Genomic DNA, 288,358 nt, shown 5'->3' with positions numbered 1-288,358 from the left:
TCGATGAGAGTCGGACTGCAACTCCCAGAATACAATGCACACCTTTTCTTAGGGCAATCTCTCAGCGAACTGGGTGGCCAGCACTTCTTTGGGGTCAGCACGTCATTTTACCTGCAGCTTACAGGGGACTGGTCCCACCAGTCCAATGGAGTCTGAGACTGCTTCTTGCTCTCACAGGGGCCCCTCTGCCAGGAAGTGCTGAGTTTTGATAATGGACATCAGTCACTCTTGCAGTTCGAAGCAATGTTGTCATAGGGATCCAGTATCCCTCTTTTGTTTTGTGGCAGGGCAAAGTCTTGTTGTCGGTGAAAACGGTCTTCTTGCTGTCCTTCCTTGAAGTATGTTGATCTGATCAAAGGTTCTGGTGTCAGGGGTGTCCCTTAAATCCTGGATTAAGGGGAGTTATGAATATGGGACTAGTAACCAATAGGCAGCTACTCTCTACAGCTAATCTGCCAACATCCGGCGGTGGAACATTTTTTGCTCTAACAAGAGCAGTGTCCAACGCTGGGTGTGGATGCAGTGGTAATTCCCGTAATTCGGGTACACCTTAAGTGTGGGTTCTGGTGTGTTGCCCTGGAGAACAGGTTTTTATACGTTGGCGGAGAACAGTGCATAGTGTCTCTTACAATATTGGTAAGAGAGTGGTAGGGAGTAGGACGTTTGGAACACCCCTCTTTAGTCACTGATTTGGTCGTACGCCGAGGGAGTGGGTCTTTATTGTTTTGTTGATTTTGAGTGGAGGGCGACCCGCTCCAGTATCCCTCTGTACTCCTATAATTGTTTAAATGATAAATTAATGCCCTTCATGTGTGGATAACCAAATCAAACACATATCCACCCTACATCATATGGAGAAGTGCAACCTAAACGATGTTGACATTGGCCAGACCAAGCTGAAATACTTACCATATAATATAAAGCCCAATGTAGTATCAGCCGCAATTGGATTTCATCCCACATGGACATCCATTCAACATTTCCCCTTGTCCTGTTTAACTCCAGCATGGGTCCAAGGTCAGATCATAATAACCACTTCAAATGAATCAGCAATCAGGGATGAAACAAACACAACTGTACACACTCATCACTAACTATACAGTAACATAAAATAAATAGAAAAGTAATGGCAGTACTAATGACTTCCAAACTATGAAACAGTTTAATCAATGGATAACAGATATAATGCATACATAGGCAAATAGCCAGTCAATTAGTAAACTCTGTGCCATAGCACAATGAGTGTACCATCAAACCTGCCTTTACTGACACTGCCAGGGAACCTCCTCACAAAGGGGCATCCATTGGGCATAGCAAGCAGCTATTGGATGGAACTTGGGAGTGGGGCGGTTTAAGGAGAGGTGGGTTTTGTTTTGGGAGGGGGTCTCTTCGACTTCTCTGGGTTATGGATGGGTTTGGGGGATGGCGATGAGGTTTTCCAGGGGTGGTATTGCGATGTGGAAGGGATGAGATTTGTTTTGGGAGGGGTTTTCTTTGACTTCTCAGGGGTATGGCTGGGTTTAGAAGGATGGAGATGAGGTTTCTCAGAGGTGGACTGGCATGTGGAAGGGATTGGGTGGAATATTTTTGTTTACTTTGGGGAGTGGTTGGCACAGGGAAAAGCACAAGGACAATCAAAACATCCTCACTGGGAAAATGGGTGAGATATTTGGGGGGAGTTGGAGTTGGGAGGTAGAGGGAGTTACAGTGAGAGGTGTTTGTACTGTATGTCCTGTGTGTTCTGTAGGTGTGTGTTGTGTGGGTGACTGTGAGCGTTTGCATTTTTTTGTTTCTGTGATGTGGATGTGCTGGTTGTTGTGGAGGGGTTTGTGGATGTTGCTGTGGTGTCTGTCTGAAAATGGGTGTTGTGGAGGGGATTGTGGCTGTTGGTTTAGTGTCCGCATGAATAATGAATGTTGTGGAGGGGTCTGTGGCTGTTGCTGTGGAGTCTGCATGAATGCTGGGTGTTCTGGAGGGGTGTGCGGCTGTTACTGTGATGTCTGCATGAATGATGGGTGTTGTGGAGGGGGCTGTATCTGTTGGTTTGTGTCTGGGGTATGCTGGTGTGTGTCTGGTGAGCAGGTGCATGCACATGTTTTTATGAAGTTTTTATGTGTGTGATGCTTGCGTCTGATGAGGTGTGTGTGTGGATGTTTACGTGTGCTTGGGACAGGTATGGTAATGGGGAATTCAGATGGGTAAGGGGAAGGGGGTGGCATGATGGGATGGGTGGAAGGCTGCCATGAATGAGGAAGGCAGAGCCTTCAAAGACCTCTGTAGGGCAGACATAGCACAGTGGATGCCTTCTAGTTAGGCCACAATCTGTGTCAGCTGGCTGCCTTGCACCTGGATGGCATTCAGCACGTCTACATCTTCCGGATATAGTTTTCACTTGAGTCGTGGTTCGCATATCACTATTTTAGTATATGATTTGGTCCCCCCCAGGTGACCACTGCGTATATCGTGATACCTGTTTTCTTTGCAAAGTAGTGTGTGCATTGTTTTTATCTCTGGGTAGGAGCTATCTGTATGTGTTAGTGAGTGTCTTATAATAAATACATATTTTTATAAATAAAGTGTGTGGTTCTTTTTCACTTAATCTATACCTATAGGATTACATTCTGGTAAAACAAGCTGCTTTACACTCCTTCTGGACTAAGCCTGAAGGCTGCTTCCACAGCTACCACTTAGAGAGCTTTCTAAGTTTTTCTAAGACCACTAAAATCACCAGGGTTGTCTACATTAGTGCAGGGTGGCCACTTACATAAGTGTGCACCATATACTAAGCCAGCTTCTCACATTGGTGTGCAGTGGTTGGGATTCAAGCCTGCATTATTTTACCAGCTAATCTTAGTGTGGATTAATTGAAAAAACCATCACAAATATTAGGCACATACAATACAACTTAGAATAAGTAAGTTCTACTGAACTCAGGGTTGAGTAGTTAAGGGTCTAGTGCAACCCTTTCTCCAACCTCAGAGAGTTTAGTTTCCACTAGGGTAGGTAGGTGCAACACCTCACTACACCTAGAACCATGTCTTTAGTTGGGGATACCAGTGTACCCCAGTCTGTTAAGTACAGTGGTCTAAAGTTCCATGAATCTAGGACCCTGTGTAGTCCTAGAAAGATAAAGACAGGTGACAGTCCCACCATTAAGCTGCTCTTAGAGCTGCTACATCAGGATGATGGCCATCCAGTAGGGGCAGACGAACAGGATAATGTTAGTGGGGATACTCATGGAGTATGAGCACCAGGGGTTCCCACTAATGATCTCAATTCAGAGTAAAGGAAAGGCAGGAGGACTTGATTGATTCCAACCTCTGACCCCTCAGGGAATAGTGCAGATGGCACAGAGGCCATCCCCTTTGTTCTTCCGGAGAGAGTCCAGAGTAGACCAAGGAGGTCTTGATTTTCCTCTAGAGAATCCAGTGCTTCAGGCGCTTCTATAGGGACCTCCATATGTAATGAGAGGGGCATCTATTTTGAATGGGAATACCAAATGCTCAAACTTGAGAAAGTCAGACTTAAGCTTAGGAGAGATCAGTTGGCCCTAGACAACGAGTCCCTGGAAGTACAAAAGACAAGTATGAGATTGGGACTAGAGTCCCATGGTGGCAGCAACAGTGTCCCTAGAATCAAAGAAACTTCTTTTGACAATAGGAACCTGAGCAGGATAGTCCCTCCTTACCAGGAGGGGGGTTATATCCATAAATGGATCACTGCTTTGGAGAGGGCCTGCAAAGTTCAGAAGGTCCCTCAAGAACAGTGAGCAGCTTTCCTGTGGCTCTCCTTTGCTAACAAAGGCAGAGATAAGCTCCTCGCTGTTAGAGAAGAGGATGCTGACAATTAGATGGGTTTGGATTAACCACTGAACAGTATAATATTAAGTTCAGAGACACCCAGAAGGCACACACCCAGGATCGGGTAGACTTTGTAGACAGTTCTATTAAGGCTCTGGCAGGTTGGCTTTATGAATGCAAGGTACAGAACTATGAAAGATTGTACAATTGATCATGAGGGAGCACATCCTTAATAACTGTCAGAACAAACTTTTGCACCAGTACCTGGTGGACTCTGATCTGACCTCTCCCCAAGAATTGGGAAAAAAGGCAGACAACTAGGTCCGCATCAGGGTTAAGCAGAAAAACCATGGTAATGGAGGTGACCAGAAGAAGCAAGATGCATTCTAAATCCCAGGATAAGGGTGGGGACAAGGGTAAAGATGAAAAAGTGTCTTCACAAGGGCTCCAAAAATGGTATCTGGGGGTGAGTCCCAAAATTCCAAGAAAGGCAAAAAAATTCTTTGATGGAGCAAGGTTTCATATGTACAGAAACTTGCTTGGGCTCAACCCTCTCGAAATAACATATAATAAATTAATCAACATGTTTTGTCTATTAATATTTGCATTACACAATATTTTTAGTATCTAGGGGAAGCTTACCTATGTACTTTTTCTAACAATAACCTGAGTGTCCTAAAATGGCCGCCGAAAATGCAGGAACTCTTCTGCGCATGCGTCTGCCACATCTACGTGGTGTGACGTCTTTCGCTTTTGGTGGGAATTTCTTGCTTCTGCGCACTAATACCAAGATGGCCGCTTCATGCTTACTCGTACTAACGCATATGCTGCTGCTTGTACTAAACTTTCTTTGTTCTGCTTAACTATTAATGCTATAGTATAAATAAAGTAATGGGGTTAGAGTAGAGATAAGTGGTATACATTGCATTCATTTATTGTTGTATTCTAAGGTGTTTCTCTTTGACTTTATTATCAGCTCGTGTTTGGGCCTGAAGTGACAAAAAACTCTATATTGAAAAAGCTGCGCCTGCGCAGAGAATCCCTGAAAATCATGAAGCTACTGTCATTGAACAGCTGCCAACACTCTTCTTACCGACGATGTTCCTGGTAACCTGCACATTTGACCTCACGAGAGGAAGCAACTAAACTGTATCAAATACAATGTATTCAAATTGTATACCAATATTGCTGGGTGGAATAAAATCGTGAGAAAATAAATTATGGGCGGGAATTTGATCAAAAGAAGTAAATGAAGAATGATCTCATCTTAGTATGGTGTGATGACTTCTCCACGACTTTTGACCAATCACTGAAGGGGAACACATAGATTTGCAAGATTTAGGGGTGGTACATTGCCCTGGAAATGGTATAATTAAGGTAGGTTTAGTTAGAGAATTTGTACGACTTGTCCGTGTAGCTGACCTGTCACTGACCCAACGCATGCTATAGGAGATCGAGAGCAGAAGTGCTGGCGGAGCACTCTGTCGGAAAATTCGAAGTGTTTGGTGGGGAGATTATCAATTACCCAGTCGGGGTACCCAAATGTGCTAGGGAGGGGTGTGACGCTGGCGTTACACTTAGCGGGGGTCACCTGTCCTGAACCGCACCTGTCTGTGTCCCGTGGGCACCTGATTAGTCGGGAGCCTGGTCTTTTGCCCCAGCCCGTGGCCAGGATTGGTCCTTGCACCATTCTAGGTAAATATAATCCATGTGATATGTCCTTGTGCTATTTCCTTTTCTCACCCTTCCCAGGTACCAATGTCTAAAGGTGTTACTGTGATTTCTTGCAAATTTAATATCTTATTCGTCATATTTTTACTTAGGAAATTTATGGTCTCAGTAATTTGGATGAAGACTCATCTAAACTTGCATAGATGAAGCATTTAAAACTTTTCCCGAGTCTGTGGTTAATACAGGAAAGGTAAAATTGCTTAAATACTGCTTATTTTATTTCTTACACTCTTTCGATCCCTAGGACTTATAGCAAAGGTGACAAGGATTGGTAAGTCATGGTTTAAAAATATAAGTCCTAAAAGGACTCAAAGTACTGATAGGCTGTTAGTAGTAAAAAGCAGGACTACTAGTTCAAAGTGTGAATGTTTATGGGCCCAGGTGAGTATGGTAAATTGAGCTAGTGGTCCCGCCGCTATCACCTTGATGCTACATGTATAAGCTAAAGACCCGTTGGACAAGGGATGTTGATTGTCCAAAGGCCAAGGAAACTCCTACTACGACTGCCCCTAAGGCACCTTCTCCCCTTAGCACAAGTACAAGTGGTGGTAATGTTAAAGATTGCAGGGCTCGCTGTTAGCATGCCATTTTGTACTTGGCAGCCATCTTAGTTAGCCATGTGCTTGCCATCTGCTTTTTCACTCTTCCAGAGCCTTGCACATGCTCAGGAAGGCTTAGCTGATAGAATGCACCTGCTCCTAGTATAGAACTGTCAGGCTATTCTTGCTGATGTAAGGAGAAATGTCTCTCCTCCCACTTTGTTGAGCAAGCAAATTTTGTATACCCTTATTGGTCATTTTGCATGCTGGTATGTGCCAGGACCTCCCTTGGTTTTATGCTGACTATGTAAACCTATGAATATATAAGGCCCCTGTTCTCTGTACTCCTTAGAATGCCTACTACAGTGACCTGAGGGTACTGTGTGACGTAGTCTCCATCATCTGAGGTTAACAAATATGTTTTCTTGATAGGTTTTCTTGATATTACAGCTTCTGTGCCAATCTCTTCTTTGTTGGTTTAAAAGGACCAAGTGTATCTGTGAACCCCTTAGGAGGTTCATATTTCTTCATAAAGTAACCAAGGCATTAGTGGGGTTAACACTGGATTCTGATAGGGGTTATGAATTAGTCAGAACTCCAGCTCAGTCTGTTCTAGTGTGTGATGGTGGCATAGACCTGGCCACCTTACTGGTAAGTCCCACTAACTTGGGCAGGTACAGACAACCGCCTTTGATCAATGGAAAATAAGCAATGGCTTACATGGACACAGGGGCAGTGTCACTTTGGTGACAGAGAAACTTGCGTTCCCTGACAATATCTCTGCCAGTGTCTTTGCTGTCATCAGGACTCAGGCCAAACAGCTCAGCACTGAAAAGGCCCTGGATCAGGGAAAAATGTACCAGGTGCCCCCCAAGAGAAGGAGCAGGAAGGGTAAGGCGTTATCCTCCTCTCAGACTCCCAGTGAAGATCAGCCTCCTGAGGGAGATGATCCAGCCCCTGTGAAGGCACTATCCCAGAGGAACCTGGGCCTGAGCAGGCAGAGTTCTTGGGAGCAGGGGGCCCTTCCAGGGAAGACTTAAGTTTAGAGCAGCAGACCTGCCCTTCTCTTGAACCCCTCAAACAGCAAGCTGTTGCAGAGGAAGCAGGGAAAATCAGGGGGTCCAAAAGGGTCTATTGGGAAGATGGACTTCTGTACTCTGAAGGTAGAGACCCCAAGCTGGTGCCACCAGGAGGTTGGTAATACCCCAGATGTTCAGAGGTTTCCTCCTCTCCCTAGCACATGATATTCCTCTAGCAGAACACTTAGGGCAAAGCAAGCCTTGGGACAGGCTTGTCCCTCGTTTTCACTGGCCCCATATGTCTGAAGACACCAAGGAGTGTGCCAAGCCAGTGGTTAGTCAGTTGGCAGCACAAAGCCCCCCTTAATTCCACTTCCAGTGGTTGGGCTACCCTTTGAAAGGGTAGGGATTGACATTGTTGGTCCCTTGCACCCCTCAACAGCATCTGGGCACAGTTACATCCTAGTGGTGGTGGACCATGCCACTACTTACCCAGAAGCTCTTTCCCTTAGAACCACTACAGCCCCTCTAGTGGCCAGGGCACTTCTGGGAATCTTTTCCAGGGTGGGCTTCCCTAAGGAGGTCTTAACAGACAGAGGTAAAAACTTCATGTCTAGTCATACCAATGCCATGTGGAAAGAATGTGGGGTGAACTACAAGTTTACCGCACCCTACCATCCACAGTGCAATGGGCTTGTTGAAAGGTTCAGCAAGACCCTAAAGTGTATGATTATGAGACTCCCAGAAAAGCTCAGGTGAAAATGGGATGTCTTACCACTCTGCCTTCTCTTTGCCTACAGAGAGGTTCCTCAGAAGAGGGTTGGCTACAGCCCATTTCAGCTTCTGTTTGAACATCCAGTTAGGGGTCGATTATGTCTAGTGAAGGAAGGCTGGAACCAACCTCTCAAATCCCCTAAACAGAACATTGTGGACTATATCCTTGGCCTGCGTTCATGCACGGCTGAGTACACGAAGAAGGCCAGCAAAAACCTGGAGGCCAGCCAAGAACCTCAAAAAGCTTGGCATGACCAAAAGGCTGTCTTGACTGTTTACCAGCCAGGCCAGAAAGTGTGGGTGTTGGATCTTGTGGCCTCAGCAGATCTCCAAGACAAGTGGAGTGGCCCCCACACTATCCTCGAACAAAAAGGTGAGGTCATCAACCTAGTGGACCTAGGTACTCCAAGAAGTCCCCATAGGGCACTTCATGTGAACCACCTGAAACCTTTTGTAGACAGGGTTGACACGGCCTTTCTCATGCCAACTGATAAGGGACAGGAAGAAGAGAGTGGCCCTCTCCCTGATCTCCTTTCTCAGAACCCTGCTGATGGGTCAGTGAATGGAGTAGTCTTGCCAAGCAACCTCACTGACCAGCAGCAAGCTGTTTACAGGCAAGTCCTCAATCAGTACAAACACATGTTCTCCCTGACACCCAGTCAGACTACCTGGTGTACTCATGAAGTGGACACAGATGACAGCCTGCCTGTCAAGAGTAGAATCTACAGACAACCTGACCAAGTCAGGGATTGCATCAGGACAGAGGTCCAAACGGTGCTGGAATTGGGGGTCATTGAGCTTTCAGATAGCACCAAGGCTAGTCCAGTAGTACTAGTACCAAAACCTCACACCAAGGGTGGAAAATAGAGATTAGGGTTTGTGTGGACAACAGAGACTTCAATGCAGTCACTAGGACTAATGCCCATCCTATTCCAAGTGCAGATGAACTTATAGATACTTTGGCCTCAGCCAAGTTTCTGAGTACATTTGACCTGACTGCTGGCTACTGGCAAATCAGATTATCTGAGGATGCCAAGCCAAAAACAGCATTTTCAATCCTTAGTGGGCATTATCAATTTATTGTGATGCCATTTATTCTGAAGAATGCACCTGTCACATTTCTGAGGTTGGTGAGCAAAGTCCTAACAGGTCTGGAAGCCTATATTTCAGCATATCTAGATGATACAGCTGCCTTTAGCTCCACCTGAGAGGATCACCTGGTCCACCTCAGAAATGTTCTGGAGGCCCTGCAAAAATCAGGTCTCACTATCAAAGCCACCAAGTGTCAGACAGGGCAGAGCAAGTCTGTGTACTTGGTCCACCCGGTAGGAGGAGGCCATGTTCAACCATTGGAGAGCAAAATCCAGACCATTGTGGACTGGATTGCTCCCACTACCCATACTCACGTCAGAGCTTTCTTGGGCCTGTCTGGGCACTACAGAATATTTTTTCAAAGAGATACAGGTGCATAGTGACTCCCCTGAATGATCTCTCATCCAAGAACATGCCCAAGAAAGTTCAGTGGACAGTAAGTGGTTGAAAAGCATTTGATTACCTAAAGCAGGCCATGTGCACTGCTCCCATGCTGCAAAGTCCTGACTACTCTACTACTTTCATTGTCCAGACAGATGCATCTGAGATGGGGTAGGGCCTGTGTTACCACAACTAAATGCAGAGGGCCAGGATCAACCAGTAGATTTTATCAGCAGAAAGTTGACCCCTAGGGAGAAACGTTGGTCAGCCATTGAGAGGGAAGCTTTTGCTGTGGTCTAGGCTTTGAAGAAGCTGAGGCCATACCTGTTTGGAACTCACTTTATTGTTCAGACCGCAAGCCCCTCTTATGGCTTGAACAGATGAAGGGGGAAATGCCCAAACTTTTGAGGTGGTCCATTTCCCTTCAGGGGATGGACTATGCAGTGGAACATAGACCTGGGAGTAACCATCCAATGCAGATGGACTCTCTAGATATTTCAACTTAAAAAATGAAGACTTAACTGGGAAAGGTTATTCTCATCTCCTTTCCTTTGGGGGGTTGTGTAGGAAAGTAGGATTTGCTTTTATGGTTCCCCCTCTTTTTGTCTAGTGCTATGCTGTTTCTGACTAGTCTGACTGGGATCCTGCTAATATAAACCCCAGTCTCCGTTACATTGACATGGTGAGTACATAGGTACGTCCCAGATTGGCTACTTGTGTACCATTAGGAGTAATCACAAGATTTCTCAGGCAGTGGCCTGAGGAGGGAACAAGAGGCCGTAGGGTACTGGAAGACGGTCAGCCTCCAATCCAATCTAGTAAACACAGTAGAGACCGTTCCCAGATTAAGACCAAATCATAAAAAGTGAGGTGCCCAAAGATGGTTGGGCATCTCACAAAAAGTGATAGACTGGCATCACACTCCACCCGGAGTCATGCTTCATCATCTGCCAGTCCTCGCCCTCCAAAAACCGCTTTGATGGAGGGCGGGCATGTACCTGGAGACAGGGATGCACTTCTAAGTGATTGGGGGCCCAGAAAAAGAAAGTGAATTAAAAAGCCATCACAGTGCACCCATAAATCCTTTATTCAGAAGGGAGACTGTGTGGGATTAAAATCAGGAATGCGGTGAATAAGGATACTATCTTCCCGTCACCGCTGTGAAGTTTTGACTTCACAGGACTGGCAGATGATGAAGCATGACTCCGGGTGGAGTGTGATGCCAGTCTATCACTTTTTGTGAGATGCCCAACCATCTTTGGTCTCTACTGTGTTTACTACACCGTACCATTATGAGTCCCTAGTATATGGTACTGAGGTACCAAGGCATAGGTATACCATGGCTGCAGCATGTATTATGCCACCCATGAGAAACAACTCAATTTGTGACAATGGGCCTGCCATTGCAGCCTGTGTAAGCTAGTGTAGGCACCACTTACAACAGATATATGTTTCCCTATATCTGAGGTCACTGCACTTAAAACCTATATGTCAAACCTAAGGTAAGCCTTTCAATCATGAAGGCAGGGTGCTTGGTTCTGAGTCTGAGGGTACCCCTGCATGAGCAGATAACCCCTACAAACTTCGGAGTCCATTCTCCTGGGTTGTAAGTGCATCAGCCATTACAATATATAGAGTGGCCATGCGTCATTACCCGATGGCTAACTCTAAACTGGCAGTAATGAACCCTGTTGTGATTGGTATCAAACATGTTGGAATCATACCTCTCACACCATAAACGGTATGAGAGGTATGATTCCATGCACTATAAAGCTCCTCTGGGAGGTCGTCAGTGCTCCGGGTACCAGTCTTCCAGATCCGGATAACACAACATGGATGCTGCCGAGACACGATTATGCCCTCCTGCTACTGAGCCAAGCTCAAGCAGGGAAAGGCAGGACAATAGGTATCCTGTCACAGGGAGATGTGATTGATCCAGCGGGCTTTTGGAAATATGTCATAAGCAACGCTACCCAACTCTACTATAAACACCATCAATCAATAAACTCTCATAAGGCCCATACATCTAACATGACATATTATAACCAACTGGATCATGTGACCTAATTAACCTGTTCACAAATTATATACATTTATATACAACCATGGTAAATGAATTCATCGTACTTCACAAACCTACAAGCTAATTAAGCCACTGTGGCGATAAGATCTAGCTATGAATAACCTATACATATGAAAATAACAAGACCAGCTTGATTTCCAAAGTAAGATTTTTATTAGCTACTCATTTGGAAAATGTATTAGAAATTTTATTAAAGCATTTTTATTTGAATAATTGCAAATAGTTATGACAATTTTATTATGAATCAAAATTATTATTGCAAAATGAGAATTATCAGTTTGGCATTTTTCCAAACCTAAGTCCCTAACTAATGCTAGCTATAAGGAAAATTAAAGAGTAAAGTCTTTGAGGGCTCTTACGTGTTCCAAGAGAAGTCCAACAGCATAACGCCCTCATCAAAAGGTCTGCAAGGAGAAGCATTACTCTTCCACGGGGTAAGAGTTTTTATACCTTTCTACGCTAAGCTAATCTAAAATTGTATACTTTTTTCTGCTGAATTGGAGTCCCATTGGCTCAAAAGTGACAGGCGACGTGTCACCACATTTCAAAATCAAAGTTCCGTCATCATTCTTAGAGAGCATTGTCTCCGGTTTTCGAAAAACGCAGTTTCCTCCAGTTCGCAACATTTGCAATAAAATGAAGTTTTTAGCTTCCTCGGATGCATGAATATCATAAGCCTTTCGCCGGTTCCTGGCCTTGGCCTTGTTCGGCTAAGAGAATGTCATCTCAGCATAACAAATTTTTCAGACGGAGAAAACTGTAGCCATCATGGACTCATTCTGGCTCCAAGCAGATTTTTGCAAGCACGGAAAGTTTTCACTAGGCCCAAAGCCTTTTTATTAACTAATGTATAAACAAACACAAGAAAATAATTAATGCGAGAAAAATAATTTGTTCTGTTGCCACCCTTTATTGCTAATAATTAACCCATTAGTCTAAGTTACCTAGCAGAAGCAAACAAATAAAGCAGCATTTTATATCGACCATTCTTCTTATTATCCAGCAAGGTTCTTTATGCACCTATAGAGAATAGAGTGACACCACATAGACAGGGAAGCAAAATAAGCACATGCCATTTATTCTAAACAGCTGCAGTTAATTTTTGACATGACAATAGACACGATTAATTTATTATTTTCTACAAACAAGGAAATGCAACATAATGCACGTTTATGAGCACAGATGTTAGTATCCCGCGTTTGTCAGGTGTAGATGCAACTTAAACTAGGTTGAATTAATACATACACAGCACAACTGTTAATTTTATTATTTTATTTATGGAAGTGTGACTTCACGAGTTGAAATGAAAAAACATTTCTGAATCTCGCTCCATCAACTCCCTCATCTGGTGATTAACCAATCACCACACCACACCCAAAAATGTTGATAACATTTTTATCTCAAAAGAAAATGGTTCGATTTCATTCTATTAGTATTTTCTAAAGACTAGTTTCAGCAAAATCTTTACAACTCTCATATTGAGCTCTGCGCAACTCCTCAAGCTCTATCTCTTTCTCTTGCTCTTTTTTGATTTTGTAAATTCTTCTCTTTTCCCTCATGTGCTTCTTTCTCTTGTGTAACATACAACTGTTCTTTGTCAAAACTATCACAAAAATTATCACAAACAAAGGTGTTAGAATCTTGCCAAGAACTGATCCACCAATCTCTTGAAACCAGGTTTTGATAGCTTGGAATCTTTTTGAAAGACGTTCTGAAAAATCATCCTCTTCTAAGGGGACTATTTCTGAGTGCATCTCTGTGATGTTTCTAATGTACATTTCAATATTCTTACTCTCATCTGGAATGTAAGTACAGCAATGCTGTACATGTAAAATGCCACAGACTCCTCCCTCCTTTGCCAGGAGTATGTCTAAAGCAAAGCGATTTTGCATCACCATTGATCTGACCGCAATGACCTCCACATCCACTAACTAAAAACCACCTGCTGTGTCAGTGGACAATCTGTCAACAATTGTGGACACTTTTCTGATTCTTCCTGCATTCAGGGTTATACCTACTAACGGTATCACTGCTTTAAAGATGTCTCCCAAAATTTCTGAGAAACTTTCTCTTCTATATCTGTTTACATGGCCACTGATTTCAAAAGATCCTTCTGCATTTCTGTCAACATGAAAAATCTTGGGGAACACAAGACCAACAAAACATGTCCTGTACCAATGGTCTGGGAGATTATAATAAGCCTTATCTCCACAAACAAAATAAATCCCAGGAAAAATTGGATCTCTACCACCTTTAAATCCCCAACCCCCCATGATTTGGTAAGTGTCCTCACAGTTACTAGCTCCTACAAAATAATTATCAAATAGTGTATTGTCTCTCCTAATGCAAAGCTTACCACTAATTGGTTTGTCTATGTGAATTGCAACATTATCAAAAGATTTGCCATTAAGCTTAGCATCCTCCTTCTGCCAAAACTTCGATTTGGTCTGTTTGACCATCTCATTTCTTTGATAAATCGCCCTTCTCTCCTCAACAAGGTTCAGGAAAGTCTTTTCCTCAGCTCTCAATTTGCAAGTTAAGTTATTTCTGTATGCGTACTCATAAGTGAGCTCATTAGTTACTAAGAAGAAATCCCTCATCTGTTTAGCTTGTTTATGTTTATTTAAAGCATTCTCTATTTTCAGGTTAGCAAAGATCTCATCATAGTTAGAATAATAATACTCCAACGACCAGTCTGGTAAAATAAGCTAGCTATCACACTGCATGTTATGCCATAGGTAAGAGGAAGCATATTGTATGTCACTCCCTCAGAAACAGAAGCGGGCAACTTCACACAGATATAACAATCTTTGACACCCATGACCTTAACGTACTCTCCCAAAAGCCTTGAAAATGTATTGCTAGAAAAATCACCAACAGACCTGTCCTGATGAACATCTGGTCTATGATCAATAACCTTGTTAGCTTTGTTGTGTTGCACTATATTTGTCTTGACTAACTGAAGCTTTGCTTGTCATATTGACCTTGTACCTCTCCTTATCGATCCCGAAAGGAAAGATGACAGCTAAAACTAACCAGAGCAGAATTAATATGAGCACACACACCAGAGTCATCTTACAGCATTTCTTGAAAATGGAACATTTTGAAGTACTACGCGCCATTACATAAGGCATCTTTTTTTTTTAAACTTATTTACAAAAAGAGAAAACAAAAATTTTCAAAATTTCAAAATTTTCTAAAACCTCACACCCCCCTTTTAAAATTTTATTTTTTTTTTTAAACCTCTAACAATTTTTCTTCGACCTTGCGTCACAAGTTATTCTCCAACTAAATACAATTTCTTCGACCTTGTGTCACCTAACACAATTTCTTCAGCCTTTCGCCAAAAACAGAAACCTAAATTTAATCCTAAATTCTAACAGGTTAGTACTTCAACCATTGTCACTAATTTCCTCCACTTCTTCTTCCTGACTACTGCTGTTTATTTCAATTACAGGTGGTATTATTATATAAGCCCATTCAGGAGACTTATATTTCTGATTTGGTCTCAAAACTCTCTTTGTCTTTCTAGAAATCACTTCTATGTTCTTTCCTTTTTCAGCTTTCTTTTCAGGATCCCCTTGACTAGTGATCTCATTCACCTGCTCCTTCGATCTTTTCACTAACCTGACTCTCAACCCTCCGTTTTCAGATGGCCAGGTCTCCCCTTGCCTCAGGATTTTTCTTTTTGGCTCAGACTCATTAGATTCTGTTTTCCATGATCTTTTCTTCACTCCTCCTTTCTGACATTCTTCATCACTTTCTCCAGAGTCACTGTCAGAAATTTCAATCGTTATCCCAGGATCTTTTCTAATCGGCAGCCTTACTCCGTTAGGAACAGCACTCCTTCTCCCATCACTGGTACTCGGTAATTCGTCTTCCTCCAATTCTTCAATCACCTTTAACTTCCCAGATCCGTAGTGTCATAGAGCAAAACTACAAGTGCCATAATGCAGTTTGCTCCTGACTTAAAAGCAGTAATGGTCAAAGGTTTTGAGGCGGCGTTGTTAGAAAAGGGAAGAAGCATGCATGCCTTTACTCTTAATTTAGACGGGAGTCTCACAAATGTTACAGCCACGCCATTGCTAATAGGGAAATTCATTTAACCCACAAATCTCGCATAGCTTTTTCTACATGACGGCATGTATGGATTAGTGACCTTACAGAGGCACTTCAGAAGTTCTGCAGGTTTGTTAAAATGTATGAAAAGGCTAATGCATGAAATTTACCTCACTACAGCATGATAATTTATTTATTTTTCTTGTGATGAAGTGTCACTCGAGGTGTCAACCAAAACACATTGAGACATCACACATAAGCAGATTGAAAACAATGGCATTCCACATAAAAGAAGTCTGAAAAATTGGCAGATTATACGTGTCATAAGAGGTAAAAGTGGAGAGAGTGAAGGTGTAAAAGCAAGTTCTTCCTCTGACAGGCCAGCAGTAACAAGAGTCAAAACAGGGCACTACACAGATCTTTTTCTGTTAATTTTTTACTTTGTAATTTTTGAGAAACATAAAAATTACTAAGCTAGCATTATAACATAAATATGTCATCATTCTCTGATCTGTGAAGAAACAGAATATACAATGTATGCTCATGTACCCAACAGCCTCTATGTGCATGTTTCTTTAAAAGTTATTATTTGGCATGTGCAACCTCTGTTTCTTCTTTCAGCTGCTCTGGCTGCATCATGTCCTGCTGGTGAAATCATTTTCATCATCTGAATTATCTTGTACTGGGTAAATTGGAAGAAAGACTTTTTCTGGTAGCCTTCCTATGTATCATTGCACACAATAAAATATTTTACATGTTTCACAGGAATATCACAAAGCACAACCATTCTTGTGTAGGCATCTAAATCTGTTTTTTAACAGGCCAAATGTTCACTGCCCTATCACGTCTATGTAATCTGTTATATCATCAGTCACAGGATGTAACAGCATTCAAAAAGTATCAGTAGCTGAGGGTGAATTGGAATGCAATGTTATCTACACAATGATATATTATTTTAGGAAAGTGGGGTATTATACTTACATGTCTACACTCTTAATATACTGCACCTTGCCTCCTGGGCATAAGAATCCTTCTCTAAGGGTGACTGACATATACAAACAGCAGTGTTGTGACTTTGTCATGCATGGTAGGAACAAAGTGGAAATGGAGCAGTGGACATAGTTCCTGCAGTCTGCAATGGCAGGCCTGCTGTCATTGGTTTACTTAGGTCACTCAGGGTCACACAACTAGTGCTGCAAGCCCAGAGTACCCCTTTACCAACCATGCCCTGGGTACCTCAGGTACCACGTACCAAGGATTAATAAGGGAGGTAAGCTTTAGTCAATTGAGATGCCAACTACACGTCACTCAAGGGGAATGAACACTGGCACTGGAGCCTGGTTAGCAGGCTTCAGTGCACTGTCATAGTCGAAGACAGCATCTAGATTTTCATCCATTTCTCTTTGCTGTCATTGAGAATTGGGTCAGGTGGGTTTTCCTTTTCTGTTGGTGAGAAAATGTTTGCTGTAGTTACATGATAAAAATACAGGTTTAATTTACTTTGGGAGTGGTGGGGTTTTAGTTTTAAGTTTAACATATAGGCATTGTTTTTATAACAGTTTACTTACACAACCCCCTCCCAGCCAACAGCCCAGGGGACTCAGCACAACCGTGGGAGAGTTTCCATGGTCTGTCAGGCGAGGAAGAAGTAAGGAAGATTGGTTGTTCTATGGAGGACCTACAATGCCTCATATCCTCCTGTTGAGGTCACTTCCTCTGGGAAGTTGAGTCATCTCAACAGTAATGGGACACATTTTAGATTTGAACTTCAATACAGCTGTGGCGTTTTCTTCGTCCACTTTTACCTTGGGTAGTGAGGTGACCACCTCTTCTAGCCCTAACTATGCTAGGGCTAAACCTAGCTTACCCAATGCTTGAGCAACTCAACCATGACCAGCACTAGCAGGGTCATGGTGTCTGACGTGCTTTTGGCTGTGGGGTCTGCCTTCCATGCCAAGTACTGTGCTGCCATGAAGGCCAGCACCCAGCAGAGGCTGCTGACAGCTGTTAGTACCCAAAACTACACTCTGGCACATGTCTCGCAGGCCAGTGGTAGGGATCTTATTTACCTGCAGCATCTACTACCACCCTCAGGGATCACCAGCTTACCAACTGGACCCCTCTCCCAGTTAAATACTGAGGACTTCCTCATCTTAGGTGTTGTCCCCTATAGCTACACTGGACAGTCATGTGCTAGCCACCCTCTTGGAACAGGTTGTGTTACCTCTGTGGTGACCTGACTGCTGACAGTCAAAACACAACCTATTATCCAGCAACTTTTTAAGCCCTGCCCCCCGCCTCGGCTTGTCAGAGTAGAGGTGGGATTTGTTTTCCTCCCTTTTAAGGTTCTGGGGTACTGAGAGAGTTTTGCTGGTGGACCTTTGTGGGCCTAATTCCCCTTTTTGGGGTTACCCCCCGGGACTTCTTGGATACTCTTGTCCTTACCCACGTATCCACTTTCATAGCCAGCTCTCTGGGACTAGAAAGAGATGAATCTGCCAGATGCTGGTGTAACTTGTCTGAGGTACAATTTGTCAAAATGTGTTCTTTCATAACCAAATTATAAAACCCATAATAAGTATCCACCGCATTACCTTTTTTCCAGCCTTCTACTGCCTTGACTGAACAGTCCACAAAGTTCATCCAGGTCTGGCCTTTATGGGTGTCCCTGAATTCAGCCTATACTACTCTGTGATGAGTTAAACCCCTTCTATGAGTGCCTGCTTCATATGCAAATAGGACTCAGCCATATCCTCATTAAGGATCAATTTTACTAATGGAATAGTGATCTACAAAGGGCCCTATAAAGCCAATTTCCAAAAATCTCAACAATTCAGAAAAAATACTTTGATGCTAAAGTCAATTTTGTAGATTTCACATACACAATTGACCTCTGACCAGTGGTACTACAAAACAAGGGTTCAGGATTAGGCCTGGGCATAAAATTCCACTCTGCCCCTGGAGTTTGCGTAATTCAGCAACTCTGCATTCTGTGGAGAACGCGGAGGTACAAATAAACTTCACACTCCACAACGGAGCGAAATATTTTCCATTGTTGCGCTCATCACGTCATTTCGCAAACCTGGGAGCATGACGAGACTTGATGGGTGGTCACAAGCACCCACGAGATTTGCTAGCCACTTGTGAGCTAACGCGTCTTTAGGCTGCATCAGCAACTTTCAACACTTCTATGGTATAATTAGGCGAGCACAAGCAACATCGGGTGCAGTCTGTGGTGTGCCAGGAGGCCCTTTGCAGAGTGATTGAGAAAAGGGGAGGGTCCTTTTACGATGTCTCAGCAATCCGTCTGTGGGGTACTTACTTGTGGCAACAAAAGGGGTTCTTGGCCCCCAACGATGCTCAGAAGCCAGGGAGACTTTATCCTCCAACCAGTTGGGCGCCAGGAAGCCCATTTGCCGAGTGGTTGAGAAAGGGGTGATGGCCTCCAACGATGTCTCAGCAATCCCACTGTAGGGAACTTACTTGTCGCAACAGGCCTATTCAGGATCCACACTGCTGGGCATCAATGTAGCAAAGTTGAATATTATGTGATATGGTTGTGAGACCTTAAGACACACAAATGATGGAAGGAATGCAGAACAAATCAAAACATTCACCCCGTCAAGAGATCTGGGTTAAATCTATTGTGCTTTTGCTAACCATGCCACACCAGTTTAGAACCAGCCATATGGAAATCAGTCTTGACCCGGTTCCTCCTGGGAAACATCCAGCCCGAACTACCAAACCTGGTCCTCCCTGGACTGGAAGCAAGCATCCTAGGACCAGTTATGTGGTTTCACCCCTCATCAGCCAGGCTAGCTTGAATCCAGTGGCACAGTGAGCCTGGGACCCACGTCTGGGCATACCCGGGACACTTAGGGCGAGAAAGCAAAAAACACACAAATGATAGATGGAATGCAGAACAAATCAAAACATTCACCCCTGGTCAAGAGATCTGGGTTAAATCCATCTTTCTTTTGCTCACCATCCCACCCAAGTTTAGACCGAGCCAAATGCAAATCAGTCTTGACCAATTTCCTCATGGGAATAGTACAGCCCGAACTGCAAAGCCAGGTCCTCCTTGAACCCGAAATAAACATCCTAGGACAGGTACCATACAATATTATCACAATACCCACAGATGATCCTTGGATTCAACAACAATAATCCTTAGCTCAGTCCTGGTAGTGTGGCAAAGAGCTGTCAGACGTTACTAGAGGAACAAGTGTTAAGCGCTTTACAGTACCATTATGGTGCATAAATAATTGAGATGACTCTGAAGAAATCCAACACCAATTTATATAAATAGAGCTTATTTTTATATAAATTTAGATATCGAAATGGGCTTCTCATCATACATATACCCAGAGTTGTGACTTTTCAAAGCATGAGAAAATAAATGAATAAATATTGAAAACATTTAACATTAGGGTCAATGGGAAATTCTGCTAGTGATGAACAGTCACTTAGGGGTTGAGTTACTTTTCATCTTCTCAGGGTAGAGGTCTTTGACGGTCCAGGACCAAGTTTCAACAATCAGAGCACTTTTAAATTGCTCTGGGAATCGGGTTGTAGAAATGACTTCTGAGCTGTCAGTGGGCTTTAAACTGGGCTTTTAACATTGTGAACAACGGGAAAAGCTGTTTAGTGAGAAACTGTCACTTTGGGCTTTAAATACTGTCTACCCTCGCAATGTAGGAGTCTTTGGGGTCCAACAAGCATTAGTTGCGGCAAATGTAATCCAATGGAACATCGGCAGCTGGAGGTAGCGGCTTGAAACTTCGATGAGAGTCGGACTGCAACTCCCAGAATACAATGCACACCTTTTCTTTGGGCAATCTCTCAGCGAACTGGGTGGCCAGCACTTCTTTGGGGCCAGCACGTCATTTTACCTGCAGCTTGCATGGGACTGGTCCCACCAGTCCAATGGAGTCTGAGACTGCTTCTTGCTCTCACAGGGGCCCCTCTGCCAGGAAGTGCTGAGTTTTGATAATGGACATCAGTCACTCTTGCAGTTCGAAGCAATGTTGTCATAGGGATCCAGTATCCCTCTTTTGTTTTGTGGCAGGGCAAAGTCTTGTTGTCGGTGAAAACGGTCTTCTTGCTGTCCTTCCTTGAAGTATGTTGATCTTATCAAAGGTTCTGGTGTCAGGGGTGTCCCCTAAATCCTGGATTAAGGGGAGTTATGAATATGGGACTAGTAACCAATAGGCAGCTACTCTCTACAGCTAATCTGCCAACATCCGGTGGTGGAGGTCACTTTTCTCACCCAGAACCCACTATTTCTGTCCTCCTAAAGATTATAGAAGTGTACTTTAGGTGTGCAGAACAGGTTTGTCCACCCTTGGGGTAAATCCTGCCTTCCTGGAAGTGCACACCTCCTGCATACCACATTTCCTGACTTACCTGGGTTCAGAATGCCTGGGGCAAGGCAGGTGCTTTGTCATCTACAGAAAGACAGCCCCCTTGTATTTCAGAGGTGGGGAAACCTTTGAGGCTCACCGCTCTGGTGTCTCACTTCACTGCCCACACAGGGGGAAGGAGGTGTGACCTCCTTCTTGCCTAAGCCTTTGTCCTGACTCCTGGGAGCATGCACACTGCCTGACAGGAGGTCAGAAACCTGTCTTTGTGGCAGCTGCGGTGGGAAACCCGGGCCCGCCAAAGTACATGTAAGCTGGGGTAATCAGGTGGGCATCCTCTAAGGTAATGTAAAGCTGATGACCAATTGTGGCGCAACAGTCCTAAGGTGCATAGCCCATGAGTAGGCCCGTAGGCCAATGTGAATACCACAATGCTTACAGTAAACATTTTTGTCCTTTTTTGTCCACTTAACAACATTTTTATCCATTTTAATCCACGTTTCATCCTGTTCAAGCACAAGAAACATGATATTCAGATCTTCCATGTTTATTGGTGATGTAAAAAATCCATGATGTTAATTTCTTTACATCTGATGATCCAGAATTTCATGCAAAACATAATACGCTCAATGCATTTCGAGAAAATGATCTCTTCATCAGGGGTAACTAAAACAAGAAAATTATTAACATTATCTTTGGCCAGGTCACTGACACTGCATAGGCACACTCTACACAAATAGACTTGTGTTTACCTCTCATAATCAGTGATAGTGAAGTGTGTTAAATTGTGTGACACAATAGCATCTCCTCATCAATATCAGACCTATGAATCTCTGTGACACCCTCACATTGCACACATCCTAGGTCCTGTTGCAAGATAAAAGATACGTCTGTATGGATGTGACATGAAACTCAAACAAACATTCCCTGCAACAACTCTGTATCAGTAAATGGGATTACAAATAATCAGTGTGAAAAGCATTGAAAGGGCACAATGTAAATACTCTCTGTATAACGGGTATGCCTCTACCAGTGGGAAGCCGTAAAGCTGGAGCCCTGGTCCACAGTCCATTTTGCAGAAGGCTTATAACCTCTCTGTGCACATGATCTGTGGATTGAAGTCTATCAGGGACAACCTATAGCATAAGCAAGTGCCATGCATGTGTAGGAAATGTTTAAGTGCAAGTCATGAAAGCAAACACAGCCCAAACAGCATTTGTCACGCATCTAGGTAAATTAGGTTTAAGGTACACATAGGAAAGTGGACACAAAGGTATGATAAATTAACGCCATTCATGTGTGGATAACCAAATCAAACACATATCCACCCTACATCATATGGAGAAGTGCAACCTAAACGATGTTGACATTGGCCAGACCAAGCTGAAATACTTACCATATAATATAAAGCCCAATGTAGTATCAGCCGCAATTGGATTTCATCCCACATGGACATCCATTCAACATTTCCCCTTGCCCTGTTTAACTCCAGCATGGGTCCAAGGTCAGATCATAATAACCACTTCAAATGAATCAGCAATCAGGGATGAAACAAAAACAACTGTACACACTCATCACTAACTATACAGTAACATAAAATAAATAGAAAAGTAATGGCAGTACTAATGACTTCCAAACTATGAAACAGTTTAATCAATGGATAACAGATATAATGCATACATAGGCCAATAGCCAGTCAATTAGTGAACTCTGTGCCTTTACTGACACTGCCCGGGAACCTCCTCACAAAGGGGCATCCATTGGGCATGGCAAGCACCTATTGGATGGAACTTGGGAGTGGGGCGGTTTAAGGAGAGGTGGGTTTTGTTTTGGGAGGGGGTCTCTTCGACTTCTTTGGGTTATGAATGGGTTTGGGGGATGGCGATGAGGTTTTCCAGGGGTGGTATTGCGATGTGGAAGGGATGAGATTTGTTTTGGGAGGGGTTTTCTTTGACTTCTCAGGGGTATGGCTGGGTTTAGAAGGATGGAGATGAGGTTTCTCAGAGGTGGACTGGCATGTGGAAGGGATTGGGTGGAATATTTTTGTTTACTTTGGGGAGTGGTTGGCACAGGGAAAAGCACAAGGACAATCAAAACATCCTCACTGGGAAAATGGGTGAGATATTTGGGGGGAGTTGGAGTTGGGAGGTAGAGGGAGTTGCAGTGAGAGGTGTTTGTACTGTATGTCCTGTGTGTTCTGTAGGTGTGTGTTGTGTGGGTGACTGTGAGCGTTTGTATTTTTTTGTTTCTGTGATGTGGATGTGCTGGTTGTTGTGGAGGGGTTTGTGGATGTTGCTGTGGTGTCTGTCTGAAAATGGGTGTTGTGGAGGGGATTGTGGCTGTTGGTTTAGTGTCCGCATGAATGATGAATGTTGTGGAGGGGTCTGTGGCTGTTGCTGTGGAGTCTGCATGAATGCTGGGTGTTCTGGAGGGGTGTGCGGCTGTTACTGTGATGTCTGCCTGAATGATGGGTGTTGTGGAGGGGGCTGTATCTGTTGGTTTGTGTCTGGGGTATGCTGGTGTGTGTCTGGTGAGCAGGTGCATGCACATGTTTTTATGAAGTTTTTATGTGTGTGATGCTTGCGTCTGATGAGGTGTGTGTGCGGATGTGTACGTGTGCTTGGGACAGGTATGGTAATGGGGAATTCAGATGGGTAAGGGGAAGGGGGTGGCAGGATGGGATGGGTGGAAGGCTGCCATGAATGAGGAAGGCAGAGCCTTCAAAGACCTCTGTAGGGCAGACATAGCACAGTGGATGCCTTCTAGTTAGGCCACAATCTGTGTCAGCTGGCTGCCTTGCACCTGGATGGCATTCAGCACGTCTACATCTTCCGGATATAGTTTTCACTTGAGTCGTGGTTCGCATATCACTATTTTAGTATATGATTTGGTCCCCCCCAGGTGACCACTGCGTATGTCGTGATACCTGTTTTCTTTGCAAAGTAGTGTTGCATTGTTTTTATCTCTGGGTAGGAGCTATCTGTATGTGTTAGTGAGTGTCTTATAATAAATACATATTTTTATAAATAAAGTGTGTGGTTCTTTTTCACTTAATCTATACCTATACGATTACATTCTGGTAAAACAAGCTGCTTTACACTCCTTCTGGACTAAGCCTGAAGGCTGCTTCCACAGCTACCACTTAGAGAGCTTTCTAAGTTTTTCTAAGACCACTAAAATCACCAGGGTTGTCTACATTAGTGCAGGGTGCCCACTTACATAAGTGTGCACCATATACTAAGCCAGCTTCTCACATTGGTGTGCAGTGGTTGGGATTCAAGCCTGCATTATTTTACCAGCTAATCTTAGTGTGGATTAATTGAAAAAACCATCACAAATATTAGGCACATACAATACAAATTAGAATAAGTAAGTTCTACTGAACTCAGGGTTGAGTAGTTAAGGGTCTAGTGCAACCCTTTCTCCAACCTCAGAGAGTTTAGTTTCCACTAGGGTAGGTAGGTGCAACACCTCACTACACCTAGAACCATGTCTTTAGTTGGGGATACCAGTGTACCCCAGTCTGTTAAGTACAGTGGTCTAAAGTTCCATGAATCTAGGACCCTGTGTAGTCCTAGAAAGATAAAGACAGGTGACAGTCCCACCATTAAGCTGCTCTTAGAGCTGCTACATCAGGATGATGGCCATCCAGTAGGGGCAGACGAACAGGATAATGTTGGTGGGGATACTCATGGAGTATGAGCACCAGGGGTTCCCACTAATGATCTCAATTCAGAGTAAAGGAAAGGCAGGAGGACTTGATTGATTCCAACCTCTGACCCCTCAGGGAATAGTGCAGATGGCACAGAGGCCATCCCCTTCGTTCTTCCGGAGAGAGTCCAGAGTAGACCAAGGAGGTCTTGATTTTCCTCTAGAGAATCCAGTGCTTCAGGCGCTTCTATAGGGACCTCCATATCTAATGAGAGGGGCATCAATTTTGAATGGGAATACCAAATGCTCAAACTTGAGAAAGTCAGACTTAAGCTTAGGAGAGATCTTTTGGCCCTAGACAACGAGTCCCTGGAAGTACAAAAGACAAGTATGAGATTGGGACTAGAGTCCCATGGTGGCAGCAACAGTGTCCCTAGAATCAAAGAAACTTCTTTTGACAATAGGAACCTGAGCAGGATAGTCCCTCCTTACCAGGAGGGGGGTTATATCCATAAATGGATCACTGCTTTGGAGAGGGCCTGCAAAGTTCAGAAGGTCCCTCAAGAACAGTGAGCAGCTTTCCTGTGGCTCTCCTTTGCTAACAAAGGCAGAGATAAGCTCCTCGCTGTTAGAGAAGAGGATGCTGACAATTAGATGGGTTTGGATTAACCACTGAACAGTATAATATTAAGTTCAGAGACACCCAGAAGGCACACACCCAGGATCGGGTAGACTTTGTAGACAGTTCTATTAAGGCTCTGGCAGGTTGGCTTTATGAATGCAAGGTACAGAACTATGAAAGATTGTACAATTGATCATGAGGGAGCACATCCTTAATAACTGTCAGAACAAACTTTTGCACCAGTACCTGGTGGACTCTGATCTGACCTCTCCCCAAGAATTGGGAAAAAAGGCAGACAACTAACTCCGCATCAGGGTTAAGCAGAAAAACCATGGTAATGGAGGTGACCAGAAGAAGCAAGATGCATTCTAAATCCCAGGATAAGGGTGGGGACAAGGGTAAAGATGAAAAAGTGTCTTCACAAGGCCTCCAAAAATGGTATCTGGGGGTGAGTCCCAAAATTCCAAGAAAGGCAAAAAAAATTCTTTGATGGAGCAAGGTTTCATATGGACAGAAACTTGCTTGGGCTCAACCCTCTCGAAATAACATATAATAAATTAATCAACATGTTTTGTCTATTAATATTTGCATTACACAATATTTTTAGTATCTAGGGGAAGCTTACCTATGTGCTTTTACTAACAATAACCTGAGTGTCCTAAAATGGCCGCCGAAAATGCAGGAACTCTTCTGCGCATGCGTCTGCCACATCTACGTGGTGTGACGTCTTTCGCTTTTGGTGGGAATTTCTTGCTTCTGCGCACTAGTACCAAGATGGCCGCTTCATGCTTACTCGTACTAACGCATATGCTGCTGCTTGTACTAAACTTTCTTTGTTCTGCTTAACTATTAATGCTATAGTATAAATAAAGTAATGGGGTTAGAGTAGAGATAAGTGGTATACATTGCATTCATTTATTGTTGTATTCTAATGTGTTTCTTTTTTACTTTATTATCAGCTCGTGTTTGGGCCTGAAGTGACACAAAACTCTATATTGAAAAAGCTGCGCCTGCGCAGAGAATCCCTGCAAATCATGAAGCTACTGTCATTGAACAGCTGCCAACACTCTTCTTACCGACGATGTTCCTGGTAACCTGCACATTTGACCTCAAGAGAGGAAGCAACTAAACTGTATCAAATACAATGTATTCAAATTGTATACCAATATTGCTGGGTGGAATAAAATCGTGAGAAAATAAATTATGGGCGGGAATTTGATCAAAAGAAGTAAATGAAGAATGATCTCATCTTAGTATGGTGTGATGACTTCTCCACGACTTTTTGACCAATCACTGAAGGGGAACACATAGATTTGCAAGATTTAGGGGTGGTACATTGCCCTGGAAATGGTATAACTAAGGTAGGTTTAGTTAGAGAATTTGTACGACTTGTCCGTGTAGCTGACCTGTCACTGACCCAACGCATGCTATAGGAGATCGAGAGCAGAAGTGCTGGCGGAGCACTCTGTCGGAAAATTCGAAGTGTTTGGTGGGGAGATTATCAATTACCCAGTCGGGGTACCCAAATGTGCTAGGGAGGGGTGTGACGCTGGCGTTACACTTAGCGGGGGTCACCTGTCCTGAACCGCACCTGTCTGTGTCCCGTGGGCACCTGATTAGTCGGGAGCCTGGTCTTTTGCCCCAGCCCGTGGCCAGGATTGGTCCTTGCACCATTCTAGGTAAATATAATCCATGTGATATGTCCTTGTGCTATTTCCTTTTCTCACCCTTCCCAGGTACCAATGTCTAAAGGTGTTACTGTGATTTCTTTCAAATTTAATATCTTATTCGTCATATTTTTACTTAGGAAATTTATGGTCTCAGTAATTTGGATGAAGACTCATCTAAACTTGCATAGATAAAGCATTTAAAACTTTTCCCGAGTCTGTGGTTAATACAGGAAAGGTAAAATTGCTTAAATACTGCTTATTTTATTTCTTACACTCTTTCGATCCCTAGGACTTATAGCAAAGGTGACAAGGATTGGTAAGTCATGGTTTAAAAATATAAGTCCTAAAAGGACTCAAAGTACTGATAGGCTGTTAGTAGTAAAAAGCAGGACTACTAGTTCAAAGTGTGAATGTTTATGGGCCCAGGTGAGTATGGTAAATTGAGCTAGTGGTCCCGCCGCTATCACCTTGATGCTACATTTATAAGCTAAAGACCCGTTGGACAAGGGATGTTGATTGTCCAAAGGCCAAGGAAACTCCTACTACCACTGCCCCTAAGGCACCTTCTCCCCTTAGCACAAGTACAAGTGGTGGTAATGTTAAAGATTGCAGGGCTCGCTGTTAGCATGAGCTGGAAGCCATTTTGTACTTGGCAGCCATCTTAGTTAGCCATGTGCTTGCCATCTGCTTTTTCACTCTTCCAGAGCCTTGCACATGCTCAGGAAGGCTTAGCTGATAGAATGCACCTGCTCCTAGTACAGAACTGTCAGGCTATTCTTGCTGATGTAAGGAGAAATGTCTCTCCTCCCACTTTGTTGAGCAAGCACATTTTGTATACCCTTATTAGTCATTTTGCATGCTGGTATGTGCCAGGACCTCCCTTGGTTTTATGCTGACTATGTAAACCTATGAATATATAAGGCCCCTGTTCTCTGTACTCCTTAGAATGCCTACTACAGTGACCTGAGGGTACTGTGTGACGTTGTCTCCATCATCTGAGGTTAATAAATATGTTTTCTTGATAGGTTTTCTTGATATTACAGCTTCTGTGCCAATCTCTTCTTTGTTGGTTTAAAAGGACCAGGTGTATCTGTGAACCCCTTAGGAGGTTCATATTTCTTCATAAAGTAACCAAGGCATTAGTGGGGTTAACACTGGATTCTGATAGGGGTTCTGAATTAGTCAGAACTCCAGCTCAGACTGTTCTAGTGTGTGATGGTGGCATAGACCTGGCCACCTTACTGGTAAGTCCCACTAACTTGGGCAGGTACAGACAACCGCCTTTGATCAATGGAAAATAAGCAATGGCTTACATGGACACAGGGGCAGTGTCACTTTGGTGACAGAGAAACTTGCGTTCCCTGACAATATCTCTGTCAGTGTCTTTGCTGTCATCAGGACTCAGGCCAAACAGCTCAGCACTGAAAAGGCCCTGGATCAGGGAAAAATATACCAGGTGCCCCCCAAGAGAAGGAGCAGGAAGGGTAAGGCGTTATCCTCCTCTCAGACTCCCAGTGAAGATCAGCCTCCTGAGGGAGATGATCCAGCCCCTGTGAAGGCACTATCCCAGAGGAACTTGGGCCTGATCAGGCAGAGTTCCTGGGAGCAGGGGGCCCTTCCAGGGAAGACTTAAGTTTAGAGCAGCAGACCTGCCCTTCTCTTGAACCCCTCAAACAGCAAGCTGCTGCAGAGGAAGCAGGAAAAATCAGGGGGTCCAAAAGGATCTATTGGGAAGATGGGCTTCTGTACTCTGAAGGTAGAGACCCCAAGCTGGTGCCACCAGGAGGTTGGTAATACCCCAGATGTTCAGAGGTTTCCTCCTCTCCCTAGCACATGATATTCCTCTAGCAGAACACTTAGGGCAAAGCAAGCCTTGGGACAGGCTTGTCCCTCGTTTTCACTGGCCCCATATGTCTGAAGACACCAAGGAGTGTGCCAAGCCAGTGGTTAGTCAGTTGGCAGCACAAAGCCCCCCTTAATTCCACTTCCAGTGGTTGGGCTCCCCTTTGAAAGGGTAGGGAATGACATTGTTGGTCCCTTGCACCCCCCAACAGCATCTGGGCACAGTTACATCCTAGTGGTGGTGGACCATGCCACTACTTACCCAGAAGCTCTTTCCCTTAGAACCACTACAGCCCTTCTAGTGGCCAGGGCACTTCTGGGAATCTTTTCCAGGGTGGGCTTCCCTAAGGAGGTCTTAACAGACAGAGGTAAAAACTTCATGTCTAGTCATACCAATGCCATGTGGAAAGAGTGTGGGGTGAACTACAAGTTTACCGCACCCTACCATCCACAGTGCAATGGGCTTGTTGAAAGGTTCAGCAAGACCCTAAAGTGTATGATTATGAGACTCACAGAAAAGCTCAGGTGAAAATGGAATGTCTTACCACCCTGCCTTCTCTTTGCCTACAGAGAGGTTCCTCAGAAGAGGGTTGGCTACAGCCCATTTCAGCTCTGTTTGAACATCCAGTTATGGGTCGATTATGTCTAGTGAAGAAAGGCTGGAACCAACCTCTCAAATCCCCTAAACAGAACATTGTGGACTATATCCTTGGCCTGCGTTCATGCACGGCTGAGTACACGAAGAAGGCCAGCAAAAACCTGGAGGCCAGCCAAGAACCTCAAAAAGCTTGGCATGACCAAAAGGCTGTCTTGACTGTTTACCAGCCAGGCCAGAAAGTGTGGGTGTTGGATCTTGTGGCCTCAGCAGATCTCCAAGACAAGTGGAGTAGCCCCGACACTATCCTTGAACAAAAAGGTGAGGTCATCAACCTAGTGGACCTAGGTACTCCAAGAAGTCCCCATAGGGCACTTCATGTGAACCACCTGAAACCTTTTGTAGACAGGGTTGACATGGGCTTTCTCATGCCAACTGATAAGGGACAGGAAGAAGAGAGTGGCCCTCTCCCTGATCTCCTTTCTCAGAACCCTGCTGATGGGTCAGTGAATGGAGTAGTCTTGCCAAGCAACCTCACTGACCAGCAGCAAGCTGATTACAGGCAAGTCCTCAATCAGTACAAACACATGTTCTCCCTGACACCCAGTCAGACTACCTGGTGTACTCATGAAGTGGACACAGATGACAGCCTGCCTGTCAAGAGTAGAATCTACAGACAACCTGACCAAGTCAGGGATTGCATCAGGACAGAGGTCCAAACGGTGCTGGAATTGGGGGTCATTGAGCCTTCAGATAGCACCAAGGCTAGTCCAGTAGTACTAGTACCAAAACCTCACACCAAGGGTGGAAAATAGAGATTAGGGTTTGTGTGGACAACAGAGACTTCAATGCAGTCACTAGGACTAATGCCCATCCTATTCCAAGTGCAGATGAACTTATAGATACTTTGGCCTCAGCCAAGTTTCTGAGTACATTTGACCTGACTGCTGGCTACTGGCAAATCAGATTAGCTGAGGATGCCAAGCCAAAAACAGCATTTTCAATCCTTAGTGGGCATTATCAATTTATTGTGATGCCATTTATTCTGAAGAATGCACCTGTCACATTTCTGAGGTTGGTGAGCAAAGTCCTAACAGGTCTGGAAGCCTATATTGCAGCATATCTAGATGATACAGCTGCCTTTAGCTCCACCTGAGAGGATCACCTGGTCCACCTCAGAAATGTTCTGGAGGCCCTGCAAAAATCAGGTCTCACTATCAAAGCCACCAAGTGGCAGATAGGGCAGAGCAAAGTCTGTGTACTTGGTCCACCCGGTAGGAGGAGGCCATGTTCAACCATTGGAGAGCAAAATCCAGACCATTGTGGACTGGATTGCTCCCACTACCCATACTCAGGTTAGAGCTTTCTTGGGCCTGTCTGGGTACTACAGAACATTTTTCAAAGGGATACAGGTGCATAGTGACTCCCCTGAATGATCTCTCATCCAAGAACATGCCCAAGAAAGTTCAGTGGACAGTAAGCGGTTGAAAAGCATTTGATTACCTAAAGCAGACCATGTGCACTGCTCCCATGCAGCAAAGTCCTGACTACTCTACTACTTTCATTGTCCAGACAGATGCATCGGAGATGGGGTAGGGCCTGTGTTACCACAACTAAATGCAGAGGGCCAGGATCAACCAGTAGATTTTAGGGCAGAAAGTTGACCCCTAGGGAGAAACGTTGGTCAGCCATTGAGAGGGAAGCTTTTGCTGTGGTCTAGGCTTTGAAGAAGCTGAGGCCATACCTGTTTGGAACTCACTTTATTGTTCAGACAGACCACAAGCCCCTCTTATGGCTTGAACAGATGAAGGGGGAAATGCCCAAACTTTTGAGGTGGTCCATTTCCCTTCAGGGGATGGACTATGCAGTGGAACATAGACCTGGGAGTAACCATCCAATGCAGATGGACTCTCTAGATATTTCAACTTAAAAAATGAAGACTTAACTGGGAAAGGTTATTCTCATCTCCTTTCCTTTGGGGGGTTGTGTAGGAAAGTAGGATTTGCTTTTATGGTTCCCCCTCTTTTTGTCTAGTGCTATGCTGTTTCTGACTAGTCTGACTGGGATCCTGCTAATATAAACCCCAGTCTCCGTTACAGTGACATGGTGAGTACATAGGTACATCCCAGATTGGCTACTTGTGTACCATTAGGAGTAATCACAAAATTTCCCAGGCAGTGGCCTGAGGAGGGAACAAGAGGCCGTAGGGTACTGGAAGACGGTCAGCCTCCAATCCAATCTAGTAAACACAGTAGAGACCGTTCCCAGATTAAGACCAAATCATAAAAAGTGAGGTGCCCAAAGATGGTTGGGCATCTCACAAAAAGTGATAGACTGGCATCACACTCCACCCGGAGTCATGCTTCATCATCTGCCAGTCCTCGCCCTCCAAAAACCGCTTTGATGGAGGGCGGGCATGTACCTGGAGACAGGGATGCACTTCTAAGTGATTGGGGGCCCAGAAAAAGAAAGTGAATTAAAAAGCCATCACAGTGCACCCATAAATCCTTTATTCAGAAGGGAGACTGTGTGGGATTAAAATCAGGAATGCGGTGAATAGGATACTATCTTCCCGTCACCGCTGTGAAGTTTTGACTTCACAGGACTGGCAGATGATGAAGCATGACTCCGGGTGGAGTGTGATGCCAGTCTATCACTTTTTGTGAGATGCCCAACCATCTTTGGGCACCTCACTTTTTATGATTTGGTCTTAATCTGGGAACGGTCTCTACTGTGTTTACTACACCGTACCATTATGAGTCCCTAGTATATGGTACTGAGGTACCAAGGCATAGGTATACCATGGCTGCAGCATGTATTATGCCACCCATGAGAAACAACTCAATTTGTGACTATGGGCCTGCCATTGCAGCCTGTGTAAGCTAGTGCAGGCACCACTTACAACAGATATATGTTTCCCTATATCTGAGGTCACTGCACTTAAAACCTATATGTCAACCCTAAGGTAAGCCTTTCAATCATGAAAGCAGGGTGCTTGGTTCTGAGTCTGAGGGTACCCCTGCATGAGCAGATAACCCCTACAAACTTCGGAGTCCATTCTCCTGGGTTGTAAGTGCATCAGCCATTACAATATATAGAGTGGCCATGCGTCATTACCCGATGGCTAACTCTAAACTGGCAGTAATGAACCCTGTTGTGATTGGTATCAAACATGTTGGAATCATACCTCTCACACCATAAACGGTATGAGAGGTATGATTCCATGCACTATAAAGCTCCTCTGGGAGGTCGTCAGTGCTCCCGGTACCAGTCTTCCAGATCCGGATAACACAACATGGATGCTGCCGAGACACGATTATGCCCTCCTGCTACTGAGCCAAGCTCAAGCAGGGAAAGGCAGGACAATAGGTATCCTGTCACAGGGAGGTGTGATTGATCCAGCTGGCTTTTGGAAATATGTCATAAGCAACGCTACCCAACTCTACTATATACACCATCAATCAATAAACTCTCATAAGGCCCATAAATCTAACATGACATATTATAACCAACTGGATCATGTGACCTAATTAACCTATTCACAAATTATATACATTTATATACAACCATGGTAAATGAATTCATCGTACTTCACAAACCTACAAGCTAATTAAGCCACTGTGGCGATAAGATCTAGCTATGAATAACCTATACATATGAAAATAACAAGACCAGCTTGATTTCCAAAGTAAGATTTTTATTAGCTACTCATTTGGAAAATGTATTAGAAATTTTATTAAAGCATTTTTATTTGAATCATTGCAAATAGTTATGACAATTTTATTATGAATCAAAATTATTATTGCAAAATGAGAATTATCAATTTGGCATTTTTCCAAACCTAAGTCCCTAACTAATGCTAGCTATAAGGAAAATTAAAGAGTAAAGTCTTTGAGTGCTCTTACGTGTTCCAAGAGAAGTCCAACAGCTTAACGCCCTCATCAAAAGGTCTGCAAGGAGAAGCATTACTCCTCCACGGGGTAAGAGTTTTTATACCTTTCTACGCTAAGCTAATCTAAAATTGTATACTTTTTTCTGCTGAATTGGAGTCCCATTGGCTCAAAAGTGACAGGCGATGTGTCACCACATTTCAAAATCAAAGTTCCGTCATCATTCTTAGAGAGCATTGTCTCCGGTTTTCGAAAAACGCAGTTTCCTCCAGTTCGCAACATTTGCAACAAAATGAAGTTTTTAGCTTCCACGGATGCATGAATGTCATAAGCCTTTCGCCGGTTCCTGGCCTTGGCCTTGTTCGGCTAAGAGAATGTCATCTCAGCATAACAAACTTTTCAGACGGAGAAAACTGTAGCCATCATGGACTCATTCTGGCTCCAAGCAGATTTTTGCAAGCACGGAAAGTTTTCACTAGGCCCAAAGCCTTTTTATTAACTAATGTATAAACAAACACAAGAAAATAATTAATGCGAGAAAAATAATTTGTTCTGTTGCCACCCTTTATTGCTAATAATTAACCCATTAGTCTAAGTTACCTAGCAGAAGCAAACAAATAAAACAGCATTTTATATCGACCATTCTTCTTATTATCCAGCAAGGTTCTTTATGCACCTATAGAGAATAGAGTGACACCACATAGACAGGGAAGCAAAATAAGCACATGCCATTTATTCTAAACAGCTGCAGTTAATTTTTGACATGACAATAGACACGATTAATTTATTATTTTCTACAAACAAGGAAATGCAACATAATGCACGTTTATGAGCACAGATGTTAGTATCCCGCGTTTGTCAGGTGTAGATGCAACTTAAACTAGGTTGAATTAATACATACACAGCACAACTGTTAATTTTATTATTTTATTTATGGAAGTGTGACTTCACGAGTTTATTTATTTATTTATTTCCGGTATTTGTAAAGCGCAACACTCATCCCATGGGATATCACGGCGCTATGAAAACGAGGAAGACTGCTGATGGCTATGCTGGGGGATTACTTTTTTGGGAAGAGGTGAGTTTTTAATTTTTGGCGGAACTGAAGGTAGTTTATGGTGTGTCTGAGATCTACAGGTAGCTCATTCCACCTTTTAGCTGCCAGATATGAAAAGGCGTGTCCGCCCGTTCTTGTTTTATAAATGCGTTTGGATTTGGCCAGAGCTGAGTGATTCGATCTTAGGTTCCTGTTGGGGACATAGAAGTCAATTTTCCCTTGAAGGATTGTGGGGCCAGTCTTATGAAGAGCTCTGTGCGCATGACAGAGTATTTTAAAAGTGGCCCTCTGACGCATCGGTAGCCAGTGAAGTTTCCTAAGGCAGGCGGATGCTGAGTCTCGCTTGCCTTTATTACAGACCAGTTTGGCCGCCTGATTTTGTAGGACCTGTAGGCGGGAGAAGAGTTGTTCATTCATCCCTTCGAAAAGTGCATTGCCATAATCAAGGCGGCTGACCAAAAGGGCTTGAGTGACTGTGCGTCGGCAGTCCAATGGTATCCAGGGAAAGATTTTTGCCAGAAGTTTAAGTATTGCAAAGCCCTTGCCCCAAAGTGATCGTATGTGGCCCTTCATGGACAGTACGTCGTCCATGATGATACCCAGATTTCTGGTATGCTGTTTTGGGGTAGGGGCTGATCCCAATGAGGGTGGCCACCATGTGGCGTTCCATGTAAGTTTAGCTCCTCCAAACAGTAGTATTTCCGATTTGCCAGCATTAAGTTTTAAGCAGTGATTATGCATCCATAAGGCCATTTCGGTGAGACAACTATGTAGCTTTTTCTTCGTTATGTCCGACCCTTCCTCCATTGTCACCATCAGCTGCGTGTCGTCGGCATAGGAACATATGCCGATGCCCCACTTTCTTCCAATGTTAGCCAGTGATGAAACATAGACATTGAAGAGAGTGGGGCTCAGCGAGGCCCCTTGTGGGACCCCACAGCCAATGGGACAGGGTTTAGAGTAAAATGGACCCATATGCACTGCCTGGGTACGATTGCTAAGAAAAGATCTGATCCAGTTTAATGCTGTGGATTGCACTCCTTTACTCAGTAGAGTGTTTAGTAGGTAATCGTGTGAAACGGTGTCAAACGCCGCTGACAGGTCAATCAGTATCAGAGCCACTGATCCACCTTGGTCTGTGGTACATCTGATACTGTCCGACACTGCCAGCAACGTTGCTTCAGTGCTATTATTGGCTCTGAAGCCGGTCTGGGAGGGGTCCAGAAGTGAGTTGCTCTCCAGATATCGGGATAGTTGTGTGTTGACCAATTTTTCCAAGGCTTTGGAGAGGTACGGGAGCTGGGAAATTGGCCTATAGTTTTCCGGATTGGAGATGTCAGATCCGGCCTTCTTCAGGAGGGGGGTAATGGATGCGTGTTTCCAGGATTCCGGAAAAGACGCGGTGGTGAGTGATTTATTGAAAAGTTTAGTGATAAGAGGACAGAGTGTTGATGAAATTTTGGAGAACACGAAGTGAGGGCAGGGGTCCGCGGGAGAGCCAGATTTAACTGTTTTTAGTACCGCTGATACCTCGTCTTCCGAAAATGGTTGGAAGCTAGTTAGGAGCGGTGTGTTGCCTGAGTCTGATTGGTCGTTGCATTTGTCTGTTGTGGGAGTATGCTTGTCAGTATTCTCAGGCAAGATAGGAGTGTTTTGAGGGGTAAAAGTAGAATAAATTGTATTGATTTTATCAACAAAAAAGGTTCTGATACGTTCACAAGCCTCAGTTGAGGGGGTGAGGGATTGTGAGGTGCTGGATGGGTCGCTGAACTCTTTCACTATTTTAAACAATTCTTTAACGGAATTGTGGTTCTCGTGAATTCGTTGAGTGAAGTACGCTTTTTTTGCGTCTCTAATGGCTAGGATATATTGTTTTCGTTTGGTGACATAGATTGCTCTGGTTTCCGAGTTTTTTGTTTGTCTCCACCGATGTTCGTCTTTTTGACATTCCTTTTTAAGACTCTTAAGGAGAGGGGTATACCATTTCTCCGTAGTGGTAGTTTTTTTCCTTAATTCCCGCATAGGGGCTATTTTGTCTAATGCTTGGCGAATTCCGGTTTCTAGAAGAGTGACATTGTTACAAATAGATAGGTCTTCCAATAGTGTGACCTCTGTCTCAAGAAAGTGATTTTGAAAATTAGAGTCGTTGATTAGCCTCCAAGCTCTATTAGTGGTAAGAGGGGTAGATCTAGACTTTAGGGGTTTACCAGGAAGTTTAAATAAAAAGGATAACAAAGAATGGTCGGACCAAGACAAGGGAAGGATTTCTTTTATGGTTGTTGATTCTATATTGGTGAAGAGAAGATCCAGGGTGTGCCCAGCTAAGTGCGTGGGGCCCTCGATCCACTGTTTGAATTGTAGGATTTCCATGTCATATTTCAACTGGGAGGATCCGGGGGCGTCTGTTTTTTCGTAATGGACATTGAAGTCTCCGACGACCATGTAGTTTTTATGTTTTAGGCAAAATGGTAGCAGTTGATTCAGTAGTTTAGCGCCTACATTGGCTTGTTGCCCTGGAGGGTTGTAGACAACTGCACCGGCTAAAATGGTGAAGCCCTCGAGGAGAATTTTAAATGGTAGTATCTCATGTTCGGGGTACATAGTTGTGGTTTCCACGAGACATGTCAGATGAATCCTGAAGATCACGGCGACTCCGCCTCCTTTTTTCTTACCTTGTCTGTTTTGAGTAATTATTTTGTATTCTGGGGGAAGGGCATTAGCGAGATCTGGAGTGCTAGTGTCCGATAGCCATGTTTCAGTGATAAAAACCAGGTCCGGGGTCCGGGAAGTCAGCATGTCCCATACATCCAGGGCATGTTTAGGTAGGGATCTGGCATTCAGGTATAGGCATTTCAGTGCCAGCTGATTTTTGATAGAGTTTGTATGGTGGTCGGTTGGGGATTGGGCCATACTCGACCAGCGGCAGGCGAGACAGGAGATAGGTCCATGAGATAGGCCGGGGCTGGTTTGAAAACATAGGTGAGATCTAACATCCGTGGTAGCTTTGTTAAGGGCTAGTAGTTCGCTACGTGCATAACAGATAGGTATAGGCATGGATGGTTTGGAGCTTGTAGGGGAGTTGAAATGAAAAAACATTTCTGAATCTCACTCCATCATGATCACCTCACAGGCAGGGTTGAGGGTATTGGGGCAGGGTGGGAGCACTTGCCAGCACCACTCAGTATGCTTGAGGGGCACATTTGGTGCCCTCCTAGCATACTCCAGTTCAAACCAGCTCAGGGAGACGTTGGCTCTTGTTCTGCTGCAAAACTGAACAAAGGACATGGGAGTATCCTCCCCACTGTCTGACCCCTCCCCTGGGGGGGCCTTGAATCTGCCCAACCCTTTCCTTAGGGTACTTATCGGCTTACCTGTGGGTGGGTCCCTAGATTCATCGTGGGACAAGATTCATGTCAAGACACCACTTCATCTTCAACCGTCTGGGCACCCAGACTTTGCTGGACTTGCTCTGGACTCCGAGAATGCAACTGAGAAGATCCTGCTGCTCTTGGTCTTGTTGTCCTTCAAGTATGCTGCAACGTCTGTGCCCATACTCCATACAGGAACCTTTCTAGGTCTGTGGACATCCAAGACAGCTGAAGGAACATCCCTTGAAGTGAAAGAGTAATTTCCCTGCATCTGCAGGCACCGCAAAGAAGCTAACCGGTCTGCTGATTCTGGGCTCCCACGGACTCCAAAAAGCTCAGCAACCCAGGTGGTGGTTCTTCACATCCCTTGAGGCCTGCCTTGTCTTCTCACCAAGTATGAGGCCAGTATCCTTTGTCGGAGCCACAGGAACAGAACCTCTGTGAACCCTGTCGACTTGCCATTGCAAAGGCTTGTTGGCTTCCTTCCTCCAAGATCTTTGGGCTTCAAGTAGCCCTACCTCAAGTATCTCCTGTGACCAAGATCTTCATCCTGACTGCATCGCTTGCAACGTGGGCCTGCGTCTTTGGTGAGCTGCTCTAGGTCCTCTTGCAACACCAGTGCCTCTGGCCTGTGGGTTCTCGTGAGGGTCTTCTTTTGATTTCAGTGGGCTCCCCCTATTGCTCGGGTCTGCTCTGACTCCCCTGCTTGTGGTGAGTCACCTGGATCTTGTGGGTCCCCACACTGCACATTGTTCACTTTCCATGTTGTTTGCAATTGCCAAGGCTTGTTGGTGCTCCCGACGGAGACCAACCCCATAACTCTCGACATCCCACTCGGGACAGCTTGGGAAGGGCTCCTGGTCTTCCACAGCACTGCCTGGTCTGCACAGCTGCAGCTCCAAGGTCACCATCAGCTCTCCTGCAACACCCGACATCAGTGGGCATTCATCTTACTTGCCTCCTAGTCAAATTCAAATTCAAAATATACTTTATTCGACATAAAACAATACCATAAAAGTACAATGTTAAATATCTAGAACATTTTAAAAGCCATACTAAAAAGTCTATTTACCATCAGTGCATAAAATGTAGTTAATTCAACGCGAGGATCAGCCCACAGTGCTGACACATAATATCATAAATAAGAAATAATTCATCCGAAATATAATATAATGAACAATTACAGAATCACAGCACAAACAACTAATTCATAAATACTTGAGGGATACCCTTCCTTTCTCAAAATGACACATATTAAACGCACCAGCTTTTATTCCTCCCCTCTGCTGGTCTCAGTTTCGTCGCCAGTCTTAAAAAATGTACTGTACAAAATAGCGTAAGAGGCTCTACAGACAATTTCAGAAACAATAGTGCCACCTTAGCTTGTTTAAAGTTTGAATTTCTTAAAATACCTTTTAAAAATAATCGCCTAGGGTAAGCATAAAAAGGGCATAATAAAACGAAATGGAGTGTGTCCTGAGGAGACCGTTGGTCGCAACCGCAAGGACCCTTCATCTCCAAATGCATTGTGTACCCTGCTGGGACTTCCAGTATGTGGTGTAACAGGTTTAGCCTGAAACGGGTCATAAGATATCTGTCCTGAGGGTTATGAATGAGGTACAGATAAGGTTCTAGGCCCAAACATGACTTTGTTAACTGGTGAGTTCTCACAGATGACTTGGTCAGCTCCCTGTCTTCCCTAATCGATGTTCTTCTATTTAAAAATTCTGACTTTATGTGGCCCTTGTTCCTAGCTAACAGTTTTGTTGGATGTGTAAAGTAATCAGCAAGGCCCATGGCCGCCAGGTTATCCTTGACATATTTAAGCCAGGGGATATTGTGGCCTTGGGCCCGCGCCTTACAATCCTAAATTATCTGCAGGGTTAACACAGCCTCTGGATTTGTCCATATTTTTATCCAGCATGCGAGGGGTTTCCATTGCAGCCTATCACAGAGGTGGGCTATTCCAAATTCCTTGTGAACAACATAAGAAGATGCACTCTGTGGGACTTTCAGTACCCGCCTCAGATATTTGTTTTCTGCTATTTGTAACTTATGTGGGTCTATAAAGCCCCAAACCTCACTATCATATATGTAAATGTAAATGTAGTTGAGCTTATATAGCGCACAGCTACCCGCAGTGGGTGTCCCGGCGCTTGCTTAGGGAACCCTTCCTGGTATTCCCCTGTGAGATAGCAGGGTATCCACAAGGTGAAAGTCAGGCATCCCGCCGCGAGGGGCCGTGTGGAGATTAAGCAAGCTATTGCCCAGAGTCGCAGAGTGTGAACCCGTGAGTCGAGGAGGCACCGGGGCGAGAATTATCGAGTCCGTGGAATTTTTAGCCCAAGACCCGCCGAGGCGGGGAATTGAACCCTGGTCCAGGACCGATCTCAGCTTCCGGGTCTGCTGCCTCTAACCCCTGAGCCACACTTCTCCATATAGGACTTTAGCACAACTTATAGAACTGTAAAGGTTCAGAATTTGCTCCGGGGACCATCGACCTAATCTCTTTGCAAAATTCATAGTTGCCCCAGTGGAGTTAATTAATGTATGACATTTCTCCTCTACAAGGGTTTTAAAGCTAAGGTGACTGTCAAATAGGATCCCCAGCTATGAAAATGACTTAACCTTTTCCAGTCCATGTGTGTCTATTGTGTACTTAGTTTTCCTAGTTGGTCCTTTCCCTATCTGCCAAAAGCACTGCGTCATCCGCATACAATAACACGGGAATCCCTCTCCTTCCTATCTGTGGGCAGTCCACCTCTAAGGCTACCAGCGCCTGAGCTAGACCATTTATGTATAAAGTAAAAAGGAAGGGGGCCAGGATGCACCCCTGCCTCACTCCCCTTTGAGCATGGGAAGCGGTCAGTGAAATTTCCCCCCTCATCATATCTGACCTGGGCGGAGGTATTCTGGTGCAATGTTCTTAATATATTCACCAATTCTGGATCGATTCCCAAGGTCCCCATTAATTCCCACAATTTCTTCTGATTTACCTGATCTAATGCCACTGTAAGGTCCATGAAAGCCAAGTACACCGTCCCCTCGCTGGCTACAGTGTACTTCGCTGCCAGGAGATACAGGTTAAGGCATTGATCTGTAGTGGAGCGGGTGTGCCTAAACCCATACTGGGTATCCGTAATGATCTTGTGTTCACCTGCCCAATCAATCAATTGGTTAAGAATGGCCCAGCCTAAGACTTTCATAGTGACATCAATAAGTGAGATGGGCCGGTAACATTGTGGGCTATTTCTGTTCCCTTTTTTAAATATGGGGACTATTGTGGCCGTACACCAGGATGATGGCATTGTTGTCTCCACTGCAGTGTTTATTACCCTGGTGAGTATGGGCGCCCAAAGATCTTTCTGGCTCAAGAGGAGGTCTGGGGGGATCCCATCAGGGCCCGGCGCCTTATTACGGGTTGACCCCTCAATCCCTGCCTTTATCTCTCCTAAGGAAAAAATAATCTGTGATGGACTCACACTTTCTGTTTCAGCTATGATCAGATCAGCAGTGCTACCATAGTTGTAGAGGACCTGATAGTGCTCCAGCCAGGTTTCTGTGAGAATATGACAGGCCAACTTGGGTTTATTCGAATCCTGGAAACATGGTTCATTAATAACTTTCCAGAAGGCATTTGAGTCCTTTGTCTCGGCTGCTTCTCTTAAATTTTCCCATGCCTGGTTCTGCAGTGCAAACTTCCGGCATTTCAGTGTCGTGTTGTACCTTGCTCTGCACTTTGACACATACGTCCTATCCTTGGGTGCACATTTCAGAGCTGACTTCAATTCCCTTAGGGCAATGGTGCAGTCATGATCAAACCACCCCGGGTTATTGTGATCCTTATTGGTCTTTTTGTTCCTAAGTAAGCCATCGATTTGTTGGGCAACACCCGCAAATGCCTTGATCAGGTCTGCCCCCCTCGACTTCTAGGTCCAAACACTTCCAGACATTGGATTCATTCTGTGTCAGTAAGATTCTATAAAATGCTTCACTGTTAATATTAACCCACCTTAATCTCCTGCCCTGGTCGGTGGCTTTAATTAGCCCTCCGACCTCCCTTCGGTGAGATTGGTTTACCGGATTTGGATCTCTAATACTCAGGAGCAGCGGGTTATGGTCACTAAAAATACTGACCTCAATCTCGAACCTTATAACCTGGCATTTTAACATAATTGTAACAAAGATGAAATCAATTATAGTACCTTTTCCCCCTGCCTTTAAAAGTTGGGATAGCCATACTGTTTCCCTCCCCACCAATCAAGTCCATGGTATGTGTAAGTGCATGGCTGCCTAAGACCTTATTCAGCGCTCCTCCCTCCCTTGTGTGATTCAGGTGCCACCCATCTGCCATCGGGCAGGCCGACCAGTTCCCCCCATTCATTCTTAAAAAAGGGCACTGGTGACAGTTAAAGTCCCGAGCTAATATTAGCTGGGAACTTAACGCCCCTTGCACCTCCGATCCTGCTAGCCGGGCCCCCATTTCAGTTAGGCTTAAAAGCGGTTGCCCTGAAGTAATGGCATTATAGAAGTTAACAAGGGTTAGATTAAACCCCTTATAGCGGTACGTAATTCCCAGTATGCAATCCGAAGCCCATCTTAGTTCGTACCATCTTCCTGGTAATCTAAGGTCGATATAAATGGACAAACCACCCTTTGCCCTCCCTGAAGCTGACTTACGAGCTGGGACAAAAAATAGTTTGTATCCTTCTATTGCCTGGTTATTGCTATATACCTCCCAAGTTTCTTGTAGGAGGATTATCTGATGTTTCTTTATATAATTTAACCAATTATGATTTTACATTTTTGATAATAGACCCGCAATGTTTCCAAGACATTATCTTAATCTCTCCCACTGTTTGGCTATCTACAATACCAATTGTGGGGCTAGTATGCGTTACAGGAGATTCTCCAAAATTGCCTACTTTCCCCTTAACCCCTCCCACCGGGCTTATTATCTCTTACTTTGGCGTTTGGAGTGTCTAACTGTCTGCTGCCTCACCTGTAATGATCACCTAATTGGGAGCGCCCTTCCCGCATGACCTCCTTCTCAAGTGACAGCCTCTCTGTCAGTCAATCTATTTCATTTAGGGCTGAGACACAGTGGAGGGGTGCATATAGATTGGTTAGTGGGGCTATCCAGCCCTCCCCTTGTGGTATACTCCAATTCCATCTATAGTCACAGTGCACATTCCTGTGCACCATGTCCCTATAAAAAAAGCCCAAGGGAAGTAGTCTAATGCTAGACCCTCCCTCCCCTTGGTGCTGCCCCCTTGATTGATTGTAAAGAAGGTCTTTAACTAACTCTGGGGCATGTGTGTGCATAATATTTGGTACTCGCAAATTGAACATGCAATTCCCGTTCATTTGTATGGGCCTCTGGGGCTATAGGAATGAATGGAAAGTTCTTACTTAATTGCAAATCGCAATTTGCAATTCACAATTAAGGAATATGTAGGAATCGCTAATATTTTTGCAAAACCTACATTCATAGGCAATTGTGATTCCATAACTGCGATTCCTTAATAATCGCAATAATGGAATCGCAATTGCCTAAAATGATGCATGTGCTCCTTATTTCTTACATGTAAAATCACACTCTTTTATAGGATTTTAAGCAACAGGTTCCTACATTGACTGCATTAGTACATGTTTCTCAGGCTCATGACCAATAGAAATCAAGCAAAGAGAAACATTAGTAACAGAATACACTCAATAATTTCCTCACTGTTGGACCACATGGGATTCTGTGCTCACAGTATTGGGCGCATGGAGACACAACTGCTACAGGTATGTTTGGGACCGCTAAACTCAACGCTGAGAAAATCACAATTTGATCAGACCATTCAGCAACGTCTATAAATTGCTCCTAACAGCCTAGGGATTATTTATACTACCAGAGATTGAAACAGCCAGATTAACCATGTCATGTAGTGTGACATTGTGTTAAAGATGGATGAGAATGGCCAAATTAGCCTAGTTCACTTAAAGCATAGTATTGGAGAATACCAACATTTAATTTCTCCAGATTAGCTTTCTCACTCTCTTGTGCATGAGAAATGGGCAGGAAATCAACAATAATAACTACCAACCCTTAGGCGAGTTTCAAAGCACTAGATCTGATTCTAGTTCATAGCTGATGAGGGAATAGGACCTTCTCACAGACTTTGTCCCAGAGCCATTCCACTTAGCCTTGCATTTTCCAGCCAGGAACATCAGACCTAACCTGACACTCAGGTAGACATAAGAGGGACAAATTTTGGACTGACATGAAATCTGCTCACACAATGTAGTAGACGTTCAGCCACTTGTAGAACTACACCCCAGAGTAAGGGTTGGACACTTCTGGATTTCAGTCTGTCGTGGACGGAGGTGCACATCCTTCTGATTCAAGGAATACAAAAGAATGGAAAAGGATTTGTAGAGTGCAGCAGTGATCCACAAATGTATCACAGGCAATGCAATCTACCGCCTCCATTAAACGTTTTTTTTAACAAATAACGAAAAAAAATGATGATTGTTCAGACTTCTGAGGAAGAGGAAGTTGGTTCTAAGCTATCGACGCCAGGAAAGAAGTAGAGCGACTCTGTGTACTTATACAAGCACATGGTGAAAGCAAAAGCTGACTGCCAGAGGTGGGTGGGAACATAGCTAGCAAATGTGAATGAATGAAAAGAGGTGCCTGTCCTGTGAAGGTCACAGCGTAATAGCAGAGCTACAGACATTTAAAAGCGATGCACTTGGAAATCAGAAGCCGTTAAAGGTGTTTTCGGATGTTGGGAAAACTAGTTTTATGCAAGAGGCCTAAGTTGAGCCAAAAAGCCACATTCGGATGCATTTGGAATTTGGCAGTAAGATATGTAGGAAGACCAATAAAAAAACAAGCTAATAGTCCAGATGTAATGCCACTGAGGTCTGAACAACAGCTTTCCACATTTCAGTGGTACTAAAGGAAGTATCTTTTTCACGAAAAGGAAACAGAAAGATGCCAGTTTAATAAAGTGTGGGTTAAAACAGCGATCATTATCATCAAAGATATCAAGATTGTGTACCATACTGAGCAGCTCAGAACACCACCTTGATGGGTTGCCAATGTAAGAATGAAGGCCGGCGAGGCACATCTGATCTCCATCTCCGCATTTGGTTTCCCTAACAAGTAACATAAAAAACAAACACTGGTAAATGCATTAGGTTTCCCCTATGGGATTTATAATAAGAGGTGTGGCAGCAATGTATGAGTGCAGGGAGAATGGTGTGAGTGCTCTCCATGCAGAGTCAATGGTGCATTAGTGAAAATTGATGTGTCTGAGTGCAGGGTGAAAGTGCCTGAATGCATGGGGATTGATGTGTGTTCAGTGCAGAATGAGAATTGTGTTGGTGTACAGGGTGAGAGATGTTACCCTGTACAAGGTAAGAGGTGTGTGGCTATAGGGTGAGCGATAGGTCAATAGTATAAGTGCAGGATGAGTAGTTTGAGTTGAAAGTGAGAGGTATTGGTGGAGGATGAGAGAAATGTGAGTGCTGGGTGTGAGGTATGTCAATGGTTCCTCTCCCCATACATCAAGCACATGATGGCAGCTTCCTATCAGCTCAGCGAGACAGCTGTCTGTAGGGGGCTCAAGGTGACTGAGCAGGTTAGCCTGCTCTGGGAGGGAGCTGCGGTAATCTACACCAGATGCAGAGAAAGAGAGAAGGAGACAGGAGCAAGGGCAAGGACAGCATTTACTAAATTATGCAAACCCAGGGCAGTTAGCATGTGTAATTTCATTATTACCGCAATATTACGTCAAAGACACACTGATTACACACCCTAAGGAAACATCACGAGAGACGTCCTTAAAAAATAATGAAATACGCCAATAAATGTATACATAGACGTGCAAATTACTACAGTTGCCAATACAAGACAAACACACGTTAAAACCTTCATTAATATGAATTGACTTAATTAAGCGCCAGAGAGCATCTAAGTGGTGGATTTTAGCAACAAAACTACCATTGCATGCTAATAATTATGTCTATTTTATTGCTTAGTAATGTTAGTTTTTAGCCCCCTTAGTAGTAGGTAGGGATGCCTCTCATCAAACTCTGGCCGCACATTTGACAGGTCTGGCCGCAAACTCTGGCCTTAAATTTGACAGGTCTAGTCTTAAATTTGACAGGTCTGGCAGCAAACTCTGCCCTTAAATTTGACAGGTCTAGTCTTAAATTTGACAGGTCTGGCCGCAAACTCTGGCCTTAAATTTGACAGGTCTAGTCTTAAATTTGACAGGTCTGGCAGCAAACTTTGGCCTTACATTTGACAGGTCTAGTCTTAAATTTGACAGGGCTGGCAGCAAACTCTGGACTTAACTTTGACAGGTCTGGCAGCAACTTGCTGGCCGCAAACACCCTGGTTTTAAAAGAACTCTGGCCTCAAAAGTGACACCTGTCAATGTGTGCTACCTCAGGATTCCCAAAGTGAAATGCGACACTTGTGTTGCCAAGGGTGTTTAAAAGCAGATGTCCCGGAAGGGGCCGATGAGTCACAGGGGGAGGGTTTTTTTAGATAGAGTCGTGGCGGTACCGCCCTGAGGCCATGTGTCCCTGTTGTGGTGTAGAGGTATACGCCTCTTTTAGGGGTTGTGGTTTCTTAGAATACATATAAGCCTTTGTCAGGAGCCTGGTACAGCAAGCAGCCGCTGGACTACGTGAAGGGTCGCCATGGCGGGGCGCTAGAGGGCACACGAGCTAATGGCCGCACTTTAGTGAGGCTCTGGCTGCCTGGTCAAAACTATCCTGCTGATATCCTTTCATCCTGCAGATGACTGCCTGAAAATCACAGCGAGTCCGAGTTATTACATCCTGCTGCTCCTGTCCAAGTTTGGAGGCAATCGGACGTTTGGTGCCGGACTTAGACGTGGGCGAAAGCTGACCGGGCCGCGCTACTGCTGAAGGGAGGCGCGCCAGCCTGACAACGCGTCTACGGGAGGCCGGGGCTCGCCACGAGGGAAACAGGCCTCGGTTGCGGAGCGGCCCGTCTGGAAGGCGCGGAATCTGCCGGGACTCGTCGGACCTGATGTGGCGGTGAGTCTTCCCCCCTGGCTGGCCGATGAGAAGTGCAGGGACGCTGTGCAGCGAAGCGGAGGCTTGCCGGTACCGCGAGTGGGAGCGGGACCTGCCGACTGAAACGGGAGGTGATTGAGCGGTGCGTCGGACGCGGCGTGCAGGTTGCCGACAGTGCCAGATCGCTCTCCGCGACATTGCCGCTGCTGGTGGCGGAGTGCTGGGGGCCTCGGGATCCTGCTGTGGTACGCTGCCCATGATCGGACCCTTCACTGTTCACTACCTCCCAGCAGCGCGGCAGATCCTCCCCCCCCCGAGCCACGACAGCATGAACTGAGAGCACCCATATCCTGCAGAGCAGACTACACGAGCACAGTTTGAGGATTTTGAGACCCATATCAGCTACTTACAGCAAGCAGCGCGCATAGGCATGTAGGCCTTCCCTATTCAGAGGTGGAGTGCTAACTGTGGCAAGACACCCGCAGGGAGGCGTTAGGGGGGTTGCCCTATCGCGGTGCGCACACGGACCTCACCGCCAACAGCCATATGGACAACGGAGCCGAGTAACGCCTCTGACCCCCCGCATGAGGGATTGAAGGTAACACACTATACTACTGTGTTCAATTGCACGCTGCCGGTCCGCTCCATACGCGGGCAGTGCCACCATTTGCGCGAACACTGCACAGGCAGTGCAGATGCGAAGGGGATTGTTGGCGAGCAGTGAGGACCGCTCCAATCGTATTTCGCCGAGCACTTCAAGCCCCTACAAGCGGCGCACAATGGGGAAGAATGACAGTAATCAACCTAAACTCTCTTTTGAGCCTGCGGCCACTAGGAAACAACTGCGAGACACGGCAGGCACTGGCGGTGCCCGTGGACTACCGGGTGCTGAGCCCCCCTCCACGTCCGTGTCCCCTGAGATCCAACTGATGATGGAGGAGATGAGACAGGGCTTCGCTACGATAGTGGACAAGGTGGATCGGTTGTCCTCGAGGATGGATGGGGTCGCGCAGAAACTGGAGGTCCATGAGGAACGCCTGACAGAAGCGGAGCGACGCATATCGGCTGCTGAGGACACATCAACATCCCAGGATACCCGCCTGACCAGAATGGATAACATACTGCGGGTGATAGCGGCGAAGAATGAGGAGTTGGAGGCGAGGAGTAGACGCAATAACATCCGCGTCATAGGTGTGCCGGAATCCACCAACACTGGACGTATGGAAGAATATGTTGAAAAAATCCTCATGTCTGCAGTGGGCTAGGACGTCTTTTCCAGCCAATTTATTGTCGAGAGGGCACACCGTTCCCTAGGACCGAGGCCTGAGCCGGGGAGACCGCCGCGGCCTATTATCGCCCGGCTGCTCAACTACCGCGACCGCGACGCGGCACTGAAAGCGGCACGGATGAATCGCAACCTGACATATGATGGCGTGACCTTCTCGGTATACCCGGACTTCACCCCTATGGTGCAGGAACAGCGCAAGAAGTTCTTAGACGTAAAGAAAAAGCTTAGAGACATGCAGGTGGATTACGCGCTCCTGTACCCTGCACGACTCAGGGTGACCCATCAGGCCAAACAATATTTTTTCACCAATCCGCAGCAGGTAGAGGACTATATCAAAAAACTCCGCGCTACTAGAGGGGGCAGGCGAAATGAGGAAGGTGATAGGGTAGACGAAGAACCTCTGGAGAATGCTGTGGATTGATAAAGACTTACTGATGCGGACTAAGTGCCCTCCAGTCGGTGACCTGCTGATCGTTTCGTCCTCCTGGCCCTGGCCATGCCTCAGAAAGACTACCTTGCTATGGAATTAAGTGGCGGATTCATTGCCACGTGAACATGATGTGGCTGGGATGATGGTTCACGAACTGGGGTCAGTTCACGGAATCACCGTTGATGCGACTGATCTACTGGCGAAATTGCTGGAGGTGTGAGCTGCGGCAGCTAATTGGACATACTCATTTGCCTTTGCTGGAGGGGTTTTGTCCACTTGGGGAGGCAGCCATGAGAGATGTCGGCGTGATGAACAGGTTCTAATCTGCAGGGGTTATATGTACCAGGCACCACCCCCGCATCTCCGACTGTTCCCACATGGCATGTGCGGGGCGGGAGGGGGTTATCGGGGTGGTTTGGTGCGATCCTCTGATGCCCCTGGAAGGGGATTCCCCATTCAGTTCTTCGATGGTTGTTGAGTATGGGGATCGGGGAGGGGGGAGGGACTGTGGTACTGGCAAGATTGGGTTGCTTCAGTGGGTGGGGGGAGGGGTGGGAGCAAAGGAGTTAAGTTGCTACATGCGAGGGGTGGGGGGTAGAATGACTGTTGGGGGTTGGGAAGTTGTTGCTATCGGCGGTGTTTCGGGAGATGTTAATGGCATGAATGTAGTCGTTGCAACTAGTACAACCGACAGCGATGCAGAATGGGAGATGCGAATGTTTCAGACAGTGAATAGATCTACACTTGGTACGAGGCAGATAAGGGCTGACAGCTTGGCAATGATCCTTTATAGGGAATACGGTTGTGGTCATGGGGGATAATGCAATGCATAACATCTCAATTATGTCCTGGAATGTACGAGGGCTTAATGATCCCAGGAAATGTAGGAATGTGCTCACGTATTTAGATAGGCATCATGTGAAGATAGCGTTGTTACAGGAAACTCACTTGGACCCGCGAAGGGAACCTAAATTTGCATGCAGATGGGCAATCGTGAGAGAGTTCTCTTCTTATTCCACTTATTCCAGGGGTACGGTCATCTTGATCAACAGGTCAATACCTTTCCAAAAGCTGGGAGCGAGGGTGGACACAGAGGGGAGATATGTGATCCTATGGGGTAGACTGGGCACAGACGTTGTCGTGATTGTGAATTGCTATGCGCCCAATATAGACACACCTGGTTTCTTCCTGACATTGTGGGGTCATGTATTGGAGGTCGAAGCCACACACGTTATCTGGGGGGGGACTTCAACCTGTCGCTGGAGCCGGTAGCGGATAGGTCGGATGGGAGTGGCCAATACAACACAAAAGCAAGAGATGCTCTGCAGGGTATACTGACTGAGGCAGGGCTCATAGATAGCTGGAGGTACACACACCCAGTGTCTAGAGAGGGCATGCACTTCACAACACATGCACGTACATGGGCAAGGCTTGATTACTGCTTTATATCATGGGCCTAGCTACTGGTGTCATTAGAGTGAAACATCTGCCTCGTACTTACTCTGACCACTGCCCGGTATTGGCTATGATTGAGGTGCCTGGACTGAACAAGATGCGACCGCCGTGGCGGCTGCTTCCCTCATCCCTGTTGGACCCTGTCTTTAAGCATGAACTAGGGGAGGAGATAGAGGCGTTCTTCCCTAGAAACAAGGGAACAGTAGACAGTGTGGAAACGATTTGGGAAGCCTTTAAGGTGACTGTCAGGGGTATCACGATTGCTAAGAACTGGGGGATACTTAGGGATATAGTGCGCACGCTGACTAGGCTTGAATCGGAACTTAAGGCCCTAGAGGCGGAGATGGTACATAATCCTAGCCCTGATCTCGCGCAGACATTCAGGTCTAAACTTTCGTCCTTTGAGGAGGAGGCTGCCAGGGAGGTGAAATTCCGGGGCAAATACTGGGCAGCTAGGAGGTTCTGTGAGGGGTACCGGCCGGGGAAGGTACTTGCAGCGCTCACGCGCCGCCAGCGCTATGCTACCCACATATTGGAAATCGCTGATGGCAAGGGAGGGACCTATCAGGACACAAAAAGGATACATGACACCTTCCTGCAGCACTACCGACAATTGTACTCCACTCAGCAGGTAGGCGAGGTGGATTTTGGGGACTTACTTGATGACATAGCGCTATGTTGGCTTGGCGACACTCACAGGGCCTTCCTTGGTAGTCCTTTTGTACTGGATGAGATTAGGGATGCTATCATGTCCCTTAGTAACGGCAAAGCTGCAGGGCTGGACGGCCTTCCAGCAGAATTTTACAAATGCTACATTGACGTCATGGCGCCGGTGCTGAGGGAAGTCTTTATGGAGGCACTGGAGGTGGGGATACTACCAGGTTCAATGAGGGAGATGGCGATCACCTCACTTCTGAAGACGGGGAAGAATCCATTGGATACCGACTCCTACAGACCCCTTTCACTTCTGAACTGTGACGCAAAGATTCTTGCCAAAGTGTTAGCGACTAGGCTGTCCCTACTCATGAATACCCTGGTGCTACCGGACCAGTCTGGCTTTGTGCCGGGTCGAGCAACATCACATAACCTTCGCACGCTGTTCTCACTTATCCCCACCATCGCGCCTGAGCTGCCCGTTGCCGCTGTGTTTCTGGACGCCACCAAAGCGTTTGACTCTGTGGAATGGGGCTACCTCATGGCTATCTTGACTAGAATGGGATTTCCTCGAATCTTCATCTCTTGGGTGCAGCTCCTTTACACTGCCCCAGTTGCCAGGGTCGTCATTAATGGTGTGCTCTCTACACAGATGCCGATTACAAGAGGGACCAGGCAGGGCTGCCCTCTGTCGCCCCTGCTGTTCGCCTTGGCAATTGAGCCGTTGGCGTGCAGGATCCGGCAGCTACATAAGGACAGCGCCTTTAACTGCTACCAGCGACAGATAGGGATTTCCTTATACGCGGACGACGTCACCCTGTACGTGCGGCACCCAGAGCAGAACCTTAACCCAATCCTTAGAGAATTTATTGTGTTTGGAGGTATGTCCGGAGTGCACATTAACTGGAAGAAATCACAATTCTTCCCCCTTATGGCTTCGGTTGACCATTTCCAATTGGATTACCCCCTGGAATGGTGCAATTCGGAACTCAGATACCTGGGCATTGAGATATCACTCAATAAAGAGGACACTATCCGGCTGAACTATGGCGTGGCTATTTCGCAACTGACAGATAATGTGACTCGTTGGATGGCCTCGCCGCTATCGATGGCGGGCAGAGCTTCACTGATCAAGATGATCATCCTCCCACATTTTCTATACCTGTTTCAGAATATACCCTACTACCCAGGCCCCTATTTCTTTAAGAGACTGCGAACTGAACTGCTCCGCCTATTTTGGGGAGGTAAACAACCGCGGCTTAGCTGGGCAGTCTTAACGCAACCCTACGACAAGGGTGGGTTCGATGTGCCGGATTTTGCAGTGTACTATCTTAGTGCACAGGCGCAATACGCCTACCACTGGGTTAGTCCCGCTCCCTTTCTGCCACAGATTGCGGCTGAAGAGTGGATAGCGCATCCGCTTCCGCTCAACGGTATGTTGATGGGAGGGATTGGTGATATTGAGACACCTGCCACTACAGTCACATGTACTGTCGACGCATGGAGAAGAGTAGCTACAATGCTTGACGCTCCCATGCTTTATTCACCTGCACTGCCCCTCACGTACCACCCGAGACTGTCATTGTTACTAGAAAATGGATTTCGATCCATGTGCAAACGCGTTCACATACGAATATGGGGTGACCTGTTCCAAGATAGGGTATTTCGCACCAAAGATCAGATATTTCAGGCGGGCCCCCCGACTCCAATGGAGGTGTTTTACTATATTAGGCTTCGTCAGGGTATGCGCGACATACTCCCCTCCTTCCCGGATGAACCAGAGGTGGTATTGCCTTTGCATGTGCTTTTGGTGTCAGATGGGAGGCATATGGTTTCCAAACTGTATAGTCATATACGAACGCAGCGCCCGCCTGTTAGGTCCAAAGCGCGAGAGGACTGGGGCTCTGACCTGGACACTGAACTTACTGATGAACAATGGCACTATTGCTGCTCGGTCACGGCCAACGTCTCGTCCAGCTGTCGACTGAAAATTATTCATTACAAGTTTATACAGAGATTTTATTATACGCCGGTCAGGAAGCTACGATTTCGACTCTCAGACGACGACAGATGCGCGAGGTGCCGCTCGGAAGGTGCGGGCTTCCTCCATCTGGCCTGGGAATGTGGCGCGATACAGGACTATTGGACGCAGGTGCATGCTGCGCTGCAGGTCATGATTGCAGGCCTACTACCACTTGACCCGGTGCTGATGCTGTTGGGGTATACCAAGAATATACCCAAAACGCACCGACGATTCGTGGATATTGCGCTGCTCCTCGCTAAAAGGAGAGTAGCCTGCAGATAGGGGAGAGGCAGGGCGCCGAAATTCAAAGACTGGCTGAACGATCTCACATACTGCCAAGACCAACATGGCATCTATGCAGAATTAATGCCCGTACGTTGTAGGCCCAAGGATATATGGTCCCCGCTACAACTCTACTGGTTGTCCCAGGTGTCTCACAGTGACACCTCTATGGATGAGAGTCAGATAGCTGAGCCCGGAGCAAACTAATGCCATCTGGCGCTCGGATACAAATGCAACAAACCTAGCGGGTGGGAACAGAATCTCTCTGCTCGCGAAGCAGCGGGCTACTTAGCGTCGAGGTGAGGTGGAAGGTGGTGAGACACCTGCAACTAGGCTACTACTGCTTACAGAACATGACACGCGGGGCTCTCCTGGTGCATTAATTATGTGATCAAGTGGGGATGTTCATACACATTAGGTCCAATGCCTGAGCACAAATTGGTATGGCTCCAAACAGGGGGGACACCATGCTGCACCTCACGACAAACATCAATCAGGATACCCACGTTGCATATGCACACTTGGAGGAGCCGAAGGGGCTCCCTCAATAGGGCACGCAGGATACACTAGTACTAACAGGGATACTTGGGACCGCCTGATAAGGAGTATGGCAGCCACATCATATAGGTACCTAGATGTCCGTTCTCTCTATTGCACATTGACTGTGACGGGCGCAATTATTGGTTGATCTGCCTACAAGAAGTAGTGGTCTCTTCCCAATGCTTGCATTCCTAAATGAGATGAGTACAATGCTCTGCTTATGTTGTCTTCGCCCTGCTGCCTGCTGTTAATTGTTTTACTGTTCAGATGGGATGGGCTGCTTCAGCCCGCAAGAATGCACGCTGTTCTGCTACTGTACCATAAATGTACCGCGTTGTATGGTTGATAATGTTGCGAATGTCATGTATCTCTATTAACTGCAAAACAAAAATAAAGGTTTAAAAAAAAAAGAAAAAAAAAAAAAAAAGGTCGCCATGGCAGAAAAGAAGAGCTACAACCCATTCGCTAGAAAATCTTGGTTTGGTGGTTCACAGCCCCCCATCAGTAGCTTTTACAGAACCGTAGGCCCCTTGGTAATGGACAAGAATGCTCAACCAGAGGAACCTAAGGATATGGGCTGTGACGTTACTGCTTTTGGCGGGGGCCTTTGTAAGCGCATGGATGCCCTCGGTCTCAAGGATGGGCCTCGCCGTGAATCCCCGATTAAGCATTACAGCAGCTCCAGCGAGGGTTCGAGTGATGGTGGGGCGTCTGTGCAAAGCATGCTCTTGGAGTTGGAAACTGATGAAGAAACCATAGTTCCACCTAATACCCCCGTCTATGAAGGCTTGGGTTTTCACGAGGGGGCTGTTCCTGAGAAGGCCCATGTGCAACAGTCTGATGGAACCATCAAATCTGAGGGGGCCTCGGCTGTTATTATCGACTCTCAAGATGTAAGAACCGTGGCTGATGGGGCAGCGCAGGATATTAACAACTCTCAAGATGGCAGAGCAGCCGCCGAGGGCTGTGAAAATGTGAAGGTTAGTCAAAATGTTATGAGCAGCCATTTACACAAGGATGTATTTTATTTCTACAACTAGCAAACGCTAATATTTCTTTTTTTTCGTTTTTGGCCTCTCTAGAGAGCAACCCCTGCTGGATGCACTTACTTCCTATCGCACAAAGAAAATCAAACTAGCCCCCCTCCTAATGCACACATCTATGAAACCATGGATGTTCAGATGGCTATGAGTCCTACGAAGGTAGTTGTGCAGCAGCCTGATACAAGCGTCGAAGATGATGGGGAAGCGATGGATATTACCGACTCACAAGATTTCAGAGCAGTCGCAGAGGGCGGTGAAAATGTCGGGGTTAGTAAAAAATTATTTTTAAAAAAATGTTAGGAGTAGGCTCTTTACATGAAAGTTTGTTTTGTTTTCTACCGCTAACGTGGTGTCAATATTTATCTTTCGAATTTAGGATGCAACACCAAAAAGAACCGATGCCCAGGGCCAGACTGCAAAAGGGCGCAGCTTGAATCTGTCTTGTATATGCTGTGCAAACCAGACGGGAAGTTCCACAAGTCCGAGTGCACCTGCTCCAATGGAATGTGAAGATGGTTCTAAGAACGACGACTTTGAAAAGGATGCACATTTGTTCACCAGAGACGTCATAATGTGTGTTAAAGGTTTCGCAGCGGTGGTTGTACGAACATGTGTCAAACTGGACTATTACAGCCTGTGTTTCGGCCATCGTATTAGGGACCCTCAACAGGGGGCGCACGAGTGCCTGAGCAACTCATACACAGAACGAGTAATCAGGTACATATGTAGTTTGCTTGATCCATACAAGATTTATAAGCTGCTAAGGGTGGTGCACGGCCTGAGCGCTGAAAATAATTTTGTCCACCCGAACATGCTGAAGATCTTGGTGGAAACACTCAAGGAGATACGCTATGCCAACGATCCCTACACAAAACTAAGAAGTATACCATGCTCCTGTGGGTGTTGTGACAGAAAGATGGCAGAAAGACTCATAGAAAGACGCATGTGTAATCTGTATCTAAAAAACAGAAAAGTAGTGGCCATGGCACCACAAAGGTTGTTTTATCATAGATAAGTCCTGATGTATTGTTACAGGATAGCGTGTATTTAAAGTAAAGTAGTAGAATGTTACAACCTAAAAGCCGTATATGTGTTAAACCGTACTTACTATGCATACTGTGAAAAGATAGGAAACCCCATTGTCTGTGATTTGGTAATATTCATTATTTTTTAATAAAATGTTCTTCCACAAAACAAGCGTCTTTCATTTCCTGTACTGTAACGACTGCTAACATGTCGGTGGGCCTGTTAAGAAAACTTTATTATGATACAAGAGGGGTTGGTAGCTTTGGAAGCGTCGCCTCTCTGTATAGAAGGGCTGTGGATGAAAAGGAGTCGGTAAGCAGAGAAGCTGTGAAGACGTGGTTATCAGGAGACGAGGCGTATTCACTACATAAACCTGCCAGAAGACGCTTTAAGAGGCGTCCTACAATCATTAATGCTTGTATAGATTATCAGTGGCAAGCGGACATCATCAGCCTTCAAGATATAGCAAAACATAACGATGGTGCCTGTAGAACATCGACGTATTTGTATGTGTTGTTGGCCGTAAAATACCGCCACATCTTAGACTTTAAAGTTCTGTTAAACCGTTCTACAACCGCTGCATTTACCTCCGTGTGTGTTACAAAATGTTGAACATTGTGCAGCTTTAATAATTTCTGAAATGACTTGTTTAAGAATTCTTTTCCGGCGTCTGTTTGTAGTTTTTGAGGAATACGCCCCTTAGCGAAGATGGCTTTAAAAGCGATCGTGACGCTAGCCTCACTTTTATTCCGTAGCGCCTCTGCGTAGGCCTACTTGGACAACACATCTATGACTGTTAATATATAACAGGCAGCGTTGTTATGTTTTGCTATATCTTGAAGGCTGATGATGTCCGCTTGCCACTGATAATCTATACAAGCATTAACGATTGTAGGACGCCTCTTAAAGCGTCTTCTGGCAGGTTTATGTAGTGAATACGCCTCCTCTCCTGATAACCACGTCTTCACAGCTTCTCTGCTTACCGACTCCTTTTCATCCACAGCCCTTCTAAACAGAGAGGCGACGCTTCCAAAGCTACCAACCCCTCTTGTATCATAATAAAGTTTTCTTAACAGGCCCACCGACATGTTAGCAGTCGTTACAGTACAGGAAATGAAAGACGCTTGTTTTGTGTAAGAACATTTTATTAAAAAATAATGAATATTACCAAATCACAGACAAAGGGGTTTTATATCTTTTCACAGTATGCATAGTAAGTACGGTTTAACACATATACGGCTTTTAGGTTGTAACATTCTACTACTTTACTTTAAATACACGCTATCCCGTAACAATACATCAGGAATTATCTATGATAAAACAACCTTTGTGGTGCCATGGCCACTACTTTTCTGTTTTTTTATACAGATTACACATGCGTCTTTCTATGAGTCTTTCTGCCATCTTTCTGTCACAACACCCACAGGAGCATGGTATACTTCTTAGTTTTGCGCAGGGATCGTCGGCATAGCGTATCTCCTTGAGTGTTGCAACCAAGATCTTCAGCATGTTCGGGTGGACAAAATTATTTTCAGCGCTCAGGCCGTGCACCACCCTTAGCAGCTTATACATCTTGTATGGATCAAGCAAACTACATATGTACCTGATTACTCGTTCTGTGTATGAGTTGCTCAGGCACTCGTGCGCCCCCTGTTGAGGGTCCCTAATACGATGGCCGAAACACAGGCTGTAATAGTCCCGTTTGACACATGTTCGTACAACCACCGCTGCGAAACCTTTAACACACATTATGACGTCTCTGGTGAACAAATGTGCATCCTTTTCAAAGTCGTCGTTCTTAGAACCATCTTCACATTCCATTGGAGCAGGTGCACTCGGACTTGTGGAACTTCCCGTCTGGTTTGCACAGCATATACAAGACAGATTCAAGCTGCGCCCTTTTGCAGTCTGGCCCTGGGCATCGGTTCTTTTTGGTGTTGCATCCTAAATTCGAAAGATAAATATTGACACCACGTTAGCGGTAGAAAACAAAACAAACTTTCATGTAAAGGGCCTACTTCTAACATTTTTTTTTTAAATAATTTTTTACTAACCCCGACATTTTCAGCACCCTCTGCGGCTGCTCTGAAATCTTGTGAGTCGGTAATATCCATCGCTTCCCCATCATCTTCGACGCTTGTATCAGGCTGCTGCACAACTACCTTCGTAGGACTCATAGCCATCTGAACATCCATGGTTTCATAGATGTGTGTATTAGGAGAGGGCCTAGTTTGATTTTCTTTGTGCATTATGAAGTAAGTGCATCCAGCAGGGGTTGCTCTCTAGAGGGGCCAAAATCAAAAAAAAGAAATATTAGCGTTTGCTAGTTGTAGAAATAAAATACATCCTTATGTAAATGGCTGCTCATAACATTTTGACTAACCTTCACATTTTCACAGCCCTCGGCGGCTGCTCTGCCATCTTGAGAGTTGTTAATATCCTGCGCTGCCCCATCAGCCACGGTTCTGACATCTTGAGAGTCGGTAATAACAGCCGAGGCCCCCTCAGCTTTGATGCTTCCATCAGACTGTTGCACATGGGCCTTCTCAGGAACAGCCCCCTTGTGAAAACCCAAGTCTTCATAGACGGGGGTATTAGGTGGAACTATGGTTTCTTCATCAGTCTCCAACTCCAAGAGCATGCTTTGCACAGACGCCCCACCATCACTCGAACCCTCACTAGAGCTGCGGTCACGCTTTATCGGGGATACACGGCGAGGCCAATCCTTGAGACCGAGGGCATCCATGCGCTTACAAAGGCCCCCGCCAAAAGTAGTAACGTCACAGCCCATATCCTTAGGTTCCTCTGGTTGAGCATTCTAGTCCATTACCAAGGGGCTTACGGTTCTGTAAAAGCTACTGATGGGGGGCTGTGAAGCACCAAACCAAGGTTTTCTAGCGAATGGGTTGTAGCTCTTCCTTTCTGCCATGGCGACCCTTCACGTAGTCCAGCGGCTGCTTGCTGCAACAGGCTCCTGACAAAGGCTTATATGTATTCTATGAAACCACAACCCCTAAAAGAGGCGTATACCTCTACACCACAACAGGGACACATGTTCTCAGGGCGGTTCCGCCACGCCTCTATCTCCCAAAAAAAAAAACCCTCCCCCTGTGACTCATCCGCCCCTTCCGGGACATCTGCTTTTAAACACCCTTGGCAGCACAAGTGTCGCATGTCACTTTGGTAACCCTGGGGCAGCACACATTGACAGGTGTCTTTTATGAGGCCAGAGTTCTTTTAAAACCAGTGTGTTTGCGGCCAGCAAGTTGCTGCCAGACCTGTCAAATTTAAGGCCAGAGTTTGCTGCCAGCCCTGTCAAATTTAAGACTAGACCTGTCAAATTTAAGGCCAGAGTTTGCTGCCAGACCTGTCAAATTTAAGACTAGACCTGTCAAATTTAAAGCCAGAGTTTGCAACCAGTCCTGTCAAATTTAAGACTAGAACTATCAAATGTAAGGCCAGAGTTTTCTGCCAGACCTGTCAAATTTAAGACTAGACCTGTCAAATTTAAGGCCAGAGTTTGCGGCCAGACCTGCCAAATTTGCAGCCAGAGTTTGATGAGAGGCATCCCTACCTACTACTCCCCTTCCCCTAATTTATTTTTTTATTATGTAGTCAAATTGAACATGTATATGAAGTCTTAGTGTTGTTTTTACTGTCCTTATATATTGTATATTAATTGTGCCCTGGGTTTCTCCTGCTTATGCTCCCGAATCTTGGGGGGTTCGGGTAGTTACTTATCATGTGTTATGGCTGCCACTGATGTAATCTATTCTCGTATATTATTGATTCAGGCTCTTGATGATATATTTTATCTTGCCCTTTTGCATTTCCCCTATTTTTTGTAACCCATCTGACTTATGTATGTTTTTATTGTGCTTTTATGGCTGTAAAGCCAAAATAAAGTATTTTGACTGACTGACTGATTAAAAGAATCAACACACACAAATAAACTTCTTCTTTGGCTCCAAATGTGGATGCTGCAAACCACATGCATTTTAAAATAAAATGTTTGTCAGCAATGTACAAAGATAATGCTACAGCCAGTCATTGTATACAAGAAAATGAACAAAGGTGAAACGAGCCACAAAATGACAGGCTGCAGGAGATCTTTAAACCTCAGTTAGTAATTTGCTAGCCACAAAGACAGCACGTGAGAAAAAAAACTTCAGCTGCAAAACCGTGCCATTTGTCTGGTGAACGGGACAGTTGGACTGTCCATTAATGGAAATAGGAGGTATGCATTTTTAACATAAAAGACAGCCACAAAGTAACCAGAGTCAACACAAATATACCTCATTATGAATGGAGCTGGAGCATTTGACAAAAACAGCAAGGTTTCAAGTAAATATGATAACAGGAAACAGGAAAAGGCATTTGGAAAATAAAACAAGTCAGTGCGCATGAAATTATACAGCTTTCAAAAAAGTTGTCAATGTGTGCTGAGAGGAAACGTTCAAGCAACAAAAGCTTTAAATGCATCTAATCGTCGTTAGTGTAATCATATGTTAAATGTGTACAATGGTTGTTGGATAAGCAACAAAATGCTGTGCTTAAACAACATGCAATGATGGCTGTGACACGGTTGCAATGCTTGCAGCCATGGAAAGTAAACCAAAAAAAGTTCCATTCAAAAGCGGATGAACACAGTACTTGGTTTTGGTTACTGATAAGATCCCCTTTTAAGATATACTAAATACAAGAGATTTCGGAAGTGAATACTAAACCTAAACAGCCCTTGCCCATTAAAATAGAATAAACAAACAATATCCCAACTGGTATTATTGAATGCCATGAGCACATTTGAAAAAACGTATTGAGTCTCCTTATTTCTGTTCTCATAATGCTTAATGCATATGTGATTATTTGCCTTTTCAATAATACCAGTTGGGATATTGTTTGTTTATTCTGATTACCTACCCCAATCCCAACGTGGTTGACGGGTCATACTCCTGTAGTACTTTACAAAACTTGCCCATTAAAGGCACAAGTGATGCGTTAAAAAAAAAGAAAAGAAAATCCCATATGAGAAGACATCAGGTTACTCCCTCAAAACACTGCCAATTCAATTTCGGAAGCCTCCATTTTATCATCCCATTATCACCCCAACTTGGGAGTAGGTAACCGATCATAGGCTTGCGACCGCAATTGCAGTCACAGACCATGGATACATCCCTTTTTGAATCTCAAATAGAAGGGTGTTGCCTCTTTTACATCCTTCCCACTTAGGTTTTGTGACGCATCCCGAAAGCCCTTTTACGAGCTGGATAGACTCTTACAAGGGCTTTTGTGTACTGTGAAAAAAAATAATCGATCATAAACCATGGGATTTTGCGAAATGCAGGGTTTAAAATCGTAAAACAACTTTGTAAATCATGTCCTAGATTATTTTAATAGGTCAAGTGCTTCAAGTTCATCGATTCAATATTTTAAACCTGGAACAGCATGTGTGCCCGCTCGTGTGCAGGTTACACCAACCAGACACACTGATCAATATGTGTCACCCAAAGTGAGAGTATGACCCCCTAGTGTGGAGCGGATGTTGTCCCAAGGCTAAAGATACCGACTTTGGTGCTGGGAAACCAAAGTTAGATCCTCGGGGGATGGATGGTCAACTCACTCCAGGTCCTGATTCTGGCCTAATCTCCCTGTGACTACCAAAACAAGCATTTACAATGCAATGGTCTCGGCTTTGTTAAAGTTAGAGCTATTGGCATTGCAAATGGCATATTTTTTTGTGTCCACATTTATTTAGCCAATAAATGTACCTTTATTTGTCAATGCCTAACAGTTTTTAGCACTATATGAAGTCGTATACAATACAACACGCTCATCAAAGAAACATGAGCATTATAGAACAGCTTAAGTAGAGTCACACCTGAACCTATTTAAACTTCATTAGGAAACTTTCTCCTTTAACTTTCCGATCTGTCAGCCTGTATAGTGAATCACCGGCTAGCCATGATTTACCACATTTAGAAGCATTCAAAAGAAGAACTATTTTCGGTATTTAAAAATAAATGCAGAGAGTGAAAGAGATGCTGTACTGTCTCTATCTGTACAACAAATAAGTAAAAATGATAGCGCTGAAAAGCTGGGGCTGTCTCTATGCATTGTTACATTGAATACAAAGCTGCAGTGCTGCCCCCGGTGCACTGCAGAGAAGCACACTAACTGGCACGCAGTCATCTAACCTGTGCTTAATTTCAGCCGGAGTGCTTATTTTCCCCATTTGATACGAACATACGCAGGGGCGGATCTGAAAGGCGGACAAACTGCCACAACGTGAGAATGCTGCAACCTGCAATAGTTAGATGAAGGGTACGCGAGTGGTAGGTAATGGATTCAAGACAGATTAAGTGGGCTAAAACAGAGGCATAACAAAGGCAGAATATCGGCGGGTAATGGTTCAGAGGTGTTGGCATTCGGCGCGCTGACGTTTAATTGAGTTGGCTACGAACAGCTGAGAAGAGCTTTGGGCACCTCACAAATTAAGCACAACTTCAAACCGCCTTGAGTCGGGTGTGAAGCACAGCTGGCGTGATCTTTCATAGGTGTCACGCCTTCAGTCAGTGCTGGCGTTTTACCCAACAGCAGCTTGCATTCTGGGACTTGGAGTTTCTATGTTATTGTTGCAAGTAGAGGCCCAGAAATATCAGCAGGCAAAGTGCTGTTGTGTTAAAGACCATGAGTGCCTGAAGTTAAAAGCTCGGGTCGAGGTAAAGAGAAGCTCTCCAAGGACGACGAGGGATCATGGGGGTCAAGTACACAAATGTTTTGGTGGACTCGAGGCAAGACGCAGACGAGGTGGACAGAGCCACCGGCTGCCGGGACAGTGCAGGTATTAAAGGGCTGATTCCAACATAAAAGGTCCACAGAGAGATGACGTGAAGCCGCACGCTGGAAGGGACAAGCAGGCGAGGCAGGAGATCCCGAACTCAGTGAGCGCAGGTAGGACGGGAAGTCAGGCAAAGTCGCCTGTGACGGGGGCGGGGCTGCGTACGTTGTCGGAAGAGAAGGCGGAGTGAAAGCGCCTCGCGACGCCAGAAGGAGAGCGGAGTCCCTCAGAATTGATCTGGTAAGTTACAAAGGGCTGGGGGGGGGTCGGTTCCCTCGTGTGTGTGCCTGTGTGTGTATGCATGTGTGCGACGGCGGGGGAGAGGGGGGCTGCACTCGTGTGTGTGCGCGCGCGTGTGTGTATGTCTGCGGAGGGGGGGTGGGTGTCTCTGTATGTATGTACGTGGGCGCTTGTGTGTGTGTATGCGCATGCGTGTGTGCTTCCCAGGAGACAGCGCCAGGCCGCAGCGCTCGTTCGCGTGCGCGTGACAGTTTGAAATCGCCTCCAAGGCGATGCGCGCGGCCAGGATTGTCTCCTGGGAAGCACACATGCCGACAAAAGAGCTTCGGCGGAGACGCGCTTCCGCGCGTTCCAGTCCTGCCAAGTGTCACGCATCAGGCGTGACGCTAACGCATTTCACTGTGGTGTTCCCGCAACACCGCAGTGAAATACATTGTCACGCATTTTTGTCACTGTCCACACTCTGCTGACAGCGCTGAAATTGGCTGCCCACGACTCTAAGTGCTAGCGCGCGCCGCCACCTGCGTGCCCCCCGGGCCGCAGCAGACTTCACTTGCCAGCAGCAGGAGCTCAATAGTTAAATATCTGCTCTCAGACAATGTTACCATTTCTGCCCGGGTGCCTGCGAGATTCCCGCCCGCGCTGCGCGCCTCGTTTCAGTCACTGTGAGCCACTGACTGCAGCCCAATTAATACCGAGACCCCAGGCGGTCGTTGCATTATATGCTGTGGCGTTGGGGGTTGCGACCTCAAGTCCTCCAGTAACAGGAAGTTAAGTGGTCGGTCAGAAGCGGTGGGCCGGGGCACTGGACTGACTGCTGTGCGCAGCGTCCCTCTCAGTCATCGCGTGTCTGAGACTGAATGCGCTGCTGCCTGCGCAGGAGGGGCAATAATTTATTATTATTATTATTATTATTATTAAAAAATTTTATAGAGCGCGTAGTCACCCTGGGGTATCCCAGCGCTGAAGAACCCTACACCTGAGGAGGCTTGGGGGAGGAAAGGGGCAAGAGTAATTTTAAACATAATCAGTATAAACAGAGACGATATTGAGCCGGGGTGGTTATGGTTTAAGGGAACAGGTGAGTTTTGAGTCGTTTCCTAAATCTCAGGTAGTTCGGTTCTTTCCGCAGGTCTCGAGGAAGGGCATTCCATAGACGCGCTGTGTGGATCGAGAAACGTCTACCACCCGTGCGGGCTTTCTTGAATCTAGGCACGGTGATAAAGGACTCCTCGTCTGATCGAAGAGATCTGGGGGCTTTGTAAGGTTGTATAAATTTCCTCAAAATGGGGGGGCCCTGATTCTGCAGTAGCCTATGGGCCAGGCTTAGGGCTTTGAATGTTACTCGTTCCCTCACTGGGAGCCAGTGAAGGAGTTTCAGGGCAGGTTTGGCCGAAGCTCTGACGGGAGTGTGCGTGAGAATCCGGGCGGCCGCGTTTTGAATTTTCTGCAATTTGTTTAGGGTTGCTTCGGGGGCGCCCAGGTATATAGCATTGCTATAGTCAAGCCTGGAGAGTATGAGGCCTTGGATGAGAAGTCTTTGCGAAGTGGATGGAAGGAGGGGCAGGATCTTTCTCATCGATTTGAGTAGGCCGAAGCATGTGCCTGCTACTTTTTTAGCCTGCGTGGTGAATGTAAGGTCCTTTTCGATCCATACTCCCAGGCTTTTTACTTCCTGTTTAGGGACAGGGGGGGGTCCTAGACAGGGTGGCCAGATGTTCACAGGGAAGGTGGGTCCTTTCTGGCCCAGAAGAAGAATGTCAGTTTTAGAACCATTCAGTTTTAAGGCTTGAAACTGAATGGTTATTAAACCGGCCGCGGTGTTAGACTAGCGGGACGGCACAACATCGACCTCACAGTGAAGTTCTACCGATTACTTACTATCCCTGCTTAGGTTGATTGTGACAATGTGGATAGTCACTCAGGTTTCTAGGGTTTTAGTTCCTGACTGAGGGTTCGAGCGAGTGTGACACCATGACGGAAGCGACGGGTCCAGGCCTCGAGTCAAGGTGCAGGGGGAAGGCATGACTCGTCGCGGCTGGCTGACTCGTACAGTGACAGCGCTGCAGTGTTCCCCACGCCACAACTACGTGTGTCATACTGGGTACCTTTTAAGTAGCAGTCGGATGTTTCAGACAATAGTTGCAGTATTATGGTCACACTCGCCGCTTGGCATTGAAAGATACCAGCTCCTCTTCATCGGCTGAGTGCAGCTGCTGCTCACAAGTAGCACTAGCTCACTGTTGTACTTAGCGATAGTTTCACTATAGTAAATTCCTACTGTATAACCTACTTTTGTTAATTTTTTAATTCTAGGATTGTAACTTTTTATAACCATCCATGTATTTACATAAATGTGCACGCTATATAAAAATTCACGTAAATAAATAAAACATGTTTCCCTCTTTCTTCCCCCACTCCTCGTACCTAAGCCTCCGTTTCTGTGAGGTCAGCCCATCTCCCGTATTAGAGGCATAGGCTATCTCTGCCGGCGGACGGCTAGAGTACCGCAGGGGGAGCCTGAAAACTTTCACCATGTCATGTTTACACCCGGGGCGCACAGGCAGCCAGGGCCTCTAGGAACTGCTGGAGCGAAGTAAGGGCACAGGCAGCGAGGGCTTCCAGGCATGCGCACTGTTAGAACCGAGTTCAGGTACCAGAATGATAGCAAATAAACAGAAAAGGTTATTTGTTTAAGCGTGCATTGACAATACAATACATTAGTATTTTAAAATAATGTCAACATTGTTGTCCAGATCTGTAGTGCTACTATGTGAATAAAAAGATTGTTTTATTTAATTATTGTATTTAACATCGCATCTCTGCTGATAACATTTTAGTTAGTACTCGCTATATATGACTAAGCAACACGTTTGCATTCTTGCACCTGTCCATGTAGTGTACTCTGAAGTTCTATGTTTGTGAAGGGAGATCATTCTAAGTATATTCTATTTTAATAGCACAAACCAAGGCAAGTGGAGAAAGGCACAAGTGCAGTCAGCAAGTGATGGGAGAGGTACCTAGGTTCTTTGAGGAGACATGCAATATTACTGCATTGTGCTGTCATTTTAAAAAGGTTCTTCTACAACTCTTTCCTCAGTTGCAGCAGTGGTGAGGCAGTCCTGATGGACACAGGGATATGTTTCCAGTCCCTTCATGCACAGATGGAGAAAGTCAATTGCCTGTTTTATCACTTTTTAGAGGTTTTGGCCACCAGTCTGGTCTACACCCTTTTATCTTAACTACATGTGTTTAAACATATGATCCTAACGCCCATCTCATTGCTCAAATAGGTGTAATCACTGACATTTATATTTTTCCCTCATCGCCATTGCTTGATTTTGCACGCGAGGAAGTGTCACTCATAGTTGTTGAAATGTCACTCATAATTACACTAAAATTATGACAATGTCACACATAGCAATCTGAAACCTTGGCAGCTATGCCGTTCAGCCGAGCCCTAAAAATGAATGTGTCCTTAGGTAACAGGCGCTTATGTAAAGCGCTCCAATACCTTCGGGTCGAGTTCGCGCTACATAAATCTGCACAAAAACAAAACAACAACAAAAAAAGGACCACATTGATTGAACAATGTTTCTGCGGCCTCTGAGCACTGCAGCAGAATCGTCATACCACGGGGTTGTTTTCGTTATTTTTAAACTTGAATGTTACAAGCATTCCTTAGAGGTCGGCACTAGGACCCGTTGGTGCCTACAAAGGCAAACCGCGTTTCCCAAAAGGCTGTTTTATTTTTTGTATTTAATTATGCTCTTCTGAGCAACGTGACCTGCTCATGTGACTTACAGCAGCTGTTGCTGATAATTTGAGCCGCGCATCAGGTCATCCTGGTGCGCGCGCTAGGAACACCGCGGCTGTAGCGGCAGCCGAGGGCTCTGTGGGCGACTGTCAAGAGAGCCATGGAGCCTGTCCCGGCCAGCTTCCTCCTGCAGCCGCCTGTCTTCCATCCGGTAGGGAGCGCGAGTTCTTGGGCACAGACACTGATAACCGCAGTGCATGCGGCGGGGCATATTTCAGCACCTTTCAGAATGTTGCGACGTCCTGGCAAGTCCAGTATTTTTTCGAGATTAATTTAACGATAGGGTTTAAGAGGATTTTGCAACGAAGATCCAAACATATTAAGTAATCTACTTTGCTTCCTACTGAAATTGAGTGCCAGGCGGGCTCTTTTGCTGTTGATATTAATTACGTCGTTGCCCGCCCATAACCTGCTCCACCCCCAAGAAACTGGTTTGGGAAGTCTCGCCTGTTACACACAGCGCTGGATTCGCCCCCTTATGTTTGTAAATGTTTGCATGTCCCCAAATTCTCTTTTTACTGTAACTGTTCCTACTAGCCATACAGTGTCGAGGTCAGTGGTCGAAGTGGGGAAAAAAAGTAGGGGAACTGTGGGTGGAGAATCAGGAGGTGGGAATAACCAAAGATTGAATCAGTGGGCGGAGTCAGGGGTGTGGCTGAAATAATAAAACATACACATTTGTAGTACGTTTAGCATTTCACTGACCAGTTACAGCTTATAACGTTTTTGAATTAAAACAATGGATGAACATGTTTATTTGAGGTTTAGTTCAGGAAAAAGCAAACACTCATAGGGAATACAGGTTTATGTAAAGTGTGTGAAATATAAGCAAGAACAACATGTTACCTTTAAGCTTTTACTCTCATTGTTCAGAAATCCATGATTATTTTTTGTCTCAAACATTGAGGTCATGAATACAGGGCTCCTCCTGTACACATGTGTTAAGCAGGGCTCAGAAGAGAAAGGGACTCTCAGGAGAATCTAGACTCACGGAACCCACAAAGGCTCCTTCATATATTCCTGTCAGCCAGCTAGCTGCTCAATCATAATATAGCAAAAAGAACAACTGGTGGACAGAATGCAGAACAATATCATACATTCACCCCAGTACAGAGATCTGGACCTAAATCCATTGTTTCTTTGCTCGCCATTCCAGTTTGGACCCAGCCATATGCAAATCAGTCTTGACCCTGCACCCACTGGGAACAGTCCAGCCCGAACTGCCAAGCCAGGTCCTCCCTGGACTGGAAACAAGCATCCTAGGACCGGTTTCGGGCTTTCAGCCCTCATCAGCCAGGATAGCTTGATTCCAGTGGCATGGATAGCACCGGACTCATGTCTGAGCATACCTGTCCCACTCGGGTGACAAATGCAAAAAGAACAATTGATTCGCAGAATGCAGAACAATGTCCTACATTCACCCCAGTTCAGAGATCTGGGCTTAAATCCATCGTTTTTTGCTCACCGTGCCATTCCAGTTTGGACCCAGCCATATGCAAATCAGTCTAGATTCTGCGCCCAATGGGAACAGTCCAGCCCATATGTATCAAGTGTCCTTTCATTCGGGAAGTGAACACAAAGCAGTACTCACTGAACTATGCACATAACATATTGCTCTTTGATATGCATGGTACATGTTCTTTGCAGCAGCCATATTACCCCTCTGCACTACCGTAGATGAGTAAAACAGCCTTTAGACAAAACATGCTCCCATCTCTCTCCAGCAGGTACATTGATCACCAAAGTTATCTTGGCACTTGTATTGTTGACCGAAACCTGCTGAATATACAAAGAACTTTGTAGTGTTTTTAAAACTCCTGCACTTGTACAAAACCGGTCCCCCCCAAACTAAACTGGCCCCCTACCCGTCAAGTCGCCCTGGGAAACGCCTGTTCCTGCCCTGTCACCTCTCCTGCCCCGTCACCTCTCCTGCCCCGTCCACCTCTCCTGCCCCCTCACTTCTCCTGCCCCCTCACTTCTCCTGCCCCCTCACTTCTCCTGCCCCGTCACTTCTCCTGCCCCGTCACTTCTCCTGCCCCGTCACTTCTCCTGCCCCGTCACTTCTCCTGCCCCGTCACTTCTCCTGCCCAGTCACTTCTCCTGCCCAGTCACTTCTCCTGCCCATCCACCTCTCCTGCCCAGTAACTTCTCCTGCCCATCCACCTCTCCTGCCCCGTCACCGCTCCTGCCCGTTCACTGCTCCTGTCCGGTCAGCACTCCTGCCCGATCACCGCTCCTGTCCCATCACTTCTCCTGCCCCGTTCACTGCTCTTATCTGTTCACTGCCTCTATCCGTTCACTGCTCTTATCTGTTCACTGCCTCTATCCGTTCACTGCTCCTGCCGGTTACCGCTCCTGCCCCGTCACCTCTCCTGCCCCGTCACCTCTCCTGCCCCGTCACCTCTCCTGCCCCGTCACCTCTCCTGCCCCGTCACTTCTCCTGCCCCGTCACTTCTCCTGCCCGTCCAGTTACCTCTCCTGTCCCGTCACTTCTCCTGCCCCGTCACTTCTCCTGCCCCGTCACTTCTCCTGCCCCGTCACTTCTCCTGCCCATCCACCTCTCCTGCCCCGTCACCGCTCCTGCCCGTTCACTGCTCCTGTCCGGTCAGCACTCCTGCCCGATCACCGCTCCTGTCCCATCACTTCTCCTGCCCCGTTCACTGCTCTTATCTGTTCACTGCCCCTATCCGTTCACTGCTCCTGCCGGTTACCACTCCTGCCTATGTCTAATCACCGCTCCTGTCCCGTCACTTCTCCTGTCCCGTCACTTCTCCTGTCCCGTCACTTCTCCTCTCCTGTCCCGTCACTTCTCCTGTCCCGTTATTTCTCCTGTCCCGTCACTTTTGCTGCACCGTCACTTCTGCCCGGTTACCACTCCTGCTCATGCCTAATCACTTCTACTGCTTCATCACTTCTACTGCTTCATCACTTCTTCTGCCCCATCACCTCCTCTCCTGCCCCATCACCTCCTCTCCTGCCCCGTCACCTCCTCTCCTGCCCCGTCACCTCCTCTCCTGCCCTGTCACCGCCTCTCCTGCGAGCTCCTCTCCTGCCCCATCACCTCCTCCCCTGCCCCATAACCTCTCCTGCCCGATCACCTCTCCTGCCCGATCACCTCTCCTGTCCGGTTACCTCTCCTGTCCGGTTACCTCTCCTTTCCTGTTGCCTCTCCTGCCTCGTCACTTTTCCTGCCTCGTCACATTTCCTACCCCGTCCCGTCACTTTTCCTGCCCCGTCACTTTTCCTGCCCCGCCACCGCTCATGCCCGTTCACTGCTCCTGCCCGTTCACTGCTCCTGTCCGATCAGCACTCCTGCCCGATCACCGCTCCTGTCCCATGCCTTCTCCTGCCCCGTTCACTGCTCTTATCTGTTCACTGCCCCTATCCTTTCACTGCTCCTGCTGGTTACCGCTCCTGCCTATGCCTAATCACTTCTCCTGCCCCCATCCCTTCTCCTGCCCCCATCCCTTCTCCTGCCCCCATCACTTCTCCTGCCCCCGTCACCTCTCCTTTCCTGTCACCTCTCCTGTCCCGTCACTGCTCCTAACACACAAACTCTCCTGCCCCGTCACTTCTCTCCCCCCCGTCACTTCTCTCCCCCCGTCACCTCTCCTGCCCTAGTACCTCTCCTTTCCTGTCGCTCCTGTTGCCTCTTCTGTCCGGTCACTACTGCTGCCCAATTCACTCTGTGTACAACATTAACAAATTACACAAAATGTCAAGTTCCCACGTACTCTGTCTGGGGAAAGCTCCTCTGTAATCACCAACTCCGATCTCACTGGCACATGATATGCTAAAGGCAGAGGGCGGGCACATTGTCATTCTAAAAGGGGTAATCAGCCTCAATCGGAATGACAATGGGCCTGCCCTCGGTCTGTGCGAGCTCAGAGAGGGGCTGCTGCAGCCTCTGGAGTTCTCAGAGAAGTACGAGCAGCCCCTGGAATTTAATGAAAAAAGTTATCGTTTTTAAGCCAGACTATTCTTGCCGTTCCGGGATGCTTTTTTGAAAGTAAGAAGTAGGGGAACGGACTGAAATAATTTTTAGAAGTAGGGGCACGCCGTGCCCTTCTACCACTGGTCGAGATAAGGACAAACTTTCTCCCCCAAATGCCAAAAGACACGATTCAGGCGTGAGACTCCCGATTTTACGAGCCAAATCGTCACCTCCCAACATATCCCTTTCTTAGTTTAATCTCTACTCGCGAACGACCGCATAGCTGCCAAGTTTATTTATTTATAATCACCGCATGTCTAAGTTAATTCTTGATTTTGAATGTTAACAGTAGTCACTTCAGTTTTCTATTTCGTATTTGTCTTTTAGGCTGTGTTTAGGTCTTGACCTAAAGCATTGCTTTAGCAATGCTTGTTTGTCGAGATTCTAGTAAGCGGTCCGAAAAGTCTACCAAAACGGCGGATTAGCCACAGTTCATGTGATCTCTGCGCGTGCACAAACGAGCCACGTCACACCACCATTTGTCTGTGCCTCGCATCAGACTTCAAAGGCTGCCGCTCCCTCGCCCGCCGCATCAGACTTCGAAGGAATGCGCTTCTCTCCCTATACTCTCTTCTCCAGCCCCCTCCTCCAACACCGTATCTAGGCTTCCCCAGCCGCCCCTGTGCAGCAGCCACATACCTGGCCCGCGGAGGTCAATCTGCCGCTCCCCTGCCCCCCGCGTGCACATCTCACTCCACCATTTGTGTGTGCCTCGGCATCAGACTTCAAAGGCTGCCGCTTCCCCGCCCCCCCCCCCGCCTCAGCAATGCCGATAGCTTGTTTTACTAAGGTTTGCTTTTCCAACTATTGCAGTTTTTCGTTCTGTCCATTTCTTTAAACTGACCATAATGAAGACTACCACTATGCAATTTTTACATGAATACTTTTATTAAATGTTTTTACTCGCGTGCGCGTGTTTTTTTTCTTTCATGGCGGTGAAATAAAGCTAAAGTGTCCTAAGCTTTTTCACTTCTTTGCGCGCGTGTTTGTTTTATTTGTACCAGTGGCACACGTTGAAAAATGAAACAACGTTAACATAATTTTAACATGAATACCTTCAATAAATGTATTTGCCCGTGCGCGTGTTTGTTTATTTTCTTTCTTTCATGGCGGTGAAATAAAGCCGAAGTATCCATATATGCGGTTTCACTGTTGAGGACGGTTATGTTGCATCTCTTTGCTGCTTTCTTTGTCGTCCGAGATGTTTGACCGTTTATTTAATTTAATGTTGAAGATGGTTGACTGAAGTACCAAAACATCCCGTGCAATCCATCCTGATCACGTGCGTGCCAAGCCTCCCCTGTCTGTGTTTTTAAATGCAGATGGTGGCTTCGGCCAAGTCTCTGAACTCTGGGGAGTAAATTGCCTTAAAGCTGGCTTTTAAACAAAGTAATCAAAACAAATAGTCAAAGAAAATAGCAGCAATTTAAGGAAAATACAAACATTCCCATGGAGTGGGTGATACGTTTGCCGATTAACCCTGCAAAGTAAAAGCTATTATTCTTTTCATCACACACAGAAATGTAATTCACAATACGTGCAGCGAAATTGCTACAGTTGCCACGTTCTAGTGAAAAGTAGCGCAGGAACCCCACCATAGTTTATGCAGCTGATAATGCTTATGCCGGATGCGTTCAGATATGTGGCATTACCTATGTATTGGCATGAGAATATCTGTTACACATACTTCATGGATATTCCACTCCCTCTTACTAATTTTATATAGCGCATACTCAACATGAATGGATGTGTTTTAAAGAGTTGATTAGGCCATCACATGTACTCTGGTGCGGACTTTTCACCGGTGCCTAACGGAACGGGCTCATTGTTGTGAAACATTTTTAATGCTGCTGCAGCACGATTTCTTTGTGAGTTGCAGACAAAGAAATGTATGTGCACACGCTCTGTGTGCACATACACGTACCTTTTTTGCAGTACATTTAAACATGGATTTTAAAGATTAGCACGCGCTTTGCGCAGCTAACAAACTAAAAGATTTTGGCATTCCTGCAGCAAAGTTGTAAGATTATTAGAACTATTTGTACACATAATATTTTTTGCGATTCGCTGCCTTCCCCTTGTCTGCAGCCACATGTACCAGCCACCCAGTGACTGCCACATGCACGATTTGTGGACCCAAAACCTGTACGAGGGAAGTGCGCAGTGCGGCTAGCCACTTAACTTCACTATGTGTGTGGCCTAACTTACTGCTCCTGCCAGTTATTCTGGGGCTTTATTTTTACCGGTGCCACGCTGTTTAAATCAAATTTTGTCGTCCGAGATGTTTGGACGTTTATTTCATTTAATGTTGAAGATGGTTGAGCTTATACCCTTATTGTAAGAGTTACCCTGCAGGGGCGTCCGTGGGAGGCAGAGGAGAGGACTGGTGGCACTGCTAGGAGAAATGTGTGGTACTGTCTTGAGCTGTCTTTTCAGCCCTCGCCTGCCTGCTGGGTATGCAAATTACTGAAGTACGCTAGAGAGCTGACACACTTTTGCCGAGAAACGCCATTCCGCTGAAGTTGGACGTCGGATCGGATTGCTGATTGCTTTTGCTCGCCCTGCTCCTGCCCCTCCTGCTCCGAGCTCGGTCCCCGGTCCCCGGGAGACGCGGAGGCGACCAGCGGAGACTCAGTCAAGCGGCCAAGCGGCCGCCTTTGAGAGGCGCTTCCCTCGGCTGCAGAGACGCGCCGCCAACGAGCGTGTAAGCAGGGCAGCGTTCCAATTTCAGCGAAGCTGCAGAAGCCTCGAAGTTGCTACCTCACGGAAGTCCGCGGCAGCTCTCAAAGAAGAAGCAACCAGCGGGAGTCCCCCCCCCCCCCCCGCCTGGCACCCCTTGCTTGGCACCCCTTGCTTGGCCACCCTCACCCTCATCCTCACCTGTGTGGCGTTCACCCCCGGCGTCGGTCCCTCTGGCTCCACATCACTCTGCATCTGCAGTATAGCTGTTCACGGGAGGAGCATCGCCTGGGAGCCGGCGAGCAGGTGAGCAGGTGAGCGGTGCAGCGTTGGGAGGGAGCTCCAATGCGCAAGAAGTGAACGGCTTGCTGGTAGCTAGCTGATTTTTAACCATAATCACAGCTCACCTACTGCTGTTCAATCGACGAAAAGCCCCAGATACTTTTAAGGTTGCTGACAAGGTTGCTGACACCCTAAAGGATCTCTCATAACCCTAGGAGGACAGTGAAAGTGGAGGGGGGGGCTCTCTACGTTATCACAAACTAGCATTTTGCTCCTAAGCCCTCACCCAGGAATTGTCCTTAGCCCCCCCCCGACTCTTGTCCTACAATTACGCTGACCCGACCGGGTCCGAACTCTACGCAAGCAGCCATTTTCCTTTGAAAGCGAAGCCCGGCCAAGCAACAGCTGCAGCCCTGCCCTACTCTCCCCGCCCACACGCCACCTCAGCTGCCCACAGCCACTCTTTCATCCAGTCTACAGTGACGACAAAGCCCCGGAGCCACGCTGACTAGCGGCAACAAGGCGAGGCAACACTAGGTCACCCGACCAGGTGGTCCTTTGGCCATGGGGGTCAAAAGGAAGGGTCGCCAGGCGCTGTCTCCGGAAAAAAGCCTAACAACTCAATCACCAACTTGTAAGACAACTCGAAAGACCAGGAGTAAATCATTAACTGAAGTCCAAATGAACGGGCACAAGAGGCAGCCCAAAGAGGGACAATCACAAACTTTTTTACGAAAAGGGATCCCCCCAACAACATTCACGGCTCTGGCCTTAGCCCAACAACCACCCCTGGCACTCCTGACCCCGCTCAAGACCCAGTTCAAGACAACAGCACACCTAACCACAGCGGACGACCGCCGAATCCAGATCGCTCTCCCAAAGCAGCGTCGCCCTTTTGCGAGGAACTCAGTTCCGCCCAGGATCAGGCGCAGGATCAGGCCAGTAGACAGGACACTACAGTTCATGGTCAACCACACCTAAAGTCAATCGCAGGACCACTCTGCGACAGCTCCTCTCCCCGGTCCACAATTGAGACACAGGACACCACAATCGACAAGATCACCGCCAAAGTCCAGGCCGGCAGCGGCCGTTCCGCATCAAGAATGGCTCAGATCCACCTGCCAAAAATCCAGGGCTCATCTTTTCAGAACCCGGGTCCTAGCACTTCACAGCACGACCAAGAACATGCGCACAAGAATCTTAATCCAACGTTTCCTCAACCGGATTCCCCTGCTCCATCGCCGCCACCCGCTGAGGAGCTCTTGGGCTCCTTCCTTCACAATCTTGAGCAAAAGATTGAAAGAACTCTCGAACTAACCCCCATCCCATCTTGGCCCCAAGAATCCCTTTGGGCAACCAAAAAGAAAACACGGAATCCCGACCGCGTTATCGGCATAGACACGACCCCGGACAATTCACCCCAGTTGGAGTCAAGCAGCGCCACCAACAAAGCTCTTCTGTGGCAATCCACAAAAATGGAACTACAGATTGACCTTCTGCAGGCAATAGCTGGGCGATTAGCCGACATAGGCTTCAAGGTGGAGGCTCTGGCCAATAGGATCTCCCAGCCCGAGGGCCCCAACTGGGGGGCCGGCGCCTGCCGCTGCTCAGATATCATCGAGAAGTGGGCCTCTCTGCCTGAGGTACTAGCCGAAATCATGGAAATAGCGAAAGGAAGAACGGCTGCACCCACGCTGAATGATAAAGAGAAGGGGGCAAAGTACAACCGCCTCACCCCGAAGGCGAAACAAACACCAAGGGCCCGAATGGGGAAGAAAGACACAGCTGATAATGGCAAAAGCGCAGGACTTTCAACCTCAAAGCCAGCGAACAGCTCACCAGAACCCATAACCGTCGATAGCCTCAATCACAGGGACAGCGAAGAAATCAAAACAGCTGGGCCAGATGACTCACCAGGCTCAATAGACACACAGAAGTCCCCACTGTCAAGAAGAGCAAAAAAGAAGCTAAAAAAACAGCAGAAAAAAATCAAAGTTAAAGGTTAGACAACCACAGGCTTTGAAGCCCAAGCACCAACCATCAAACGAGGGGACAAAAGCTAAAGCGACCCAGCTATACCCAATATTTACAGATACAAATTGGGGCTTAAGGCCCATTCAGGTCACCTCACCAAAGGAAGAGCAATACAACCAACCCACATCAGAAGGCCCCCCCAGCCTAAAGGAAGAAAAGCCCCCAGCAAGGCATCTAGCTTTACGGCAAATCAGCCAATGGCCGAAAAAAAAACACCAGCTTCAACATGGCCTCAACGGCCAACTCTGTCAACATTCGTGTCCCAAGGCGCCGCCTTGCATCCACCCCAAATAAGTCCCCAGCTCTCAATCAGGACAAATGACTACCAAAACAAGTGGTTGCAAGGAGGTATGCCCCTAACCCCCCAAGGCAGTCACATTTCTGTGCCCTCTCTTGTCGAATCAACCATAAAAAAGTGCGGTGGGGCCCAAAACTTGAATGGACTCTGTCTACGAGGTGGTCTTTACTCCAAGATTCTCCAGCGCAGGACACTATGACATCCTGAACCGGAGCAACCTCCTACGTCTTTTCAAACACCTGGACTCCCTGGACAAGACCCAATCAGGGGACATAGACTGGGTGAAATTCGAGAGTTTGAAGGGGGACTCTCATGGTGATTCTACTGTGGTGGGACTGAAGAACAAAGAAATGCAGCAAGCCATCAAACAAAACTCCGCCTTACTCGCAGAGTGGGGCATCGAAGTTCAGGTATTATCACCTCCAAAATACCCACTCGTCCTGGTTCCTGACAGCGGGAGAAAGGTCACCCGATCAGTCCTAAAAGGGACAACCAGCTTGGGCCCCCCAAATAGCAGCCAGACGGGCCCGAGAGTACACACCGGAATCAGAATACTCTATGAAAACAATCATCGAATCATACATAACATCCTCACCCTCCCTGAGCAAAAGGGACCGGGAAGCAAGATGATGCAGCACTCCTAGCCGCTATAACAGTCAGCAATCCAGTAGGGATGCCAGGATCGACACCGCTGCAAAACCAGAACTTACAGTAATCTCCTGGAACATAGCAGGGGTTAGCAAAATCTGCAACAATGGAAATCTGAAGCAGTTTCTGGAATGTGAGGACTTAAGCTGTCTCCAAGAAACCTGGGCCTTGACCTCCACCCCCCTGGCTGGGTATTATGAGTTCCAAGTACCAGCAACGAAAAGGAACCCTTTCGGCCGCCCAGCAGGTGGACTATCTATATTCATAAAACACGCGTGCGCATTCGATGCCTCCCACATCAACGTGAACATGGTCGGTCTACAAGCGCTACTGATAAGGGGTCTGAGGCTCACTAGTCTACCAATTCATCTGCTTGTATTAAACTGCTACATCAACCCCGCACAGACCCTTATGAAAGACCACCTGGAGGCTCTGGCATCCAACTTGGAGGACCTGTTAATCAAATACAATACACATCAGGTCATCTTAGCAGGGGACTTTAACTTAAAAGACATAGATAACTTGGAAACCCTTCCTCGAGGCACAGGAAGGGTGGCTCCCCTGCGCGACCTCTTCCGCAGCTACAAACTGTCATCCACTCATACGCAGAAAAAACTAGGTTCAAGCACCTGGCAGCCACATCCCACTTTTCGGAATCTGTCCAGAATTGACTACATCCTGATAAGTGGGACACTGGCGGATAGAATGACTGACTATGAAGTCGTGAACCGACAGGACAGCGACCACAGGCCATTAAAAGCTTCATTCCAGCTGGTCATACCGGCCGCCACCCCGTATCACACCATTGGGGAGTCAAGCGGGGAGGAGATACACACTGCCCTGCGGAGAATCAAGTGGACAGACAAGACAGAGGGAAAACTTCAATCATGGCTATGTCAGACACAGCAAGGGAGTCTGCCCGCACTTGGTCCCCCCACAACAGGATGGGTGCAAATCATCGAGGACCTACAAAATAAACTCGGTAATCCTAAATCGCACAATCCAACAAAAAAAGTGCCCTTCAAAAATCGGAGAATTTGCCCCCAGGATATCCGGGAACTTAAACGACTTCTGCGCAATGCCTGCGCAGCAAAGAAAAGAAGTGGCCACCAAGCAGAAGGGCCCTCAATATCGGAACTGAGGACCTCCCTAAGGAAGAAGTTATGGGAACTAAAAAAAACGGACACGGAAAGCAAATGGCTAAAAGTCTTCCTTCTTCTCAAACAAAAGAACCCTGGCCAACGAGGGAAAACGGGGTAGCCGAAAAAGTTTGGATCCAATACGTGGAACAGCTATACGAATCTGCCCCCAGCCAGGAACCCCCGACAGTGGACAGGGTGGAGCTAACCGAGAAAGTCCAACAGCCATGCCTCCAGTTAGAAACAGCCACCTTATCCCCAAGAAACTACACAAGGGGTAACAGCTCCCCGGTCGCCTCCCTCACAACCACATCAACCTGGGCGAACACCAGACAGGTCATCAACACCATCAAGCGGATGAGGATTGACGGCGCGCCGGGGCCCAACGGGATCCCAGCTCCTGTCTTTAAACAGGCAGCAGAGTTCTGGGCGACACTTTTAACTCCACTCTTTAGTTACGCCTTAGTTACGCCTATCACACCACAATAATCCCCGACTCTTGGAGGGGCTCCATACTGTTTCCCATCTTTAAAAAAGGCGACCGCTCCGAGCCTTCGAATTATAGGCTTATTGCCTTGCTTGACTTGGAGGCCAAGGCATATGCACGCCTATTACTCACCGATCTGGAAAAATGGGCAGAAGAGGAAAAAATAATACCAACATATCAGACTGGTTTCAGGGCCAAGGCCTCTACAATGGACAATGTCCTGGCGTTAGCACATCTTTCAGCCAAGGCAACCCAGAAGAACCATCCCCCCATTATTCTGCTGCTTTGTGGACTATAGTACAGCATTTGACAAAGTGGACAGAAAACGCCTTTGGTGGAAGTTAGAAAAATGGGGGATAACATCGAAACTCTTGAAGGCTATAATGGCACTTTATGAGGCCACCTGGGTGCGGGTTAAAACAAGCACACACACTGTCACTCGCAAAATATCTACAGCAAATGGGCTGAAGCAAGGGTGCGTGCTGGCCCCCCTCCTATTTAATCTATACACTGCGGATTTGGGAGAGGCCCTAAAAGGTGCCAGTCTAGTAGCACCCAGACTAGGAAGCATAAGGCTACCACTTCTACAGTACGCCGACGATACAGCCATTATGGACCATACGAGGATAGGCTTACAAAGAGCTCTAACGGCCTTAAACAGTTTCAACATTGCCAACAGCCTGACGGTTAACAAAGGGAAAAACAAGGTCATCATCTTCGGATCGTTCCGTCATAAACGGCACGCACAGTGGCAGCTGGGGAACGCTCAAATACACTCAGTGGCCTCTTACAAGTACCTGGGGGTCTGGTTTTCGGAACGGGCAAAAGCAAATGTCCACCTCAATCATCTGGCCTCAAAAGCTAATAAGGTAACACACCTGTTAAGACAACTAAATCGGAACCTGATCAGCCCCTCTGCTAGCCCAATTTTGATAGCTCTAAGAGCAAAGCTTCTGCCCGCAATCTCCTACGGGCACTTGGCATTTCCAGGGAAGTTGGATGCACTCCTCACCTCTGCCCAAATTAAGGCGTACAAGTCGGTGTTACACATCCCAAGGTCCGCTAGGCGAACCAGGCTGAGACTGGAGCTTGGCCTTGCAAGGCCAGACATGATCAGCCAGGGGGAGCTCATCAAACTGTACCTAAGGATATTAAAGGCCCCGGCCAACTCTCTAAAATACCATCTGCGCCCCATCTTCGAAGATCCAGCATCGACATGGCACATTAGGCTGGGAAAAGCAACTAAAGCCGTTAAGTTAGTAGAAGAAAATCTACCGCGGCAGGACATCCCGCTGAACTTTTGGAAGAGAGCTATCAATAAACAGGTGAATGAAATCTCCTTTGAACTTGATCACAGATCCATTCGTCGAAGCTCCAATTTGGAACCCCTAAACAACTCCTACTCGGTGGGCAAAGCACAACCATATCTAAGCGAGGCCATCACAACACATGCCCGAAGTAAAATTCTATCCATGAGGCTGGTCACGCTCGGGATAGCCGATTTCAACCCTGCTTGGGCCCAAAAAGGGGTCCCCCACATCATGCAGGCTTTGCACATACAAGAGGGAATCCTGGCTGCACCTTCTTTGCTGCTGTCCTCATTTCAAGAGCGAACGTCGGCGACTGCTGCGCCCGATCTGTCTCAATCAGAACATTACAACATGCACAGAAGCATCAGCCCTGTGCCTGTCAACCACTAACACCATGTTCCTAGCGCGATCAGCGAAATTTGTTCACCAAATTAGTATAGCACTAAAAACTCATAATGAGAGTACCCCCCTAACTTAGGATAATCACCACAACAAGAACTGATATGAGCTGAACAGAACCAGACCCGTTGTTCCACCGAAAAAGTCACCAGCTGGCTATCGTAACCAACAACGCAAAGTCTTACCTGAACCAATACAAATGCTGGGAACTCCTAATCAATGAGACTAAGACTGTGGGAGTTGCACTTCTCTCCACCCATTTTGCTCTCCCCTATATACCATTATCCTAATCAGCATAGGTACACTTTTTTATTAGGTTGAGCAGACGTACTCTCAATGCGTGAGCATTGAGGTGGCTGCTTCAGACCTAATGCTGCCCGTATTTGGGAATGTGGACACGGCTCAGACGCGCGCTTTTGCAGTCTCAGTTTTGACCGCGGGAGCGCGCGTCTGAGCCGCGCATGCGCAGACGAACTCCCAGCCCCTCGCTCGCATCAACGGCACACAGACACAGCCAGCCCCCACCCCTCTGCATGCACGCAAACACACACACACACAGGCGCACGCACACACACACACACGCTCCCGCGCCCCCCCCCCTTCCCCACGGTGATTGGGTGTCACGGCCCCCCCACCACACTCACCGCATCGGCGCCCTCTTTTTTTTTTTTTTACTTTACTATAAAATAGGAACTAATGCACGGTCAACTGTCTGCGACAAAGTACCCCACAAAGATCGGTAAAGTTGCACCAACTCACCAGGCCAGCTGGATGCAGCCCTGCTCAGAGCCTCCCTCCGGACCAGACAGCCGCCGCCTGTAGCCAACAAGACCCCCCTCGGGCTTCTTCCAGCGCACCCCAAGCTGAGCTCCTCCAGCCCCGCGAAGCGGCGCCACACATGTTAGGGAGACCGCTGCGAGCAGGCAGCGCCTGGATGAGAGCGAGAGCGAGGGCTCCGGCCGGAGAGGAGCGAGGAGGCGAACCAGCTACCCAAGTTCCTAAACATGTCCGGGCGGCGAGCGAGGCTCTGGTGGCGTGCGTGGCTCTCGCCTCGCGCTCTCCCTCCTTCCTTCCCTCTCTCCTCTCGGCTTTCCTCAGGATCGGGGGGAGGGGGATCCTCGGCGCGCGTCAGGCCCCGCCGTCCGCCTCCTCGGGCTCAGGTTCTTCAGCTGCAGAAGCTCCCCCAAAGCCTGCGCTCTCCACGCCCGCAGCCCCCGGGATCCATAAACATAGGTTGGGGTGCGCACCTTTCACTCCCAGATCCACTTCCACCGGAGTTCTCTGAATGGGAGGCGCCGGTAGGAATGTGGGAGGCGCCCAGAAGCCTGGTGGAAATGAGCGGGGAGGAGGTCTGCACGCCCTGTGATGCGCCGCTGCCCCCGTGTTCAAAAGTGAGAGCTGTGCAATGTCGCTGAGCTTGCAAAAATCCACAGAATCAATCTGCTGTTCAGGATAAGCCCTTTCCAGGTAGGAATGCAGTGACTTGTTTTTAATACAGTACAAAATCAGCTGCACGCCATTGGAGTAATTTGCATAAGTATCGGATTACATTACGCATGACCACGTACATTTATCTATGTATTTCAGAGCACTGCCGAAGACCATTTTGGTAAACTATGTCCTTCTCCTATCTGTATATAAAGTGGATTTGAGTGCCCTCAGAAATAAACCCATATAGGTTTCAGGACAAGGGGAAGCAGGAAAAAAATGCAGCTTTGTACTTACCTGAAACGTGACGGACACAAATAATAATTAAACCGACCTTTTTTGTTTAATTTTTCCAATTTTATTTGGCAAACGCTCCTTTCATGAAAAGCAAGGCCAGCTATAAAATATGTTTAGGAAACTTCAGGCAATTACATTACAAGATTTAAAAAACGAGTCACTAGACAAACGTGAAAATGTACACCAAGCCAAACAAAAGACATGCACCAAACTTCTCATTTTATGGCCAGCTGTGCTGACAAGAGTTTTTGCTGGAACAAATTTAGGTGGAAAATCATTTTTTGGGGAAATATATTAACCGATTTAAGAAATTGAAAATCGTAATACTGCTCTACCATCCGGGACATTTTACATTGGCACATCATTTCACCTAAACTTTTGAGGGGAGGGACTAAAACTTTGCACACCATATTTGACACAACTATATGGTATATGTTTGCAAAGAGCACTAGTCCACGGACACCTCTCATATAAACTGTACACATGTATCAACTGATAGGTATGGATGCAATTAACCATCTTCCTTAGAGTTACTCTGCTTCCTCTTCTGCTTTCACCACTGTGCCTCTCTCTTCTGCTGCTGTGTCTCTCTTCTGCCGCTGTGTCTCTCTTCTGTTGCTGTACCTCTCTCTTCTGTTGCTGTACCTCTCTCTTCTGCTGCTGTGCCACCCTCTTCTGCCGCTGTGCCACCCTCTTCTGCCACAGTGCCACCTCCTTCTGCTGCTGTGCCACCCTCTTCAGCCACTGTGTCTTTCTTGTGCAGCTGTAGCTCTTTCTTGTGCTGCTGTACCTCTCTTCTGCCGCTGTGCCTCTCTTCTGCCGCTGTACCTCTCTTCTGCCGCTGTACCTCTCTCTTCTGCTGCTGTGCCACCCTCTTCTGCTGCTGTGCCACCCTCTTCAGCCTCTGTGTCTTTCTTGTGCTGCTGTGGCTCTCTTATGCTGCTGTGCCTCTCTTCTGCCGCTGTGCCTCTCTTCTGCCGCTGTGCCTCTCTCTTCCTCCACTGTGCCTCTCTCTTCCTCCACTGTGCCTCTCTCTTCCTCCACTGTGCCTCTCTCTTCCTCCACTGTGCCTCTCTCTTCCTCCACTGTGCCTCTCTCTTCCTCCACTGTGCCTCTCTCTTCCTCCGCTGTGCCTCTCTTCTGCCGCTGTGCCTCTCTTCTGCCGCTGTGCCTCTCTTCTGCACTATGCTTCCCTCTTCTGCCGCTGTGCCTCCCTCTTCTGCCTCTGTGCCTCCCTTTTTTGCGCTGTGCCTCCTTCTTGCGCCACTGGGCTGCCCTCTTGCGCCACTTTGTCTCCCTCTTGCGCTGCCATTGGTTACAGATCCCACAGCTGTTGGTGCCTGTGTGAAGGGGAAAGGGGACAGAGTACATACACTTCTATATGTCCAGCTTAAGGACTGGGAACAAAAATAGTTTTCGTCTTTAGAATGAAATGCATTTTATTATGTTATGTTACTGGTCCTTTTTGTTTTTTGGGTTTTTGAGCTCTGTGCGGTATGGCTCTGAACTATCTGCAATGTGTTTTGCAGCACTACTCTGTGCTGCCTGTACTGAGGGTTGCTGCATAGTTCTGGTATATACACATCAAGTAGGTGAGGATTAGTGTGCAAGGGCGTAGGTTGTACAGTTGTATTGGTTTTATGTGTGTGTGGTCTTCAACAATTGTTCGTCTTCACACCTCTTAGACCCTTTATTCTCTTCTGTCATAGCTCCCTTCTCTTTCACCCTCCTTCTTTTCATTTCTCTACACCCCTTTCTCACTTTTTTGCACCCTCACACACACTGCACACACTGCACCCTCACACACACTGCACACATGTTGCATTACACATGCTATAGGTGTCACATTTGCGAAAGTTAAAACTATTAGCATTGTAAATGACGAAGCTATTAATTTTGCTATTTTCAAAAACACATAAATAAAAAAAATTGACATTTACAATACCAATAGCTCAAACTTTCCTAATGCGAGACCTATTGCATTGTAAATGCTTGTTCTTTATCTTGTTTAGAAGGTTATTTTAGAATTATTGATCTTTGTACTTTTTCTTTTACTGTAAAAGATTTTAATTAATTGCGCAGTCAATAAAAACCTACTTTCAAACCTACTGAAGTATCAAAACATCCTGTGCCATCCATTCTGATCACGTGCGAGCCAAGCCTCCCCTGTCTGTGTTTTTAAATGCAGATGACGACTTCGGCCGGGTCCCCTTGAACTCTGGGGAGTCTATTGCCTTAAAGCTGGCTTTTAAACGAAGTAATTAAAACAAATTGTCAGAGAAAAGGGCAGCAATTTAAGGAAAATACAGACATTCCCATGGAGTGGGTGATACACCCTGCAAAGTAAAAGCTATTATTCTTTTCATCACACACAGAAATGTAATTCACAATACGTGCAGTGAAATTTCTACAGTTGCCACGTTCTAGTGAAAAGTAGCGCAGGAACCCCACCATAGTTTATGCAGCTGATAATGCTTATGCCTGATGCGTTCAGATATGTGGTATTACCTATGTATTGGCATGAGAATATCTGTTACACATACTTCATGGATATGCCACTCCCTCTTACTAATTTTATATAGCGCAAACTCGACATGAATGGATGTGTTTAAAAGAGTTGATTAGGGCACTCTGGTGCAGACTTTTCACTGGTGCCTAACGGAACGCGCTCATTGTTGTAACATTTTTGAATGCCGCAGCAGCATGATTTCTTTGTGAGTTGCAGGCAAAGAAATGTGAGCGGTTATGGCGTCGAATCATGTTTAATGGCTGCTTGCATTAAACTCGCAAACTCCACACTTGTATGGCCTAACTTACTGCTCCTGCCAGAGCTCACACAGTTATTCTGGGGCTTTATTTGTACCGGTGCCACTACACAACTACACACACACAACCACACACAACCACACACACAACCACACAAACACACACCCACGCACACAACTACACACAACCACACCCACACACACAACCACACACACAACCATACAAACACAGAAACACAACCACACACACACACAACCACACACACACAAACCACATACCCAACCACACACACTACACACATTTTCTGGGGCTTTATTTGTACCGGTGCCACTACACACCCACACACAGCCGCACACACACCCACACACACCCACACACACAACCACACACACACACAACCATACAAACACAACCACACACACAACCACAATTACACACACAACCACAACACATACAATCACACACACAACCACACACACACACACACACAACCACACCTTCAGTGCACACTTTCACCAGACACTGACACCATCAGTCGTCAGTGCATGCTTTCACCGGGCACAAACACCACCAGACGACCGTGCACGCTTTCACTACACACACATTACCTAGGTCCCCTCTCACCCCTAACCCAATGCCCCTGTGAAGTACAGAAAAATAAATAAGACCATATAGAGATATACTTACTAATAGCTCCAATACCAATTACCAATAACCAGTCAGTTGGCAGTGTAGAAAGTTCAATCGTTTATTAAACAAACAACACTGCCAGAGGAGCCTCTCGTGACCTAACCCCACGAGGTCCGCTGAGACGACTGCTGGCACATTATCAAGAGAGCATATATATACTGTTACATTTCGAAACCGTTACCTAAGAAGGAAAACTACAAGTTGGTACAGGTTGGTGCAAAGGAAAGACCATATATGGGACACAAAGCATCCTTAGTTTAGCTCAGCTCGTTATAGCAAGGTCGGTGAGGGTGACTCCCTTCTGCCAGCTCTAGGAGAGTCCGCACAGCGCCTCCTGGAATGTGCTTATCTGGCCTACCCCCACCTACAACCTTGACAGGCCTAACAATCAGAAGCAGCAGTTTGTTACATGTGACCGACTCATTGAGAGAGAATGGCTCTCGCCAAGTATAATGGCCGATTTCAACTAATGCTACAAGCAGGCTAGGCCACAAAATGGCGCTGGTCTAGTTAACCCATATTGCTGAGGACAAACGAAAAATAATGTAAAGTGTGCATTAATCACTGAATAAGTATGTGTATAAGTTTACTAACGCTGAGAACACTTTCACTAGACTAATAGGTACATCACGCTAATTACTATCTGACTATTATGTGTCATTAGTCTACTTGCAGGGCCTAATTCAGATTTCAGTTCCTCAAACCCTCCTTTTAGCGTGATGTAGCTAACTAATCAAGGACTAATCCTCAAAAACATCCTCATGAATGGCCATTAATTCACGAATCTCCTGCTGGAGCATCTGAGACTTAGAAGGGGTAGGAGAAGGAACGGTCATAGCCGTTATTTTGGTAGCACAATAAGAGCAACAGGCTGGACCGCATTGCATACAAAGACAACAGGTGAAGAGGAGGCCTGCAGCTCCAGCTACTATCATCAATAGTTTCCATCCCCAGGTAGATAAGAGTCCCCAAAACCAGCTAGAGAGTGACCAAGACCCATTGTCAGTGTGCATTTCTGCAGCAATGCGATGCAGCTTCTGAATAGCTAAATGAACTGTGGGGGCGGAGTCTGGAATGTAAACACAACAGGAGCTGCCGATCACTCGACATGCTCCTCCTCGATCAGCTAAGATGACGTCTAAAACCATTCGGTTCTGAAGAGAAACGAGTCTCGTAGCCTGAAGCTCTTCTGTTATGTTTGTCATAATATCAGTAGTGATATTAATGACATTTTCTACCACCCTGGACAATCGTCTAACTTCTCGACTTGTGAAGATCGGGCCCCAGAATGGGACCAACCCTTTGGCAAAATCAGTAAACTACTGTAAGGAAGTATCTGTCTGATCAACTTCCGTCATTCCGAGCTGTCTCCGTTGCCTATGTGGAGCCATGTTCGCACCATATAACTGATGAGTTTTGTGATAATCTGAAGGAGCTATATATACAGGGGGATACAAGAACGATAAATAACATTGGCCTGCCCATCCTCGCGGTAACCAGGTATAAGCGTTTTCCCCACAGACAAAATACACTTTAGGAGGAGTTAATAGTGGGGGGCTGCTAAATATTTTCATTCGATAGGTATAATTAAAATACTATTCCCGACCTGCACATGCCCCATTCCTTGCACACAGAAAGCAGAGGATGTATTCAGAATAGGGATGGGCAATATGCGTTCACTGGTGACGTTCCTAGTGATAAACTGCTGGAAATACTGTGAATGATTAAAGTTAGTAAAATCATAAAGTTCATTAACCAACCAGGTATTATTTTCATTACTAGTGTATAAATTCATACAGGTGTTTGGGTCCAATGATCCTTCTCCTCCATTCCCTATTGGATCGAAACCCTGGTGTGTCTCAATATAAGCTAAGATCATGTTATAATCCTTCTCCGAATATTGCTTGGGGTTTTCCACACAATGGTTATACATAGCTGATAACAATTGAAACCATGCTTCACAACTTCCTAAATATGATAAAGGTAGCGAGAGGAATAAATCATGTTTATGCATGACTGACGGCAGAAGCCCACAAACCCAACAATCTGTCATATTAGTAGTACTATGCGTTTGGTGAAGCATTTCTACGAATACATTCTTAGCATATGTCTGACGATGTCGTTCCTTATGGGGGGCTAAGGTAAACATCAAATGCTCTGAAGGAGCAACAGTAGATGGCAGCAGAGCTTGCATGGGATGTTTATATTCTAAATATATGAATATACTCATGAAAATCGCTAATTTAACTGTTATTACTAACACAAAAGCTATTTTTACATGCATGGTCCACGCAGAAAATATTGGCTCATAAAAGGGTAAATATCGTGGAGCAAAAGGGCGTTCTTCTTCAGGTACAATACGACCAAAGGGGTACATTCCTTGCTGAAAGTCCAAAAACGACACTGGCCCAAGCAGACCTTCCTGCCAGAGGGTTCTTCTTCCTGTGTCCGTTTGGAGCCTCACAGGCAGACTCCTATCGATCATCTCAAGAAAACAAGATCATCAAGTGATGTTGCACGTTGCGGTGCTTCAAGGTGTTTCAACGTACAACCTGGCCTTAGTATACAAAAGTCTTTCTTTCTGAACAGAGCACAATATCAAAGTTCCAGCTCTCAACGGGTTCAGTCCAGTGTCTCACTCAGTACCTCAGACAAGAATCTAACAAACCCTATTTACTCAAGTCTTTCCTTATCTCCTAACGGTGTCGCCTGAGGTACCGTGCTGTTTTCTTGGCCGCAGGTTGTAACGAACATGACCCGGCACTTCCTGATCAGAAAATAACACAGGAGAAGGCGCGTTTCCTTCATCAGAGCCACTGCTAACTGGAGTTGCAAGGACAGGATCAGGGGCTATTGTAGATTCCTCGGTTGCTGCCTCGCCCAATCCCGTCACTCCTTCTTCTTGCCTTGGTTCAATTTCACAGGCGTCGGAAAAAGGAACAAATCTGGTGACTCTCTCACTTTCATCTCAAGATTCCATCCGGATGCTGCTGATCATAAGCAAGCGGAAGGGGCAGTTTCTTCAGGTGAGACACAGGGATCCAGTGCCTCTTCCCGTCCACCTTCACTGCCGTTCGTGTAGCCAGGAGGATCTGATATGGCTTGGACCATCTCGGGGCCAGACTGGTGTCTCGCTCGTATTTCTTCACCAATACCCACTGGCCCGGTTCCAATCGATGTCCAGGGCCCTCTGGCAGGGGCTGCAATACAGATGCTACCTGCTGATGAATAGAACAGAGATTTTTAGTCAAAGCATACAGATAATCTGTCAACATGGGATATTCGACATCGATAAATGATCTCGGTCTAGGTACTCCCCATACATTTGCGGGCCGCCCAAAAATTACTTCATAGGGTGAAAGGCCAGAGCGTGAATGAGGGGTGACCCATAAAGACATGAGTGCTAGTGGTAGGGTGTCAGGCCATTTCAAACCAGTACTCTCTTGGATTTTTGCCATTTTTAATTTCAATATTCCATTGTATTTCTCAACTAATCCTGCCGATTGGGGATGTCGAGCTGCATGACATTTTTGTCGTATTTGGAGCCCGTTACAGATATATTTGACAAGGGCCCCATGGAAATGCCCCCCGTTGTCCGACCAAATCAAACGGGGCATTCCATACCTAGGGATAAACTCCTTAATAAGAGCTTTTGCTGTAGCCAAGGCAGTGTTCTCTTTGGTGGGGTAAGCCTCAACCCATTAGCTAAAAGCACAAACCACCACCAAAACATATTTCAAATTGTTGACGCGCTCCATATGGATATAATCCATCTGGAGCACCTCAAACGGTAAGGTCGGGGGTGCGAAATTCCCACTCGAGACAGCTTCCCCTTTCCCTGGATTATGTTGTAAACAGACCATACAGTATTGGACTAAATGGACAGCTGTTTTCTGTATATTGGGATTATTCCACACTGGGTCCAATAAAGCGCAAATGCCTTTAGCCCCAATATGAGCCGGGCCATGGGCCATAGTTACAACGACCTGTACCAGTGCATTGGGCAACAGCCATCGTTGTTTTTCAGTCAAATCCATCCAACAGTTATTTTCATCCAGGCTTCCCACCTCCTGCTCCCATCTAGCCAACTCGACTGAGGTAGCCTCTTTCTGTGTCTCCTGCACACTTTCTATGGAGTTATTAAATAAATCCGATTCCTCCACCCATCTTGCGGAAGAAGTTATAAACATAATGGAAAATGTGGACTGAGCTGTCGGTTTAGCGCAAAGGCATTACCCTCACCTACTTCATCTACTACTGCCTTATGCGCACTGCATTTTATGATCGCTACTTTCTTGGGCAATGTCAGGGCTGTAAACAGACGCAAAACCAAGGGACCATTCTGTATCTTTTGTCCATGAGAAGTGAGAAAACCCCGTTCTCTCCACAGCCGCCCAAAGCTATGGGCCACGCCAAAGGCGTATTGTCTGTCAGTATAGATGTTAACCTCTAACCCCTCGCTCAATTCACAGGCTCATAATAATGCCACCAGCTCAGCAGCTTGAGCTGATCGATGAGGAACTTGAGAAGTCTCAACTACTGTTTTGAGCGTCGTGATTGCATATGCAGCTGTCGTTGTGCCATCTGTTAACTTGAAACAAGACCCATCCACATACAATTCCCCTTGGGGGTCAGATAGAGGAATGTCTGTGAGGTCAATTCTTCCCTTTGTTTCTTCCTCTGTCCGGAAAATACAATCATGGACATCATTTTTAGTTTCCCCAGAAGGGAGGGGTAGCAATGTAGCAGGGTTTAAAGTGGCACATCGCTTAATCGTAACATGCGGGGCAAACAAGGTCAATTCGTAACCCGTGAGGCGCACACTTGTGAGATGCTGGGTTTTTGTTTTATTTAGCAATGCGTCCACAGCATGCAGCACCATCACGGTTAGACTAGAATTTAGAACAAGCCCCTCCGACTGCCGGATGGCCACCGCCACCGCCGCAGTGTCCCTCAGACAGCTGGGAAGTGCTCTGGCCACATTATCCAATGTGGCCGAGTAGTAAGCACAAGGTCTTTGCTTACCACCAAATCCTTGTCTTAACACTGAAAGCGAGCAACCGTCGACCTCATGCACATATAGTACAAAAGGTTTACGGTAATCAGGAGTACCCAAGACGGGTGCAGAACAAAGAGCAGATTTCAAAGAGTCAAAAGAAGTCTGACATTCATCAGTCCAAGGGAGAGGTTCATGCACATCTTTAGTGGTTAAATGTAACAAAGGTTTAGCAAGAAGAGAAAAATTAGGAATCCATTGGCGACAGTAAGAGGTAATGCCAAGAAAAGCACGAACTTCACGCTGGGTGCAAGGCACAGACATGTTAGAAATGGTAGTAATGCGTTCTGGAGTCAGGCGTCTTCCCTCCTTCGACAGCAGATGACCTAAGTAGGTCACTTCCTGTCGACAATATTGGAACTTGGACAGGGACACTTTATTACCCTTGGCAGCCAGATGGATGCAAATACCGGACAGTGGCGTCCCGACATCCATCTTCGGTATCCGACGCAACCAACAAGTCATCTACATATTGCAAGAGCACATTTCCATCGGGCAAAACCAAGTCATCCAGAACTGCCTTAAGAGCTTGACTATAGATGCTCGGACTCTCGGTATAGCCTTGAGGTGCACAACAGAATCTAAAGCTTTGGCCAGATAACGAGAAGCCGAAGATCTGACGGCTATCAGGATGAATCTGGATACTAAAGAAAGCATTTTTCAGATCAATGACCGAAAAATACTTCGCAGTTGGTGGGATCATCGTAAGAATAGTAGTGATATCAAACACCACAGGGTACTGAGGCACTACAATCTTATTAACCTCCCGCAGGTCAATCACAAAACGATATGTATCAACATTTCCAGAAGTCCCAGAATCGGAAATCTTTTTCAAAATCGGAAGGATAGGGCTGTTACAAACATTTGCAGCTGTTTCCTCAACTGCACCTTTATCAATTAAATCCTGTATAATAGACAATAAGGCTCGCTCGCCAGCCGGCGATATTTTATACTGGGGTATTCGGGATAATTTTACACCAGGTTTCAACGTAATATGGACGGGAGGGATGTCTAACTTACCGACATCCGTATCCCCTGTTGCCCATAACGTAGTAGGGATGGTATCAAACTCAGGTGGAAGACGTTCATTTTTAGTAAAACATTGTTTCATATTCTCATTAGGGGGTTGTATCGTTAAATAAACACCATCGGGAGAACAATGAATTTTTGCATTCAACTTTTTCAACATATCTAAGCCTAGTAGATTCTCACCACAATGTGAAGTCAATAAGAAGGGTGAATCAATGGTAGCTGGACCAATAGTGAATGGGAGTGGTTTAGAGATGGGGCTTACCACCGGAACTCCTGAAAATCCCACTGAAACATTATTTTGCCCGGACAGAGCCGCCCCTGGGACCAATGATCGAGCAACAGAACTATTCATTGCTCGGGTGTCAATTAGAAAATTCTCGGAAGTCCCCATCAATTCCCCCTTCACATAGGGTCCTTGTTGATTGACTGGTATCGACACTTGGCCCCTACTCTGTCCTTGGCTGTCCTTTGCATAACCATACCCATCCTGATCTCCGAATGCGTAGTCCTCATTAAAGTATTGCCTACCATGAGGGTTATCGAAATGATTCCGTTCGAACTTGCCCTGTACTGCCTCCTCTCTTCGCATATCACTGCGGTCTGGGCCACCTCGGCCACGTCCCCGTCCTCGGACAGCCCCGTTCTGTGCTAATAATAACAGACACTGAGCCCTCCAATGTCCTTCCTGTTTACAATAAGCACACTGATTTATCCCCAATGACGGGGCCGGGCTTCCACCTCTTCCTGTCCCCACCCCTCTGGACACTGGCCCTCGCGTTCCTCTCCCCCTCCTCGTCCTCGAACGACTTGCTGTAGTAACACCCGAATTTTAAGATCCTTAGCCTTCTTTTCTATTTTATCCTTACTCTCATTCTCCCTATGCTCATATACTGGGCCATACTCAATATCACAGAAAGGGTGGAGGTAGTCCAGGTGCTCTCAGCGGCTTGTAGCCGACTAGAGACCTCTGGTAACAAGTTAGTTATAAAACGATTTACGAACAACCGGATCCCACCTTCCGTGGCAAGGTCCTGTCCGCTAAAATCAATGAATGTACCCTCAAACCGAGTGAAGAAATCGGAATTACCCTCGTCTTTCTTTTGTCTGCAGGCGGTCAATTTATCCCAATCAACTTTTCGTGGAGGAATCAGTGTGTGCATGTAAGCAATGATTTTCGCCGGGAGAGCAGTAATTTAGTCTCTTGGCTTGTCCCCAGGTTTACAATCCTGATCCCAGTCTTTCAACTGGTTCCAGGTCCCCCCCAACTCTGCTGCATGATCGGTGTCATGAACCTGTCGCCATATATCTACAGGGACTAGTAACCCGAAAAACAACTCAACATCAGCAAAAGTCATCACAGCTGAGGCTGCAGCTTCAGTTAGTTCTTTATAATAAGCTGTGGGATTCTTTCGTGGATCAGGAAGTTGTGACTTCAAAGCTAAGACTTCACTCCTTTTCTACGGAGTGTATACCCATTGCTCCTGTTACCGCGCCTCTATTCTATTCCTTGTCACTACGTTTTGATTATCACGTACTTCGGGTATTTCAGGATGGAAAATAGGGTGTACTTCCCTCATAGGATGTTGGGAATCCCAGTTGGGACATCTCACAAACACTCTACCTCGATACTTTACCAATGTCTCCACATTCTTGTATACTTCCGTCGGATTCAAATCAAACTTGTGAGTTCGATCTAGAATGTCATACAATATCTGAGGAGCCATCCCATCCCGAAAACATTTTTCCCAAACTTCAATAAGGTAACGTGACATTTGGCGCAAAACATGCTGCTGCATGACAGGTTCGAGGTCCCTTATGTTGCTCCATAAATCCGCTACTGTATATATATCTTTCCTCATCCATTTAACTGCCTGTTCTGTTAAATCTTCCTTTTCACTATAGCTCACCGATGCTCTCGTAAATAACCGCCTAGCGTTCAGCCCACTTGCATCCCCTAATGGAGTGTTGTTCCTTACTTCAGGGGTCGCACCGGCCGATTCGGATGTCCATATGGGGCTTGGAGCTGCTAAAATTACGGGAGAATTCCCCATGAATGGTCGTGCATCAGGAATAAGGGTAGCTGTGTCTCTTAATGAGGTCGGTGCGGCACGAGACCTACCAGCGGGGGCTAGAGACACATCCACCTCTGGGGCGGAGGCTAGAGGGGCCGTAGCCGGGTGAAGAGGGACAGCGGGGTATATACGTTGTGGTGCATAAGGTGGGGGAGGTCGAACGTTCAATAAATCCTCTATTTCGTCCTCGGCTTCATCTCGGTTCACATAACTTTTATCTACCTGTAACCTAAACTGTCTGTCTAAACAATCAATATTCTGTTCCGTCTGATTTTTATCATGGGCAATAGCTTTCTGGGTTATAGTCTGCCCTTGTTTTATCTTTATTAACTTCTCTGCTCTAATTCGTCTCCGCTTTGCCTCTTTCTGCCAGGTATTGAGAGAATCAAACATGGCCTGTCGGCTACGTTTGGCAAATAGACGGTCTTGTAAATACTGAATCTTTTTCTCATCGAAGGATCCTGTCAGTGGCCATTGTAACTCAACATTATCTTTGGTATATTTATGCCATAAGGTATTGCATAAAAGTGGTGCAATCCCATGCTTACAATACATATCGTGACTGGGACTCCCCTCTGGAGGGGCCGGCTGACATTCGTCCAGCCTTGTACCCTTCCGGCAAACACAGCCAAAACATAACTTACTAAAGCACGGCATTGTCTCTGCCTATAATCTAATTACTTCGGCTGAAAAGGAAAAAATGTTATTTACAACACTCTCATACACATGGCCATGTTCAACTCACTTTAATTACGCACATACAATATACAAAACAACAATCTTTTGAACAACATAAAGAATGAAACAACTTCGTACCAAACAAAAGACCGAGCCTGTCGACTACTGTCTATGGAGAACTTGTATATTTGTCCAAATTTTCCGAACAAATCAAGTAGTCTCGTCTTTAGACTACCTAGAGATAGCCACACAGGTTTTTAAACCACAGACCGACCAACGGGCCATCCGACAGCCTTCATGGTTCACCTCCTGTGCTATTCTGGCTTAGCCCGCTTTTTCAAGCACCGCTCCAGATCTGCCCAGGGGCTACCCACTCGTGACTGCCAGCATTCCAGAGAGCAGTCCGGCCGGATGTGAACTTCTTCCTCAAGTCACACCCAGGCGTCTGGTTCCAATCTCTATTAATCACCAAGTCTGCCCAAAACAGGAGTGTCTGCCCGTGCAGTCTCAATACTGCCCCGTCAGACCCCCTTCGAGTTCTCCGTGGTCTTGAACCACCAAATATTCCAAATATTCCAAATCAAAATTAAAGGGATATCCAACACAAAACAAGACTATTCACTCACCTGGTGCACTCATGTTCGATTGCAAGTTTCTCCACTGCCAACTCCTGAAGACCAACACAGTCTGCTTCTGGGTTGCACCCGTAGGACTCCGGCGTGGGGTCACTAGTAGCTGGGGCTCTCCTGATCGGGAGAGCGGAGTAACCCTCGAACCTCGGTCAGTCCTCTCCCTCGACCAAGATTACCCCTCCCAATGTCCTGTTCTTTTCCGATTACGGAGGGACGACCCCAACGCGGAGTCCCGGCAGAGTCGCCAACTGGAGTACCAAAAAATAAATAAGACCATATAGAACTATACTTACTAATAGCCCCAATACCAATTACCAATAACCAGTCAGTTGGCAGTGTAGAAATTTCAATCGTTTATTAAACAAACAACTCTGCCAGAGCAGCCTCTCGCGACCTAACCCCTCGAGGTCCGCTGAGACGACTGCTGGCACATTATCAAGAGAGCATATATATACTGTTACATTTTGAAACGTTACCTAAGAAGGAAAAATACAAGTTGGTGCAAAGGAAAGACCATACATGGGACACAAAGCATCCTTAGTTTAGCTCAGCTCGTTATAGCAAGGTCGGTGAGGGTGACTCCCTTCTGCCAGCTCCAGGAGAGTCCGCACATCGCCTCCTGGAATGTGCTTATATGGCCTACCCCCACCTACAACCTTGACAGGCCTAACATGCAGAAGCAGCAGTTTGTTACATGTGTCCGAGTCATTGAGAGAGAATGGCTCTCGCCAACTATAATGGCAGATTTCAACTAATTCTACAAGCAGGCTAGGCCACAAAATGGCGCTGGTCTATTTAACCCATATTGGTGAGGACAAACGAAAAATAATGTAAAGTGTGCATTAATCACTGAATAAGTACGTGTATAAATTTACTAACGCTAAGAACACTTTCACTAGACTAATAGGTATATCACGCTAATTTCAATCCGACTATTATGTGTCATTTGTCTACTTGCAGGGCCTAATTCAGATTTCAGTTCCTCACCTGTTACTTAGGAGGGCGCCCCCTCCACCCCCCAGGCGCATAGGATTGGGGAAACCACACCAGTTTGTTGTGTATTTTTGGAATAGGGGGAGTGACCCCCCGGCCGTATTTATTAACGAAATAAAACAATATTCAAAACTTTCATTCTTTGAAAATTACGCAGAAAGTACAGACATTGGTAGACACACGTTGCAAGAGCTATCCTTAACACAATCTAATACAGAAGGCACTCCTACCTCAAATCTAACAATGCATGATATTACTTTCTGCGTGTCCCTTCTAGAGCCTAGGGCAAAGTCAACGTCTGGCAGCTTCTCCCTTCCCTTTTGTCCCAGGGTCTCCAACTACTACACCCGGAGTAAGTTTGCGCAGGGAGTACAGCTTATCGGACGGAGATGTTTCCCCCGGGCCCCCCCTACGCCCTGGCCTTGACTCCATTAGGGGCTGCAGACTTGCTGCGCATGCGCGTGCAGGGGTGGCCCCAGGCTCACTGGGAAGGATACTCCCCCGCACCCCGACAGCCTACTTACCAGCTGTCACTACCCCCGGAGTTACATGCTGCTGACCGCTAAGACCGCAGACTAGGCTTACCACTGTTGACCTTACCGCCTGACCAGAGACGCCTAAATATGACAATGACTAATTACAACAACTACTTATATTGCAATGCACTTTATCATGAATTGAGACTATACAGTGTGAGAAAACTTTAACAGTAAGCAAATTTCGAAAATCATTAAATTCACAATCAATGTATCACATCACATTCAATGTTCCAACCTGCAAATAAAAACTATTAACACGATAATCAATCTTCATATGATAGTCAATAAATTCACATAGAACTCCTGCTTTTGGGGATGGCGGGTGGGCAAAATTGGTTAACGGGCCTGGCGTCGCCCGTGGACGTTGACCTGGTGGGACACCTGGAGCAAAGAGGTTGCTCTGCCCGCCTGCACCCCCTTTTAAGGGTTGTGCCTCGGGGTTCGGCCGGGCAGAAGTGACGTGTGACCCGGAAGCACTTGAAGTGCTTCCGGGTCACCCCAGGGAGGGGGGGGGGCACCTATTGGCTGCTGTTCTGTGGTAGGGTCCGCGTCATTGTTGACACGGACCCTCCCCTTTGATATGAAGACCGGGGACCAGGGCGACCGCCATAATGGCGGCCCGTCCCATGCTGTTCCGTGCCTTCCCCACATGTTGTGCCGTTACAGTATACGACCTGCGCTATTTTAGAAGATATCTTTTCGGACGTAAACAGTTTTACTCTGCAGAGAATCACTGAAATTATCTTTCTTGGCAAACCTCACTCTAACTCGATGAACATACAAGCTACTGTGGCACTTGATGGAGTGGGTTCTGTCTAAAGGATAATAAACACAGAATGAAATCCTGAAACATTTATTTTAGTTTAACATTTCCAGTATTTGTCATGCATTGCACTGGCTGCATAACTATTAAAAAAATATAGTGATGTGCAATATTTATTCTTTGAAGGCCATTGTTTTACTTTGTGTTTTTTTATATTCTCAGCCACAAATATACATTACTAAGGCTAGTGCACAGACTCTCCGAAGGATAAAAACAACTTGATAATTCAACAACGCAACCCCTATCTTTCCTAGCTAGCATGATGAGGGCCGCTAATGAATAAACGATGGCACTTTCAAAATAAAAAATAAATGAATACCCTACATCACTTGTCTAATAACTTAAATCAGAGACAAGCTGTATCTCTTTTTGAAATGCAGCCTATAAAGTAGGTCCTGATGCAACACTTGAGTACAGAACGATAAATATCCCATGTGTTCCTCAAAGAGGGTCTGACAGCAGCCCATTCACTTCTTGTATGTTTTATTTATTAGCCAGCGCTTTTCAGAACCCCGAAGTGAGATTCCTTCAGTAAAGGGGGATGTCTGACTAACACAAACTGCCTGAAATTATGTGATAATGCCCTGTCCATTACCCCTTAAGTGAGACTTGTTGGAGGTTCTGATGTTTTTCGGTTTGAGCCTTCTCAGAAAATCCATGGTTTTCTCATGCAATCCTACTGAACTTATAGCTTGCTTTAACGTAGAAAAACAGTCCCCCAAAATCAAACTTTACTTTCTTTACAAAATGCTTTCAAATAAAACCAGCTTCTGAAGCAAAACAAAGGAGTACTGCGCTGGAATATCTTGTGACAGTAGTATCCGCCCATCTCACCAGATGGAGTTGCAATGTAATAGGATAGTGACATAAGAACCGACTACTTTTTTCATTCAGTTCATGGTTTGTCTGCTGCGCAGAAATTTCATTATTTTGTCAGGAGATTCCTTGTTCTTAGGCTTGTATGATATTTTCTTTGTCCATAAAGACTGGAAGAAACGCACATTCAGCCACGCTAAATATAATTTAATTCACGTCAGGCGCACTGCCTCTGAAAAGTCACTGAAGTCTTTTTTGCAGGATAGCACGCTGCTCTAAACCTCAAAGTTTGTTAGTTAGGTCTTGCGCCTAGCGTTGCAGTGCGCAGCAGCGAGATCTCTTGTACAGGGTTCTGAAAGCTGACCACATGCTTGTGCGTGTGATCAGGCTTTCACCCGATGCCATTGGCTTGTTTGTGTTTTTTTTACAAAAATAAGGCACCAATTGGGCAAAGGCGGGCGCGTGTCCCACCTCCATTCCCGTCGGTGTCTAGCAAGCTCAGCAGCGCGAGTTTGCATCGCTGCCACGCTCCCTTGCCCCCTCTCCTCTGAGGTGCGCGTGCATTGGCGCATTACTGGTTTTGTTTTTGCTTAGTTGTTGTTTCCATTTATGCGCAAATGAAAGTAACACCTTCTTAAACAATAATGCTGTCACAATTACACCGCTCTTGTCTATGCAATTTAGTGTGAAAACTTAGTTTTTGGGTGAAGGAAGGTTTCGTCAGACTGTAGAGTGTGCACGGTCCAGCTGCGGCCGACACATTGTTTCTTTACAGCAGCCGTTTGTGTCAGCCCGCTCGAGCGCCGCAGCGCCTGCTTTGTGTCCGTATTCCCCTCACAAACAGCCGGTCGATGTGTCGATGAGGTGCGTTTTTGGTATGTATATGATCTTTTTTAAGTTTAAACGCTTTTTAAGGGAAAGTATTGAGCAGCATAGAGCCAGAGATCTGTAAATAGTAATAGTATTACCTTTAACAATAGCAATGAAGACACATATGGTGAGTACGAAATGCCATAAGAGAGAACTAGCCAATAATAATGTGACCATCACGAAACCGTATACATAATACATGCTTATTTTTGGAAGATTTTGAGTAAATAAAAAAGAAGGGTAAGGTTATATAGAAGTGGAAAAGTATCACGGATACCAGAGTATTGATTAACCAAAGGCGGCCAGCAATAGCTACAATAGAAATTATGTATAAATACTGAAATATCAATACGTAACCATAAATATTATAGCAATGTATAAGTATAGCAGATAATTCAGATATGTCACCGGGGCTTAAAAGTGTTGAATCTTAAAGTCCCTCAGTAGTATAGGGTGCATTGTTGGCTTTGGCAGGGCTTTAAGTGGGATGAAAAAACTGGGGGGGTCTCTCAAAGGGGCGTGGTCAATGTAATTAAGGGCGTGGCATAAAAACACGTAAGCTAAAAATCCCTGTTTATCACAGTGTGCCGCCCGACTTGTAGTTTGCTGTTCCTGTTATTGTGTCCAGGTATATGATACAACAATTCACTTCATACCTACAAGTCAGAACTAATGGCTTTGTCAATGGTTGTTAGTTGCAATAGATAAATAAGCAGCAACTATGGCTTGTATATAATATTGAAAAAGCATCCACTTAAAGCCCTCTTGACACCACAACAATGTTGCTGCTCCTGAGTTTCAAAAAGAGAAGGGAAGTCCAGAGAGAAAATGACTCTTTAAAGGACTTCCCTTCCCCTACAACGCTCACCACGAGCACATCAATGTGCCTGCAGTCACTGAAGTCTGGAAAAAACAAGCATTGGCATATCCAATAGGTCTCGCTTTTGGGACCTTATAAGTATTTAGTTATGCAGCACAATATCCTTGTTTATAGTTTATCCTCGACCCTGTGCTTGGATTGGAGGTGTGGGTCTTGATGTCAGTGTGGTTGAAATCTGCATTTCTACGAATGTGTGTGTAGTAATTAACGCTGTGTGTGTACGCACTCGTAGTAAATATGATGGGCCCAGGCTATTATTACCATCTCATTTCCATATGCAGTAGCCCTCTAATTTGATTTCTTTTGATAACCTAATTCAAAAGACATTAGCATAACTTCATTTTGAAGCATTAATGCTCATTACTGCTAGGGCAGGCTTGTTGCCCATATTAGGGTTACAATACTCAACAAAGCCGATAAACAAGTGGCTATTTTTAGCCATTTCACTATTATGCAGTTCCTTTGAACCAAACACAGAAACAGTACTTCACAGTAGTAAGTGGATACAATTGGCCACAAATTAGTTCTACTCTGGAAATATATTCATGGGGCAAAGTAGAATCCGGGCACAGTGCAGACTGCCTTATTCTGAACTGCGCCATTCACAGATGGCTGGGTCACGAAAAACAAGCATTAAAATGCAATAGGTATCGCATTTACGCGAGTATAAGCTATTGGCATTGTAAATGTACAACGCCAATAGCTCAAACTCTCGCAAATGCGACACCTATTGCATTGCAAATACTTGTTTCAGTAGTAATTGTTTTCAAGTACAATGTATAACCGGAGAGAAGTATATTTACTCTGGTATTGCATGTATGGAAGGGGCGAGGATTAAATAGCCTGAAGTGACTTGTGGCCTAAATGTGTTCGAGTGTATGACAAAAGGCATGGACTGCCAGCTCCTGAAAAACAAGAACGACATAAGAGGAGAAGGCAGAAAAAGTAAAGACGCGAGGCACAGTACATAGAACAAGATATACAAATGAAGCAGACAAAAGCACAGAGAAATAAACCACAGAAGTTAACAGATGAAGAACACCACGAGGGAGAATACATAGAAAGAAACGGGGAGAAAAAGCAGACGGCTAAAGGGTAAAATGCAGACAAATACAGTGACCAACAAGTGCAAACTAGCTACAGAAACCTGGAAAAGCTAGAGTGCCTGAACATATGGATAACAAGTGTTTGGCTTTGCTAATCAGCTGGGTGTGGAAAACTGGATGGAAGGAAGGGAGAGTGAGTGTTAGTTAATGGGACGTTTCAAAACCAGTCATGGCTTCGGCTCATGTTGTACCTAAGCGGATGGAAACAGTGTGGCCATTTTAAAAGGACATATTATGTTACCGCAGAACTTTGCATATTCTTTAAATGAAATATGAAATATTATTTTATGAAATGTTACTTTCACAAAAATGATACATATTGTTTGTTCTAGAAAGCAGGTTACTTTTTAAAGTGATAAAAGTGCAATAGTGTGCTTTTAAACTGGGAATATTAAAATTGAAGTAAATAAATGTAAATGTAAATGTGGGATACTTGTAAAGCGCACTGTTACTCTACCCGAGTGTCCTGGCGCTGTAGACCGCTGGGGAACCCGTCCTGGTTTTCCCTGTGAGATGGTCCCTTTCTGGGTATCTCCAGAGTGAAACCAGGCATCCCCGGCGTCTGTGGGGGGCCGTTGTAGAGATGAGGCAAGCTTAATGCCCAGAGTTACCGAGTGTGTTCCCTGGTTAGAGTAGGCACTGAGGCGAGAATTATCAAGTCCGTTGACCCTGGTCCAAGACCCTGCCGCGTCGGGAATTGAACCCTGGTCCCGGGCCGTTCTCTGCTTACAGGTCTGCCGCCTCTAACCGGTGAGCCACACCTCTCCACTGCTGTATGAAAATGATAGTTTTGAATTTTGTCGTAAATATAATTCTAAACAAAAAATGAAGTGCCTGTTGCATGGCTACAGTCTATTTTAAACAAACAAGGGGACCCGAAGAGTAGTTAAGGACACCGGGTGTAAATTATTATATAGAACAGTGGTCCTTAGGGAACAAGTTTAAAGAACAAACAAATGCGATATAGACCATAATGGGTACTATAAAGTGTCGATGCCCAGCCGGGGAAAGAATTTTAATATGCAGATAGAAGTACATTTGTAACAATGAAGAGAAGGAAGATACAACGGGACGCAATCCTGCACCAGATTAGGGAGACAAAAGAACGAGCAAACATTAAGCATACAATGAACAAGAAGTACACAGGCAGAAACTGGAGCATTGAAAGCTTGAATTTAGCATACAGTGAAACAAGCTAACGAACATAGTAACCACGTTATTCATAGACAATGGAGGACAGTGGCACTATTTAGTATGTCGACGACGTTTCGATCCCAAGCTCATAAATTGAAGGGATCATCATCAGGACTAAAAGAATAATTTGCCTGGAAATTAAACACAAGGCCTGTTGGGAAAAACAGGAAGAAAAGAAAACAGGAGCATAATTGTCAACACCGGGGCTTGTACCCGTCTGCTACGTGGTGGCACTATTCAAAATGACTATTGACTGCTGCCCAAGCCTTTCTTATAGTTTTTGGGGCCTAGAGTAGGCCGAATTGTGACACTTTTATGATTATGATGATTAGTAATTGTGTTGGTAATGTGATTGGCAGCGCTGGCAGGGGCAATGTGTGGTGCAAGCTGCAGGGGCCTCCTAACTAGGGCCCTGGCACTTCTTCTTTTGTGTGTGCAAATTAAGCACTGTTTTCAGTTAAGGCCAGTCGATGTTTGAAAATACTAAAAAGTAACTAGATGGCCATCTTAAGGTCAGGCTCCCACTACAGTCCTGACACAGATAGTAAAAAGAGTGCTGTTTAAAACAAGCATTTACAATGCAATAGGTCTCGCATTTACACCAGTTTGAGCTATTGACATTGCAAATGACAATGCCTTTTTTTGTTTTCGTTCTTAAAACATAAATAAAAGGCATTGTAATTTACAATGCCAATAGCTTATATTCTCGTATACCGAACACGTAGGTATTCTATATATTTACATTTATAGCGATCTCACACCTATAGCTGGAGTGATGGTGATCTCACATCTATATCTGAAATTGGCGTGAGATCATCATTACTGCAGATATAGGTGTGAAATCACCATAACTGCAGATATAGGTGTGAGATCATCATTGCATCTGCAGTGATGGTGATTTCACACCTATATATGCAGTGATGGTGATCTCACACCTTTTTACTGTTGGCACACCACTACAGCAAGGCCAAGGAAAGGAGCCCCTTGGGCGTGAAGGGGCGTCTTGAGACCTCCATAAACAACAAAGAAAGGCTGGACTCTGGTGTTGAGCATTGGCTAGTTGAAGAGTTGAAGGGAGCCTCGGCGGCTGGCAGAGGGGGGAGATGGTGCACACGTGTGCTCTGGAGGCAGAGGGGGAGATGGTGTATGTATATCAGCACAGAAATCTCTTTAAACTAAATATTTGATTTGGGTGAGAAACATACAGTAGCGTGATTGTTTTATTTCAGTGTAGACTGTGCGTGGTGCTGTTTTGTAATGTCGTCACTGGCAGACAATCACATTTAGGAAGAAAAAACAGACTTCAGAAACATGATTCGTCACTACACTCCTCCTTTAGATAAATGCCCTCACGGCAGCCGTTAAGGAAACGATCCAGTCCGGATGGGCCGTCCCAAAAGGAGACAGGGCGGTAACAAAGAAGCCTCATTTTCAATCGGAGACCATGCGCGCTGCAACGCTAGGAGAGACCTAAAAACGATGAAATCCTCAACAGCATCATCTTCAAACATCAGGAAGGGATTAAACCGCATAAGTCGAGAAAATTAAAAATACTTCATACTGGGATCTGAATATACCTCAGATTGCAGGTTACAAGGAAGTGGGAAATATTTACGGCCAGGGACTTATGAAAGCCCCATTGCTGGTATATACCACTGAGATCTGCAGCGTAATCGCTGATTATACTCTGTTGTGTGTATTCATTTGGCAGATTAAGGTAGCAAGGCACATTTATTGACGGACGCCAAATTTCAAATACTATTTGAAAAACGGATTTACTCCCTGTTACTTCAGATCATTTTATTTAATACAATTATTTGAGATGGCCGGGTTAGAATTTGAACCTGTATACAGGTTGCTTGTGGTTTACAAACTACAAAGCATGCAGCCCTGAAAAAGTCATGAGGAACTCCCTCACTTACCAAACATGCGTTGGCTGCTATAGAAACAAGAGAAGAGGCCAACAGGCCGAAAAATTGAAAAGAGAATTGCGATTGATAAAGTGTATTTTCTTTTATTTGTATTGTTGTATGTACTTTTATGGACATGATTTACATGTTCCGAATAAAGTTTTGAAACTTGAACTTGAAAAGAGAAATACTAGTTTAGAAAACACCCAATCTTAAGGTTTTGATATCGCAAGGTGCTTGCTCTCTTCAATCCAAAGTACCCGGGATACAAATAAATAAAGAAACGCGGCTGGTATAGTTAAAGCGGACCCCCATTAGTAAATAAAATAAAAGTGGGCGGTGTGCTGCGACGTAGTGGGTGGCATAGGGGCAAATCATTAAACAAAATAGTGCTCACAGCCAAGATAAAGCAGACCGTGTAAAAAGACAAGTAAAAGGTCCAGTCGTTATGGGAGGTAACAAATGCAGACCAGGCGGTACCAGGAAGGGACTAACCAGCCTAATAACAAATCGGAAGCCATTGTTTACAAAGGACAATGGCACAAGCCAATTACAAATATGGCCGGAGAGTGGGCGGGGCTTCAAAGCCATACTCCAATACTGCATGCCTCGCACAGCGCATGCGCCGCCGAGGCTGAACCTAAAAATGAGCGCGGTGAGGCAGTATGGAGCCGAGGTTCTAGTTGCTTTTGTTTATGCAGTTAAGAAGTCTGGATAGGATTCACTGTAAGCTGAACGTGCCTGGTGGATTGACTGCTGTGCGGCTGCAATGTGTATGGATGTTTAGGTTGCTAGGGTAACATGGAGTTAATGTTGAGGTATTGGGAATTCAGGAAAAATGGGTAAAAGTTATGCTGAGGTAAACTTCACAAAGAAAGTTAACAGATGCCGTTGCTCTCCAATATAGAGTACTTTCATAATATAAACATAAAGAAGCGAGCAATCAACTACTAATAAACACCCCTAATGGCTTAGAGGTGTTAGTTTATATAATATGCAAAAAATACATGTACGCCCCTTTTGGGATAATAGTGTTGCTAAGTGAAGGAACTTGTCATGCAACCTTTCAAGGAAAACATAAACTCCAGGGCTGACATAAGCTCTGTAACCGCAATATTCCAAAGAATGAATTAATAAAAGTGCGCGGCTACTCCTGGAAGCTTCCTAGCGCTGAGAATCCTCTGAGCAGGCACACGAGAATAGTTCATTTTCCTTCGCAAGAAAAATGGTTGAAAGACTTTTCAGGGTGGAGAAAGGCAATCGTATAATAATGATACCACGGAGCGTAAACAATCAGTGACAGTCATTAAGTACCGTCCGACAAGGGCAATGCCGATTTTCTGAAGAGGACAGCACTACTCTGCTTTTGCAACCACCTCAGGAGTGCAGGCTTTTGGAGCTATGTTCCTTCCCACCATGCAGCGCGTGCAGCCTCCCCGGGACCCCGGTGTCCTCTCCCTGGGGTGAAGGGTGCAGCAGTCTCGGCTTCTTTGGTGCTCTGACTCGTGCTAGATGCCGTAAGCCCCAAGCGTTGCCCGTGCACGGCCAGCCACGAGCGTTGACTGCCCTCCCTCTAATGCGCTGCCCCTGCCCCGGTGTTTCCCCTCCTTCTGGCTGCTTCTTACCTGTTCCCTGCCGGGCCAGACTCTTATTTTGCCCATCGAACAGCAATTGGCAGGAGTGCGCCTGCGCCTGGTCTGTACAGCGCATGCGCAATGACGGGTTAACTTGGTTTGGCAGGGGATTAGTGGTGCATTTTCTTTGCTCTGGCCATGCCTATCTCCCAGATACAATAGGCTGCCAACGACAGCGCTCGAGACAGAGGGATATGGGTTTTTGCAAGTGACAGGTGAACATCAAAGGAACATCCAGTTTCTTTATACTGTCCACGCCAAGAGTCAGAGCTTTAAGTGGACCGGGTCCTGTCAGTTCTCAGCGCCGGCAGTTCTAACAAGGAAAGCGGAAACAATCAGATTTTACGGTCTTCTGGTGGGATGCGCAAGGTGAGACCGGCACTTTCTGTGTGCTCGTGTGTGTGTGTGTATGTGTATGTGTGTGTGTGTGTGTGTGTGTGTGTGTGTGTGTGTGTGCGCGCGGGCTGCGGCGGCGTGTGTGTGCTCGTGTGTCTGTGTGTGTGCACGCCCGCGCATGTGTCTGTCTACGTGCGCGCTCCATTGTGACGGGGATCAGCCTGCCGGAATCGGAGCGCATGTTAATGCGCGCGACCTGATCCGATTCCGGCAGGCTGCGCGTGACAGTATCTTGTCTCCCCTTGAAGTCCTTGAAAGCAAAACTGATTACAATAGGGCTCCACCGCGACAATCGCTTCGCGATTGCGTCGCAGTGCGAGCCCTAAAAGGGATTGCTTTATGTGTACAGTGCATGTATGACCTAAATAATTGTATGCGTGACGATTGAGTGAATTTTTCAGATGTAAAATACTCCCTTATGCAATCTAGTGAACGTCCTTCATAGGAAATGGAATGACAGCAAACATCCAATGGATTTTGAGAAGATAGTAACTGTGACCACCTCTTCTGGGTGGGGAAGGGCAGGCAGGACCTACTGTGCTCCAACAGTGGAGGTTGAGGTCAATAGCCACTGGTGTCCTGGAGTCTGTCATACTGCAGTTGAATTAACCGAACCACGTACTGCCATTTCCACGCTTGGCTGTCAGGGTACCGACAGCGAGTGGCCATGGACTTCTCAGGGAAGTAGTGTTGGTGCAGGAAATCAGAACTCAACCAACATACACCATATCATCCAGCCCAGTTATTTTCTTTCATGGCAAAAAAAAGTTCTTTAATGCCACTGCGGTACTGAACACTAGACAGTCCGATGGATATAATATTCATGCCTGTACTAAGCTGTGTTTTTAACAGTGAGATGCTACAACATTCCCGCCTTTCCAGTAATCGCTCCTCCTCCCATTATGGTTGAAATCCCGCTATTACTACCCCACACCCACTAAGGGATCCGGCAAGATTAGACTCGTCAGACAGATGGTTCAAAAGCTGTCACTGGCTTCATGAGCTACTCAGTTCAATTTTTTTTGTCGTTCCTTCTGGAAATAGTCTCAATTGTGCACGTCGAAATCACCCACATGCCTGGTTATTGTCCGTTGGAACAGGCTAAGTGCTGTTTTACCTGCTGGTAACTTGTGGGTGACCTTGGGTGTTCATCAGACACAGGTTGCACTCACGCTCCCACTACTCGATTGTTCGTTCGCATTTGGGATTGAGGTGGCCTCATTCAGGACGAGATCAATGGGACAGTCTGGGGCCTCGCCCGACTCCAGTAGTAGTGACCCTCATGGTCAGTTGCAGTCAGGTGCTCAGCAGTGGCAGTTACATGCTGGCTCCAGGCTGCATTCCTTGTGGGGGGCACTTGCTCCTGCCACACTGGCCAAGCTTTTTTGCTTTGGTGCTGGCGCTATCAATGTGAGGTGGCCACCAGTCTTCTGAGCCTGTGGTGGACTGCCTTGACATACGCTCTGGTGCAATCTTGTTACAGATCATTGGTGACCTGCACTAAGAGTTCACAAGACCCCTTTACAGCACCGAACACTCCTGAATCACTCTCTTGGTTCGTCTGTGCTCTCTGGGGCTCCTCGCACTGGAAATTAAGATATTCTCCACCTCACAGTCTCTACTCCTTCATGGCCAAGTTCACTCCTTCACTCTCTCAGCAGGTAGACAGGTTGTTAGGCTCTTTAGGCTGATACTAAGCTCCTCCAGCAGAAATGTTCTCTTCAGGTGATGTCGCCTCACCTCTGGGGTCCTCTTGGTGTTTTCCTCCAGGTTACAGGGGCTCTCCTGGGCCTTACATTGTCAGTGACAGGCTTAGGCCGGTGCCCACATGCTAGATTCGTGAAAAGCCAGAGACAAAACAAGTCCCAATACCAGTTTCACTAGCAAATGAGCACTTGGGGCAGTGGTACACCCCTATTTACCAAGGAAGTGCCATTCTCTACCCAGCAGTAATAATCCTTCGAGGCATAGAAAATCAGAATTGGTATAGAAAGATGATGGGCCAACAAAGTGAGATCTGCATTTCAGCGTAAAAAAGAAAATCAGAAGGAAGTAAACGAGAAAGATGATAGCAACTAAGAACATAAAGGATAAAAAAAGTCCGTGAGGAATAAGGGAAAAAGACATATATTTATGTATGATATGCATTTTTTCTTTTGCTTTCTGCACACTTTATTAAAAAAAACGAATACAACAATTTTGAAACAGAAAAAAGTAATTGTTCGAGTCCACTTATTGTAAATACTTAAGGTGTAATAAATGAAACTCTGACAGACACTGAAGCTCAATGATGACCTGGAATTTAGTTCACAACCTAAAGCCATTGCAGAAAATCTACCTGGCATTTTATCAACTTTTTAGACTGCAGTGAAAAATGGCTAAAGCGAAGCGCCCTACTGCCCCTCAAGCATCCGGTTTTGATTTCCCCTGGAATGTATACATTCTAGCCAACATTCTGCGACCCAAAAGAGGTAAGAACGTTCGGATTTCAAAACCTCTAATGATGACCTCACATAATCCTTGACCATTCATGACCTCAGAATAAATGTGTGCAAAAATGTGCTGGAATGGGGTTGGTGATTTTTCATAAGGCATCCCGGGGTACATGGAACGGGAAGCTCAAGTGTTTTACAATTTCAAATGTATGCAGCCTGGTGTTACGTTGGTATCTTTCCCTCTCGCAAATGTCCCCTGCATGTTTCCATCCCTGCCGCGCGACCCTGCATTTGCATACATTAAGTCAGATGGCGTTTGTACTTTGCCATCTGACAGTTAGTTGACAGTTGATGAGGGCAGTTGCAGCTGTCCGTAATTTGAGCTGGTGACCGGAGCGCTCTACCCGGTGTGTCGTATTTACAAGTAATAAAGTGACACCTTCAAGAATACCATGTGTTTACTTTACACCTGGTTAGGAGGTTTTTAGATGTAATATCGTGCATTAAGGTAACGGGATATTTAGAATGTAAAACAGTCTTCGTCTGTCTCACTCCTTGTGGCTTCAGAGTGGGGAGGGGAAGAGTCGCAGCTTAAACGGTGGGGTACAGAAGTAATGCAGGACGAGAGAGGATCATCAGTAATTATTTATTACCTCCTGCAAATTTCGGCGAGAAAAAGTAGGGCGTACTCCTGTTTAAACTGGGAGCTGTTTACACAGCAGCAGTGGAGCCAGTCAAACATTTCGTGTTTAACTTGAGGTCTGAAACAATATTAATTACAATATTAATTATTTGTGTTCTTTGCGCTCCTCTCCGAAATGGAAAACACGAGGCATGCCGGTCCTCTTACCACTGGGGCTAGTGTCTACTCTTAAAGTAGAAGTACCCACAAGAAGACTAGTGTAGAAGTGACTCTCTTCAATAATGATGATGGAGTAGACCAAAGTATATTTTGAAGGAGGTTTATTAAGACACAATGTAGATGAGACCCCATCCAGTCAGAAAGCCAGCTTAACTGCCACACAAGCAGTTCAACCCAGTGCCTGGCAACGCACCCCACATTCTAGAACAAGAGGAATGTAAGCCTCCGACACATTCAAGACACCACACTGTTTCCCCCTTTACCATACAAAATAAAGTTATTAACTTTATACAAGTTTAAGGAAACTAAAACAGCATATCAAGAAATAAGTAACGCCCTGCAGCCAAAATGCATGACAATAGAATTGGTAGGGCAAAAGACTTCTGAAACATAATATTGCAGGTGGCGAGGAGTACACTTCAAACGACATGGCCTGCCCCCTCTTTCATTCACAATGGCATCTTCTGGAACTCAATTCTGAATCCCAGCACGAGCAATAGCTGCACAGACCGTGGTGGACGTAATGGGACATTTTGCCACTCTTCCCAAATTCCAGATTTTATGATCACTGGTCTTTATCGCATTTTTAAAAACCTTGATTACCTCCAAAAGGTCTACTGAATTTGGAAGTACCACTACTTTTCCCGGGAAACTTAATTTTGACCAAGTCACCCACATTGACAACCGTACTCTTCACACACTTTCTCTTATCATACCAGACTCTCCTTTTAGTCATAACTTCCCATTCTTTTTCCTTCCAGCCTTCAGTCCTTTTTTGCTCCACCGTCCACTAGCAACCTCTTTGTGGTAACCCACAAACGGACAACTTCAATGTTTGGAACGCTTCCTTTAAACAAGCCAAATGGAGCTACCCCAGTGAAAGAATGGGAGGTGAACCTATACTCGCGCACCTTTTTATTAATTGCCAACTCCCAGCTTTCACCACAGGCAACAGCTTGTTGCATGGTCTCTTTGAGATCTTTGATAAACCTCTCTACGACACCGTTGCTTTCTGGGTGGTAAAGTGCAGCTCTCTTTTGCTTAATTCCCTTTGAACTTAAGAACTCTTCCATGAGCCTTGAGGTGAATTGAACATGGTTGTCCGACAACAGTGTTAATGGAAAACTATCACTTTCAAAAAATTCTTCGAGGAACTCAACTATCACAGAAGACTAATGAATTAACAATTTAAATGTCAGGCCACAGAGAAAACATGTCAGTGTATACAATGACATAGCCGTCCTGAGTCTTAAGTCGCACAGGACCTAAAATGTCTATGGAAATGTCCGTTCATGGACCAGAGGCTTGTTCTCTAATGACCATGGGCTGTGCCCTACATTTCAGAACCCTGTCAGAACATGCACAAGCATGTACCAATCTCTCTACATGCACATCTGGCCACCAGTATGCCTCTCTGATTCTATCTTTCGTTTTTGAAATACCCATGTGAAATGCATGATCACTTTCAATCAACTTGTCTCCTAAGACATGTGGTGGCACGAGTTTGCTACCACGCATGAGGAAACCATCTACAACAGAAAGGTCCTCTCTAACATTACAAAAACCCTTGAGCTCTTCCTCACAGTCCTTCTTCTTACACCAACCACCACTGACAAAGGAAATGACTCTCTGCAAAACAGCATCTCCTCCCAAACTTTCTCTCCAAAGATTCTCCGAAATAAGTGCCTCACTGATTTCACACACATGGACTTCCTCTTCAAACTCCTCACCACCAAAACGCTCAACACCATCCGTCAAATCCCCATCTTCACCACCTAACCTGTAAAGACAGTCTGCCAAAACGTTGCTAGAACCAGGCAAGTATGAAATGTCGAAATCAAACTCTTGTAAAGCCACCACCCATTTCCTAATGCAATGGAAAACAAAGTAAATCCCCTTCTTTGAGAAGACACCCTTGAGAGGTTTGTGGTCAGTAAGAATGTTAAATTTCTTCCGCTACAAGAATACACCAAGGGCCTCCTTCTCCATTTCAGAATAACTACATTCCACACCACGCAAAGGTCTGGAGATAAACAAAACAGTTTTCTCCTCTCCATCCCCCTTCTGCAACAAAACAGCACCCAAACCAGTGGCACTCGCATCAGTCATAATATAAGAGACTTTCGTAGGGTCAAACTACTCCGACAAGGGGCTTTATTGAGGTGTTCCTTGATACAAAGAAATTCTTCCTCACAAGCCATGACCAAACAATTTTGTATCCCTTTTTCAACAGTGCTCTTGGACCCAACGTTTTCCCTGGAAAATTTGGAACGAATTTGTGATAGAACTAAGCCATGCCAAGAAACATGACTAGTTCTTCCTAATTTGAGGGAGCCCGCAGACTGTTGATAAAACTTACCAAGGACGCTTTAGGCTTAATACCTGTAGAGGAAACAGAGTGACAAAGATATTCTATTTCTTTCACATCAAATTTGCACCTGTCCGCTCAAAGAGTGAGACCTGTATCGTGAAGTTTTTTCAAAACTGACTTAAGTCTTGTGTCATTTTGTTCTAAATCCACACCAAAGATGAGAACGTCATCTTGGTACACCTTGACACCATGGAGGCCTCTAAGAATGCCCTCCATTGCTCTCTGAAACATTGACACAGCAGAAATGAGGCCAAAGGGCATTCTCAGACATCTACAGGTGCCAAAGGGTGTGACAAAGGCCGTCCGATCTTCGGAAGCAGGGTGAAGCTTGACTTGGTGGGAAGCTAGGTAAGATCTAATGAACTGAAATGTTTTGCCCCTTCAAGTGAACACAACATCTCAGTTCTATTAGGCAAAGGATAGTGATCAACGATCACAGCTCAATTGAGTTATCTTAAATCCACACAGAGCCGGGCCTCACCATTAGCCTTACGAGTCATTTCCACTGGAGAGACCCACTCTGTTGCTTCAACTTCATGAATTATCCCTTTGGCTAAGAGTTTATCCAACTTGTTCTTCATGCTCTCTCTAACCAATAGAGGCACATTTCTGACTTTGACAACGTTGGGAATGCCCCCAGTCTTTTCCTTATACGATGCAATGAGTTCTTTAAGCAACCAAGATCACTTGCAAAAACAGAGGGAAATGCCTTGACCCAATCACGATTTGAATTCTCCACCATCCTGACAGGAGGTAATTATTTCAAACAAACAGAAGGACATTCGTTTGGATCGAGAAACACATGCAAATCTCTTTGATAGAACCAGCTTATAAGCGAATCACCTTTCATCGAGCTATAAACTTTGCCAGGAATAACCCTTCCCTTGAAGTCGATTGTACCCCAAAAATAGCCACGTAGTTGTATAGTCACTCTCCCATATCCTTTCGTTCTAATGACTGGTTTTAAAAGGACAACCTTGCCGAAAAGATTGCTTTAAAAAAATTCTTTTGAAACAAGTGTGATTTTTGCACCAGAGTCAAAGAGCATTTTTACAGGCGTGTTGTTGACCAAAACAAGTTCATGTAGACCGTTGCTAGCATCACCTGTAATTGGGAGAATTTCAACTTCCTTCAACTCTTTGTCGTAAAGTTCAACCTTACTGACTTTATTATGACCCTTGCTTGAACGACAACATTAAGAGACAAGTCCTTTTTCCCCACAAACCTTGCAAACCTCTTTGAATCCTGAACATCCTTTAAAATTCACCAGGTGACCAGGGTTACCACACCTGAATCACTTTCCTTGGAAGGGTTTTGGAGAAAGTGTCTTCTGAGTGGAAAAGGATTTCGTTTTAGTGGAATTCTCTACAACAACTTTAACCTCAATATTTTCTTTCTTATCATTTGAGGAGTCCTTATGTCTAGTATCAATACAAGCCTTAGAATGTTCATGTGTCTTGGCTACAGTGAGAACTTCTTGAAGTGAAGGAGAATCTTTTTGCCACAATGCATCTCTTGCTTTGTCTAGTGTACATCCTAACATGAATTGGTCTTTCAAACATTCTTCCAAAGTTGAGCCAAAGTTGCAGGTGGGAGCTAATTGGCGTAAAATTGTTATGTATTGCTCAACTGTTTCATCATGCCTTTGCATTCTTCTTCCGAAGTGGTGGTGTTCTAGAACTGTGCTTACTTTAGGAAGAAAGTGTAGGTCTGACGTCTGTATGCAAATCTCATATTCATTTAGTGAGGCAGCATCCTCATTAGATAAATCTGGAAGATGTTCGAAGATTTCTTGTCCTTCTGACCCCAAACAATGTAGTAACAAAGAAGTGCGTCTCTCTGCACTTGAGGAAGTAACACAAACACAGGCATAATGTGAAAACAATTTCTTCCATTTGAGCCATGAAAGTGGTGGATCACCAGGGGTAGTCAGAAAGAATAGAGAAGAAGTAACTTTCTGCATGGCAAAACGTGTTAATGAAGAGAAGTGCAAAATAAGAAAAACAGCAACAAATAACACACTTTTATTGAAATATAAATTGAAGTGTCGTTGAGACTGTGCACATATAAATAATACAAACAGCTGGCAATTTTTAAAGTAGGACCAATTTTTAAAGGGTACGAACATTACTGTGTGCATCAGTGACTATTAAGTTGGCTGTGCGTGTCAGGATTTTGAAAAAGTACACACAGTAAGATAACAAGCTGTGCACATCAGCGACCCATGCACAAATTTGATATGATGACGAGAAACCTTTGAACAGCTGTGCGCATCAGCGAACAACTAATCCGCTGCACGCAACTTCACTTATTAGTAGCTGTGCGCATCAGAGAATTCTAACTTAGGTGTGCGTGACACTTTCACACTTGTTAACAGCTGTGCGCATCAGCGAAGCGTGAATTAGCTATGCGCAACACATTCACACTTGTTATTAGCTGTGCGCTACAAGCATGAGTAGTAAACTTCACGACCCCTTCACACTTGTCAACAGCTGTGCGCATCAGCGAAGAATAAAACAGCTGTGCGCTGTGAACAAGACGATTCTGTTCGGACGCTATCAATGCTACCCAAAATGGCAGCCGACTGCGTGGTTAGGCAGCGTGAGGGAAGCGTCAGGCAGGGACGTAGGAGGCGGCTGGAGTCAGGCATGCGCACAGCAGAGGTCTCATGCTTTATAGCACAGCAAGCTCGTGCAAGGATCTCGTGGGCGTGATCCCTCTGGCAGGGAAACCATCCAGCGCTCGGGGACTCCCAAAATGTAGTCTAAAACAGTGCGACAGGAACACAAAGCAGGGTAATGAAAGGGAAAGATTCAGGCAGCCCCCGTTCCCAGCAGAGATGCGCCACAGAAAGGAAGAGTCCAGGCAACCCCATTCCTCCTTACCTGTTTTAATCAGAAGGAAGACGATCCATCAGGAGTTTCAAAGAATGTGAATAATAGAAATGTTGACTCACTGCGCGTCGCTTCTTAGATTTGTAATGATAACTGTTGGGGTCCCTTTGCATGTTGTGTCAGCTCCTTGAGAGATGTTGATTGTAGAGCGTGGGTAGGTCGTTGCCCAAATGTGGAGGTGACTCTCTTCAATAATGATTATAGAGTAGACCAAAGTATATTTTGAAGGAGGTTTATTAAGACACGATGTAGATGAGACCCCATCCAGTCAGAAAGCCAGCTTAACTTCCACTCAAGCAGTTCAACCCAGTGCCTGGCAACGCACCCCACATTCTAGAACAAGAAGAATGTAAGCCTCGGACACATTTAAGACACGACAACTAGCTTCTGGGGCAGGTGTTACCTGGCAAGAGGCATTCTCCAGACTCGCTCACAGGCAACATTTTGTGGGCAGACTCTCTGTAAGGCCCTGCTTCAAACACCTGGACCTACACACCTGCCTTTCAAACCTCATTGATTCTGGCCTTCTGGAGCTGCATTTGATTGGCTCTTATGGCTACTTTTAGTCCTGGATAGTCCACCCTCTTGAGGCTGCACTGGAGCATGCTTTTGTTTTTAGGTTCGCCTGCACAGCGCTCGCGCTGAGCTTGCAAAGTCTTATGTATTTAAAAACAAACTATGGTAAAGTCAATAGATCTCTCCAATGGGAGACCTTTTGGGTTTGTCAATCTGGTGGGGGTGGAAATGGGATTGTAAAAAAACAGAGATGAGATGGGTGGGACGGGGAGAAGACATAGGGTGGAAATAACAAGGAGCAGTTGGGGATAAGTAAAGCACTACATTTATAATGCCTCGTCAATGTGTTTTTAAGCGGAATAAACGGACTCCCATTCAACCCCTCTGCTTTAGAAGTACCGGTGTTTGAGGCAGCCTTAAAATGTCTAGCATTCCACTGTTCATTACAGGAACTGGCTGCTGCGCATGCTGAATTAATGAGCCACGCACAGGGAGTATGCGCATACATAGTGTGCCGGTTTTTAGCCCCGCTCCTCCCCTGAAGAACCTTTTCAGGTGCTCTGAATCTGCTAATGGAGTGAGCATTATGAGGCTCAAAATGAGCAAATGATTTTTATATCACATGGCAATTTTTTTTTAAAAAAACGTTATGATTGAAAGAATGTAAAAACCCAAATAACATCAACTTGCAGCGACATTCGTCACAGCGAATGTGACGATAAAGAGGTACAGAGCAACTGAAAATACGTGCGCTCATATTACGGACAGAAACCAACAAAAAAAATAGTGCGCTTAAACAAATAGAAATGGCTGAAAGTGGAAGCCTTTTAGTAATGGGGCCATGCTCTGTGGGAGGGAGCAAGATGCTAAAAGGCAGAACAAACAACGCACATTAACCAGATGGAAGCAAGCATTTCAGACGGGCACTTGAAGTAACCAGTGAAAAGCAATGGCAGGACAGTAAGACCAATAATTAGATCCAGCATGTCTTGAAGAGATGGCGCCTGTGCTGCTTAGCCAAGACCTAAAAAATCTTAAAAGGGGCTTACAGCCCACCCTTCCTTCCCATTAGTTGGTATGCTTGTCACTCTGTTTTCTTTGTTTTCTGTTGGTTGCAGCATGCTATTTCTTGTTGTGTTCGTCTTTCTCTTTGTGTGTTTTCTTATTAGTGGAGCTTTTTCCTCCACCTTTTATGGCACTACTTTTTTGTTTGCACTCCAGCGTGTTTGGTGACTGCATGCTTTTTAGGTCTAGCTGATCCAGCGCGCATGCGCTGTCAGCGAGACATTTAGTAAACTGGCTTTTGGAAGTGCTTCCAAAGGGCGACCAGCTTACTCTCACGCGTACAAGCACGCGCAATCTCTTTCACTTTCCCTCACAACTCCTGTTCGCATGAGGCGCCGTATGCCGCTTCACCACTAGATAGTGCCACAGGCCTTGTTTTCTAATGTGATCAGATATTACAGAAAAATGACAAAATATTTACTTGTTCTTTTTTATTTGGGCAGGTAATGCTTGTTTTACTTTTTGTAATGCGCTCTTAGAGAGCGCATAGGTGCAGTCACTCTCCTTCAACCCACTGTTTTTTTTACCCCTCCCTCCTCCCACTCAGCCTTTTAATCCTCCTCCGTCCTCCATTATTTCAGACACCCTCGTATCACCCTTTCTCTCAGCCTTTCTTCTGCTCTCCTTTGTCTTTCCACCCTCCTTCCTCGTGTTAATTGACCATCATGAACCCCCAGATGCTTGTTTTCGTAGAGGCGTATTCTCGGCGGTGCTCTGGTCAGCACCACCCCTTGAATTCAGAGTTTACCAGACCAGTGTGCTTGGAGCCCTTCAGCTGGGAATGAATACCTGTGTGCCGCAGGGGCACTAATCTTGCTAAACAAACAGCTCTGATAAGAGCTGATAAATGGCAGCGGAGACAGCTGTTCCGATAGGGGCTCCCGTGCTTTTCAAGGTTCACTTAAAGTATTACTCGAGAACGTGACAGCCCTCTGTTCCGCCGTCGAGGCCCCTTAATTGATGATGAGCCCTTCACTTTGGGGGGAGAGATCCTCAGGTGTGATTGTGCTGGAACCCCAAACAGTGCACGATGAGAAGGGAGGTGTGGCGTTCCATGTTTTATTTTTCATAATGCAGATGTGACACTTGGCTTATCTACAGATAATCGTCGTTTTGCACCCAGTGTTGATTGATGCAGTCCCTTTAGATGACTGCGTTTACCCAATCAGTGAGGCCACGATGAAGGTGCACTTTTTTGACAGCAACTTGCGCTAGTTTTTTTTATTTACATTTTTTTTCACACCCGAGCATTAGTACTAGGTGTAATGTGAGCAGCAGATCTGAGTCCCCAACAATCAGCCCCTGCAACTTCTGGAATACGACTCTCAAAACGTGGCCCCAAGCGACTTACAGATTCCATGTAATGCATGCATCTTGCAGCTGCGAGTTAATAAAGCCTGTCTCAAAAAAGATCAAAAGGCATCAAAGTACCTGTTAGTGTCATGTTCAGACAAACAAGTGAGGTAGACCGGGAGTTCGTTTTTGGGATGACTTGCAAGGTAGAAGCAGTAAGCACCGGCAAAGCTAATGGGGTTGGTGTGCCTTTTGAGTACCGACTAAAACTTTTAAAAAGCCTGCAACAGCAATAAAAACCATCATTGGCATAGCCAATAGGTCTCGCCTTTGGGACCTTATAAGTATTTAAATTACGCAGCACAATATCCTTCTTTGAAGTGCCGCAGAACCGGTTTCTAAACCCAAACAACCCTTGACAACAACTGACGGAGCAACCGGCAGCTCTGTTGTGTAAACACAACTATTGTTGCGTGAAGGGGCCAGTCCCCTCTGAAGACTGGGCACCACCACATCCACCACCACCGCATCCACCATGTGCACCACCACCACCATGTCCACCACTACATCCGCCACGTCCACCTCCACCACGTCCACCTCCACCACGTCCACCTCCACCACGTCCACCTCCACCACGTCCACCTCCACCACGTCCACCTCCACCACGTCCACCTCCACCACGTCCACCACCACCACGTCCACCTCCACCACGTCCACCACCACCACCACGTCCACCACCACCATGTCCACCACCACCACGTCCACCACCACCACGTCCACCTCGTCCACCACCACCACGTCCACCACCACCACGTCCACCACCACCACGTCCATCACCACCACGTCCATCACCACCATGTCCACCACCACCACCTCCACAATCACCACCTCCACCACCACTGCATCCACCACCACCGCATCCACCATGTCCACCACCACCACCATTTCCACAACCACATCCACCACCACACCCGCCACCACCACCACGTCCACCACCACCACCATGTCCACTTAATCTCACGTGGTGATTTGGTAGTGCATAGTGATGCTGTGGTGCCCCTGAGTGATGCTGTGGTGGTGCTGAGTGATGCTGTGGTGATGCGATAGATAGAGTGCGATAGATAGCTAGAGTGAGGGTGGATGTGGTGGTGGATGTGGTGGTGGACGTGGTGGTCGGTGTGCTGGTGGTGGACATGGTGGATGTGGAGGTTGTGGACATAGTGGTGATGGACATAGTGGTGGTGGAGGGCGTGGTGGTGGTGGTGGACATGGTGGTGGTGGTGGTAGTGGTGGAGAAGAGATTAAGTCATTTGTCCAGAACCACAGGATGTTGAGCCTCCCCCCCAAGACTCGAACCCAGTTCCCCATCTTCAAAGGCGGCTGCCCAAGTGATTACGCCATATCCACGCTCATCCTTAGCATTGCCCATTCTGCTCCCTCCTTCCCCCCATCACCAACCACTGCATGTTGACCCTCCCGTCAAGGCTCAAAACCTGGTCCCCCCCCCCCAGCTTCAACGCCCCCATATTCATTATTTTTACACCCCCCCTGTCGCCACTGTTCTTTTAAAGCCTACCCTGCTTTCCGCCCGTTCTCCATTACAAGCTGCTGACGCCTTCTAATATTTATTTTTCATTCTTCTTCTCCTGCACTTGCAGACTGTCTACCACCCTCTCCTCGTGTTGCTTCTCCCATTCCACTTTCGTCCTCCTCCCGCAATTCGGCAACTTACTGGCCCCTGTTTTCCTCCTGCTGCATTGTTGTCTGCCCTCGTCCCACGTTGCTTGTTTTATGAGGAATGATCTGCAATGTCGGCTGCACCCAGGCAGCGCGATCGTTCAAGGCTGGGTGGGGGGGGGTAACACGTGAACAGAGGTTATTGTGTTTCTTGCACATGATTTGCCTCCCCCAATACTTCGATGAATTTAAGTGTGATAAATAGTGCTATGGTACACAAAGGCCTATGGGAGCAAATGACAAGGCATTTGGCCGCCCTCTGGCACAAGGTGAGCAACCACTCTGCAGTGGTGCGCAATCACTGGCCTCAAACTGTTAAATAAATCAGAGGAATGTGTGTTGCCTAACGAGAACTGGGGTTTTTTAGAGTTAGGGAAATACTAGGCGCACTGCACACGGTAGTGTAATGGTACTGATAGGTCAGGGTGCAAATAGGTGAGGGGATAAATGCCCTAAACCCCTCCAAGTGTGTGCAGAGCACACAACATACATAGACAACAACGAAAACCTAATGCACACCAATACTAGACAGTATAAAGAAAGATGTCTCAGGCAGGCTGGCTATCTATGCAATAAAAGAGGAATCGCATCACCCTCGTTTTCCTTTTCTGCGAATGTTGTTACGTGTACATACTAATGTCCATTGAGACATCTTTCTTTATACTGTCTAGTATTGGTGTGCATTAGGTTTTCGTTGTTGTAGAGGAATGTGTGTTGTAGCTTCCTTACTCACTTCATATATTTGTGTTTTCCTAAAGTGCATCAAGGATGTTGAACAGATTTCCATTGACTCCAAGACTAAATATTTAGCAACCCACTAGCCTGTCTTGTCAGAGCAGAGACTCCGATGAGGTATTTTGTTCAACCAGGCTCACTGAAGCCTTCCTTCCCCACTTCCTGATGGCACAGACACATTGCTTAAAAGGGGCCCTCATGCTCAATAGGCCACCTTCTTTGGTGCATATGAACCGGCCTGCTGGAGCTTACAAGTTTTTGACCAATAATTTGTTTATCATCCTTATTTTCTTACTCATTTATTGGCGTTAGATGGGACATTACAGCAGAGCTGCTCACTTTGGAACTGAGGAATCCTGTGATTCTGGGCAAATCAATTAACCTCCAGTATCTAGAAAATGAATGTGACCTTGTGTAATGTAACTGGTGATTTTGTAAAGCTCTCCAGTTCCCAAGGGCTGAGATTGTGTTATATAAAACTGCAAAACATTGTTTAGCGTTGTCAATTGTTTTGTTTGGTTAAAAAAAAAGCTATGACACGACCAGTGTCGTAGTGCTTTTTTTTCCTTAACGTTCAGCCATGCTGCCCAGTAGCCAAGCTGCAGCACAACATGGCTTTAAAACATTGACAAAGCCAAAAGAGATCACATAGGCGAAACCAATTGGCTTTGCCAATGCTTGTGGCATTTGTTTGTGCATGCAGGCAAACAACCACTTAAATCAGTAAAGTTGGCGGGTTTGCTTATGGATGCCTGTGCATGGTTTACAATCCGAAAAGTAAGATATAGCCTCTCAGCTGAGGTGCAGATTGATACAAAATCACATCAGCGTCCCTGATGTACATCTGGACGTTAGACATTTTTTAACAAGCGTTGGGAAAGTCAATAGGTCTCACCTATGCGAAAGCAGTTGGATTTGGCAATGTGTTTTAGCCATGTTGTGTACTAGTGTGGCTACTTTTCAGCATGGCTAAAGATTTGGTGGGGGAAGTGGGCTGCTGTGGGGTAAATTGGAGCAGATTGTAGTAGATTGGGGTGGGTTGGAGTGGAGTGGTGTAGGTTGAAATGGAGTGGGGTGGGGTAGATTGGGGTGGAGTGTTGTTATGGCCTTTATGCTACATCCTCAGCACCTAAATGCATAATAATATAGGGCACCTGAAAGCGTTTTTGGTGAATTACATATGAGAATGTGGACTTAGGCACAGGTTTTAAGGAGAAATGGAGTAGTTACTGCGCTGCAGAAAACTGAAATGCTTTAAATAGACACATAATATGTACGCAATGAGAAGAAGTGGAATACATGTGATACTGAGGACACCAGTTTTAAAGAGAAATTGATTAACTGCAGCACTGGCCAAAATTGAGGCCCTTTAAAAGCCACTATTCCATGCCATTTGTTTGGTGTTGCAAAAAGGAAGTGCTGAATTATGAAACAAATTAAGGCAATGGAAAACGAAACCTGTAAGATGAAAGTTAAAAGCTACCCACAGGTGTAGCATGGAAGTGGAAATAAGAATGGGGAAAAAAGTACCCTGAATCACCGCTCGAGCTGTGGAAGGACACTCTTCAAATGAAATCAATTGGTAGCTGGTCCATGCTCCGGAGAAATAAAAGAAGGTGACATGAGGCATATGGTGGGCAATTAGGCAGGTAAGAAAAATGACAATCAAGCCAGCAAATGGTAAGTAATGGGCCAGCTCCCAGACCTTTATTGTATACAGTAACCCTCACAGCAACAGTGCATGTGCACTGTTATGCAAGACCAGAAAGGCCGCATCATGGACCATTTTGTCACTATCCTGAGGAGGAGTTCTGGAGTTATATAACTATCTAGCCGCATGATCCTGACCTTCTGTTACTGTCTTGCCACAGGTTCCTGGAGTCATGCCACAATATTGAATCATGAGGGCAGATTTTGCAGTTAAACATAGACATTCTAGAGCCATGACAGCTTTTATTTGTGAAATGGTTCCTTTAATGAGATCACATTCTGATGCCAAATTCCTAAAGTCATGTCATTATGTTATGTTATGTTATCACTATTTATAAAGCACAACAATTACCCAGAGGTGTCCTGGCGCTTAACCACTAATTCTCTGAGAATATAAACAGGAGACCAGGATTAGCGAGTAATAAGCCAGGTTTTCAAACCTCTCTGGAAGGTAAGTAGTTCCGGGGTATTTCTCAAACTAGGGGGAAGCTCATTCCAGGCTTTAGCTGCACATACCATAAAGCTTCTTCCTCCCCATGTCGATTTTTTGACGAGTGGCACTGTAACCAGCTTGGCTCCTCCGGAGCACAGGGTTCTTCCGGGTATATACCACTGAAATTTCTGTTTCAGGAAATCTGGGCCTATTCCGAGGAGTGCCTTCAACACAGTTCTAAGAGTTTTGAAAAGCACTAGATTCTTGACTGGCAGCCAGTGCAGTTTTCTCAATTCCTTAGAGATGAGGGCATATTTGGGAGTGCCTGTAATGAGCCTAGCAGCTGCATTTTGTAGTAGTTGCAATTTGTTCACAAAACGTTCCTGTATATTTAAATACAGGCTGCTGCAGTAGTCGAGTCTGGACATAATAAGAGCAGTGACTACAGTCGCTGACAGTTTGTAGGCAGAAAGGGCAGTATTTTCTTAATCATTCTAATTACAAAATAAACGGAAGATGCCACAGCATTAATTTGGTCCCCTAAGTTGAGTTTTTCATCAATAATGACTCCTAGGTTCTTCACCTTCCTGACAGGAGTGGAAAGTGTCCTCATGCCATCTGGCCACCACCTTGGGGTCCAAAGGTTAGGATCATTACCGCACAGGATGACCTCGGTCTTGCCAGAATTCAATTTCAGGCAATTTTGTGACATCCAGCTCCCGATTGCTGCCATGCAATCATGGAACCTGTCCTCAATTCCTGTTGGCTGACCAGGCCGTAAAGCCACCACAATTTGCGTGTCATCAGCGTACGAAGTCAGGCTGAAACCAAATGAACTGATTAGGGTAGCCAGTCAGGAGACATAAACATTTAAAAGAGTGGGACTAAGGGAGGACCCCTGGGGTACTCCACATGGCAGCGAGAAAGGTTTGGAATTAAAATTACCCAGCACCACCGTTTGCGATCTGTCCGACAAAAAAGATCTAAAGAGATCATAAGCTTTGCCCCGAATGCCCCATGCTGACAAACGGTCCATCAGTACATCATGATGGACCATATCAAAGGCTGCGGACAGGCCCAGCATAATCAGCATAATTATCTGTTGACTGGTTCTTAAAGTTATGGCAAGAACAATTCTAGGTTTCTGCAATGATGTCATGGGCAGTCTTCTGTCCGAAGGGTGTGAGGGGCCCATCATTTTAAATTCCTGCCTAAAATTAGGTTTTGATTAAATCCAAAATTGCACACTGGTCTATTACTCGATCTTCCAAGAAATTAGCCTTATCATTTGTGGGCCTGGCATTTCTTTGTGTGAAGGTTTAGTCCTCCAATGTATGAAGGACAGGTTTTTGTCTCTACCTTAGCAGGATCCATGCCACCTAAGAAAAAGCCCTCACCAAATGCTAGGTAAGTAAAACGTGTTCAATCTTGGAATCTGTAAGCAGAGTTTGTGTGTTCACCGAAAGCATAATTCAGCCAGATAATCACTGAACGGTACAGCAACAGTCATTGCTATTTTCATATGTTGTCAACTTGATTTTGTCATAACATTATGATGAGCATCTTGGAGATATAAAGTAGCAACAACTTTACTATACATACTCTGCTGGTGAGCCTCAAATTTCCATATTGTTCATTTAAATATATTCTGGAGAATGGCCTGCCTCAGCAAAATTGATGTGACAAATTCATGGCCTATAAGGGTGGTACCATTCTGGTTTTCCAATTCAGTGCCCTATCGTGTCCTCAGGACATACCCAGTCCCCATGCCTTAAGAGTAGGTTCGAGGTTCATGAAACCTCTCCGCCCCACATCCAACCTCTATAATACTACTTGTCTCACTGTCATGGCTGTTTTAAAGGCGAGACATTCTAGCAGGCTAACCTATCATCTTGCATGGTTAGGGGCTTGGGATTGGTTCTGGACCCATGTAGAAATGGGCAGTAGAAGGGAGCAAATATGTCCAATGCAGATCGCCCAGGAGTCACTGCCTGTACCCACTTTGAGGTAATGGCTAGGCACCCACCCACTTGGTACTTGTAGTGGTTGGCAGAGATCAAAGTGGCTACAGATAGGCAGCAGTATGAACCACAGGGCACTTAAAATGAGTTTTTTCGTCCTCTGAAGGGTAAAGCATATGTGAAACAAACTACAGTGCATGTACATACAAACTGGCATAAACCTTAAAAGTACGGCTGGCAACATTTTCATTACACCTGTATAATCTTCGTATTTTGTGGCATTCCACATAATGCATGTATTGTGAAATTCCTGAATTTATGCCATTATGCCAAACTGAATAATTTAATGTCCGAGTCAGGTAAAATTCCTATTGTGGAAGCACAGGAGCAATGCGAATGAACAGCATGAGAGAGGCACTTGTGTTTTTTGTGCTAATGTTTTAGCTCAACATGTGTCGTCCTCGTCCAAAATTGAACTTATGAATTTCTCGTTAAAATCTAGATCTAAATGCCAGATTTGCATTTTGCATAATTTCCCCCAACATTTGCATAATAAATAAAAGGATATTATGTGCGTTTTGCACACCTCTGCTTAAAAGCTTTTTTTCCTTTGACAGTTGGGAGTGGGTGGCACACTTGGCCTCGCTGCAGCAGAATGGCGTACAGAACCTGTCCATAAGGTAGGGAGTGTTGCTGGAATGTTTGCCAGCTACCCACAGCAGTGGAACACTGAGCCCCTGCAACAAGCTGCCTTGAGGACCTCTGCTTCTTGGAGCATAAACAGCCCAGCCACAGACCCGAGCTGCCAGCCCCTAGGACAGGGGTCTCCAACCTTTTCTGTACTGAGAGCTACTTATGTTCAATGAAACTCATTGAGAGCTACTCCTATTATTATTACCGTTGTATATAATATTTCAACCAAGCAGAAGCTTCCTAATTTTAAAAGCTGGGCTGCACACAGGTGATATACTCCGAGGTAGCTGGAGAGCTACAGTAGCCCGCAAGCTACTGGTTGGAGACCCCTGCCCTAGGACTTGCTCCATCCTCTGCGTGCAGGCTTTGGGAATACAGGGAGGGGTAGGTTGTAGGACAGCTAGTGGGGGGTGAGGGGGTGCGTCTGTGTGTGGGTAGGTAGGTATAATGCAAATTCTTTTTGGCAGAGGTGCTTGACATATCAGCATATCATGGACTCTTTAAGAGAACAGTGCTTTATGCACAAGACCAGGGTTCTCCAAAGTTGGTCCTGGAGGACCGGATCCATGCCAGATTTTTAGCATTTCCCCATTTAGATAAATGTAGTTATTTTAAAAACCTGGCATGGATCTGACCCTCCAGGGCCAACTTTGGGGGAACCCTGCAGGGCTGGACCAATGGAGATTTCGACATGTCAATGCGGCTGTACGTAGGGAGGCAGTGTGGCTTCTATAACAATGCTTTATATAGTGGCACAATGTGCATTTTGCCATTGAATAGATACTATTAAAAGTGAATACAGACACAAACAAGCATTAGAAATGCAATCGGGCTCGGATTTATTTGAGTTTGAGCTAATGGCATTGTAAATGCCAATGTATTGTTGCTATGTGTTATGGAGTGTGTTCATGTGGTGTGTACTGCCAGTGATCTCCTTGTGAGTGTGAGAATATTGCACCGTTACTGCCTGTGATGTCCTTCTTGTGAGTGTGAGGAGCTTGCACCTCTGCTGCCTGTGGTCTCCTTGTGAGTGCAAGAAGATTGCACTGCTGCTGCCTGTGATGTCGTTCTTGTGAGTGTGAGAAGCTTGCACCGCTGCTGCTTGTGATGTCCTTGTGAGTGGGAGAAGCTTGCACCTCAGCTGCCTGTGGTCTCCTTGTGAGTGTAAGAAGCTTGCACAGCTGCTGCCTGTGATGTCCTTCGTGCGAGTGTGAGAAGCTTGCACCGCTGCTGCCTGTGAGTATGAGAAGATTGCATTGAGCATCTCTGTGCTGTGCCTGTTCTTTGTAAGGGACTCTTGCTCTGTTGCTGCTGCTGCCTTGGCACAGTACCTGCTGTGAGTGTGTAAGGGAAGCTTGCACCACTGCTGCTTGTGATGTCGTTCTTGCGAGTGTGAGAAGCTTGCACCTCTGCTGCCTGTGGTCTCCTTGTGAGTGTAAGAAGCTTGCACTGCTGCTGCCTGGGATGTCGTTCTTGTGAGTGTGAGAAGCTTGCACTGCTGCTGCTTGTGATGTCCTTCTTGTGAGTGGGAGAAGCTTGCACCTCAGCTGCCTGTGGTCTCCTTGTGAGTGTAAGAAGCTTGCACAGCTGCTGCCTGTGATGTCCTTCTTGTGAGTGTGAGAAACTTGCACCGCTGCTGCCTGTGAGTATGAGAAGATTGCATTGTGCATCTCTGTGCTGTTCCTGTTCTTTGTAAGGGACTCTTGCTCTGTTGCTGCTGCTGCCTTGGCACAGTACCTGCTGTCAGTGTGTAAGGGAAGCTTGCACCACTGCTGATTGTGATGTATTTCTTGCGAGTGTGAGAAGCTTGTACCTCTGCTGCTTGTGGTCTCCTTGTGAGTGTAAGAAGCTTGCACTGCTGCTGCCTGTGATGTCGTTCTTGTGAGTGGGAGAAGCTTGCACCGCTGCTGCTTGTGATGTCCTTCTTGTGAGTGGGAGAAGCTTGCACCTCAGCTGCCTGTGGTCTCCTTGTGAGTGTAAGAAGCTTGCACAGCTGCTGCCTGTGATGTACTACTCACTACTCTACTCTACTCACTACTCTACTCACTACTCTGCACTCACTACTCACTACTCTGCACTCACTACTCACTACTCTACTCACTACTCTAGTCACTACTCTGCACTCACTACTCTACTCACTAGTCTACTCACTACTCTGCACTCACTACTCACTACTCACTACTCTCCACTCACTACTCTACTCACTACTCACTACTCTACTCACTACTTTCTACTCACTACTCTACTCACTACTCATTACTCTGCACTCACTACTTTACTCACTACTCTACTCTACTCACCTCACTACTCTACTCACTACTCTACTCACTACTCACTACTCTACTCACTACTCTACTCACTACTCTGCACTCACTACTCACTACTCACCTCACTACACACTACTCTCTTCTCACTACTCACTACTCTGCACTCACTACTTTACTCACTACTCTACTCTACTCACCTCACTACTCTACTCACTACTCACTACTCTGCACTCACTACTCACCTCACTACTCTATTCACTACTCACTACTCTACTCACTACTCTACTCACTACTCTACTCACTACTCTACTCACTACTCACTACTCTACTCACTACTCTGCACTCACAACTCACTACTCTAGTCACTACTCTGCACTCACTACTCACTACTCTACTCACTTCTCACTACCCTACTCACTACTCTGCACTCACTACTCACTACTCTACTCACTACTCACTACTCTACTCTCTACTCACTACTCTACTCTCTACTCACTACTCTACTACTCTACTCACTACTCTACTCTACTCACTACTCTACTCACTACTCTGCACTCACAACTCACTACTCTAGTCACTACTCTGCACTCACTACTCACTACTCTACTCACTTCTCACTACCCTACTCACTACTCTGCACTCACTACTCACTACTCTACTCACTACTCACTACTCTACTCTCTACTCACTACTCTACTCTCTACTCACTACTCACTACTCTACTCTCTACTCACTACTCTACTCTCTACTCACTACTCTACTACTCTACTCACTACTCTACTCTACTCACTACTCTACTCACTACTCTGCACTCACAACTCACTACTCTAGTCACTACTCTGCACTCACTACTCACTACTCTACTCACTTCTCACTACCCTACTCACTACTCTGCACTCACTACTCACTACTCTACTCACTACTCACTACTCTACTCACTACTCACTACTCACTACTCTACTCTCTACTCTCTACTCACTACTCTACTCTCTACTCACTACTCTACTACTCTACTCACTACTCTACTCTACTCACTACTCTACTCACTACTCACTACTCTACACACTACTCTGCACTCACATCTCTGCACTCACTACTCACTACTCTACTCACTACTCTACTCACTACTCTGCACTCACATCTCTGCACTCACTACTTTGCACTCACTACTCTGCACTCACTACTCACTACTCTGCACTCACTACTCACTACTCTGCACTCACTACTCACTACTCTGCACTCACTACTCACTACTCTACTCACTACTCTACTACTCTACTCAACTACTCTACTCACTACTCTACTCACTACTCTACTCACTACTCTACTCACTACTCTACTCACTACTCACTACTCTGCACTCACATCTCTGCACTCACTACTCTGCACTCACATCTCTGCACTCACATCTCTGCACTCACTAATTTGCACTCACTACTCTGCACTCACTACTCTGCACTCACTACTCTGCACTCACTACTCTGCACTCACTACTCTGCACTCACTACTCACTACTCTGCACTCACTACTCTGCACTCACTACTCTGCACTCACTACTCACTACCCTGCACTCACTACTCACTACTCTGCACACTCATTCTGCACTCACTACGAGCCGGCTGCGGTACCAGCGAGGCAGAACAACAGGTCACCACGGAGAATCCTAAAACTGCAAGAAAACAAACACCACAAATGTCCAGCCATGAAGAATCGCCCGCGCAGTCTTAAGTACAAGATTCTGTTAGCAGCGCTAATAATTGCAAGACGGAAATGTGTTCTTCTGGTCTTAAAAAATAGACAATTGAGGAGGATTGTGCCTGGGGGAAGGATCGGTTATTTTAAGCTACGGCTGTGGACGCCCTCAACAGCCTGGAGTCACAAGTGCAGCCCTTGCAGGGCTGACTCAGGCTTTTATCCTCCTAGAGCCGTACAATCTGTAAGACTGATTGTGTAAAGAGCCTCGTATGAAATTCCCCTGAGAGATCCCCAGCGCATACCAAAAGGTGCATACAGTTACTAAAAGTCATAAATGCTAAAGATGGAAAGGCCAGCCAGGCATGAGAGATTTAAAAAAAAATGCGCGGGGTCCGTCTTTACCCCGAGACAGGTGCAAAATGGAGAAGTACAAGAAATATACTCAACCCACACTTAAACTTCAAACTAGGTCATTTCTCGCTCATTTATCAGGTTCGGTCAGCTGAAACCTTAGCAGGGCGGGCACAGGTTTGAATGTGCAGTTTCTCGCTGGTTTTTACTCAGTAGACAATATATTTATGTTTAAAATGTTAAGACCGTAACTTTTTGTGCGGGTTTATAGGTGCATGTGCCATGCTCCTCGAAATCCTGCAAGTGCTTTCCTTGCCCCCATCCTCAACACACACACACACACACACACTTAATTTCCTATTATGCCCTAGTCGCTTATTTCCAAACTTGGGGATTGAGTGGCCGGGAGATGAACGATCTGTTTGTGCTTGGGACTGGAGTGACACTTTTTTATTGTGTATGATATATTTAGGCTGTCCTGTTTTCAGTTTCTATTTTTGGTAAATTCTGATGGGGTTTATTCAGTGTTTTCAATATCTTAAAAAACAGTTGTTTTCAGTGGTTACACATTTTCATGCCACTAAAAAACAGAAAAAGTGTTTTTCCGGTGTTTATGGAGCATTTTGTTTTTATCATTGCTTGCTTTCTGCACTGAAAGAACATGGTATATAGACAGTCTACGTATAGTGTATATGAGGTCCAAAGAGATTTTTGCAAATTAATCTTATTGTAGTACACCATACAATACTTCTTCAGTGAGTCTTTGGTCATGTGAGCTCACGCTTTCCTTCCCATGTAAACTTCTGTGAAAAGGCCCTCTCAGCATTCATAGCCCCTTGGGCTGAGAACCATCAGCTAAGGGACACAGTTGGGATGACTCTTTCTTTGATGCCACATAAAGCACAAAATGATAAATATTTGCGTTTTAGTTCCTGGGCATAGGAAAACAGTGCACCAGAATGGACTAAAAAGTCAATAGAATCCCTCATTAACTCTGAAGACTGTAAAGATGCTTTCAGCATACCATCTAACAAGTGGCAAGGATCTCCTACAGGGAATCACTTCAGCTCGGGTATCAATTTTGACAGGTCATCACACAATTTTTTTATATACCTAGCTGAATCACTGCAAATACAAACAATATCACTCCAATCTTTGTTGAACTTGGAAAGAAACTTTTTTGCAGAGCATAACAAGTGACACTGCGTTCCATGTTTTCCAAAGTCTGGTGTCACTTTTTCACCACTATCCCAGATGCTTGGTGATATATATACTTGTCACTATACCTTGCATTTAATGTTTAAAGCCTGAGGTGTTGGCAATTCACCTACTATCAATACTGACCCATTAGAAACGAGGGTCTGATGTATTAAGGGTTTTTACCCATTCTCTGTGGGTAAATGTGATGACACATATTAGGAAAGATTTTTATGAAACTAGCCATTTTACCTATCAGTGAAAGAATCATATGCAGCTTAAATATCAAATATGAGTTTGATATGTCCTGATTCTCTACAGTTTATAAAATAATTAAACTAGACAAAACATGAAACTAAACCCTGCCTCTTTAGACCAAAGGCCATAAAACTGAAAAAAGTAAAAGGAAGAAGAAACAATATTTTAGTGGCATCCCTAAAGAACAAAACTCAAGCAGAATAATGTTAGCCACTCTTTCTTACTGCTAGCTTGTATAACAAAGTTACATTTTATTGACCCCTTCAGTAAGAACAAAATTACTATTTCACTTTGTTTTTCGTTTCTTTGAATGGCATTTAGTTTGTGGGTGTGCAGGTGTTTTTTCAGTGTTTATATGTTTTCACCGGTGAGGACTATTTTTCTTTCAGTGGGGTTTTATCAGTTATTATAGGTTTAAACCTAAAACCCCACAGCCTAGATATATTTATTTTCGGAGGAAAAGAGTGCCTTTCTCGGGGCGATAAAATCTGCCAGCAGAGACATTTGTTTTGGTTGTTTGAAATAACATTGCGATGTTGGAGGCGTCATGTCACTTCGTGTTCGTGGGGAGACGGGGGCTCCTTCTCGTACTGCTGGAAGGGGCGTGGGCATGAATGGGGGCGCCGTGGGGATGGGACTGTGCAGGGCCGGTGAAGTCACTGGCCCGAGCTTTCCGGGGCGGTGTGTGCAGGGCGCGCTGACAGCCCGGCCGCGGCCGCCCTTCTTTGCCGCTTCCCGGGGCTGTTTCTCCAAACGGAATAGCTTTGTTTCCTAGATGGATCCGGCTGGCGGCAGATTCTTATAATCACAAATATAGTCATGAAAATGAGATACAAAAAGTGCCGATATTACAATAAAAGCGGGGTTCCCGTAACGGAAGAGAAGGGAGCCAGGCAGCGCGCTGCCCGGGTCCTGGACTGGTAATTGAGCCCGAGCCGGTGATGTCTAAATCAGGCGGGGAGACGGGGAGTGAGCCAGAGAGCGGCAGAGCAGCTCCCCGGGCCGGCAGGAAGGAGCCGCACACGGCGTCTATGCCTGTGTGCACGTGAGGAGGACGCGCGCCCGACAAACACACTGCTAGATGGTGAACGCGCGCACACCATCTGGAATGCATTACACGGCCACCCTGACAGCTCCTAATTAAGATGAATGCACTTTCGAGCACGTAACCGCACGAAATATGCCCAAAATGGCGCCCGAAAATTACAACTGCCCAATAGCATCAAGACTACTAAAAATACATCACCGCGAACACCAATGACCATTCAGATAATAAAAAATTTAAGGAATGTGTCTTTCCCGAGGCCTTAACACACTTTTTTTTCTTTCTGTAGTAATAGGATCTCGGGCTCCGCCCGAGCCCTAAAAATGATGCTTCTCTCCTAGGTGCGTATTGTGTTTATTTGAATGACAATCATTCTTTGCATTCTGAGGGCCTTAGAAACTGTCCTGGCAATGGAGCTTGACATTATGAATGGGAAAAAGTGAATGTTGTGGCAATTTTAGAAATTGGTATTGTCACACTAGCTACACATTTACACTGCCTGAGCATATATACGAAGTTACCTCCTGGAGTCTTAAGCGCGTGAGCAGCATCCCACGATCCAACAAGAACCTGGATATTGAGCAGACCTATGGCACATTTATGCAGCACCGGTTGAAGGCTGTCATACTGAACATCCGATTAGTGCTCTGTAATAACCAATAGGTAGGTTGCAACATTTAACACTTCCTAAATAGATAAGTTAGCCGTACAAAGGTTTGATGGAATATTAAACCTGCTGGTATGTCTTTTGGCATAGGAATTGTAATGGCCATTTTGACCACTGGAGCACAATTTATCAGAGCGATATTTTTTCTGCGGCGGACACTTTTTATCTGCCTGCCATCCAGTTTTTGGAACTGGGCACTCCGTTGTAGGATCCTCCATGGTTTGACGTGGGCACTTCAGGAGACAGCAATATTTTGGACCTTTAAAAAATAAGGTTTAATATTTCTAGCTATGGTTACTCTCATTGTGCAGTGTGGAAGTTAGCATGAACATTATTTGCCAAAATAGCTTTTGGGCCCCATTTTAATCTGTTTAACCTTGCTTCTGGCTAGTCCAAGACTCTGCGCTTTTATTCAAGGTCAGATACACTTGGAGCCTACCAGTACCTCATTTCCGCTAGTCCCAGCCCACATGGGATTAGTCCTTCTACCAGTACCTCATTTCCGCTAGTCCCAGCCCACATGGGATTAGTCCTTCTACCAGTACCTCCTTTCCGCTCGTCCCAGCCCACATGGGATTAGTCCTTCTACCAGTACCTCATTTCCGCTAGTCTCAGCCCACATGGGATTAGTCCTTCTACCAGTACCTCATTTCCGCTCGTCCCAGCCCACATGGGATTAGTCCTTCTACCAGTACCTCATTTCCGCTAGTCTCAGCCCACATGGGATTAGTCCTTCTACCAGTACCTCATTTCCGCTCGTCCCAGCCCACATGGGATTAGTCCTTCTACCAGTACCTCATTTCCTCTAGTCACAACCCACATGGGATTAGTCCTTCTACCAGTACCTCATTTCCGCTAGTCCCGGCCCACATGGGATTAGGCCTTCTACCAGTACCTCATTTCCTCTAGTCACAACCCACATGGGATTAGTCCTTCTACCAGAACCTCATTTCCTCTAGTCACAACCCACATGGGATTAGTCCTTCTACCAGTACCTCATTTCCGCTCGTCCCAGCCCACATGGGATTAGGCCTCCTACCAGTACCTCATTTCCTCTAGTCACAACCCACATGGGATTAGTCCTTCTACCAGTACCTCATTTCCTCCAGTCACAGCCCACATGGTAGTAGTCCTCCCAAACAAACACTCCTTTCCCTCCTTCCAGCTCCAACCTTCCTCACAATGCCTACTTGCCTCCATTTTCGATTTTCTTTGGGCCACCTGCGTTGTTGTCGTGCCAAGCAGAAATGCCACAGCTTCACTGAAAGAATGAATTTAGGAAACTTCATAGCTTGTGTTGCACCTCGTAGTTATACCCACTCGCACTGTCCTGCTAAAGTTTCAGCTTTCTGACTTCCTCTTTTCGTTCTCGTCTTTTTCAGGTTCTCCCTTACATTACAACCATCTTTGGCGGTGTCTATCACGGGAAGCAGATAATTGTGCAAGGAACAGTTCAAAATGAAGCAGAGAGGTATGAAGTTTGAAGAGGGCTGTATTGTGTAAGTGCTCTCTTCGAGTGTGAGTGTATGGAAGAGTGCTGGGGTCTCTAACCAGTAGTTGGCGAGTTACTGCAGCTTTCAAGCTACCTCGAAGTAGCTCACCTGTGTGCAGCCCAGCTTATTAAATCCGAAAGCTTTTGCTTGGTTGATTTAATATATACATGCTAAATTGAAATTATAGAACACTAATAATATTAATGTACAGAGTAGTTAGTTTTTCCAATTGAGGCCATACTAGAACAGTATTAATATAATTGTTATACTTATTTTTAAAATGGAAGAACAAGTTTGTTTTAAAAGAGTCGTCAGAAACATAAGTTATGACCAACTTTTATGGAATGAATGAATGTGTAACGGTTTTTACTGACCAAAAACATAAATAAAATATGATATGATAGTAGCTCTCAATGCGTTTAATTGAACATAAGTAGCTCTCAGTACAGAAAAGGTTGGCGACACTAATCCTATTGATTAATAGCGGCTCATGGTGGGAGTCCTGTGGGCGGTGGGGCGGGGCGGGCGTGGAGCAGGGTAGGGTGTAGTAAACTACGGAATATGACCCAACGGAGGTAAGTAAACAAATAAAACAAATTTCCTTGCGCGCACTGCATCGCATTTGGCAATGTAGCGCGTGCAATGGAATTCGTTTTATTTATTAGTTTACTTACCTCCGTTCGGCCGTGTGTTGTAGTTTACTACCCCCCACCCAGCTCCTCCCCGCCCCACCGTCCCGCTGCACTCCCACCACGAGCCGCTACTGCAATTGATGCAGAAGCTGGAAGTGTTCCAGTACACAGCCTATAGTGAGTGGGTAAACTAGAAGTCTCCTATAACATGCAACAGCGTAAAGGCAAGGCTGTTATCTGGAATTATCCTCAATAAATTGCGGGCAAGGGGACTGACTGCTTTCAGAGCTGGATGGGATTTTATCACTTATCCAAGCCTCTCTGGCCCCATTCTAATCACGATCTCCTGCAATGTGGGTCTGGTTTGAAGATCTTTACTAGTAGTGATGTTGCAGTCTTGCCCTGCACATGTGACTTCCTTTGAGGCCCTGGCAGTCTTTTTGTGTGAGGTATCAATACAATGAAACAGGACACTGAGGAAGAGTGTCTTAGAGAAAAAGAGAATGGCTTGTGAATGTGAAGGAGTCCGAGAGGTGGATCCCAGAGGATAGGAGCTGTGCTGTAGCATGCCCTAGGCCACCCCAGACTGAGGAGACTTGTCCAGAGATGTGAATGACTCTAGGAGTGTCAGAGAGGGCACTGTTTCGCCATGATTTACTAGCCCCTCGCCTTAGATGGGGAGAGTGATCTTGTCCCCCAGCTGCAGATGATCTAAACCAGCCAGAGGCTCTGTAGGTGGCTTGGCACAGAAGATTTTATTATCAGTCATTTGAATGTTGTCACATGGATCAGAGATGGGGATTATTCCACAGTCACTAGACCGCTTTGGGTGCTTTACTTTATTCAACGTCATTTAGAGACTAAAAAGATAAGACCGAATGTTACAATATATCTAGTAGACTATCATTTTTGTGCCTTTTGTTCTAGTTTTGGAAGATGTGTGGCATCTGGAAGGATATTTCTGTGGGTTTGGGCACAGGCTGTTCAGAAATAGCTAAGCATAAAAATAAATCCGGAAAGTCCCAATTCGCATCTGAAAATGGACAAAGATTCCTTACTTACAAAAGTGATAGTCACAAATGTTTGTACCAAACTTGAGTGTCCAGTAAATCAGGCCACCAAGGATCCATTCGTTGATGACGGGTAGTATAGGGCCCTGTCTGAATGAAAGTTGTACCAGCACTAGCTGGTTTCTAAAGTCAATGTTCCGGCAGGTGAGCTGTGGGTACCAGTAAAGAGCTGAGCTTCAAAACAGACTCTCCCAGGTACCAAACTTCATAGGCCCATATCTCTTTACTGACAGAATGTAGGCCACATTTCAGGATAATGAGGGAACCCAATAGCGTAGCAAAGGTGCCATGGACCTTGCTGGGAGTAATACAAAAGAGTCCATCTTCAGTTGGGTAGGAAAAGGCAGGCCTCATTGGGCTGCAGTGGGTCTCTCATGTTTGAGTCCATGTGACCTTGGATTTTCAGCACTAATGATTATTAGGATCGATCCAAAGGGCGACTGCTGGGTTCCACATGTATCTGGAGAAGTAAGTTGCAGGGTCATGTTCCAACCCATCTTTAAAATGTAGTATTGCTTTAAGTCTTCAATTACCATTCTTACAGACAAAGATCAAACATTTAGAATTAGGCTGAACAATCCAGCTAACAGAATGAACCCCAGGAACCATTGATGAAAGGAGAACATATGTGTGTCCTGTTCTGGGTAGAATTGAAATGGTCAAAGTGGCAGTGCAGCCTAAACCAAGTTTCAGACCGTATATGTTTGCATCATATCTCCTGACCCACTGGCTGATCAGATGTTTGACCCTGAGTCAACTGTCTCTGCAAGATCCTTGTGGATTCTGGGCCGCTCCTTTGCTTTAGGCATCTTCTAGGCAAATGTTCATTCAGACAGGCCCATCTCTGTGTTCTGGTCAAGATTATTTCTCTTATTAGAAGGCAGTCCAGCAACTCTTCTTCTAGGGTAGAAGGCTGCAGCATGGTGGCTTCGGAATCCAAAGCCTGATCCCTTTGTTGGGGGTGGCTGGAAGTGGAACACTGACTTTGGAGAATGGAGTTACTTAATAACATGTAGGGGGTTAGCACTAAAGAGTGTCCTGGTGCAGTAAGATGCCTTCCCTGAGCTCATTGTTAGAGGTTATTTGGAGTCAGACGAAACTGTGACTGTTCCAAGTACAGGGAAGCCTAAAATGGCCTTTACATTGGGTATCAAACTATTGTTTAGTGTTCGATGTTACATGTTTGCGTATAATATTCATACCACATAAGGTCGCCAAGCAGATCGTCTGTGCGCATTATCAAATCACACATTTGAGGGAAAGGTAGTGATCCGTTAAAAATGAAATGCAACATGCCTGGAAGTATAGAGTCCAACTAGAGTTTAACGCAAAATAACAGGCAGCAAATCAAAAGATCACATAGAGAATTGTGATTTATACTGCCCAGGGCTCTCTCTAGAAAAGGGTGCATAGCTTGGAAACAGTTACAGGGTGGAGCAACTTATGAATGGTGTGAACTCCTTCAGCAGATAGATAACAATTGCCGCAAAAAAACTCATAACCGAGATATCTTCCTCTGGGAAGGCCAAACAATAGTTTTTCATTTTTTCTTTGAAGTCTCATGTTTGTGAGCCAATTCGATGAGAAGATAGCCTGAGTCTTCATTGCATTGATCTAGAGCAACAGATTTCAGCAGTAAATAATCAACATACTCAATCACCGTAGGCCCCAGGAGGCAGATCAACATCTTTCTTTAGGCCCTGGGAGAATATTGACAGATACCTTGTAAATGCTTTTGGGAGCCTGGTCCACGTAAGTTTAGACTCTCTGAATGAGAAGAGATACTGACCCTCCTCGTGTATGGGAACGGGAAAGAAGGCAGAGCAACAATTAACCATGGTGAATCAGTAGGCACTGGCTGGGATGCAGGAAAATTTGGTGACAAGTTTAGGGACCACAGGAAAGCTTGGGATAACCACATTCTTTATAGTCCTATGGTCCTGCAAGAACCTGCACATGTTGGCCTTGCCCAATTTTTATGTTTCAAGAGAACTGGGGTAGAGGGTACTAAGGCATTCTAAATAACGTTTTTGTTCGTCGACCTTAACCTTTACAGCTCCATCAATGAGATCAGCCCCCACTTCCTTTGGCCCCTGTGGATCACAATGTGGACAGTACCGGTGAAAGCAATTCAGTTAAATGACCAGACGTGACAACAGGACCTGTTTCCTCTGAGCAATTTTTTTTTTATTGCAGAAACACAAAATTTTTTGCAGCATTCAATCAGTGATCCAGCTAGTCATCATTACGGTACATAATAAAAGCAATAAGGTCTTACACTGCCGTTTGGCCCACACCCAGAAGGTCGGGCGGCAAATAACACCATTATGCTGGAAGTACAAACTCAAAAAGTAGTCGTACGCAACTAAGGACCATGTAGGGTATCTGCTTGTACATTTTTTTTCCCTTCCCACCCCCCCCAACATTTCAGCCCAGCAAGAACTAAACAAAGCAGTCGAGAATCAACAGCATAACCACTCCCACATCCCACCCTATCCATTTTGTAGCCCAAAAAAGCAGTCTGTCACAGTGTCACACATTTCCGAAAGCGCCCCTCCTGACACATACTCGAGTAAATATTACACTATCCACACGACGCTCCTCCATCAGCATTACAGCAGTGTAATGGCCAGGTCCCAGAGATCCGGGCCTTCACAACCCCCCGTCCAACCCATGGTAGTGCCTCCATTTGGTCCATACCCATCTAAATTATTTCGGGCACCCCCTTGCTTTATACGACGTCACTCTCTCGGCCGCCATGTACAGGTCCAACCCTCTTCTCCACTCCTCCAATCCCGGCGGTTCCGGTGACCCCCAGTATTTTGCAATATCCTTTTTAGCCACCACTAGTGCCGGCTCCTCTGAGCAATTTAAACTTTATCATAATAGGGCAATTATCTTACTCTCTTGTCTCTAAGGTATGTTCCAGAACTCTCCATCTTGTGTACAGAGCACAATACAGTTGAGTTTGCAGAGAATATCTCTATCTCACAGGTTAGTTGGAGAAGTGGGTCTGAGAAAGGAAGAATGTTTATCACTAATATATCCCAGAGAAATGGACACAGGACCTCTATTGTGGTAGGTAACTTATTGACTGAAAATACCAACAGAGGCTATGGACAAGCCCAAGAGAATCAAGTGACTTTTACACGCATCAGTAAGGCAAGTGTACGTTTACCACTTATGATGCACTCAACAGATATGGACTTATGTGGTTTACTGGTATTAATGTATTCATTTTGCAGTCAGAACCTCTCTCGCTGTCCTAAAACTTGTGGTTGGGATTCTGCACTGTTTTGTTGTACCTATGTTGATCCAGAGGTCTTGGTACACTGAAAGCAGTGTTAGGACAATCTTGCCTTCAGTGAAGATCTTACCTCGTGCAAACAAGAACCTCCTGACCCTGTGCCTCTACTCTGCCTCTCCTGTTGCATTCTTTCTTTTTTTCCTGTGACTGAACACAGCGATTTGTGACTGTCACAAACTCTACCTTCCTAAACTGCCATCAAAAACATACAGTGGTCAATTGATTCTGAAAGATTTGGTAACAATCTCTGCACCAGGGCAGCACCCACAACTTACTGAGCGATCTTCTTTGGATGGGCTAAACTGGAGTATAGTTCAAACGCATCGTTAAGCATGTGCTTCTCCCCTATTGAGCTTACAGTTGGACATTTTATTAGTCAGTTTTTACCAGACACATCTCAGGGATTGCATTATACCGAACATCCTTCTCTGCAATCAATTCTCCATCATTCCCAGTGGCCACACTCTGGCATGGCGCCTTATCCACCATTCTCACTGTTAACGTAGCATAACCAAAGGCCCGAAGCTTCTGAATTTCAATGCTTAACTCCATAACCGCGGCGCAAATTCCGGCACGGTGCGGGTGTTCTATTGAGTGGGCGGGCCGCATCAGCCAACGGATGTGCGTAGCACTACCAAGGTAGTGCTCGCGACGGCCGTTAGCTGACGCTCACACGCAATGGGTTAACTTTCAAGTGAGAGTTGCTTTGTTTGAATGTTCTCTCTCCCGCAGGTGCAAATACAAGGCTTCGTTAGCTAGAGCCAGGCATTGTTCGTTGTAGCGATAGTAAGGTATGGGAGAATTTATTGGCAACAAATTGTTAAATGGTGTTAATGAGGTGGGAGACAAGTTTTCATGGCGGAGAGGGACGCTCAAGGACAATCAAATGTGCCCCATCAAGCAGTGCTTAATTTGTAAAATATGAAGTGCAGGTGCTCAAATGTTTGTCAGAGGCCACACCTACTTTTATCTGGCTCCGCCCACTTCATCCACTGGCTCCACCCACTTACTATATTGGCTCCACCCACATTTTCAACTGGTACTGCTAAAAGTTAGAGGTAATATATATATATCTGGCTGATCCGAAATTTCAGCAAGGGAGCCTTCCTCATAGTAAGGTTTTGATAGGAGGGTCCCTTGCCTTGTGAACATTTTGAAAAAGATTAACTCAAAAGTGCATTTAAAGCACAATGTTGTAATAAATTAGCTAAAATCACTAATGCATTGAAAAGGGACCATTTCAGTGCTGTATGTGCTGATTTGGTGAGAAAGGACAATACTGGGGTAGGGTATGCCATTTTTAACAGTCTATGAGTTCTAAGGTACAACTTTTACATAGCTTATGTGCCAAAATAAACCAAAATGTTGTTAAAACACTCTAAACGGAGAAAGTGAATAACATCATGCAATGTACTTGAATTAGTCAGTCATCATGGCACTTCCAGTGGCCGAAGGGGTATGTGGTTATTCAGTACACTAGAGTATTTTTTTAGAGAAACAATTGAAAAAAGAGGATTATCAAGTGGGCTTGTTACTATAGCTTAGACCCTGGGGGATATATGTGCATTTATTAGACACAGATTAGTTAAATAAAATATGGAACTATGCAGTTCTGTATCACACAGACACAACAGATTAGAAAAGAGGCATATATTCCAAATATGACTTTTTAATTCAAGAATTGTATCTTACCAGAAAGCTCAGCAAAATGTAATCTCCACCAAAAGGACCTAGAGCTACCTAGGCCAAAGGAATAGATAATGACGAGGCAGTTTGAATTTCACAGTATTGCAAGTCAGACTCATAGCTATTAGTGCAAAATGGCCATAGTCAGTGCCATACAAAATCTAAACCTATAAAGACAAAATAATGTAACATAAAGCATATAAATACAAATAAATATGTTCTAAAATGAAAAAGCAAGGTAAGTCTTATAAAAACAAAATAAATTATATAAACTATAATAAATATAACATCCAAACCAAGAGACAGCTATAGAAAATATTAAATAAATTGACACTGTCTATCAATGCAAATAAATAACCTATATAAAGTACACAACAATTAAATTTCCCCAAAAGTCCAGTAAAGCCTAACTTTTTTAAAATATTGCAATTACCCATTTTTCAGTTAGACTGGGCTAGCATCTATTTTTCTAGAAAAGCCCACACACAGTCTAAATCACTTGTGCATTCCAAATCCTCCTCTTTCCTTGCTTTACTCCTAGTGTCATCAGCTGCTCTCCGTCCTTTTGCAAGCCATGACTGAACATAGGGGATTGGATTGAATCTCTTAAATGGTGGACCAACAAGATTTAAAAACATTAAAGAAGATATTGTTTCAGTCAGCAATGATGCTCTTGTAGATGTGCAAATAAGATTCATTTGAGAAAAGCCCCGCTCACATTCTGCAGTACTGATAGCAATAGTGTGCAAAGCCATCAAAAGCTCCTTGAACTGCCTTTTAATTTCTTTTCCTCCAGATTCTTTATACTCTCTGTACGCACGTATGGTTTCTCGGCTGGCAATGTTGAATCTTTTACACAGAGACTCAATGTCACTTTCACCATAAAGAACAGGTAGCTCATCAGGCCAGTACTGTTTGTATAAAACTTTCACTTCGTTAATCAGTGTATCATAGTCAGCCTTTTTGTCAGCAGAATTAGTACCGCCTGTAGACAACAAACGATTTCTCAGATTTTCTGCAAGGCTACGAAAAAACTGTCCCTGTTCAATGATTTTGTCAGTGGTCTTTCCTTTGTGCGTGTACGTGAGGCCTATAAGAGGGCCCGATACTATGACCGTGATGCTCTCTTGAGATCAAAAAAGGAAGCCCAGGAACCGAAATTAGTGTGTGTTACACGACACTCAACACTAAATGCGACGATCAGGCAGATAGTTAATGCGAATTGGCACCTATTGAATCTAGAACCGTCTGCCCCAAAACTCCAAAAACCGATGTATGCACATCGGAGGAATAAGAATTTAAAGGACTTTGTAGTCAGATCAAGACATGCTGGTACCTCTGAAAAAATCCCATTTGTACAAAAATCTATACAGGGAGCAAACCCAGTAAAGGGTACTTCGAGATGTGGCTCCTGCCACTCTTGTGATGGTATCATACCAGGGCAGACTTTCCAACTAAATGGATATAACATTGTAGCAAATGAATTGTGGACATGCAACACCAGCAATGTTATTTATTTGCTCATGTGTCCTTGCAACTTAGGATATGTGGGCGAGACTGCAAGAACAATCAAAGTTAGGCTAACCGAACATAGGTCAGCAATCAAAACCAAGAAACTGGCTGCCCCACTTGCTGCACATTTCTCTGATTTTAACCATGCCCCATCAGAAATACGGTGGCGCATTTTAGAAAAGGTACAAATACCGAATACTAAGGGAGGAGAAAAAATAAGAAAAAGACGAGAAGTCTTTTGGATTTTTTCTCTCAAGACCTTTAGTCATGGCCTTAACCAGGAGCTGCCTTGGCATAATGCAATTCTATGAAAATGGCTATAAATATATAATACGAGAATAACCCTCTAAATATATACTGCGTGTAAATAGGGCCTTCCCCTTTAAGAACCTAGGCTCTATACTAACCAATGACACCCGTCCTTATAAAAGAACTCCCAGATTGCAAATCGTGGCTGTTCTCTTTGAAAAACCTGACCCATCGGCAGTGTATCCGGATTTGTCGGCACCCCCGTGTAAACTCGAGGTAGGAAACCGCGTATGCCATGTAGCGTTTAACCGACTTGAATTTAGCCTCTTGCATTAATCCGGGTAAAATTAAAACCTTGCACCTTTTTTACTAGGAGTTACGTGCATTTTGAGATCCAACAAGGCGGAATATCACGACGTCTCTGCCGTATACTCAGAACAGAATCACGAGTGTGGTAGCGCACTATGTATGAATTAGCGGCCCTTTAAAATTAGGTAAGCGGTAGCATTAGAATGTAAAAATGTGTGCTACTTTAAATGGTGCGAGCAATCGGTAGTCTGTTTAGTTGCGGTGTTGTATCAGGATGAGGTAAACGCCTGAGAACTTATAAGTGAACCGGCAAATAGTGACTGTTTAAAGAGACATATTAACAGGCTGCTCGCCCTTTCTCTAATTAGGAGCCAACATCAGTTATATCAGCAGAATATAAAAGAACACAGGACGTCCTTGCCTTATACAAGTTTTAACTCAACCTACGCGAACGAATTGGAACCACGCTGTAATATCACTTAAAGATATTTAGGTAAGTGGTAATTATACACTGATCACCCGTATATATATTTTTTTATAAATTTAGTACTACAGAATCCCGGCTCACTTTGCTGGTGTGTTATATTGTTAGGACCTCATTCAACACACCGGAGGCCTCGTCATGTCACCAATAACCGTCTAAAAAGACCCCAGTAGAAGGACATAATATAATCCTTTAAGGGTAAGAGAACCAGTAATCTGTTTCTGTTTAATAATAAATAAGCACTACTGTGGGTACATACTAAAGTAATTGTTTTTTTGACTAATAGGATACTGTGATCTGTTCGTATTTTAACAAAAAACTCAGGCTATGGAAGCTCCTAAAGAACACTAAATAGAAACAAAAGGTGAGCAGTTATGTGTAATCTTGTTAGCGTAACAATAAAGGCTCTAAACAAGGGAACAGAAAAAAAGTTTTTGACCCATGGCTCACCCGCATGTCATCTTGGTCCTTTTAGAAAACTGTAGATAAATCACCCAGCCTTGAATCCGAGGATACAGCATCTATACAGCCGCTCTGCAGCTTAAATAATTAGAGAACAGTACGGTTCTTGTACTCCAGTACAAGTTTAGGTAAGAAATTTATACGTATGTATTTGAATCGTAGGAAAAGTTGCCTCCATAAAATCATAGTAAATTGGTGCTTATATTTAAGACACCAATTTTCTAGAATAGGGATCCTAACTGAAATAGTGTAACAAATATGGAATTTCTCTATTTTCCAACCTTTCCTAACTTTTTCTCCTTTTTTCTCTATTTTTTAATTCTCCTTGTACTTAAGAAATAATAAGGAACCGTGTTTCAGTAAAAGCCTTAAGCAAACACAAAGCTATTGAAATGCTTAGATGGACTAGGCAATTGGATGACAACCACCAATTGAACCATTAGATCTGATTAACCTGGCAGCATTGCTTGATAAAGGAATGATATACAAGAATGTCTTTGACAAAATGTGTAAACTTTTGTATTTTGCCAATTAATTGAACTCTGAGTATTACATCTCCGTGTTTGCCCGTACATATTAAAGTGTGGCTTGGGTATGGAAATCTGTATATGCATAGGTGTAAAATATTTGTATATAAGGCGGTATATCATTATTGCGAATGTTTATACCAATAGAATGTTGTAACAAACTAGAACTAGTTCAGTTATATCACTTAATGATAGAAGGTGTAATAAGTAAACTATTGTTATAATCTTTTTTACAGAAATTGGATGGTTTAAGTCCCGATGAAGGCATAGTTTATGCCGAAACGCGTCGACCGGATGCCACCTGACCTCCTTTTTAATTAAATTTTCTTGTGAATACACATGTATCATTATAGAATCTTTTATCAACTTTGATCAATGCACTGTTTTTTATTGAATCCTTTTTAATCAAATTAAAAATGTATATGTCCTAAAACTGTACTAGTTTGTTTTGTTTAATCTATTGGTTGTTGCTCTAATATATGCCTGGGATTGTTATTTCACATATATTGTTTACCCTGTCCCAGGATAACTATCCGTATCAGGGGGTCCTTGTTGTTAACATAACTTTCCTTTGTGCAGCATCACACCCTGGAATATATTTTCTTCCATTGCCTTTTTACACTGTGAGAAATGCTTCCCTTGCCTGTCCACCATTGCCTCAAACACTGCTATTTGCCGACAAATAGCCCGATGGGCATCAATGATTGTAGAATCACGTTTCTGTAACTCGAGTGATAACTCTGATAACTCCTGAAGAGCATCATACATGAGGCCAAGATTAGCAACAAACTGGATAGATGATAATCGCCTTCCTAGGCCGGTGTACATATTTCGATTGGAACTGTCACGGGAAGTATCAACAGCTGCACTAGTAAAATGCTTGTAGAGAGCAGGATAAGCATTCCAAACAGCCTCTACTGTTCTAAAGCTTGATGCAACCCAACGAGTATCTAACACTCTACCTATTCTGCAGAGCTGAATGTCAAGAACTTCTGCACACTCCTTTAGCTCTAAACGGTTTTTAACAGATGTGGCAAACCGAGAATATAGCTTGTCGAGTAAGTTTTTGAAGTGATTTGTAGCGCCAATATCTTTCATGACATCATGAACGGCAAGTTCCAGGCGATGTGCTGAGCAGTGCCAGGCTACAATATTGGGAGAGATTTTTTCTTGCAACCTCTTTACAACACCACTGTGACGGCCAAACATCACTGAAGCTCCATCACAGGCAACTGAAACCAGGCATTTGGAGAGAAAGTCCTCACTTATATTAATAGGATCTTTTTTTAGAGCAGACAGTAAACTGCTTACTATGCCGTCAGCTGACAAATCACTCAGCTCAATGAGGTCAACAAAAATATTAGCTGGGCAGTCCATGCCAGGTAGCTGCATTCGCATGTACACAATTAAAGAACTTTTCCTATTTAACGCAGTGCCTTCATCTAGTAAAATACTTATTTTTGGGGAAAGTTCAATAATTTGAGCAAATATCTTCCTCTTCATTTCTGAGGATATGTGGCGTTGTATGTTTGAGCAAGCTACATTGGAGTGCAAAATTCGACCCATATCCAGTCCATTTAACTGGTGGCAGTCTATCTCTGTTTCAAAACCATACGCTGGCCTGTTCCGCTTTGCTTCCTTATAAGCTACACGGAATATTCTGGATGTTGATGACATTTGTAAAGATTGAGCTTTTGCAGTTACTTGCAATAAAGAATCTTTTTTTGCATTTTCTAAGATTTTTAAAGTTGCAACATGAGCCTTGCTTTGTCCATGTTCTCCAATCTTTTTTCTCAATGATTTTTGCTGTTGTTTTAGATTTGTGCCATATGCCTTCACAGTAGAGTCAGTCCATTCTTTGGACAATTTCATTCCCCTGGATTTCTCAGCACCAAGATCACGGACTTGGCGACATACAGAACAGCCAAGGTTAGGGCCTTTAACAATTAACCACGGATGCCTGCGTTGGAAATATATCTTTTGATCATGTTTCCAACCTTTAGGAAGAATGCCTTTCCTAAAAACTCTGTCTGAATGTGGTTTCAGCGATAATGTGTCAAATTGTTTGCTAGTGCTTGGAGTTTCCTCTGTCTCAGTAGCAATCTCCACAGCATGATGCTGGTCATCTTGGAGAGGACTATCTTGTGTCTTTTCTTCTGTAGGTGTGATAACGCTGCTGCTAGTAGTGGTGTCCCTCTCATCTAGTGCCTTCTCTTGCACTTCATCTTCTGTGTTGTTCCCTTCATCCACCGGATGTACATGGTCTTTTTAGCTACTTTATTAGTAGGCTCCCCATCGTCTTTGGGCTTAAATTTTGTGAAGTAGCTTGAAATCTTCTTCTGCCCACTGTGTGACATTCTAGGGAAGCAAAGTGAAATAAAACATGCTAGACATGTGCGAAGTGTGATGTCAATTCATCTAAGTAATTACATGCACAATTATTTTTTTTGCAGTTTGCTCCAAAGAAATTTATGCATCTGCACATATATTACCATCTACTACAACTGACTACAAGTATAATCCAAATGGAGCTTACTTTGCCGGGTTTGCCCACCCAAATTCAGACCTTTTCCAATTCATACGCCTGCCTGCCCTGCAGCACTCACTGAAAAGAGGCACAAAGTCTTTAAAGTTTGCCTCACTTTTAAGCTTTGGCTTCCTGTAGCAGTAGTATGACAACTAAAGCAGGGTAAGGTGGAAGTGTGCAAAGTTAGTTACACACTGTGATTCACAAAAAGTATTCATTAATTGACACTCAAGGCCAGAATGGGAACCCAAAGCAGCCCTGGCAAGTTTTGTTTGACCAGCCCCCATACAGTGCATAGCAAGCAAGCTTAATGACTGCTAGAGATGTTTGCATGGGGGTCATTCTCCCCTCAAAAACATTTTTTTGAAAAGAAAAAACTAAAATGGTGCACAACATATTTAGCTGTATCAACTTTCAAAGCCTAGTAAATTGTACACCTAAATGAGGACCTGCATAGCCACCAAGGCCAGAAAGCATGGTAATCTCACAACTTGGAAATGTCAGACAAAGGCACCCAGGCCAGAAATCATAGAAACGTCAGACAAAGGCACCCAGGCTAGAAATCATGGAAACGTCAGACAAAGGCACCAAGCCTCAGGCCAGAAATCGTGGAAACATCACACAAAGGCAGCCCGGAAAGAAATTATGGAAATGTCACACAAAGTCAACCAACCAGGCCAGAAAGCATAGAAACATCACACAAAGGCACTCAAGCGACAAAGCATGAAAATGTCAAAGAAAGGCACCCAAGCCAGTGGTGCTGGAACAATTTCTAGAGTGTTGGTGCTGCCCTCAATGTTACATCACTGAAGAAGTCATAAGATTGTGAAAAACCCAAACTTACACTAAGGACAAGCACAGCAAATGAGCCTTGCTCATTCCGGCAGAGGTGGCGAGTGTGTGGTATGTTGCAGTAGATCATTTAGAAGCCCACTTCTTGTTGAGTGGTGTTGGTGTACTCAACTGTATGAACCAAAGCTTTCCACAATACTAAACTCACCACCCCAACTACCTCAACTTCCTGCTCTATCCAGTGCTGAGGTAGAATTCCTGCATATCAGCTGATGCTATGGACAGCTGAATAGCTACCAGTACCAGACATTGGTAGTTGTTATTTGTTAATGATATCTATGTAGGCATACTGGCATTGGCATAGTAGCTCAACGAAACAGCTGTAACGATTCAAGATGGCTTGACATAGGTCTTTCAAGCAAAGTGAGCCCTAGGGCTTAGCACTTTAATTTAAGGCAATCTCAGGAATGGGCTGGCGAGGTGAGCTGGCATTCTTCGAAATGGGGAAAACGGACTTACTCAGATGATCCAGTAAGCAGATCTGTGCCTTGGGTTAGGTAAGGCCTCAAGGGCACTTTGCAGGCAGCATGTAGGCCTGTGCTAAATGCTAAGAGAGTTAAACTGCAAGCTATCTCAACTCAAGCCTCTCCCAGAGATGCTGTGCTGGCTGGCAGGGGTTCTTTATTGAGCTTCCTGCAACAGCTATTAGGTCTGTATCAATGAGTGATAACTTTACATCTATGTTCGGATTTGAGCACCTGTGCAGACTTATTTACCACATTAAAGTTACACATTTGAAAACGTAAACTTCAATGTAATGACATTTGGGAGTGAGAAACAAAGTCCTAAAATACTCTAGATAATTTGGACTACAGTTTATTTGCAGGCTACACTAGAGAAATAGTTTGTCTCCGGAGCAAAATACAGTACATTTTCACCAAAACATTGGTGTCCTAAAAATTTTAAACTTTGCTCAAAGTTGTTGAACAATCACCGACATGTAACGCCCTGTTTGGGAGCATTATGTAGCGGAGTACCCAGTTTCTTACATTAATTTCATTTAATAGCGCCTCTCATACCAGTTTAAGGTGTCAGAGCACTTTGCATCATTCACACATTGCATAAATACAATCCTATGTGTGTAACTCAGTATAGAGGGGATGTTACATCAGACAGGACTACAAGGTATAGGAGTCACATGTCATCCATGATTGTCATTGTAGGCAATATAGTTTAGGAGTTCAAAGTCTGAAAAAGCCCAAATGCAGAATTCAAACATACCAGCATTGTTAGGGGTTCCCTTCAATAAGAAGTGATTTCTACCCACATTAGACCCTTTTTGCAAGATTAGGATAAAGAAAGATTAGCCCAAAAAACATATAGCTGTGATATATAACTTGCCGTTTGCATGCAGCTCTTTGATGACAGACAGACTAGTTAATAGCTTGCTGTTCTATTGTAGCATTTTAACTTACAAACTGCAAGTAACAAAAGGATCTTTTCGACAGAAGCAGTAACACACTGATCTATTTTACATTATATGAACTTTTTGATCTGCATGGTAAACGTTATTTGCAGCAGGTATATAACCCTGGCCTGTACTACCTGCCTTTCAAGCAGTCACAGCTTCCCCTACACAAAGCTCCTGGCTGGCTTTCTCCAGGTAGACGATTAATCACCAGTTATCTTGACATTTTAATTTTTACCTGAATATTACTGGAGCCCAGGAACTCGGCACCAGCTGCTTTGCCTTATGCTTTCTCCCTGAGAGCATATAAAGGACAGCATAGGCAGCATACGTTGGCCTTACTGAGCTGGTGCCACATTGTGTTGAGGATAGTGCGGTCTCTTTCTCCTTGCAGTAACAGTACGGGAAAGTGCATTATATATTGCTGAGATCGTTAAGGTACGTTTCTTTTAAGGCCAGCTCAGTGGCAAAATTGTGCTGCCTTCAAGGGTAATTAGTTTCAAGGTTGTTTATTACTTGGGTAAGGTAAGGGGTTGTATATGATTCCTGCTGTAGCACAAGAAGGTGGCTCTGCATTTGCGTCATTGCAAGACGAGCCCCTGACAAGTTAATTGGCCAGGCTCCCATGCCCTCATGCACATCTCAACTCATATACCAACATCACTTCTTGGTGCAGAGCCTGCTCAGGTGACGGATTGCCATTGGTTTCTTTGCAAGCAAGATCATCACACTATATTACTTCCCTTTATTTAACCCCGGGCCCAAACTCTATTACTTCCCCTTAATACCAACTCCTCTTATGTTTGATGATGAGGGCGGCTCTTATGCGACTTGCAGCTCTTCCAGGTAATCTCATACATGATACATCTGCCCATGGAAGGCAATTCTGGCTCTGAGTCCACTAACTCTCTTGTAAAAAGGCACCTGTATTGACAGGACTGGAGGAGGTCATGGGGGGTTATTAGCACCAAAATCATCCTGTACTGATTCCACTTCCAGGGAGGCAGCCTGCAACTGCGCAACAAATAGCCAGTGAGTGCATACTGCTGGCAACAACAAACATGATTGTGCATCGATTCGTGATGATCAAACTAGCCTAAAGCCAGGGCATCAGAAACAACATTTAAGCAGTGTGACTTCCGAACATAAAAAAAGTTAATCTGTAGGCCTCACCTGCGCAGATTTATTATCCATTGCTATTTGCTTAAAAAAAAAAAAAACAGCCCTTAATGTAGTAGTGTAAGTCAGTCAGAACATTTGCGCACGTTGCAGCTTGCCTGGCACAGCCCCAGGCCGAACCCCCACAGATTTTATGATCGTGCCCGCCGGCCTGCCCTGAAAACGAAACCGAATCCTGCCCTGGGCCTGCAACCTGTACTGATTTCACCCAGGCAGCCCGCAACTGCGCAACAAATAGCCAGTGAGTGCACACAACAAGCCAACAACAAACCTGATCGTGCATCGATTCGTGATGATTAAACAACTAGCCTATGCCAGGCAGGGCATTAGAAACAACAACATTTAAGCAGTGTGTGTGACGTCCGAACATAAAAAAGTTAATCTGTAGGCCTCACCTGCGCAGATTTATTATCCATTGCTTAAAACCAGCCCTTAATGTAGTGTAACAACTAACAAGTAAGAAGTAGAAGATTTGCGCACGCTGCAGCTTGCCTGGCACAGCCCCAACCCGAACCCCCACAATTTTATGAACGTGCCCGGCCTGAAAACGAAACCGAATCCTGCCCTGGGCCTGCATCCTCTACTGATTACAGGCAGCCCACAACTGCGTAACAAATAGCCAGGCAGTGACTGAGTGCACACTAAACATGATCGTGGTTCATCCCATCGATTCGTGATGATCAAACTAGCCTAAGCCAGGGCATCAGAAACAAAACAACATTTAAGCAGTGTGACCGTCACGTCGAACATAAAAAAAGTTAATCTATTCTGTAGGCCTCACCTGCGCAGATTTTTTTGTTAATTCATGATGTCTGCCGGCCAGGCCTACGCCGCCTATCATTCCCAGCCTCCGTCAGACTCCGAGTCCAGGCCAATCTTCATGTGATGTGTAATGTAATGATAACCCTCCCAACCACAATGATAATTAATTTTAAAAAAACGTAATCCTGCGCCTGCGGCCCCCGCCGCCCCCAGGCCCTGCCAGCCTTGCCTCGCCTCGCCTCACCTGCCTCAGCTGCCTGCCTTATTTCGGAAATTCGGCCGGCGCCGGCCTACCCCCAGGGCCCAGGCCATCTTGTCCCTGCCTCCAGGCGCTGCTGTAGCAGTGGTAGGTAGACGGTCGGGTCGACCAATCACAGTATGATTTAAAAAACCTGACTCACTGGTCTGGCCACCACCAGTAAATTAATCACGTTCACGGTTCAATCTCACCCCACTGCCAGGCCCTCTGCCCTGCCTCGCTCGCACCAGTCCTGGCTCGCACCCAGGTCGCCCTCACCTGCTGAGCAGTGAGCACTCGCAGTCGCCGGCCGCTCCCAACTCCGAGTCGAGTCCCCCACCACCAGCAACTTTGGGCGGGCGAGGGAAGAGGTGCGGACGTGCGTTTATGCAGGGGCGGGCAGAGAAAATGCGCGTGCAATGCATTCAATTGCATGCAATCTGCGAACGCGTCACTTCCTCTGGCGCGCACAGCCCCAACCCCGCAGCAAAGCCCTGCCCAGTGCCTGCCCCTGGGCCCCTGCAACAAGTAACAAAAGTTACAATTTACAAAACAACAAGTCCCGGACTCCCGCCCACTGGGGCCCTGATCCGCGCCGCGGCCGGGAAGTGGAATTAATTTGTTCTTACGTAACTGGTGGGACCCGGAGCAGAGAGCAGGGCAGCTCAGCTGTATGCTGCAAGCATGCATCATCGACGTCGACGACCTGGTCAGTCAGATGGCAACAGTGACAGTAATACACAGCAGCGCCACACAGCCACACTCTGTGTGTGCCTGCCAGAGTCACCACCAGTCAGTGCGCAGACAGAGACACGCACGACTTTAAAAAAACAAAATGAGGCAGGAGAACAGGTGCACTTAATGCCGAGTGATAGACCCGGCCCCCATAATTAAGTGCCGGTGCTGAGCACCGGCAAGCTCCGGCTCAAATTAAGCCCTGCCATCAAGAGTGTGAGAGAAGTGCAGAATGTTGCGAATCTCTACGTAGGATGATGAAAATGTACTGAAAAGTGACTATATTGGTTACCTTGAATGCTTGTGTGTTAATAGATGTTGTATTATTAGAGAGCTGAACCCTTTAGGATTTCATGAAGTACAGACCTCTGATGTGATTCCTCCCATTGCGTAGCTTCATGCTATGCATTGTAGGCTTGGAGCATTTTTACGAAAGCCTCCCTGATGCTGACACATGTTCTTGCTTCCTGTAGCTTACTAGGGTTTCTCTGAAGTTAATATGGGGCACGATAAGTTAGATTTTTCAGAAATACTAATGACTAGGCAGAAAGATCTAATTCTGCAAATCTCCTGTCTTTTCCTCATCTTGTGTATTGCAGCCATCCAGTTTTTTCTTATTGTTTCAACTGAAATTTATTAGGATTCATTCTTGTGATACTACTGTATTTCTGTAATATGCTTCTAAGACTCATTTCTATTATTTAGTTTTTTTAGTTTGTAATAAAACCCTATAACTTCGTTAGTAACCTTAGTCCTATTGATGGACAAATTTGTTACACTGGTATTGGATTTGTAATTTGTTTACTCCCTCTTAATTCCCATGCAAAAACTAAAGGTCCTCCGACTACGGAGAAGAAAGTATTACCAGGAAAAGAGCATTCTCTGGAGCGACTCATCAGCATTATTTGGCAGTGCTTAGTTTGTAAAAGAATGAATGCGGTTGACCAAAGTTATACTCTCTGTGCTTATAAAAATCTGCACTCCGTATGTCCTGCCTGCTTAGTCCTGAATTTACCACAGGCCTCTTTAATCCACTACCAGACACAGCTGTCCCTTTCTCATTCTTGTCCGCCAAAGCTTTTCCCCCACATCTTTCTTTTTTCCTTTCTTTCCTGCTTGTGTGTTTACTCCCTTTCTTGCTCGCAGCCAATTTGTTATGAGAAAAAATAAGTGCTGGTGGGCCCCACCAGCAACCACTGGAGCGACCTTTGACCCTGTCTTCAGGCAGGTCGCCCCCCCCCCCCCAGCCGCCTCCCAGGGTCCTCCAGTGTCGCCGCTCCCACCACTGATTGCTACCACGTAAGCCCCCTGCCCCCCCGGTCTGCCCTCCATTTTCCCACTGCTGCTCTGATATTTTGCGCTCTGTTGTTTTTTGTCTTTTGATTTGTGTGCCGTATTATCTGCTCCCCCCTTTTTTGCCTCTGTGCCCCTGTTGCCTTGTTGCATTCTATTGTTTTCCATTTCTTTGCCCTCTGTGCCCCCTCCCCGCATTGCCTCCCTGTCCCTCTGCCCTCCTCTCCCGCCGCTGCGTCCCTGCAGCACCGCCCCCCGCTCTTCCCATTCGCCGCCCCGGTCCCGCCTCCCAGCTGCTCCTCCCTCCCACAGCCCTTGATATGGAGGCCGCGCAGCGGTAAAGGGAGCGACCTTTGACCCGGTCTTCAGGCAGGTCGCCCAGCCGCCACACGGTCCTCCAGTGTCGCCGCTCCCACCACTGATTGCTGCCACGTAAGACCCCTGCCCCCCGTTTTCCCGCTGCCGCTCTGTTGATATTTTGCGCTCTGTTGTTTTTAGCGCTCTGTTTTCTGTCTTTTGATTTGTGTGTCGTATTATCTGCTCCCCCCTTTTTTGCCTCTGTGCCCCTGTTGCCTTGTTGCATTCTATTGTTTTCCATTTCTTTGCCCTCTGTGCCCCCTCCCCGCATTGCCTCTGTGTCCCTCTTCCCTCCTTTCCCGCCGCTGCGTCCCTGTGGCCCCGCCCCCCCGCTCTTCCCATTCGCCGCCCCGCTCCCACCTCCCAGCTGCTCCTCCCTCCCACAGCCCTTGATATGGAGGCCGCGCAGCGGGCGCACCGCTGGTGCGCCAAAGGCGCGCCAGAGACCCCACCCGCCCCCGACGTTGCCAGCCCACACGACGGACTTACGACGCATCCACCCTCCACGCACTCAACGCCGGCCGAAACCCCGCCTGCTACCAAGCCAACTCGAAAGGCACCCACGGACCCTTCACCTGCCAAGCCTGCAAATTCACCTGCCTCCGGACCTGCACCGCACCCGCCAGGCACCAGCAACAATCACCTCAAGTGCATCCTGCTCAACACCTGCTCCGTCCACAGGCACGCCGTAGAACTCTGGAACCTCCTCGACACAACAGCACCGGACGTTGCCATCCTCACGGAAACCTGGATGAACGCCTACTCAGCCCCGACATCTCCATAGCCATTCCGGATGGCTACAAAATCACCCGGAAGGACTGCGTCAAGCAGACCGGAGGAGGCATCGCCATCGTCCACTAAAACACCATCCAAATCATGACCAACTCCGACGACACCCTCACCGCCGCCGAGCACCTTCACTTCCAGATACACACCGACCCCAAGACCACCCTCAGAGGCACTCTCATCTACAGACCACCTGGACCACGAACATAATTCAGCGAAGCCATCGCAGACTTCGTCAGCCAGCATGCCCTAACCTCCTCAGACTACATCCTCCTAGGGGACCTTAACTTCCACCTGGAAAACAACAATGACAGAAACATCACCACCCTGCTGGACAACCTCGCCAACCTCGGACTCAAGCAACTGGTGGACACCCCCACCCACTATGCCGGCCACACGCTAGACCCCATCTTCTCCTCCAGCAAGCACATCTTCTTCAGCCACTCCACCAGACTACACTGGACAGATCACAGCTGCGTCCACTTGAACTTCAGGAGAACCACGACCCACCACCACCACCCGTAACAGGTTCCCCGCAGAAGCTGGACCAAGAACACCACCGACCAACTCACCACCTCCCTCAGCCAGAACCCTCCCACCAACACGAGGGACCCCAACGAAGCAGCCCGCAACCTCACTCAGTGGCTCACCAACTGCGCCGATGAACTCGCACCATTGAAGAACCCTCCCAGCAGACCCGGCAGCAAGAAAACCTCGTGGTTCACCAACGACCTCAAAAACTCCAAGAAGACCTGCCGCACCCTCGAGAAAGCCTGGCGCCACGACCAGACAACAGAAAACATGACAGCCCTCAAGAACGCCATCCGCAAACACCACCAGCTGATCCGCACCACCAAAAGGACAACGTTCAAAGAACGACTGGACAACAACACCCACAACAGCAAGGAACTCTTCTGAATCGTTAAAGAGCTCTCCAACCCCAACCCCAGCGCCTGCAACAACGACATCACACCCTCGCAAGACCTCTGCGACCCATTCGCCTTGTTCTATCACCGCAAGATCGCCAACATACACAACAGCTTCGGCGCACAGACCACGCACCCAACCACCGAACCAGCGCCCCCCACCACCACCACCACCACCACCACCACCACCCTCTGCACCTGGACCCCAGTCAGCACCGAAGACACTACCCGCGCGATGAACACCATCCACTCCGGCTCCCCTACCGACCCCTGTCCACACCACATCTTCAACAAAGCCGACTCCATCATCGCACCCCAACTCCGGGACATCATTAACAGCTCCTTCGCATCCGCCACCTTCCCGGAGAGCTGGAAACATGCTGAGATCAGCGCCCTTCTGAAGAAACCCACCGCGGACCCCACGGACCTCAAGAACTTCCGCCCCATCTCGCTCCTCCCTTTTCCTGCCAAAGTCATCGAGAAGACCGTCAACAAACAACTCTCCGCCTTCCTCGAGACAAACGGATCCCTCGACCCCTCACAGTCCGGTTTCCGAGCAAACCACAGCACCGAGACCGCCCTTATCGCAGCCACCGACGACATCAGATCCCTGCTTGACAACGGGGAAACAGCGGCCCTCATCCTCCTGGACCTCTCAGCAGCCTTCGACACCGTATGCCACCGCACCGTAGTACAGTGCCTCAGCAACACCGGAATTCAAGGAACAGCCTTGGAGTGGATCATCTTGTTCTTCACCGGAAGAACCCAGAGAGTCCGCCTCCCCCCGTTCCGATCCGCGGCCACCAAAGTCATCTGCGGCGTTCCGCAAGGTTCCTCGCTCAGCCCCACCCTCTTCAACGTCTACATGAGCCCCCTCGCAGCCATCGCATGCCAACACAACCTAAACATCATCTCCTATGCTGACGACACCCAGCTGATCCTCTCCCTCACTAACGACCCCACCACCGCCAGAGCCAGCCTCCAGGAAGGAATGAAAGACGTTGCGGAATGGATTAAGCTCAGCCGTCTGAAACTGAACTCAGACAAGACGGAAGTCCTCATCTTGGGACCACCCCCCTCTGCCTGGGACGACTTCTGGTGGCCCCCTGCCCTGGGCACCGCCCCCAAGCCAACGGACCATGCACGCAACCTGGGCTTCACCCTGGACTCCTCCCTCACGATGACCAAGCAAGTCAACGCCGTCTCGTCATCCTGTTTCAACACCCTGCGCATGCTCCGAAAGATCTTCCGGTGGATTCCCACCGAAACAAGGAAGACTGTCACCCAGGCCCTCGTCAGCAGCCGACTGGACTACGGGACCCTCTACGCTGGCACCACAGCCAAACTCCAGAAAAGACTCCAACCGATATAGAACGCTTCTGCACGACTCATCCTGGACATCCCCCGTCACAGCCACATCTCTGCCCATCTGAGAGACATGCACTGGCTCCCCGTCAGCAAGAGGATCACGTTCAGACTCCTCACCCACGCACACAAGGCTCTCCACGACATGGGCCCTAAATACCTCAACAGACGCCTGACATTCTACACACCCACCCGCCGGCACTGTTCCGTCAGCCTCGCCCTCGCCACCGTCCTACGAATTCACACAACAACCGCCGGAGGAAGATCCTTCTCCTACCTGGCGGCCAAGACATGGAACTCCCTTCCCACCCACCTACGGCGGACCCAGGACCATCTCTCCTTCAGGAAACAACTCAAGACCTGGCTGTTCGAGCAGTAGCAACTCCCCCTCCCCCAGCGCCTTGAGACCCTAGCGGGTGAGTAGCGCGCTATACAAATTCGCTGATTGATTGATTGACTGGCTCAAAGCAGTGCCTGTGTGAAGAGAAGGGGAGGCCTTCCAGACAGTGCAGTTCGGTCCACAGTGTTCACTTCCGTATTAGCTCCTATGGTCCTGCAGATAGTGCTCCATTTCTAGGGGCAGCTCCAGCTATGCCCACAGCCCATTGTCCAGCATGGGGACTATGTCCACCATATCCTCTTCCCTTGTATCCTCACTCCCTTTCTTCTCTTGCGATTTGGTGATCTGGGGAAATCAGTAGAGAGGGGGGTGGACTAGACCTTTCTAAGGGCACTAATGTTGTATTCTAACAGTTCTGAGTATCTTTCATACTACAGACATGAGATTTATGCTCCCCCCCCCCCCTCCCTCCGAGAAACTTCTCTTCTTCCTCTGGTACCTGGGGCAGTCTTACAGAGTTCAACCCAGTACTGCCATAATTCCCTTTGCCGAGGCAGTTCCCTCCCCATAATGCACCATCTGTTAAAAATAAACCACACCACAAGCCTAAAGTTTAACTAGATTCAAAGAAAACTAGAAGGCAGCAAAGCTAAAGATCAAAAGGACAACTATCCTTCAACCTACCAGGGCTCTCACTAGAAAACAGTCAGTTGGTCCGAAGATCTAAAATCATGTAATATGGACCTAGTATATATAGAATGGTTGTATGTTGGAACAGCGAGCTCCTCAAAAACGACTCCCTAAACAACGCGTCTGTACTACGACCGTGTATCAACAACGATTTGTTTTTACCGTGCATTCTTTTGCCACAAATTTTCGTGATAAAGGAATGTATGGTAAATTACTCCTAAAATCTTCCCCGTACCCCTCCCCCCACCTTCCACCCCCAAAAAACGTACACAAACTCTCCCTTGGAGAAGTTGGCCTGGTATATGCGGTCCACTAATTAAAGTGGGCTACTTGCACCAGTCCAAACAACCCTTATGATGTATGAGGTCAATGATAACCTTTAGAAAGCTATCCTAGTGGTAGCTGTGGATAGCAGCCTTCAGGCTTAATCTTGAAGAAATGTAAAGCAGCTTGTTTCACCAGAATATCACCTCCTGAATTAATTAAATGAAAGGAGAACCACACAGTAGTTATATAAAATATGTATTTATTAATATAACACTCTCTTGTATCCTCAACCCGAGGATAGAACACAAAGCACACAATACGATATGAATAGAACAGTTGTAAGTAGCACAATACACAGTGGGCTCCAGGGGGAGACCGAACCATATACTAAAATAGTGATATAACTACCACGACTCGGGTCAATATAAGGCCTGGTGCACGTAGAATCGTAGGGACCCCAAGGAACCACCCAAAGTGAGTTGACAGGGACCCCACAGAGGACTGGTGCAGTGTGCTAATACAACCGCGAGCTCTGTACAATTCTAAGGGAAATCGCAGTTACAATTTTATAGTTTAAGGACCCTTCAAGGAGGACTTCGAGGAAACCCTTCAGAACTTAAGAGGTTGGAGAGCCACCCCACCCATGGATAACAAAGTACCAGAGTTACCTATCCCAGAGGCGCCGGGTGCATAGGGTTGAAGTGGCGTCGGAAACTGCTGTTCTCTATGGAAGGTTTCGAAGAAGTGCTGCTGCCGCGAAGGCAAAAAGGGTCCAGTGGAATCAAAGGATAGATTCTTGAAGAAAGGAACCCGAAAGCAGAGGGGACAGAGTCTGGGTCACTTCAGAGTGACCAGGGGCTCTGTAGTTGAATGCCCACCGATGCCTGGTGCTTCAGGTCCGAAGAAGAGATGCTTGACTCTGCAACCACGAGATGTCGACGACGACCAGGAGCCAGATGGGAGCTGTCCCATGAAGGATGTCGAGTGCTGAGGCGTCGGTGTCTGGCTGAAGCACCAACCAGCCTTGGCAAAAGCAACCCATGCAGGAAGGTCAAGCAGGTCACAGTGTGGACCAGCAAGGTCCAGGAGACTCACCAAGCAATGGGGAGTCAGGGAACATCTGGAGCAACCAGGAAAGCCCAACAGAATTCAAGATGACCCTCGGGAGGACCCACAGGCCGAATGACCAGAAGTCACAAGGTCACTAAGTACCAGCCCACAGAGCACTCGATGCGAGGAGGCCGGAGTTTTTTGATATAAATACTGCTCCGGGTCAGTACTACACAGAGTCCAATGCACAAGTTCAGGAATCACCAGCAAGCATATACACTTTGAAATAGACGCGGTGAACAGGGGTTCGGGTTATGCAGTCCCCACAAGGGATTCTGGCCTCAAACTTGCTGAGAGGCCAGATCAACCTCCCGGGACCTTCTAAACCCACCTCCTGTGTTGCTGGAGTCTTCTGAGTCTGCAGGTGCTCGGGAGCAGCAGACTGGTCAGTCGCGTTGAGCTACCTGCGAATGCAGGAGAGTGTCTCCTTCACCCCAAGGAAGATTCTTCAATTCTCCCTGCACCACAGCTCCTGCATGGAGCCTGTATGGATCAAGGGCACAGACACAGCTTTGGATGGAGATGGAGACAGTGGGGCCCAGTCGAAATCCAGCGAAGTCCAGTCTGTCGAAGGTCAGTGGTTTCTTCTTGTAGAATCTTGTCCACGTAAAATCTAAAGAGCTACAGTCAAGTACGCCCTTTTATACTCACAGGAGAGGGTTCGACAGATTCAGAGGACCCTCCAAGGGGAGGGTCAGCAAAGAGGGGAGGTTACTCCCATGTCCTTTGACCAGTTTCGCGCCAGAGCAGGAGCCAATGGCTCCTAGAACTGGTTTGAGCTGTACTATGCACAGGGACACCAAATGTGCTTCAGGTGCAGACTTTCAGGCACTCTCAGAGTGCACCCACCCAGCCCAATACACTAAATCCTGTCTGGGCAGTGGTCTTAACTCCCTGTGACAGAATGCCTATTGTGCTTTCTTTCTCTGGTCGAGCTTGGCTCAGCAGCAGGATGGCAGAAATGGGTCTCTGGTCGGCAGCATCCATTTTGTGCTGACGGGGTCGAGAAGGCTGGCACCGGATAGACCAGTGACCCCAGGAAGCTCACTTCAGAAGGGTGGAATCATATTTCCCACACCGGTTACCGGTGTGGAGGTATGATTCCAAGGTGTTTGATACCAAACATGACATGTTTCTATGCAGCCGTTTTCGAGATAGTATTTACCGCGAGGTTATAGTACACCTCTACCTGTATGTCTGGCTGAATCACAGACAACCTGGGAGAATGGTCTCCGAAGGCTGCAGAGGGGCTCTGATCATGCAGGGGCACCCTCTCATTTAAAACCCAGCGCCCTGCCTTCAGGATTGTTGAAACTTATAAGTCACCCCTATAGCAGGCCTTCTGTGTAGTGACCTACAGATATAGTGAACCTATAACTAATGTAAGTGGTGCAAGCACCAGCTTACACAGGTTGCAGTAGCAGACCTGTTCCATTTTGCATGGCCTCTCACGGATGGCATAATACATGCTTCAGCCCATGGTATGCCTCTGGGGTACCTATTTACTGGGTACATGGGTACCATGTACCAGGGACTTATAAGGGTACCCCAGTAACCAATCCCGAGTGTCCCAAAGAACATGTATAACAATTTAAAGGAGAAAGCAGATAGACTGGGGTCCTGGTTAGCAGGATCCCAGTCAGACTAGTCAAAAACAGTGTAAACTTAAGCAAAACGTGGGGGTAACCATAAGCAGCAGATCCTACTTTCCTGCACCCCCAACCTCCTAATAACTAACACTTACCCTTCCCATCCCCTAAAAACTAACACTAACCCCTTCCACCCCCTAAAATCGAACTCTAACCCCTCCCACCCCTAAAAACGATCACAACCTCCCTTAAAAACTAACACTATTCCCCCGCCCCTTAAAATCTACCCGAAACCCCTCTCACCTCCTAATAACTAACACCCAATCCCCCTCCCCACCCCCGAAGCACTCTTACCTCTCCTGTTCCTCCGACGCTCCTCACGACGGCCCATCCCGAACACTAGACCGTCTTAGCCTGAACCACGCACATGTGTGGTTCAGTCTAAGTCATTGTTCCTGCAAGTCGTTGTTCGGCTGGCATGACGCGAACTCATTGTTCCGGAGTCGTTGTTAAGGATGTTCACCATATACAATTCCTCTCAGTAAAAGTCAATGTATTATGACCACATGACGAAACTTATTGTAACCAAAGACGTATCCAATGTGCAATGTCAGGAGCTGTCCCTCAAAAAAGCTGAGGATAGCCTTATAGGGAAGATATCCTTTATATACCTAATACTCCACTCTTCTCACGAAATCCCGCTTCGCTTGTCACGTTTCAAAGCAAGGTTACGATACAGGAAAATGCATTGTACAACATGGAACATTATAGTTTCTAGGTTTGTAAAGGCCTTGAAAGGTCTGAGTCCAGAACAGTGCCACATGAAGCTTCAAGAAATAGAAAACAATATTTATAGTTGATTAAAAGTGGATATATTTGTGACTACATATAATTATAATTTCTCTTTATTGGTGTATCTAAATGTAATACTGACCACAGTGGGACAGCAGATACCGCTTCTGGGACACAAATTAAAAAAGTGTTTGCTCTTGCAAAATCAATCAGTTGGTACCAAATATCCATCTCATTGTAGTCTGGTCAGGGAACAGTGAACACCCTCCACTATGGGTGGGAGCACACATGGGCATTATCTCCAATCTAGCAAAGTCTAGAACTCTGCCGGAAGATTGCTCGTAGGGCCACGTGTGGGATGGGTCCCTGAGGAAGCTAAATTCCTATCCAGATTTCTCCTCCGTGATGCAACAGTGGCTAGATCCGATAATATGGATGCTTTCCAGTATGTAAGCATGCGAGGTGTGACTTGGATTTTTGTTGAGGCTTTAAGTAGTAAATCTTGCAACCACACCCAAACCTAAAGGAATTCTCAAGATTCCTCAATGAATAATACTCATGTTCATGGCATGTTAAGACGTTTTTGTTACTAATGTTTTCCTGTTCCTAAAAACATTAGAGGCACAATATATTTGGTTTACTTGATTAGTGGTGAACACATCATCCTTTACAACAGTGCAGATCCTTATCCCTATTTGTAGCTCTTTGTCACCCCCAATACTTCCTCTTGGGAGAGGGAACACCATACACTACAGTTTACATGTCAGACTAAGGAATCGGATGGCATAAAAGCAAAATTTATTCCTACAAAAAATATCCTTTCCATTTTAAAATTATTCTTTTGGCCATTTTCTCATGTTAAAGCTCCTCTATACGCTTCACTCTCCCACCTACCATGATCCACATTGGGGATAGAAGTAGCCAAATAACTCTGGGATGAACTGATACAAGAACTTGCTTATCAACAATGGGATTGCATGTCCTACCCAGGGCTGGATTGAGGAACCAAGAGTAGACCTTGTAAAAATTCCCAAACCAGACTCTTTCCCATTATATCCTCGCACAATCTCTCCCTTTCTATCCATCCCTTCTCTCACTCTCCTCCTCTCCTCTCTCTGACTTTCCCTCTATCTTCCTCTCTGTAGGACTCTCTTGATGCCTCCCCGCGCCTGCAGTAAGTAACCTCGGGCAACTGGGGAGAGTAACAGTAGCTCAGAAAAAGCCCTGAGCTTTCAACACTGGCTCCACAGGCTCCAGCCAACCAGGGAAATGCCTGGTGGAATAAATGGAGTCTGTTCATGTCCTGCCATAGTGGAGATTGTAGTCTGCCTGTGAAAAGTGTTCTAAACTGTCAGTCCCCATTATCCCATCCAGTGGATGGTCAGTGCCAGCTGGGGTAACTTTCGCCTCCTAGTCAGTGCCACCAGGTGACGGCCACTTTGGGGGTCACAGTGGCAACTGTTTCTCTCGGATTCCTCAGAGCAGACACTGGATATCAGTGCTCCAGCAGTATATCTCTTCATCACTCGACAAGGTTTGATTTGGTTCCGTTATGAAATTAAGCACTGGGGATTACTGCTCTACCAGGATCTATTTGCTTTGTTGAAACCTCAGCTACTGCCACTAAATAATAATAATACAATTTCTGAAGCACATAGCTACCTCATTTGAGGTTTCCCAGAGCTAGTTATAGGTTTCCACCAGCCTCAATGCAGTGATCACCCCCCCTACATCCTGAGCTATAAAAAAAGGTTATACGTTTTTTCCTAAAGAGGTCTTCTGACTGGGCTTGACAAACTGCTTCAGGCAGAGCATTCCACAATTGATGTACCAGGAAGCCAAATGAGCTCCCGCCCATGCGTATTTTCTTGTATCTGGGAACAATTGTTAGCATCTCCACTGCTGATCGAAGGTTCCTCAGCGGTACATAAGGTCTGACAAATGGTTGCAAATAACTCGGTCCTTTGTTAGTCAGGGCTTTGTAACAGTAACACAAGGCTTTAAATGAGGTTCTTTGACTCACAGGGAGCCAATAAAGCTGCTTAAGCGCAGCCTCCATTGACTCACGCTTTGGCAAATTCAGTATGAGCCGGGCCGCAGCGTTCTCCACTCTTTGTAGTCTGTTAATCCTGCCCTGTGTCACCCCAAGATATAAAACATTACAGTAGTCCAGACTTGACCATATCAAGGCCTGAACTACTGTCTTATTGCTGCATCATTCAAAAGCACAGTATTTTCTTCAGCATTTTAAGAATTCCAAAGCATTTTCCTGCCACTGCAGTAATTTGGGTGTCCAAAGACAGCTTTTCATTCACCCATATGCCGAGATTCTTGACCTTTGGTTTGGAGTCGGGTACTGGACCCAGCTCCTTAGGCCACGACTCGGTTAACCAGATGTTTGAGTTATTGCCCAATGATCAGAACCTCTGTCTTTCCAGCGTTGAGCTGAAGGCAACTTAAGTCCATCCATTTAGCCACATCTGCTAAGCAGAGGCACAAAAAAGCAGTTATATGAGAGAAATTGTTCGACAGTATAATGATGAGGTGTGTCATCTGGATAGGACACAATCTTAAACCCATAGCTCTTAATTACATCCGCCAACAGTCGCACATATACATTAAACAGGGTTGGACTTAAAGTTTCGCCACTTTGTGTCAATGCTGCAAATAAGTTTATTTTCTTTCCCAGAACCTCATTCAAGTCCGCCCCGTGGCTGGCTATTGGGGATCCCTGATGCAACAGTATCTGCCATACCAATCAAAAAAGGAGGGATTTTATGAAGTGCAGCAAATGGCCCTTGAGGGTCTCAAGGCGCTGGAATAGCTAACTGGTGGTGATATGTTCATTCGAACAATCAGGTCTTGTGTCCTTCCCTGAACTCCCGGAGCGATGGGTGGTCCCAATGTGCAGAGGGAGATCATTTCCTAGCCTTGGCCAACAGGTGTGAGAAGGAGCGTACTCTACTGTTGCTCCAGGGGATGTCTGCGAGGAAGAAGGCGGATCGTAGGTATCTGGTCGGTTGGTAGAAGGTCATGTGTTTATTGATGTATACTGGTCCCTCATTGTGCAGGACTTTGTATGCATGGGTCAACATCTTTAACTGGCACCTTCTGGATTGGGAGCCAATGTAGCTTCTTGAGGTGCAGTGTGACGTGGGTCCATTAGAAGAGGTCGAGGAGAAGTTCTGCAGTGGAGTTTTGTATTGTTTGTAGTCTCTTCAAGAGGTGAGCATGGATTCCTACATAGTGTGTGTTCCCGTATTCCAGCTTGCTGGTGACATGGTTCTGTGTGACGGTTCTTCTGGGGTTGACTGGGAGCCACCTGAAGTTCTTGGGGAACATGCGTATGGTGTGGAAGCAGGCGAGTGAGTCTGTGTTTACCTCTTACTTCATGGATAGCTTGCTGTCCAGGAGAATGCCATGGTTGCAGGAGTGGTGTGTCGGGCGGGGGAGGGGCTGAGTTCAGCATGCCACCGTGTGGTGTTCAATGGCTAGGTGGTGTTCCCAGAGATGAGGACTACCATCTTGTCCGAGTTGAACTTGAAATAGTTGTCCTTCATCCAGTCAGCAATGTTCCTCATGCATCTTTGGGAGTGCTCTGGTGGTGGAGGTGGTCTTCTGACAGTGAGAGGATGATCTGGGTGTCATCGGCTTAGGAGATTATGTCGAGTCAGTGCGATCTGACCGTGTTTGCCAGGGGGTTCATGTACTTGTTGAAGATGGTGGGGCTGAGGGACAATCCTTGGGGGACACCATAGATTATCTTCTTTGGTTCCAAGGTGAACGGTGGGTGACGGATCCTCTTGGCCCAACCGGTGAGGTATGAGGTGGTCCATTTGAGGGCGTCTCCCTGGACACCGATGTGGTGGAGTCTGCTGCTTAAAAGGTGATGGAGATGGTGTCAAAGGCAGCTGACCGGTCCAGGAGGACGAGGGCTGCCATTTTTCTGTGGTCCAGGAGGGCACTAATGTCGGTGCCTGCGATCAGGGCTATCTCAGTGCTTGGTTGGCTTGGAATCCGGAATGAGAGGGGTCCAGGAGGTTGTTGTGCTCTAGGTGTTCTGTGAGTTGCTGGTTGATAGCCTTCTCAAGAACCTTTACTGGAAAAGGGAGCAGGGATCTGCCCACCCAGCAAAACTAAATATCTACTTGCCCATCTCGGGCAAGTAGATATTTAGTTTTGCTGGGTGGGCAGATGGTTTCTTCAGGACGGGCCTCACTTTAGCGTGTTTCCAGTCCTCAGGGAAGGAGGCCTAGGTGATGGAGGTGTTCAGGACTTTCTTGAGCTCATCGTCAATTGTCTTGCTCCCGAGGTTGAAGATGTGGTGGAGACAGGTTTCATGGTTGCTCTCGAGTGCATGGAGTTCATTAAGGAGATTGTGGCTTGAGTTGTGAGAGGGACCCACTGAGTAAGCAGGTGTTTGGGGTTTGTGTTCATGGGTGTGAGCTGTTTTTTCAGGAGGCGGTGGTACTGGTTGTGCGGTGGTGCTGTCTTGAAGCTGAAATTGTCTCCTGTCTTTTTGCTGGTGCGCCACTTCCTTTCTAGTTGCCGGCAATTACGTTTGGATTTCAGCTCCACAGTGAACCAGCTGGCATTTCTGGCTGGTCCTTTGGAACTGTCCAGCTTGGTGGGGGCAAATGTGTCATCACTCTCTGTGCTCCACTGGGAAGTTTTTTGCAGCCTGTTCTGGGTTGAATGGTGTGTCTGGGAAGTGGAAGTTGAGTGTTGTTCCAATGGTCATCTGATAACTTATTCTAGTTTCTGCGTGTGGATCTGGAGGGCATGGTACTAGTGTTGGTGGGTCCTGAGGTGGTGAAGTGGACAATGTAGTGGTCGGTCCAGGAGACGTGGTTGTACTTTACTCTGTTGCTGGACGTGAAGATGGAGGCGAGCCTATGTCCTGCAATGTGGGTAGGGTCAGTGACCAGTTGCTTGAGACCGATGTTGCTCATGCTTTCCAGGAGGTTGGTTGTGTTGGTATCGCTTTTGAGACCGATGTTGCTCATGCTTTTCCAGGAGGTTGGTTGTGTTGGTATCTCTTGGGTCATCAAGATGGAAGTTGAGATCCCCTAGGAAGATGTAGTGCTCGATTCGATGGCGATCGGGCCAGTGATGACATTGCAGAAGCTGGGATGTGGTCCGGATGGTCTGTAGGCGAAGGAGCCTAGTGTGGTGCTTTTTCGGTCAGTGTGAAATTGAGATACTCCATTATCCGGGTTCAGACATTGGAGGAGGTCTTGAAACAGATGGTGTCCCTGTATTGAAATTTGTGGACTGTGCATGTATGTCTTTGCACTGAAAGCTAATGCTATTGTTTCACAACCCACTACTACCTCCTGTAACCTGCCTTCTTTTCTCTCTAATTCTAGGTTTCAGGTGGATTTCCAGTGCGGCTGCAGTGCGCATCCCAGGGCAGACATTGCCTTTCACTTTAACCCTCGCTTCAGCTCCTCACCTCATGTTATCTGCAACTCATTAGAGGGCGAGAGATGGCAGGATGAGAAGAAATGCTCCAAACTGCCCTTGAAGGGTGGCGATAACTTTGTGCTTCTTTTTCGGTTTGAGAACAGCTGTGTCAAGGTGAGCGTTACTGCATTCCGCACAACTTTTCTTTAAATAGAAATTGTAAAGTTCTGTTTTAGTCATCACGTTTGGCAAGGTATCACTGTCAAGTACAGACTCCAGTGTAGTGTGCAAAGAGTTTACATGTGGCACATTGTAACTGGTTTACAATGTTGTACCAACTATATTGACTCTTAAAACTAACCTAGACAGCAGACAAACTCTATATTTTCCCTCACCCAGTCCAGCTTAAATTCTTAATTTCCCTGATCTTACTAGCCCCCAACCCTTTAGACCTACTGGAAAGTAGCAGGGATCTAGATCTGGTAATATATCCCACAATAATCTTGTTGCTTTCTGACCTGCAGCATATTTTTGTGGCATGCTTCATCATTATTGACCTCTCTTCATCAAGGTAGGTGTATACCACCTTGATGGATTCAACCAGTCATGGGAGTTCAAAATAAATTGTAATCGGATTGTAGCAGGGATAAAGTTCTGTTAAAATATCCCTCGACGATCTGGTGACTTTCTGACCTGCAACTTATTTTCGTCCTACAGGGTGATATTCTCCGGTCCACTGATCCTTTCTTTTCCTGGATTTATCGGTCCCCTTCCCATGGAGAACTACTGTTTACCCAAGACTTGCCTCACTGCTCAGAAACAATGCCAATGTTCCTGCATCACTTCTAACCAAAACTAGCAAGCCTTTATACACATTCGTAGACACCATTCCTGCTGAACGCATTACACCACTGGAAGGCATAATTTACATGACTGTCCCTATGCCAAGGCACATGACATTCACACAAGAACCTACACAAATATTTTTGAAGTGAACATGCATGAGAAAGACTCCCTATAAGCAAGGATTAGGGAGAGGGCAACAAATTTGATAAACTTTACTAAAAGATGATTGCCCTGCCCTTGTGTGTTTACCAAACCCAACAATTTGTGACCACAACCCAAATACAGACAAATTTAAACACCGCCAATCCCCATGCTGTACCAATACACAATCGAAAGCAAAGCTTCTGTCTTTCACCAGATGACCTCCTTGAGCAAGACTACACATTCAAAGGAGTTAACACCTGTGACCTAAAACTTCAATAAACTCCCAACAGGCCTCTTGCCTCATAGGCATGTATGGTGGGGCAGTAATTATCCTAAACCATGGTCAGAGCCGTAATTTTAGTGAACTAACTTTCAACAAAGCTGTGTTTCTTTAGTGGATTTACTCATTAAAAACGTGCAACTCATGGGACAGGACACACCAATTCTCAAATTCAGTGGAGGAAAGTCAGAATTTAGGACAGGAAAACTTTATAGAGGATAGCTTTTCCAAGCCATACTAAAGACTTCTTTCCTAAAGTCCTTCACTTTAAAAACTTAACATAAGGTGCATTTGTAAAGCGCTTGTTAACTATACTTTGCGCTGAATAACAAGTAGTTAATGTCCTTTTAGTGATTTGTATCTAAAATGAGTCGAACTGCTTAGTGCAACTTGCTGGCTTGGCAGATGAGATATCTGTAATAATTATGTTGAATAGGGTTAGTGCTGTTGGTGTTAGTATCATTGGTGGGTAATGAAAGGGTTTTAAAAATGTACAGGGTATAATCAGTAAAGCGACGTCCTCAATATACTAAAGAACTCAGACACTCATTTTCTTGCAAATTGTAGAATTTTATATTTCAATTTCAGAGCTTCATATTTGAAGTATAGTAAAGCCAGTATTAGGGCCTCAAACATTGACAAAGAACCTAGGGTTTGACGTAGATTAGACTGATCTAATATAATGTTTCATCAACGTTGCAAATAAAGTCTTGGGTAGAAATGTAAGACCTGTTTCTTTCAAGATGCCCAAATCTCCTCCTTGCATGTAGGAGCTTCCCACTTAACTATCCATAAGTCCTGCAGTAAAAGCATACATGAACTATCTCAAAATGTTAAATCTCATGAGATTGATGCCTCACTTTTGGGAATCTTTGTGCAAAGTACTAGGGCAATTTTAGTTATGTTTCAGGGTTTTACAGAATGATTGTCATGTAGAAGTCATTACTGAATGAAATTGCGTAGAAAAATGAGTTATGGAAGCTCATCGTGTACAGTTTTTGTTAAGAAAAAAAATAGTCTGGATCAAGCGAAATATTGTATTCCTTCTAAGCCTACTTTTGAATAGTGTGTAATAGTTGATATTGCAAAATCGTTTTCGAAAATCAGCCAAAACCTGTTCTTCCCCTTTATGTTATGCAAGCCTGGCTCTTTTTTTTTAAAAAAAGGCTATTAATGGTGACAGAGTTCCGAACCACTTCTAAATTGCCGTACTGTAATTTCCACAGTTATAATATGTTAAGAACGTTGTGATTAACATATGCAACATTTCACATCTGATTTACTGCAAACCTATCTCAGTTGCACTCGTAGAATTGAAAATAACTTCATGATCCCGGCTGTATTAATTTTTTCCTACAAAATAATTAATCACAAAAATGTTTACCTGATGGTGTTCTGTATCTTATTTTTGTTTACTTAAATATGTTATCGTAATGAGGATCAAGGGACAAACCTCTTTCTCAGGTTGACCTATCACTAGAATCCTCCTTTACTGCAGCGTTATCGGAGTGATCAGGAGAAAGGGTCCCTTATTTGTTAATCTACTATATAACACTGGCACACAGTATCACTCGGTCTTATGTTTTTGCAACAAAAGCAGATGCGTTCTTTCAGGGATGATGAGTAAATATTGTATATTCAAGTCCAATATACTCCTCAGTTAGTCGTGAGTTTTCCTGAATTCGATATTAGTCTTTTTGTTTGGTCTTCCTACAGACCCTGCTTTTCAAAAAAGTTATTTGGAACATTGTCCCTTAAAGTAAAAGGAGTTGTTGAGCCTTCGTTGATGTTACTTCAATGACATTCTCTTCCACTCAACGCCTCCCTGAGGCTTCCAATCTAAAGTCGAGGAGGCTCGCCCAGCACAGTGAAATCCACCTTGGGAATGTTGATGCAAAGTATCCTCATACTAGAGTCCAAGTCACTTAAAAGCAGTTCTCTAAGTGATTAAAAAAAATACATACATTTCTTTTAAAGACTGTGATAGATATGTGATAGAAATTGTCAAGAAACCTCCAGACTGTGGTACCATCCATACTCTTATCCCCAAAGATTGTGTCAAAAAGATATGCTTAGTGGTTTGGAGCTCATGCTATTTTGGAAAAAAGAGCTGTTGTGGCAGCACCTCAGGCACAAAGGGGCAAGGGATGTACCCCATCCTTTTTCTTGTGCAGAAGCCAGTTAGGGGTATAGGCCAGTACTTGGCCTAAAGGGAGTGAATCTCTGGGTGAATACTATTCACTTCAAAATGCTCTTCTTGCAATAGGATATTTCTTTGGTGTCAGAAAATCACTTCCTATCCATTATAGACTTACAGGATACTTATCTCCATATAGCAAGCAATTTTATCAAATGTTCCTGCCTTTCGCAGTGGGTTCTTCACATTTCCAGCTCTGGGTGCTGCCCTTCGGCCTAAAATTGGTGCCAATGGTGGTTACAAACGTCCGGGCACCGCTGCTATGCGTGCTAAATCATGAGGGTATTGCCATTCTACCCTGCCTGGAGGACTGTTTGATAATCTCAATTTGAAGATGATCTACATTCAAAGGAAATCGAATGCCAGAGCAGGCAGGCATTTCTCATGATGTGTCAGAAATGGGGTATCCCAAGGGGAGATATGTTTGGGTCGTAGCAGAATATCCTGTTTCCTCTATTTTGTTCAAGGCCGAGGAAGTGGGTGCCCTTTCATGCCCTTTGCCAAAGGGTGTATTCTATCCCTCCCACCTCACTTCCATTGTCTTCCCAAGTTTCTGATCAAATTAAGGTTAAAGACATTTATAGAGATCTCGGTAGCACCAGCATGACCTTGCTCAGCTGTAGCCCCATCTCCTTTTAGGCTTTTCAGGTCTTCAAAAGAAAGATCTTAAGAACCCTCAGGATGACGACCTGAAGTTTGAGAGGGCAAGGCTGATAAAGGTGGTGGTCTTGGAGAGGATAACTTCCTCTATGCAGTCTTCTAGGAGGGATTCCACGCTTCCTTGCTATGCAAGGCATTAGACTTCATTCCGGAGATAGTGTGAGCCCAAAAACTTGGTCCGACAGTCTTTTGAGCTGATTAAGGTGTTGGATTTCGTGCAGGATGTGTTTGGTTAGCGTTGAAGGTGTCTGCACCTGCAACAGAGTGGAGAGCCATTAGGTATTTTAGAGCCCTTAGGTAATCTTCGGGATGAGAATGGATTAATTTGGAGTTTTTTTTAAGTGGTTCCTGAACCTGAGGCCTTTGTCTAGACTTGTTTACCCTTCTTGGGATCTCACTTTGGTTCTTGATGTCTTGAAGCGATCTCCTTTTGAACCCTTCCAAAAAGTTGAGCTAAGGTTGCTTACTTTGAAGATGTTCTTTCTGGTAGCAATTATTTGAGGGAGAAGATTGGGGGAGTTAGTCTCCTTGTCAATGAGACATCCCTTCTTGCAAGTGTTTGAGGATATGTTAGTACTCCGTCCTGGCCCACCTTTGGTCCCCAGCATTCATTTTGTGTACCACAGGGAACAGGAGGTAATTTTCCCAATGTTTCACCCTAATTCTATTTCTCCTGAGGAGGTGAGTTGCATGCTTTAGATGTGAAGTTTGCAATTCTCATTTACTTCGATAGGGTTTCAGAATTCAGGGTGGCTTCTTCATTGTGTGTGACTTATTGACCAGCCAGGAAGGGCTCTGAACTCTCCATTCAGTAATAGCCTTGGCATTTACAAAAGGCTTAGGTTGTCCAGCTGGAATAGAAGGTAGAACCGCTGGAGCAATGTCTGCTTTCCTAGCAGTTTCGCAGTGAGTGTAATTGACTGAAATTTGAAGGGCTGTGACATTGGCTAAGCCCTCTACTGTCATCATGCATTCCAGGGTAATGCAGGAGATTGACTTTGAGGAGGTGTTGGGTGTCAAAAGTGCTCTCCTTTAGGGAAAAAGAAGAGCGTCTGATTTCAAATAAATTAAACGTAATTCAGTATGAGAACTCAGTTGCCCTAGTCTGTCATTGCTTGCTACAGCACAATGTGTAATTAATCATGCTGAAAATGTCCCAAGAAGATAATGTTAAAATTATGTATCGGTAATTGAATTACCCCAAGTGCTTTTTCACCAAGATTATTAACCCCTCCCTCCCTTTCTGTTGTGACCAAGCCAACTGAATATTTAGGGGACTTGAGTCAACTAAAACAGGAAGTTCTAAGGGTGGGAGGCGCTTTAGTGCAATCTTTGCTTGTAGGTGTCAGTGAGGTGCAATGGCCTTAATATGTAATTTAATGTGGGTGACAAACTACCCCATTATAATTACTTGCCATTAATTGAATGACTTTCTTTTTTAAACATATTTTAACCATTTTCACTTTTATATTCAGTTCCACTACTCCCATGGGCCCTATTCTTGCAAAAATGTTTGCGGTAAGTTCAACTTGGGTTCGGAAAAAACAATGTTCGAGGCATGTGAGCTGAAGATCAAATGCTTTGCACACTCCTGCCATCTAGTGTTGGTTCCGGATCTTTGCAGTTTGTTTTTCTTCGAAGAAGTCTTTTCAAGTCACGAGGTAGGTGGCCCCTCCTTTCAGTGATTGTGCGCATGGGCATCGACTCCATTGTCAGATTATTTTTTTCGCAGTCGGGTTTGGACATGAATAGCTGTGCTCCCGTTTGACACCCTTTCTTTGGTTTCCCTCGGTGCGCAAGACACTAACCCTCAACTGTATTGTTTTCGATTGTGTATCCCATTCTCCGCTATCTTATTTACTTCTTTAAAAAAAAACTCTTTCGATATGGAAGCTCGCGGAAGGACGTCGGTCGTACCCGTGTCGGTCAGCCTCACAGTCGATGAAATGGACTCCATTCAAAATCTGCCCTCGGTGCCACGCAAAGTTTCCGCGCACAGACTCACACGAAGTGTGCAACCTGTGCTTGTCTCCGGAGCACAGAGAACAGGACTGTGACGCGAGCAAGGCTTTCCGCTCCAAGAAGACTCTTCGCTACCATCGGGCTCTACGTCGGGACCTAGGTCGGGACATGCAGAGGCAACACGCAAGTTCCATTCCGGACCTTTTCACATAGGATTTGGAACAAGAAGCTGGAGATGCCATGGAAGCAGTTGAAGAACAGGATCCTATCTCCATCTCCGACTACGACTCCGAGGGGGACGACGAAATCCCACAAGGGTAGCGTTACTGTGAGTACAGATCCTCCCTTACCCCAAAGTCCCCCTCCTTTGAAGAAGGCTCCAGTCCAAGCCCCGCCTCCGGGCCACGGTCGGCACCAAGAACATGTTTCCATGTTTTCCTCTGGCCCGGCACCGAAACACACCCAAAAGCCTTTCGGCTCCAAGCAGAGCCGCCAAAAATGGGCTCTGATACGAAACCTTCGGGATCGAAGTCAAAGTCAGGCCCAGGCCTGCACCCTTCGATGCTGAAAACACTTTTGGATCCAAAATCATCAAGATCCAAAACCTCTGCAACAAAACTATCGGCACCGAAACAACCGGACGTGCTGAGTCCATCTCAAGAACAGCATTTCGATGCTCCGCCTATCAAACCGGATCCGAAACAGTCCATCCAACTACTGGATATATCGTATCAAAAGTGACCCTTACAAGTAAACCTGACACAGAGGAGACCTATGTCTTTAAAGAAAAAGAATGTTGGGACTAATCCTCCTCCTCCCCTTCCATCTCCTTCTCCTCAGCCTCAATCTTTAATGGTTTCACCTGAGCACTCACCACACACATACACCTGAAGATCAGGATGATGAGGATGGGAATAGGTATGTGGCTGGGGACAATGCACCATTACTCCAAGACCCCTGGGCAGATTATAATACCAACTCTCCCACAGGAAATGATCCTGACCTCTACCCTACCAAGCCCTCTCCACCGGACAACAGCGTAGGTTACATAGAACTGCTGGGTAGAGCTGCCAACTACCATGGTACAGCTGCACAAAGAATCCCTTGAAGAGGATTTCCTTTTTGAAACACTTAGCGGCACTCAAACGTCATCACACACACTCCCCATGCTCAAGGGTATGATCAGGCACGTTGATGACATATTTAATGACCCCGTGAGGGCCAGTATTCTCACCCCTAGGGTAGATAAAAAGTACAAGCCTTCGCCATCTGGCCAGCGTACATAAAAGGACAATTAACATTGGACTCCCTAGTGGTGTCCAACGCATGTAAAAGGGCCAACTCCCAAACTACAGGGGATGCTCCACTCCCAGATAAAAAATCTAAGCTTATTGATGCTTTGAGGAAAAGGGTATCCTTTCAGGCAGCAAACTTCTGGCACATCTCTAACACGCAAGCACTGCTCAGAAGGTATGACAGGGCGCATTGAGACGAGATGGAGCAGTTGCTCCAATTTCTGTCCGATGAACATAAATCTAAAGCGCAAGGCCTAGTAAGGGAAGACCAGCTCATTTCAAATAATGCAATCAAGTGTTCCCTAGATGCTGCAGATACTGCTGCTAGAGCTGTAAACGCCAGTGTCCTTTTAAGAAGGCACACCTGGCTACATATCTCGGGTTTCAAACCTGAGGTTCAAACTTCCATACTGAACACTTCTTTGGCCCGGTGGTAGATTCCTCAATGGAAAAATGAAGAAACTAATCCATGGGAGCCCTTCAGCTAACACAAGCATATGATTCCTTTTGACACTTCTTCCACTGCGGAGGATCCAGAAATAGCTCCTCAGAGACCACCACGTGCAAGGGCAACAACAAACCCTCTGCCTCTAAGTGTTACTTGATAGGGGGTTACAGAGGCAACAACGGCAAAGGTAGAGTCTCAAATACATGCACTGCCCCCTCCAACATACAGCAGTGACTTCCCTACTTTCCCCCCGACAGTTTAACACCTATCTGGGGTCGACTTTCGGATTTCCTACCCGTCTGGCAGTCCATAACAGACAAGTGGGTACTGGAAATTATCAGTTCTGGTTACTGCCAGGAGTTCACTAACAATCCTCCAAACATTCCCCCAAAGTCACACAAACTCTCACTGGATCACCTACACCTCCTCAAACAAGAGGTTCAGTCTCTCCTTCGAAAAGGGGCTATTGAGCCCGTACCATCACAACACCACGGGTCAGGCGTGTACTCCTTTTGCTTACTAATACCAAAAAAGGATGGTTCTCTCAGACCAATATTGGACCTCAGAGAACTAAATCTTCATATACAGTCAGACCATTTTCACTTCTGCAAGAGGGAGGCGTTCTGTCTACTCCAGAAGGACGTCTATTTTTATATTCCAATCCATCCCGCTCATCGCAAATTTCTCAGATTTGTAATAGCGGGTCAACATTGCCAGTTCAAGTACTCCTGTTCGGAGTCACCACTGCCCCCTGAGTCTTCACAAAGTGTCTGGCGGTAGTCGCTTCCCACCTGAGACGACAACACATCCATGTCTTCCCCTACTTGGACGACTGGCTCATCAAAGCCAGTACGTATCCAAAATGTCGCCAGCACACTCGCAGAACAGTTCAGTTACTACATCACCAGGGGTTCACAGCCAATGTTCTAAAGTCACATCTCAAGCCTGCCAATAATCAAAATGACCTAGGAGCCACATTAAATACTCAAAAGGTTCTGGCCTTTACCACCGCAGCCAGAATTCGCAACATTCAGGCTTTAGTTCTCCCGTTTCAATCCAATCACTCGCTTCCAGCACAGGTGTATATGCAACTACTGGGAATGATGGAATCTTGCATCATTGTTTCCCATGCCAGGCTGCACATGCATCCCCTTCAGGAATGCTAAGAGAGTCAGTGGAACCAATCACAGGGTCTGTTAACCGGTCTAGTTTTGGTAAGCAACTGTACTTCTCACTCTCTGCAGTGGTGGAAAACACAAAATGTATCAAAAGGACAGCCCTTCATAGACCCAGTTCTACAGACCGTACTAACAGCGGACGCGTCCTTCACTGGCTGTGGAGCTCCTCTTCAGCCCCACACAGTTCCATGCCTATGAAGGGAACACCAAAAGTTGCTCCACATCCACCATCTTGAACTGCTTGCAATCATTCTAGCTCTCAAGGCATTTCAGACTCACCTGGTTGGCAAAGCTGTCTTAGTTTGTACCGACAACATGACAGACATGTATTACATACAAAAACAGGGGGAGACGCACTCTCTCCAATTGTCCTACTTTGCCTAAGACATCTGGTAGTGGGCCCTTCACAACAAAATCTATCTCCTAGCGGAACACCTCCCAGGTATGAACAACCAGATTGCAGACTTCCTCAGCAGACAGAGGCACCAAATATATCAATGGGAACTTCACCCTCAGGTTCTCCTCCCATACTTCCAAAGTTGGGAAGTCCCTCAGGTAGATCTGTTTGCCACACAAGAAAATGGAAAATACCAAAGCTTTGCCTCCAGGTACCCACACCCGCTCTCCAAGGGTAATGCACTATGGATGAACTGGTCAGGGATATTTGCTGACGCTTTCCGCCTCTCCTACTCATCCCATTAGTGGTTCGGAGGCTCAGGCAAACATCCCTCATACTGATCCTAGTAGCTCTCACATGGGCCCGTCAACCATGGTTCACAACCCTATTGGAGCCGTCTCTGGTCCCGCATCAAAAGCTGCACCTAACATCCAGTCTCCTCACAGAGAGCCTTTGAGAAATCCGACACCCAGATCCCAAACAACTGAACCTCGCGATCTGGCTCCTGAAGTCATAGTGTTTGGTTATCTGAACCTTCCACCAGACTGCATGACAATCATCAGGGAGGCCAGAAGTCCTACCACAAGAGCCTGTTACGTAGCTAAATGGAAACGCTTTGTTATTTATTGCAATAACAATCACATCAACCCTCTCAATGCTTCCATACAAAATATCATCTGCTACCTGTTATATTTTCAGCAGTCATGATTGGCTTACACCTCCATACGGCTACATCTAGCTGCAATAGCTTCATAGCTATAAAATATCTTTTCAGAGTGCCTATAAATAAAGCTTTCATGGAAGGACTTAAGTCATACCATCAAGGCTCCCACCTGCCCCGGTGTGAAAACTTAACATAGTCCTTACAGGATTAATGGGGCCATCTTTTGAATCCATGCATAAATATGACCCACAGTTTCTTTCTTGGAAAATCGCTTTCCTCATTGAAATTACTTCACTGAGAAGAGTGGGTAAACTACAGGCACTAACCATAGAAGAACCTTTTTTCCAACTGCACAAAGACCAAGTGGTTCTTTGTAGAAACCCCAAATTTCTACCTAATGTAGTATCTGCATTTCACATAAATCAGTTGGTAGAATTACCTGTTTTCTTCCCGCAATATGATTCATTTGCCAAACGAGCTCTACACACCTTAGATGTCAAAAGAGCACTTTTATCTTACATCGAAAGAACAAAATAATTTCGTAAGACTAAACGACTTTTTGTTGCTTTTGCACCACCACACAAGGGCAATCCTATCTTCAAATCCGGTATTGCAATGTGGATTGTTAAATTCACTCAAACTTGTTATGCAAAAGCAAAAAGAACTCTAACCGTACCCCTTAGAGCGCCATCCACTTGCAAGTTAGGGGCTACTATGGCTTTCTTAGGAAACATTGCCATAATTGACATTCGTAAAGCTGCAACATGGTCCACACTGCCCACATTTACCGAACACTATTGTGTAAATGTGTTAGCGAGACAACAAGCTAATGTGGGCAAGCAGTACTTAAAACACTATTTCAGGCAACTCCAGTAGCTATAGGTTAACTTGCTTCAGTTTGGAGGAATCACGTTGAATGCTGACCATCTGTTTGCATTTGCTTCTTTATGTTCCAGGGAATAGAGGTTGGAAATATCTGGTTCATGGTGAGTGAGGAGTCCAGAATGATGCCACTGTTGCGGGCGTGGTCCATGGGGGTAGTGGGTTTCTGGGGGTGGGGAAGTGTTATCCCAGCAGAAGGGGTGGACCCAAGGATGAGACCTTCCGTTTTCTCTGTGTTGAGCCTCGGGCAGCTGCTCCTCAGCCAGGATGCAACGTTCTTCATTCCTTCTTGGAAGCTGTGCCTGGTGGAGTTGGGTTCCTTGGTGAGGGAGAGGATGGATGTCATTGTTATATGATACTATGGTACGCCCGTGTTTTCTGAAGATTGTTGCAATGGAGGCCATGTAGACGTTGGAAAGGGTGGGGCTGAGAGAGGATCTTTGGGGTACTCTGCATCTAATCTCTGTGGGTTCGGAGTGGAAGGGCGGAAGTCTTATTCCTTGTGTTCTGCCTGAGAGTATACATCAAATCCAGTCTAAGGCAGTTCCCTGGATATCGGCGTTGTGGAGTCTGGTAGCTAGTTTGTGGTGGGTGACGGTGTCGAAGGCTGCTGAGAGGTCTATTAGTATGAGGGCTGCAGTGTGGCCTTGATTGAGGAGGGTGCAGATGTCAGTGCCAGCTAGGGGATTGATCTAGGTGCTGGGGTTGCTGCGGAGGCATCACAGCGCTAGTAGCAACAGTTGTAAGGAGTTTCACCAGCTAAGGGAATAAATAACAAGGTATTTAGCAGTTTACGGAAGGCCATGTGGTTGGTCTCCTGAGAGGAGTTGAAGATAATGTTGGTTTCTATGAAGTGCTTTAGATGGATGTTGACGACTTTCTCGATGACTTTGGCGGCGAAGGAGAGAAGGGAAATGGGCCTGTAGTTCTTGAGGTCAGTTGGGTTTGCGGAGGGCTTCTTGAGGAGGAGTTTGACTTCGGCGTGTTTCCAGTCATCTGGTAACGTGGCTGTTTCGAGGGCGCAGTTGATAGTCCGTAGTAGTTCTGGTACAATGACGGTGGTGGCCCTGTGGAAGATGTGCGGCAGACAGGGGGTCAGTGGGTGCTCTGGAATGGATGCTATTCATAGTCTTTGTAGTGTCTTCTCTGGTGATAGGGGTCCAGGTGAAGAGGGTCAGCTGGGTGCCGTCGCTGGTGGGAGTTGTAGGGTTGGTGCCATGGTTTTGGTCGTCAAAGTTGTTGTAGAGCGTCCTGATCTTGTGGTGGAAGAATGAGCTGAGTTTGTTGCAGAGGTCTTGGGAGGTAGGGACGTCAGTAGTTGCACTGCGGGGTCTGGTGAATTCTTGTATGATGGCGAAGAGTTCCTTGGAGTTGTGGGAGTTGAAGAGGATTCTGTCTTGGATAAAGTTTATCTTAGTTGATTTGATGATTAGGTGGTGTGCCTTGGTAGCGGCCTTGTAGGTTGAGCGTGCTTCCGGGGTTTCGCTGTTTCTTCATTCTTTCTCCAGTCGTCCGCACCAGCGCTTGGATTCTCAGAGGTCTGTGGTGAACCAGGTGGCTTTGTTGTTGTTGTCTGGCGGAGTTCTGGAGGGGGGCGAGAGTGTTGGCTCAGTTGGCGATACATTGGTGAAGGTAGTTTGTTGCTGTGTTGACGTCTGTCGTGGTAGGGGGAGGAGTGCAGCTGAGGGCAGAGGTGAGGTTGTCTTCTGTGATTTTACTCCAAGTTTCTGCGTGTCGTTGCGTGAGCTTGTGTGCAGTGGGTTTCGAGAAGGAGAAATTGACGCAGTTGTGGTCCATCCAGAGAGGTTGTGTGGTGTTCCTGAAGCTAATGTTGTGTCCTCCGGCGAAGATGTGGTCGAGAGTGTGTCCTGCCGTGTGGGTGTGGGTGGGGGTGGGGGTGGAGATGAGTTGCTTCAGTCCAGTGTTAGCGAGATTCTCTAGGAGTGCGGTGGTGTTTGGGTCGCTGAGGTTGTCTAGATGGAAGTCTAGGTCTCCAAGCAGTATGTAGTCAGTGGAGGCGAGGGCGTGGGGAGCAATGTAGTCTTCTTCGATGGCGTTGCTGAATGGGGAGCAGGGTCGGGCGGTTTGTAGGAGAGTGTCCCGCAGAGTGTTTTTCTGGGGTGGGGCTGGATCTTGAAGTGGAGGTGTTCAATGGAGGGGGGGGCGGTGAGGCGTTGTCCGAGTTGGAGGTTGTCAGTCGGAGAAAGCTTTTGTGGATGATGGCGAGGCCTCCTGCTGAAGGTGTGACGGAATAAGGGCCATTGAAGTTTGGTCATTTAGTCTACCCGCCCTAGTTGGAGTGTGTGGAGTATTGAACAGGTTTTTACTTTCACATACTTTTCAGCATTTCAATTACTCTCTCGCCATGGGAAAAAACTCAAATAGTGATGAAGTAATTGTTTTTTTTTGTTTTGTTTTCTAAACAAAATCCTGTTTTGGGATTTTGTTTTTCCAAATAAATAAAAATATAGAAAATGTGCTGTACCGAATAGTCATGTTGACGGAGCCACATGGCACACGTTCAATGCATTGACAGGAACCACTGTAACAGCAGTTCATACCAATATAAGAAATGTCTGCTGGGTGGTCACTCCATTAGAGCAGCAGAGTATTCTGCATATAGTTTCCTTGATTATGTAGGCCTAATAGTGAAAGCAATTTTTTTGTAGAAAGCTATTGCGGATATTGATATAGTGGCAACCATCTACTGGGGTTGGTAAACCCTCCTTATTTGAATTTGAGATTATATATATATATATATATATATATATATATATATATATATATATATATATATATATATATATATATATATATATATATATATATTCTCAAATTCAAATAAGGAGGGTTTACCAACCCCAGTAGATGGTTTTAATCCTGTTGCACGTTTCGCTTGCACAGCACCTTGCAAATACATTGATGTTGATTTGCTGTACCTGCCCCTAAGTAGCCTTGGTGGGTTTTTGATAAAATCATGTACAATGGGTTTGTGGTGAATGACATTATCAACGTTTCCCCAAAGGTGAGTGTCAATGGCCATCACTTTATGGAGTACCCCCACCGGCTACCTATGGAGAGAGTGGATACCCTTGGAATATTCGGTGATGTCCTAGTGAAAGCCATCGGATTCATCAATAGCAATGTAAAGTATCAACTAAATTCCTTAAGACATAATGGAGTTCTTGTGATATGGTACTAGTGCTAAATGTTGTGCTCCTGTATATTTTTACCTGCATGCCCAAGGACATAAATTCTTCAGCCTTTATAATTAACAAGTTCATGAATTCTTTTCCTGTATGTTATGCAACTAACGTTTTTACCATAATATGGTGCATTATCGTTGTTTGCGCCCAACTCACCTTTTGAAAGTTGCGCCGAGTGCAAATAATGATTGTGTAATACAGCCCCAGGAGTCATTTGAGCAGGCGGTGTCTGCCGAAGATCAGGGCTTCCGTTTTGTCTGTGTTGAGTTTGGGGCAGTTGTCTCTCACCCATGTTGCGATGGTCTGCATGCAATTTTGGAAATTGGTCTTCGTCAGTGTGGGGTTCACTGAGCGTGAGAGGACAATTATGGTATCGTTGGCATAGAAGATGATGTTGGTGTGTAGTCTGATGATGTCTGCAAGTGGCGTCATGTAGATATTGAAGAGGGTGGGGCTGAGGGAAGAGCCTTGAGAGTGCTCCGCAGGTGGTGTGCTTAGGGTGCAAGGTGAAGGTGGGGCAGGCAGACTCTTTGGGTGCATCCTGTGAGGTAGAATGCCATCCATCTGAGTGTCATCATCTGTGATGGCATTAGTTAGCTGCAGTGGCATCTAATAGGTTGCCACGTGATTATAAAGTCGAAATTGGCAATTGGTTTAGACTTTTACTCTTCTTTTAATGGACCGAAAAAGGATAAAATAGAAAGGCAACAAATACTTGTATGACTTATCAACTACTCAAATCCAAACATATTAATATGGGATAATCTTATAATCTTTATGAGTAATTCCTGTAAACGAATGCACGGTGGTTCAACTATCCATATTCATAAGATGCAATACGTTGCAGCATTCGCATTGCTCTGAATTTGAGCATACTCTCTGGATTTCACCCTCCTTGTTTCAAGATAAACCTGTATCTAATCTGTAAATTCACAGAAAGTACAATACGATTAAGGGCATAGGGCAACCAACACTAAAAAGAAAATTCTTTTGGGGAATTTTATCACTCAAAATAACAGGTCTCCTTTGCTCTAGATGAAAGCTAGTTATCTGGCTTGCAAAAGCACAATAATAAATTACGCACAAGGATGTGGAGTCGCCGTGAAGGCAAATCTTATGTGGGAAAGTTTTGCAGGATAAAATGACGCTTCATAAGTGAGTACTACGATATATATATATCTTTCACTTAGAGACTCTAAACATGTGAGTGTTATGCGTAAAGTGCTTATAGACAAGAAATTAAAGACCAGTGCTTAGTTTGTAAAATAAAAAAAATATATGTACCTGGGCGCTAGTCAGGAGGCCTCTGCAGCCTGCATCACCCATGCCACTGTCAGCATTGCCAATGACTGAAACTACATAACTCCTAACCAGCACACTGCTACAAGTGTGACAATTCAGCCTATTCCAGGTCCACAAGGCTATAAAAATAGTTCGGGAGGCAGATATTATTAGTTTTTAATGCATACTGAATTAATAAACAATTGCTGTTCTGCTCATCTCTAAATTATACAAACAGCGCCCCCATGTGGCAGCTGTCATAAGTGCTGGTGTCAACAATTAAGTGCTGGTGCCGAACAGGAAACCACAGGCTCAAATTAAGCACTGTTAAAGACCTAGATCCATAGCTATAGAAGCACATTAAAATGAATGGCTTCCATTTCAACTATATTATAGGGAAGTCCATTTTGGTAAACTACATGGTTTCAGTTTCAGTAACGATCAACACCTATTTAACTTTACACTAGTGTAAACGATAGGAAACACTAGCACGCAAGGCTTTGTACGATGTTGGTTTCTGATGCATTTGGAGCTAGTAATACTATCTGCACATGTTGAATGAGATAGTCTGCTAGGAATTACTTGGGAGATAGTTTATCACAATCTATCTGATTGGAATTATTATGAAAATAGGTATTTTGCTCGTTATAGTTGATGAAATATGTTTATGTATAAGGGTACTGGTAGCTGTGATTTAAAAAAATAAAGTACAATATTCCCCATCCCCTTTTTGGTAGTTGAACCACCATGCATTAGTTTACACGAATTACTCAAAGAATCCAGTAGCGCATATCTGAATCATACAAGTATTTATTCCTTTTCGTTGGTTTTTGAGCGCCTTCAGTCATTTGTAAGAAAAGGATGAATTTAAGCAAATTGCCAATTTAGACTTTATAATCATGTGGCAACATATTAGATGCTTTTATGTTATTTAAGTGCATAACAGTATACTTGGAAAGAGTTTGCGAACAGCTTTCGCTGCCCTTTTTTGTTTTAAAGGTTGAAGCGATGTAAGGTATCCTGCGGTGGGCTTGAATGTTAGCACATGCAATGATTTACGCCAAGGTGTCCAGCCTGGATCAAGGAGGGCCAAATTCATGCAGGATTTTCAGGATAACCACTGGCTGAGTAAATGATTTCCTTTTAGGATCATGGTATGTACATTTATTTTATATGCGTATTCTGAAAATTGGGCTTTAATCCAGATCTCTTGGATCTACGTTGGTCAGCATTGTTTTAGGCAAATCAGCAGTGTAGACAAGGCAGAGAAGGTCAGAATGGCATGGTGGTCAATTGTAGGATGAACTGGGAAATGGAAGAGACTGATACATTTACGGTGCACCAGGCGCCTTTCTGAGGGCGGCTGGCTGAGTGTCCCTTGTCATGGTAGGTAGAGGCTTGGATCCAGTTCTGTTTGCTTTTCATGTTACGCTACCATAGGTGTTGGTGCACATAAGGGTGGCGGAGCTGGCCTAGTGCCTCTATGTGTAACTCCACGGACTTTGGAAAAAACGCTATGGAGCACGCATCGCGACGCTCCCTCCCCCCTCCCAAATGCTTTAAAATGATAAAAAAGAAGGCACTTACCTGGGTTTCTGCCGCCTCCCTTGCCTGGCCGCTCCCCTTTCTGCTCCTTGCCACCTCGCGTCCTTCTCTTCATTGAAAAAACACTACGTTGTAATTACCAAACCCAAAGTGGCAATGTATCTTAGTCAAATTGTTATTCTCAAATGTATAACTTGCGACCCATTACGAATCATTAGGAAGAAGGGGAATTAAACGGGCATCCCAACTTTCTAACAGTAAACATTCGGATGTAACCATGTATGCAACTGTTTTTGTGGTCGCGAAACATCATTTGGATAGTAGCTCCAGAAAGAAGGTATTCTAAATATACAATGTGAAAAGTGCCATTAAGTGTAGAGTCCACTTTGTGAACATAGGTTGTGGGCATTGGGGGTAGGGGGGCAAGGGGCATGCACCATTCCAGGTTGCTACTGCATGAATGCTGTTGCACACATCATGGCAATTCTTTTTATTGAAGCCCCTGTTCCTTTACCTTTAATGGGCAGCTGAAACATTTCAAAAATGTTGTTTGCAATTTGAATGCAGGTATAAAGGTCTACTGTCCTTCTCAAGCCTCCATCCATTCCTTACCTGCACCTTCAGTTGATTTGTAAACCGAACCCGGTCTCAGAAATGTTATTGGCGTGAAGCCTACCAAAAATCCCTTTAGCGCTCCAACAGATCAGTACATCAGTTGCAGAGCAAAATAAGTTCCTGGGCACAAGGTAGCTGCTGTGCCAACACAGACTTCTTACAACACAGCGATTTTTCTATTGTATGCACCCTGTCTCCCATCCCCAATTTCATTCCAATTTCACCTGTCTATAGTCGGTGAGGGTTAACAAAGCTGTTTGTTTCCATTTCAAGGACTGACTGGATCCGGTGTGGATCGTCTTTTATTCCTGGAATTTACAGTTTAGAAGGCAACAATAGATTTTCCTGCACGACCCACATGTAGCATAAATATAAATTTGTCATCTGCATTTATTGCCCATCTTGAGAGTGTTTTTCTTTCAAGAGTGCACTGGGGAAAGGAACTCCCTTTATTAGTTTAGGAATAGGCTTTACTCGTAAATGTATGGTTCAGACACGTTTCACCTCTTCTGTCCTCAGCGTTGAAGCGGCTGACATACTGTCATGTGACGCAGACCTTTGTCTCAGTTGAAACATTTTTACTTAGCACAGTGCATGTGCGTCCCTCTGCATGGCGTGCATTCCTCCTAGATGCGCTTTTCCTTCCTCTCAATATGGGCGGGAACCAGGAGCATCGCCCCATTGCTTTAATAGCAGTGCAGAAGAAAAATAAAATCATTACTACATTTTATTATTTTATTTTTCTGTTCCTAGGTTCAGGAAGGGGTGGGACTGGCCAGAGCAGGGGCCAAGGGAGGAGTGGTGCGCACACTCAAAGTGCCCATGAATATTTGACCGCCATCTTGTGCCGGCCAAACATTCATGGGCACTTTGCATATTCCTCACCAGGCCAATGCATTGCACAGTCTCGTGGGGAACAAGCACTGGCTCCCTGTCTCCGTCTTAGCCTTGAACCATGGCGCTCAGACTAATCACAACACTGCAATGCATCTGAGTCAGCGGCTGGTGACTCGACCAGCAGATACGTTTTCTTTTTTTCTTTTTTCCTACCCAGCCCCTCACCAATTTTCCCTACCGACCACCATTGGCGGGAACTCTTGCTGGAAAGATCTCGAGCATCCATAGAAAATTAAACTGAGAAGATTCCAACACCCGCCATGAATTGCAACTTGTCTTCACAGCACCCCTGGCAACTGGTTACCTCGGGTATATTGAGTAGCACTGGCACATTGTCAACTCTGGGCATTAAACAGCTTTGTAGGCATGTCTAGCACACATGGAGCCCTGGTTCAAAGGCACCTATGATACAAGTGGCCATTACACATGAGCACCACTTGCGCATTGATGATCATTGTCTAAATTAACTGTTCTAGCACCTATGTTCCGCAGACACATGGGCTTTGACAGAAACATTCCAGCAGCACATTGAAAGCTTATGGCTTGTTGAGCAAATCGTGCAAGTTCAGCAGTCCTGAAGCTCAGATAATCAAACCCTTCCATGTGTATCCGCCCTGACACATTAGCAAGGTGACTTATTCGAGTAGCATCCTCATACATCAAGCGTACTCTCCGTAGACTTTTTGTGATTTTCATAGCACTCACAAAATTGCTGTAGTACCAGGAAGGCCGGGGTTTGTAAAAAACAAGGACCCCCTGAATAGTGACGTCAAAAGGACTCCTAGGACAGGGATAACAATGTATGTGAAGAAAATTCCTAGGCAGTGACACATAGGAGATCATGTAACATACGATGACAGCAAGGAAAACCATACAAAATAAAAATAGATAGGAACATCAATTTAATAGACACATTAAAAGTCATATCATATATGACAAATATAAACTGTCCATAGACAGAACATTAAAAACATAAATCAATATAATTCAATACAGACAATAATCATCGGTGTGTAAAAAATATACATAACAGTTTTAATCAAGATATCCAAGCAAGGTGGCAATTATGATCAGGAAGGCCGCCACTCTTGCATTGTGGCCTGAGCACACAGCACTACTATCCACTCAGCACATGCATTGCCATTGGACACTTTTACAGAAGTGGTAGGATTCCTAGTGTGTGCTGGTGAGTGGGCGGTCTCCTTGAAGGAATAGATGGAAAGGGACAGAACATCAGGGTTCCAGGTATGTTGTCAATCTTGGTTTATTTCGGTATGTTGATGCAACTTCCATGCAAGTCATTCAGACAGCTGGGTCTTGTGTGTATCTTTCTGTGGTCCCCCTCTCGCATGGTTTTCCAATTGCTGATTCCTCACAGGGCACACAGCACAATGAAGCCTGATAAAGAGACATCAACCTATCACAGGCTCTGAAGGTGGCTTGAGTGTATTTGGATCTGATGAGAAGAGTCCTCTCGAGATTAACATAAAGGAACTGGCTTAAGGGTGGCAGTTATTACCCTCCTTTGGTGACCAGTGCTGGAAGCCTAAACCATCCTAAGGTCAATTTAAAACTTAAAAGTTTTCTCCCAATCATGGAGAGGTGTGTTCTTCTCATTCAGTTTTCCCTGACTTCTGGGCAAGGAGCCCTGGAATCAAACTAATTTAAACTGCTCAATATGTTTATTTGATCCAGAAACTGACTGCCAGCAACATAGTAAGAACAGAAATGTGAGCTTTTATGAACAGAAGGAAACCTAGTCTCAAGGAGGAAATTGGGTGTCTCTCCCACCAAATAAGTATGATTGCTTTTAGGGGTGAACAGACAAATAGGATTTTAATACTATAGTGTTTTTTATAAATGCTAGTATTATTAATTAATAATATTACCTGGTATCGTTTTAACATTACTTCTCATATTTATTGTCTTAAACTCCTAATATTGTATTCCCCTTCCCCATTTATGCTTGCATTGCACAAAACCTGATGGCTTGATTTTTAAAAAGTATTGATTAATGCTTGATAAAATTGTGAGTCCCCCTGGAGATGAACTTGAATCGAGTCCATGACTTGTTCATGTGCCAATCATGCATGTGCTACCTTTTTTCACCCAGCCATTGATATTGCTTGAACTTGATGGACGTTTTAAGAGATTGCTTTGTATTATTGTATTACTCTTTTATGGTTTGTTTTAACTGAAATAAAGATTTTTAATTGAATAGACCAAAAGCTGCCTTCGATACACCCACTCAACACACATGTATCTCTCATAGCCCACACATCAGCATAGACAACTGGCTTGATGGATCTTTGGTAGGGAGAGCCAGTTGACTGTCCTCTCACCAGGGTATTAATGAAGTCGCCTGTGCCTCAACTATAATTATGTGCCTTGCAGCACCAGACACCTCATAGTTTGGAGCAATGTGGCAGTAGTCTTCCTGACTCAGATTGGAGGTTCACTTTGGGTGAAATCCCTGTACGCAAAACAAAGTGCAACGGCTTGGTAAGAGCACCTCCAGTGGATTTACTGAATGCGAGCTACTGAAGGACATAAGCCATCAACTGCAGCAACAGAAAGGTCATGGATGGAATGCTTACATTATTTCAGCTACTGGTAATCACCCAGACCACATCCAAATTCGTTGTTTTTCACCCACCATGCCACCTCCATTTGAACCCAGCCATATGAAAATGAGTCTTGACCCTGCTTCAGTTGGAATAGTCCAACCAGAATCCAAGCAACCTAGGAACAGTTTCACCCTAATATTTCGGCCCCCAATTAATTACCAGTGGTTGAGATTAATTCAAGCATTTCATCATCCCTTTTTGTAAACAACATGGGTGGGCCCAAAACAAATATGCCAGACCCAGCTTTGCAACGTATTCAAGCTTTACACCGTGCTTTTGTCTTATCCCATAACACAATCAAGCAGGGTTAGCAATTGTGGTGTACATGTGCGATACATTTATGGTGGCATGATAAGGACTTTTACTGTTAATTGACTTTAAGGTTGGCCAAAGTGAACTCCCGTGCAAGTTCCCTTGGCTGCGTTAAGATACTTTTTTGTAAATCATAAGCCAAATTACTTGTGGGCGTATTTTGATTTCTCTCCTTTTTGGAGAATGGGGATCGCATATGGTGTATAGTAACCAGGTGGGTTTTGAATGGTTTTCAAGAGGAGTACTAATGTGAACATGCATTTTATGGAGTTAATTCCAAGAGGCTTCCTCCACAAAGTCTTTGGTTCCTGGCCTGTGCCTCTAGAGCATGTAGGATTGTGCATTGTGGAGCAATACCAGTAAAATGATTTTGTTAGGTGGGTTTTTTTTTTGGCTGGTGGGCTGTTGATCTATTTTTGAGGGCAGTGATCAAGCACCCAGTGGACGGGAAGCATACTCATGCTAGCTGACGCTGCCTATATTTTGTCCCATTCAGCATCGACCAAGGTGTCCATTGCTGTAGGGTGGAAATGGTAGTAAACAAGAATTGGCCTCAGTTATCAATGTTGAAAAATTGCTCGTACATACTGTAGTCACTTTTGAAGTACACTCCAGTGCTTCCCAATGAATTGGCAAATGGTACTATAGGGGTTAGTGAGGAAGGATTTGTTGGGGCTCTGGAAGGTTGCAGTAGTCCTAACAACGCAGCCCTGGGTTTTGGAAGTGCAGATTATGGTTAGGCGCTGCTCAATCATTCTATTGAGGCCCTTGTTCTTGGCCCTCACTCCAGGCATAGGGGTTAGAGATGGGTACCAGTACCTCTGAAGCAGGAGTGGTGTATTAAAATTATTTGGATTACAAGTTGGACCCGGAGGATCAGGGCCAGCTTTAGCACTGGTGGCGTATGGTGCGACAATCTTGTTTGGCGACCCCAGTGACCTTCTCCCCAGATTGCCTCACTGTTACCTTCCAGCAGTGCCAATCATATCTCTATAGCGCCTCACTGACATGCATTTTATTTGTTTTATAGTGCTACTCATACCAGTGTAGGGTGTCAGAAAACGTTACATCATGCACACATTATTCAGAGACAATGAATCATAAGTATCTAAATCAGTCTATACGAAATGTTTCATAAAACAAAGGGGATTATGAGGTGTAGGAATCATATGTTAGCCATACTAGTAGGCAGTATATTTTAAGAGTGTTTGGCCTGGAGAAGCACAAACTCTGGATATAAAACGTACCACCGTGGTTGGTATTGGCTTTACTCATAAGAATGTATTCTTACCCAAACTAATACATCTTTGCAACATTAGACAGGGAAAAAACATAAGAATCCAACCATATGCCCTGTAGTTGCATGCAGCTCTTAAAATACAGTTCATAGGTTACAGTTCTACTTTGTGCTGAATTAGGATTGTAACATGAGCTGGAAGTAACAAAAGGATCTATGTGTCAAAATCAGTAACCCACTCAGCTATCCACATAAAATACAGTTCTGGGATATGCATTGTACACATTATTTGCAGCAGGCATATTAATCCCCTGCACTACTTTATTATGAGTCAAAACTGGCTCTCTCTCCAGCAGGAACATTAACCACCAGAGTTATCTTGACATATTTATTGTTGCCCGCAACGTATCTGACTCACAAGGAACTCTGCAGAGGTTGCGTTTAAACTGATAGGTAATTTCTAAAAACACCTGCTACGGGTCCAGTAATTGGACCCTTAGCATGTGAGGGATTTCCTAGGTCCGATCCCCTGGTTATTTCTCATTTCTCCTTAGTTTCACTGGGAGGTTTCCGATGCTTCCAGCAGTCAAAATCTCAGCGTAAAAGTAAACCGATCTGTGGTATTCCCTTAAATCGCCTAATTATGAAGGGCTAATAAATTAAGAGGGCCCACCTATTCAAGGCAGCTTAGCACCGACCTTCTGCCTCTGCAGGGAAGCCTCGCCCAAGTTTGTTAAAGCGATGGTGAAGCATAGGGCAGGTTGAGCCCTGTATGTAGCTTTGTGGGGTGGAGGGCTGCTAGGAGATTGCTGTGACTTCTGATAGATGGAAAGGAGTCTAGTTGCTCATGTGAGCTCATCAACAGATCACAGCGTCTCAGATCACTGTTTCAGCTCCCTAATGTGGAGTCCTCCTGAGCACTCTTTGTTTTTACTGTTTTTCTAAACGATACATCCCTACAACCTTGTTAATGTGAAACTTTTTTCTCCTCCTGCGTTTAGCCTTATACAGCGGACAAAATCGAGTATCCCATCTGCCAGGTAAGCTATGGCTCTGGAACCATAACGCGACCATTGTTAGAAACGAAACATTTGCGCTTTTCGTGAAACGAGCTGTGCAAGAGAATGGGGACTTGGGGGGGCAGCCGACCAGCGGGAGGCTTGCCCCCACGGGATTTTTGGGGCCGGTAGGAGGGGAGGGGGGTTTAGGGACGGACAGGAAGGGTTTTTTGGGCTGTTTGGGCTGTGGGAGGGCAGTTGGGCTCTTTTTGGGCTGGTAGCGGATTTGGCCGGACATCGCGTGTCACTGACCACCATTTTGTGGTGCAGTGACACGGCAGCAGGCAGTTGGGGCACACAATTTTACCTGCCCGCCCGTAAAAGGGGGATTTTAGTCGGATGAAGGATGTTTTCTTGGATGACGGTGCACATGCGGTTGAGGGTAGGAGGGACAGCTGTGTTGTCGCTGGATCAGGTGCTTGTATTCTGCCTCTCTATTGGCGCTTCTCCTAGTTTAAAAGGGGGTAGTTGGCTGAGGTCTTTTGCAGTTGTAGGCAAGGGGGGTAGGTTGCGGATGGGATGTTATATGATGTTGGATGAGTTTGCAATGTTGGGGATCCATTTAGGGGTGGTGGGGGGGTTGTTAGGCATACACTTATTTAGTGAGACATAGTTTTGTGCGGCGCCGGCCAAGGTTGGGTTGAGGTAGGGTGCACCTGATTCTAATAAAGCGGCCTTTATCACACTATTACTGTGTCTGTGGTCAGTGTCTCCCCCCCTCCTACTGGTGGGCCCCAATCATTAGGGAAGGATGTATGATTTTGAGCGGGTGGGCTTGAGTCCACGTAGGATGTCCCTGTGGAAGCAGGAGCGCCATTTAAGTGTGACGAGAATTCAACGCGGCCATTTGAAATGCCCAGGGCCACTGACTAGGAGTGAATGAGCCATTGGAGGCCAATGACTGCGAACTTCCTTTAAATCTCTCGAGATTTCTGCTAGCACTGGGTCATGATCGAACTCTGGGTGGTTACCAACAGATCACATGGCAACCGATCCGTGCCCTAAATATAGTCTTGTGCACCGGGGGGGGGGGGGGGCTGAATGTTGCAGGAAAGCAGGTTGTGCCTACAGGCATCCAGCAGGAGAAACTCGTTAAAATAGTGCTTACAGATTAAAAAGACATATTGGGTTAAAACAGAAGTAAAAGGACCAATCTTCATGGGAGGTTAGAAATGAAGGCAAGGGTGGGGGTAATAAAAGGGACTAACAAGCCTATTAAGGAATCAGATGCCAGCATTTACAAAGGACACTGACAGAAGCCAATGAAAAATGTGGGCGCTGCCCAGTCTCGACCTAAAAACAAAATGAGATGCTCTCATCTACATTTCTCAATTCGGATAGCAAAACTGGAGGGAGAGCATCAGTAGGAATTTTAGAAATTCCACTTTGGACACCCTATGAAGAGAATGGGTGTCGCCTCTTCATCCCTGGGCCAGTAAGGTTGAAGTACGTTTGATATAATGGATGGATCAGTGCTTAATTTGTTAATAATAATAAAAAAACACAAGTGCCAGAGTCCAAGATATTTTTCAAAATACATCTACAGCTTTCTCCATCCACTGTCTCTGCCAGTGCTGCGAAATGCCAGTGGCAACAATACCTGCAAACCAACACACTTACAAAAGGGACAGTTTGTTCTATTCCAAGTCACCCACAGCTGTAAGAATAGCGTGGGTGCGCTGGTATTACTATTTTTTATATGTATATTTAATTAAGATGCTACTGATATGCTCTGATTAAAATTAGACAGACTGTGCTGCCATTGTGGGGAATGTCATAAAAATGTGCCTGTGTTAAGAAATACGTGCCAGTGCCGAGCCCCAGCAAACACCGGCACAAATTAAGCACTGCTAACCCACCGATCCATTTGTGTAAATTGAAGGGTGCAGGTTCAGCTCACAGTGGCCTCACTTGAATCGCTCTTCTCTTACTGAGTCGCAGGACTGTGGTAGGAGCTGTTCCTCAAACATGCTCTCTCTGCAGCACTTCAGGAATTCACTAAAGACTCACATTACCATGCCCTCTCGTCAGCTTCAGTATTCATCTTTTCTTGAGCTGTGTAAATATACTTGTGTGTACTCTGTAATCATGTGCGCTAAATATTTATTGCAGTTACTACGTGAAGTGCCCCCAGGGGAAGGCCTGCACTCTGTAAGACACTAATTAAAATGGCTGTTTAAATTTGTTTTAGTTGGGCACCTATGAACATTTTTATTGGGGACTTTCCATATTTCAGAATATGGAGTGCCTTCTGTGAATGTCTACAGTAATATTGCAAACCTCTAATTCCAACACTTTTTAAGTTTGTGCCTAAAACCTTGTATAATTTTCTATTTTCCATAGCCATTTCTTCTCAACAGCCATTCACTGGTGAGTGATTTACTTCTCCGTTGCCCTCTGCTCAGCGCTTGTGAAATTGCATATGTCTCCTAGCCGCAGCAGGAGCAGATAACTCCTACCAGGTATCTGCCTTGCAAGGTTTTCACTTAACAAGTATTAAAAAAAGTTTTTGAATACAGCTTTGCTTGTGTTCTTGGGCGGGAATTCTGTTATTTGTTTGAAACTATGTCTGCTTTCATTACACACTGGGAACATGGAACTGCCCATCCCGGAGGTGAGAAATTGTTCCTGTTGGACAAGATTTGTTTACACTCGGTGCACTCCACACCATGTTTTAGGTGTTTTTCTCAAGCCAATCTTCCCAAACCAACAAGCACTGGCAACGCACATCGAGCCAAATATTTTATACGTGACAAAAGTGATTTTTCATTAATTTGGGAACGTGTGTGTGTGGGTGGGGGGGGGGTATGGTCTGAGTGCTGGAAGTAAGTACAGTCCAAGTGAACTCACAGATTGATAACTGGTTGAATAAGTACATTGAAATGGTGAATGAACTAGTGATTGAGTGCATGGATGGATTGCGACAGGTTACACCAATTTTACAGGCTGAAGTCTCAGAAAACATTACTAATGGTTTAATATTTCATTTTTATTATTCTAGCTGTGCAAGCAGTGTCACACCATTATATTTATAATATGTGTGTGTGTGTGTGTGTGTTTTTTCCAATGAACATACACAGTTAAAAACTGAATTACGTTTGTGACACAAAACAACTAAAATTAGCACACGGTTAGCAAAGCACAATTCAGACCCCCTCCCCACCATGTTATTCTCTAGAGGGTCTGTCTTTTGGTCTTATGCCATTGGTTGTGATGTAGATAGCTTGACGGACAAAGTGTGTTATGTCATGTTTTGCATGCATTGTTTTAACCATAACTGATACATTTCACTGGTTTTCCATATTTAAGCCTGAAGCATAGCTCAATTTTTAACTATGGTTTTTCAGTAAATTTAGAAGGTTTTTTTAAATTTTTTCTAAAATAATTTGTGTTGTCATCCCTTAGTGCGCATGGCTTCCTACTGCAATGCTTTGCAACCAACCTGGCCGGGTGCTGGGCAAGTTTCCCCCATGCAGTGGGAGAATGTCAAGCTGGGGCCAACCTCCACTTGCTGGCCAATCGGCACTTAATTTGACAGGGAAGTTAGATCACCAGATCTTTTAATTTGACAGCGCAGTATTACACACAAGAATACTGCTCTGCATGTAACCGGGATGCATTCATGCTGATGACACTAGACCTCAACATCCTTCCTAATGTTTTTATCTACTCTTTCCTCCTTATGCTGATAACCGCACAAGGGTGAGGTTCTATCGGTCATTCGTATGTATAGCTCTGAAATATGATGAAAGCTTAGTATTGTATCATTGCTAACGGTCCAGTAAAGCCAGTAGATGGTTCGGTGCCTCACATTGCTGTTCGATATCCTTTTGAAGTCAGCAATAAGGGTGGATTACTTCAGATCATTGCTAGGTAGTAATCTGAAGTCGGGAGTAAGCATGCAGTACCTCAGGTTACTGCTAGATGTCCCTCTGAAGTAAGTTCAAATTGTAGTGCTGCAGGTCATTACCAGATGTCTTTCTAAAGTCAGCATAATGGCATGGTAGCAATGTTTTTTCACAATGCCCTGTGTAGTCCAACATCTTCCCGTGCCACATCAGAATAATTAACAACATACTCTCCTTTTATCTCCATTTTGTAAGGTGTTTAAGAAATCTCTGCACCAAGAAAACAAATCTTGCAAGGAAAATAAGTTGTGTGTAAGGTATTCTGGCCAGTACTTTCGTAAAATCGTTTAATAAAAGATCAGGCAGTGCTTCTGTGAGAAACTGGGTTGTTGGTTGGCCGGAGTGTGAGCCCTACAGGCTTTAGTATACCTCCTTTCTTACAACTAAACATCCCTGAGCTCCTCCCTCTCAGAGAGGGGGTTGTAGTCCACCTTGCGACTAGGTTTGCAACACGAGGAGATTACTCTGATGAAGCATGCCACCTTCGGGTGAGTGATGGAAGCCATCCTGTCAAAGAGACACCCCAGTACTTTTTCTTCTGTACTTAGACCCTGGGTCCTATTTTGTGCTTTCTAGCTCTGAATAGGAGGCCAGGCCAGTAAACTAGTCCCTGGAGTCACTTCTGATAATACTTGGTGAGGGTGAAGATGAATATGCAGGGCTAGCCTCTGAAGGTTCACGGCAGGCTCCAGGCAGCAAACCAGTTCTTCTAGGTACAGCAGCAGTCTGTCAGAGTGCACAGCTGGTCACAGCAGCAGACAATCCTCTGCCTTTCGGAGTTCCAATAGTGAACTGAAGAGTGGGTCTAATGGGGGCCCTATTTTTATTCCATGGTGCCCATCTTCTGGAAGGTGGGAGAAGCTTCAGAAAAGGTTCTTTGAAGTGCATTGAATTTCCTGCCAACCCTACCCAGGCTGGCTGCAGTGACTACACAGGTTTGTTAGGCCATTTGTGTGAAGGCAGAGCACAGGCGACTCTGGTGTAAGTGGGTGTGTGCTCAGAACCCCCATCCTGCCAGCAGTTGGCCCATTGAGGCTCACCTAATCCCGCTATTGTGTGATTCCCTGAGAGGCATTCCCAAAGTCTGTCTGCTACACCCAGTCATGTGACCTGAGACAGGAGGCTTCCTCAAATAGCTTTGGAAAAGAAAACGCCAACTTTCTAGAAGTTGTCCCAAAAAGGCATGTAACTTGCGCGCCCGTCTGTCGCACTGAGATGTACAGGAATATTTCCTTCCAGTAGAGCACTTCTTGCAAAATTATCCAATATTTAACCAAAGTATGCCAATAATTCTACTAGTCCTTTTTTCATGATTCTTCCATGCATTTAAAACCACTGGGGAGACGGCGTGATTCCACAATGATTATTTATTTAAACATTTTCAGATGTCTCCTGCGTGCCCATCCAGGCTTTCAACAGCGACACGTGAAGGTTATCACTCCTAAAAGTGGGCTCATGTTTATATACTCATTGCATTTCGAGCCTGGAGGGCTCTTCATCAGGGGTCACTGCAACAAATGAAAAAAACAGCTAAACCAACTGCTCAGTGCCAACTTTCTATGTGCTAAAAATTATATTATACAACACACCTCTTCCACATCCCTCATTAATCCCATACCCTTACCTCACATTGAAACTCAACCATGCGAATTACAAAACCCCTTTCTCACTGTGCACAAACACGCCCCAAACCAAAATTCAAAATAATCATTGAATAAATAGTGCAACAACTCATGAAAACACATTTGTTAAACCTGTGCTACTCATCCAAATCTCTCAAATCAATGACACTTTTCCAAGGTTCACTCTAAATTAAACTCCCCTTCCTGTTGAAACCAACCATCTCCTTGTTTTCAACTTTTTAAAAGTGGCATTTTCAAAATTGTAATGAAAAACCCGACTTTACCATTAAACAGGGTGTATCATTACAATTTGATAGATACCAAACATAGATCTCTACCTGCTCCCACTTAGGAATTACAGCTTATTAAATGTAATAAGGAATCCTCAATGTGATCCTATTATAGCCATTTAATTGTGAAAACAGAATGTCTGAAGTGGCTACTTAGAGCTTCCCTTACGGGTGACGTGTAATAAAAGGAGAGTTTAAGGCTTGGCAAAGGGGTTTAAATGGCAAGTTGACATGGCAGTGTAACACCGTCTTTAAGCTGCAATGGCAGGCCTGGGACATGTTTTAAGGTGCCATTTAAGTGCGTGAGACAATAAGTGCTGCAGGACCAATAGCAGCATTCAATTTCCAGGGCCTGTGTATATGATCTCCCACTCTACAAGAGATTTATAAGTAATTATGCCAATCAGGTGTATATCAATCAAACCATGTTTAGGGGAGTGAGCACAAGCAGTTTAGTACTGGTTAGCAGTGGCAATGTGCACAGTCCTAAGGCCAACCAAACCGAATTTCAGCAAAAATTGGAGGCAAGTAGGCAAAAAGTTTTGGGGAAGACCACCCTAAGGCTGACAGATCTAACAGCTCCAGTGGAAAGGAATGGCCTCTAGATCTAGATTGATTGGCAGACTGAGCATCATGGTCAATCATGGGGAAGGTACAGTTAGTAAGTTGATGCCAGTGATGTAAGCTTCATAAGTATCACACTATCTCCCAGGGACTTCGTAAACTTCACTGGCTTCCTATCCGCTGCCTGGCAAAGTGTCAAACCTTATGCCTTGTACATAAAGGACTGCCTAACACCTGTCCGAAATTTTTCAGGTCAGCATTCAAATGGTACATACCCAACAGAGATCTCCACTCTGCCGACTCTTATACCCTAGCTGTTCCTAAAATAAAAAAAGCAAACTGGAGTGGCAGGAGTATCAACTATGTTACAGCCAAGTTATGGAATAGCTTGCCGTCACACATCCGCATCATTCCTTCTTTGTTGGCATTCAGGAAGGAGATCAAGACATGGCCATTTAATAACTAAAGCACTTTATTCTAGCTTGCTCTTTGCCTAGATAGCCCCAAGACACCCTTGAGTAAATTTCCTAACATAACAAATGCTACGTTCAAGGCCTCACGTTCAACTTCATGTCCATTGAATAAGCGTGCACTCCTGCATCCTTTATATTATGCTCATCCAAATGAAAGAACACATGCATACATATAAAATAATGTGTGCAAGCAAACAAATGAACTAAGGTGCGTACTGGAACACACCCCTAGTCACAACAGCCTTCGTTATACTAACAGTATGTGTGGAGGCATACCATTTCCAATTTAAATAGCGCATGAGGAACCGTGCTAGTTTTATGAGTTGAGAATATTATAGGCAGGATTGAACATTCTTATATGCGTTATCCTTTGTGTGAGGCCTGCGTACACACAATCCCTTTACACAACAACGAACCTTTTGTGTTATTTTTTTTAGAAAGGACCCAAATGCTTTTGTTGGCTTGCTCGCATTATTTTCTTTACCAATTTTGAATGTATTTTTCGGAGTCGATGCACTCCAGCATTGCAGGGTTTTAACATTGCCACAACAATTTGGTGTGTGAACCATCATAATTTGTTGTTTGAATTTTTGCGAGCGCTGATGAAGTAGTTAACAATCGAGGGTTTCTGAATGTACACAAATTCTAAACCATTGAACAATGAAAAGCTTAATGGTTAAGTACTTGAGGGTGAAAGAGCGGTTTTATGTTTCAACCATTTTGTTAGTCATTTTGAAAAGAACATACGTAAAGTGTACTTTAAAGAGAAGGACAGGCGACTTGCATTCAAGATGCAACCATCGCATGTGAGGTCCTTGCAGGCGTATATTTTGAAGCTTGCTGTGCGTGCAAGTACTAAGTTGTTCGTTTAATTTTTATGAATAGTCTTTAATGCCTACTGCCCTGAAAAAAAGCAACGCCACTGTTCAATTGCACACCCATGGTGCACTAGAATCAATTTAACAGTGGTGCTATTTCCTTGCTTTTATTCGTCGTTTATTCTCACAGATTAAGCCTTTCATAGATGCGAGTGGACAGTGCAGAATACATGCCATGTGCTGCATCCATAACCAAAGCCACCTTTTGTTTGAAATACTTTGAGACTCGAGACTTAAACACAGCACTGTTACATTTCGATCTAGTTTTGATGCTGGAGGTGGACTTCTATTCCTGGTGGAATGTCTCAGAAGCTTTTTCATGAAGCATTCCTTCTAGTTATGCCGCAGTTCCAGTTCAAAAGAAAAGCAGTCATTTTAGCTGTTGAAGCATCCAACATCAAACTATGTTAGGACCGACATGCAGCAGGTACATGTTGGACCCGCGTCCAGGCATCTGTAGGTTACAGCCATTGAACAACTGCCAACATCCCACCAGGAAAGGGGGGGCCGCTCGGCCCCCACGCACACATGGCTGGGCCCGGCCCCCCCCTCCACCAGTCCTGGTTGGGCGGAGCATCCCGCCAGTTGACCCGGAAGCAGTTTTGCGCTTCCGGGTCGAGGGGGCGGGATCGCGGCGTAGGGGGGGGTTTAAGAGCCTGGGGAGCGCGGGAAGCGGCCTCTTTGTGCCCGCGCTCCCCAGGCTCGCTCCTCGCCCCGCTGTGGGGCCTTTAATTTTCCCCACCCTCCATCCCCTTGTAGCAAAATTCTGGTGAGGACACTGGTAGGTATACGGTGTAACGCTATGCAATATCGTAAGAATAAATGTTTTCTTCCTGAGGCCTTTTTTCCCCGTTTACAGGCAATGTTAATATGTATATGTTTTCTGGGTGTGTTTTGCTGTTGCATTAACTTTTTTTCCTTAGGCCTTTTTTCCCTCTTAGATTAGTAATGTCGTATTTATTATGTTGGTCTGGCGGTAAGGTCATAATCGGTGAGCAGCAATTTAAGGGTCTTAGGTGGGGGCGGCCCCATTCACGAAAGGGGTCGCCCAGGGGGAGGGGCCATTGGTCTCTCCCAGAACTTCAGGGGCAGGATATCCGCTTGCTTGGGTGCGAGGGAGGGGAGTCACGCTTTCCTCAGGCTGGTAGCCACCCCACACATACACTATGCACTATGACGCTAAGGGCGCGAGTGTAAGGGCCCTCCTGTTATGGTTAAATGGAGTTCACGGAGCGCACGAGGGTAAACGGGCCCTTGTCGCGCATGCGCATCTCGAACGTGAGAGCGTAGCTGGGTTAAAGGATCTGACACCAGTTAGCGACCTTGCCGTAGGACCAGAAATTATTATAATGCAAATTGATATCAGGATGTTAGATTCGGTTAGGAACCACGCTGTATTAGACATTTTTTAAGGTTAGCCCACCATACCGGTCTAAACGGATGTAAATCTAATGTCTGAATTTTGCATTTAATAATTATGTAAATAATGTTTTTATTAAAATTTTAATTTTGTTTCATATTTTAATAAATACGGCTGGGGGTCTCGAGCTCGAGACCCCCTGCCTTCCAAAGAATTCTGTTGTTGGTCTGATGAATGTATAACTGTAGTATGCACGTTAAGGGGGGGGGTGGCCGGCAGTCACAGACCATGTTCCTATTACAAGACTCTGTACAGTCAGTGACACCCAAAAACCTACGACACTGAGCAAGCCTAAACCAGTCCAAAGTCTTCTTGCATTTCTGCAGCATGTTCACTCCTTTCGGACCGGTTTTGCCCACCAGAATGCCCAAGGGTTGCCCTACTCCCATTAAAGGATAGAATACTGCTGTTAATGAAATGGCATTGAATGAAGTCCAAAGTAAAAAGTCTTCTTGGAAATTCTCAGAAAGTCCAGTATGGCCACAGAGGATCTCCTGGTACCAGTGCAACTCTATCTATGTCTGGTGAAAAGATGGGCACAATTCTAGAAGAATATCTCCACGAGGTTGAGCATATGCGTATTGCATGTGGGGCTGTTCGGAATTGTGGTGTCAACAGGAGCGGGGATGGCCATGGCCAGCGGCTTACATGGCCCAGTGCCAATGGGGAGCAAGCCGGGTCTCTCACTTTTACAGATGGCCTGATGCTGCAGGAAGCAGCACTGGTCCAGCAGCATGCCAGTGCTGCCAATTCCCTTCTGCATATTTCTAGCTCCTGCCATTATGGAAAAAAGTATTTGTAATGCCAAAAGGTCTAGCCTATAACTAAAAGTGTCTCTTAAGTTACTGGCATGTTTATACTCTCAGTATGTTAACAGAAACCTAATTCTAACATGAATTCTGTCAGTCATCCTTGCACTCATGCATTAATTCATTTAACCACGGATTCATTTATCCATTCACTCAATTACTCATCCACAGTATTGAAATTAGACATGGCACACGCTGTTCATTAATGGTATTGTAAAATGTGCATTGTTGCTTTAAAATTCTAGATGGCCTACTGAAGTCGGCATCAATGGTGAAGAACCTCATGTCACTACTGGATGTACTTCTAAAGTGAGCAGAAGTGTGTAGTAGCATCATTTGGAACCGGTCCTGGGAAGCTTGATTCCGGTCCAGGGAAGACATGGCTTGGCAGTTCGGGCTGGACTGTTCCCATGAGGCACAGGGTCAGACTGATTTGCATATGGCCATGTCTGAACTGGGGTGGCGGAGTGAGCTAAAGAACGGTGATGGATTAAACCCAGATCAGTTGACTGGGGGTGAGTGTTTGTATTGTCAACGCTCCGTCCATCACCACCTTTGGTTTTTCTTTGTTCGCCCTAAGTTGGCAGGGTATGCTCAGACGTGAGTCCCTTGCTCACTTTGCCACTGTAGTCAAGCAAGCCCGGCTGAAGACGGCTGTAATGCCAGAAACCGGTCCTGGGAAGCTTGATTCCGGTCCAGGGAAGACATGGCTTGGCAGTTCGGGCTGGACTGTTCCCATGAGGCACAGGGTCAGACTGATTTGCATATGGCCATGTCTGAACTGAGGTGGCGGAGTGAGCTAAAGAACGGTGATGGATTAAACCCAGATCAGTTGACTGGGGGTGAGTGTTTGTATTGTCAACGCTCCGTCCATCACCACCTTTGGTTTTTCTTTGTTCGCCCTAAGTTGGCAGGGTATGCTCAGACGTGAGTCCCTTGCTCACTTTGCCACTGGAGTCAAGCAAGCCCGGCTGAAGACGGCTGTAATGCCAGAAACCGGTCCTGGGAAGCTTGATTCCGGTCCAGGGAAGACATGGCTTGGCAGTTCGGGCTGGACTGTTCCCATGAGGCACAGGGTCAGACTGATTTGCATATGGCCATGTCTGAACTGGGGTGGCGGAGTGAGCTAAAGAACGGTGATGGATTAAACCCAGATCAGTTGATTGGGGGTGAGTGTTTGTATTGTCAACGCTCCGTCCATCGCCACCTTTGGTTTTTCTTTGTTCGCCCTAAGTTGGCAGGGTATGCTCAGACGTGAGTCCCTTACTCACTTTGCCACTGGAGTCAAGCAAGCCCGGCTGAAGACGGCTGTAATGCCAGAAACCGGTCCTGGGAAGCTTGATTCCGGTCCAGGGAAGACATGGCTTGGCAGTTCGGGCTGACTGTTCCCATGAGGCACAGGGTCAGACTGATTTGCATATGGCCATGTCTGAACTGGGGTGGCGGAGTGAGCTAAAGAACGGTGATGGATTAAACCCAGATCAGTTGACTGGGGGTGAGTGTTTGTATTGTCAACGCTCCGTCCATCACCACCTTTGGTTTTTCTTTGTTCGCCCTAAGTTGGCAGGGTATGCTCAGACGTGAGTCCCTTGCTCACTTTGCCACTGGAGTCAAGCAAGCCCGGCTGAAGACGGCTGTAATGCCAGAAACCGGTCCTGGGAAGCTTGATTCTGGTCCAGTGAAGACATGGCTTGGCAGTTCGGGCTGGACTGTTCCCATGAGGCACAGGGTCAGACTGATTTGCATATGGCCATGTCTGAACTGGGGTGGCGGAGTGAGCTAAAGAACGGTGATGGATTAAACCCAGATCAGTTGACTGGGGGTGAGTGTTTGTATTGTCAACGCTCCGTCCATCACCACCTTTGGTTTTTCTTTGTTCGCCCTAAGTTGGCAGGGTATGCTCAGACGTGAGTCCCTTGCTCACTTTGCCACTGGAGTCAAGCAAGCCCGGCTGAAGACGGCTGTAATGCCAGAAACCGGTCCTGGGAAGCTTGATTCCAGTCCAGGGAAGACATGGCTTGGCAGTTCGGGCTGGACTGTTCCCATGAGGCACAGGGTCAGACTGATTTGCATATGGCCATGTCTGAACTGGGGTGGCGGAGTGAGCTAAAGAACGGTGATGGATTAAACCCAGATCAGTTGACTGGGGGTGAGTGTTTGTATTGTCAACGCTCCGTCCATCACCACCTTTGGTTTTTCTTTGTTCGCCCTAAGTTGGCAGGGTATGCTCAGACGTGAGTCCCTTGCTCACTTTGCCACTGGAGTCAAGCAAGCCCGGCTGAAGACGGCTGTAATGCCAGAAACCGGTCCTGGGAAGCTTGATTCCGGTCCAGGGAAGACATGGCTTGGCAGTTCTGGCTGGACTGTTCCCATGAGGCACAGGGTCAGACTCATTTGCATATGGCCATGTCTGAACTGGGGTGGCGGAGTGAGCTAAAGAACGGTGATGGATTAAACCCAGATCAGTTGACTGGGGATGAGTGTTTGTATTGTCAACGCTCCGTCCATCACCACCTTTGGTTTTTCTTTGTTCGCCCTAAGTTGGCAGGGTATGCTCAGACGTGAGTCCCTTGCTCACTTTGCCACTGGAGTCAAGCAAGCCCGGCTGAAGACGGCTGTAATGCCAGAAACCGGTCCTGGGAAGCTTGATTCCAGTCCAGGGAAGACATGGCTTGGCAGTTCGGGCTGGACTGTTCCCATGAGGCACAGGGTCAGACTGATTTGCATATGGCCATGTCTGAACTGGGGTGGCGGAGTGAGCTAAAGAACGGTGATGGATTAAACCCAGATCAGTTGACTGGGGGTGAGTGTTTGTATTGTCAACGCTCCGTCCATCACCACCTTTGGTTTTTCTTCGTAGCATCATTTGTGCCCAGTGCTCTGTTTAGTCAGTGTCTTTTCACGTGCCACATCTGAAACAATGTGTATGTTTTTTTCCTCCATATTTTGATATTGTATTATAGTTCAGTACCTTCCTAAATAAATGAATAAAAGATCAAGCCATTTTCCTTTGGGAAGGAACAGGCTGTGGATCGAGCATATTCTGGATTACAGGGCTGAATCCCTGTCCAAACTTGTTTTGAAAATTACGAGTAGTGTGATAATTATCACAGTCTCACAGTTTTCCCCTGATAAATTCCAGCAGGCCAAACCCAAAATTGAATAGCGGAAAAATGACTGAGGTAGTGGGGAAGGCAAAACGTTAGGAGTCTAGTGTTAAAATACTTCTACGTGTTATATCTTTTTTCTGTTGAAAACTCTGAATAGAAGGTATTTACTATGTGTGGTAAATAGCTCACCCTGGTGTAATGCTATTTACCAAATGTAGAGAATACTGCATACTATTCCGAAAAACTTGGGATTAGGGACTTTCATTCCTTTCCTTTTGTTTGACCCACTACTGGAGCATTTAGTTAAGTTTGTATTTTGATTGGTTGAGTGTATCCTTCCACTGCTGTCATGCAACTATTTTTATTGGGTTATTTTCTGTCATTTGAAATGTAGCTCTTGATGAGATGCCATGTCCTGCAATGACCTGTCTCTCTCTTTCTAGCTTTCTCTTTACCTTTGACACACCACCAGTTCTCCTCAACCCGTGGCTCTGCAGTTATTGTCAATTCCCTTGTAACCATTTTCCTCCCTCCATATTGCTCTTTCCCTGGGACAATGAGCGCTGCTGCTGCTCAGTCTCTTACCCCATCTCCCCCTCCTCCTCCTCCTCCTCCTCCTCCTCCTCCTCCTTCTTCTCGCTCACCCCTCCCCTGCCTCCCTACCTGTTGCCCACCACTACCTCTGTCGGGAATTCTCATAGATTTTCATTGGCACAGACAAAACCAGTAGTATTGGATATTTATCTAAGATTGCTATTTTCTACACTTCCAAGATGGCCTTCACATTACATGTAGATGCACATAGTGTCAGTAACCTTGGAAATCTCGAAAATAACATTTATCCATCATAGATGATTATTTTATATACTCTATACGCACAACGTGAGATGAAGTTATAAAACAAAAAAAAACTGGATAGGCGCCCACAGCTTTTGGCTTTGCCAGTGCTTTCTCCGCATTGTCAATGTCAGAACTGGAAATCAGCAAGCTTTGGCAACGCAAGCCAATAACTTTGCAAATGCTTGTTTTCTCTTTTTTGTGCTAAAGGTATAGTTTCATTGTGCTTAAGGGACAAATACCTTAATCTAATGATGCTCCTATTATAATTATAGTGCAATAGCATGACCGAAGAATTCTAAATATTGTTTAAAGAATTTGTAAAACGTATGTCGTAAGGACTGCTGCTTCACTGATCTGAAAGCACTATAACCAAAAAAATGTTTTCTAATAAAATAGTTGGGTGCTTGATAATTTTTGGGGTCTAATGCCCAAAAATGAATTCTTTAGTAGTTAGATCTTAAGACATGAATTTTGTAATTTTGTGTGCGCGTACACATTCATTGTGTTTTCAGGTTTGTTTTGTTCATCAGTAATGGATACAGATTTCAGCCTGTTAATTAAATTAAAATATACCATATAGTTGCCCAAGCACTCAAGGTTCAGAATGGAATTAAATGTCCAATCAAGCAGTCGTAAAGTATCCATAGTCTTTAATCGGATTCACCACTTCTTTCCTTCACACTTTAGTTGTACATCAATCTGTATACATCAGTAATACACTAAGCACAGCCAACACATGTTTTGTCGTATGACTTAACAAACCAGAACATACTTTAACTGAAAATACTTAACAACTCCTCATCACCCACCTATCCGTGCACTATGCAAAACTGTTATTTAATGATATCTGAAAGAAACAGGTTAGTATTCGATTCCTTACCTTAGAATACCCCCAGGCGTCAGACTGGATCCGGAAACTTTTGCGTAACAGTACCCTTGCGCGTTGGTAGGCGTTGTCTGCGGCTCCGCGTCCGTCGTCGGTGTCATTGGCACTGGGATGACGTCGCCCTCGCGCGCTGACGTCAGTTCCTATTTTTACCGCGCCAGCAAGCGCCGATCCGGGAACAGTGGTACCCTTTAGTCATTTTTTGACTAAACTTTTTGATCTTTTTGATCTTCTTTTTCGAAGTCGAACGACTCCAACGGTGCCGGTAGGGATGCCCGGGTTTAAACCCTGCGTCGACTGCAACCTACTGATGTCGGTTACTGACCCCCATCGCCCGTGTCTTCATTGCTTGGGGCCCGACCACTATGACAAGTCGTGCCCTAAATGCCGGGCCTTGACGTCGAAGGCTAGGCGGGAGCGGTCCTGCAAGCGCCTCGAGCTCCGGCAGTCGGCCCCGTGCCATTCGAGGTACCGGTCCGGGAGGAGGTCGAGGGACCGATCGCGGGGCCGAAGTCATCACGGCTCGGAGGATCGACACCACTCCCTGAGCTCCAAGTCCTCAGGTAAGAGGCACAAGAAGTCAAAGAGGCGACATCGCTCTTCTGACTCCCCCCGACACTCGCGCGACGCGGCCGGGGGTTCGGGTGACTCCGCCCACGCGGCTCCATACCCGCCGGTCCCTGGGCAGGCGCGACGCCGGAGGAGATTGACGCCTTCCTCTCGGCCATGAGGTCGCTCACTCCTCCATCGGGTTCCGCGGCGCCTTCGGGCCCCGCGGCCCCGACTGGGAGCCCAAGAGGGCCGGATGCTTCGGCCCCGGCGCCATCGGGTGCTTCGGCTCCGGCTCCGTCGGCGACTTCGGTCCCGACGCCGCGGGCCCGGATCCGGGTCGTCGCCGGTCGACCTTACGACCTCGCCGGCGCCGGCTGCTAGGGTGTCGCCCCCGGCGCCGACCACGGTCGACGCCGTCCCCAGTCCCCCCCTCGGTCCGGCTCCGGCACCGGAGCGGCGTCGATCGAAGCCGCTTTCGGCGCCGATGGGAGATTTTTACTTCTATGATCCGGCTCCATCTTTTGACCCTAAATACCAGGAGAAGGGTAGCAAGGCATATTGGGAGGGGTCTGAGGACCCTCTGGCACGTGAGTGTCAGTCTTTATCAGGACTGGACAGGCGAGCTAGGGGACGCCAATGGTCTGGACACCTCGCCAGACACTGCTTTTGTCTCCCCTCCTACCGTGGCTACGGAGGAGGGGACATCCTATAGTGTGGTGTTGACGCGGGCGGCCAAGGCCTTGGCCCTTGAGCTCCCCGTCGCGGCCGTGAGGACTAACCTCCTCACTGAGGTCCTTAAACCGCAGACAAGCTCTTTGGAGCCTCTGTTGCCGTTTAATGAGGCCTTGTCTGACGTTCTTCTGGGCACCTGGTCCAGGCCCGCTACAGGTCCCCCTGTAGATAGGAACGTGGCCGGACGCCACCGCCTGGCTCCGGGCGACCCTTGCTTCCTGTCCACCCACCCCACCCCCGAGAGCCTGGTTAGCAATATGGCAAGAAGATGTTCTCCCAGAGTTTGGGATTGCGGTCAGTTAACACTGCGTGCCTCTTGGGCCGTTATATCACGGACGTGCTGCCACAATGTCCGGAGGAGGCCCGGACTAAACTCGCCCAAGCCCTTGCGGAGGGTCGAGATGCGGCACGGTACTCCATCAGATGTGGACTGGATACCACGGACTCGCTAGGTAGAGCGATGGCAACGACTGTGGCGATTCGTCGCCACGCCAGGCTGAGGTCCGCCAACTTTTCGGCTGATGTCCAAAACACCCTTATGGACATGCCGTTTGATGGCCATCGCCTCTTTGGCGACAAGGCAGACAGTGCGCTTGAGCGCTTTAAGGACTCCAGGGCTACGGCCAAGTCCTTAGGCCTTTCGGCCCCGCACCAGCAATCTGCTGCCTTTCGTCCCTTTCGTGGCCAAGGAAGGGGTGTCCCTACATGTCCTGCCAGCCACGCACCGCAGACTTAACATCCAGCGCGGTGGCAGACGTAGTAACCGCCGTGGCGGTGCCCGGGGACAACGGCGCGGCCAGTCCACATCCACCCCCGCAGCATCTACCTCAAAGCCCTCCTAGTCCACGTTTTCAGGCCCACGAGATGCCAGTGGGGGGCAGGGTTCGCCATCACCTCCTCCACTGGAGCGACATCACATCGGACAGGTGGGTGCTGCAAATCGTCCGAAGGGGCTACTCCCTCCCCTTCGAGGCGACCCCTCCAGCCATGCCACCGCAGTACCACAGCGTGTCGGGGGGATCACTTGAATCTTCTGCGAGAGGAAGTTGCGGCCCTCTTGGCCAAGGGGGCCATCGAGTGCGTTCCTAGGCCAGAAGTAGGGTGTGGTTGTTACTCCCACTACTTTCTGGTTCCCAAGAAGGGCAAAGGGGGCCTACGCCCTATCTTGGACCTGCGGAACTTCAACGGCTTCCTCCGGAAGGAGAGGTTCAAGATGCTGACACTGGCTCAGGTCTTAGCTGCCCTGGACCCAGGAGACTGGATGGTAGCATTGGACTTACAGGACGCTTATTTCCACATCCCCGTCCTGCCGGCCCACCGGCGCTACCTGCGGTTCATGGTAGGCCACAAGCACTTTCAGTTTACCGTGCTCCCCTTCGGCCTTACCAGCGCCCCACGGGTGTTCATGAAAGTGATGGTGGTGGTCGCAGCTCAACTGCGCAGGTTGGGGGTTTCAGTTTTCCCCTACCTCGACGACTGGTTGTTGAAATTCGGGATCGCCCCAGACAGTCGTCAGCCACCTCCAGACTATGGCTGACCTCCTGCACCTGCTGGGGTTCTCCATCAATGTGCCGAAGTCGTACCTGTGCCCCTCTCAGAAGCTCCTCTTCATGGGAGCGGTTCTAGACTCGGCGCAGTTTCGGGTTTATCCTCCCGAACAGCGGGTTCGGGATATTCAGGCTCTGATTCCAATCTTTCAGCCTTTATCCCGAGTCTCGGTCAGGTTGACTTATGGCCTCGTGCTTCCTTCTGGTGCCTCACGCCAGGTGGAGGATGCGGGCTCTGCAGTGGGACCTGAAGTTTCAGTGGGCCCAGCATCAGGGCAACTTGTCCGACCATGTCTTGATCTCGGAGGGCACTGCAAGACAGTTGCAGTGGTGGCTCACGGACCGCGATTGGGTCAGCGGCAGATCCCTACCCCAACCGGAGCACGTAGTTGTGACGGACGCGTCCCTCCAGGGTTGGGGAGGCCACATGGGAGAGGCGAGATCAGAGGCCTCTTCTGGAGCTGCGGGCGATCCGACTTGCACTGAAGGCATTCCTCCCCTCTGTCCGGGGGAGTGTAGTGCAGATGTTCACGGACAACACCACCGCCATGTGGTACTGCAACAAATAGGGTGGGTTGGGGTCGTGGAGCCTATGCCAGGAGGCTCTGCGCCTCTGGCAGTGGCTGGAACATCAGGGCGTGACCCTGGTGGGTCAACACCTGGCAGGTTCCCTGAACGCCAGGGCGGACGAACTCAGCCGTCGGTGCATGATGGATCACGAATGGCGTCTGAACTCGGACGTGGCGCAAGGCCTCTTTCAGCAGTGGGGAGAGCCTTGGTTAGATCTATTCGCCACAGAAGAGAACGCGCAATGTCATCAGTTCTGCGCGTTGGAATTTCCAAGGCGGCACTCGCTCGGAGCCGCTTTTCGTCGCGAGTGGAGTCGCGGTCTATTGTACGTCTTTCCGTCTATACCACTTCTGCCCAGAGTGCTGAAGAAGATCAGGCGCGACCGGGCCCAAGTCATCCTTGTGGCTCCGGATTGGGCACGGAGGTTCTGGTATCCCGAGCTACTCAGCCTGTCTGTCAATCCCCCGATTCGTCTTCCTCTTCAGGAGAACCTTCTGTCGCAGCAGCAGGGGACGGTCCTCCACCCGAACCTGTCCAGTCTCCACTTACATGCGTGGATATTAAGCGGCGGCAGTTGAGGCCATTTGACTTGCCTCCTGAAGTCTGTAATGTCATTCTGGCAGCCAGGCGTCCCTCCACAAAATCGGTATACGCCTGCAGGTGGAACAAGTTTGTGGCATGGTGCACAGCAAAGGCTGTGGATCCCCTTTCTGCCCCTCTTTCAGAGGTTCTCCTCTTTCTACTTTCTCTTGCCCAGCAGCGCTCTGCTCTGGGCACTCTGAAGGGCTACCTCTTGGCTATTTCTGCCTTCTTAAGGGTACCTGATCAGCCCTCTTTGTTCAAGTCCCCCATTGTAAATAGGTTCTTAAAGGGCATCACCCATATGTTTCCTCCAGTCCCTTTCGTGATGCCTCAGTGGGACTTGAACCTTGTTCTTACTTTTCTGATGTGCGCTCCCTTTCACCCACTTCATAACTGTCCTTTTCGCCTCCTTACTCTGACCGCTTTCCTGGTTGCCATCACCTCTGCAGGAGAATGAGTGAGCTCCAGGCCCTTTCCTCTAAGCCTCCTTTCCTTTCAGTCCATCCGGACAAAGTTGTGTTGCGGACGCGACCCTCTTTCCTGCCCACGGTAGTCACAGCCTTCCACATCGGGCAGTCCATCACTTTGCCAACCTTCTTTCCGCCACCGCATCCCTCGAAAAACCCAAAACGTGCGCTCTCATTCTATCTGGATCGCACACGCCAGTTCCGGGTGGATGACCAACTCTTCGTTGGTTATGTGGGTGCTAAGAAGGGACGGGCAGTGCACAAGCGAACCATTTCTCGCTGGGTCGTCTTGTGCATCAAGGCTTGTTACTCTTTGGCTCGAAAGGAGCCTCCTGTGGGGCTACGTGCCCATTCCACACGGGCCACCGCGGCTTCTACTGCCCTGGGCTGGGGAGTCCCCTTGCAGGACATCTGTCAGGCAGCTACGTGGGCCTCGCTGCACACGTTCGCTAGACACTACTGCCTGGACAGCCAAGTCCGGAGAGATGGCTTTTTCGGCCGTTCCCTTCTCCTGGACTTTCTGGTGTAATCATGGGTTCGCAGACCCACCACCGGGGTTGGTATTGCTGGGGTATCTATTCTAAGGAAGGAATCTAATACTAACCGGTTTCTTTCAGATGCACAAGTTACTTACCTTCGGTAACGATATATCTGTATGAAACAGTAGTTAGTATTAGATTCCTTACCGCCCCACCCATCCTCCCCGTTCTGCGAACCGATATCTAGGGTTAAGGTCATCCCCTTTCAGGGCCCTAGTTTTTATGGCACCAGTGTTGTTTGTATCATGGCTCTGCCTTTTCTGGCGCGGAAAAGCTGTGTATAAGAACTGACGTCCGCGCGCGAGGGCGGCGTCTAAGTACTCCGGCGACGTCATCCTGGCGTCAACGACGACGGACGTGGAGCCGCAGACGACGCCTTCCGACGCACAAGGGTACTGCTACGCAAAAGTTTCCGGATCCAGTCTGACGCCTGGGGGTATTCTAAGGTAAGGAATCTAATACTAACTACTGTTTCTTACAGATATATTGTTATCGAAGGTAAGTAACTTGTGCATTAGCCAGTGAATCCAACGTAACACATGTCCAAGGGAGGGCAACGTGGGCATGATATTGTTCATTGTTGAGTTAAGAAAAGACAAACTTATAGTTTGATTATATGATTTAACAGATCTCATCAAACATTTAACAGTATGAAGTGAATGAGCACCCACATCATGTTATTGGAAAAAAAGGTTTTACCAACAACCACAAATGCAGTTGCCCAAATAGTTGACCTCTCTGTGCCATCCCAGAAAGGGAAGGCAGTAAAAGAAGTATAATAAAGACATGGAATGTAGTAGAGCAATTTTTCGAATTTCTTATGTTGCACTAGTGCAGTACCGCCAGCATGTAGATGCCAATGTAAAAAATGGGTCCTGAAAAAGAGGAACAAAAGAGACATTAATGATGAATGCGAACCAAGTATCAACAAATGAGAATCTAATTGCCTACATACAGGCAGAATATTGTTAACTGAGTCTACTTTCAAGAACATCGCGGGTGCAAAAATGATCTCTAATAATGTAACTGGATCTATTAACCTGCTTTTTTCCAACACAAATGAGTGTACCAATATTAGTAATACCGTAAATATGTCATTACTCATATATTGTTGCTCACAAGTTAGTGTCACAATTCCCCTTCATCAATTATTATAGAAATTATTTGGCAACATGCACCAAAATGGCAAGTCCATTCATGCACAGTTTTAACCACGATGAATTAGTGCCATAGACGTGTCTCCAAGTAATCGTAAGTACCACCAAACAACAATATCACGTATGTGAGCTGTATCTATCGTCAGAAGCCTGCACAACAGGAGGTCAGCCTTCAATACACTGGAGTCCGAAATTTGGCCAATGAGAAAACCAATGAAGGAAAACATGTGCATCAAAATATATATTAAGCAATAAGGTTTACCGATCTCCATAATAAGGAGCAATGCCACAAGAGATTTAATAAATGGCTTGGTGCACACGGTTATCCAAATCAATTAAACATATTCATGAAACATCAAAACAAAGGCTGTAAGTGCCTAACCAAACAGTGCACTGTTGTTTTAGTACAGTGTAGACGCAGCTATTCATATTCTGCAGCAACACGGTATACAATACAATGTACCAATCAAAGGCACAAAATAGAAAGTTAAAAACACCGTGATTATTACATTGTGTACTTTACAGTTGTGCTCAAAAGTTTTTTCGAAGTAAAAACAGTGTCAAACTAGCCTTATTTAAGTTATTCAACATGTTGGGGAGGAAATCAAATGGTATCAGAAAAATGACAAGGTATGTACCGAAATTAAAGCTTCAAGTGATCATGTCCGCGTTAGCTAGCTGCAACATAAACCTCCCTCACCACTATGCATGTAAAGGAATTTGTGATCAGCCATAGTACAAAGAAAATCACATTACACCAGTGTGCATAAGTCACGGAGACTGCTCTTTCCTTGTGCGTGTGTACGGCGTGGATAAGTCTTGCCATTTTGACGTGCTATTTATATACCGTCTTCTAAGCGTCAGGCGACCTTCTTTTAATATTACATTAAACGTTAGAAGGATGCAAAACCAAAGTATACAAAACTAATCGCGGCCCTGATGAAGTCGGAGACTGATAAGCTATACGGCGAAGCATGTGTTAGCTGTGCAAAATTCCATTACTGTTGTATACAGATCGATGTACAGCAACTATAGTGTGAAGGAAAGAAGTGGTGAATCGGATTAAAGACTATGGATACTTTACGACTCCTTGATTAGGAATTTAATTTCATTTTGAACCTCGAGTCTGCTGAACATTTATTTTGTATTACTTTAACCCCCTTGTGGTGGATTGTTTTTTGGGCGGGGTGGTAGCAAACCCCTGTTCATGAGCACCAATTGCCTGTACAATTTCTCTATCCTCTGTACGGAGAGCGCCTGTTTTTGGCCTGGCTACTGTGTCCTTTCTGTTTGATGTTGGTGCGGAGAAGTCCTCTGCATGTTAAGAGACGTGTACCCCTGCCCTGATTGCCCAGCCGTCCTGTTATCTGGATCGCTAATGCTGATTTTAGACATAGGCGAACATGGATCATATCATGTGTGTGCGCCATGACATAGCCCTGTCTCATGGATTGTGATCTTGTTGGATTCGGAAGGGTGCCCAGAGCATTGCCCTCATACTGGTTACAGGCTACCAACTTTAGTAGATGCTAAGCAGCACAAAGTGCGGTGGTGGCAGCATACAGTGTAGTGATCTGCAGTAGTAAAGAGGACCTTTTTACCCTGTGTCACAGGAGTGAGGCCTACAGGTTCACTTCCCTTTTCTGAAAGTTCCACTGCTGTGTGTTAACTCACCCCTGGCCTACATCAGGTAGCTGTAGGAGGGCTTGTATGAGGGAAGCGTGCTGAGTGCATGTGTGCTCACAAGAAATACACTACACAAGGGGTGAGTGTGGTACAGTGCGTGCATGGTAAATGTGTGCATGCTGGCACTGTGTGTTTTTAAAATGAAGCACTGGTACAATACAGAAAGGCTGCAGTACTTAACAGTGTGTACAGACTCAATGTGTTAGCTGCATGTAGTTATGCTTGTGGTGGCAAACTACATGAGGATAACAGTGCTGTGCAGTAAGTGTGCTGTGGAGGTACACTGAGTGCACGTGTGCCTGCACTGGTACATTACATGGAGGACCTTGGGTTCCACTTTGGGAAGCCCATGTCTGTCTGGTGGAATTTGTGTATTGGTGCACTCCTGTAAGCTGGGACGGACATGCCTTGGGGAATGGGAGAAACGGGCTCTCTCTCTCTGTGCATTTGAAAGGGCTCTTTGATTCAATGATAGATCACAAGGAAGAGGCTTGGACACATCTCGAGAAGAGAGAGATGGGGCTGATAAGAGAATCCTAAAGAGTAGGCCTGGAAGCCTAGAATTAACCTTTTGATGCACATATCACTGTGCCTGACATCCATATGTAAACTTTGGTCACTCTCATGAATCTTGTTGTGGGTTAATCAGCTAGGGAATCCTGTCTGCTGTGACAAATAATTCAGGAGAAAGGTGAAAGATGTCCATTCAAAGAATCAGAATCCTAACATAAAACTTTAAAGAGTCGGGCACTAAATTACGTTTTGTGTCTGGAGAAGGACTATAAGTAAGGGAGTTTGAGACCGCAAACGTTGTCATCCAGCTGAACAACCAGATGAACTGTGTGAGGAGGGGAAGCTCTACAAGACTTCTGCCTGTGGCCTGGACTTGAGGCCCAGGCCTGCTAGTCCTTGTGTTGGGTGAGGGGACATTGCCCAGAGAAACTAATGCCCCCTAGCCTGGAGTGTCAGTGCCTGCCTGCTCGCCAAGACAGAGTGTGCAACGGGAAGAGGAGATTGTTGGAATGAGAAAGGTCCAGGGGGAGCCCTATCCTAAAGACTCCCTATGCGAGGTGTGAGAAATCCACTCTTACACCGATCGGACCATCGCGCGTGTGCTGAATTGATTCAGCTACCCCACACACCCGTGTGTGCTCGGAGAGGCTGCTGTGTACTGAGCCACGGAGCAAGGGTTGTGTGGAGGGCACCAGGCCTGAACGACCTTGCGGTAGGTGGCCCCATGTGCCAGAGAGGGGGCCACCTTGATCTTCAATGCCAGGTCAGCATGACCGAACTTGTGAGTGCTGTGGCGACGACCCCCATATGCCAGGAAGGGCTGGCAAAGACGCTTAGGCCAGCGGTTCGGGCTGTGGCCCGCTAACAAGAAACTGCTGCTGTGTCCAAGTGGGTCTGGCCTCATACAATGAACTGCACCAAAGGAAGTGCGAGGATCAAAGGGCATTGCTTGAGCCTGGTCAGGGCAAGGAGATCAACATCCTCCCCCATTAAGGGAAGTGTGACTTACCTGCCATAACTGAATCGGGAACAACCCTGATCGCTAGATCCAGCCGGGAGTGGTTCAAAAGCGAGCTTTCTGGGAGCTGCCACTTGGGACCTCGTGCACCCCGAGTTTGCCAATCCGGACTTTGCTGCGCCGCTGAGGGGCTCCATACTGCCAGAGCAGGTAAGCCATAAACTGAGCATTTGGGGCTCCAGGGGACATACTGTATTCGGTACTGCGACCCCCGTAGACTCTTTGGACTAAAATTCCGAAATGAGTCCAAGTGGAAAACTCTTGAGTACGGCCTAATAGATTACATTCCCTAAATGTGGCCATCAGTAAATGGGGAATAACATCAAATTCGTTGCAACTAAATTAGTGGGACAGGGAGTGGTCTGATAACTACTAGACTGCCGGCCTCAAGGAGGATTGTGTTAACGCATTTGAATGTGGTGTACTTTTGCTTGCGCAGAATTTGAATTTAAATAAAAAACAAGTATTTTTAGTGGACATTGATTCATTGTTTATGTTGCTTGCAATTTGATGTATGAGAAGTGTTCACTGATCTGTACCTGCTCTTCTCCCTCCCCCCCCTTTAAAGGAGCCTTGACTGCTCGTCCGACGCCACGTAACTGAAAGTTGGGTGCAGAAGGGGTGCTTTGCCCAGTTGAGCAGGATCCATAGACGGTCGGGCAACAAGACAGAGTAATAGGCCTCGACCACCGTGGGTGGGCTCAGTAACTCCTGCTTGCCCCGTGGTCTGCTGAAAGACCAAGATATTTACCTATATGAAGTCTGCCCAGTTCTTAAAGTATTGTTTGTATTGGAGGTTACATGTTTTAAAAGGTTGAGAGAAATGATGCACTTGGAAATGAAGGGATTTTCCTTAGCTCAATCGTTGTTGGAGTTAACTGGGGAAGCCTGGTTTAGAAATATGGTCTTCTGATTCCACAGGCCACATTTCCTCTCCTTGGCTTCACCTTGCCTGTTGCCCATGTGTTCTAACCTCATTATGGTGTTGACCTTTTTTTTCCACCTCTTTTTGTCTCCTTTGCCAGACTGTGCCATACGCCTGCAGGCTCACAGAGGGACTGAAGCCAGGTCAAATGATTACGCTTCGTGGACTGGTTAACCCCGAACCCAAGGAGTAAGTGCAGACAGACATGATATTTTGGTTATCAGACATTGTGGTACTAAAACAGTTGTGAAAGGTTTCGGCCTCCGAGTCACCCACTGATATCTAGCGCTTGGATGCCTTTCTGCCACTCTTGAAGTATGGCAGCAGATTCAATACTTTGGAAATTTAAATTATATGAAGGTTCGTTGGGCCAAACCATTTTCTTAGCGGGTGTCTTCTACAGCCAGTGCTGAGGCAGGCCATTTGTACCACTAGTACTGTCCAACGCACTGTGGACATTGCCCACTGTTTTTGATTAACTTTTAAAGTGGCAAGACCTTCAGGAAGCCTGGAATAGAAATGGTCGAGACAGGAAGTGTGATGCTGTTTAGGTGAATTTGGGGGAGTTAGCCAGCCCTAGTTCCTCCACAAAAAGTATGAAATAACGGTGCCAGATGATGAATTGTTAAGCACAGTTTTCACTTAAATTGACTACATTTGTAGAGGTTCTAAAATTTCAGTATTGAACTATTCCATTACTTAATAGTGTGCCAGGCACATCTTACTCTCACAGCCGTTCCTCTACCAAAAAAGTATTGAAAATAAGATGGCAAAAGAGTGGATTTGTCAGTACAATGTCCGTAAAATTGGTTAAAGAACTATATATTAAAACTGAATAACCTTATGTAAACTGAGCATACTTTGCAGAGCCAGTCAGTGGTATTTCATCACACAAATTAGAACCGGTGTTTATGAAACAACCAAGTTTATTCCTAGCTTTGCTTAAATATGTCTAGAGTATTTACAATTGCAGGAGCCTGACCACGCTTGGAGCAGTCAGACAACATCTGCTGCCACAAGCGATTCAAGGGCCTCTTACCCATTCTGTGTCTATGGGAAATTGTTTTCGTACATGGAGCAGCACAATTTTGACTCCACCCTTACACATCACAAAATATGTTAAGTGTTGCACTTGAACTCCGTACTGAAATGTATTCACTGTAGAACTAGAAATTCATGTACACTGTGTCCCTTAACCTTATTAATGTGAAATGTAGTCTTTAGGAACTTGTTAAACCATCTTCACACTATTGCAATGTATTTACTTCAGAAATGGAAGGATTTATGTAAATGTGTGCACTAATGTTTTCACATTTGAATTAATTATTTCTCACCTCTATATTCATGTATTTCAAGTTATATTACATTAAGTTAAAGTGTAACATGAATCGAATGCTACATTAATATACTGAGGTTTCATTGTTTTGTAGTTGTGCGTGCACATATGAGCACCTATTAAATGTGCACCATTGAATCACACATTGGCCTGCATTTCTTTCTTCTTTAATACTGCTTTTCCATTTCTACTTGTGTCTTTTCCTTGCAGGTTCATTCACTCTAGTTCCTTTATATAAACCTAGGTTGGCAGTAAATACTACACATACTTTGGCTGTTCCTAGTGAGATGGGTACCGTAGGTAATCCTGTGGGCTCGACAAGGAGAAAAATCCATCATCCCTTCGGTCACAACACAAGTGAATGCTTAATGTGTTGCAAGTGCAGATCCTACCTTAAATCGGACAGGGTTTTCCCTGACTGGAAAGTTTCCTCAAAGACCGTCACTTTTTTAGATGCCCAACACGAATGTACCTTCAAGTGTTTGTTGCAGTACCCTAGGACAGGAATATCTTTCAGCTCACCAAGTTCTGACATGTCCATTTGGATCTCGCCAGTCACTACAAATTCTAGTACCACTAGAGGGGAGATCATGCCTAATACCCCTGCAGAGCACCCTGGTGTCGATGCCCAATAATTAGATGATTGGTTCTAAGGTATAGATATCCCAAGTGAAGGTGAAGGTTTGGGAACAGGTGGAAGAGATGTGCAAAGCCTAGTGAGGGAGAAAACGGAAAATGTGGCTAGATTAAAAATAGATTATTTATGTGTGAAGCTATTACCAGATGTGCTGGACAGGCTCATGAAAGTTTGGTCGAATTCGCTCACAAATATGAAGTTGATTTGAATAGATCCACGGCCTTACAGAAAAGTTACCAGGTTTTAATGGCCGTGGTCTCACTAACATGAGACTGTCAGGAAAGGAAATTACAGATCAGGGAATTATTTGGCTACATCCAAAAGTGGAGTGAGCTGGATAGATGTAAAGTCAGGTGGACAAAGAAGAAAAAACCAAAGAAAGTAAGGCTAATGCTGCCTACGTCTGGAGCAGATGAGGATATACTAATTCTACCCACGAGAGAAGTACCTGGTGCAAGATATGTCCACGTGCCCTGGAATAGAAGTGATCTTGTGTCATTCATAAACAATTTTCTGAAATTGAGGGAAAAACCAGTGGAATGGTACAGGCAGGTTGAATGGTTTGTGAAAATATCAAAGGTCCTGTGGATAGATTTGAATGTCTTGTTTGAGATTGTGGTCTCAAGTCATTTGTGCGTTGAATGCAAAATTGCAGTGAAATGAGCCCGAAAAGCTACCTATGAGACATCCACTATCGAAGGATCTGTCACTAGTGGTGATGAGAAAGTATTTTCAGGTGATTACAGTTTTTTAAATAAAAGGTATGTCCTAAAGATATTGATTGCGTCAAGATTGATAGAATGACTAGATTAAACCTGTGTCGACTATATGGGGTCTTATAGAAGACTGAGGGGGAGGACGATACCCAAACTGCATTGATGGCGCTGGACGCCTCAATGGCCTTTGATAGTATAGAATGGCCCTACTTGTTCAAAGTATTGGAGCGTTTCGGCTTTGGACCGGTGTTCGGCAGCTGGGTCCGCCTACTGTACGAACAACCAACGGCAAGAGTGAGGGTGAATGGAGCGACGTCCCGGGCGTTCCCCTTGCGAAGAGGCACCAGGCAAGGGTGTCAGTTGTCCCCGCTCCTTATTGCCTTGGCCCTGGAGCCTCTGGCTCATTGGATTCGACAGGACAGGTCATTTTGGGGTCTGTCGCTTACAGACGAGTGGGAGGAGGGTATCCCACTATACGCAGATGATATTGTCCTGTATATGGCTAGGCTCTACTACTCGATGGCACAGGCAATCCATCTTTTTTAGCTATTTTATTTTATATATATTTTAGCTACTAAAGAGTTTAAATACCTGGGGGTTTATGTGACTAGGGACAGAGCGGAGTTCTTTATCAGGAACCTGGAGCCTCACCTGGCGCGTTTGGCTTCAGATGTCGGCCACTGGCGCTCCTTGCCTCTCTCCTTGATGGGGCGTGCTGCGCTTTTCAAGATGCTCGCACTGCCCCGACTGCTTTATATACTGCAAAACTCGCCCTATCCGATCCAGAGTGGGGTGTTTAAACGCATCTCCCTGTCAGTGCGGACCTTGCTCTGGGACGGGGAAACCCGAGAATAGCGTCGCATAAGCTCACTAGGGGGGTGTACGATGGGGGGGCTGGCCCTCCCGGACGTTCAATTGTATTACTGGGCCTCGTAGTTGTTGGTGGTTAATGACTGGGTCTACGCAGAGAGGTCCGAGACGGCCTACAGAGTGGATAGGAATGTTATGCCAAGGGGCACTTGTGAGCCCCTCTTGTAAACGAGGAAGCACTGTAGGGATCTCCCGGCACATTCAGGGGTGGTGATTCACTGTTGGAGGGAGGCCAATAAATTCCTGGGTTGGGCGGGCACTCTTACGGGTAGGACGCCACTCTGGTTTGGCGACCAGCTCGCTGAGGCATCTAGACTGACTGGTTTCAAGGGTTGGAGGCTTATAGGGATCGACTACTTGGGTGATGTGTGGAAGGGGAACGCACCTAGATCCTTTGTTTACCTCCAAGAAGAGTACACACTGCACGGCTCCCAACACTACCACTATCTGCGCCTCACCCATGCCTTACGAACATGCATACACATGGACGCAGCGCTCCCAGAATATTCTCCACTGGAGGACAGGCTCCTTCTTGACCCTCTCCTGTAAAAGCCTACCTCTACCATTTACTGCAAGCTCATTAATAACATGCCTGACCTTCTGGTGACTGCGGGAGAGATGGGAGGGTGATATTGGCAGCCTAGAAGATGACGATTGGCAGGAAGCAGTACAGAGCCCTCATGAGATTGCGATTAGGATAAAGTTTCGCCTGGTGCAGCTGAAAATACTGCACCGGGTGTATTATGCATGCACACAATTGTTCTCTTGGGGGAGGTGCTTGTCGCCTTTGTGTGCGAGGGGCTGCCAGAGTGAGGGGTCCTTCTTCCATATACTCTGGGACTGTCCGTACATAGTGCATTACTGGACCAAAATTGCAAAAACAATGGAGTTAGTGGTGAGATCGTCGGTGCCGGTGGATCCGAGGTGGATGCTGTTAATGATCAGAGGGGATACTGACTGGTCCAGATACTATGAGATATGGCTAGCTACTGCTGCGGGAGTGGTGAAGCGACACATAGCCTGCAACTGGGGGGCGCGGGCACCCCCTCAGTGGGAGCAATGGATTAGGGACCAGGATTGGTGCCAGAGGGCGGAGGAGACCATCTATAAATCCAGAGGGTGTGTCAAGAAATGGAGAAAAGGTGTGGGGCCCCTGGCGAGCATACCGGGCTGAGCAGGCGGGTCTGGTTTAATGCCGTCTGTATTTTTGTCCATTGCACTACTACTGTGTCCGTTCAACTGATATGTACTGATGTTGTCTCTATTTCTTCTGATCACTGCTGTGTACTGAATGAGGCTTGGTGCATAACTAATAAAAAGAGTTTAAAAAAAAAGATTGATAGAATGACTAAATAGCCCAAAGAGTCAATACACTCCTCCTTTATGAGAGACTACTGTACGCCTGTAAGCAGTATAGTGGGACGGAGATCATTGAGACTAAAAATATAGGCCATTTTGTGTTCAGTTTGTGCATGGATTGAGATCTGCGATTATCATGAATTTTCAGCAGCATTTAATTTGCTGGCAGAGTAAGTCAACTGAGGAGTTTTCGAGGTACTCAAAGTATTGTAGCGATGAATTGAAAATGAAGCAAAAGAAATTGTAAGATAAGTTGATGGTGTCACAGATAAAAGCTGCACAAAGAAATCCCTAATCACAGTTTGTCAGGAATGTTGGTTCTATGTAGGAAGTGTATCAGTAGGGAGTAGCGATAATGCAAGGTGGAAATGGGTTTCAACAACAGGTCAGCAGTTGTGGTGTCCCCGTTGATATTATTATAGGGATGGATGTGGCTACTTTGAAGAAAATGAATCCTTTTCACGTTTGCGGCAAGTTGAGGCATTGAAAGAGAGGGAGTGTCGTCTTAATGCTGGCAGAATTGCAAATGAGAACCAGGTTCAGAATGGTGGATCAGTACAACCTCAGGTTATTATTTATGTTCAGATACAGCATGTACAGAATCGGAGACCACAGAGTTTTAATGTCTTTCAAGCCCAGGTAGTGCAGGTTCCACAATCCTCAATGCCACATATGCTCATGCTCCTAGATTTAATGCAGAACAGGTTCCAATGTAAACAACAATCCTTTTGTGAATTAGGGTATATCCCAGCAGTATTCTATGATACAAGCAGACGAGGATTACAGTTCTGACCTGGCTATGATGGTGCCTGAGATGGGAGGGTGGAGTGCGTCCTTGACTAAACGTTAGAGGTAGACCTTAGTGGACCATTCGTGAATGGATAGGAGACTGGCCACCCCGTATCATTCTTGATTGATACTGGTGCTACCCACTCTGTTAGGACAGCAGAGGTTTCCAACCTACCTCTCTATGGAAAAAGAATCCAAGTTGTAGTAGGTGCCAACAAATAACTGACTAGCCCTGTTACTGAAGCTGTACCTATTTAAAATAGGGTCCTTTGAGGAGGAATTCAGATTTTTGGTGTGATTCGTTTCCCATAAATCTGCTTGGATGAGATCTTTTGGGCAAGCTAAATTGCTCCATTTATTGTACCCTGAAGGGTTTTGAGTTCCAATCTCATGATGAAGACTTTGTCTTCTAACTTGTTAGTCTGAGTTCAGATGTCAGACTGTGCCCCATTTTGACAAGAGTCCCCCAGAACTGATATACTATGCTACCTTAAGTCTGGAATGTTTCAGGGAAGGACATAGGACTCATTAAAGGTGGTGAACTTGTCTGCATAACAGTGAAACCCAATGCTGAGTATCTGAGAATCCAGCAATATAATCTGACCCCTAAACCATGGCATTTATTACTTCTGTGATTGGCTCAATGATTCAACAAGGCATCCTGAAAGATTATGGTGAGTCAATATAACTCAGGCAGTATGGGCTTGCAGGAGCCCAATGGAAAGTACAGAATAGTGCAGCACCTTAGAAGGATTAATACCATTGTTGTTCCCTGTTGTCTTGTGGTACCGAATCAAACTCTGATTTTATTTCAAATTCCATGTGCTGCTGTGTAGTTCTCTGTCTTCGATTTGTGCAAAGCATTCTTTTCCTTGCTGTTGCATGAGGACAGTCAGTTCCTCTTCGCTTTTGTGGTTGGCAGCCGTGTTTTGGCATGGTACCACGTCCTACAAGAGTGTCCATCTTCACCAAGATCCTTAAAAATAAACTTGAGTCCCTGGTAAAGCCCTAACACCCAGTCCTGTTCCAGTACATTGACGGCCTGTTGGTGGTATCAAATGCACAGGAGACTTGTAGACAAGATACCACTGCCCTCCTAAACAACTTAGCTGAAAATGGACATAAATTATCACCGACCAAGGTGCAGTACTGTAAGAAAGAAGTCCTGTACCTCGGACATCACCATGAGAAAGGAGCAAAGAAGGTATCGTAAGAAAATCTCAGCGATTCTGAGAATGAATCCGCCAACGACTCAAAAACTCACATTCACAATAATATGTATTTTTTTTATAGGGGATTTGATTTTAGCCCATGAATCAGATGGAAATGCATGCATATGTTTGTTAGCAAGTATTCTGTTTGTTTTGAATTTATTTTTAAAGAGAAGTTTGTTTTAGATGTATGTTTTGTAATCTGGCCACTGTCCTTGTTTGCTTTGCTGTGATTATGTGGATGTGTCAATATCAGCTGCAGTGGACCATATAGTACTGGGCAAAATGGGCTTCACTTGGACAATTTTGAACCTGAGAGTATCTGCTTTACTAGGACTACATGGTAACGCATGATGTTCTCGATATTGGCGTAGTTTAGAAAATGGCTATCTTTTTACTGGGTTAAGTGTCCGCTTGTGTCGTTTTGCCCCAAATGATTGTGGTCACAGCCGATATATACCCTATGCTCCATAAGGTATCTGCGAACTTTTCAGAGAAAAGGAGAACTGTCCGGTGTCTTTCAGGCCCCTAGCCAAGGGTTATGCTCTGCCAGGTTCATCCAACTCCTAACACACTCGCTTTAACAACATAAAATAAGAATTTGTAAAGCGCATGTTCACCAGTAGGCCTCGTAGCATTGAACAACAGATGTTTGTTACCCACCTCAATGGTACTCATTTTATTGACTTCCGAGGGATGAAAGGCTGAGTGGACCCACCATGATTTAAACCTGTTACAATGAAGTCGGGTACAGGTGGATACATTAAGCCACAAAGCCACCAAACCTGCCCTTTAATGAGCAGCAGTGTTGGGAGTCAGACAAACATGTCAGAATATCTCTAATCTCTCATCTTTAGATGGTGTATCCTGTACCCCATAGGCAGTAGACACAAACAATAATTGTATTTTACATGATATCATTTATTATACACCATGTCTACAAATCATAAGTGTTATGATTGTAAGTATTATGAACAGCTCAGCAAGAATAAAACCGATTAGGGCAAAGGTTAAATAAAACTCCAATCTTATTGCAATCATACATAAGCAAGTTTTAACCAGCTGTTTACCAGCATGGTTGCACGTGTTTTCTTAATATCCTAACTCATTTAATGCCTCGCTGCGTCTTACTATGATTTCAGATCTCAGGTCAGAACCTGCATGTTTCTGCATCCCCTCCATCAACTAGTCCATGTGTCTTTCCCACCACTAACACACAAGATGATGGACGGAATGTTGCACAATGGCAAAACATTCACCCCCGGTCACAGATCTGGGTTTAATCCATCGTTATTTTGCTCACCAAGCCACCCCAGTTCAGACATGGCCGTATGCAAATCAGTCTTGAGCCTGTGCCTCATGGAAACATTCCAGACCGAACTGCCACGCCATGTCTTCCCTGGACCGGAATCAAGCATCCTAGGACCGGTTTCTGGCTATCAGCCGTCTTCAGCCAGGATAGCTCGACTCCAGTGGCGTAGTGAGCACGGGGCATTTGCCATCCCGAGTGATGCTCAGACGTGAGTCCCATGCTCTCCATGACACTGGAATCAAGCTATCCTGGCTGATGAGGGCTGAAAGCCACAAACCGGTCCTAGGATGCTTGTTTCCAGTCCAGGGAGGACCTGGTTTGGAAGTTCGGGCTGGACTGTTCCCATGAGGCACAGGGTCAAGAGTGATTTGCATATGGCTAGGTTCAAACTGGAATGGCATGGTGAGCAAACAAACTATGGATTTAGGCCCAGATCCCTGTACTGGGGTGAATGTATGACATTGTTCTGCATTCTGTCCATCAACTGTTGTTTTTGCATTTGTCACCCTGAGTGGGACGGATATGCTCAGACGTGAGTCACATGCTTTCCATGCCACTGGAATCACGCTATCCTGGCTGATGAGGGCTGAATGCCCGAAACCGGTTCTAGGATGCTTGTTTCCAGTCCAGGGAGGACCTGGCTTGGCAGTTCGGGCTGGACTGTTCCCATGGGGCACAGGGTCAAGACTGATTTGCATATGGCTAGGTTCAAACTGGAATTGCATGGTGATCAACAAAATGATGGATTTAGGCCCAGATCCCTGTACTGGGGGTGAATGTATGACATTGTTCTGCATTCTGCCCAACTGTTGTTTTTGCATTTCCCACCACTAACACCCTCAGCGCAGGCGCGGAATTCGCGCCACGCATGAGCGTTCTATCGAGCGGGGCGGGCCATGACGGAGCCGCTCCGTCATCAGCACAGCGCACCCGCAGCTGATGACGGAGCGGTTCCGTCATCAGCATGCAAGGGGTTAATGGGAGCTCTGGAGAACACGAAAGTCCCAGTAACAAACAGCTTCTTATCAGCCTGTCACATAAAATCTAGTCTTACTGGCGCAACGCGCTTTGAAAATGTGCACTTTCAGTGTGATTTTTCAGCAATTTTTATTGCGCTCTCAAACGCTGATGAAAATGGTCATTAAATCATAGTTCGATTTAGAGGAATATTACTCATATGCTTTACCACGCACCACATACCGACAATTTGCCAAATGTTCCTTTGAAAGACATCCTTTTGCTTTCATTTCCAAATATTTTGGGGGGGGAGAACCCCCACCAACCATGCCTGAAAATATAATTTAAATAACATTGTTCTACTTTATTGTTTATCCACTATGCTTTATAGGGACGAATGTCCAGTGGATTACAGATTGACCTTGAGAGTAAATCCTTAAATCACCCAGTGGATTGCTACTAAAACCTTGGCAACTTTGGACCTGTCTTGTCAGTACATTGTGCTTTTAAAATGTATGTATGCCTTGATAGTTCCCAAATCTTCTTTAGGATAGACTCCTCAACCACACAGCAAAAATGTGTGGACTGATAGGAGGAGCTACGCTACGAATCAAGATGGCCGCGTAAGCTCCCGGCTCCGCCAACCTCCGCCAACAGCTCGATTATCCTGTCTTTCATCCTGTCCTTACACCTGATTTCCTTGTCTATGAAGGTCTGCTGCTTCCAGAGGTGCAATCCCGAGATTTCTACCTTATCGGCTGACGAAGATACGCCGTGTTTCTATTCTCGGCCTAACATCGTGTTGAAGCCGGGGCCTCGATTTCTAGACTACCCAAGTCAGAGTTGAACAACATCGGCCGTGAGACCTGGACTGAGCCCGGTCTCCCGAAGAGAGCCTGAATTGTTGATTTTTCTGACGATCCTTTGAACGATCCACACCCAGGACACGCCAGCGTGCCACGCCGGCTGCTGTGGTGGGGGCCCGGCGCCCGGAGACCTTGCTGCCCCGTGGGGGTCGACGGGCTGGGTCCTCCCTGACGGCGAAGGTGTGTGCTATAAGACGAGGAGCGCCCATTATTTGTGATCAGATTTGCGTTGCCTGTGACTCCGGAGTAGCCGGCCTCCGGGGTCCGAACCCGGCTCTGTCTCCTACTGAGAGGGGATGGAGCGGACGGAAGGCACGCCATCGCTACGGGCCGTTGTGGCCGCCATTGGGGCGCTCCATTCGCACACAGTCGCTGTGTTCCGGACACTGATTATGAAAGTGGACGGTATCCTGGAACCTGAGGACGACACCTCGTTTGGTCTCCAGCTCTAGATGGTACCAGCTGTGCATTGCATCTCAGAGGTCGAGGTCCCTGTGCATCGCCCGGAATTTATGAATCTCGACGGTCCCCTATTGCCGGCAAGCCAGCCCGTGCTTCTCGCTAGTGTCTTTTGCCTGACCCTGCTGCCACCTATCACATCTATGGGCGATCTTCCATGTGGCCACAAGTTACTTGTTGATGATTTCGGATGCTCGCTGTTCTTGGACATCTTTCCTAGATCGAGCCGTGAACTTTTATCCTGTTTTCGATCCTCTTATGCGGAAAAGAACTTTTGTGGCGCTTTGCCTTTTCCATCAAAATGGCGGCTCGAGTGGCAAAGACTCTTCTGACGGACCGTACTGGCCAGGGTTGAACTTTCTCGCTGGGTTCCGATATAATAGCTTTTCGTAATGCCGGGGTTGTGCCTATATTGTGACGGGGATTGGGTGGATGCTGTTTATCCTCCCGTCACTGGTTTGTATAATTGCTGAATATTGATTTATTGTGTCTCCGGGTGGTTGCTGTTGGCGGTGGGCATGGGAGTCCGGGAGTGTGTCTGCTTTCTCCTCCTCCGCTTTCTCTTTTCCCTTCCTTTAGGGTAGCTCTTGGGCGACAGGCACGCTGCTAGTGGGGTTAGGCCGTAGCCATTGCAGGGGTGCAGGGTGGGGGGTTAGGGGTGGGGTTTTTTATTTTGCCCTTTTTATGTTCTATGGCTCCTTTTGCTTTCCCTTTTCCTTCCACGAGAGATGGGCTGTTTATCTTTCCCGAATCCTTCATTGTCCGGGTGTTATCGCTGACTCCATTATCCTGTAACATTGTGGACGAGGTCGTGCGGGTGGGATTGCTTTGCTTGATTCATAGATTGCTTATTTCCTGTTTCCGCTATGTGTACCTGTGATGGGCCTTTTATTTCCTACAGTGATTATTGTTCGTATATTTCCCCCGCCTGGTCCTTATTCTGTATTTTATTGCGAAACACCTGCTGTTTGTATTGCCTACTCTTGTCTTACTGTTAAATAAAAAAAAAAATTAAATAAAAAATGTGTGGACTGAAGTTACATATCCAGTGTATTTTCAAATTAACTTCCTACCACTAATAACCAAAGTTATTTAGACCTATGTTATGTATATTGTGTAATTTATAATTCACTATTTACCATGAACGTCCCTGTGGGAGAAAACCACTCCCTGTCACCTCCCCTAGACCTCTTGGAAAGTAGTCCTGTAACTTGGTATTTTTTTTTTTTTTTTAAATTGTTGGCCCATTGTTTTTTATAATGTACTATTTATAAATTATTCCTTTTTCAAATTTGTCAGGTGCGGGGGACCAACCAAATCACCTCATACATTGGTCTTTAAGCCATGTTAAGGGTTGTACAATGTTGCTTACCCCATATTCTACCTCAAACATTCACACCGTACTCACTTCTATTTCAGAAAAACTTAGAGTTCTCATTTGTCATTATAACTTATTTGGCGTGTGTGTGTGTGGAGGGGGTGGGGGCGGGGTACAGTGTGTGCGCACATGGCGGAATTGACATAATTGCCGGCCTTCTAGGATGAACAAAAAACGTGCACATTTGGCTATAGTATGACTTACCATAACATGGCATTTTTTTAAGAATATGATTTGATTACTATTTTTTTAAAAGCTTGAGCCCTATGCTTCGGTCTTTGACAGCGTCTCACCAATCAAAGAATCACAGCTATTTTCAACCTACTAATGTCAAAGGATTCTTAATTTTCTCATGCAGTAGTTTGCCAGTAAGTTAAAGTGAGTGGGAACGTACGGTACCTTCACTGTTAATTGATTGCAATACTCGTTATTTTAGTTCTGGTACTTTTTGATTGCAGTTAAGGTCAGGATCTTTAAATTGTACAATCATACTTAAAGCTCTTTGAAGCTAAATATTTCCAGTAAATTCCTTTAGTAGGAGTCCTCTATTTCACCAGTCATATTTCCTTTTTACAGGCTCCTCCTGATCTTGACCACAGACACGGACCTTGTTCCCCTTAAGCTGTCGGCCAGCTTTAGAGAACAGGTCGTAGCGTGCAGTTCCTTCCTGAGTGAGACTTGGGAGGAGGCCAAACAACTCAACCTCACCTTCTTCCCGTTTTATCCAGAACGTTTTTTTGAGGTAAGGTAACATGGAAGAAATTGTCCACCTCTGTCAAAATAGAGAAAAAAAATTAAAGTAGGAGCTGTGAAGAGAGGTGATAGAGCTGTAAACTTCTCAGTGGCGTAACGAAATTTGAGGGGGCTCCCCTGCAAGGTACGTGGAGGGGCCCCCTCCGAACTCAATCAGGAGCTCTCCGGCCCGGGTACTGTGCTGAGGGAGCCCCCCTGACAGCGAGGGCTGCGGGGGTCTTATGTTATGCCACTGGACGGGCCGTTCAAGGGTTTGGGGCCCCGCTGTGCTGCAGGGGTCTGCATTAAGTCCCTGGTTGGGGGGCGTGAATTCCAGTGCATTATAATCCTGATTCCAAACCCATGCCTCTTTCATTCATCCCCAGAAATTCCCTGCCCATGTATCTCACTCTTTCAGGTTCTTTTTTGTATCTGCTTTTTTTTGGCACTGTTTTTTTGTCTTTTTTCTTTCTCCTTCTTTCCCCCTTTTGAGTGTTTCTCTCTTTTGCTCTGGCCTCTGGATCAAAGTATGATGGAGAAAAATACGTGCTGGTCCCCAAAAATTAATACCTGTGGGCCCCATCGGATCCTTTTAAGAACTAGAAATACACTTCAATTTTTCTGTACTTTTTAGGTGACATTTAGGCACCGATATGTCTTATATTTGTACCTAAAATTTGCATTTAGCACTTGAACACTAGCATTGATTTCTTTTATGTATCTTGGAAAATCCTTTTATAGGCTTTTCTTCTTCGGGGTCGATTTTTATCTCAGGCTGCGACAATATAGCAAAGCAGTTATCCAGAATAAGTACCTCTTTCAAATTAGATTTAGTTTATAATATTATTTAGAGAGATCTGATACTTTGTAATGAGATATAATATTACATTTATCCTAAAATGTACGTGATGGCTTTATGGGCATTTTATTGTTAATATCCAAAATAAAATATTCTGAACAAACCTCCGTTGGCTTTCAGCTAGGTTAGTACTATGCAAACAGCAAATACATACAGCTATACCAGGCCATCCATAAGGGAGCTGTAGGGATCCTGATCCATTAGGCCACAATTTAGGGGCCCCATGATCTTTTACAACAATTAATTATAAAGTTTAAAGCTTCTGCCCTATTTAATGTTGAGGGCACTAACATGTCTAACACCACAGGATGGCACCGTGTGTAACACCACAGGATGGCACAATGTCTAACACCACAGGATGACACCCGGTGCTAAATCTGTTGTGCTTTATCTTTCCCAGCAGAACATTTTGTTTTAAAGATTGAAACAGATCTTCATGCCACTGGGGCCCCATTCCGGGGAGGTGTGGCGCAGCGGCCAGAGCCGCGGACTCCGGAGCAAAGGGATCACCGGCGCCAGCTCAACTCAGCACCATGTGACTCTGGGGCAATAGCTCACTGAATCTCCCCGATGGCCCCCAGTGCCTTGAAACCCTTGTGGTGATATGTTTGCGCTTTACAAATATGGATTATTTTTACTGTCCCAGGTCCCGCAGTAGCTCCTGACATGCCCGAGAAATACATGCAAGAGATTAACATTAAAGTGCACAGCACCAAAAAGGTACCATTAAGGTGCATTGCATGTGATGCCATGGAGGAGTATTTTATTTACATGTGAGCATAACACCCCAACATGCTGCCAAGATCCACCTGAGTGAAAGGGAGGAACCCACCCCAACAGAAGCTAGGCAAGTTTCAATATTCCTCTCTCTAGTTTTAGAACCCTTTCACATTATTTCAGTGATGCGACCAGACAGGCACACATTACAGCCGTAGCTTTGGGAAGAGGGTACAGGGTATCCTACTCAACAGGGCATCACTAGGTTATTGACAGGAGGGAGACTATCTGCTTCAGCTATCTGCCAGTGCTGGTGGAATAAATTGCCTTCCATTTTTAATCTCACCTGGTTCAGCCCATTGGGGTGAGACGCAGGTCGAAGGTTAGTTTAGCACTTTCAGGTGTCAAAGGATGAAGTTGATGAGCAGGGCCAGCCCAAAGATCCTTTGCTGCACTAAATGACGTACTGCTTCTGGTCCTTACCCACAGTGGTGGTCCTTTTGGCTGACAGCTCTTTGCTGAGGGTGACCTGGTATGTTACCTTGTCATAGTTTATCAGTGGACGAACCCTGGCTTTCGAGTGCCTTGAAACGTACCCGCAGATCAGGGGCTGCAGTCTAGACCACTCACTGTTTGTCACCCAGAGAAAACGAAAATGCAATCAGTTTTCAATTTTTTAAACTGTTATCAGACCCTTACTGGCCCTATTGGGCACTGGTTATTTTCTAGAGAGGCTGGAAAGGTGGGAGCTAGTTTTGATGCTGGGGAGCAGGGCGTATTCTGCTATGACTTCAGCCAGCCCTCCACCCTCTCCGCATCCCACAGGTGCATGTGTTGACTGGGAACTAGGGTGGCCCGGTGGTGACACGTCCCCTGCTTACAGAGCCCTCATGCTACAGTTAGGCCTGCTGGCTGTTGTACGGGGGAGACTAGGGCACTCTGAAGCCCATCGGTGCTGCTCTACATCACTATGCAGAGTCCTTGCTGAAGAGACTTTCGTGTGGTGGCCGGGTTGTGGGCCTGCCCGTGCTGCAGTTTCGTCTTAACATTGTCATTGAAATTTCCATGTCAGATTTCATCAGCATTTAGAGGAGGAGTCTTTATACCAATATTCTGCCAGCTAAACTCGAATTAGAATCCAATAAGGGTCCATTATGTTTTCGGACTAAAATGTATTCCCAATACAAATAAGTACAGAGATGAAGTTTGAGAGGAGTTTGCACTTGTATAGTTGAATTCCGCTAACGCAAATAAAACGCTTTGCTTAATTGTCCTCTTTACTGTGTGAAGTTGCAGTTTTCCCACTGCAACTTTGAAATGTTCATTTTTTTAGGATCTTCGCTGCTCTCCTGAACTTCTTGAACTTAATGAAAATTAAAAAAAAATAGTGAAAACTTAGAAAACAGGAACATTTGATTGGCACCACCTGCTACTACTGCATTTCTTGCCTCCTGTGCGGTTAAACACATGCTTTTAAAGCGCGCACAGTCAACGCTTTAAACAACATTTGTTTCTTACATTTTGCTTTAAAGTCCCGCAGGAGGAGGGATGACTACCACCCGACTCTTGGAGGGCCACAGTGAGAACACGAGAAGTGCGGGCCTCAGCGCATGGACGCCTTCATGAGACAAAGCTTGGCACTTGCCAAAGCCCAGCAAGTTGTCCCCTGATCACATAACACTAGTGGGGGGGTTGTCTACAATGGTTCTTTCCTGTTTGGGGTAAAATCACCTTGGACCAATGGGTATTGGATATTGTCTGACATGGTTACTAAATGCAGCTCTCTACCACACATTTTACCTCAAACTCAAACTCTTCCCACAACACCAATAGCTTCTCAGGAAAGAGGTACAAGCGCTTCCTCACCGTCAACTGGGCACAGGACTTTACTAGTTATACTTCCTAACACCCAAAAAAGACGAGTCACTCGGACCAATTCTGGACCTCAGGCCTTTAAACCAATACATTCCCTCAGAAAACTTTCACATGATGTCATCCCACTGATATCATCCAACTGTCACAAGAAGGCAACTTCATGGCCGCACTCAACTTCAAGGACGCCTATTCCCACATTCCGACCCATCCAGCACATCGCCGGTACCTCAGATTTGTAGTCCGGGACCAGCATTATCAATTCAGAGTGCCCCCTACGGAATTACTACAGCACCCAGGGCTTTTACCAAATGCCTCACGGTGGGGTCGCTCATCTACGCAGACAAGGCATCCACATCTTCCCCTATCTAGACTACTGGCTCATCAAGGGTAACACTCATCAAAAATTTCACAAACACTCTCAGGTCACTATCAACATGCTTTAATAACTAAGCTTTACTATCAATGCCTTAAAATCACCCCCCCCCCCCCCCAACTTCTCCAGATTCAACTTTATCTGAGGGCAATTCTCAACTCAGGATGTAAGCCTTATCAAAATACCACCAGGATACAATCTTTTCAGACACTCATCCCTCTGTTCCAACCCAACCAATAAGTCAGTCAGGATAGTCATGAGTCTTCTTGGCATGATGGCTTTCTGTATCGTCATATTACCCCATGCCAGGTTAGACATGCATCCATTTCAGGAGTGCTCAGTGCACCAGTGGTCTCAAGCGAAGGGCCATTAGAATGGTCTAATGTTGGTGGTCCGTCAAGCTTATCGCTCTCTGCAGTGGTGGAACACCAAAAACATGTTACAGGGATGGTCTTTTCTCAACCCAGTTCCACAAAGAACCGTCACGATGAACCCTTCCCTTTTGGGGTGGGCACTTACACGACCTGACCATTGAAGGCCTGTGGACACCCAATCACAAAGGTCTCCACTTAAATTATCTAGAACTATTAGCGGTTCACATTGCATTGAAAGCCTTTCTTCCCCACCTCACTGGCAAGAAAGTCCTCATCAAGATGGACAACATGGATCCTTTGCCGATCTCCTCAGCAAGATGCGGCAACAAGTTTTTAAGTGGGGAACTCGATCCTCAAGTCCTTGTGAATTACTCACGGTGCTGGGGACTACCAGACATAGACCTCTTCCTCCACAGCAGAAAACTCTAAATGCCCAAACTTGGCCTCCAGGTTCCAACACCTGCATTAGAAGGGCAATGCACTATGGATGAGTGGGCCACGGTTATTTGCTTACACCTTTCCTCCTCTCCCACTACTTCCATTTGTGGTTTGGAGTCTTTGGTAGACATATCTTACCCTCATCTTGGTAGCTCCCGCATGGGCACGGCAATCCTAGTTCACCACCCTCATAGAACTCTCAGTAGTCCCATAAGAGAAACTTTCCAACAGGCTGGACCTTCTTACGCTGAACCATGGAGAAATCAGACCCCCGGATCCCAAGTCTGTCAATCTTGCGATCTGGCTCCTGAGGTCCTAGAGTTCGGATACCTGAACCTTCCACCAGAATGCTGTTATGCAGCTAAGTGGAAGAGATTTGTTTACTATTGTTGGTCCAAACATATTGACCCACTAGCAGTCAAAGTACAAGAAATTGTCTGCTAACTACTTCATCTGCAAACTTGTGGTTTTGCTTTCACATCCATATAGTACATCTAGCAGCTGTACCCACTTCCCTTCAGAACAGGCAACACATTTGCCTCTTCAGAATTCCAGTCATTAAAGCGTTCATGGAAGATCTTAAAAGAGTAATTCCTTCTCGGGTCCTACCAGTCCAGCATGGAATCTTAACAAAATTAATGAGCCCTCCATTTGAACGCATCCACTCCTGACCCCTCCAGTTTTTCTCTTGGAGAGTATCATTTCTGGACCCCATCACTTCAATCTGACATGCCAGCAAGCTCCTGGCTCTGACTTTGGAAGAACTTTTCTTCCAAATACACAAAGATTGGGTTGTACTTCGTACCAACGCCAAGCTGCACCCAAAGGTGGTCTAGCAGTCCCACCTTAATCAGTTCATTGAGCTTACTGTTTTTTTCCCCCTCCTCAACCTGATTCAGTTGTGGAGCGAGCTCTTCATACATTAGATGTTAAGCGAGCCCTTCTATATTATGTTGACAGAACTAAAACTTTTAGGAAAACACAACTTTTTGTTTCTTCCTCCAAATCACATAAAGGCAAAGCCCTTTCTAAATCAGACATTGCTAGTTGGATTGTTAAATGCATACAAACATGCTATGCTAAAGCCAAAAGAACATTAACTCTCATTCTCTAGAGCCCACTCCACTCAGAAGAAAGGAGTATCTAGAGCTTTCCTTGGGAATATTCCTTTAGCTGACATTTGAAAAGCAGCTACATGGTCCACACCACACACTTTTACAAAACATTATTGTGTGGGGGTGCTGTCCTGACAACAACCCAATGTTAGCCAGGTAGTTCTACGTACACTTTTTGAAACCACTGCAATTTCCACAGGCTAGCCACTGCAATTATGGGAGGACTGTTTTATACTCTACGTACAACATGAGCATGTACAGCCACACATGCCTGAAATGGAAAATGTTATTTACCCTGTAAGTTTCTGTTTGTGGCATGTAGTGCTGTATATTCTTATGTGTCCCCTCCTCTGTGGATGCCTGTGCCTAATACAGCCACACTTCTATATTTAAATTTCCTCTTTCTTCTGTTGTACATCTTTCTATAAAGCACGTTGCTTCACCATCCATCCTCAACCAGCATGCTGTAAAACAATCTAACAATGGACTCGATCAACATGTGCATTATCAGCGAGAGGAGGATCTCAATGTGACTCGAAAGACTTTCTTTGGCGAAAAACAACTTGGACACATCCCGGCCCAACACTAGATGGCAGGATTATGCACAGCATGTGAATTTACAGCACTACATGCCACAAACAGATGTAACCTTTTCCTTAAATAGCACTAATTACCCCTGATGAGGCATTGAAGTGCTTTACAGCGAGTAGCATGCTACTCCAGAACCCAAAGTTAGTGGTTAATCCAGTAGTTAAATGTTAGTTATCAGTCATGTGCTCTCAAGAGAAAACATTGCAAGCCTTTACTCCAGTTACTTTGTGATAGATTATATTAATACCAGTTTGGTGGGTGTGGTCATTGGAGGGGGGGGGGCTGGGGATATGTGGTTTCAGGTGAACGGATGGTAAAATAGACTGGTAGAGATTAGGTAATGTTAGGTTGAAGGGATAAGGTTTTAAAGAGAGATTGTCATCTGTGAAATGCGGTATCAGCCAGTTGCAGAATTGCATTAGAGAGATTAAGGCAGACAGGCATTGGACTGGAAGGAGGCTATACTCCGAAATGAGGATGGAAAGTAAGAAGAGGGTCACTCTGAAGATAGTGAGGAGAGAAATCTAGCTGAAGGGAATCGAGCAGAAGTCAGTCAAGGTCAGTTTGCAGGTGTAATGTGCTAGCTTGCATCCTGTCAGTATGGATCATCGGCAGTGCGACACACCTAGAATCCAAGAACATGATTCCATATTTTTTCCCCTATGATGTCTTATTTGTATTCCTATTTATTTTAAGACTCGGAATGAATGTGCTTTTTTAACCTTCAAAGTGAAGAGTAAATATGAAGATGGCTGTGTGAGTAATTGCATTCTATTTGAAAGGTGTATGCAGTATCCCACATTAATTGCTCTGACAGTACTGTGGCTGAGAATACACCTCCCTCTTTTGTAAAAAATGTATACATTGCTTCGTTAAAAACTGCATTTTCTTTAAATCCTTCAATGTAAAAAAAGCATTGTGTTGTAAATGTGTAACTGAGTTTAGACTTTAACTCACAGGGCTAATGGCATTCAGAGTTGAGCTTCTCGGATTAGCTTTTGCTCTGCATGCCCAAATTGCAAACCTGTAAATGTTTTCTGCGTGTAAAAAAATTAGGGCCAGAGCATCTTTTCATCCTGAAAATTTCTGATGAACACCTCTTCCTGTAGATTCCTCACCATTAAAATATATGGCAGGTGTCAGATAGGTATGAAACACTTCTCCCCAGTTGTAGCTCTCCACATCACACCATGTGGCTTCTGTGTGTGACTCCACCGGCCTATAATATGCACCAACCTGCACGCTGAATTCCTCCTGTTCCCACACCTCATCAGTACGGCTCAATCTTGGGGGACTTATGAACAACATTTTGCCAAGTTTTGACACCAACTAGGACAAATGTCTCCTTTGAATGGTTCGGTATTTAAATGATGCCCTAGGTGCTATAAGAAGATGTCTTTATCAGGTCCCACACAACATTTGCATATGGTGTCTTGGATCAGACCATGATGATACAACCTGTGATCTGTGTTGCCTGATGCCCCTGAATGGAAGCAGAGAGTGAGAGGCAAAGTTGTATTTTAGCCATGGCCTGCATGGACAGTCACAAGGTGCGCCCCTTCTCCTACAGGTAAGTTTCCTGTGAAGGAATAATTTTTCTAAAGATCTTCCCACAAAAAACACAAGGAGTACCATGCAAGGCACAACCCTCTTTTCTCTGGTAGAACGGACCATTTCTTCAATCGGGCAGGGGCGGCTCCTCCGTGTGGGCGGAGGAGCACCGCACCACTACTTTCTCGCAGTGCGAGAAGCAGATTCATAAAATTGTATTTTAAATACCATTTTATGTTTCTGCTTATCGCACTGCAAGAAAGCAGAAGAGTTTGTTTGGGGGCGGGCGGGTGGGCGTATCTGCTGGAGGGCAGGGGAGGCGTGGCTTGCCCACTCTGAGGGTGCTGACTGTTTGGTCGGCCCCAGGGCGGATCAAGTCAGTCATACGCACTCTGCATTTTCTCCATTTAGGCTGCATGCAGCCTACATGGAGAAAATGGTCTCCCCAGAGATGCCTGTGTGGTCGGCGTCCGAGCCAATCACAACGCTGCCTTTGCCGCGTAGTGATTGCTTGGGGGAGGGGAGGGAGGATGCCTGTGGCTGCTTCCTGTTGTAGTAGAGAGGACGATGTAGAGCCAACGACGCGAGACCGGGCAGGCAAAGGTAAGTTAACTTATTTTTGTTGGTCTTGGTGAATCATTCTGCTCCAAGTCTGATGCCTTCCATCTTCGTGCCTCCACAGCCACTTCTTTAAAAATAAAAGTAGCAGGCCTCTGCACCATCTCCAGTACCAGTCAGAACAGAGAGACCCTGCCAATGATATTTAAATACGGTCCCATATGGGGATCCTACAATATCAATGGAGCAACAGACCTATCATTCAGAGCCAAACATCAGATCAATCAAGTATGGATATACTTTTTTTATTTGTTCATTTTCTTTAATTTTCAAAATTTCATATATTGATAGTACAAAAAATATATAAATACATTCATAATTCAGAAAAATAGATTAAAACACACATGATCAATATTACAAGTAGCGTCCCACACACACCGTACATACCTCATACTCACAAAATCACTTACTCAAAAGACAACCTCACAATCAGTCTTTCACACACCTAATCATAAATAATCCCACTAGTACATAAATGCCATCAAATGAATTGATAACAGAATGGACCACAATTCATTAAGCAAAGGAGTGTGGGGCGTACACAGAAATGGAAATAGCGACTGATGATGGAATAGACAGTCCTGCTGCCAACAAGAATCCCGCCAACGCGAGTTTCGGTGTAAAGGCCCACACGAGCCACACCTTCGTCAGGGCGATGATGTACCACGGAGAGGACCATGGATATTCAAGAGTTGATTCTGAGGTTTCTGGAATAACTTTGTCTCCTTGTTTTACAGGTCTTATATCAGCTAGACCACATGGTCTCATAAACCTGCTGGTTCTACATGCCAGGTGGTGAATGATAAAACAAAGAACAAAATCCCAACAGGTAATACTTGGTTGACAATTACATATGTATGCTGAAAGCATTACAAGAACGGAAATAAAGGAGACTGTTACTCAATTGGTGGTCGCGTACTTCGTTTCGGAAACAGGACCGAAACTAACTACTCGACCACCGAGGCTTTCAGAGACGTCCGACTCCGGCGCTCCGATCCACTCGTACCACCCCCGACCCACCATACTGAAGTTCCATTCTGAGACAAACACTATTTACTTTCCAGATTGACCGAGGAAGACGCCTGCTCGCTTCCCCTCCTCTAGGATCCTCTCCGTTGATACTCTGTCTCGCTCCATTAACAGGTACCTGGTTTCCCGCTTCCCATTCTTTCCCTGCCGTCCCTTCCACCCCGACTAGTCTTTCACTTCACACACCCCCCGACCTGCTCCACCACCATCTCGCCTCCCGCACCTTCATTCACGTCCTCCTTACTGCCCGCCGACCTTCCCGCCCACCTGACAGTCCTCGCTCCCGTTTCCTTGGCCATAATAGATGCAACTTAGTCCTCGCTCCCGCTTCTGTGGCTTAAACAAATGCGACTCCCTCCGCCTGCAGTATCTTAGCCAGCGAGCCCTTCCATTCACCTATGTCCCACGCACACATGCTCTCTCCATCTCCTCCCTTCACACCACCACCCGCCCATCTCCTCCTGTCCACCCTTGCCCAACACAGTTCTCTTGTTCTTCGCCAACCCGCCGTGAGCGACACTTGGTCCTTAGGGCACTCACCCTTCCCAGACCTCTGTACTCCCAGCCCACCTTGGTCCTCTGCCACCACACAGTCTTATAGCATGCCTCCCACCGTGCCCAATTGTCATCGCACCACGCCCTCGCCCCGCCTAGATGCGCTTCTCCTTCCTTCTACTCCCCTGAACTGTCCTTTTCGCCCCGCAGCACTACAACTAAAGACAACCATGTCCTGATGACGATCCTAAACAATTGAGGATCGAAACGCCGTCGACTCTACAGCGCAATAATAGGCGCACTCTTTACTGTGGCTGTTGTTTAATCGTGAATTGAACTTATAAGTCACTTGATTTGTTCCCTTCACCCAGCCACCCACTGTATGATACTTTCACCTATGTTCACATTGCGCTATTCACGCTGTCCACCCTACCACTTGCGTCGCCACTGTTCACTTGTACACCTTTGATCACCAAGTGCATATGTGGTTGTCATATGATTTGTCTAATACAGTGCTGCCTTAACTGTATAAATATGACCCTGCATAACAATTCTTCTTAAAAATGTAACATGAATAACTACACAAGACCAATTGAGTAACAGTCTCCTTTATTTCCTTTCTTGTAATGCTTTCAGCATACATATGTAATTGTCAACCAAGTATTACCTGTTGGGATTTTGTTCTTTGTTTTACCTTCCTACCCTGATCCCGACTAGGTCTATGGGTCACACTCCTGTACAATTTTACTAGGTGGTCAATGATGGCCGGCCAGTGGTGCCTGTGACATCAGCAGCTCCAACACCAAAGGTGCCTTTTGGCTCTTACACAGACCTGCTTGTCCGTTCGCCTGGGCCTGTGTAAGTGGATGTACTCCTCCACTCCCAAACAGGGTCTCTCGTCTAGCCATCAACAGCTGTGGTCACAGGTACCGGCAGGGTATGGGCGCCCATCTGAATGACTCCATGGATGCCTTTGGTCCACGTTTCAGAAGTATCCGCACATAGATGTGCTAGAACTGCAGGCATTCTGCCTTGCTGCAAAGACATTTGTGCCTTCATATCTGGGAGAACCATTCAGATTCTGCGGGACAATACCAACAATATCAACAGACTTGTCAGCATAATGCTATGGACTCTGTTGGGATGTGAGGCAGTTATAAGTGAAGGTGGTTTTTCACAGCAGTGGTCCTTCTGGTAAGTCTCAACTGGAGTGCGGACGTTCTCATTTTCCTCTCACTGGAGGACCGCAAGTTGGAAGTGAAAGGTTTGATATTCAGATTAGAGTGCCTCCCTGTAGATCTTTTTGCATGTCCTTAGTTTAGTTCTATACACTTCCTTCTTAATGGTCTCAAAAGGTATCTTTGAAGTTAATCTGGTCTCCGGTCCTGCTTTTGATGCTTTCACTGATTCCGCTTCTACCATAAGTCCTGTGGAAGGTGCAAGAGTACCCAGCAAGGCTGATCCTGATGGTTCCATATTGGGTAAGGAGGGTTTGGTACACTGACATGATGGAACAAAGCATTCAGCCGCACCTTCCGCGCCAGAAAAGGGTGTACCCGCAGTCGAAATAGAATAATTACATTCTCCACACAAATCCCCCAATGCTGCAGCTACACACATGGAGAGCCAGCTAGAGTCATTTTCACTCCGTTATGAAACTGCTCATGTCATTTTAACAGCAAGAAAACTAGTTCGGAAATAGATTTATGTCGATCACTAGAACAAATTTGAGCAGTGGTGTGAGTATGAAGACTCTAATTCCTTCAAGTCATGCCTTTCAGATATTCTGCATTTCGCACGTACTCAAAAGGTGTTGATAGTGGCTACAGGTAAGAGTTAGCGAACAGCCTTGTCAGCTTTCATTCGTATATTTCCCTGATTGGTCATCGTTGTTTAGATCTTCTTAAGTGGTATATTTTCTGAAAGATTTTCCTCACACTCATTCCTCAGTGGAATTCGATATTTTTCGGGCATTCTTCATGTCATATCAAAGCAACGCACAGTTGTCCGATTCAACTTCTTACTTTGAAGACTGTATTGTTTGTTGCAATAACCTCTGCACAAGGGGTTTGAGAACTTTAGGTCCTCTCGGTTCATCCTCTTTCCACTGTTTTTTGCCTAGACAAGTTCGATTTCTGAACCCAGCTTTCATGCTCAAAGTGGTTTCCGGCTATTTTTCATAGCCAAGTAATTTTTTCTTATGCCTCTCTTTCCTCTTCACAACACACCAAGGAGCATGAGAGACTACATAGACTAGATCCCAGTCATACCTTCTCATAGTACATTTCCCGTGACAAGCTAGCACTTTGAGACCTTCGGGTGAAATGTGCGCTCAACAAAACCCCATAACATAACATTAACTGGCCTTAACAGGACAGAATGGAAGATCAGCGATGTGTGGACATTGTCTGAGCCAAGAAAGGCATGAAAGTGACAGAATACGCCACTGTTTGTGGGATCATCATAAATATGGGAAGATCTCTAGAAGGTATTAGGGCCACTCCACAGTGCCAATGGTTGCTTCCCCAGCTCATACAAGAAGTGCTCTTGTGACTGACATCTGTTGGACGGGGAAGTGAACTAGTCTCTCTAGTTCCTCGCTCACCCTCTTGATGTTGCTCATCTGTTGGACAGCCACATGGTCATCTCTGCATACGTTTGCTAAACATTGCTGCCTATAGTCAAGCACGAAGTAGCAGACACTTTGCCTGGGCAGTACTGTTTGGTTCCCTTAGGTTATTTGCTCCACTCATTCTCACCTCATGGAAGATATTGATTTGGGACTCATTCTAAGGTTGACGAGTCTGCAGGAAGATGTATTTATCCAAAGTAACAATTACTTGCCTTTCGTTCATTATGGATACATATTCTTCCTTTAGATTCCGCACTGCCTGTTCCTTCTGTGGGTAGTGGAATTAACACAGCACACAGGTTGGCTCCTATCACACAACAATGCTATAATGTCTGACAGGTGAATGCAGCAGGACCCACATAGTGCCCGTGGCAGCCAGGGAATAGCTTTCTGGACCAGTCTGAGTATTTGTAAAGTGAGGGATCTATGGAAAGAGTATGTTTTCATCAGGAATATCACTACTGAAAGTAATTACCTTTTACTTTACCACTGCTATTTGAAGATGTCTTTGGGATCCAAAGCTAATCCATTGTATTGTTTGGTATTTTATTTCCACGTGTTCCGAAATAAGTTATGAATACCTGGGGCTGCATTGTGTAACGGGCCACTATGCCAGTTTGCTTTGCAGCTCACCTTCAGCTAGGCGCGCCGAGTGCAGTCAAGGACCATCCTCCTATTACAGACAATACACTGCTCCCAGGGAAGATGCAAACTTCTGACTGCCTGGAGGCACTGCATTAGTGAAAAGCAGATCAACTGCTTGGAGCAGCCACTCAATTTTTCACAGTGCAGCGGCACATGGCCTCCTTTATAACTGGGAACAGAGATTCCCCTTGCAGGCTGGTGCAGTGAGTGACTTGGCAGTTCGGGCAGGACTGTTCCCATGAGGCACAGGGTCAAGACTGATTTGCATATGGCTGGGTTTGAACTAAGGTGGCAAAGTGAGCTATAGAATGATGATGGATTCAAACCAGATCTGTGACGGGGGGAAAGTGTCTGAAAAGTTTCAGCACTCCGTCCATCATCTCCTTGTGTTTGCTTTGCAGTGAGTGACTGTGCCAGTCTGTAGTGGGTGTCTGGGGGGCTTCCATGGGGCCCCCTAACCCCACCCCTGCTCTCATGAGATGTGCACCCTCCGGGGTGCACAGTGTGCCACCGATTTGTGGTACACAGTCAGTGCACCTATTGAATGGCCTCTTTGCCTCTTCACCTGCATCCATAATACAGCACTGGCACAAAGGCAAAGTATCTATTAGTGTGCCGGCATGATCTGTCTAACAGAAAGGGCTGTACAAGCGTCTGCAGCCCTTCTGTGGCATTAAAGTTGCCCTGGGGTTGCTGAAAGTGGCCACACACAAACATTTTGCTCCCAGGGCCCTGTGTTATACAGCCTCTGAACTGCTTGGAATTCCAAAGATAAGGAGTCTAGACGGAGTGTATGAACAGCGGTCCATACCATTAACATGTTGACCTGTGACATGAAAGAGTATTTAACACTGTGTTTTCTCTTGTTTCCAACCGTTCTCTTAGATTTTGCTCCTCTGTGAAGCCAAATCCTTCAAGATCGCCATAAATGGCCTTCCATTGGGCGAGTACAGCCCATTGATCCTAGACTTGAAAGAAGTTTCCCGATTCCAGGTTTCTGGTGATGTCCAGTTGTACAGTGCCGAGTGCTGACATCTGTGGAGAGTGAACATCTGCTTGGATCACAGCTGGAGAGAAAGACAGTTATTGTTTATGTTCTCTGATAAACATCAATGCGGGATTGGTAAATTTTCAAGACTGCAGGTTTTTTTAATTAAATGTTGGGAACCATGTAGAAGGACATTTTTCTACAACTCTACTGACACTTTAATGTCTTCACGCGCTGTGATATTTTCGGCTCTGTTTTTTTCATGCTCTGGGATAATCTGTGTTATTGGTTTCTTCTGTGTATGTCGCACTCACTTTCCAGGGATAATGCTGTCCTAAACTAGCGTGTAGGACTTGTCACAGCGTTGCCTTTCCTCATTTGGTGCTGGTGCAGAGGAGCTCTTCTGTGGGACTGCAGTGACTTACTTCAAAGCAATAGCTGTGGCATTGTTTACTAGCACCAACTAGTTTGCATGCAAAACATTCTTGCTTTTTGCCATTCTGTGATCTAAAGATGTACACTACAGCTTACCTAGTTCGTTTATGTCTGTCCGAGTCATCAATTCTAACATAAGCTTGGGGAAGTCACCTTCTTATCCACAAGATGCAACGCTGTTCCTTGCGAGATTTGTGTTACCAAAGAGAACACAAACCTGGTTTTGCAGCCACAGTGGGTGTACCATGCTCGCAGCCTTTCCTTCTTTCGTGAGAGATCAGTATGAAATGTGCACTGTGACTGCTTATCCTCCCCACTTGGCTTTCCTCAGAGGGTTCATGGGAACTTCCCTGCCCCCTCTCAGAGGGCATCCATGCGACGGTGTGTGAGGTCTGTTACCCCCTGGATAGAGCGCATTCAGCGCACCTTTCTATGTCCTCGCGTGTGTGGATACTTTGGTGCTAGGAGCATGCACACAGGCAAAAAGATTTACTCTTGCAACAGGGCATGCCTTTATGATGATGAGCGAATGCTCCTCATTGAAGGCAGGACAGGGTCAAGAAGCACAGTCTGTATTACAGAAGGAGCCATACGACCCTTCTGTAGTACTATGGTGGACATGCAGTTTCGATAATCATGACTTGACACCCAATTTTGCCCGTGAAGCGGAGTGATTCAATGAACTCTTGTACATATGCTGCCTCTTTCATAGATGCAGATGACCAACTCACCTGCATTTTAAAAACCGTTTAAAAAGAGCAATCTCTTCAAAAAGTTTTTTTTTGCTTTCTTTTGCCATTGTTTGCTTCCCAGCAAACTGAACTGTTCAAATTTTGCATTTGCCGAACAGTCTCCTGGAATAAAAAATTGGACCCGTTTTAAACTGTTGTTGAAACTCATGGAGAAATGTATTTTTTTCTGTGAGTGCAGCTAAGGTGGTGTTTGAAATTTCTGATGAGCAGGTTTAAAATATTTTTGTACTACTCTCTGTACATTTATTCACAAAAAAACTTAAACTGGTGCAAATCTTTTCTTAGAAGATAAAAAAGTTTGAGATTCAAGCTATACAATTTCCTCTAAAAACTAGGTATGCTATGTATATACAGTTTAAACCTATAAAAACAAAGGAAATTGCCTATGATGGTTAGTTCTGCTTTCTAACTCCACCACCATGTATGATGTTCATGACATCGTAATTCACATAATGCATCACAATTGAAAAAGCCATTAGTGGACATCACATATCGCATCATGGTACGCAGTATATAAAGTTCCACTTCTGTGATATTAAAGAGGTGTCAATATTATTTCATGCAGTGAATAGGTCAGTTAGTCCATAGGAAAAGCAAGTGTTTATGACGTTTGTCGACTTTGTGGGAAACTGTGTTAGGTGTGTTTACCATGATTGGTGAAATAGTGTTTGAAGGGTAACTTAAAAAAAAAGTATATAACTCTGAATCGGGATGGTCAAAGATTTTAAACATTCGTAGGCATTAGAATGTTATAGATAAACCTGGAATTTGATTAACTATGAGATGCTTGCAGCTAAACATTTTGCTCCATCTGCTATTTTGTGGTGTTATGTGTGTAGACTTCAATGAGGTTCATTGATATTGTTCTGGAACATAAATGTAAACTTTGTAATCCAAGAAAGTGTCATCAATTTGTTTTGACAATGCTATTGAAAAAGACCTAAGTAATCAGAGCTCCAGTTTACTATTTTGTTCTTCATACAAATATTTCGGGCTGGTGACTTCAAGCTGACAAAAAAGTCTGCCTTTCGTCCTTAATAAATATATTTGGTGCTATCTCCAAGTCTTCTTTTCTTTCTAAGTGACTTTATATCTCCCCTTTGTTGGGTTTCCTTGCCTGCATCGATACTATTTACTGATCAGTGGAGTTGCAATCTGTATCTAATGGTTCACATTGAAATGTATGCCTTTACCATGAGATTGTAAAATGAACATTATTTTTTTTAATGTAAACGTACCCACTTGCCTACGAAATCCAATGTCTCTTTAATGCACATTGTGTTTTTTGTGTTTTAGGCTAAGTAGAATATTTCTACTAATAATGAACAAGCATGCAGCACACAAAAAACTCACAATTGTTTTTACAGCCCAATAATAATTGTTAATTTCCACCTAATTCAATGGAACTCATTATAATACCATTAGAAGAATGAAAGTTTGAGTTAGTTCTCCAGGCACTCACTCTAGTGGCAATCACATTGCATGTGTGTTGTATTATGTTTTCATTTCTTAGCTCCATGATGTGCGTACATTCTAGAATTGGCGGGCCTTAGATGGCTTGCCTCCTTTTTGGGTAATCGTCAGCAAACAGTTTGGTCTTCTCTTTTCTCGGCCCTCATTACCCCTATGAAAGTATGAGTACCACAGGGCTCAATTTTGAGCGAGACTCTGTTTAATGCCCACCTTGCGCTCCTAGCAGAAGCATACGGTGCGAAAATAATATCCTACGCTGACAATACACAGCTGCTGTTTACCTGCGAAAAGGACAATGAGCTTAGAGGTAGCAAGATAAATGCATGTTGGACAAAGGTGTTCGCCTGGTTCAGACAGAACTAACTCGCAATTGGGAAAAATCTGAAATTATCTTCTTTGGCCATAACTCTGGTGAGGAATGGTGCCAATGGTGGCCCCAGAATGTCACCCCCGGTCAACTCTGTAACCACCGTGAAAAACCTCTGGGTTAAACTGGACGCTGACACATAGTTTGGGCTACTGAAAATGTTGAGGAACTTCCTACCTTTACTCTCAGTCCCACACAGGAAGACAGTTGTCCAAGCCTTGATTACATCCAGGCTGGATTACGTCAATGTACTGTACCTTGGTCTTCCTGACTACCAACTAGGTCGCCTGCAGGTGGTTCAAAATGCGGCAGCCAGAGCCATACTCCTGGTTGACCCAGTGGAGAAGTGTGGCTCAATGGTTAGAGCGGCAGACCCTGATGCAGAGGTCTAGCCCCGGACCCCGGTTCAAATCCCCGCCTCGGCGGGTCTTGGGCTCAAAAATTCCACGGACCTGATAATTCTCGCCTCGGTGCCTATTCCAATCATGGAGTCCCACTCTGCAACTCTGGGCAATAGCTTGCTTAATCTCCACAACGGCCCCCACAACGCTAAGGATGCCTGGCCTCCACCTTGGGGGTGCCCAGGAGTGGACACCTCACAGGGAAAGCCAGGATGGGTTCCACAGCGGTATTCGTACAAGCGCCTTGAGACCCTTGCGGGTGAGTAGTGCGCTATACAAGTATCAATTTACATTTTACCCCAGGACGCACATGACCCCCTTCCTGAGGTCCCTGCATTGGCTACCGGTGAAGAATCGGATCCACTTTAAAGCCTTTGTTTTGGCTTTCAATGCACTTTACAACACAGGGGCTCCTTACGTTAGGAACAGGATTCGGCATTGTGCCCCACTTAGGACCTTGAGGTCGACCATACCAAAGTTTCCCCGCTCATGCATGGGTGGTCGTACCTTTCAAGTGGTGGCTTCTCAGCTATGGAACAGTCTGCCACCCTCCCTAAGACAGGTGCAGTAACTCATGGTCTTTAGGAGAAAACTAAAGACCTGGCTTTTCCAATATTAGAATGAGGTCTACCTTCCTTGTTGCACACTGCCGGTCCTGTGGTCTTTTTAGCGCCGGGATACTCTGTGGAGTAGCCTCACGCTTTATAAGTGCCCAGTAACATAACATAACATCTGTCTTGTCTGCGACTACCAGGAGTAGCACACCTATGCTTGGTGCTCAGCATTAGTCTCTTTCAACCTCTACTTCGAGCTGTTTTGGCTGTAAAGGTGTGCATAACTATTTGAGCTGCCTTACCTGCAATGGCGTACCTGGATTTCCGAAACCACCTACTGAGCAACCTTCTAAGAGTCAAACCTTGAGAACTGCACATCGCACACAGTAAAATTGCTCATCCAACGTGAATGCCCAGAGAAAGCGATTTCTAAGGAAGTGCGAAACACACATTTGCATCTATGTTCCCATCTGCATATGCTGAGCTGAGAATGAATGAGAAATCAGAACTTTTATTAGAATACTCAAGTGGGCCAAAGTGCTGAAATAACCAGCACGTGAGCTGAAAAAGATTTTGAATTTGATATCCTTTTTTAAACAAATTTGGAAGCAATAAAATTTGAAGAACACAACTATAAACATATTAAGCATATCTTGAGAACATTAATGAAGGGAATGAAGAGTACATTCGTGTACATGGTGCACTAATTTTGTGTAAGTGAATGTTTATAGTTTGAATGTATGGGGCTACTTAGATCTTACATTTACTGGATCGAACGTATTTCTGCTAATGGACCAGGACAAAGGTGCACATATACTGTTAAAGTGGTATTTACCAATGTTAATGTTTCTCCTTATAAACAAAGGCTCTCTTTATGAATTTGTGAGGTGTAGGACTGTAATCCATATGTTTTGGGTCAAATCATTACTTTGAGGAACGTACTGCCTTTAAAGGGTTGTCTTCGTCCTTGGGCCAAGTCCCCATTGGAGACCTCCAACCTTCTTCATCTTCATCCCACTGGAAGCTAACTTGACATGCACACCAATTTTTACATAAACCTCCTCTACAGTACCTTTCGATATGTGAAGGCTACTTTCATTAATAGTGGCTGGCCACAAACAGGGCAATCAAGTCTTCTGTTAACCCATGTGTGACATTTTTCCTTATGTGTAACATTATCACAATGTTGGGCCACACGTTATCACTCCTTGTTGCACCACTGTAAATATTCATGTGTCTGCATACACTCCTCCACCCTTGCACAACAACACCATCTTTACTACTTAAGAATCAAGCATCTAAATTCTCCACAAATTTCTGACCCTTTGGAAGCAGGGGAGGGAAAGTTAAACTGCAGACCCTTTTGTAAAATGGTGACTTCTCATTCCCCACACAACTTTTTGTGACATACACAGGTTATCACCCCATTTCCCTCCTGATCTCTACCGTGAAGGTGCTGGGCCACATCCTGCTATCTTATTTGGAGGTCTAAGCTCTTTATCAGATATTCAGTACGGGTTCAAAAGAGGGATGGTAACAGAAGACCAGTGTATTAATCGTTGCCTCTTACTGGGGAAAAATACAATTGGCAAGCGTGGCTCCCTTCACCTGGGATTTATGGATGTGTCTAGTGGCTTCAATCGTGTATCCCATTCAGTTGGACTCGGCCCTTTTTGCAGGGTCATCCCTGAACTTGTTGGCTCCCTCCTGTATTTTGTCTGACCTGTTTTTGTTGGTTTTATGACTCTGGGCACTTTACCACTGCTGATCAGTGTTAAAGTGCATATGCTTTCGCTATTGTAAATTGATGTATGGATTAGTTACTCCATGATTGGCTGATTTGGTTATCAGATCCTAGTACAGTGCACTGCGTTTGCCCAGGGCTTGTAAATCAAATGCTGCTGGTGGGCTTGCAGCACTGGTTGTGCCACCCACAGAAGCAGCCTGTAAAATGTCTCAGGTCTGCCGTTGCAGAGCCTGTGTGCAGTCTGGTACTGCCATGCTGACTGGGCAAGTGCACCCACTTGCCAGTCCCTAAACCTTCCCTTTTCTGCATATTAATCACCCCTATGGTAGGCCCAAGGGCAATGTGCATTGTAGGTAAAAGGTAGGACAAGCCCGGATGTGGGTGGCATGTCCTAATAGTGAATTACAGCTATTTTCATTTTTCACTCTTGCAAGGCTACCTGTTCCCCATAGGCCTGAATGAGCAGTTTGATTATAACATCTTATAATGCTAACTGACTCAGGGAACTAGGTCAAAATTGGAGTTTAGTATGCATGAACTCCAAATGATAAAATACATCTTTTAGTGAAGTTAGTTTTAACATTCTGTGTTTGAAAATACCACTTTTAGGAAATAGGTATTTTCTTGCCTAACTGTCTAAGCCTGCCTTTGCTAGGTTGTGTATTCCGTGTCTGGGGTTTGAGTGACAGGGGCTTGGGGATTCCAGGAGACAGGGTGAGTCAGCACAGGGCTGAATAGAGAGATCTGCATGTAGATGGGTGGGAGGAGTTGCAACTGGGACCTGAATAGGAATGTGCCTTCCCTCCACAATGCTGTCTCCACCTCCTGTGGTGCGTCTGATGTCCCTGGCCCACACTGTCAAAGGAAAAAAGGAATCTTGTCAACAAAGGGCATTTTCCCGTCACTTTGGAAGAAAGCCATTGTAAAGCCGCTGCTGAAAAAGACCACCTTAGACCCTGGAGAACTGAAGAACTTTAGACCCATCTCTCTGCTGCCGGCCCCTGCTAAGATGTTGGAGACCCATTTGAATTTCCATCTTTCAAACTTCCTTGATACCTCGGGCTTCTTGGACGGGTCCCAACATGGCTTTAGAAAGCTACATAGCACAGAGTCTGCCTTGACGAAAGTCATGGATAACATCCGCAGAAAAGTGGATTCGGGTCAAACCACCGTACTGGTGCTGCTAGATCTTTCAGCAGCTTTCGATACCCTGTCTCCCCTTACTTTAACATCCAGGTTAAGAAAGGCAGGGGTAGAAGGACCGGCTCTTAGTCTCCTGAGCTCCTTTTTACATCAACGAGAGCAGCGTGTCATGCTAGGTGAGTACCTCTCCCCTGCTAAGTCCTTGCAATGTGGGGTGCCACAGGGGTCGGCATTGAGTCCGACCCTGTTCAACATCTACGTGGCCCCACTTGCAAGACTAGTAAGATCTCAGGGGATGGAGGTAGTGTCGTATGCCGACGACACGCAGATTATGGTATCCCTGACCCACTCTGTGAATGAAACCGCATCGAACTTTAGGGCCTGCATGCAACTTGTTGCAGAATGGATGATTTCCAACTCCCTAAAGTTGAACGGGGATAAGACAGAGGTCCTGGTCTTTGGCAAAGACCAGGGCATGTGGTCAGGTGATTGGTGGCCTCCTTCTCTAGGTGACTGCCCTATACCTACACAATCTGCCAGGAACCTTGGCGTCATCTTTGACACTAAGCTCTCCATGGAGCTTCAGGTCAACAGAACGGTGGCTACCTGTTGGGGTGTCATCAAGACCCTGAAAAGGATCGTCCACTATTTGTCCCCACAGGCTCGGAAACAGGTGGTGATCGCCCTTGTTGGCTCAAGGCTAGATTATTGCAACTCACTGTACGCCGGGGCCAATAAGGGCCTGCTCCAGCGTTTGCAGGTTATACAAAACGCGGCTGCTCGGTTTGCTCTCGCTCTGCCTTGGTTGGCATCTATGACCTTAGCGAGGAAGAACCTCCATTGGCTCCCCATTCCTTCAAGGATCACTTTTAAACTTCTCTGCCTAACATATAAGGCTTTAACCGCAGGCTCGGCTGATGCTCTTGGGTCGTTACTCATTAGATATGTTCCGAGCAGATGCCTACGTTCCAGTGAGCTTAATCAACTGGTAATTCCCAGAGCCAAGAAGGCTAGATGGGGGAGCAAAGCTTTTTCCATACCGGCACCTCAGATGTGGAATTCACTCCCCCTGGAAATCAAACTACTGCCTTCCCTCGACCTCTTTAGGAAGTCACTGAAAACTTGGCTTTTTATTAATGCATATCAGTAGGTCCTACTTCTGTCTGCTAACAGCCTGTTATTTGACTTAGGCGCCTTGACGCCCACTGGGCATAGTTGCGCATTACAAATGATATTTAAATTAAAAGTGCTCCAGGACTGCCCAGAACTGGTTTGGACTGGGTACAGGACCCTCTGCCTTCAGAGGACAAAGGATTTGCTAGTATAAATATTGGGACCCAGACCCAAGAACTTTAGATCACTTTTGGGAAACCAGAAGAACCTTTGCTGAGGAGAGGAACCAGAGAGACCGAGGAGGAGACTATCCCTAAGCTGAGTGCTGTTTGGGGGATTGGCCTGTAGTGGTTGCCTGAATGCCAAAGAAAGGAGAAAGGACTTTGTGCTACTTTTAAATCAACTTGTAAAGGATCTCCAAGGGCTTGAGATAGAGCTTGCATACTGCTGAAGTCTCAGGGACAACAGACTTCACCAACCAGCTCCCCTGCCTTCCCTTGCTGGGAATTGAAGTGCCTGCTTTTGAGCTGGGCCTTCTGAGAGCCTGCTTGTCGCTGGTAGCTGGAAGCGCGACTCAAGATGAAGCGCGTTGCTTTGCCTGAGAGGAGTCGCCGTCGCATCACCAGAGAAGCGTGCTGTCGCCATCGCATTACCCGAAGCGCCTCGCATCACTGGAGAAGAGTGTCGCAGTAGACTCCGTCGCATCACCGCAGAAGCGTGTTGCAGGACCTGTCGTGGCTCAGAAGAATCGTTGAGTCGCCGCACGGCCGTTGGGCGTGCATGCATCGTTGTCGCATCAAGAAGAAGACTCCATTTTATTTCATTGCACCAGATCTTTCTCTCATCACGGCGCTGCTGGTCGCATCGCCACGGAAGCACAGTAAGAAACAGACGCATCATCTCCCCACGCGGAGAAGAACCGACACATCCCCTACGCAGCAGTAGGGACCTGACGCATCACCGGTCTTCCGTGTAAGGAACCGACACATCACCTTCCCTGCAACACTTTCGTGGTATAGCGTTACGCATCCAGAGGTACATGGAAATCAGTGTCGCGTTTTACATCTAAAAATGGTAGAAATAGCTTAGTTCTCTTTAAAGTACAGTATTGTGGATTGTTGTTGTTTGTGGTCTTGTGTTAAGTCTATATAAAAATACTTATTTTTATACTACAACTTGTGTGGTGTCCATCTGTAGTGTTGTCACTGGGTTACTGTATGTGTTCACAAATGCTTTACACACTGCCTCTGAGATAAGCCTGTTTGCTCGTGCCAAGCTACCAAGGGGGTGAGCAAGGGTTATTTTAGGAGTGTATCCCCTTACCCTGACTAGATGCAAGGGTCCCTATTTGGTCAACAGTACCTACCTCTGCCAACTAGAGACCCCAAATCTAACACATTCGAAACTATTGGGTGTCATGGAAGGCTTGGGCATTAATAGAGCAGTCATCAATGCCATGAGGGAAATGTATTGCGACTCCAGTGCTGGTGTTAGGTTTGGGCTGTGTGGGGAATGCTCTGAAAAGTTTAGGGTTAGCAGGGGCATTAGACAAGGATGTGTCCTCTCACCATTCGTATTCTCCCTCTGCATAAACCATCTGAAATGGGACTTAGTTCTAAGGTGTGGGGGACATGCCCCAGTTTAAAAATTGCCCAGTACCACCCCTATTGTATGCTGACAATGCTGTCATCATGGATCTCACAACGGAAACACTGAAGCGTCTTTTGGATGTTTTTGTATCCTTTACATAGGGGATAGATATGAAGATTAATACTACCACATTTTTCATAATGTCTTGTGGTTATAGGTCGGGCCCAAGGCCCATCTTCAAGCGTCAGGCAATCCCCATTAAACATGTTATTAATTTCAACTGTCTGGGGGTAATGTTCAACTGTAGGGGGTCCTGGTCCCCGCAGATAGATGATCGAAATATTCAGCTTGCAAGGAGTATTAATGCAGTATTTTCTTTCCTGCCAAACTGGGCAAAAGATTGTTCACTCATATGCTGCCCAATTATAGTGCTAAATATGTTGGACTGGCTAGCCACGAGGCAAGGGTATGGGGCTCTCGGGCGTTATTGCCACTACAGACCACTGAAAATGTTTGTATGTCACCAATTCAGTTTACCACAGTCTTTTTCCTCTTTTATCACACACAGGAAGTTAAGGCTCGTGCATCTTGAGGATGTTTTGAGGACTGTGTAAGTAAGGACTGCCTGTCCCTTTCATAGTCCTAGATATTCTTGCTAAGGGGCGTTGGGGACCTGACAGGAACTGGGCAGGTGGGATTTATTTGAAGAGCCTTTGTAATCCTTGCCCGAAATACCTCAAAGACACCGAGGGATACATGCTATATGTTCTGTTTGGAAGAAAGATGGGCCAGGGTGTCTGCACTCCCCTCTGTTCTATATTTGTATCTTGATGTCCCTAGGCGCATGCAACCATTTTTATTATACAACGCTCAGCACTGTCAACACTTCATTTTGCTCAGGTTTTGCCTTAATATAATTCACAGACTGGTCACCTTCCCCCAGTGCAGTGACTGGTTGTGTAACCTTGTGCCCCCACCCATGCGATCAGGTGTCCGTTCAAAGCACTTTACATGTAATGTCCTTTTGCACCTTTTACTCTGTTCACAGGTCCATGGTCCTTAAACCTTATCTAATCAAGCACTCCTTGCAACGTTGAACAAAATCTTTGCACTTTCTACAGTCTTTGGCCTCAGATGATTGCTTTCACTGTCTATTAGTTTTTGAGGTTGGTGCTCAAGACACGGAAATGGCACAAGCAGTTCCGCCCAAAAGAATGATACTTCTGTTCACTGAGGTCACAGACGCATTGTAATACGGTTTTCTGCACTGAATAATTTTTACTGCTGACTTGTATTTTAATCTATATATTTTTGGGATTTTAATGGTAGATGCCTTACTTTTGTAGCATTATACCACAAAAAGAAACTTTGGATTTTATATATATATATATATATACATATATTTATTTTTTTTTTTTTACATAGGTTCATATAACGCAAACTTGACCTGAAGGTATCGGGTCTCAGAGCGCTTTACACGAGCACCAGTTGCGTTACATGAGGACACAGTAATTTTATTGTTAGGCACGGAGAGATTAAGGGCCATATGTATCAAGCTAATTAGCATTCGCAAAGGCCGAAATTCTGCGAATTTCGGCCTTTGCGAATGCTAATTAGACAAATGGTATGTATTAAACATGTTTGATGCAAAATAAGGAATAGCAAAATTTGCTATTCCTTATTTTGCGATTGCACTTAAGGAATCGCAAAATTTGCTATTCCTTATTTTGCGATTGCACTTAAGGAATCGCAAATTTTGCGATTCCTTAAATGCAATGTATCAAACAAAAAATATGCAAAAAATGCCATTAAGGATTCGCAAATTACCACCAACTTCTAGTTGGTGGTAATTTGCGAATTCTTTTCAAAAAGCTTTTTTCCAAAAAACAAAAGGTGCCATATGACGCCCATACATGCCCTTAGGGCATGTATGTGCGCCATATGCCCCCAAATGTCTTTTTCAGGGGTGCAGCAGGGTGTTCTTGAGACACCCCTGCACCCTTGGAAAAAATCCTAATTTGCGATTAGCAAATTGCTAATCGCAAATTGCACTTTCATTCCTATGGGCCTCCTGGCCCATGGAAATGAATGGGTAATTTGCGATTAGCAATTTGCTAATCGCAAATTAGGAATGCTAAGGATTCGCTATTGAAAAGGGATTTTGTACATACATACCGTTTTGCATTTCCTAAATAGCGATTCCTTAAAATTCGCTATTTAGGAAATGCAAAATAGTTTGATGATACATATGGCCCTTAGTGATTTGCTCAGAATCACAGGATGTTGCGCTCCTTGCCGAGACTCGAACCTGGTTCCTTAGATTTGAGCTCAACAGCCCTAGCCTTTAGGCAAACTCCTCTTTTGTATGCACAAATATTTTATCTTGGGGAGGGGTGGGATCCTGCTGTAAATGACTGTTATATCGTACAATGTATTAAAATATATATATATATATATATATGTATATTTTTTTTTCTTTTTTTTTTCAAGACGAAGCCTTGAGCGAAACGCGTCTGTCGGGGGTGCTGGGGGGTTTGGAAATAAAAATATTGGCAAGATCACGACACCGGTGTGCTGGCCATTTCTTTCTTGACATTACTGTTTGGGAGCGTGGGACGATATATATATATATATATATATATATATATATACACACACATATATATACACACACACACACACACACACACACATATATACACACACACACACATATACTCTTTTATGGTTTATTTATTATGACCGAATGAAGTTGATTTAAACTTGAACCTGGCAGACTAAATAGAAAGAGGATTCATGCATATGGTGCACCTGTAACAACCTCTGGCTTGAAACTCCTCAAAGGCTGTTGAGGCAAGAAATCCATCTCCCGCACAACTTCTACCAACCTTCTAGAGTTCGGTTGGTATAGTTAATTTGAGCCTATCTATAGGCGCGGTCTTGGTCTCCCTTCCTCTCTTGTTGTTACTAGTAGATCACTCCTGAATTGACAAAGTTTTAGGTAGATTATACTAATTCCTGATATCGGCTTGGAATTTAGTAAACATGTAAGTAATTTATGGGATTGTGGTAATTGCATAAATTGTCGTTTAAAAAGTAATCCCTAATTTGTAGGTATTTAAAAAAAAGTGTTGTGGAAGATCGTAGGCAGATTGTAAGGATGCAAAAGTACGAAAACCATCAGAATCATAAAGCTGGCCAAGCCTTTCAATGCCATGTTTTGTATAATCATGAAATATATTTGGAAGAGTTGGATTATTCCAAAGCTGAAAATGAATGTGTTGTGTGTGATCCTCAGGGGAGAGTAGACAATGATCGAGAATGTCATGCCATATACATACCATGTCCCGAACGGTCTTCAATCGGACTCTCTTGTAGTAATTAGGATAATTGATCCTGTAGAGAAACATACTGCTATCCGTGCCCAGTGCGAGAGATAGACCAAAGTACGGTTTCTTGTCAGTTAGTAAACTTTGCAAGCGCCCAGTAAATGCCGCCCAGAAGTATAATTTGAAGTTGGAAAGCTGAAGTCCACCCTGTTTAAAGGGGAATTTAAGAGAACGTATCGCATGGCGTGCTTGTTTATATCCCCATATAAAGTTATTAATTGCGCCTTCCAGTTTTTTAAGAAAAAATTGGGGAAGCGAAGAGGGATAGCTCAGAAGAGATATAAAAACTTAGGCACAATAGTCATTTTAATTATATTGCATCTACCAATTAAAGTTATCAGGAGTTTGTTCTATTTCTTCAAGTTTTGAGCAACCGAGTGTAGCAATGTCCCATAATTAAGTTTCCATACCTGTTTGACAAGAGGAGAAATCCATACACCCAAGTACGTTGTAACAGTACAACCACCTGTTATAGCTGTAGTGGAATCTAGATTATGGAGAATTTAGGTTTTATGAGAGTTCAGTTTATATCCAGAAAGGCAGACACATTTTTCCGCCTCTTCCTGGATTGAGATCAATGCTGTTACTGGATCTGGTGGAAAAAACGCAATATCATCAGCATAGGCGATAACTTTCAGTTTGTGTATCCCATTGCTAAATGGAATAATGTGGGTGTTCTGATTTAGTGCTTTAGTAAGCGGCTCGATATATAATGCAAACAGCATAGGTAAAAGTGGGCACCTCTGCCGGGTACCACGTTGTATCTGAAAGGGGGCAGAGTGTGAGTTAATGTATATGTTTAGCCTGTTAATTAGTGTATAGTGCACCAATCCACTTAAAAAACAGGCCTTGTAGCATGTTGGCTATTAGTGTTGTCCCATACCACTCGGTCAAATGCTTTTTCAGCGTCTAATAGGACCTTCCCCAATTTGCAAGATGTCTTATTAGCAATTTCGAACATAGTTATAGCTGTATTAACATGGGCTGTAGTATCTCTACTTGTTATGAATCCATGCTGTTGATCAGATACTAAATCTGGCATAACAGGTGCTAAACGGTTAGCCAGTATCTTGGCAAAGATATTAGCGTCAGAATTAATGAGAGATATTGGACAATAAGACCCGCACTCATCCGCTGGTTTCCCCTTTTTAAGGATGAAGACAATATTAGTCATGTCCCAAGATTTGGGAACTTCCATTTGATCCCCTTATCTGATGCATGACATCATTCAGTAGCAGTAGGATGGAGTTTTTGAAAATGTTTAAAATTCAATTATCAAGGTATCATCCCCAGCGGCCTTGCCATCTGGCAATGCGGTTAGAGCTATTATGATTTCTTTGTTGGCAATATCTTGATGAAGAAAGTCAGCTGCCTCTCTTCAAGGACGGGAGGTTGCAGAACTTTAGGTAGTCACCATATCTTGTCTGATCAAAATTACAGGATGAGGTGTAAAATTGAGTACATAGTTCTAAAATAGAATTAGAGGAGGAATGTAATCTGCCGTGTCTGCCCCTTATCGCATCTATCCACCCCTTAGATGTCTTGTCTGCTACCTGGTACGCTAGGATTCTACCAACCTTGTCCCCATATTCATATTGCTAAGAACGATTCTTGTGATAAGCAGCTGCTGTTTTTTCCTTTAATTGCCTGCCCAGAAGTAAACTTTGATCTATTAAAGAGGCATAGAGTTGATCTTGATTTGGCCCTCTTACCCTAAGTTCCTCCGCATCCCGAATCTCTAGTTGTATTAATGCGTTACAAGATAGCCTAACATTGTTTTCGTTAATTTTATTCATTTATTAAACGATAAATGTACTGTTGTGTGGTGCCACGTATGTAAGCTTTCATTGTATCCGAGACTATAATAGGAGATGCAGTGTCTATGTTTGACTGTAAGACCTCTATTAGTGCTGAATGAGTATATGATATAAATTCTGGGTCTGTCAGCAAGTTCCTGGGAAATGAAAACGGCCTCTTAGTCTTATCTGTCTCTGCTAGCCGGAAACAACTGTTGATTTTTTCCATGATGCTAAAATCATTATTTTGACCAAAATAATGATTTTCAATATGGCATACAAAATATATGATCACAACTGTTAGACAATAACGTCTTGACAAATTCAAATGTGATTGGCATAAATTGTGATTTATGAAATCACAATATTGGCATACAAAAGTCTAAATGCTCACAAACCCATTGCACTTTTTTTAAAAACACAAATATCTCAAAAGCTACTGAATGGATTTACACGAAACCACAAAAGCATGCCTTGCTCAGTAAAGTTCTACTTTCATGCCAAGTTTGGAGTGAATTGGTTCACTGGTTTATGCTGTCACATTGAGCAAAATGGCGGAAGGGGACTAAAACTGGATTTCAAATCTTTTTCACCTTCAAACCTCATTAACTTATTTTGCCCCACATTGAAATTTCACAACATTTTCCATGCAGAGCCTTGACTGCACACACAAAGGTAGTGCAAAATTTGGTGCAGATCCGTTTATGGGACCCAAAGTTATAGGCAAATAAAAAAATTGCCTTTTCAATTGGAACTGTGGCTGAACCATAAGTGTATATTTATGTGTGTTGTATTTTTTGAGAGGGGTGCGTATTGGAACCTCAGGGCACAAGGACGTGTGCTGACTGCAGTGGCTCCATCTGCAGACACTTTGTGACTTTCCACTTTTAAATTAGACCTGAAGTCTACCACTTAGAGGAGACTCGAGCCCATTTCTCTTGACTTTTAGAAGAGAACCGCATTGCTTCTAGAATATGGTGACACTAACTGCATTTTCACCCAGGAGGAACAACCACTCCTTGACCTCTGGTGGTCTATGGTGAGAGCTTAAGTAGGAGTATGAGTAAGTCAGTCTTGTGGCCAGAGATGTTTATAATCACCATTATTGCCACCGTTTTTTCCAAGTCCTTGTAGGCTTTGGAAAACAACCATCTCATAAAAATCCGAAATAAATACATTTATGTCCAATCCACCCAACAAAACACTTAAAGTCAGCAATTGCAACTCCCTTGAGGAAAATAGAAAATGAATGCAGTTTTCCATTAGCTGTCAACATTCTGCATGATTGTAGCATTTAGAAGTTACCCGGACTCGTTTTTAACCCACAATTCCAACAGAACATCTTGAAATTCTGATGGGGGGGAGGAGGGGCTGTGGCAGGATTCAAAAGAAAAACAACCCCACCGCCTGGCCGTTCCTGCATCCCATTCACGTGTTGTTTCTCAGAGCACCTAAGTTGAGTTTTCTCGTCTTCTCTGTCAGGACAGCTTGCAGATCTGAATTATCCCCCTTTAATCCCATTCCTCCGTGAATTGTTTCTTTGTAAACTGTAAGCCTCTTATATGAGATCTGTTTAACAAGGACAGCATCTCCGGAAAGGGATTTGCCAAGGTCAGAAAAGATGCAGACAGAGCCAAGTTTAAAAAAAATGATTTTCTGTGTTTTTACTTGGAATGCTTCATACATTAGACCTCTCTAGTCATTTAAGCTGCTGGGTGGTCAGAAACAGGCAGAGTCTGATCACACAAAGTTAAAAAGAGCTTGCAGTGTTCAGACGTTGCCTATTCTATATCAAGTAAATAAAGGAGGCAGATATATTTCATTTTAAGAAGTGGAGCTTAGTGGCAGTAGCCACAGTCTTAGCCTGATCATTTTGGGTGTTGGTGCAGTCCAAGACAGAAGCAGATTTAAAACAGGAGGTACCTAAAGTACCACAGCTTCGCCTTCCTTGACCTTTAGGTCTGGCTGGACAGCTCAGCTGTTGCTGACCTCATGTGACCATCAACAATAGAGCTTCAAGATGAACTGCTGACAGAGGGACTTTGCTGCTTGCAGATGTTGCTACCCTGGATGGAGTGCAGCAGTTTCTAGGACAGAAGTTATATGCTGATACTGAAAAAGAGTACTTGCTACATTCCGATTGTTTGCGGAGAGGCTCCCCCTCACTTAAGATGGAGTCATCGTCAAAGGTAATAAAGCAGCGGCATGTGAGAGAAACTACTTGATAAGACTTTGTCAGGTTTAAACGAAATGTCCTTTACTGAGAATTCCATAATTTCCTTGACTTCAATTTCCTAGACTTCAATTTCCTACTTCGCATGACAGACAGTCAGATAACAGAACATACTCTGGGAGTTGTTAGGGAGTAGGCGGGATCGTAATGTGTAGGGTCACCTAGGACTGTTTTATTGTTGGCACTTCCGCCAGTCCTAGTCTCGTGCACAGAATTCTGAAGTGTTAATTGGCTATGGAGCCATAGGTGCTTTTTAGTTCTCACCTAGACAGCGCATGCGCAGTTTATTTTAGACATTGTTTACTCGTAAGGCCCATTACAAGCCTGGCGGTCTGAGGACCCAAAGCTGTTCAAAGTAGACTCTGCTTCTAGGCAGCTCTGCTCATTTTTGTTAACATTTTGGGTATCTGATTTGTGAAGGTCCAAGTGCACATCTCTCTCTTCTCTCAGCCCCATCCCCCCTGGTCCTCTCGTAAAGGATGCTAAACCCCTGCTAATCAAGCCTGTCCTGCCTACCTGGGAAGCCACAATGGCCTGCGCCTAGTGGCGAAATGGACAATGATGGGGCCCCACTGCAGAATGTGAGGAGGGGCTCCTCAGTCTTGCATATCTCAGAGATGCGCCGCTGCCAAACTGGTCTGTAACCAAAATAGGAGGAGCTCTGCATCAATGTGTATGAAGACACTGCACTGGCTACCCGTGCGTCAACGAGCAGTATTTAAATTGCTCTGCCATGCCCACAAAGCACTGTACCAAAGCGGCCCAAAAATACTCCAGGATCAAATCGAATTTTATATTCCCTCAAGTAGTCTGCGGTCACTACACCTAGCGTTGGCAAGAACAAAGCGCATTAAGAAAGTTAGGTCCAGAGGGAGATCCTTCTCATACTTGGCGGCAAAAGAATGGAACGAGATGGAGGCTCACCTCCAACCATCTATCATTCCGGAAAAAACTAAAGACCCATTTGTTCCCCAAAAACTAAAGAAACATCTGCTCGACCCTTTTCTAGCTTTACCAGATCATGTGCTTCTAGCTCCTTGATATCCCTCTGGGATGATTGCAGAGCTCTATAAATAAATAAATAAATGGTCATTGGCCTCAGGCTGAATGGGGTCCCCCTGAAGGGCTGATGTATATTCCTAATGTCACACCATTGCTTTGCCTCTCCAACTTTAATAAATACACCAGAAAAATACACTTTTATGATTTCATGTTTATTTTACTTTGAGACCTCTTTCTGCATCTGTCACGTCATGGTGAATTAACTGTGGACAGGTGATGGACGTTGCAGAGTCCGCCTTAACCTCACTGAGTAACAAGATCTTTTTCAATGAGCTACAGACCTGCAGACGAGGGCAGGGATAGGTTCAGTGCTTATTAAAAGTATATATATATATAACAGTCACTGGATCGCTTACATCTCCCTGTAAGGTGAAACCACCACAGGGAAAACATATTCTTTCTCATGGCCAATGCCTTGATTTACAACCCAGGAACCCACGCTTATTCACAGCAACACATTCTACTTTTTTGGTTTTACATATAAGCTTGCCAAATGTGTTTGCTGGTGCTACAGAAGGCTGGTGATAGTGAAAATGTATATTTGCTTCTTGGTGGTAATGCTGTATTATTAATTCATAAACTACCTAATGCCATCCGGTTGATTAAGAATGAACAACCTTTCCGGAGAGCCCTAAAAACCTACCCGTTCTGTTGACCGTCATTCTTCTAATTACCACCCTATGCAGTATGAAGTTACACAGAAGCGCCGGGACACCCCGTTGGGGTAGCTGTGCGCGATATTAAAATACACTAAATAAAAATAATTTTAAAACAACACTCGAGGTTGAATTCAATTACCAATAAAGCTTCACACAGCCTGCAGTGCAGAGTGCCCTGTGGGGGACGTGGCAGGATAGCGGAGAGGTGAGGCATGATGAGTTATCAAACTGAAAATGTTGTGAAGCTGCATGGCTAAAAGTTATTTAAAAATATATATACAAACTTTTTTTTTGGTTACCTTTCCTCGTCATAGCCGGTTTTGTAAATAAATTTTGTTGCATTTTTTTAGTACTTTTAGTCAGGCTGCACGGCAGCCACCCTGCTGTACCACATAGCTAAAAGACATTGGCAAAAAGCAATAGTTCTCGCATAGCTGAGACCTATTGGCTTTGCCAATGCTTGTATTTTTTGTGCCTGTTTGTTTGCAGCTTCACGGCAGCAAGTGCGGCCCACTTGCCAGCTCCTTAAAGGGGCAGAGGAATGCCTGAAATGCGGGGCAGACTTCTGAAGTGCAGTGCGTGTTTTCCCACAGTAACTTGATTGGCAATTCCTGTTTACTGCGAGCACCCTTGCAAATCGGCATGCAGCCTTGTTAATACTTCTGTCACAATTAACATGTTATCATAGTGGCTGAATGACTGCTAGGTAGTCTTGTTAAACGAATATGGTTTATGACTGGAATGCAAATATATTGTTTCGTTAAGCGTGCGCTCACTTATCATTAATCAATCTGAACTTCTGTTGACTCCTCCCACCTGCTCTTCTGCTCACCAAGCCCACTCAATTGCCAAAGCCAATAGCTCGGCCATGGGTGAGACCTATTGGCTTTGCCAATGCTTGTTCAGTGTGCAGACGGTGACCAAGCTGGAAAACATTCAGGCTGTGTACGTGCATTTCCGAGCGGGCTGCACTTTACTGATGGGTGACCTATGGCAGGTTCGCCATACATAAGGTTACCACCTCGGCTGGAATTTACCAGCCTGGCCAGTGTTTTCTATGGAGTCAAGCAAAAAAAAGGTGCCAACCCTAGTCAGACTCCAAATATTTTTTTCCCCTTAGTGTCTCTATGGAGGCCAAGTGCCCCATCCTGAGCCATCACATGCACCTACCATTTGCTAATAGACACAGCTGGGTAGACTCAACTAGTATGGGGCAGTTTATCAATGCACAGCACGCTCAGCATTACCCATCCATTATGCACTCTATACCACCCCAAGGCTGTTCCTTTCTGGTGCAAGCAGCCCACCTCTGCTCCCATTCTACCCTTACGGCGGGAAAGCTGTGGCCTTCATGCGCTCCACAGCAGGTGCCAGCTCATGCCCAACCCAGGAGCTGGCACGGGGCGGTGGATTTGTATGAGTGTACATCAAATGGCGTGCTTGGATGTGTAAAGTGAACAGTGTCCTTTTTTGAGTGTATAGTTTACGGTGCTTTCATATATGTACAATGCAATTGTGTGAGTGAAGGGTGAGAAGCATGCCCGAGTGCAGGGTGAGAGGTGTGCTTGTGTGAGTGCAGTAGAAAGGCATAGAGTGGAGTGGTGCAGAGTGCAGTGGTGTAGAGTAGAGTGGCACTGAATTCAGTGGAGGTGAGTAAAGTCTTGCAGAGTAAAGTGTCATAGAGTGCAGTGGTGTAGAGTGGTGCACTGATGAAGAGTGCAGTGGTGAAGAGTAGGGTGCAGTGGCACAGAGTAGAGTAACATAGAGTTCAGTGGCACAGAGTGTAGAGGTGTAGAGTAGAGTGCATTAGTATAGAGTGGAGTGCCGTAGAGTGGTGGCGAGTAGAGTGTGATGGTGTAGAGTAGCGCCGAGTAGAGTACTGGAGAGTATAGTGGTGAATAGAGCAGTAGCGCAGAGTAGAGTGCAGTGGGGTAAAGTGGAGTGGCCCAGGGTAAACTGCAGTGGAATAGCACAGAGTGGAATAGAGTGGCATAGAGTAGATTGTCATATACAGCAGTGGTGCCGAGTTGATTAAAGTGGCTTAGAGTGGATTGGCTTAGAGTGCAGTGGTGCATAGTAGAGAAATATGTGGTAAAATGCATTGGCATGGAGTAGAGATGTGTTGAGTGAAGTGCTGTAGAGTGGAGTGGTGCAGAGTAGAGTGCAGTGACGGAGTGTGGAGTGGAGTGATGTGGTTAGGACTGGTGCAGAGTAAAGTGGAGTGGAATTAAGTGGAGTATGCATGGTGTGGTAGCGTTCGCCATTATAGACAACACATCTTCAATTGAGATGGCCAATACATTTGCCCAGGCATAGGGTTTTACTGGTAAAAGTATATAGCGCACAAATGATCATTTGTAGACTCATCTCCTAGTGTATTGATTTCTTTTGATCATATTAAAATATGTTTCCACCACACTTTAAAACTATCAGAAAATTTACTTCGTTTGTGCTTTATCATATTCTGAAATATCTGCACGGTACATTTACAGGCATTCAATTTTGTTTTGTACTAGAAGAAAAACAACATCCTACAGCACACACCAACTAGCCAGCATGGGCAGAATGCATTCCCAGGGAAGCTTTCCGAATGTCCTCAAGATGTTGTTAGCGTAGGCTTTGATCTAAAAACCAATGCAAAATAAAAGGCTTTAAAGATTGCAAGTCAGGCCACACTCGCGTCAAAACAATTTGTTTTTACATTTGGTTGTTTTCTGTCTCCTTTAGGATCGCAATGAGCATCGCTAACCTTCGGGGCTCCGTGAAGAACATGGGTGAGGGCTCTGGTACTGCTTGGCTCAGAGAGTACATGTATGGTGCATTCTCTTTGAAGTTCAAGGCAGTGTATTTCTTTATAATGTGAGTTTTGCAACACATTACACGTTTCTCAATTAAATTATACCATTGCAATGAATGGCAATTGTTAGAAGGGATAGAATCCAATTCAGGGACGTAGAATGTATTTATGCCCCAACCTCTACTGCCTTGATGACAATGCTGTTAGTGAACCGAGAGGAAAGTCGGTTGTCCTTTGCTTTCTATAAGTGGCCTAGGGTGTTACTATAGATACAATAATGCTGCTTTGCTGCAGGGCATACCCTGAACTGACTCATTTCAAGGTGCTGTCTTGTGATGATGAAGAAAAAGGAGGCCCTTTGAAAATAAAATTTCCTAGGACCACACAATGCGGTCAAGGGTGAGCCGGGATCAATGTAAGTTTTCCAGGTTTCACGTTGTCCTGTTCAGCCACTACATTGTTACATCTTTTTGCCTCCAGTTTTACATCACAGCTCAATGCTTTGTGTTTGGTTAGTGTGAGGCTCTAAATTTACACTGTATTAAATACATCCAGACTATGCACGTTTCAAAAGGATTGGTGATACGGTTTGAGGAGTGTGATGTTTTAATGCAAAAGCTATAATGAAAACCAGAGCATCCTCCCGTCAACAGTGTATTGCGACCGCTTGCTCCACGTAACTAAAAGTCTTTAGGCATTGGCATCCACATTTGAATAAATTCAACAATCTGCTCTTCACCCATCCAACTATTCATTGATTGAGACATGCAGTCCTGTTTCCATTTCCCAGCCATCCATTCAGTAAGATTATACAGTGAAAAATGTTTTGCAAAGTGCTCTACATATGCAATTTGTTTCAAATATTTCTTGGGGAAGAGCCCATCCAAGCTCCCCTTTCACAGGTCAGACTCACTCGCGGCGCTTGCTACATACAGTATGGGAGCTAGTCTGACAAAATTTGCCTGGGCTGTTTTTGGATCCCAGTCCAGCCCTGATGCTGTGCTTTGAACTCTGTTTGATCTTTGTAGTATGACGCACAGTTGTATTACCAGGTAGATAAATCAACATTTTGTGAGATTGTGGAGTCAATCTGCACTAATCTACCGCCCCCATATCCGAATAAAAGAAAAGTCACCACTTTCTTATGAAAACAAACGTTTTCATATTTAATTACTACATACTTCTGCAAATGATCAATAAACAAGGGACATTGTCATAAAAAGTAAAGTAAGCCCCTGATAAAAATTGTGCCCCCTTTGGTATTACATGTATGAGAGTGGATTTTCCAGTTGTGGCACCTTTCTTTCCCAGTGCCTGTCGTGCTTTAAGATTCTCTGGCAAGTCCAAATATTCCACGCTTCTGCTCTATGTACACAGTAGTTCACGGTCATGGTAGTTTCTGCCTACCCAAAATGAAGAAGAATACTTCTAAGCTTAACGTTTGTGGCCCTAGCCTCTCTGTTGGCCTGCAAATGTCATCAGAAGGAGGTTCAGGTGGTGGATTCATGCCATGAAGAAACACCATAAAGGCCTCCTCTGGAGAAAAGTGCACCTCTTCCTCTGCTATAGCCAGCTAGAGTTGCTTGCTAAGCTTCCGCACCTGTCTCTCCCGGGCCTCAAAGGCCAGCTTGATGTCCATGAGCTCATTTATAGACTTCTTCATCTCGGTCATATCGCGTTCGGCCTGCTGGTACTTCTCGGACAGGTCCCGGTTCTCCCTCTGCAGCTCCTCGATGACCAGCTTGACATCCTCGTTCTGCCGCCTGCAGCGGTTTTTCAGCTGATCCACCTCGGCCAACAACATCTCCACCGTCTTCACCACGGACTCAATCTGATCCCTCGACATGGCTGGGTGGTGGAAGAGAAGACAGAGATCATTTAACATTCTTTAAACAGATGTTTCTGGGTGAACTCCTAAATTATAAAGGTTTTTTAAAAGCCCTTTCAGGTGCATGTCCTCTAAACTACAAAAGTACTAGTGTAATGATTAAAATGCATTTGTTCAAGATCAGAGCCCATCTTGGTCCTTGGAGTTCAGACTCATCACGCACAGTATGTATATATGTATGGTGTTTCTATAGCTCAAACCTAATCAAAAGGCAGCAAAGTACTTTTCAGAGTCAAAGACGCATTGTCCTACCAACCAGACCACAACATGTCTTGAGAAACATTGAGTTCCTGGCTACAAATGCACACACTGGCCCCCAGCTATGTGGCAGCTAATGTACCAAGTGAAATCACTTTGGCAAATCCAAATCAACATAGGAACTGAAGAACAATTGCTGTTTTCCTCCGAGAAATATAAACTACACAAATAGCTCAAGAACATTAGAACGCAAATAAAAGCTATTTACAGTTAATTCAAACAGACCCAAGGAAAAAGTTCTGTTATAATGTTCAAAGTGAGGTACAAACATGAGTATGGATTAATGAATCCTTCTGAGTATCCATGTTCAGTCAACCAACAAGTGACTACGGCTAAAGGAAATACGGTTAGGAAACCTGAATAATGGCTACACCCCTGGATAATTGTCCCTACTTCTTTCTGACTTTTACCACCATTTTGTGGCCCATCTCTGTACAGAAAAGTACAATCTGTCCATTGCTTGCCATTGAGAAAGGTTGCACCGCTTACTCCTCATCTTTATGTTGATGTAGTTGGCTAATCAAAAACCTGGACTGCATGAACATACATTGTGCTGGTCATGAGAATGGAGGCACAACCGTGACCCTAGTTACATGCCCAGTGTAAAGCAGCCTGAAGCCGATTAGGTTGAGAAAAGTAGGGCAATAGGCTGCTAGAAATGATTCCAGTGACTCAAAGAAATGTCATCCAATCAGAAGAAAAGTTTGTTATTTACTGAGGATGATGCTAACTGAGGCTGTTTGGTGTGGGTATCACCTGCATATGAACCTAGATTTTTGGAGTTAAGGCATGAAGCAGTTATTGAACTGGTCTTCAGCCCTCCAAAGAGAGTCATCCTTTCCATTCCTTATATGTGGTAAATATTGTTTGAAATGAGTGATTCTTATCATTTCTGGTCACCGGGGATACCATTCATTAGCATCCATCTGTTTGCAAATACGTCCCTTATGATATAAGGTGGTATGTCATTGGTGCATAGTGCACACTCCTAGTTATCAAGTCTGTATGTAATGTGCCACTGTATTCTAATCTAGAGGTAAGAGGGAGGGAATTCAAGGTGGCCTATAAAGGAGATACATAAGAAGTGTTTTAAGAAATATCCTTAATGCTATTGTTGACTTTCCTATATTTCAGGAGAAGGTTATTGTAGGCTATAGCTGTGGTATAAAAGCTATGTTCTCTTTGATGGAACTTTTTAATCAGCAAAGTATTACTAGCTCTAATCAAAACTAGTCTGAGTAGTCCTCATGGGGAGTATATTGTGAACATCCCTTGAAAGATCCTTGGACAGCATTGTCATTCTAAACTACATTTCTTTGTAAGTGGAATCCAGAGAAGAGATTGTCTATGCTTCCTGTAGGTCACATCCTCTTTTTTGTTAATGTTTTTATTGCCATTTTCAAATTAAATAGCTAAATTGAAGAACATATATCCCTCAGTTGTAGTGAGTCCTTTCAAAACACAGCGCCCTTCCATCTACTACATCTGCAGTTAGTAGTTCTATTATTCATTACATGAATTACTTCTTACATTCATGGTACATATCAATTGAACTCTGAACTCAAATAATTTATAACCAGTTCTGGGCCTGAAGCAAATAGCAGCTCTTAATATTGGATATTATCGACCTATGAGACATCCTATTTACAATTATTCCATACATAGTGTGAATCCACTCTTCTCTATGGTAGGAACCAGTGAGAAGGCCAAGGCATAGGTCAGGACACATTGCCCTCACTCTCTCCCTGCCCTTCACACTTGGACATCAACCGAGCCATATCTATACAAGGCCTCTGTGAATAAGTCAATCAATCAAATAACTTTATTTGGTTTTCAGATGTAAAACCATACAAGTTTACCATATATAAAAACAGTTATTAATAAAAGTTCATAAAACCATTACACAATTCATTACATACAGAAACCGATTCATGGATAAAGTGCATGCAAGATACTTGGTCCCCTGTGGTCAAAGATTCAGAGAAACCAAAAATGAAATAGTGCTCAGGATCCTTTTCGAGTAATTAAACCTCATTCAGAGGGCTAAGTTGTTAAATGACCCACATTTATTTTTTATTTTTTACCATCTATTCTATGTGGGCCCTACATTTTACTGCAGATTTAAGGAAATTAAGACCAAACAAAACGGAATCTTCATGCAACAACTGTAGATACATTAGAGCTGGATGGGCCTGCCTGAATTTCATCCTCCTTAAAATCGGGACGATACAAATTTTCTGGGAGATCACATAAAACCTACAAAATGATAAAAAATGAAGCTAATCCTGTGGAGACATGCCGTCGCAGCCACATGCTGCTAAGATCTGTCCTGTGCTGCTCCCTCTGGGGAAAGCCAGCAGGAGGTGGAAAAAACCCAGGCGAAAGCAGGTCAGTAAAAAAAGGTTGTACGTACAAAAAAATCCCAAGAGATAAGGCTTAGTAGATAATGTTGTTTTCAATATTCAAAATTTACAAATGGTGGGTATTCTCAGTTAACGCTCTTCCCTCTCCAATTTCCTTAAACTATAGAAGGACTCCCTAACCCAACCCAGGTCCTTTTTGCATACAATTTCAGGGTTAGTATATAATTCTGCTCTGCGCAGTCTTTCAAAGCGAGTCTTTATATAACTAAGTCAAGGTATGCAACGCAAGTGATCAAGAGCCATACACTCTTTCAATATCGATTGGGTCAACGATAATTCATCACTCAGACACATTTTCAGCCAGAAGGTTAGAGGACGGAGAGCCAAAGTATCACTCAAATACGGAAACCCTAGTTCTTCGTGCACCACCATATTCGAGGTTCCGATGGACACACCCAGTAGCCGCTTCAGGAACGTATTCTCAACCACTTGCAATTCTTCCATGGATACATGCCCCCATATTTCGCTGCCATAAGAGGCCTTTTCCAACACACTTGGCCTGATATATCTTTAATAGAGCCGCTATTGGTCTCTTGCCTAGTTTAGTAGCGAAGTTAAAAATGGACGTATTTGCCCGCTCTGAGTCACCACTCTTTCTCTGTTTTAATGGGCCCCGATTCAGCTGTTCATCCAATGTAACTCCCAAGAACGAGAAAACATCAGTACGGGGAACCTGTGCAGCGCCTCCCCTGAACCAAAAAGGCTTTTTTTTGCGAGGGCCCTCCTGCATCACAAAGGATTTCGAGTCATTTATAGATCGATCCCGAACCCTCATGAAAGCCGCAAAGGAGACAAGCAGACTTTGTAAACCCCTGGCGGTCCTGGATATAAGGACTGCGTTGTCCACATATAATAAAACCGGCAGACTGCGACGGCCTACCGGTGGGTAGTCAACCCTTGTGGCTTGTAGTACGTTGCCTTAATCATTAATATACAAATTAAACAAAAAGAGCGCCAAAATGCAGCCCTGCGATACACCTCGCTTTATGGCCAAAGGGCGGGAGACTCTTAAGTCTTGTGAAAATCTGACCTGCGCCTTGGTTGCTTGGTGGAGATTTTCCAAAAAAAGGACAATGTTAGCATCTACCATGATATCCAGCATGGACTGCCATAGTCTGCATCCTATTCACGCAATCAAATGCGGAAGACAGATCCATGAATGTTAAGTAGATTTGTTCAGGATCATGGACAGATTAAGGCACTGGGCCATTGTGGACCTCCCAGGATGAAACCCATACTGGATATCCGATAGAATGGCATGTTCATCTGTCCAGGTTGTCAGTTTGTCCAAAAGCACTCGGCCCAACACCTTGACCACCGAGTCAATAAGGAAATCGGTCTATAACAATGGTGCTGTCGCAGTTGCCTTTTTTTTAAAACTGGCACTATGGTTGAGGTCCCCCAGGACTCAGGACAGCTGGACCATGCTGCTGCACTCAGAACTGCAGCAAGAACCTGCGCTCAAAGGGTTGGATCTGATTTAAAGAGATCAGCTGGGATGCCATCAGGTCCCAGGGCTATGTTACTAGCTAATACAATATTGCCATCCTTAACCAGGTCAGGTGTGCCGTCCACCTGGGGAAAAGAGCAGTTTAACTCAGGGAGACACTCAAACATGGCTTCAAAATGAAGAACCCACATCTCCTCTGTGATGTATTCTCCCTTTTTCAGGGTTTAGAAAGGAGCTATTAATTAAACACCAGAATCTGGCACTGTCCCTCAGCGTACTTGCCTCAATTAGCTCTCTCTATGCTTCATCCTTTAGAGCAGATCTACGTCTTACCAGTTCTAATTTATACTCTTTTCGGGCGATCTCACCAAAACCGGGTGCCTAGGGCACCTATTTAGTGCTTCTCGCAAGTTCCTAGCCACCTGGGAACAGAGGGATTCGAACCATCTGGGGAACTGAAAATCAAAGCGCTGGGTAGGGGTGCTTAAAAAGTCACTTATTTTACCTGTGATGATGTTAAAAGCGCTTACGACCTCCCCCGCCGCTGAGGTTAATGTGGTGCACCTTTCTAATTCATTAGCACACAAGACTGATATGTACTTATAAAATGCGTCTGGGGATATCTGGGTCTATTTTAACCGCCTCCCACCATCTATTGGTCTCACCTCCCTACTCTGGCCAGCCCCCTCTATGCAGCATTAAAGGCGCCTTTCCTGCAAACAAATCACACTAAATTGTTTAATGTACTTAATCCATGAAGCTGAATATGTTACTTACTCTCTACGGTGGCCTTTCATCTGTTTTGGCTTGCAACACCAGCAGAACTGTATCCCATTCCGTAGCACCTGCCCAGCACCCCTCATTCTACCCTGTACTGCACAAGTCATAAGTTCAGCCCAAGTCCATTATTGGAAATCCAGTAGCCACAACTTCACACTAGGCACTTGTCTAGCCTTCCAGACTATGACTATGTAGCAGTTGGTGTGTACTTATGTTATGTCTAATAATCTACATGTGTGTCTGGCGTGCTTTGGCCTGGGTATCATCCCTAGTATGCAGTATGTTAAGTCCTGGGGGACCTTCCTGACACCCCAAGTTAGGTTCACCACTACCTCAGCCCAAAATTGTCTGATTACTCCACACTCCCAAACCAAATGTGGAAAAGCCGCAATAGGCTTCTGATATCAGGGGCAACTACCTGCAAATTCCACATATATTTGTGCTATCTTTTGAGGGTAAGATATGTTACATGTGGGTAATTTGGAAATTTAAGTTGTGGGTTCCTCGTCTTGGAGTATTGTACGATAGTTTTCCATTCTTCATCTGGGAATTCTCTATTATCTGCCATTGAGTGCGGGTAAAATCCAGGGGCGATGGTAGTGTAGAGTAATGTAATAGCCTTTCTCTCCATCCTTTATGTCAGAAACATCCTTAGGATACAATTTGGAGATGGTTTGGATTCTCCCTCTCCTCAACTATGCTGGACCGCAGCAAGCAGGGCATTACATTTTAAGAAATGACCTGTGCCAAACTCCCATAAGTCTGCGAGAGTGTCATAGTGTAAAGGCTAATCGATATGGTAATGAGTGATGCACTGCGATGGTGTATACCAGTAACGAGTAAACTTGACAGTTAGTAGGTGCACTCGTGGGTAGTGTTTCCGTCAAAACACAATGTGGAATGAGACTCAGTCGTGTACGCATAGGCTATGCTGATACATCCCCACGTTTAGGCACTCATGGTGAAACAAAAAGTTTTCGAAAGTTGTGAATCCAATGCGTTTTTTATTGGTTCAATAAAGTTGTAGTTCAAATCAGGTGTGATATTCAATTCATATCAAAACAACCCTTAGATTCTTAAATGAGGAACGAACAAATTAGAAACTCCAATGCATTTCGGGCATAGCCCTTTCTCAAGGAGTTCTGTAGAGAAGAAGAAATAAGGTGGATGTAAAATGATGAAGCAAAGAAATACAGGGATTATATAAAAAAACGGGGGTGATGTGCATTTACAAAACATGGCGGTGTATGGACCGTGGGCTGTCCAAAGATGGTTTGTTGTGAGGTTAACGTGCCAATATCTGAGTGATGGGAAAACTGAACGGGGTGTAGTGAACTTATTAATGAACTATACCGGTGTCCTCACCAGAAAGTGCGTGAATATAACAAGACGCGATAAAACATGGGCTTAACGCTTAAAGTTAACGTGAACTAACTAAGCCGGTGCAAAGACTTACTTCAAAATCCACTGTAACGCGTCGCGTCACAAAACGGGTTCAAGGGCATTCGAAAGAACGCTGCAAAGTGAGTGCCGGCCATGTCGTCTGATAAAGACGAAGGCGTAAACATAGAGGACGGACTCGATGGAGGTTGAAGTGCTTCAGGGTAAGCGCCATGTTGGCGTGGTGTATACTACTGCGTATCGCCTAAATAAAAAACGTATAGGAATGTGATGAGGGACCATGGTTATATAAATGATATATAAATGATAGATAGTGAAAAAGTGATAAAAACGGGTAATGAAAATGGTGACGAGAGAAGAATATGAGGGGTAATGGAGAGAAGGTGGAAAGAGCAAAAGCACCCTCAAAGTGAATGAAAAAGTACAGAACGAAAATAATAGATCCGGCTCACAAGTAAGAGAACATTGTAGCATACAGTACAGTGAAATTACAAATAACAGCTATATTCAAAACGGTCGTTGAGACCGAGAGGTTTATAGGTTTGCAGACGGTATATCCATTCCAGTTCTCTTTTAAGGAGATGTTTGTTGTTGTCTACTCCTTCTCTTTTATTAACAGTCTCAAGGATGATGAACTGTAATTGTGCGATGGAATGGCGGGCTTCTGAAAAATGTTGTGCAATGTTAGATTTCACATTAATGAGACGAATGTTTGATTTGTGCTCATTCAATCGGACTTTCATTTTTCTTTCAGTTTTACCCACATATAGTTTACCACATGGGCATTTAAGAGCATAGATGAGGTTACAAGAGTCACACGTGGCATTCACATGAAGTTTGATGTTATGACCTTTCATTGGATGGCAGATGGATTTACCCTTAATGACAGAGTTGCAATGACTGCAATTGAAGCATGGTTGTGTCCCTTTATATCGCACTGTTGGACTGCTTGAGCTGGACAGGATCTCCTTGATATTTTTGCATCTGGTGTGTGCGAACAAGGGTGGCGATTGGAACATGTTCTCAAAATCTGGTTCGATTTGGAGAATCGGCCAGTGTTTCAATATTATTTTCTGGTAGATCTTGCTTGCTGTGGAATATTTGGAGACCAGTACGATACGTTGTTGTTCCGTGGGTGGTTTCTTCTTGAGTGAGTCTTCTCTGGAGATAAGTGCCACCCGAGATTGTGCCTCGGTTAAGATGTTGGTGGGATAATTTCTGTCAGAGAATCGTTGTTTCATCTCATCCAGTTTACGACTGATCTTTACAGAAAGAGTACAGATCGTAATAATACCCTACACTACCACAGCCACCACCACGAATCCTTAAAGAAACACTTGCCTTTTTCGCAACTTCTAAGGGTCAAACGCATTGTTTCAGACGAAACCACCATGAGTGAACGCATGGATGAGATGAAACAACGATTCTCTGACAGAAATTATCCCACCAACATCTTAACCGAGGCACAATCTGTCATTAAGGGTAAATCCATCTGCCATCCAATGAAAGGTCATAACATCAAACTTCATGTGAATGCCACGTGTGACTCTTGTAACCTCATCTATGCTCTTAAATGCCCATGTGGTAAACTATATGTGGGTAAAACTGAAAGAAAAATGAAAGTCCGATTGAATGAGCACAAATCAAACATTCGTCTCATTAATGTGAAATCTAACATTGCACAACATTTTTCAGAAGCCCGCCATTCCATCGCACAATTACAGTTCATCATCCTTGAGACTGTAAATAAAAGAGAAGGAGTAGACAACAACAAACATCTCCTTAAAAGAGAACTGGAATGGATATACCGTCTGCAAACCTATAAACCTTTCGGTCTCAACGACCGTTTTGAATATAGCTGTTATTTGTAATTTCACTGTACTGTATGCTACATTGTTCTCTTACTTGTGAGCCGGATCTATTATTTTCGTTCTGTACTTTTTCATTCACTTTGAGGGTGCTTTTGCTCTTTCCACCTTCTCTCCATTACCCCTCATATTCTTCTCTCGTCACCATTTTCATTACCCGTTTTTATCACTTTTTCACTATCTATCATTCATATATCATTTATATAACCATGGTCCCTCATCACATTCCTATACGTTTTTTATTTAGGCGATACGCAGTAGTATACACCACGCCAACATGGCGCTTACCCTGAAGCACTTCAACCTCCATCGAGTCCGTCCTCTATGTTTACGCCTTCGTCTTTATCAGACGACATGGCCGGCACTCACTTTGCAGCGTTCTTTCGAATGCCCTTGAACCCGTTTTGTGTCGCGACGCGTTACAGTGGATTTTGAAGTAAGTCTTTGCACCGGCTTAGTTAGTTCACGTTAACTTTAAGCGTTAAGCCCATGTTTTATCGCGTCTTGTTATATTCACGCACGTTCTGGTGAGGACACCGGTATAGTTCATTAATAAGTTCACTACACCCCGTTCAGTTTTCCCATCACTCAGATATTGGCACGTTAACCTCACAACAAACCATCTTTGGACAGCCCACGGTCCATACACCACCATGTTTTGTAAATGCACATCACCCCCGTTTTTTTATATAATCCCTGTATTTCTTTGCTTCATCATTTTACATCCACCTTATTTCTTCTTCTCTACAGAACTCCTTGAGAAAGGGCTATGCCCGAAATGCATTGGAGTTTCTAATTTGTTCGTTCCTCATTTAAGAATCTAAGGATTGTTTTGATATGAATTGAATATCACACCTGATTTGAACTACAACTTTATTGAACCAATAAAAAACGCATTGGATTCACAACTTTCGAAAACTTTTTGTTTCACCATGAGTGCCTAAACGTGGGGATGTATCAGCATAGCCTATGCGTACACGACTGAGTCTCATAGTGTAAAGGCTGCCATTGGAGCATACCTCTCTGACGACTCCTAGCCCAGCCTCTGGTCATACCTAGTAATTATGCCATTTTGTGAGAGTCCTGAACTCGGAAAGAATCTATATATATATAAATATAAATTATTTATGTACCCGATGCCCCGGCACTCAGAAGTGATTTATATTCTGTGTATTTAATCAAAACGAAATATTCTATATATTAACCCAAATACCACTGGCAACAAACAAGTTTCGGTTCTCAAAATCAAATGAGTTTTTAATTCATAAGTATATTTGAAACATGGTAATTCACAAAACAAAGATTTTTTTAAACAAACATAGAGTACAATTTCCAAAAAAGTTCAGATACATAGACAAAAAGAGGGCAAGTATCCCCAAATTTTGAGAACTAGTCAAAAGACTAAGAATGGTAGTTATGTCCTCTTCATTATGGTCCACAAATAAGCAACAGCCGACACGTGTTTCGTCACGTCAAGTGACTTTCTCAAGGCTTTGTCCCCAATTCCGAGGGATATTGAGTACGATAGTACATTAAAATTTCGCGAGAGAATCAAGCGGTTGAAGCAGTGAACAAGAATTTTGTGATAATATGTCAAGACCGTCCCAAATTTTCAAAAAGATACCTGCATTACATGGTCCAGTATGTTTCACACCAGAAATTTCTGTTGGTTAGCACATCGGTCAAAAAAGTGAAGAAAACGTAGTAGAGCCAAAGTACAAAGGATATTTCAGTATGATGCCGTAATTGCTATTTTGAGCGGGCTATTCCAAAGATGTGGAGAGAGTAATTATTTTAATAAAACATTTTCTGACGTGTGGAGCGACAAAGAAGGCTATGATATGCCTCTGGTCTATTCCGTTCAACGTAAGAACAGCGTGGACTCCACAATCAGCGTCCAACACCAGGAAGTATTATATAAATATAAAGTCTGGAGTCCTGGGGGGCTCTACATAGGTGCATCTGCCTGGGAGTAACAGAAAGTATGGGAGGCATGCTGTGAAAACCTCTAGTTAGATCTTCTGGCAGTCATATAATTTGCTTAGCCATCTGAGATAGGTGGTTGGGACTTAGGTTACTGCTGTTGCACTGATACTTAGGAAACAGCAATGTTCACCAGAAAGTGTATGTTTTCTTCTCCTCACCCACTAAGGACCCGATCACAAATACAGTGGAGTGGTATCTTCTCAGAAGATATCATTCCTCCCAATTCCTTGTCATTTAGTTTCCCTGCACCTAAAATAAGGGGATGAGGTAAAACCAGGGCAGAGTTCTGCTACTTGGCAAGTGGAACTCACAGTCAAATAAGGCCTGGTATTGGGGGAAGGCAGGTGTAGACACAGTAAGTTCAGAGGTGTAAGGCAAGCCCTTACAACACCTGTTGCGCAGGGAGCCCCAACCCTTCATGGAGGGCCTCATTCATCCCAAGGTCAATGAATATCTGTGAGATATGAGAGACTCTGGCCCTTATCACATTCTGCATGGCAGACCCCATCATTTTGCATTACGCCACTAAGTAAGTTCCTGTATGTTATTGCCCATTTCCTTGTCCACATCTCATAACAGAATGGTAATGGGAGAGAGATACCACGTGGTACCAGTAACTATGGTTACAGTGCTTCTCAATTATTGTGCCACTTATGATCAGACGCTGACCAGGAACTTCAGTTTGTGGATGGAGTACGATAATTAAACTTTTGATCTGTATAACATGAAAAGTACATTAAATGTATTTGGGGAAACTCAAGGTACTGCATTTGCCCCTGATCTAGACCTCCCCTTGTTCTCCATTCAAAGAACCGCTTCTACCCCACAATCTAGCATTGTGGTATGTCTCATAAATGGATTTTAATATCAGCTGACAAGCTGGTTTGAGAAAAGCGCTTTTTTTCAAATGGAAGATGTTGGTCAGTCAAAGCATAAGGCACCTTTGCCAAAAGTGGTAAGGCATCAGCTCCGATTTCCTGCATCTCCTTCCACTCTGAGGCCTTTCAGTAAACCTGTGGTGTATCATTTAAAAATATTAAATAGGATATTCCTCACATATATGTTGCAGTGAATTTTGGAAAGAGTTCCAGTTGAAACCCCATAAATCTCTGACATGTATTAGATGTGTACAGCGGTGGCCATTTCTACCTCCGGCTTGACCTTTATTTAGCGGTCCTAGGAGGACTATGGGGCACATGCATCATTGGTTTTTGCATTCGCAAACGGTGCGAATCGCAAAATTCGGCCGTTTGCGAATGCAAAAACCTTTTTTGGGATGCATCATTTTTTTTTCATTTTTCGCAATTGACGAAATCGCATTTTTTTGCGATTTCTTGATTTGCTATGGCATTTAAGAAATCGCAAATTTAGCGATTTCCTAAATGCTATGCATGATTTTTTTTTTATTGCGAATTCGCAATTAGGAAGGGGAAAATTACCATGAAGTAAACCTTCATGGTAATTTGAAAAAAGTTTTAAAAATGCACAAAAGTGCATTTTTGAAACTTATATTTTACACACACACATGCCCTTGGGACATGTGTGTGAGTAAAATGTACTTACGTGACATTTCAGGGGTGCCCCTGCACCCTTGAAATTGCATTCTCATTTTGCGATTCCTTAATTGCGAATTCGCAAAATGAGAATGCCTTCCCATTGATTCCTATGGGCCTCTAGGCCCATAGGAATCAATGTAATGCGATTCCTTAATTGCGATTCACAATTAAGGAATCGCAAATAAAGAAAATTAAGGAATCGCAAAAACTTTTGCAATTTCTTGATGCATAGGATTTTGCAATTCCTAAATTGCGATTCCTTAATTTTCGCAATTTAGGAATCGCAAATTCCTACAATAATGCATGTGGGCCTATGTGTGAAGCCTGGGGCAAACATTGAATGCAGTGCTTCTTCCTTTCTTGGCCAGATGTGATATGCAGCACCTGTGACTTACAGCCAGATTCATCCTCGGCATGTTTTGCGAGTCTGTAATAGCGAATAATAAGGAATCGCTATTACAGACTTGCAAAACGGGATTCATGTAGGAATCGCAATATTTATTGCGATTCCTACAGCTTCCTTATTTGCGATTAGCTAATTGCTAATCGCAAATAAGGAATAACTCCCCATTCATTCCTATGGGCCTAAAGGCCCATAGGAATGAATGGGAAGACATATCAATGTGCGAATCGCTATTAGCGATTCGCATTTTGATTTTGCGATTTCAAGGGTGCAGGGGTGTCCAATGGACACCCTGTTGCACCCCTGAAATGACATTGGATGCTGGTGTTACGCACACACATGTCCTAGGGACATGTGTGTGTGTAACATACAACTTAGAAAAATGCACTTAAGTGCATTTTTCTAAGTTTCCGCTATTTACCACGAGGTTTGACTTCGCTGTAAATAGCTGCCCAAATTTGCGAATTCGCAATTTTTAAATGTTTCATGAATTGCATTTAAGGAATCTCAAATAGAGATTCCTTAAATGCAATTCCTCGCAAATTTGCGAATTCTATAATTGCGATTTTTGCATTTGGGATGATGAATCTCAAATGCAAGAATTGCGCTCGCAAAGGGCCAGATTCTCAGAATCTGGCCCTTTGTGAGCCGATTTCACTTTGATGAATCTAGCTGTTAGTATTTAAGAAAATCACTTCAGGAAAAGAGAAAACATAGCATCTGCAGAGACATTTGAAGCCATGGGCAGAGAGGGCAGAGAGGGCAATTGCCCAGGGCAACCCACTTTTCAAGGGCCGCCCAGGGAAAGTGAAATTTCTTCTCTTTAGCCCACCTATATTTCTCTATCTTAACCTCTCTCTGCCTCCCTCTACTTCTCACACTTTCTCTCAACCCACTGTTATTTTGCGGATTTTTGGAGCCCTGAACGAGATATATTTCAACAGGTTTTGTGTGACACTGATTCCGAATGTTTAATTTATAATTGAATATTATTGTGCATGATGTGGTCTTGAATTGCCAGAATTTTTTTTTCTTCATAAAATTCTTTTTTTTCTGAACAGGGGTCCTAAAATATGGCTTAGCCGGGGTCCCAAAAATTCTTAAGATGACACGAGTGTCTGGTGCCTCACATAATGGCCACAATATCAGCCTCATTATTAATGAAGAGGACAGGTTTCATGCAAATTAAAATTTACACATAAATGTTGCTGAAGAGTAGGAGCTCTCTGAAAACTGTGGGACCTGGAGGATAATGCCCACTCACCTCCACTGTTTCTTTCTACTGTGGTGTCAGGGTTCATGGAGGCAGTGCTAGGAACACGAAGTACATAGGGCATTAGGACTGCTGTTAATTTTCTGTAGCTTACACTCCTTGCCCTTCACCTACATGCTCTGCATCATTTAGGAGGCGGTAGAGGGACTACGGTTGGGAAAATAGCTCATCGTCGTAGTGTCATCTGTGGTCAAATAATGTGATGTCATTCCTGCTGACATTTTATTATTATTATTTTTTTGCTGTATTATACATGCCAAATAGAAGGTAGTGGTGGAGCGCTTTACATGAGCTCCAGTTACATTACACAAGGACACTTTTATGTGGGCATTGGGAGATTAAGTGATTTGCCGATAATCACAGGATAATAAGCGGAGGCCAGGACTCGAACCTGATTCCCCGGTTCCAAAGTCAGAAGCTCCGTCCCTTACATCGCATCCTGAAGTCCTTGCTAACTGATGTATTGGATCTTAACGCAAGTGCACTAACACATTTCCCATAGACACAGAAAGGGAAAACCCCTTTCTGACATCAGCCCCCTTATTTCTTCTATTCAAAAGTTACGGATTCACCTGCTGTAAACACTATAAAAATGTAAATTAGAAGTAGGGACCTACTTCTAATGCACACCTGCATCCACCAACTAGGATTGTGCTAGGCTAGTTCCTTTATAATTTCATCTCAACACTGGGCACATTTCATTAAACCATCCCCTTCCCGCCAGCGCATCTGCACCTAGGGGTGATTAATCACAACAAAACATTACATGGGGACAACAGTAAAGAGACTCACCAGACAAAGTGCCGACTTGCCGCAAAAAGCTGTTAATATGGTAGAACTTTTCCAGCGTTCTTGATTCTGTGCTTCTCTAGAGAACCAACCGTCCCCCTTGTCCGTCTCCTTCCTTCTCCTCTTCCTTCCTTCCTTCTCCTCTTCCTTTCTTCTCACTTTTTAGCACCCTCGTTCTTTCACGTTTTTCTTGATTTTTCTTTCTTCCTTCCCGGTTCTTTACCGACTTATTTTACACACTGCACTTCTTTCTCCAGCGTTCGATTTCTGTTACTTATTTTTTGCAGCACTTATTTCTTATATTTCTATTTCTTTATATATTTGACCCACGTTTTCCTCTTCTTATCGCTTTCTCCACATGGGTTTGTCTTTTTTTTTATTTCTCTTTCTTGGAATTTCCTCATTTACTTCTGACGAATCAATATTTTTTCGTTTTATGCTTCCTTCACCTTTGTCCTCTCCTCTTTTTTCCTCTTTCTCTTTTCCCTCTCTTTTACATGTTATATTTTCAGTCTCTTTTCTTGTTTTCCTTTCTTTCGTTTCGATCTCACATTCTCTCCACTATCTCCTTCTCCTTTGATGGAGTTTCATCTTCTAAGCCTTATGGCGCGGCTTTGGTTTATCAGCACAGTGCCTCCTCCGTGGGCAGATACCTCATCGCAAATGCGTCAGCTATAGATGCTGCGGATTAAAGACAGTGTAAATCCATCCAGCTTTGGGGATTTGGCTACGGGGAGCGAGGAGGGAGTTGCAGGTGCTGACGTTTTGTTTGCATCCAGTATCCTAATGAACAGTAGGTCGGCTGAGGTGGCAGGTTTATAGTATCTTCATTATAGTCGAACAACTTGAACCCACCTATACCTATAGACAAAGATAATGCATTCAAACGCGTGTGTGCGTCAGCCAGAGGTTTCTGTTAATTTCTTACACTGTAAGAAAAACACAGCCTGGCCAAGCACACGCCATCTCCTCCTTCTCATAAGAAGATTGTAGTCACTGAAACCAATAAAAACACCCCTAGAGGGCCCTATAGGTACTATTGCCTCGATTATTTGCGGATATCTCCATTATTTCAATTCTATTTTCTTGTTCATCCGGTTCTTCAGGGCTGACAGGGCTCTACCATGTGCCACGAGACATGCACCAAATTAAAGTTGACCAAAGATCTATTTGAATTATGTTGATCAGGCCCTTTTCCCTTACTTGGTGGTCCTGCCCAATCCATTACGTCTCCTGTGTTGTTAATGAGCCTCCCAGAAAGCTTATCCACCGAGGAGATGCGTTAGATCTGCGTTCAGGAAGATAGCGTTGTAGTAATGGATATTACTGGTAAGTAACCAAGGGTTATCGGCTATTCTGCTTCCCAGGCCTTACTAACATATTGAGGGTATACCTCATACCTCATGTGACAGCTGAAGTAGGGGGGGGTTTGGAGAGGCACAGAAGGTCTCCCCATGATTTGTAGCAGCAGCTGTTGGCAGGGAATTACCGGGGTCTAGGGGATGCATGCAAGTTTAGCGGGCATGTGGGGCAGGCATGTGACGTGAGTCTCCGCCATGTTTCAGCGGCTTATAGCAAGAGGAGGGCACAGGGGGCTCACTGGTTTTCAGTGCCGCCAGTTGTAGGCAGGAAAATGTTGTAGTGTTGTGGGCCCTGGGCCCACATGCTACTATAGTGAGCCACACAGACACCGTAGCATTATACTGGTAACGGGCCACGAGCACGTGCACCCGGGCCCTTTTATTGGCGTGGCTACGTCACTTGTGGCACCCGTGATGGATGGGTGTGCGGGTGCAGGTGTGTCCAGCCCCCGAGGGAGTGGCTGGGAGTACAGCTTCCTGCTGAACACTAGAAGGTGTCCTGCAGGACACTACATTCCTCCCCAACTTTATTGAAGAACAAACAAAAGGTTAGTCCAACCTGTGGGGACAAAACAAACAGTTAACTAAACACCACAGGGTCCATCAGTCTTCTGAGTCAGGCGTCAGGAAGACGTCAAACATGAGCTGGTGACTTTGCTTGCAGCAGGACCATCTCGGCGGGCATCCGTAGTTTAACCTGAGGGATTCAGGACACGACCGCTGGCTTTGAGACGTCTGCTGCATACTGTCAGTTCACTGATGATGACATGTCTTGCAGTCTTGCATAGCTTTCACTTTGCTGACGTCGGTGTTTATCTGTGGTGACTTCTAACAGTTCCTTATAGTGGGTAGCATCATGAACGAGGATGGAGTCCCAGGTAAGAGTTCATGGAGGCGTTATCTGACCAATTTTCTCTGTGGAACCCTTTGGCTGCAACCGATGACCTGTCGGTGGGGCAAAGTCTCTTTTCACTCTCCTGCCTGGGGAGGCCCGTTGTCGGGGATGCTGTGAGACAGCAGGAGGGCTGCACTGGGGCCGCTTGTGTGCCGACTGGAGGCAGCTGCAGGACCACAAGGAGCTGTTACTTAGTCGCACACACAACCCTCTAGGGTGGCTGTGTCTTGACCAAGTGGTATGCTAGGTTCACAGGCAGCCTCTGGTTCCTTTTGTTGGTTGTGTAGGACATGAACACAACAGGGAATTGAGGGTCCCAGGGGATGTTTAATGACCAAACATTGCTACCACCCCTGACAAATCAAATACACCAACAATAAGGAGCAATGGGTCAAATAAAAAGGAAAGAAAACAACTAACTATGTATCTGCGCAAGGGAAGACAAACTAATCTCAACTTATAATGTGAACTAGTGACATTACGCAACGGGTATTCCTTCCTTGTGAAAAAAAATTCCCATCAGTCGTCGATCGGAACCACCCTATTCATCATCTGGGATCCTTCACACCTTGAAGGTAAGATGGTAAACCCACTGCAGATAGACAGATGTATATGCCTTATCTGGCCTGTGAGGCCCAGTGAATTCTATGGTGTATGAGGGTGTAAAATGACAACTGTAGAGCAGTGCAGAAAGCGTGTAGGAAATCAATAAGTGAAAGAAGGTGTGTTTTTTAACAAATAAAATTGGATAGTGAAGGGCTAAGGAACCTTTAATGAGCACCTCTGCACTTCCAAATCAATAAAAGAGTGCGACGATAGTAGTGTCAACAAATAACTACTATTAAGTGTGTTAGGTCAACATGTTTCTGCAGACTAGGTGGAGCCAAAAGGTATCCTGCTGCTTCATCAGGACCATTATCGCTACTGCTCAATATCAAGTGTAAAAAAAGGGTTATTTATCACCTGGATGTTATATAGGTTATCTTTCTCCTGGCTTCATGGTCGCCAGGGCGACAAGTGGCCAGTAAATACACGAACAGATACATAGAAAGAGAAACACATAACAATTAGTCATGGTTCGATTACCGGATCCATGTCCTTTGTATCCAGTAATCTAGACTGGGACAGATTGTATGTCTACCTCGTGTCAATTGAGGCACATATACTATCATATAAGTAAAGTATACAGTCTCACTCACCTATATGGCAGGAGAGAAAAACTCCACATCACCTTGCCACAGCGCAGGTAATGGGAGCACCGCTCTGGTAGACAAACATAAAAAAGAAGGGACTTTAGTGTGGCATAACCAAAGAACCAACTTCACACAACTTATCAAGGCAGCAAACAATTCGGAGGGTAATATCCATAAACTTTTAACGAGCTCTGGTCAAAACTCATATCACAAGACCCTCTCAACCCTAAACAATGTGAGGGTTATTTTGGTCTACGAGATCATACAAATTTTGAACGACTCAGATGTTATGAGCCTTCGTTTTATTCAGCATCAATCGTAAACTTGAAATTCATGAATTGTTCAATTTCAAGTACCCCATGCATGCACTCGCTGTCCATTATCTCGAGTGTATATATTAAACTCAGCAAGGTCTTGTTAGCTCCCGTTTGGTCTATGGGGTCATACAGATTTGGAACGACTCAGGTGTTGTGAGCCTTCATTTCATTCGGTACTGTTTGTCAACTCGAAACTTCATTCGTTATTCACTTACAAGTGCCCCATGCATACACTCGCCGTGCGTTATCTCGAGTGTACATATTAAACTGAGCAAGCCCCTGTAAATGCCCGTTTGATTTAAACTTTGCCGTTGTCGCCAATTAAGCCGTACGGCAGCACACCCTCCCTCACAACAAACACAGAAGCAGTAGGCACTCAGAACTACCAGAAGCTTACCATCCATCTCCTATAGTCGCACCCGTACTCACCTTCCAGTCGGTACTCCAGACGTCCTTCTGGGCTGTCTTGGGGAGGTACCGACGCGGTGCAGTATCGGGTATTTAAACCTATTGCCGTCTGGAAGTGTGGAGCGGGTCGCGTAAAACGCGTCATTAGCCCGCGCCATGAAAGGGCTTCTGGGACGTGTAGTCATATACGTCATCGGCCTGCGTCAGGACAGCGCATCTGGGTAGTGTAGTCTACAGTAATTCAGTGAATGAAACCAGTTTGTTTCCCATAAAACGTTCCCCTCACATTGCTACAGGCTCAGGGCGAAAATAATATCTCACCTCTTAATGCTCTCTCATTGCAAAATCACCAAGCGCGCCTTCTGTTTTACAGTGTTTCAACATTGTTTTCGGGCAGCAGGGTCATTAAGCAGCCTAGACCTATGCTGTAAGATAAAAAATGGGCAAAGTAGGTTCTACTCTTGCTGAGATAGAAAACGCAAAACAGGTTCAAACAGACCTTATTCACGTAATGCGAAACAGCCTGTGCCTCAAGCGTTGCGCGTGAGAAATGAGAGATGGCAGAAGTATGCAAGGCATTATTGTTGTGATAAGGTTAACATATTTTAGAATGAACGGCCAATAAAGTTTTAATGGGCAAAGCCACAGGAGGGAAATCAGGAGGGATACCCATATATGCCGATATCCAACCATATATCATATACAATATACTATATGTATTACAGCGACAACCATGGAATATCTTCGTTCAGCCCATTTTTGTCTGAATTTAACCTGTATACCCACTTCTGCTCTCTTTTAAATAGGAAACTACTGACATCTGTTACGTGGGTTGGAATCAGTGGTTGTTCAATTACTGTCCATCTCAGATCTGTGGGCTGATGTCCTACCTCTAAGAAGTGGTTTGTCAGCCTGGTAGCCTGCTTGTGACACCTGATTGAGCTCTTATGCTCAGAGATGCGGACCTTTATTTTGCGCGTGGTCATCCCCACGTATTTCTTGTTACAGGGACAGGTGATCAAGTACACGAGGTTCTGACTATTGCAATTAGTGAACCGTCATTGTTGCCACGGGTGATTAGTGCCTATGTCAATACTGGATGTTCTTGATGTTTGGGGGCAGGCTGCACAGCTGCCACAGGGATGATGCCCTGTGACGGCTGGCATATCCCAGAGCGTCCCCACCGCACGGGGAATGTTCACCTTGGGTCTTGTAAGAACATCCAGTATTGACATAGGCACTAATCGCCCGTGGCAACAACGACGGTTCACTAATTGCAATAGTCAGAACCTCGTGTACTTGATCACCTGTCCCTGTAACAAGAAATACGTGGGGATGACCACGCGCAAAATAAAGGTCCGCATCTCTGAGCATAAGAGCTCAATCAGGTGTCACAAGCAGGCTACCCGGCTAACAAACCACTTCTTAGAGGTAGGACACCAGCCCACAGATCTGAGATGGACAGTAATTGAACAACCACTGATTCCAACCCACGTAACAGATGTCAGTAGTTTCCTATTTAAAAGAGAGCAGAAGTGGGTATACAGGTTAAATTCAGACAAAAATGGGCTGAACGAAGATATTCCATGGATGTCGCTGTAATACATATAGTATATTGTATATGATATATGGTTGGATATCGGCATATATGGGTATCCCTCCTGATTTCCCTCCTGTGGCTTTGCCCATTAAAACTTTATTGGCCGCTCATTCTAAAATATGTGAACCTTATCACAACAATAATGCCTTGCATACTTCTGCCATCTCTCATTTCTCACGCGCAACGCTTGAGGCACAGGCTAATGTTTCGCATTACCTGAATAAGGTCTGTATGAACCTGTTTTGCGTTTTCTATCTCAGCAAGAGTAGAAACTACTTTGCCCATTTTTTATCTTACAGCATAGGTCTAGGCTGCTTAATGACCCTGCTGCCCGAAAACAATGTTGAAACACTGTAAAACAGAAGGCGCGCTTGGTGATTTTGCAATGAGAGTGCATTAAGAGGTGAGATATTATTTTCGCCCTGAGCCTGTAGCAATGTGATGGGAACGTTTTATGGGAAACAAACTGGTTTCATTCACTGAATTACTGTAGACTTCACTACCCAGATGCGCTGTCCTGGCGCGGGCCGAGGACGTATATGACTACACGTCCCAGAAGCCCTTTCATGGCGCGGGCTAATGACGCGTTTTACGCGACCCGCTCCACACTTCCAGACGGCAATAGATTTAAATACCCGATACTGCACCGCGTCGGTACCTCCCCAAGACAGCCCAGAAGGACGTCTGGAGTACCGACTGGAAGGTGAGTACGGGTGCAACTATAGTAGATCGATGGTAAGATTCTGGTAGTTCTGAGTGCCTACTGCTTCTGTGTTCGTTGTAAGGGAGGGTGTGCTGCCGTACAGCTTAATTGGCGACAACGGCAAAGTTTAAATAAAACGGGCATTTACAGGGGCTTACTTAGTTTAATATGTACACTCGAGATAACGCACGGCGAGTGTATGCATGGGGCACTTGTAAGTGAATAACGAATGAAGTTTCGAGTTGACAAACAGTACAGAATGAAATGAAGGCTCACAACACCTGAGTCGTTCCAAATCTGTATGACCCCGTAGACCAAACGGGAGCTAACAAGAGCTTGCTGAGTTTAATATATACACTCGAGATAATGGACAGCGAGTGCATGCATGGGGTACTTGAAATTGAACAATTCATGAATTTCAAGTTTACGATTGATGCTGAATAAAACGAAGGCTCATAACATCTGAGTCGTTCAAAATTTGTGAGATCTCGTAGACCAAAATAACCCTCACACTGTTTAGGGTTGAGGGGGTCTTGTGATATGAGTTTTGACCAGAGCTCGTTAAAAGTTTATGGATATTACCCTCCGAATTGTTTGCTGCCTTGATAAGTTGTGTGAAGTTGGTTCTTTGGTTATGCCACACTAAAGTCCCTTCTTTTTTATGTTTGTCTACCAGAGCGGTGCTCCCATTACCTGCGCTGTGGCCAGGTGAGGTGGAGTTTTTCTCTCCTGCCACATAGGTGAGTGAGACTGTATACTTTACATATATGATAGTATATGTGCCTCAATTGACACGAGGTAGACATACAATCTGTCTCAGTCTAGATTACTGGATACAAAGGACATGGATCCGGTAATCGAACCATGACTAATTGTTATGTGTTTCTCTTTCTATGTATCTGTTTGTGTATTTCCTGGCCACTTGTCGCCCTGGGAACCATGAAGCCAGGAGAAAGATAACCTATATAACATCCAGGTGATAAATAACCCTTTTTTTACACTTGATATTGAGCAGTAGCGATAATGGTCCTGATGAAGCAGCAGGATACCTTTTGGCTCCACTTAGTCTGCAGAAACATGTTGACCTAACACACTTAATAGTAGTTATTTGTTGACACTACTATCGTCGCACTCTTTTATTGATTTGGAAGTGTAGAGGTGCTCATTAAAGGTTCCTTACCCCTTCACTATCCAATTTTATTTGTTAAAAAACACACCTTCTTTCAGTTATTGATTTCCTACACGTTTTCTGCACTGTTCTACAGTTGTCATTTTACACCCTCATACACCATAGAATTCACTGGGCCTCACAGGCCAGATAAGGCATATACATCTGTTTATCTGCAGTGGGTTTACCATCTTACCTTCAAGGTGTGAAGGATCCCAGATGATGAATAGGGTGGTTCCGATCGACGACTGATGGGAATTTTTTCACAAGGAAGGAATACCCATTGTGGTTGTGTAGGACTCCAGTCCATCGGTACTCTGGGAGTGGTGTTGTTTTATGCATATGCTGAGGGCTGGCGTGATGGTGGTTGCCAGCCATATGGTGAATCGGGATGACAGGTGGTGGTGGTGACTTACTGGGAGAGTCGGATGTCAGGAGGGACTTCGCAGCCATGTGTCTTCACATTGCTGAGATTGACTTCTGGTGGCGGCTTGACACTCGGAGTGTGAGGATCCTCTCTTGTCTGACTTGGGGCCACTGCCGACTCCATCTTGAGGCGGTGTGAGGAAAGACCTGCTGATCTTCACCCATGGCATCTGCGGTCAGGAGCAGGGATGCAGTTGGACTTAGACTGCCGACCGTTGGGGATGGACGGCCGCCTGGGGAAGCGTTGGGGAAAGACGCAGTTTGCGCTTGCTGCGGCTTCTGTTTGGTTCATCCGAGAGGCTGTATCCAGGGGCGCCGGTTGACTGACGCCTGGGGAAGTGTTGGGATGAGATGCGGTTTGCGCTTGCAGCGGCTTATGTTCGGTTCTTCCGTGAGGCTGTATCCAGGGCCGTCGGTCCGCCTTGGTGGCTGTCTGGTGTGTCAGGATGTGCTCTTGGCTTGCTGTGCGAGTCATTGGTCCTCTCCTCTTGTTGGTCTGTTCATCGCACCTGTGTTCACCCGGTTCTTCGGGGTGACAGGGCTGTCACTCTCTTCTTCCTTCAAGGGCATTGCGCTTGGACCTTGGGGCGGTGCTGTCGTAGCGCCGGCTTGTGTCTTCGCTCCGGTGTGCTTGTCCGGACTGGTCACTTCGTGTGACGTGCTCCTTGCTTGTTGGGCGACGTGACGTCCGCTCACGTGTCACCTGTTGTCGGAGCACCTGTTGCTGTGGCGGCCTGCCACGTGGAGTGTGCGACTCCACCTTGCCTGTCTTGGGTCACCTTCGACTCCATCTTGAGGCAGTGCGAGGGAGGACACTGTGTTGTCTTCGGCCCACTGCGGGGCTTCGCTGATGCAGTAGAGATGTAGTCGCTCTCTGTGCTGCGTTCAGCAGTGCTTCTATATGGAGATGTCTTAATCTCTCGGGCGCCTGCCCGTACAGTCGGGTTTTTTGGTGTGGCCTTCTGCACACCTCAGACTAAGTGCGCTCCGTTTGCTTATTGAGCTTTTCTTCTAGCTATCGGTGTACCTGTGTTGTTGTTTGAGGTTGTGGATACTCACCACTGGCGTTTTCCCGTTTGGCGTGCGACTCTCTCGCGTCTTCCTGGGGCTTGGGTGCTCTCGGTCT

At 45.3% G+C, this 288,358-nt stretch overlaps 2 protein-coding genes and 2 long non-coding RNA genes across 6 annotated transcripts; 2 read left to right on the top strand and 2 right to left on the bottom strand.

Annotated features, from left to right (window-relative positions):
* The first annotated feature begins 66,200 nt into the window (after window positions 1-66,200).
* LGALS12 (galectin 12) lies at window positions 66,201-243,820 on the top strand. 3 transcript variants are annotated; one of them, XM_078660445.1, is made up of 10 exons: window positions 66,201-66,365; window positions 123,926-123,988; window positions 132,864-132,952; window positions 165,798-166,008; window positions 179,813-179,932; window positions 189,509-189,547; window positions 191,909-191,935; window positions 214,754-214,842; window positions 227,120-227,285; window positions 241,473-243,820. In XM_078660445.1, the coding sequence occupies exons 1-10, from the start codon at window positions 66,315-66,317 to the stop codon at window positions 241,617-241,619; spliced, it is 1,002 nt and encodes a 333-aa protein (XP_078516571.1). In that variant the 5' UTR covers window positions 66,201-66,314; the 3' UTR covers window positions 241,620-243,820. The 3 variants fall into 3 exon arrangements, 2 of the variants coding, with proteins under 2 accessions (XP_078516571.1, XP_078516572.1); XR_013601008.1 differs by lacking the exon at window positions 123,926-123,988 and having other exon boundaries at window positions 66,202-66,365; window positions 241,473-241,669; window positions 241,731-243,820; XM_078660446.1 differs by lacking the exon at window positions 123,926-123,988 and having other exon boundaries at window positions 66,202-66,365.
* LOC144782556 (E3 SUMO-protein ligase KIAA1586-like) lies at window positions 140,131-160,027 on the bottom strand. Its single transcript, XM_078661943.1, is given in 3 exon segments — window positions 140,131-140,738; window positions 143,773-145,452; window positions 159,991-160,027. Coding segments are annotated over 3 exon segments (2,325 nt in total).
* LOC144781541 (uncharacterized) lies at window positions 142,374-143,635 on the top strand. Its single transcript, XR_013601009.1, has 4 exons — window positions 142,374-142,421; window positions 142,510-142,587; window positions 142,699-142,813; window positions 143,449-143,635. It is a non-coding gene; the product is annotated as an uncharacterized LOC144781541 (long non-coding RNA).
* Window positions 243,821-264,267: 20,447 nt separating the features above from the next.
* On the bottom strand, window positions 264,268-279,796 carry LOC144782829 (uncharacterized). Its single transcript, XR_013601281.1, has 2 exons — window positions 279,165-279,796; window positions 264,268-264,934 (listed from the first exon to the last, which is right to left on the bottom strand). It is a non-coding gene; the product is annotated as an uncharacterized LOC144782829 (long non-coding RNA).
* Window positions 279,797-288,358: the final 8,562 nt, after the last annotated feature.

Source organism: Lissotriton helveticus, chromosome 9 (assembly GCF_964261635.1).
Source record: "Lissotriton helveticus chromosome 9, aLisHel1.1, whole genome shotgun sequence".
Classification (NCBI taxonomy): domain Eukaryota; kingdom Metazoa; phylum Chordata; class Amphibia; order Caudata; family Salamandridae; genus Lissotriton; species Lissotriton helveticus.
This window is presented reverse-complemented; position numbering and strand designations above follow the sequence as displayed.

What these genes read in the sequence shown, in the direction of transcription:
- LGALS12 (XM_078660445.1), top strand. Translation starts at nt 66,315, where the DNA reads ATGGAGCCTGTCCCGGCCAGCTTCCTCCTGCAGCCGCCTGTCTTCCAT. An exon ending in TCGGATTCATCAATAGCAAT is followed by an intron (nt 179,933 to 189,508) that starts GTAAAGTATCAA and finishes TCCTGCGTTTAG; the next exon opens with CCTTATACAGCGGACAAAAT. An exon ending in TCGAGTATCCCATCTGCCAG is followed by an intron (nt 189,548 to 191,908) that starts GTAAGCTATGGC and finishes TATTTTCCATAG; the next exon opens with CCATTTCTTCTCAACAGCCA.